This window comes from Chionomys nivalis, chromosome X, assembly GCF_950005125.1.
Source record: "Chionomys nivalis chromosome X, mChiNiv1.1, whole genome shotgun sequence".
NCBI lineage: Eukaryota > Metazoa > Chordata > Mammalia > Rodentia > Cricetidae > Chionomys > Chionomys nivalis.
The window spans coordinates 51,023,294-51,311,651 of NC_080112.1; the positions used below are offsets into that span (position 1 = coordinate 51,023,294).

At 36.9% G+C, this 288,358-nt stretch overlaps 2 pseudogenes; both read right to left on the bottom strand.

Annotated features, from left to right (window-relative positions):
- Positions 1-40,997: 40,997 nt before the first annotated feature.
- LOC130868372 (SH2B adapter protein 1-like) lies at positions 40,998-193,949 on the bottom strand (annotated as a pseudogene).
- Positions 193,950-230,285: 36,336 nt separating this feature from the next.
- Positions 230,286-231,289, bottom strand: LOC130867424 (glyceraldehyde-3-phosphate dehydrogenase-like; annotated as a pseudogene).
- Positions 231,290-288,358: the final 57,069 nt, after the last annotated feature.

Below are 288,358 nucleotides of genomic sequence, written 5' to 3' on the forward strand. Positions count from 1 at the left end.
AGATAGGCACCATCTCTGAGTATAGTAGAATGTTGTTAGGCATCAGTATGTTGACATATTTTTCTTCAATAATGCTTGTTTCTATCCTAGTTCTCTGGGCCATCCAGCCTCTGAGACCTGGAAATCCAGGCAGTGTCAGGGATTGACTCATTATCATAGAATGGGTCTTACACTGGACCAGTCATTGGTTGGTCCTTCCCACAATCTCTACACTATGCTTACACCAACCCATTCCATAGTCAGGGCAGACTCTTGGTAGAAAGTTATGTGAGTAGGCTGGTATCCCAATTCCTCCACTGGTTGTTGCAAGGTTCTATGTACTTCAGACAAAACCTCAATGAATATAATTGATCAATGGTCTTGGTTGTATGATTGAGCATCCTTTAGGTGTATACAAAAGAGTGGTGTAGCTGAGATGGGCTATATCGATTCCCAATTTTCTGAGAAACTGTCATATTGATTTTCAAAATGACTGTAGAAGTTTGCACTCCCATCAGCAATGGAAGAGTGTTCCCCTTGCTGGATATCCTTGCCAATATGAGCTGCTCATTTATATTTGCTCTTAGCCGCTATGACATCAGAGTTAGTTTGATTTGCATATCCCTGATGGCTAAGGAGGTTCAACAAGTCTTTAAGTTTTCCGTGGCCACTTGAGATTCTTATGTTGAAAAATCTGTTAAGATCTGTACCCCATTTTTAATTGGATTATTTGTTTTATGTTTAATTTCTTATATATATATATGCATAGATATAAACACACACACACACACACACACACACACACACACATATATATATATATACATACACACATATTGGGAATCAGCCCTCTTTTGGATATGATGTTGATGAAGATCTTTTCCCATTCTTTAGGCTGCATATATCATTTGATTTGCAGAAGCTTTACAGTTTCATCAGGTTACATTTATTAACTGTCCTTCTTTGGGTCTCTGCTATTGGTTTGGTATTCTATTCAAAATATGTCTTCTGTGCCAATGTATTCAAGGCTATTTCCCACTTTCTCTTCTATCAGTATCACTGTAACTGGATTTATATTGAGGTCTTTTATTCACTTGGACTTGAATTTTATGCAGGATCTATTTGCATTCTTCTACATAAGGACATGCATATATGCCAACACATTTTGTTAGAGATACTCTTTTTCCATTGTATAATTTTGATTTCTTTGTCAAAATTCATTTGTTCATAGGTACGTACGTTGATTTACACCTGGGTTTCCAGTTCTGTTTCATTGATCTACCTGTTTGGTCTTATGGAAATACAATGCTTTTTTTAATTATTACTATAGCTCTGTAATAGAGCTTAAAATCAAAGATTGTGATACCTCTTAAAGTTTGTTGATTGTAAAAGATTGATTGGTTATCTGGGTTTTTTGTTTTTCCCATATAAATTTGAGTATGATTCTTTCAAGGTCTGTAGAGAATTATGTTGCAAAGTTAATTGGAATTTCACTAAATCTGTTGATTGCTTTAGGTAAGATGGCCATGTTTACTATAACAATCATACCTATACATTATCATTGGTGATTTTCCATCTTCTGATACCATCTCCAATTTCTTCCATCAAAGACTTGATAATCTTATCATATTGCTTTCTCACTTGATTGTTTAGAGTTACTCCAAGATATTTTATACTATAAGTGACTATTGTGAAGGTTGATGTTTTCAATGTTTCTGTCTTACATCATTTGTGATTCATATTTTGAGTTAATTTTAATTTTGAATTAATCTGAATTTTGAATAAATTTTTGAGTTAATCTGGTATCCGACCACTTCATTAAAGATGTTTACTCACTCATAAGTGGTTTTTAAACATAAAACAAGGAAAACCAGCCTACAAATTACAATCCCAGAGAACATAGACAACAATGAGGACCCTAAGAGAAATATACATAGGTATAATCTATATGGGTGGTAGAAAAGACAAGATCTCCTTAGTAAATTGGGAGCATGGGGACCTTGGGAGAGGGTTGAAGGGGAGAGGAGAGGTAGGGGAAAAAGCATAGAAAAATGTAGAGCTCAATAAAAATCAATTTAAAAAAATTGTGAAAAAAAAAGATGTTTATTAGATGTACAAGTTCCCTGGTAGAGTTTTTGGGGTTGCTTACGTATGCAACTCATTGTTGTGTAAGTTCTCTGGGATTGTGGTTTATAGGCTGGTTTTCTTTGCTTTTTGTTTAAAAACCACCTATGAGTGAGTACATAAGATAATTGTCTTTCTGTGTCTGTATTACTTCACTCAATGTTTTCTAGCTCCATCCATTTGCCTGCAAAATTCAAGATGTCATTATTTTTTTCCGCTGTTTAGTACTGAATTGAGTAAATGTACCACATTTTTCTTATCCATTCTTCGGTCAGGGGACATTTTGGTTGTTTCCAGGTTCTGGCTATGACAAACAATTCTGCTATAAACATAGTTGAGCACATGTTCTTGTGGCACGTTTGAGCATCCTTTGGATATATACCCAAAAGTAGTATTACTGGGTCTTGAGGAAGGTTGTTTCCTAATTTTCTGAGAAATCACCACACTTACATCCAAAGGGGCTTTTCCAGCTTGCATTCCCACCAGGAATGTAGAAGTGTTCCCTTTTCCCCACAACCTCTCCAGCATAAGTTGTCAACAGTGTTTTTGAACCTGGCCAGTCTTATAGGTATAAGATGGATTCTCAGAGTTGTTTTGATTTGAATTTCTCTGATGACTAAGGATGTTGAACATTTCCTTAAGTGTCTTTCAGACATTTTAGATTCCTCTGTTAAGAGTTATCTGTTTAGATCTGTACTCCATTTGTTTATTAGATTGTGTGTTTTTTGATGACCAATTTCTTGAGTACTTTGTATATTTTGGAGATCTGACTTCTGCCTGATGTGGGGTTGGTGAAGATCTTTTCCCATTCTATAGGCTTTCATTTTGTCTTGTTGACCGTGTCCTTTGCTTTACAGAAGCTTTTCAGTTTCAGGAGGTCCCATTTATTAATTGTTTTTTTCAGTGTCTGTGCTGCTGTGGTTATATTTAGGAAGTGGTCTCTAGTGCCAATGCATTCAAGTGTATTTCCCAATTTATCTTCTATAAGGTTCAGTGTGGCTGGCTTTATGTTGAGGTCTTTGATCCATTTGGACTTGAGTTTTTTGCATGGTGATAGATATGGGTCTATTTTCATTCCTCTACATGTTGATACCCAGTTATGTTAGCACCATTTGTTAAATATGCTTTCTATTTTTTCCATTTGATATTTCTGTTTCTTTGTCAAAATTAGGTGTTCGAAAGTGTGTGGACTAATATCCAGGTCTTCTATTTGGTTCCATTGGTCCTCATGTCTGTTCTTATGCCAATACCAGGCTGTTTTCAGTACTGTAGTTCTTTAGTAGAATTTAAAGTCAGGGATTGTGATGCCTCCAGAAGTTCTTTTATTGTACTGGATTGTTTTGGCTCTTGTGGGTTTTTTGCTTTTCCATGTGACGTAGAATACCATTCTTTCAAGGTCTGTGAAGAATTTTGCTGGTATTTTGATGGGTATTGCATTGAATTTGTAGATTGCTTTTGGTAAGATTGTCATTTTTACTGTGTTATTTCTGCCTACCTAAGAACATGGGAGATCTTTCCACTTTCTGGTGTCTTCTTCAATTTCTTTCTTTAAAGATTTAAATTTCTTGTCATACAAATCTTGGAGTAACTCTAACAAAACAAGTGAAAGATTTGTATGTTATTTCTGTCTATTGTGAAGCGTGATGTTGCTCTGATTTCTTTCTCAGCCCTTTTATCATGTGTACACAGGAGGGCTATTGATTTTTTTTAGTTACTCTTGTATCCTGCTACATTACTGAAAGTGTTTATGAGTCCTATGTAGTTTATTCAGTCCCACTCCTATGGAACTTCCCTTTCAGGTAATTTTATTTTGGTTATTTGTTTATTGTATTTTGTCTTTAATATATTTTGGTATGTTCCTGGTATCCTTGAAATCTTCAAAACTTTTAACATGAAATGATGTTGGATTTTTTCAAAGTGTTTTTTTTTTCAGTATCTAGTGAGATGGCCATGTTTATTTTTTTCACTTTATTTATGTGGTGGATTACATTGACAGTTTTTCACATATTGAAAAAACCCTGCCTTCACTGGGATGAAGTGTTCTTTTTTTTTTTTTTTTTTTTTTTTTTTTTGGTTTTTCGAGACAGGGTTTCTCTGTGGTTTTAAAGCCTGTCCTGGAACTAGCTCTGTAGACCAGGCTGGTCTCGAACTCACAGAGATCCACCTGCCTCTGCCTCCCAAGTGCTGGGATTAAAGGCGTGCGCCACCACCGCCCGGTGGATGAAGTGTTCTTAATCATTGCTTTGCAGCCAGCAGCATAGGCTGGATATATATGTGACCAACTTCATTACTGAACCAACTAGGTTTTCTTTTCTTCTCTCCTGCTTGGCTTTTACTGAACCCTCTTATTGACCTGCTGCTGAGGCAGGTAGATGCTTTGAAATCCTGTTAGACTTTTACTGTTCTATGCAGAAACAATAAGACTCAAATTTCATCTTCATCAGTGGCAGATTTTGTGAAAAAATGGAAATTCTTAAGGGTGGTATTAGTTAAAAGGGAGAGCTTTTCACCACTTAAAAAAAATGAGAAACAAGATTACAACAGAGAAAGTTAGGTCTCTGTATTGCTATGTAATGCATGATTTAAAAGTGGAACAACTAAATAAAGTAATAATCAACTTATGTGGGACTGACATCCTATTAATTATCATTTGGATAATACTTACTGGTTTAATTTTTTATTAATTCTTGGTTTATCTCTTAAAATGTTTGGTTTGACTGCCAAGATACAAGCCTTACAAAAACTTAATAAAACAGATGATACAGATATTCAGATCCAGACAGGGGAATTTAATGAAAAATCCATTTCAACATTGCATTATTAGGTTAAAGAGGAACAAAATTAGCTTTTCAAACAACCAATCTTAATATATCCAGGAACCTTACAGAAACAATTGCCAAAAGATAGATATCCCCAAAGTTCTGAAAGAGTAAAATTGACTCCTGTGGAAATGATGGATTTAAGGAGATTCAAGAAAGTGCTATTCTGATATGACATACTTTCACCTTTTTTGAAGCAAATGATAAACTTGTGGTCAGTTTATAATAAAATTATTCCTAAAGACTGGATAGATTGTTTAAAGCTGTTTTAGAAGCTGTCCCAAATTTGCAATGGAGTACCTGCTCCAGAGAAGAGGCTAAGACTATTGAACAATGGAATAAATCTACTGATAAGGAAATCTCCCAAGATCAAATTCTTGGAAAAGGAGATTATGCTACTAGAAAGGCAATCTTTATATGATGACCACGCCTTGGCTTTATGCCATGCAGCAGCGTTGAATGCTTGGAACAGAATTAAAAAGTAGGAAAGATAATTGAGTCATTACAGTTGTTCAGAGCTTCACAACTTTGAAAGATTGACTTTGGCAAAAAACAGAATGATACCAAATTCAGAAGCTAGAAAAATAATAATTGAATTTCTTGGTTTTGAAAATGCTAATTCTCCTTGTAAAGGATAATTAGGTCTATAAAGGGAAGAGAAGCACTAATGGAGGGATGGATCTAAGATAGAATCAATATTGAATCTCATGAACAGATGATGCTTGGATACAAGAGGTCATTTCCAGAGGTTTGAGGAAAAATCAACATGTCAATAGTTTTGATTGTGGCAAACAACATCAACTCTTTTAAAAGGGATTGTAAATAGGGCATTGCTAGAAACAATGTTTTTTCTAAGCATAATTCAAACAGAATAACCCTCCCTTTTGAATTATGCATAAGATGGGGCAAAAGAAGACATTAGACTAATAAATGTAGATAAACAAGAAATATTCAAGGTAACCCTTTGTTGTCAGAAAACTTCTAGAGGGGCCTCTCACAGGCTCCTATGCCAAATATGGGTTAATTGTTTCTTGTCAAAATAGAGAAAACTTCTTCCCATAGCAATTAAAAAACTTAATGCTTTTTGTAAGAAATAATATTGCTCTGGATAATGGAACTGATATAGAAGAGAGAATAAAAATTTAGGAGAAACAATAAGGTAAGTATTCTGGTAGATTTTTATAAATGAATAAAAACCATAATTGAAAAATATCAATAAATGGTATTGTCACTGAAGGTCTGGTAAACAGGTACAGATGAAACAATAATTTCACCAAAGTCTTTGCATCCAAATTGGCCATTTTAGGTAGTAAGTATTCAGAATTTAGGGAACAGAACTTCATCTCAGGTAAAACAGAGTACAACATGCATCAAATTTATAGGGCTGGAAAGGCAGAGAGAAAAATAAAGCTATATGTGGCTAACATAGCAATAGATTTGTTGGGACATGCATGACTTGTTACAGCAAGAGAATACTCAGAATAACATTCCCCAAATCTTAGAAACAAAACATAAATTAACATTTGTTTCTGGGAAAAATATTAGGAGTTATTATAAAGAACAATCACTGAGCATTAAGGTTATACCTGAACACTGCACTGTTCTAGAAGGCCATTTGTATGTTCCCCGCTGCTCAGCCCTAAAATAGCCACACAGAAAGTATATTACTTAAATCAATGCTTGGCCTATTAGCTCTAGCTTCTTCTTTTTTAAAAATTTATTTATTTGTTATGTATACAATATTTTATCTGTATGTATGCCTGCAGGCCAGAAGAGGGCACCAGACCTTATTACAGATGGTTGTGAGCCACCATGTGGTTGCTGGGAATTGAACTCAGGACCTTTGGAAGAGCACGCAATGCTCTTAACCGCTGAGCCATCTCTCCAGCCCCTAGCTCTAGCTTCATATTGCCTAGCTCTTACATCTTAATTTATCCCATTTCTATTAATCTGTGTATCGCAATGTGTCTGTGGCTTACTGACAAGGTTCTGTCTGGCATCTGTGTTTGGTGGGTCTAAATGACTTCTCTCTGTCTCCACCTTCTTTCTCCCTGCATTCACTTTAATTTTCCCCATTTACCCCTATTCTGTACTGCCAGGTCCAAGACAGATTCTCTGTTCATTAACCAATATAAAAGCAGTACATGTATAGAAGCACAACAGCTCATGATATTCCAAAGGCATCAACAGCCCTGCTTTTAAAATAATTGACAGATGAACCTGTATGGGATTCTCAATGGCCTTTAATAACAGAAACTGCAGACTTTGAAGAGCTGTTACAGGAGTGACTAAATACTCAGCATATGAAATAATTGACCAGGACTTCTAATTCTCCTATATTTGTTGTTAAAAAACATCTGTAAAATCTAGAAGGGTAACAAATTTAAGAGCTGTTAATAAGGTGATTCATTCAACAGGCTCTATACAATCTGGAATTTCTTTGTCTTCCTCACTGCCTAAAGGAAGGTTTCTTATAGTTGTAGCATAATTAATAAAAACTCAGAGACAAATGTTGGGATTCAATATTAAGGTCAGAAAAGCAAAACATCCAGCCATTGGTTCTTACATCTACCTCAGTCAGAATGGTGATACAGCCTCTAGGAATCTTCAGAATGAGACTGAGCTTCAGAGCTCTCTCCTTCCAATTTATATTCCATTCTAGTGCTGGGATTAAAAACGTGTACCAGTACCGCAAAATAGTGTAGCTCCTGGGATTATAGTTGTGTGTTAACACAGAATGATTTGTAAGGTTGTCCAGAGTGGCTGTTTTACTCTCTGATCTCCAGGAAATCTTTGTTTATTAACATGCAAATGAAGTATCACTAAATGTCCCATTTTCATCTAAAATAAAAAAGAAGGCTATAACTAATATAAGAAAATCTATGTACAATAAGTACAGTGACTATATAAAATATATGCAGACAATAAATACATCAACAATATCTTGTCCATTTGCATTTGACAAATTCAGAGAAAATATGCCCTATCTATCCTAACTTGGTAAGTCCAAAGTCTTACATCTAATTTACTTTCTAGAATAAGTTGCTTTCTGCATCAGTTCGATTATTATAGGTGACTAATTACTAACCATCACTTTCTTATTATCTGCAACAGTTGGTAATAACTTTCAAAGATTAGAAATTTGCATTACATTGTTAAATGAGATGTATATGTACAATACTGTGAACAAGATTACAAACAAATGTGCAGTATGTGTTAACAAAATTTATAACAAATTTACATCTATATACAAAATTTTATACAATATACAAAAGTCCAATCAAATTTAAAACAATTAAACCTAGTAGCTGCTTTCTCAAATCAGATTCAATAATCTATCTTGATATTTTATCACACACATGTGTGCATATATAGTCCCTTTTTTCTTTCAGAGTAGATTCAATAATCTACCCTTCTATCCTATCATAACTGTATCCCCCTTTTTTCTTTTCAAAACAAGAACTTTGAATCTAATTTCCTTTGTTTATCTTTTTCTTGACCATTATCAATAATACCTTACAACCCACACCCCTAAAATATGACTAATATCCCTTTGAACGATCAAAAACCATCCACCTACTTTTGGGAATGTGAGTTTCATATTCTTAAATTTAGTTCTTGATTTCTGAGGGTGACAGTATCTTTTTTTTTTTTTTTTTTATTATATATTTTTTTTATTCTTTTTTAATTAAAATTTCCAACTGCTCCAAGTTTCCTATTTCCCTCCCCTCCTCCCACACATTGCCCCCTCCCCCCTCTCCCCTCCCCTATCCCCACTCCTCTTCTCCTCCCCCCAGTCCATTCCCCCTCCCTCTCGCTACTGAAGAGCAGTCCAAATTCCCTGCCCTACAGGAAGACCAAGGTCCTCCCACTTCCATCCAGGCCCAGGAAGGTGAGCATCAAAACAGGCTAAGCTCCCACAAAGCCAGTTCATGTATTAGGATCGAAACCTAGTGCCATTGTCCTTGGCTTCTCATCAGCCTTCATTGTCCGCCATGTTCAGAGAGTCCAGTTTCAACCCATGCTTATTCAGTCCCAGTCCAGCTGGCCTTGGAGAGCTCCCAATAGATCAGTTCCACTGTCACTGTGGGTGGGTGCACGCCTCGTGGTCCTGATTTCCTTGCTCATGTTCTCCCTCCTTCTGCTCTTCATTTGGACCTTAAGAGCTCAGACGGTTGATCCAAATTGGGTCTCTGTCTCTCTCTCGATCCATCGCCAGATGAAAGTTCCTGTGCCATTCTCCTTGGCCTCTCGTCAGCTCTCATTGTCCGCCACATTCCGAGAGTCCGGTTTTATCCCATGTTTTTTTCAGTAAAGAAGCTAAACAAGAGGGTAAACCCAAGGGAAAACATATAGATATCCTCCCAGCTATGGGAAATAGTCATGACTGATGGGCAAAAAATTGGAATCTTGGGGGTGGGGTGGGATGGGGATGAGGGGTGATGGGGAGAGAAAAGTGTGAAGGAGAGGATGAGGGGAACTGGGGGAATCGGGGTGAATGGGGATAAAGAAAGTTTGGATAGGGGAGCAGGGAAACTCATACCTTAGGTAAGGGAGCCACCTAAGGGGTGACAAGAGACTTGAACTTGGAATGGCTACCAGATGCCCAGGGCAATGTCCCCAGTTAGTTCATTGGGGCACCTGAGGATAGGGAACCTGAAATGAACCTATCCTATAATCTTACTGATGAATATCTTGCATATCGCCATAGAACCTTCATCTAGCGATGGATGGAGATAGAGCCAGAGACCCACACTGGAGCACCGGACTGAGCTCCCAAGGTTATAATGAGGAGCAGAAGGAGAGAGAACATGAACAAGGAAGTCAGGACCATGAGGGGTGCACCCAACCACTGAGACAGTGGGGCCTATCTATTGGGAGCTCACCAAGGTCAGCTGGACTGCTACTGAAAAAAACATGGGATAAAACCGGGTGACAGTATCTTTAGGTGATCCTGAAAAGAAAAATTTGGTTTATTGTCAAGTCCTGGGAGAGGTAGCTGTATCATTTTCTGTATAGTCTGTGCATAATGGAAAAGTGCGGGGCTTGTCTCAAATACTGGCTAGAGTACTCTGTTAGGCTGAATCATCTCAGCTAGCCACCTTGAAATTATTTTGAGAATTTAGTAATCCAAAGCTTATCTTTAAGTGATCCTATCAACTGAATGGCATCATAGGAACGCAATGAAATCATTGTTATAGGGTGCCATCTTCTTCTTGGAGACTTGAGAGATTATTGTAGGAAAATTTACTGTGCACTGTGGAAAACTTAAACATTATCCATATCCAAAGAAAAAGTAGAGGTAAGAGCCATCAGCTGGCTGCTTCACTTTTCTGACCTTCGGTCTCTGGGTTTTTCCTTAATCTTGCCACATTTGGTGCCCAATGTTCAAATGCCCAAATAATCCACTTACCTGAGGTATTTTACTCACAGGCACAGGCAAGAGCTGAACCCAAACCTAGTGTATGGAAGAAAAACTACGACTCCCAACTCTTCTCTGGCACTGCATGTATGCCTGTGGCTTCCCGTGGCACTGGAGGCTTGCTGCCATCCAGTGTAGCACCTGCATGGCTTCCAGTGTCCCCCTGCAGCTTCATGTGGCTTCCGTGGTTCCCATGGCTTTCCACCAACACCATGTGTGGCTCCTAACCAGCTAATGCAGTTTTCCATGGCTCCCACTGCATGGGCACCCACTGCAGGGCTGCCCTGACAGATCACTTTAACAAAAATCTGTTTCTCTTTCATTTTGAGTTCTGCTTAGAAAACCAACAGTCTATCGACATGGGAACAAGTAAAACTTGAGCTCCAGCATCTGTGGACTGCCTTGGTGGTATAACTGCGACAACTGCTGACCCACATTTTTATTATGTCTTAAAATTCCCATCTGAATCAGGATTTTAATGGAGGTAAGTAATCTAATAATTTCAAATAATATCACCATCCAGGAATTTAAAATCCTTTTATTTTCTACTCTGTAGGGAATTCTAGAAAAGGTATATGACCTACCTGGGATGTACACATTCATTCTTAACCATAGCTGCTATTAATTTGATACTGCATATTATATCTTTATAGAAATGGTTTGATAATAGAGTCAAGAAGGAGAAGCTTTTAAGAAATGATACAGATTTTACAGACTAGAAGTTGTTTACAATGAGAAGCTGGTTGAAAAGATTCATACCTTTGAAGATGATAATCATAGTTTGAAAGGCAAAATTCATTCCATGTCAAAGAGCATGAAACCTTACAAAATGGTACTGAGAGATTATCTGAATGGATTCATACTGTTGAAAATGACAATCAAAATCTGTTCAAAAGTTATGACAAGTTGACAAGTTACCAGATAAAATATCCCTCCTGGAAAGTAATATACATGCCATCCAAATAAACTGTAAGGATAAGAAAATATCATTAATGGAAAAACCTAAAGACTTGGAATCACATGTACATGATGAGAACCAGAAATTGATTTATTTGATTAAATCATTTAAAATATTCACAGGTCAAGAAAATCAGACTCTAAAAAAGGCAGTGATACATAGATTTGAAACCATTGAAGAACTTGTCAGAACTGATAAGCAAAGAGATGAGGTACAGTACCTTTTACTAATGATGAAATTGAAAATTATACAAAGAAAATTAACCTTGGCAAAGAGCTTGTAGCAATAGTTCTGGGAGAGATTAAAAACAACTATCCCAAATGTGAGAGAATTCATTTTAAAACAAAAACTAATTGGATCATTGCTCTCATTGTATGGGATGTATAAATAACTGGAGCCCCTATATTTTATAAATTGATGCAAATAAATCAAGAAAGACAAGTTACAAATCAGAAATTTTTTTTTTAATTTATTTATTATGTATACAATATTCTGTCTGTGTGCATTTCTGCAGGCCAGAAGAGGGCACCAGACCTGAGAACTGAAGAACAATGGCAATGGGTTCTTGATCCTATTGCATGTAATGGCTTTGTGGGAGCCCAGGTAGTTTGGATGCTCACCTTAATAGACCTGGATGGAGGTGGGTGGTCCTTGGACCTCCCACAGGGCAGAGAAACCTGCTTGCTTTTTGGGCTGAGGAGGAAGGAAGACTTGATTGGGGGAGGGGGAGGGAATGGGAGGTGGTGGCGGGGAAGAGGCAGAAATCTTTAATAATTTAATTAATTAATTAATAAAAAAAATAAAAAAAAACAAATCAGAAAATTTAAGTAAAGTGGAACAAAGTACTTATGCTTTTGTCCAAAAGTAAGAATTGTTTGCTATTCTTGTGGTACTAAGGGATTTTAAAGAACCTCTCAATATAGATACCAATTCACAATATTCAGAAAAGAGTTTTTGCATATTGAAATCACTGAATTTATGCCAGATGATACAGAATTGACTATTATTTTTCAGGTTCAAGATATAATCAGGAATATGCGTTGTCCCATATGTGTGTGTATATATATATATATATATATATATATATATATATATGATCACATCTGATCTTATACATGTCTGCCAGGTCATCTAGTACACAGTAATGCTGAAATTGATTGATTATTGATTGGAAATGTGCTGCAGGCTCCAAAGTTACATAGACACCTTGCCCTGAAAAACTAAAAGAAAAAAAATAAAATAGGTCTTTTCCGTCACATGCTAACAAGTCAAGAAAATTATAAGATTTCCTACTTGGTCTTTATACAATCAAATACCACTACCTGCAGGAAGTATCCCAAAGGGTACTCAAAGGAATAAAATCTGGCAGATGGATATGTTCCACTTTGTAGAATTTGGAAAAATAAAATATGTACACCACACAATTCTAATCTATTCAGGTTTTCAATGGGCACATGCTTTGAGTTCTTAAATGTCTAATTTAGTAATTATACATTTCCTAGATGCTTTGGTTATCATAGGCGTACATGCACAAATAAAGACAGACAACACTCCACATATGTCTCTAAGAAGATAAAACCTTTTTGATTATTACGATATAAAACATATTCCATATACTACACAATCATACAGGAAAGGCAGTTATAGGAAGATCAAATTAAACTCTAGGCGATATATTAAAGACCCCCAGAAGTAGATTGTATAATGCTTTATTAACTTTGAATTTTCAAATTGCTTATGAGAAAAGAACAATAGCTGTGGAGAGACATTGCATAGCAGAAAAAACTGCAGAATTAATTTACTGACCTCAAAATGAAAACTAGGACATGTTACGTTTGTGAAGGGGTTTTACTTTTGTTTCTACAGAAGAAGAAAATCTTCAGACACCATGAAAATTGATAAAGATTCAATTTGAATAAGAGACACCTCTTAATGAGAAGAGATGATAGTTCATTAAACAACATGGCTATTTAATTGAAACTCACTTATATAGCTAACCAATGCCTTTCATTTGATTAGGCATTGTTTGTGTAAAGACAATTTTCCCAAAATTAGGGTTAGCAAAGGGTGTTATTTCTGTCTTTTTAAGCGAATAAAGGCATATAGTTAAGAAATCCAAACACCACTGCCCAAAGAAGACAACTAAAGGAAAATGTCAAATCATCCAGAAAAAAAAAATGTTCCAAGAAAAGCGTAAATTGGACTATTGGTATATCACATTTTCAACAGGATAATACTTTATAAATCTTACTAAATGTTTGTTTCTATTTATTATAGAAATATAGTACAAATGGTATTTTTGTAGTCACATTTCAGTTAAAGATTGACTCCTTGCTTCTTTAATCTCAAGCATGATTGTTAAACTAAAATCCAAACTCTCTGTCTCATGTCAGAAGAGCCATCTGATGTGGACAGAAGAAAAACAAATATTTAAGAACTATTTTTGCCACTAATATCATAATCTTTTGGTTTATAATAATTTGCTAACAACTTTTCTTAAAGTATAAATTCTATAAGATTCAGGTGTGTGTGTGTGTACATTTTAAATTTTTTGTCATTATATTAATGGTCATAGAGAGTACTAATTCTAGAAAAAGGCCTTATATACCTTTCTGCTCCTGATTTCTGATTTGAGTTTCTATCAGTTTTCTGTAGTGAAACATGAGCAAGTCTAAGAGTGATATTTGAAGTCTCCAAATGGAGGATGGGGTCCCCCAATTCCTCCAGGATTATGATAACATCACTAAGCTGAAAAACATTTAAGATTGGCTTTGGACTATAATCTACTCAGAACAATTTTAAGCTAATAATTATGGCTAACTGAAATCATCTAGCCTCACAGACTATTCAAGTTGGACCTGGAGACAAGTCACGCACTTTCCAATTTCACGAAGAATGAACAAGAAATGATACAGCTACTTTTCCCAGGATTTTACAATTAATCTAAATTTTTCTTTTCAGGACACCCTAAAGATGTCATTGTCCCAAAACAAAAGGAAGTAAATTTAAGAATACAGTGCCCACATTTCCAGGAGGTGGGGTGGTTTATCAAATGTACTCTGAAACAAAATAAGGGGGATATATAAATAGGACTAAAAAGTAGATTATTGATTGTACTATTAAACCAAAAGAGTTATGGCTAGTTTTAAATATTTTAAAATGGCTTGAATTTTTATATATTGATACAAAGTTGAGATTATTTTTCTTAGAACATATTGTACATATATTTCTAATTTTGTTTAAGGTATTGTACCTATGCAACTCCTTTAACAATGTAATCAAAATTCTATACCTTGAAACTTATTATTATCAATTATTTAAGATAATAAGGAAATGCAGGTTACCAATTAGTCACCTATTACAGGTGAACTTGTAGTTATAATTGGCATATTTTCAAGGTCCTGGTCATTTTCAAACCCCAGTATCTATCTCTGGAATTTTATTACTTGTGCTAAAGATAAGCATTTTTTTTTACATTTGATTTTGTCATAAAATATCTTATATTCTCCATATATGGTGATTGAAAGTTTTACTGGTTATAGATTTTTGAACTGGTATCTGTGGTCTCTTAGTGTCTGCAAAGCATCTGGCCAGGCCCTTCTGACTTTTAGATGTTTGTCTCAAGTTTTAATAGTCTTTGGTTAGACACTCCCAGATGTTCCATGTCTCCTTTGTTCCAGTACATCTTATAGGCAGGATAATTATAGGTTAAAGGTTTTGTGACTGGCTTGGTATAACAGTACTAGTTCTCAAAGCCTTGCTTGGTTACAGAGAATGACCTGATCAGGCTCAAATACTCCATTACTAGGAGTACTTACTTGGTCATCCTTGTAGACGCCTGATATTTTCTTCTAGACTCAGTTTTCAAATCACCTCCGTAAATACCTACCAATTAATTCGAGATATTTCTCCAATTTCCCCCCATCCTTCACCTTCTATCTCTGCCTGATCCCTCCAATTTTCATCACCATTGGCACTAAATTCACCCACAAAATCTATTTTGCTTCCCATGTCAAGTGTCTTTCTTTTTTATATTTTATTTTTTATTAATTAATTAATTTATTTATTAAAGATTTCTGCCTCTTCCCCGCCACCACCTCCCATCCCCCCTCCCCCAATCAAGTCTTCCTCCCTCCTCAGCCCAAAGAGCAAGCAGGTTTCCCTGCCCTGTGGGAGGTCCAAGCACCACCCACCTCCATCCAGGTCTATTAATGTGAGCATCCAAACTACCTAGGCTCCCACAAAGCCATTACGTGCAATAGGATCAAGAACCCATTGCCATTGTTCTTCAGTTCTCAGTAGTCCTCATTGTCCATTATGTTCAGCGAGACCGGTTTTGTCCCATGCTTTTTCAGACCCCTGCCAGCTGACCTTGGTGAATTCCCGATAGAATATCCCCATTGCCTCAGTGTGTGGGTGCACCCCTCGCGGTCCTGAGTTCCTTGCTCGTGCTCTCTCTCCTTCTGCTCCTCCTTTGGATCGTGAGACTTCAGTCCAGTGCTCTCTTCTTTCATCGCCTGATGAAGGTTAATATTCAGGAGGATGTTTATATGTTTTTCTTTGGGTTCACCTTCTTATTTAGCTTCTCTAGAATCACGAATTATAGTCTCAATGTCCTTTATTTATGGCTAGAAACCGATTATGAGTGAGTACATCCCATGTTCCTCTTTTAGGGTCTGGCTTAACTCACTCAGGATAGTGTTTTCAATTTCCGTCCATTTGTATGCAAAATTCAAGAAGTCATTGTTTTTTACTGCTGAGTAGTACTCTAATATGTATATATTCCATACTTTCTTCATCCATTCTTCCATTGAAGGGCATCTAGGTTGTTTCCAGGTTCTGGCTATTACAAACAATGCTACTATGAATATAGTTGAGCATATACTTTTGTTGTATGTTAGGGCATCTCTCTTGGGTATATTCCCAAGAGTGGTATTGCTGGGTCGAGAGGTAGGTTGAACCCGACTTTCCTGAGAAACCGCCACACTGCTTTCCAAAGTGGTTGCACAAGTTTGCATTCCCACCAGAAATGGATGAGTGTGCCCCTTTCTCCACAACCTCTCCAGCAGAGGCTATCATTGGTGTTTTTGATTTTAGCCATTCTGACAGGTGTAAGATGGTATCTTAATGTTGTCTTGATTTGCATTTCCCTGATTGCTAAGGAAGTTGAGCACGATCTTAAGTGTCTTTTGGCCATTTGAACTTCTTCTGTTGAAAAGTCTCTGTTCAGCAAAGTGCCCCATTTTATAATTGGATTGATTAACCTTTTACGGTCTAATTTCTTGAGTTCTTTATATATTTTGGATATCAGACCTTTGTCAGTTGCGGGGTTGGTGAAGATCTTCTCCCAGTCAGTGGGTTTCCTTTCTGTCTTAGTGACAGTGTCCTTTGCTTTACAGAAGCTTCTCAGTCTCAGGAGGTCCCATTTATTCAATGATGTCCTTAGTGTTTGTGCTGCTGGGGTTATACGTAGGAAGTGTTCTCCTGTGCCCATGTGTTATAGAGTACTTCCCAATTTCTCTTCTATCAGGTTCAGTGTGTTTGGACTGATATTGAGGTCTTTAATCCATTTGGACTTGAGTTTTGTGCATAGTGATATATATGGATCTATTTTCATTCTTCTACAGATTGACAACCAGTTTTGCCAGCACAATTTGTTGAAGATGCTCTCTTTTTTCCATTGTATACTTTTAGCTCCTTTATCGAAAATCAGGTGTTCATAGGTTTGTGGGCTAAAGTCAGGGTCTTCTATTCGATTCCATTGGTCGACTTCTCTGTTTCTATGCCAGTACCAAGCTGTTTTCAATACTGTAGCTCTCTAATAGAGTTTGAAGTCAGGGATGGTAATGCCTTCAGACAATCCTTTATTGTATAAGATTGTTTTGGCTATCCTGGGTTTTTTGTTTTTCCATATAAAGTTGATTATTGTCTTCTCCAGATCTGTGAAGAATTTTGATGGGATTTTGATGGGGATTTCATTGAATCTATAGATTGCTTTTGGTAGAATTGCCATTTTTACTATGTTGATCCTCCCAATCCAGGAGCAAGGGAGATCCTTCTATTTTCTGGTGTCCTCTTCAATTTCTTTCTTCAAAGACTTAAAGTTCTTGCCAAATAGATCTTTCACTTCCTTGGTCAGAGTTACCCCAAGATATTTTATGCTATTTGTGGCTATCGTGAAAGGTGATGCTTCTTTGATTTCCCTCTCTGCTTCCTTATCCTTAGTGTATAGGAAGGCAACTGATTTTTTGGAGTTGATTTTGTAACCTGCCACATTACCAAAGGTGTTTATCAGCTGTAGGAGTTCTTTGGTAAAGTTTTTGGGGTTGCTTATGTATACTATCATATCATCTGCAAATAATGAAAGCTTAACTTCTTCCTTTCCAATATGGATCCCCTTGATCCCCTTATGTTGTCTTATTGCTATTGCTAGAACTTCAAGCACTATATTGAAGAGGTATGGAGAGAGTGGACATCTTTGTCGTGTTCCTGATTTTAGTGGGATGGCTTTGAGTTTTTCTCCGTTTAATTTAATGTTAGCTGTAGGCTTGCTGTAAATAGCTTTTATTATATTTAGGTATGACCCTTGTATCCCTAATCTCTCCAAGAACTTTATCATAAAGGGGTGTTGAATTTTGTCGAATGCTTTTTCAGCATCTAATGAAATGATCATATGGTCTTTTTCTTTCAATTTATTTATATGGTTGATTACATTGATAGATTTGCGTATGTTGAACCAACCCTGCATCTCTAGAATGAAGCCTACTTGATCATAATGGATAAATTTTCTAATGTGTTCTTGGATTCGGTTTGCCAGTATTTTATTGAGAATTTTTGTGTCGAAGTTCATGAGTGAGATAGGCCTATAATTCTCTTTCTTGGTTGGGTCTTTGTGTGGTTTTGGTATCAGGGTAACTGTAGCTACATAAAAGGAATTTTGCAATGACTCTTCTGTTTCTATATTGTGAAATACATTAAGGAGTCTAGGTATTAGCTCTTCTTGGAAGTTCTGGTAGAATTCTGCATTGAAACCATCTGGTCCTGGGCTTTTTTTGGAAGGGAGATTTTTGATAACTGTTTCTAATTCTTTGCGACTAACCGGTCTATTTAGATCGTTCGCCTGGTCTTGGTTTAGGTTTGGTATATGGTACTTATCTAAAAAAGTGTCCATTTCTTTTGCATTTTCCAGTTTTGTGGCATACAGGCTTTTGTAGTAAGATCTAATGATTCTCTGAATTTCCTCTGTGTCTGTGGTTATGTCCCCCTTTTCATTTCTGATCTTATTTATTTGCGTGTTCTCTCTCTGTCATTTAATTAGTTTGTATAGGGTTTTGTCAATCTTGTTGATTTTCTCCAAGAACCAACTTTTTGTTTCATTGATTCTTTTGACTGTTTTCTGTGTTTCTATTTTGTTGATTTCTGCCCTCAATTTGATTATTTCTAGTCTTCTACTCCTCCTGGGCGCGTCTGCTTCTTTTTCTTCTAGAGCTTTCAGGTGTGCTGTTAATTCCCCAATGTATGCTTTCTATGTTTTCTTTAAGTGGGCACTTAGTGCTATGAACTTTCCTCTTAGCACTGCTTTCATCGTGTCCCATAGGTTTGAGTATGTTGTCTCTTTGTTTTCATTAAATTCAAGGAAGACTTTAATTTCTTTCTTAATTTCTTCCTTGACCCAGGTATGGTTCAGTAGTTGACTGTTCAGTTTCCATGAGTTTGTCAGCTTTTTGGGGGTAGCATTGTTGGTGCCTTCTAACTTTAATCCGTGGTGATCTGATAAGACACAGGAGGACACTGATATTTTTTTGTATCTGTGGAGGTTTCCTTTGTTTCCAAGTATGTGGTCAATTTTTGAGAAGGTTCCATGAGCTGCAGAGAAGAAGGTGTATTCTTTCCTATTTGGGTGGAGTGTTCTATAGATGTCTGTTAAGTCCATTTGATTCATTACCTCCAACAATTCTCTTAATTCTCTATTAGTTTTCTGTCTGATTGACCTGTCCATTGGTGAGAGAGGTGTGTTGAAGTCTCCTACTACTAGTGTGTGTGATTTGATGTCTGCCTTGAGTTTTAGCAATATTTCTTTTACATAAGTGGGTGCTTTTATATTAGGGGCATAGATATTCAGGATTGAGACTTCATCCTGCTGAATTGTTCCTGTCATGAGTATAAAGTGTCCCTCTCGATCTCTTCTGATGGATTTTAGTTTGAAGTCAGTTTTGTTAGAAATTAGTATGGCCACACCTGCTTTTTTCTTAGGACCATTTGCTTGAAAAACCTTTTCCCAACCCTTTACTCTGAGTAGATGCCTGTCTTTGTGGTTGAGATGAGTTTCTTGCAAACAGCAGACTGTTGGATCCTGTTTTTGTATCCAATCTCTTAGCCTGTGCCTTTATATTGGTGAATTGAGACCATTAATATTAAGTGATATTAATGATCAGTGGTTGTTAACGCCGGTTATTCTTATTGCTTTTGGTAGAAGAGTTTGTGTGTCTCCCTTCTTTGAGTTGTGCTGTTGAAGGGTTGCTAGATGCCTGGGTTATTGTAGGCAGTGTTGGCAATGTTGGATTCCTTGGGTTGTGATTTTCCTTCTATTACTTTCTGTAGGGCTGGATTTGTGGCAACATATTGTTTAAATTTGTTCTTATCCTGGAATGTCTTGTTTTCTCCATTGATAGTGAACGATAGCTTGGCTGGGTATAGTAGTTTGGGTTTGCATCCATGGTCTCTTAGTTTCTGCAGTACCTCTATCCAGGACCTTCTGGCTTTCATGGTTTCCATAGAGAAGTCAGTTGTAAGTCTGATCGGTTTACCTTTACAAGTTACTTGGCCTTTTTCCTTTGCAGCTCTTAATATTCTTTCTTTAATCTGTATATTTTGTGTTTTGATTATTATATGGCGAGGGGACTTTTTTTTTTGATCCAGTCTGTTTTGTGTTGTGTATGCTTCTTGAATATTCAAAGGAATATCTTTCTTTATGTTGGGAAAGTTTTCTTCCATAATTTTGTTAAAAATGTTTTCTGGACCTTTGAGCTGTGCCTCTTCTCCTTCTTCTATCCCTATTATTCTTAGGTTTGGTCTTTTTATTGTGTCCCATATTTCCTGAATGTTTTGTGATGAGAATTTGTTGGTTTTGGTGTTTTCTTTGATCAGTCCGTTTATTTTCTCTATGGTGTCTTCAGAATCTGAGATTCTTTCTTCTATCTCTTGTATTCTATTGATTATGCTTGTTTCTGTAATCTCTGCTCGTTGACCTATATTTGCCATATCCAACTGGTCCTCAGTTTGTGTTTTCTTCCTTGCTTCCATTTCAGTTTTCAATTCTTGGACTGTTTCCATTACCTGTTTGATCGTTTTTTCTTGGCTTCCCAGGGTATCATTTACGTATTTACTCATTTCTTCAAACTTTTTGTTATACTTCTCATCCATTTCTATGAGGACGTTTTTTACATGTTGTTTAAGGGACTCTATTGCTTTCAAAAAGTCAGTTTTTTCCTCTTCTCCTGTGTTAGGGTGTTCAAGTCCTTGTGTTGTAAGATCATTGGGTTCTGGTGTTTTCATGTTGTTTTTCAGATTGTTGGGTGATTTCTTGCCTTGGCGTCTGCCCATCTGCTCTTATCGATGCTGTCTATTGGGTTTGATTTAATTGTAGTGGGGCAATCTGCTCTCAGTGCGGGTTTCACTGTTTCTTGCCCGCACTATCCATCATCCAGTGCCTCCGCCGCCCGGGCCTGCCTGCCGGTGCCTCTGCAGCCTGGGCCTGCCTGCGCGCTGGTCGCCCGGACTTTCAAGTGTCCTTCTTAAAGCATTGCTTGGTACTTAACAATTCCGGGTCTGTGGATTATAGCATGATTATCATTTAGTTAAAATCCAATATCCGCTTATATGTACATTCTTACCATCTTTATCTTTCTTATTCTGGGCTCCCTCATTTGAGGTAGTTTTTTTAAGTTTTGTCCATTTGTCTGCAGATTTTATGATACCATTTTTTAAAAAGCTGAATAAAACTCCATTATGTAAATGTACAACATTTTCTTTATCCATTATTCTTTTGGGGGGCATCAAGGTTGTTTCCCGTATTTGTCTACTATAAATAAAAATGCTATGAATTTAGTTGATCAAGTATTTTATGGCAAGTTAGAACACCTTTTTGAGTAAGAGATCCGGCTAGTTGTCCTTATCAATGTAGGCCATGAAACCCAATATGGACAAGTTAAACAGAACTTCCATATATGGGCTGCCCATGCATGCTTCAGCATTGCTAGGGCATTAATTTCAATTTCAAATTTTAGAGAATCCTCTGGGTATATGTTCAAGAGTGGTATAGTTTGTTCTTGAGGTAGATCGATTTCCAGGTTTCTTTGAAACCACTATTTTGATTTCCATATTAGTTCTACAAGCAACGGAAGGTTTCCCTTGTTCTACTTCCTTGTCTCTTGTGTTATTGCCATTCTGACATGCATAAGATGGACTCTCAGAGTAGTTTATATTTGCAGTTATCTGATCACTAAATGCAGACTGATGCTTCTTTACCACCCAGTCCCATGGGTATTCAGTCCCAAATAAACACATGGAGGCTTCTAATAATTATAAACTGCTTGGCCTTTTACTCAGGCTTTTTTCCTATCTAGATCTTACAACTTAAATTAACCCATAACACTTATCTATGTTTAGCCATTTGGCTTGGTATTTTTATTCAATAAGGAATTCTCACCTTACTTGCTCTCCATCTGGAGGGCAACTATATCTCTTACTTTTCTCTTCTCAGAATTCTCCTAGTCTGGTCATACCACCTATATTTCCTGCCTAAATACTACCTGAATACTAAACCTGATCTCCTTTATTTATCTTTTTCCTGACCATTAGCCATAATAACCTGTAACTAACACTCTAAGCAAAGGTAAATATGCATAAACCACTTTTTTGTGGGTGGATGAAGTCATAATTTTCTAGGATACTTCCAGCTAATTGGGGATACTGGTATTATTTATTGGATCCTGAAAATTTTGGATTATGTTCTAATCCTGATTGGAGTATTATGTGAGGCTAGAAAACCCCAAACAGTCACTTTAGCTGTTGTGAATGTTGAACCTGGAGTAAATGGAAACAGAAATACTCTGAGATGGTGGATCATCTGGGACACCCTCTCATATTAGAGATTTTTTGGCAGTTTGTCTTAATCAAAATTGATTTTTCTTAACTAAAAATGAGAATCCACAGCCTCTCAATTCCTGTGGAAATAAAAGCTTGCCCACTTTCTCAAAGTAACATAGCTTTTAACTTAAAATTTGATGTCAAGATATTTTCAAATATAAATGTTGTTTGAACTCAGCAATATTTATAATCTAATGGTTTTATAGTGGCTGTTGCACCTTTATCAGCAGTCAAATAATTCAAAGAAAAGACAACAACTTGTAGTATCCAGACACTTTGTGTATTTTCCCATTTTATGCTGTTTTTTATTATTCTATTTATTTTACAAGAAAGTTCTCTATCCTTTCTTTTTCCCTCTCAAATATACATATATTCTTTAAGCACAATGTAAACAATTTAGAGATTTTTTCACCTAAATCTACCTTTACTGAATATTTCCATATTTCTCAGTCTTTAATCTGCTGAGCAATATGGCTAGGATTAAAGATGCAGTTTTGGTGACTGGCTCTGCCCCATTCCTTGGCTTCCTGAGATCTAGCTTCATGGTGAAGGTACTGGTGGAAACCATTTTTATTGCCACAACTCTACAAGGTTTCTAGGTCCATGTCACCACTGGGAACCATTCTATCAGCTTCTCATAAACACCATTTAAGAATTTGGCAACAGGACATTTTAAAAGAGTCATGTGCCCATGCTATTTTTTTAGACTCAGTTCAGCTGGTCTTGGTGAGTTCCCGATAGAACATCCCCATTGTCTCAGTATGTGGGTGCACCCCTCGCGGTCCTGAGTTCCTTGCTCGTGCTCTCTCTCCTTGTGCTCGCTGAACATAGTGGACAATGAGGGCTGCTGAGAAGTCAAGAACAATGGCACTGGGTTTTGATCCTAATGCACGTATTGGCTTTGTGGGAGCCTTGGCTGTTTGGATGATCACCTTACTAGACCTGGAAGGAGGTGGGAAATCCTTGGACTTCCCACAAGGCAGGGAACCCTGACTGCTCTTTGGGCTGCTGAGAGAGGGGAGTTGATTGGGGGAGGGGGAGGGGAGGAGGCAGAAATCTTTACTAAATAAATAAATAAAAAGAGTCATGTGTTTTTTGCTGCTAACACTGAGTCAAGAAGCCTCTTTTAAAGAAGCCATGCCTCTGTATGCCTCTAGCAAACATAGCCAACCTAAGAAAATGCTGCTGCCAAGAAATCACGCTTATCTCTGTTCTTCTGTATCTAGAATTTCTTCCCAAGCTCTCTCGGGTTATATATGGTTGTACTTGATGAACATTAGGCTCCATTTGTTGACAGATATTTCTCTCCTGTCTGGTCCAACAGCCATTCATTCCCAAATAAACATACAGAGGCTTGTATTAATTTTAAACTATTTGGCCTGTTCTTCAATATTCTTTCTAACTTGTTCTTACAACTTAAGTTAACCGATAATTCTCATCTATGTTTATACACATGACTTGGTAAATTTTCTCAGTAAGGCGTCCTTATCTTGCTTCCTCTGTATCTGGCTGGTGACTGTGTGTTTGCCTATCTCCTTTCTAGTCTTCTCCTAATTTGGTTGCCCCACCTATTCTTCTTGCACAGCTACTGGCAAAATTAGTGTTTTTATTAAAACTATATGAGTAACAAATCTTTACAGTGTACAAAAACATTAACCCACACCAGCTAAGTATATTGAACATTGAAGTATTTCTCAGCTATTTTAGTTTATCTATTGAGAATTCTCTGTTTAAATATGTACCCAACTTGTAATTGAATTACTTGGTTTCTTAATACCTAGATTTTTTTAGTTGTTTATGTATACTTTATATTAGCCACATATCTGCTGTAGAGTTGGTGAAAATCTTTTCCCCTTGTATAGGCTGACATTTTGTTGTATTAACAGTGTCCTTTGACTTACATAAGATTTTCACTATCATGAGGTTCCATTGGTTGATTGTTGATCATATGCTGTTAGTGTTTTGTTCAAGAAGTTGCTTCCTCTGACAATGAGTTCAAAGTTATTCCTCATATTCTCTTCTATCCTGATCAGATTGTCAGGTATTATGTGGAAGTCTTTTATCTACTTGGAGTTGAGTTTTGTGCAGGGTGATAAATATGGATCTATTTGTAGACTTCTACATGCAGATGTCCTCTAAGACCAGAACAATTTTTTGAAGAAACTTACTTTTTTCCATTGTGTGTCTTTGACTTGTTTATTAAATATTAAACATTCATAGTTGTGGCAATCTATGCTTAGATCTTCCGTTTGGTTCCATTGTTCAACCTGTCTGTTTTTACGGCAGAATCATGCAGTTTTTATTACTCTAGTTCTTAGTACAAATTCAAATAAGGGGTGTAGATATGTCTGTGAGTTCTTTTTTGTTTGGAGAATTCTTTAGCTATTCTGGTTTAATTGTTTTTCCATATGAAATTTGGTATTGTGCCTTCAAGGTCTATGGGTAATTGTGTTGGAATCTTGATGGTAATTGCTTTGAATCTGAATAGTGCTTTTGTTAGATTAACTATTATTACTATATTGATCCTACAAATCCATGAGCAAGGGGATTCTTTCTTTCCTCTGATGTCTTTTTTGATTTATTTCTTCAAAGAAGGGACACATGGCCCCAGGTGACAGTGGAGACCATACATACCAGTGCCTCTTTGTCTCCAGTTCCACTTCTCTCCACAGTGCAATAATTTTGCATCTTTTTCTCTCTGATTTCTGCAGCCCATACCTTTTCATTATAGCAGTGCCCACTAGGCAGGCCTGTGGCAGTCTGCTGCCTATACTGGCTGCTTGAATTGCTGCTTGCAGCTTTTAATATTTTTTCTTTGTTCTGAATATTTAGTCTTTTAACTAATATGCAGCGAGAAGTTTTTCTTTTGTAGTCCAATCTATTTGGTATCTGGAAGTTTCCAATCTATTTGAGATATATAAGTTTCATAAACTTATTTTCTTCCATAATTTGGTTTAAATGTTTTCTGTGCCTTTGAGAGGCACAGAAGCATTTGGGCAATGTTCTCTTTCTTCTATTACTATTATTACTAGGTTTGGTCTTTTCATAGTGTTACAGATTTCCAGGATTTGTTTTAGTCTGGAAATTTTTATATTTATTGCTTTTCTTTGACTGATATATCTATTTATTCTATCACACCGTCAATGCTCTAGATTCTCTCATTCAACTCATATATTCTGTTGGTGATGTTTGGTTGTGTTTGTGGTCCTGTCTCACCTAGAGTTTTAATTTTCAGAATTTCATCAGATTCTGTTTTCTTTATTACTTCTCTTTACATTTTCAAGTCTTGAACAGTTTATTTGTTTCTGTCCACTGTTTGTTTGATATTAGCATTCTTTAAGGAATTTAATATTTTTCAATTGTTTTCCTAAATTATTTTAATTTAATTTTTAATTTTTACACAATCTTTTTATTTTACGTGTCAATCCCAATTCCCTTCCCCTCCCTTCCTCAACCTCTCCCCACCATCTCCCAACTCCATCCTCTTGAGGAATTTATTAATTTCCTATTTAAGGATCTCAATCATCTTCATAAACCTAGGCTTAAAGTATTTTTCTTGTGCTTTTGCAGTGCTGGAATACTCAATACTTGCTGTGTAGAATAGCAGGGTTCTTGTGTTGAACTATTGTATTGGCTTTTTTTAATGTATTCTTACTTGGGCACCTAGGCATCTGGATTTGAGGTGATTATAAACTTTGGTGATGATTTCTGATTATATATATATATATATATATATATATATATATATATATTAGTTTCTGGTCTTCTTATAGGTTTGGCCTATGGTTGAACAAGAGGATTTTATTAGATTTAGATGTGGGACTTCTGGGTGTTGGAACAGTCTCCAGTAGTACTTGGTGTATCCACTCAACTTGGGATAGGATGCAGCTATTTGAAGGACTAAGTATTGTGGATGGGTTGAGTGGTTGCTGTGAAAATAAGAGAGTAGAGGAGTTTGGTAGACCTGGGAGGCTTGATGGGCAGGCAGCCTCATTTTTCAAGTTCAACTGAATTATCTGTCTGATGAGAGAGGCATGCCTTCTAAATGAGGTGATATTGTTTTTTAATGTTATTGTTGATATTATTGGTCTGAATTGGCTGGCTTGAAATAACGATTTTTCCTTTTTCTTCCATCAGAAAAAGTTTTCTTATTCAAATATAAAGGAACTTATCAATATTAATTCAGGTAAAATAAAGCAGTGAAGACTCTGAAGTTGATAAAGAAACCTCACTATTTAATGAGCAATTGTCAGTTTATGATTTTCCACATTTGATAGTCTTTATTCTTTAATTGTATTTATAAGTCACAGACCTCTTCACAATAACTTTGGATTATTTGAACTTAGTCTTTGAAGTAGATACAAACAATAAGGAGGCCAAGATAATACTTTTCTCAGGGACCCACTGAAAAGTGGTGCTGTTGAGTTACAACACTGGTACTTTTAAAATATTAGAATGTTTTATTTATCACTACTTTTAGCTGTTCATCTTGAGGGATTTCATTCCCAGGTCGCCTTTGCATATCAAAGTGTGTGAGTATTAAGTCGACTTCACAGTAACTTAACATTTTCAAAAGCATGTATTGGTTTTGTTTTGTTTTTGCTGAAAATAAATGTTTACTAAGATTTTTTACAGTTTAAAATCTCTAAAATATTTTATAACAAAATAGCTAAATTCCAAATTGAAGGATCTGTGGAAAATTGTTCCTAGTTTAGATTTTGAGACAAAATGAATTATTTACTTTCATGGATAGTGTTGTTGATTAGAACAGGAATTTATCTTATAAAATTGCTATTTTACATGGTGAACTTACATATACACGTATTCTACTTAGTGTATATAAAATAAAATCTCAATTTCATAAAATTCTTTTAAATATCTAAATACTTTTATAATCAAGACTGTCTTACAATCAATGAAAAGGGAGTGATTGTGCATTAGACCTTTATTAGTCTTCTTAATTAAAACATTATCACCAATTTATATTGTTTTGTAGTACAACAAGTCACATAGAACCAAACAATTAATCAGTATACACAGTTCAGAAAGTGATATTTGAAACCAAGACTGATTGATCACAATCTTGCCTCTCAGTATTTAAATATATTGTCTCAAATTGACTAATGATTATTTATTATAGCAAAAAACACGAGGCCTGGAAAAGTTGCTCATAATTCAAAAGCAGATACTATTTCTATATAAAGGTGGGGTCAATCACATCATGTATGTAGGGAAGCTCACTTCCTGTAATTCCTGCTCCATGGTGATATGGTGTCTCTGACTTATGAAGACACAGAGGCATACACAACTACACATAATAAAAGGAAACAAAAAAATTAACAAGCAAATTAGAGCATACATTGATTTATATGAATATTTTAAAGTAAGATAGAAGGTTGGGGTATATTGTGTGGAAATACAGCTTATGTAAGAGAAAAGATGCAAAGAGAAAATTCAGACTCAATTGATTCTCAATAATTATGTCAAAAAGAAGTAGAAGTTACCCATGCAGAGAACATCAATCACAGACAACATGCACATTGGATGTTATACTGTATAAAATATGACTTGTTTTATTTTCATATTAACATTCAAAGTGACAATAGCAGTCTATCAGTTTAGAAAACAGAAGGCACTGTGACCATAAACAATTATGTTGCAATCGATTCTCAAATTAGGGGTTTATCTATTCATGCATTTTGGATACTGGAACTTTTAAAATATATACTAAGAAATGGTATATTTCAAAACTATGTAAAGATGTATGTTGGTTAATAATAAATCAGTAAATTACAAAGTTTGTTATCAAGCCATAAAATGAATGCTTTGGAGAATATTTAGTTTTCATATATGGTAAATAAAGGTAATGCTCAGTTATAAGCATCTGTAAAGTAATGGTCCATGACAAACATTTAATACAGTGAATTACGTATGGCAATGCTCAGTATTCACGGAGAATGGTTCTCAATCAGTAAAGTGCCTTTCACCCATGCAAAATGCCCAAGGTGTCATCAATCCACTGAATAATTACAGTGTGAGGGTGCTTGCTTAAAATCTATGCATAAGGGAAGTTGATACATTGAAGACACAAATTAATACGGTTACTTTTCAATAAAAATATAAGAAACTAAATAGAGGAGGTTGAGAGAATCTTCATTGTCATATAACAGTTTAACAAAATTTAAGAGAGGAATGTCCTAAGAATTGAGAATCTAACATTTAGAAATAGAGTAGAAGACAGTTTAGAAAAGAAATATTGTAGCAGAATAACAAAAGTGTATAAAGACAGGAGAACTATAGCAATGTGATTAAAATTATTTTAAAATTTATATAACTTATGTATATCTATGTTAATAACTACTGACAAGGGTTACATCTCAGTCTTAATCAAAGAAGCATCTACTTGTTTAGAGAGGTGATTGCTAAGAATTGTTGATGTGAAATTTGCTGGTTATGTATTTAGCCCTAAGTAAAGCATTTACACTACACCCTTAAGGCTCAGGCAGCATTACCACAAAGTATAGTTGGGGATGATAATAAATCCTCAAGATAAAGAGAGAGACTTCTTGTTTTCTATCAATTATTATTATTTTTTGCATTATACATTTTTCTCTGCTTCCCTCCCTTCCTTCCTCTTTATTTCTACCCTTTCCCATGACCACCATGATTCCAGTTTGCTCATGCAATCTTGTCTTTTTCTCCTTCCTATTTAGATCCCTGTATGTTTCTCTTAGGGTCCTCTTTGTTTTCTAGGTTCTCTGGGATTGTGGATTGTAAGCTGGTTTTTCTTTGCCTTATGTCAAGAAGCCACTTATTTGTATCTACATATTATATTTGTTTTTCTGGGTCTGGGTTCTCTCACTCAATGTTTTTTTTTTTTTTTTAGATCCATAATTCACCTGCAAATTTCAAGACTTCATTATTTTTACTGCCAAATAGTACTCCACTGTGTAAATGTGCCACATTTTCTTTATCCATTCTTTTTTTTACTGCTTTATAAATAATACCATTCAAAATTTCCACTTCCTCCCATTTCCATCCCACTCCCCCACTTACCCACCTCCCTCCCCTTCCATTCCCAAGAGAGGGCAGGGTACTCTTTTCTGTGGGAAATCCAAGGCCCTCCTCCCTCCATCCAGGCCTAGGAAGGTGTGCATCCAAACAGATTAGGATCCCAAAAAGCCAGTACATGCAGTATAAACAAATACCAGTGCCATTATCAATGGCTTCTCAGTCAGCCCCCATTGTCAGCCACATTCAGAAAGTCTGGTTTGATCACATGCTCAATCAGACACAGTCCAGCTGCCTTTGGTGAGTTCCCATTAGATCAGGCACACTATCTCAGTGGATGGACCAACCCCTAGCTGTCCTGACTTCCTTGCTCATTTTCTCCCTCCTTCTGCTTTTCAACTGGACCTTGGGAGCTCAGTCCAGTGCTCCAATGTGGGTCTCTGTCTCTAGCTCTATCCATCGCTGGATGAAGGTTCTATGGTGATATTCGAGATATTCATCAGTGTGACTATGTAACAAGACCAATTCAGGCACCCTTTCCTCTGCTGCCCAAGGACCTAGGTGGGGACATCCCCATGAACACATGGGATCCCCTCTAGAGCCAAGTCTCTTGCCAACCCTAAAATGGCTCCCTTAATTTTGATATCTTCTTCCCTGCTCCTATATCTGCCCTTCCTCCATCTCAACCATACCACTCCCCCAATCTCTCCCCAATCCTTCCCTTCTCCCTTCTCTCTACCCTCTCTCCTTCCTCCACCCACGCCCCTCCACCCCCATGGTCCCAACTTTTTCCTGGTGATCTTTTCTGCTTCCAATTTCCAGGATTATCTATGTATGTTTTTCTTTGGGTTCACCTTATTATTTGGCTTCTCTAGGATCGCGAACTATATGCACAATGTCCTTTGTTTATGGCTAGAGTCCATTAATGAGTGAGTACAAACCATATTCATCTTTCTGGGTCTGGGTTATCTCACTCAGGATAGCATTTTTTATTTCCATTGATTTGCATGCAAAATTCAAGATGTCATTGTTTTTTACTGCTGAGTAGTACTCTAATGTGTATATGTGCCACACTTTCTTTATCCATTCTTCAATTGAGGGGCATCTAGGTTGTTTCCAGGTTCTGGCTATTAAAAATAACACTGCTATGAACATAGTTGAATAAATGATTTTTTAGTATGATTGGGCATCTCTTGAGTATATTCCCAAGAGTGGTATCGCTTGATCCTGAGGTAGCTTGACTCTCAATTTCCTGAGAAACTGCCACACTGATTTCCAAAGTGGTTGTACAAGTTTGTATTCCCACCAGAAAAGGATGACTGTTCCTTTTACTCCACATCCTCTCGAGCATAGGATATCATTGATGGTTTTGATTTCAGCCATTCTGACAGGTGTAAGATGGTATCTCAAAGATATTTTGATTTGTATTTCCCTGATCACTAAAGAAGTTGAACATGACCTTAAGTATCTTTTGGCCATTTGAACTTCTTCTGTTGAGAATTCTCTGTTCAGCTCAGTACACCATTTTTTAATTGGGTTATTTAGAATTTTAATGTCTAGTTTCTTGAGTTCTTTTTTTTAATTTCCCTCCCCCTCCCCCAATCAAGTCCCCTTCCCTCGTCAGCCTGAAGAGCAATCAGGGTTCCCTGTCCTGTGGGAAGTCCAAGGACCACCCACCTCCATCCGGGTCTAGTTAGGTGAGCATCCAAACTGCCTAGGCTCCCACAAAGCCAGTACATGCAGTAGGATCAAAAACCCATTGCCTTTGTTCTTGAGTTCTCTTGGAGATCAGAGATTTGTCTGATGTGGGGTTGGTGAAGATCTTCTCCCATTCAGTAGGTTGCCTTTTTGTCGTAATGACAGTTTCCTTTGCTTTACAGGAGCTTCTCAGTTTCAGGAGGTCCCATTTATTCATTTTTGCACTTATTGTCTGTGCTACTGGGGTTATACATAGGAAGTGGTCTCTTTGCCCATGTATTTCAGACTACTTTCCACTTTCTCTTCTATCAGGCTCAGTGTGGTCAGATTTCTGTTGAGGTCTTTAATCCATTTGGACTTGAGTTTTGTGCATGGTGATAGATATTGATCTATTTTCATACTTCTGCAGTTTGACATATTGTTATACCAGCACTATTTGTTGAAGATGCTTTCTTTCTTCCATTGTATAATTTTTGCTCTTTTGTCAAAAATCAGGTGTTCATAGGTTTGTAGATTAATATCTGGGTCTTTGATGTGATTCCATTGGTAGATGTCTGTTTTTATGCCAATACCAAGCTGTTTTCATTACTGTAGCTCTGTAATAGAGTTTGAAGTCAAGGATGCCAGTGCTTCTGGAAGTACCTTTATTGTGTATGATTTTTTGGCTATTCTGGGTTTTTTGTTTTTTCATATAATGTTGACTATTGTTCTCTCAAGGTCTGTGAAGAATTTTGGGGGGGATTGCATTGAATTTATAGGCTCCCTCTAGTAGAATTGCCATTTTTACTATGTTGATCTTACCAATCCAAGAGCATGGGAGATCCTTCCATTTACTGGTGTCCTCTTTAATTTATTTCTTTAAAGCCTTAAAGTTCTTGACAAATAGATCTTTCACTTCCTTGGTTAGTGTTACCTCAAAATACTCTATGCTATTTGTGATTTCTCTTTTTGCTTCTTTATCCTTTGTGTATAGGAGGGCTACTGATTTTTTTGAGTTGATCTTATATCTTGCCACATCACTGACAGTATTTATCATCTGTAGGAGTTATTTGGTAGAGTTTTGGAGGTCACTTATGTACACTATCTTATCATCTGCAAATAATGAAAGTTTGACTCCTTCCTTTCCAATTTGAATCCCCTTGATCTCCTTATGTTGTCTTATTGCTATTGCTAGCACTTCAAGCACTATGTTGAAGAGATATGGAGAGTGGACAGCCTTGTCTTGTTCCTGATTATAGTGGAATGGTTTGAGTTTCTCTTCATTTAGTTTGATGTTAGCTATCAGCTTGATGTATATTGCTTTTATTATATTTAGGTATGATCCTTGTATCTCTAATCTCTCTAAGACCTTTATCATAACGGGGTTTTAAATTTTCTCAAATGCTTTTTCAGCATCTAATGAGATGACCATATCTTTTTTTCTTTCAGTTTATTTATATTGATACATTTTTGTATGTTTATATTATTTACATTGATACATTTTTGTATGTTAAACCAGCCCTGCATCTCTGGGATGAAGTCTACTTGACCATAATGGATAATTTTTTGGATGTGTTCTTGGATTCAGTTTGCCAGTATTTTATTGAGAATTTTTGCATTGACGTTCATGAGTGATTTTGGTGTGTAATTTTCTCTCTTGGTTGAGTCTTTGTGTGGTTTTGGTATCAGGGTAACTGTAGCTTCATTAAAAGTGTTTGGCAATGACTCTTCTGTTTTTATTAAGTGCAACAAATTAAGGAGTATAGGTAATAGCTCTTCATGGAAATTCTGGTAGAATTCTGCTCTAAAAGCATTTGGTCCAGGGCTTTTTTTTTGTCGGGAGGTTTTTGATGACAGCTTCTAATTCCTCACGAATTACAAGTCTGTTTAAATTATTCACCTGGTCTGGATTTAATTTTGATATATGGTACTTTTCTAAAAAAATGTCCATTTCTTTTACATTTTCTAATTTTGTGGCATACAGGCTTTTGTAGTAAGACCTAATGATTCTCTGTATTTCCTCATGGTCTGTATGCCCCACTTTTCATTTCTGATCTTATTGATTTGCATGTTCTTTCTCTGCATTTTGATAAGTTTGAATAAGGGTTTGTCAATCTTGTTGATTTTCTCAAAGAACCAGCTCTTTATTTTATTGATTCTTTGGATTGTTTTATGTGTTTCTATTTTCTTTATTTCAGCCCTCAGTTTGATTATTTCCAGTCTTCTATTCCTCCTGGGTGAGTCCGCTTCTTTTTTTCCTAGAGCTTTCAGGTGTGCTGTTAAGTCTCCATTGTGAGCTTTCTCCATTTTCTTTATATGGGCACTTAGTGCTATGAACTTTCCTCTTAGCACTGCTTTCATAGTGTCCCATAGTTTTGGGTATGTTGTGTCTTCATTTTCATTGAATTCAAGGAAGACTTTAATTCATTTCTCTATCTCTTCCTTGACCCAGGGGTAGTTCAGTAGTTTACTGTTCAGTTTCCATGAGTTTGTAGGCTTTCTGGGGTTATAATTTTTGTTAAATTCTAACTTTACTCCACAGTGTTCCGATAAGACACTGGTGGTTATTCCATTATTTTGTGTGTGTGTGTGTCTGTGGATGTTTGCTTTGTTACAGAGTATGTGATCAATTTTTGAGAAATTTCCATGAGATGCTGAGAAGAAGGTATATTCTTTCCTCTTTGGGTGGAATGTTCTGTAGATGTCTGCTAAGTCCATTTGATTCATTACATCTATTAATTCTCTTATTTCTCTGTTATGTTTCTGTCTGGTTGACCAGTCCATTGGTGAGAGAGGAGTGTTGAAATGTCCTACTATTAGTGTGTGGGGTTTGATGTGTGCTTTGAGTTATAGTAATGTTTCTTTTACATATGTGTGTACTTTTATATTAGGGGCATAGATATTCAGGATTGAGACTTCATCCTGATGTATTGTTCCTGTTATGAGTATAATGTGTCCATCTCTATCTCTTCTGATGATTTTAGTTTGAAGTCAATTTAGTTAGGTATTAGTATAGCCACACCCACTTGTTTCTTAGGTCCGTTTGATTGAAAAACCTTTTGTCAACTCTTTACTCTGAGGTAATGTCTGTCTTTGTGGTTGAGGTGTGTTTCTTATAAAGAGCAGAATGTTGGATCCTGATTTTCATATCCATTCTCTTAACCTGTGCCTTTTTATAGGTGAATTGAGTCCAATGATATTAAGTAATATTAATGACCAGTGCTTGTTAACTTTGGTTTTTTTTTTTTTTTTTTTTTTTGGTGGTAGTGATTGTGTGTTTCCCTTCTTTGAGTTGTGCTCATAGAGGATTGTCTGATTCCTGTGTTATTATGGGTGTTGTTGGCTTCCTTGGATTGTGGTTTTTCTTCTGGTACTTTCCGTAAGTCTGGGTTCATGGCTACATATTGTTTAAATCTGTTTTTGTCCTGGAATATCTTGTTTTCTCCATAGATGGTGAAAGAAAGCTTGGCTGGGCATAGCAGTCTGAGCTTGCTTCCAAGGTCTCTTAGTGTCTGCAGCCCATTTATTCAAGACATTCTGACTTTCATGGTTTCCATTGAGAAGTCAGGTTTAATTCTAATAGAGTTACCTTTATATGTTACTTGACCTTTTTCCTTTGAAGCTCTTAATATTCTTTATTCTGTATGTTTTGTGTTTTGGTTATTATATGGTGAATTTTTTTTATCCTGTCTATTTGGTGTTCTGTATGCTTTTGTACCTTCATAGGAATATTCATCTTTAGGTTGGGAAAGTTTTCTTCTATAATTTTGTTGAATATAATTTCTGTGCTTTAAGCTGTAATTCTTCTCCTTCTTCTACCCTATTATTCTCAGGTTTGGTCTTTTCATGATATCACAGAGTTCCTTGAAGTTTTGTATTACAAATTTGTTAGATTTACTGTTTTCTTTGATCAATGAGTTTATTTCCTTTATAGTATCTTCAGTGTCTGAGTGTTTTTTTTCTGTTTATTCTGTTCTCTTGGTTATACTTGTCTCTGTAGTTCCAGTTCATTTACCCAAATTTTCCATATCCAGCCATCCCTCGGTTTATGTTTTCTTCATTACCTCCATTTCAGTTTTCAGGTCTTGAACTGTTTCCTTTACCTGTTTGATTGTTTTTTCTTTGTTTTCTTAGGTATCTTTGAGGGATTTATTAATTTCTTCTAACTTTTTGTTTGTCTTCTCTTGCATTTCTTTAAGGGAGTTTTCCCCATCCTGTTTAAGTGTCTCTATCACTTTTAAAATGTTACGTTTAAACTCAATTTCTTCTACTTCTTCGGGATTAGGAGGTTCAAGTCTTCCTGGTGCATGTTTGCTGGATTCTGGTGTTATCATGTTGCTTTTCAGGTTGTTGAAGGAATTCTTGCACTGGTACTTGCCCATTTCTTCCAATCTTTGCTGTGGCTGATTGTATACTTGAGTTTTTTTCTTTGCCTGCCCTTTCTTAGGTGCCCTCAGCACTGGAATTGGCTCTCAGATCCCCTACACTCTGAAGCAGACTGTGGTGGTGGATCTGAGGATACCGCAGATGGGACGGAGTGCTTCTTGGCAAGATGGGATGGGGTAAATAGTGAAAGCCAGTAACTGGGGAGATGCCCCACTGAATGGCCAGAAACATTTAGAGAATTACACGGGGGCTGTGCTCCATTTCTGGGGTGTCCATAAGGCTGAGCAGGCATACACCTACCCCATCGGATGGATCTCCTCACTACAAGGAGCAGGTCCTCTTGATGGCCAAGAACCTTGCAGACAAAAGGATGGGCTTGGCAGAGGCAGGGTCATGTGGAACAAAGAAACCCCTGTGGCAGGAGCACTCATCACTCAGTCCCCAGACTCTCAGTCCTGAAGCAGTCTGAGTTGGGCTCTTTATCCATTCTTTGGTGGAGAGGCATCTAGGTTGTATTCAGTTACTGGTTCTTATGAATAATGCTGTTATAAACACAGTCAAATACATGTCCTTGTGGTATGATCATATCTGTTGGGTATACAATCAAAAGCATTGTTACCGGATCTTGAAGTAGATTGTTTCATAATTTTCTGTGAATTCAACATACTGATTTCCAAAGTGACCATATAAGTTTGTACTCCCATCAGCAATGTAGGAATGTTACCTTTATCCCACATCCTCTCCACCATAAGAGAGAGGCTCATCTTCAAAGCAGGTCATAGTCATAGCAATTATGAACTCACAAAAGCTGAGCCTATCTGCACTGTATCCACACAAGTAAGGCCCTGGAAATAGTCATCTACTAATGAATAAGAGACTTATAATTTCAAACTACTCACGATTAAACTATTTATAGTTAGGAGAATCTGGGATAAACAATTTGTAGTACATAATTGTGTATCCATTGAAAAACTAACCATGTTTTGCTAGATAGTGTGAAACTCATAGTCATATAGATGTCATAGTTAAATTCTCTAGGGAAAACATAATCAAACCACAGAAAAATATTGTGTTGCAAGAAAAGGAAAGGGTAGTGGAGGTAGAAAGTAACCAGAATATAATGCAATATAAGTTTGTTTATATGCGTGCATGCGCTATTCTGTGTGTTCATTTATATGTATATAATATAATGTATGGGGTTTTCAAGGTAGATGTAAACCAATCGAATAAATATAAAGGACTTCTATGAGTTTAGGGGTAGAGCTCAATGTGGAAAGCTTGCTTCATATTCACAAGGCTATGGTTTGATACCCAATGAAGGAAAATGTAAACAAAAGAGTTTTAAAATGAGGATAAAGTTAATAATTGTTCCAAATTTTATTTGTTGTTGGCTTGTTGTCATTTATAAATAGCTGACAACATGTGTCTTGGTGGTGGCTGAGACCATGAAACTTCATAGAGTTGTGGCAATAAACATGCTCCTGCCAGTACCTCTGTCATAAAGCTAGACTCTCAGAAATTTAAGAAATGGGGTAGACCCAGTCATCAAAGTCACAGATTTAATCCCAGACTTATTAGTTAGCAAATTGAAGACTGATGTGGTCAGAAAAATAAAGATATACAGTAAAGATAGATTCAAATGAGGAAAACCTCTGAACAGGTCATAGTGTGTTTAAAAAAATATATGTAGACTTGGGAGAGAAAAGAAAAAGGATAAGGTCCTTAAAAAAAGGAAGAGGGTAGTTAGAAGTTGATGCACACACCTTTAATCCCAGCACAAGGGAGGTAGAAGCAGGCAGATCTCTGTGAATTCAAGGACAGCCTGGCTTACAGAGTGAGTTCCAGGACAGCCAAAGATACACAGAGAAGCTTTGTCTCAAAAAAACAGAAATTAAAAATAAAAAAGAAACAGTTTAAAATAATGTCACATAAAGATGTAAAATACACAGAGAGTCTGGGTACTATATGTTATTGTGTTGTCTTTGAATTGCTTGACAGATGAGGAAGTTGCAACAGCTACTAAAAGACATTTGATTATAAATGCTGTTGAATTAATCTAGCATATATATTTTGAAAATGCCTTGACTTTAAAATATAAGTCAAAAGATATGTTACTTTGGAGAAGAGGTCTTCCTTTTGTTTCCACAGAAAATGAAAGGCTGTGGATTCATTCTGGGTTAAGAAAAATCATGTTTGACCAATGAAGACCCCCTTAGAAATCTCTGTTAGGAGCAGATGACCCAGATATCTGAGTTCTACATTCAGAACAGCCTCAAAACTGATGGTTGAGATTATGAAGCTTCACAGAACATTCCAGTCATGACTTGACCTTAATTTTCAATTTTCTTTAGGTCCCCATAAGATAATCAGTGCCACCAATCTGCAGGAAGTAGCCTAGAAAACTACACCAACATTCCTAAAAATGAAATATGGATGTTTTTCTTTTAGAGTGTTGGTTACAAGTTGGTATGCCTAATGGTCTGGAAAAAAAGCTAAACAATTCAGATTAGATTCTGAGTCCATGTTTTGAAAAAGGGGGGGTGCTGTGGGATAATGACCTTGTACCCTGTAATTAGTGACTTGTATTTTAATAAAACATTTGGGCTCTAGCCAGGAAGAAAGTATAGGTGGGGAAACTAGAACAGGAGAATTCTGGGAAGAATAAAGTTTCAGTCTGTAGTCATCACCCAGGTACAGAGTAAGCAAGATGAGAATAGCTCACTGATAAAAGTACCAAATCACATGGGTAACACAGACAAGAATGATGGGTTAATTTAAGATGCAAAAGTTAATAAGAACCCTGAACTAATAGACCAACCAGTTTATTACTAATGAAGACCTCTGTGTGTGTGTTTCTTTCTTTCTTTTTTTTTTTTTTTTGGTGGTGGGGGGGGGGGGACTGAATGACTGAGGGACCAGACAGGATAGAAACCTCTGTCAACATATGGTCATTTTGAAACTGACAGTTGCAGCTCATGTGTTGTGCTTGGCTAGGGATAGAGTATGCATTACTAGTTACCATGCTATTAATCCACTGACAGGAAGTTTTGGCCAATTTACTTATTCATTTTGAGTTTGCATGTTCTTGCTTGTATTATTTCTCTGCCTCATCTGACTCTTTTATGTTATTTTATTGAGTGACCTAGTGGGAGTCATGGATTTTTATAACCCCTCCTCAGGGACCCTCCCAGCATTTTGGTATGTGCCTGTCTTAAGTTGGCCTGCCAGACAGGCTCTTATGCATCTTTGACTACCAGTCCTCAAAGGATTGAGTCCACAGAAGGTCCTAAGAAGTCAAAAGCAAGGGATATTTAGGGGAACTAGGGCTTTAAACGGCCTACTGTATTTGCATCAGTCAGGCAAGAACCACCTTATTTGGAGGATTTTGTCCAGCATGTGCCACAGCCATTAACACATGGAGTGTTGTATTTTTTACTTGCTGTTGTCAGGATCTTAGGTGTAGGAGAAACTTAAGCATAAATATTAGAGCTACCACTACCCCTCCAGTAAGGTACCATGTAATAAGTTTAGGAGGATATAGCAGGTATTTTTATGTGATTCCAAACTTGGCCAAAAAAAACCTTGGTAGACAAATCAAATGGTTTGACTTGTGTCGAGGTAAGTTGCATAAGTTCTGATTAAATGGTACAACTGGGCAAGGGTAAATCGAGTAAAAGTTTGTGCAAACTTTTAGGCGACAAATGAAATTGCTAATGGAGAAGTTTAATCTGTTCCAGCAAAGGCAAGGAAACTGTTATAGTCATAATTAGGTGATCTACTCTGTGACTGCCTGTTGCTACCATTCCTGACTGCCCCGTATGCAGTCAGTTATGGGATATGTGCCAGGGTTGTCCTCTGGACTATAATAAGTATTAAATAGTTTGCATGGGTTTGTAGATGGAATTCTTTTGAGCCTTACAAAAGGTAGTATTTGCATACTTGTGTGGCATAGAGGCTATCTGATAAAATATTTATGGGTTATGATTGGGTCATTTCCAATCCTGGACTGTTAATAACTCTCCTAGTTGTACTCATACAAGATTTGGTTGGGTATAGGCCATTTCCTTATGATTGACTCCCACTATTATTAACCCCAAATTATGTTTATTGACATCTGTGAAGGCTATAACAGCCTGGGGAATGACAATTTTTGATGGTGTGGAATAATTATTTATCTTTAATTTTAAAGCGGGGAAGACATACATCATCTGTCTGGAGGAAAATGATTATTCACTGTGCTCATGTCAGACCTAGCAATTGTTTTAAAACATACTTACTCTCTAAGTGGTTTGTTGTTTTTTCTGGCTTTACTTATGACAATGTCTCTGCAGTCTATATCTATAACTGTAACTCCTGGAACAGAGAGTACACCAAGAACCACAAGTGGGTGCTGACTGATCTGAAGGACAGCAAATGGCATATTTTCATAGACTGCCCTGGGATGCTGGTCCAGCATATACAGGATAAAGAACAGAAACTCCCTGCTGTCACCTTGGCTCTGGAAAGGGACCTAAAGGTGTTCCACAATGCTTTTAATCTATCTCAAAAAGACACCAAAATCTCTACTAAGGTTGGTTCTGTTGCAGTTCCAGCAACCTCAGCAGAGAGAAAAAAAATATTGGGGTAATCCATCTTTTTAAATTATAACTACATTGCTTCTTATATCAAAGCAATCTACCTAGTGCATGAGACCCAGTTCACAGTAACAACTGTAAACCAAGGTAAACCATTTACCTTCATGAACCAGGAGTATGAAGCCTTTATGCCATCATATCAGAACCAGTTGGGCTTTTCTACAGTCTTGTGTCCAATGATAGCCCTTTGGATGATCCCTTGGACAATCCCTATGTAAGTGATCAGAGTGTCCACATTTCCAGCAAGTATGGTCTGGTGGGGAAGAATTATCATTCTTATCAAATTTGGCATTAACCAAGGCATTGAAGGAAGCTGTAAAGTATGTAAATGAGTTCATTCTGTGTGTCAATATCATGGGCAGCTAAGACCTACTTATGAATATTTTCATTTCTAACAAGTGCAATGGCATTATTGGGACAGTGTTGGACCTCTACCAGGTTAGCTGTTTAATAAGGATATCCTTGGTAAGACTAGATGGGACATACTTCTCAAGAGCATTGGTGACATGGGTCAAAAATTTGGGAAATAGTTCGAACGATTTTTGGACATGGTTGTGAAAATAGCATACACTATCCTGGGGCATACAAAGTTTGAGGGTCTTGAAGCCTAGGTTGGACACTTTTTGGAAACAGGCATATAGTCCAATCATAGAATTTGAGATATGAGCAGTGTATTTATCGATGGCCAGTAAGCATGTTCAGAGTAATATTAAGTCCAAATTGCACATTTGCACATGCTTGAGTCTCTGATGCATTACCCTAAGCAGAGTGCAATTGTAGAAAAACTGTGGGGTCAAGAACAGCCTTAACGTAGAATACCAATCATAATGGGTTTGAAATTATATGACCCATTGTCTGAGTATTTGTTCAAAATAAGGACAATCAGGGTCGCATCAGTCACCCTTGTACACCTCTGCATGACTCCCAGCTTGCTCCTGGATCTGCTGCTTCTAGTAGGGCACATATCTGACAAGGACAACAACACTGGAGCATCCAGACTCCACAGAGATAGGATGCACCCATAAGTGCTCAAGCATATAGAAAATGTACTGGAAGCACAGATGTTGGACCTAGCACTGACCATCCTCATTCAGTGATAAGTACAGATGCTTCACCTTAGCCTGGAAGTTGAAAGTGAGGACACATTCAACATGTCTCACTGTAACATATGAGGAAGACAACATGGGATCTAGTGCCTCCTTCCATCACTAACTGCGCAGTCTTGAGTCTTGGAACCCAGGATATCTGGAGAGGGGCTAATACCCCTCAGGGCTTCTGACTCCCTTGGAAGAGGAATAACCCAGGGGCTGCCTGTGAAATATCACCAGGAGGGTAAGAGGTTAGGGAGGAATAAATTATCCCTGCTGGGGCTCTCTTCTCAATGGGAATGTGAGGGGGCAATTCCAGAGGAAGCACTTACATTTAGTCAATGTAGGATACAGCAATTGAGACAGAAGTAGGGGAGGATGCTGATGGATGATCAGAAAGGCCACTATAAACTCTATGCAACAGGCAGTCTTAACTCTTGCTGGGTCCTAGCAGAAGATCTTGGCTGGACAGAATCTCTGAATGATTCAGTTGGGGCAATGTATGGCTGTCTGTGTTATCCTTTGTGAGAAAAAAAGGTCCCAGGATCCAGAGAAAAGGTAATGGGATGGGGAATGATAATAGAGTCCTGGGCTTAGTCCCTTCTGGATGTCATACACCTAGGCCTTTACATGAAGTGCATCAGTTGTCTCCAGAATGTGCTCTGAAGGGATGTCTACCTTAATAAAAAATATGTTTTCCCTGTCAGGCACCTCTTAGGTCTATGTGGATATCAATGATATTAGAACAGGGAATGCTGAATCGGGGCAGGATGCTTTGTGTGGTACGAAGAACTCCAAGTGACTTTTTCCTCCTCCTCCTTCACTTTGGAGCAACAGGCAAAACTTCTGCCACTGATGCTCCCCTCCAGTCCCTGAATTCAGTTCAGACTCCCTTTCTCCATGACCCACTCCTACTGGGTCAGGGCCAGCTTCTTCAGACTCCACAAAACTGAAGGGCTCTTTTCTATGTACCATAGGTCTTTCAAGGTTCCCACTCCACAAATCAGTCTCATCCTCTCATAAAGGTAAGTCCATCTCTTTCGAAAAAATGTGCCATCACTAGCCAATCTGATACAACCTGTCCCAACAATATCAGAGGAGTTGCAGTTGTTGTTTCTACCCAGGACTGGAGGGTGTGATGTGGTCTCCAGAGGCCCAGAAGCCTCAATGATCTCTCATCACTGCAGGAAGCCTCATACAGAATCTGTGACTGAGCATCTCACTAAATGGAGGGAAAAATATTTTTTGAGCTTGGACTTTGAGGAACTTGTAGAGGAAGAAGTGTCTGAGGAGGGAAGGGGACCAGCTACATCCTCAGAAGATAGTGATGGGCCCAAAACAGCCAGGGGAGCACCCTTTGGGCACCTCTCAAGATACAAGTCATGTGGTGATATAATCTCCACACCAGGACTCAATGGAGCCAAGAAAGTTGGGGAGAGTGCCCAAGGCCTGGGCCTCCTCAACTTTAAAGTGCTGCAGGAGTAGCTGCTCAGTAAAGCTTTAAGAAAATACTGCTTTCTGCTCCAGGCTCTGCATATTATGGGTGGGAGCCAAGGTAGAGGTAAAAATGGAGGGCAAGATCAAGGGCAGCAGTCCTTGCATGAGATTTACAGAACTTCTGCCAACTTCAGTGAAAATAGTTGCCATTTGAGGAGCACATTCCAATCCTAGAAGGGAAAGGGGATTCAACCACAGTAGAATTGCCAAAGCCTTTCTGTGAATTAAGAGGCCAGCTACTACCCTAATGGCCTTTAATAGGTGGTCACATAACTGGATTAGTTGAGAAGAGAGACTAGGAGAGGATGTGACACTGTGAAGAGTGGTCACAACTCCCCATAAAGGAAATGAGCTGTTGTAATAGGTTAAAGCAATAAAGATCATAAAATTAATGTTAAACCTGTAGAAAAAAAGTAATAGAGTAAGAAAACTTAAGCCACATAAAGATGGAATATACAAAGAGAGTTTGTATTGTGTCTATTATTATGTTTTATTTGATTTTTTTGACTGTGAAGGACGTAAGTACAGAGAGAAATTTCATTGTATTGGCTGCTAAGCTAAACCAACATATATATCTTAAAGGTGCCTTATTTCAAAATATGGGTCTAAGGATATGTTGCTTTGGAAAAGAAGTTCTTTGTTTCCACAGAGATGAGACCCTATGGATTTCTTCCAGACTAATGTGATTTTATGAACCAAGACCCCTGGAAAGGTCAACATGAACATTCCCCAAAACACTTCTCCCAATATACAGCAGGAAGTAGTTTGGAGAGAGCTATGCCAAAATTCCCAAATTTTGTTTACAAATGTTTGTTTACATTGAAAGAGGGATATGCTAAAGAGATTTGCATTGGTATGGATCTTGGTTTATTGATAAAAATTTAAGGTTAATTTTGTTATATGTGTATTTCAGCTCTTGATTAAGGTAATGTGTGTGCAGCACATCTAAAAATGTAATGTATAATTAAGAAATATAGGTTAATAGGTAATCATCTATAATAGTCCATCTTGCAGTCATGTAAGTTATGTTTCCTAGATATATAGAGATATATTTCAGTTAGATAGGCATTCTTTAAATCTTTCAGAGACCTTCATAATATGACATTTAAAATGTTTTAAGAACATAGAACTTTTCGTGACAGTGAGACACATCTTCTCCTGACAGCACCAAGCTACTTCAAGAGGATGATGGGCGCCAAAGAGTTTCCTTATGGAGTTAACTAGCCACTAGGGCAAAAAACTGCTCTTGCCTTGATGGAGGTGGTTCTTGTATTTTATCTGTTGCTTTCATTGGTTAACTAATAAAGAAAACTGCCTTAGCCCATTTGATAGGCCAAACCTTAGGTGGGTGGAGTAAACAGAAGAGAATGCTGGGAGAAAGAAGCTGAGTCAGGAGTCGCCATGATTCTCCCACTCCAGACAGACGCAGGTTAAGATCTTTCCTGGTAAGCCAGCTCATGGTGCTACACAGAATATTAGAAATGGGTTAGATCAATATGTAAGAGCTAGCCAATAAGAGGCTGGAACTAATGGGCCAGGCAGTGTTCAAAAGAATACAGTTTCCGTGTAATTATTTTGGGGCATAAGCCATGCGGGCAGCCGGGTGCAGGGGACGCAGCCCCACCACTCTTAATACAACATTGCCTGAATTGTTTGATGGTATGCTTTGTGAAGTGGACATTCAGGACTCACAAAGAAATGACTGCTGAACTTGCCTAAAGGTGAGATTGTCTTTCAGGGTTAATGATGCGTGAAAGAATCTGCCAGACATTCTGCAGGACACAGAAGAAAGCAACTGATGGACTTTGCCATTACAAGACAGAACAAATCTTCAAATCTTCTGCTTCATGGATAAGTGTGCTGGATACTATGGGTCTGTAGGCTGAAGACGGATGCCCCAACAATGCAGAAAAACTTTAGTTGACTGTCCAGGTAGCATGATGCCTCTGTCAATTCTAGAGTTTTGGAAGTTATTTATAATGCACTTTCTGTTTACTTAGGTAACATTATATCCTTCTGGAAACTTTGATAGAGTTGAAGAATAGATAGTTATAGTTTTTCTTAGTTATGATAATAAATTAAGTAGATATAAATATTGTAACTGTAATTCTTGCTTGATACCTGTTTTGTTACATGTAATCTTTCTATGTTAAAGTGAAAACCTTCCTTCATATTTAAACAGAAAAAGGCAGGTAATGTGGGATTCCCCTACATATGTTGTGAATATCATTTGTTAGTAAAGAAATTGTCTTTGCCTGAGATATGGCAAAAGAGTAGAGCTAGGTGAGGAAAACTAAACTAAATGATAGGAGAAAGAAGGCAGAGTGAAGAGAAGCCATGTAGCCTCCACCATAGACAGACGGAAGCTGTCAGCTGGAACCTTGTCAGTAGGCCATGAGCCTTTTGGTAAAATTTAAAATAATGGAGAAGGGTTCATTCTAGTTGTAAGAGCTAGCAAGCAATACACTTAAGCTATTAGCCAAACAGTATTGCAAATAATATGTTTTTTGTGTGATTGTTTCAGGAATTAGCAGCTGGGAACAAACAATCAGCCTCTTACAACAAAGAGCCTTCAGACAATCCCAGAGTAGACCTGGGAAAAAGTCATCAGTTGCTTTCAGGCCACAAGGGAGTCTGCTGTGATAAGGACTGAAGGGAAAGTAGTGTTCACAGAACAAGTGTGCTTCTTATAGTGGGAGACTTCTGTTGTTTATTAAGCCATGGCCATATGATCGATCACATAGTGTCTCTGGGCAAAAATGACCTGTTGGAGTATTCTTTATTGGTTCTACTTTCTGGGTGCTCAGCCCTTATGTGGATGTATTAGGACCAACTGATTCATGACTAAGAATTCCTAACCAGGAAGATAAGCGGGGTTAAGAAAAGAAGTGGGGGTAAGGGGAGATGGAGAGAGAAAAGTGAGGAGGGGAGGATGGGGAGGCCCTGGGGGAATGGGATGGTTGAGATGAAGGAAGGCTGGCTATGGTAGCAGGGAAGAAGATATCTTAATTAAGGGAGCCATTTTAGGGTTGACAAGAGACTTGACTCTAGAGGGGTTCCCAGGTATCCATGGAGATATCCCCAGCTAGTTCCTTGGGCAGCTGAGAAGGAGCCTGAAATGGCCCTTTCCTATAGCCGTACTGATAAATATCTTGCATATCACCATAGAAGCTTCATCTGGCGATGGATGGAGATAGAGACAGAGACCCACATTGGAGCAATGGACTGAGCTCCCAAGGTCCAAATGAGGAGCAGAAGGAGGGAGAACATGAGCAACAAAGTCAGGACTGCGAGGGGTGCGCCCACCTACTGAGCCGGTGGGGCTGATCTTATGAGAGCTCACCAAGGCCAGCTCTTCTTGAATTGAAAAAGCATGGGATCAAACCGGACTCTCTGAACGTGGCGGACAATGAGGGCTGACTGGGAAGCCAAGGACAATGGCACTGGGTTTTGATCCTACTGCATTTACTGGCTTTGAGGGAGCCTAGTCTGTTTAGATGCGCACCTTCCTGGACCTGGATGGAGGGGGGGACCTTGGACTTCCCACAGGGCAGGGAAACCTAACTGCTCTTTGGACTGGAGAGGGAGGGGGAGGGGAGTGGGGGAAAGGGGAGGGAAATGGGAGGTGGGGAGGAGGAAGAAATTTTTAATAATAATATAAAAATTATAAAAAAAGAAAAGGAAATGTAGTCGTAGGAAAGAAAACCCAACTCACCAAGGGCTTTGAAAATTAGAATAGGGGTCAACTCAACAACAACAACAAAAAAAAAACAGAAGGAGCAAACTCAATTTGCTGGCAGAAAGTCAGGACAGGGACAGCACTGGGGGAAGCAAACAAGAAAGAAAAATGCCTCATAAAAGGTAAGACGGACTCAAAAAGCAAGCAAAAGAATAAGGTCCATTGTGGGTCACATTTGTTGTGGGCTTTTTGCTACTGCTTGTTATGCAATTCCCATGTCCTGTGGTCAGAGACAATAACATAGTCTCGAAGAGATTCTAATGCAGAAGCTCTTTATTGTAAAAGGGTCAGGAAATTTTATAGGGTTAGGGAAATTAAACTTCTGCAGTAACATTTCTAGTTGATTCTTTTGAAACTGGTGGTAACAGCTAACATGTGATTATCTAGGAGTGCATGTCAATAGATACCATTGTTTTGGTCCACTACCAGGACCAAATTGTTTTGTCCAATTTTGCTTATTCGTTTTGAGTTTGCCTTGTTTACTTGTGTTTGTGCTATTGCCCTGCCTCAGTTATTGAGCTATCAAGATAAGACTAAAATACATTAATTGTGAATGTCAAAATGGATGTTATTGGTAACATTGGTAAAATAACATCAATATTATATACCTTATTTTAGAAAATGAGAAAACACATTGAAATTTAACAATGAATACAATGCAAAATGTGCATAATATGTATTTTTATTATGCTAAGTAATAATAATTATACTAAGGAATAATAAAAAACTATGTATTTATATAGGTATACATAGTTTGCTTCCAGAAAAGAAAGGCACAAGAAAGATGTTATGCAGAAATTGTAGAGAAATAGTATAAATTTCAGCAAAATAGAATGTTATTTATCAACACTTAAATAAAAAAATGTGCAAATAAAATTTATCATGTCAGCTTAACATGTTATCACTTATGAATAACATTTTCAAAAATAAAACTTAATTTCAAAATTATTCAATGTAATCATATACACCCTCTGAACTCTTATATTTTTGGTAGTGTGTCTAGCCTTTAATGACTGAGCCATCCCTACAGCATGTAATCATATACCAATTGTTTGTAAATAAGTTTTGCTTTTTTTATTTGAGAATTTCACATATGCTTTAATTAAATCCATATTCATTTGTGCCCTTCGAATTCCTACCATCACTATTACACTTTCCTCCCAATTTCATGTGCTACTTTTGTGAAACCCATTGAGTCCACTTAGTGCTTCAGTATATGCACAGGTTTAGGACCATCTCTTGTGACATACGTATTTCCTTATATCCCAAGTGAAGTTGCTACAAAAAAGTTATTGTCCTCCCACAAGTCAGAATTTGTGACTAGAAATTCATGTAGGTGAGCAGCACAATGTTTTGATCCTTTCCTACAAATGTGCTGGAATTTTGTCAGATCTGATTTTCCAAAGGTCTTAAGCATGCAGTTGTAGATGGCAGGTATAACTATTGCTCAGAAATAATGTTGCACTATACTTATCCACCACCTCTATCTCTCAGCATTTTTCCATTTCCACATTCTTGAGATTCCCCAAGTCTTAGGAACAAGGAGTGTGGTATTGATGTAACTTTGAGGTTTGAATAATACCACATTCATAGTCTGCATCTCTGTGTTACTTTTTCAATCTTCTGCAAAAAGAAGCTCCTCTGACAGGTGCTGAGTTAGGTGATAATTTACTGATATAAAGATAAATACCAAGAGAACAATTGAACAATGTGCTCATTTCTTAGAGTAATAGGAGTAGTTTTGTCTTAGGGCCCATTTTCTACAGATCCATGGATTCTGTTTTGTTTTTGAGATTATAATATAACCATATTTCTCCCCTTCCTTCCTTTTTTTTCAAACCCTCCAATATAAACCAGCCTTCTCTCTTTCAAATGCATTGCCTCCCTTTCAAATTTATTGCAAATATATGTATTTAGATACAGTTATACAACTGTAAGGAGTATACACACTATGCATGTGTGCATGTGCTTTTTGTGTGTTTGTGTGTGTGTGTGTTTGCTCAGTCTATAGCATATAACTTGTGCATTTTCCGGTCTGACCATTTGGCAGTTTGCACCAAGATTTTAGGTTCTTCCCTGGGGAAGACTTCCTCTCCTTCTTCCAGCTTTGCTCAGTTGCCTATAGTTCCTTGTGTAGGGCTGAGACATACGATCTTTTCCCCACCCACTTTGTCTACTTTGGCATGTTCATTGTTGTTCTTTTCCAGCTCAAGTTGGGAAAGGCATGTAGGTGAGTGTTTATAAGTGTTACTTCTGACTTTAAGAGATACACTACAACTTGGTTTTTTTATACAGCTTAATGAGGAGATAGCTGTTTAGTCTTTCTAGAGGAGCAGTCTTAGGTTGCAATCATCCAAGAAAAGGAAGATATAAGCAATATTTTCAATGCGTTATCAACATTTGTACTCAGATCAGGTGTAGGTTTTGTCATTTCTTTGAGCCTTACCTAGATAATGTCTTTTAATTAAAATGAATCTGAGGGATTGACCATGCTCATATCAATAATAAACATTTAAGTGGGGCATCATCTTCTCCATATATACTTGTTTATATCATTAGAACAAATATTAGTGACCAGATTGTTATGTAATTCAGTAAATTTTGTTTTGTAATATACTTTAGGAGTGAATTTGCATTTTTAAAATATAAATTCTTATGTAAAAAATAAGAATTCATGTCATGTTCTATAATTGTCAGATTGTATAGTGCCACTATTTTGGTATTTCCCTTTCTATTAGTTATATATTACATATTTATTTGAATAATTTATAGTTTTATAAAGAGATACAAAGCTTATCATCATTTTGTGTCCTCAATTTCTATTCATATATTCATATGATATATATTTTCTGATGAGATATTTGGAGATATTGATAGTTTCACATATATATATGTTTTCATATATATTTATAAATACATACATTTAAAGTTTTAATTTATGAGACATTTATCTTATAATTTCCTATTAATATTTTTATTCCTTTCACAGTAATTTGGATTTGTTCATTCTATTAATGATTTTGCTTTTGGTATTGCATTCAATAGTCATTGCCAAAGTCAAATTTTGTATAATTTCCCCACATTTTCCTTTGAAAATTGTATAGTTTTGCATTTTACATTTAGATATACACAAAAGGCTTAAGTTAATTTTTGTAAAACATAAAAATCAATATATAGAATTTCTTTGTTCCGGGCTAATTATGTTGCAAACTTGTCCAATTACTAAAATAGCATGTTTGAAAATATCAACCTTGAATTCATTGAATTTCACTGTTCCATTTACAATGATAAATTACATACAATATTGTTTATAGATGCCAGTGCTCTCTTTGAAAATGGTAGCTCCAGAGTAAGTGTTGATATTTGCTTGTATTCATTCTGAAACTATATAAACAAAAAGTGAGTGAGAAAAATGCTTAATGTTTGAGAATAAGAAAATCCTACCACCATAAAAGTCTGTAACCTGGAAAGTCATCTTCCTGAAGTCAAAAAGAAATAAAAACTGTTGCCAAGGAAAGATGTTTTCTCTCTCCTGCCATTCAATAAGTGACTTAGGTAAGAAAACTGGCTGTGAGTTCATAAGAGTAGGAGAGTTGTCTCCGCCTCTAAACAGCTGCAACACTCAGGAGAATGGACCTTTAATTCTTCGGGACAATAACATAGAGTCAACCCTTTTGGTGGAGGTGTGGGTGAGCCAGCCCTGAAGTGGTGAGCATGGGAGACCTAGCTCCACACCTTATTTGCTGTATGATGGCACAGACATGAAATAGATGCCATTTATCTTCATCTGTAAATGCCTTGGGCAGGTGGCAGAGCAGGCCCTGAAGTCACAAAAACAAAACAGCTGTACATGGTCCCCCACCTGTAGCCACACTAAGAAGAGCAAGCCTTGTGCCTTATCTGAGCAACACAGTGGAACCAACCCTACTTTCAGAGGTGTGGGTGAGTCAGCTCAAAAATAGTGAGCAAGAGGCAGTTGTTCCCATTACTCATCTGTCTTGTGGTGGCATAGGTAGGAGGCAGAAATGTCCCCTGGCACCCATAAATGTCTGGGGCAAGTGGGTGAACTGTTTCTGAGGTTGCAAGAGCAGGAGAGATTTTCCTGCCCTGCATGAGCTGCCACACTAGGGTGAGCAGGCCCTGCACCTCACCTGGGCAACACAATAGAATCAGCTCTATTGGCATAGGTGTGCGTTATTCAGGCCTGAATCTTTAAGTTTGGAAGAGGTATCCAACTACTCATCTGTCATGTGGTGGTGCAGATGGGAGAGACATGCCCCCTCTTATCCCTTGCCCCTAACAATGTGCAGGAGATGACAGAGTTAACATTCCCCACGTGCATCACTTGAGAAAACTAACACTGTTTCTTGCCTAGGCATCACAGCCAAACTGGCATTGCTATCAGAGGTGTGGGTGACTAGCTCCAAAGTTGTGAGTGGACTTGGTTGTCCCTATTACTCTTCTAACATATGGTGGCATGGGAAGATGAGAGATAAGCACCCTATTACCCCATCGATGTCTTATACAAGGAGAGAGTCTGAACCTATGTACATGGGAGCGGGAGAACTGTCTTTGCCCCTGAGCAACTGTAAGGCTAGGGAGATTGGTCTCTGTACCTATCCTGGGCAATATAGGAGAGCTGGCACTAATGTTTGCAGTGTAAGAAAACTGAAGGAAAGAAGGCAGGAGATTTGACCTCTGCCCATGCTTTTTGATGCTAAGGCTGAATTAACCAGGGCAGTGCTAAAATGCTCATCCTGATTGTGAGGACAGGAATCATTGGTGAGGTGACCAACCCTACAACTGTCCAGGCCCAGAATCAGGGCTTTAAGTTGACCTGTCCCAAGACCCATACTATCTATGATCTGCTGTATTATGTGAAGGGACCTTACTCAAAGACTCAAAGCCGTGGGATCTCTACAACACAGGGTAACAACAGAATATCCAAGAAGAGCAGTAGTGAGGGCCTAATATTGATATTGTAATAGATACCAGAGCCATAGTACTAGACCAATAAAATCTCTTTGCAATGAAAACTTACAAGTAAATTTAAATCAACAAAGGGGTTTACTACATGACACACTTTGTCACATTGTGAAGAGATTTTTATTATTTTCCTTTTTCTTTCTTGGTCTTAAATTTTGTTTTATTTTGTGGAGTGGTTACAAGGTCAGATTGAGGGGCTGGAGAAATGAATGAGTTAAAGATACATGATTTGGAAGACACATTGAACAAATAAAAAGAAAGTAAAAAAGAAACAATAAAAGTTTTCTTAGTTCTGAGTTGTGAGTGTGTGTGTGTTTCAGAGGGCTCACCACATAAAACAGTAATGTATTAACAATAAAACCTGCATTCCTTACAAAAAACTTTTTAAGACTAAAAACAAATTGAACAAATTTTATTCCAGCAGAATATATTTATAATGCATTTTAAAATAAATAATTTAAAGAAAGAAAAATTAATATGTATAGCACACAGTAACATATATATATATATATAATCAGTATAATAGCAAAAAAAGAGCCTTAAATAATGGTAGTAAAATAGAAGCATTTAATTCCTTTATGCTCAAGTAATAGTAACAAAATAATTTATTCATAACAAAAATAGAAATAATATAATTTCTTATAATAGTTTATGTGTAACTGGATAAAGGACATAAACATTAAACTGAATAGAAATAAACAATACAAAACATTTTAGTAACATATTTGACAATTTCTAGAACAACCATAACATTATTAATAAGTGGATTTGGATCACGTACAAATATACATAAAAGAAGTAGAGCAAGATTATCATCATCATCACAATAAATGAAGAAAAACTGAAAACAATTCCACTAAAATCAGGAAAAAGACATGGTTGTACCTTTTCTTCATATCTACTCAATATAGTACTTGAAATTTTAGATAGAGAAAGAAGACAACTGAAAGAGATCAAATGAGTGAAAATGAAATAGAAGTTGAAGAATATTTATTTGTGGATGATATTATAGTATAAACAAATGAACCAAAAATTACACTAAGGAATTTCTACAGCTGATAAATACTTTCAGTTAAGTGTCTCTATACAATTTAACTTAAAAAAATCAGTATTCTGTAGCTGGATGCTATAAAGTAGTTCCATACTATCTCAGAATTGAGTATCATAAAAGGTTCTTTATTGAGGGGTAAACTGACAGATCACAGTCCTCTGCACAAGCAGGGAACAGGAACTGAATCCAGCACCAGAGAGAGGAGAGAGAGAGAGAGAGAGAGAGAGAGAGAGAGAAAGAGAGAGAGAGAGAAAGAGCGCACTCAAGCTTTATGTCTACATTTATAATACAAGAAAACTTTCCTAAGTGGGCTGTTATCTTAAAGGCTGAAAGGAAGTCCCACAGCAACCCCCCCCCCTTTTCTTTCAAGAGAGTTCTAAGCTGATTACAAAATTTTATACAATAAGTTATATCAACATTTATATATTAATAAATATAAAGTATAAAACCTAGAATTACAATCAGCATAAACAATATCAAGGAATAAACATAGGCTAAATATTTCAATAGTTATCCTATTCTAAGAAGTCTAAGTCTTGTATTAAAAATGGTTTGGCTAAGCCATGAGAAGAAAGTAACTATGACTGTGTAGTCTTCAACCCAATCTGAGAAGGGAAATAATATTACTTGAGAAAAAAGGAAGTTCAATCAAGCAACTTCCAAAATGTGCAATAAATGACAGAGAAAACTGACCAACTGGGCAATTAACCAAAGTCTCATTTGCAATGTTGGAGCAACCAACTTTGGCTAAGGTTTAGCGTAACTGACAGACCATTTTAAAATTCAACCAAATTTTCAAAACCATCTTACCCTGTCTTGGCAAGATTTGCAGTCGTTTTTCTTATATCCTGTTTATCCTGTCTAGACACCATGCATTTGTCAATGTTCAAAGCATGGGCAATTCCTTGTTCAAAGATCAGTTTTGCCAAAAAGAAAACAAACTCCAAGTGGAGTGTCTTCAGTGTCCAACATACTCTCAGGAATACATTGATTCTGCCTGGAGAAATCATGTCTCAGGTAAAAATAAATAAATAAATAAATAAATAAATAACCCTAAGTTATTTAAATGCTATATTCTACAGCTCTTTGAAGTGGTTGAAGATTACCTATCCATGCAGAATATAATCTCTATGCATCTAAAGAACCTTATTAGTCTAACTATAAGTATGACAAACATGGATGACTACTGACCTATAATTCTTAATACGTATATATCTTAAAGACTAAGACTTTGTATTAGAATATTAAAGAATCTTAAAACAACTGTGTAGCAAATGAGGACAGTAACCTCAAAATGTAAACAATGTATGAGTATTTGATCAGAGGTAGAAATATGTAGTGCAATATGATAAATATATCCTAAAATTGTATCAATATACAAAATATCTTAAGGAGAAATAAAAGCATGAATGCATATAATAAGAAAAATAACTTTGCATTGGTGTACAAATATAAAGATAAATAGGAGCATATTTTATAAAACAGATATAATTTGAAGTTATGTCAATATATAGGTATCTATACCAATATAAATTGTCTATAAATAATAGTTCACAAGTATTCATTATATTACTCACTATTATTATTATTGTTGTGAATAAGATCACACTAATCCATTATTTCATCCAATTTACCTTTTCTTTTTCAAAGAAGATCCCTGAGTCTACATAATTCACACCCCAAAACTGGATCACATGTCAGTTACGATCAACCCTTAATTGATGTCTCTGACCCTGACTACAAACTTTATTGGTAGAGGGAACATCATCTTCTAGAATTACTTCCAGCTGTCATAAGAGTGGTGTCTTTTTTGTATAGGATTCTCTAATAGTAAAATGATGTCTACATTTTAAAATTACTGTCTTGTATAATTGCAACAAGTCTCTGAGTCATTGGTAATGTTTTTCTAAAATTCTTATTTGAAATTCTGGCTAGAACATTGTAGGAAGATGCACCATTTTATTTAATCAAGTTAGAATCATTTTGAGTAGATGGTACCCAAAATTGATCTTAAAGTAACACTAATCAGCATCATAACATCATATCAAGAAGATGGAATCATTGTTGTGGGGTCCTGTCTTCTTCCTGGAAACTTCAAAGATTACTACAGGAAAAGGTATTGTTCTTTGTGGAAAACTTAAACATTATTTATATAAACATATATTCAAAAAAAAGGTATGACAGAGACAAAAATTATTATGGAGAAAAGTAAAATTTTTCCTAAATTTTTTCTTCTTTCTGTTTCATACAAGATGGCTCCTATCATGAGTCAGAAACTCTAAATTTTTCTTTTTGCAACATGCTTTAATTTAATAAAGATAGCTATTATCCAGCTCCAAAGCTAGCTTTAAATTTTAAGTAGAGATATATGCATATTCAGATAATGAAATTTTACCCTGCAGTTGACCTGTCCTTATAAGTCAGATTTCTCTTCACTTGGTGATCTTTTCAACATAGTTAGTGTCTTTTCTCCTTTAGGAATCTAGATATCCATGGTCTCTTGATATTTTGAAGGTGAGAATTTTCCTGCAAAGATAAGAACAGAAACCTTCCCAAACTCTTATGAGATTTCCTCATCACCTGTATGTTTGTCTCCTCTGTGGATGAGCTGTCATTTCTCTTTTTCGAGGTTTCTTTTTTTCAAACCAAATCTTTATAAATTTTGATGGCATCCATACAGGTATCTCCTGTAGAAACAAGAGCAAAACCCCTTTCCCAACATAGCACATCTTCTGGTTTCCATTGTGAGGTCAACCCCTCATTGAAATACACTGAATAATTTCATTCATAATTTTTTTCTATTATCCATTGTTTCTCTACTCCTGTTGTTCATTTCTCATTAGAATTAAGAAAATCCAAAGTTAATAAAGCATTGTGGAATGTATTTCTGGGGGTATTTTCATTCCCTTTATGTTTGTTTAATATATTCTCTATAGTTCACTTTGATCTTTCAATAACTTCCTGACCTGTACGATTGTTTGATATACCTGTAATATGCTTTATATTATAATAAGCAAAAACCTGTTTCATTTCTTAGAGACATATGCTGTAGCATTGTCTGTCTTTATTTATGCAGTTATATCTTTGGTCTCCATAGCTCTTAATAAATGTGTGATTACCGAATTAGCCTTTTCTGAACTCAAAGCAGTTGCCCATTGTAAACCTTAATAAGTGTCAATGGTGTAGTACACATATTTTAATTTTCCAAAATCTGCAAAGTGGAACACATCCATCTGGCAGATTTAATTCCTTTGCATACCCTTTAGGTTACTACATGTAGGTTGCAGTGTTTCATTATAGAAAGAACAAAAGGGACATCTAATTATAATCTTCATAGCCACAGGACCTGGCACAGGACCTGATAGACCTTAATGGGATGGGATGTGTGTTATGTATATGGGACCATGCATATTCCTAAATATATCTTGAATCTGAATGAACAATAAAGTCAATTTTGTATCATCTGGTATAATTTTTTTTGTATTTATTTATTTATTTATTAAAGATTTCTGCCTTCTCCCCGCCACCACCTCCCATTTCCCTCCCCATCCCCCATCAAGTCCCCCTCCCTCATCATCCCTAAGAGTAATCCGAGTTGCCTGCCCTGTGGGAAGTCCAAGGACAACCCTCCTCCATCCAGGTCTAGGAAGGTGAACATCCAAACTGCCTAGGCTCCCACAAAGCCAGTACATGCAGTAGGATCAAAAACCCATTGCCATTGTTATTGAGTTTTCAGTAGTCCTCATTGTCCATTATGTTCAGCAAGTCTGGTTTTATCCCATGCCGGTTTTATCCCATGCTCAAAATTCTTCACAGATCATCTGGTATAAATTAAGCAGTTTCAATATGAAAAACAATTCTTTCTGCATATTGTAAATCAGTAACTATATTGAAAGATTCTTTCAAAATTCCTTAGTACCATGAGAATAGCATATATTTCTGCCTTTTGAACAGAATTATTAGGGTGTTTTTCCACCTTACTTAAACCTTACTTAATTAACCTGCCTTTCTTTATTTGCCTCAGTATAGAAAGTACAGGCTTCAGTTATTGGTGTGTCACTTACAATACAGGGAAGGATCCAAGTAGTTTTATTTATGAAGTTAATTCTATCTCTTTTTGGATAATTGTTATTAATCTCTCTTAAAAATAGCACTAGCTATTTGCCAGGTTAATTGCCTTCCCAGATTTTTTTTTAAATTTCATTAGTAGTAAAAGGCACTATAATCTCTGCTGGGTCTATTCCATTTAGTTGATGCAGTCTCAATTTTTCTACTATAATTAATTTAGAGACCTTTTCCACGTAATTTTTTTTGGTTATGGGTAAAAACGTCCATTTAAGAAAATTCTGCATTAAAATTCCTTCAGGAGAATTTGTATAAGGCAGTATGAATTGAATGCAATTAAGATTTGAATCCATGTGATCCATATGTGCCTTCTGTAATTTCTCTTCAACCAAAGTTAATTATTTCTCAGCTTCACCTGTTAATTCCCTGAGACTAGGTGTTTTTCACTATCTCAGGTTTGTTTGAATGAATTATTAGATCAGGTATTATCCCAATGATGGGTCATAGATTGGAAATGTCTCCTAGGAAACTTTGACAGTCATTAAGGCTTCACAATCGGTCTCTTCTAATTTGTACTTTATGTGTTGTAATTTTTTTGTAAACCTATTTTATAACCTACGTAATTGATAGAATCTCCTCTTTATATTTTTTTCAGGGGAAATTTATAATCCCCACTTAGGCAAAACTTTTTTTTACTTCTTCAAAAATTCTTTCTAGTATATCTGCATTTGAATCAGATAGTAAAATATCACCCATGTAATGGTAAATTATAGATCTAGGAAATTGTTTTCATATTATTTCCAGTGGCTGACTTACAAAATATTGGCACAGTGTAGGGATATTGAGCATTCCCTATGGGAGGATGGTTCATTGATCTTTCCTAGTTGGTTGAGAATTATATAAGTAGGCACTGTGAAAGCAATTTTTTCTCTGTACTTTTCTTGTAAGGGTATAGTGAAGAAACAATATATTAAATCAGTAAGTATAAGGGGCCTTCCTTTAGGCAATAGGGAAGGCAAAGAAATTCCAGATTGTATAGGGCCCATAGGTTGGATTAACTTGTTGACAGCACTTAGATCTGATACCATTCTTCATTTTCCTGATTTTTTAAAATAACAAATGCAGGAGAATTCCAAGGGCTAGTTGATTCTTCAATATGGTGAGCACCTACTTGCCCCTGTAGCAGCTGTTCTAATGCCTGAAGTTTCTCTTCTGTTAAAGTCCATTGTTAACCCATATTGGTTTTCTAGTTAATGGTTTTAAAGGTAGGACCACTGGTACCTCTGAAGATTTGCTATTTGTTTTGTGTTCATGCACAAACTGAATGGTTGGAGACCTTTGAGTTTCTGGGACTGCAGGAATGTTAATCATCATATTCCAGTGCTGCAGCATGTCACAACACCATAAGTTTACTGCTGTATTAGTCTCATACAGCCTCAGCTTTCCTCTCTTTCCTTCTGTCCCTATGAGTTCAACCTTTCTCATAATTGCTTCACTTGAGCTATGGTTTCAATTCCTAGGAATTGAACATCTGCCCCTTGAAAAGGCATTTTGGATGTCGAGATTCTCGAACAATAATAATCACATCCATACTTGTGTCCAGTAAGCCCTTAATTGCATTGTTATTTATACTCACTCTTAGCTTTGGTCTTTGATCATTCATAGAAGTCTGCCAAATTATGTGTTTCCTATTTTCTATTGGAATTTTTGATTCATTGATTTATCTTTCAGGTTTATTCCATCATCTAAAAAGTATGTTGGTTTTTTTTCATCAGGCACTGGTTTTTTTTTTTAATTTTCCTGGTGAGACATGTTCGCCAAAGTGATTGGAAATAACTGGACCATGTTTGAGGTAGGGGCCTGTAAGAGGTTCCCCCCCCCCAAGGAGTTTCCTGATGGTATCATGTTGCCTTGTTTCCTTTCTTACATCTATATTCATTGTTCCAATGTTGACCTTTGCCACATCTTCTACATAATATAGAAGATTGAGACATTCTATTTTTACCATTTCTAAAGGAGACATTATTTCCAGGAGTGCCTTGTTTACAATCTCTTCTCAGTTGTTCTGTTCTACCAGAATTAAAACATTTGTCATTTTGATGTCTCCTCATACCTTTGGATATTGTTTCTTCAACCCAAGCCTCAGTGTTATAGTCAAATGTCTCAATGTTCATTGTACGCAGGATCTATTCATCCATTGATGCTTATATACCCTTTAAAGTTCCAAGTATCTTTTTGCATTCTAAAATGGAATTTTCAAAAGCCAGAAATGCTAAAGCCTGTTCTTATACCTTCTCTCTCTGTTCATCAGCCCTAATAATTTCCTTAATCATTTCCTATTTTTTTACCACTGTCTTATAAAGCTTGAATCTTTTGACCTGTGAATATTTCTAATAATTTAATTTACTCAAATAACCACTAGTCCTCATTCTGCACATATGATTCCAAGATTTGAAATTTTTCCATTAAGGATAACTTCTCATCCTTGGACATTATTTGGATGGTATGGAGATTGTCTTCCTTGAGAGATACTCTCTCCAGTAACTTATCATAACTTTAACAGAATTTAATTGTCAAATTCAACAGCATTGATTCTATTAGATAATTTCTCAGCACCCATTGAAATGGATTCAATTTTGTCAGACAAATTAATGTTATCCTTTTCAATAGTATTCTTTTTCAGATAATCTTTGATTTTTCATGGCATTAATATTTTCAGTTGTTCATTTTTAATCTGTGAAACACTATTATTTTTTAAAGTATCTGATTCTTGGCTCTGTTATCAAACCATTTTTTTTTAGGATATAATGTGAAAGGCAAAGCTAAGTCCTAATATCAAATAAATGGATATGTCAGAAAAACCATTGCAGAATACCATCCATAGTATAAGCAAAAAGGTTATTAAATTCCTGGATGGTGATACTATCTGCTGTTGAAAGGAGAACAGGTCCTTTATCCTGTCCCACCCGGCTAGCTTACACCCAAAACAATCACACAGAAATTGTATTAATTAAATCATGGGGTGACCCATTATCTCTATCCTCTTATTAGGTAACTCTCACATCTTGATTTAACCAATTTCTAATAATCTATATGTCAAGGCTTACCAGGAAAGGTTCAGCATGTTTGACCTGGCAGCTCCATGGTGGCTTTCTCTGACTCTCTGTTTTCCTCCTCCCAGAATTCAGTTCTGTGTCCTCTGCCTACATAAATTCTGCCCTATCAGGCCAAGCAGTTTATTTATTGATTAACCAATGAAAGCAACATATAAACAGAAGGACCACCTACACCATTTCCCCTTTACTGTTTAAACAAAAAAGAAAGGCTTTCACTTTAACTTAGTAAAATTACATATAAAAGATATCAAGCAAGAATTACAGTTACAATACTTATCTATTTTATCTTTTATCATAACTAAAGAAAACTATAACTATTAGTATCTATCTATTCTTTAACTCCATCAAAGACTCCAGAAGGATATAATAGTACCTAAGTAAAAAGAAAGTGCATTGTAAGCAACTTCTAAAACTCTAGAAATGACAGAGACATCTTGCTGCCTGTACAGTCACACAAAGTTCTTCTGTACCATTGGGACATCAATCTTTAGCCTACAGGCCAATAGTATCCATCATATGCAGGAAATTTTAAAGACAGTTCAGTCACTTTCTGCTGTTTCCTGCAGAAAGTCTTGCAGACTCTTTCATGAAACAGAAACCCCAAAGGATCATTTCACCTTTAGGCAAGTTCAGCAGTCCTCTCTCTGCAGGTTCTTTGTGTCCAGTTCATGCATCACTCCAGGCAAGAGCAGTTTCTTGCCCAAATGGCTAACCAACTCCATAAGGAGACTCTTCAGTGCCCATCTTCCTCTTGAAGTAGATTGGTGCTGCCAGGAGCAGATGAGTCTCGTTGTCCTGAAAATCCCTAAGTTATTAAAACATTCAAATGCCATATGCTGTAGTCTTTGAAAGATATGAAAAATACCTATCTGAAACATATATATATACATATATATATATATACATATATGCACATCTATAAAATCTAACATGACTACAAGCTCGACTATTATCAATGATTATCCATTAACAACCTATATTTCCTAATTATACATTGCATTTTTAAATGAACTACACAATTAAAATACCTTAATCAAGAGCAGAATTATACATATAACAAAATTGACCTTAAATTTATGTCAATAAATCAAGATTTATACCAATGCAAGTTATTCATCTCTATATTACATCTGCCTTTAAATGTAAATGAACATTTATAAGCAATATTTAGGAATATGGGCATGTTTTTTTTTTCTCTCCAAACTGCTTCGTGCTGTATGGGGGTGCTTGCTGTAAATCAGGTCTTTCATGGTGTATCATGTGTGCTAGGTTCATCTCAGTTAGCAGTTGAGCAAAGTAATTTTTTGAGGGTGTTCACAGCAACCTTTCAGGAAGGCCTGGTCTATCATACAATAATGGTCTAGAAGGAATCCACAGGGTCTCATCCTCTGTGAAAACAAAAGAATCTTTTTTCCAAAGCACCATATCCTTAGTCCACAAATCTGAAGTTATAATACTTTCATAATATCCATGCTGGTTTAGCTTAGCAGCCCAAACAATGAAATGTCTCTCTGTACTTAGCTCCTTCACAGTAAACAATTAAAGAAAACATAATAATATACATAATACAGACTCTCTGAGAAATTTCCATTTTTATGTGGCTTATATTTCTTTACTTCTTTTAATCTATGACTATCTGTACTCTGTCTCTTTAAAAACTTTATCTTTTTTTAAAGCATCAACTTTATTTTATTACTCTCTGTGTTCTTTATCTTTTCTCTTTCAAGCCTACGTACATTTATACAACATTGTGAACCACTTAGAAGTCGCTTATATCTGAATCTGTCCTATTACATTGTTTGTAATTCTCTACTGTCTTGAAGAGCTTTTAAAATGCTAAGCAGTGTGGTTGTACCTGCTCTGGATGTTGGCTCCACCTCTCTCCAATTTTAAAATTGTGGACATACCATTCTGCTAGCTCTGAGGCTGCCAGGTACGAGCCAAACTCAGCACTTTAACTCTGAGAATGAACGTGCAGAACATAAACACTTTTTACCTGAATTACAACCAAATCTGCTACTCAGAGCACTGCACATTGTTGAAGGAGCTGTGGGCTATGTTCCTGTCACCCAGCTCCCAGCCGCCTGGCTAGCTTATGCCCCAAAATGACAACACACAAACTGCATTCTTTTAAACACTGCTTGGCCCATTAGCTCTAGCCCTTACTGGCTAATTCTCATATCCCGATCAACCCATCTCTAATAATCTGTGTAGCACCAGTCTGACCGGGAAAGATTCAGCATGTCTGACCTAGTGGCTTGCTTCATTGCATCTGCCCTGGAGAGCAGAAGCATGGTGTCTAAGCTCACTTCCTCTTCCTCCCAGCATTCTGTTCTATTTACTCCACCCACCTATGTTCTAACCTATGAGGGCCAAGCAGCTTCTTTATTAATTAACCAATGACCTTCCCACATCATTTCCCCTTTTTCTTCTTAAACAAAAAGGAAAGGCTTTCACTTTAACATAGCAAAATTACATATAACAAAACAGTTATCAAGCAAGAATCACAGTTACAATATTTACATCTATTTTATCTTTTGCCATAACAAAGGAAAACTATAACTGTAACTAACCATTCTTCAACTCCATCAAAGACTCCAGAAGGATATAATATTACCTAAGCCAACAAGAAATCCATAACTCTAGAAATGACAGAGACATCTCTCTACCTGGACAGTCACCCAAAGTTCTTCTGTACCATTGGGGCATCTATCTTCGGCCTTCAGGCCCATAGTATCCAGCAGAATTTTCGATGAAGCAGGAAATTTCAAAGGCAGTTCAGTCACTATCTTCTGTGTCCTGCAGAATGTCTCACAGACTCCTTCATGAATCAGGAACTCCAAAAGATCATCTCACCTTTAGGCAAGTTTAGTAGTCCTCTCTCTCTGCGGGTTCTCTGTGTCCAGTTTATACAATAGTCCAGGCAAGAGCAGTTTCTTGCCCAAATGGCTATCAAACTCAATAAGGTGTCTCTTCAATGCCCATCTTCTTTCTTCTTGAAGTAGATTTGTACTGCCAGGAGCAGATGTGTCTCATTGTCATGAAAAACCCTAAATTATTAAAACATTTAAAAGCCATATTCTCTAGCTTTTGAAAATATGATGAATCCCTATCTGAAATATATCCATGCACATCTAGAAAATATAACTAACATGACTACAAACTTGACTATTATAGATGATTATCTATTAACAACCTATATACATTACATTTTTACATGAACTACACAATCACAATACCTTAATCAAGATCAGAAATACATATACATATAACAAAATTCACCTTAAATTTATATCGATAAAGTCAAATCCATACCGATGCAAATGATTCAAATCTATATCATATCCCCCTTTAAATATAAAAGAACATTTATAAACAGTATTTGGGAATATGGGTGCAGTTATTTCTCTCCAAACTGCTTCCTGCTGAATGGGGGCACTGTTATTCAGGTCTTTTATGGGATAACCTGTCTGCTAGGTTCATCTCAGTCAGCAGTTGAGCAAAGTAATTTTTTGAAGGTGTTCACAGCAACCTTTCGGGAGGGCGTGGTCCATCATACCATATTGGGACAGAAGCAATACACAGGGTCTCATCCTCTGTGAAAACAAAAGAAGAATCTCTTTTCCAAAGTATCGTATTCTTAGATCCAAATTCTGAAGTCAAGGTATTTTCAAATTATCTATGTTGGATTCATTCAGCAGCATCTATAAACAAATATCTTTTAGCATCTCTTGCTCCTTCCTCAGCATTCAAACAATTCAAACAGAGCATAATAGTATATAGTATCAAGATTCTCATTGTATTTTCCATCTTTGTGCGGCTTTATTTTAACCTCTATTTCATTATTTTTACTTTTATTTTATATTCTCTGTATATCTTTGTCCTGGAATAACTCTGGAGACCAGACTGTCTTGAACTCTCAGAGATCTTTCTGTCTCTGCCTCCCAGGCATTGAAATTAAAGGCATGTGCTACCACACCTCAAAGTCACAGAGGCCAATCTCCCTCTGCCTCCAAAGTGTTGGGATTAAAGGTGTTTACTACCACACCCAACAACTCTCCTCCTTTTTTTTTGACTTTTAAGAACTTTAACCTTTAGCCTACATAGATTTTTTAACACATAGTAAACCATTTAAACATTTTCTTCGACTTTGAATCTTTCTTTTACTGTATATGTCTCTTTTGTGACCAAAGAGTCTTTAATTTACCAAGTAATATAGGTATGATTAAAGCCGTGGCTTTGGCAGCTGGATCCAGCCCATTCTTTAGCTTTCCAGCCTCACGGCAGAGGTATCGGCTGTAATCATTTTTATTGCTACAACTCTGTGGCGTTTCAAGGTACTTGCCAGCAAGTAAGCTGCAGCATTCTGCTCACAGACCACACTCATTCAGACTGCCTGCCTGAGTCAGAGTTTGCCCTGGCAGGATGGCTCAGAAATCCAGTATTTTAAAACAGCACAACTTTTTCCTGCTACGGCTGAAAACAAACAAGCATGCAGTCAGCTTTTCATCAACACCATTCAAGTGTTCTTGGCAGGACCTCTTAAATGAGTTGCAAGGTTTCACAGCTGAAACTGAGTCAGGAAGCCTCTCTTAAACGAGAGCACTTGCTTGCCTCTGGCAAACAGAGCAGAACCGAGAAATTGCTGTTACCAAGAAGTCATGCTGTACTCTATATTCTTTCCCAAGTTTTCTCAGGCTTTCTGTGGATATAGTTGTCCACACGTTGGGGACCATTCTGTTGTGGGAGCTGTGGGCTGCGTTCTTGTCACCCAGCTCCCGGCCGCCTGGCTAGCTTATGCCCCAAAATGACAACACACAAACTGCATTCTTTTAAACACTGCTTGGCCCATTAGCTCTAGCCCTTACTGGCTAATTCTCATATCCTGATCAACCCATCTCTAATAATCTGTGTAGCACCAGTCTTACCAGGAAAGATTCAGCATGTCTGACCAGGTGGCTTGCTTCATTACATCTGCCCTGGAGAGCAGAAGCATGGCGTCTAAGCTCACTTCCTCTTCTTCCCAGCATTCTCTTCTGTTTACTCCACCCACCTATGTTCTAACCTATGAGGGCCAAGCAGCTTCTTTATTAATTAAGCAATGACCTTCCCACATCAGCACATCCTGGAAACATCTCTGTGTACGGTGGCTACCATGCTTTCCTGCCTGCCCAAGCCTGAACCTGCCGTCTGCCCAGGCAGGAAGAGCTGAGCCACGGGCATAATCTCAAATACTTTCCTCCCTACCCAGAGTGGGCACAAAAACACCCAGGCCCAAAAATTCCATTGAAATCCTTACTAACTGGAATTTGTACTGGCAGCACAGCCCAGGAAGCTGTGTCTCAAAACCATGCAACTCTTTTTTGTTTTGTACACCTGCTGAGTCAGGAGACTCTCTCTCAAAAGAGTTACAGCATGCCACCAGCTATGCTAATTTCTATATTTATGACTAGAATTCCCCTTCAAGCCCTCCCAGGCTTCACATGGAGTCAGTCTACCATGTTGGAGTGCCAATGCAGGACGTACAGGTGGGACAACCAGATAGGAAGTACAGGCAGTGCAATGAGCACAAGAGTATTCTGGGAAGAAGGAAGCTCTTCCCACAGTACTGTCCAGACACCAAAGAAGCAGGATGTGACCTGTCCTTCTGAAAAAGGTACCGAGCCATGTAGCTAACATATACTAGAATAATGGGCTGGTATACATTATAAGAGCTAATACGAAGACTGAGCTAATGGGGCAATTAGTTTATATCTAATATAGACTTCAGTGTGATTCTTTGGGGCTAAATGGCTTTAGGAATTGTGCAGGACAGAAACCCCAACAAGCAAGACCTCATGCTACAGTCTGCAATTATATAACTTTCAAATTTATTGATTTATTTATTAATTAAATAACTTATCTTCTTTATGAAATTTTAGTATGTTGTTTCAGGTATAATAATTTTTATTGACAAGCAAGTGTTGCGGTAGTAGTCACAGTGTGGAGATATGTGGTTTGCAGCAGCATGAACAGTCCCATTCAGTTCCACATTGGCACTTGTTTAAATATGACAGATGTGCTTTGCTTGATTAATTAAGTGCAATTAAATCAATACATCTAGTGAGTTGCTTTTTTGTCTTTGTTTGCTTGTTTTTTTTTTCCCAGAATATCAAAGAACCCAGAGCCTACTAGCAAGGAACATAAACCAGAAGCTGGGCAAGTCACCAGATGACTGAATGGCAGAGAAAATGACTTGAGCCCATGAAATTGCAAAGTCACCACACTGTAGCTCCACTATGGTGGGGTTTTGGTAAAAACCCATTGAGTAGCTAAAATTAAGCCAGGCAGGCAAGGGTGGGAGACCTTCTGGTCCATGTACCTTTGGGCCTCTGACATTTTGGGCTTGTCTTGGCTGGTATGGAGTCAGGAATCAAGGGGGTGCCAGATATAGATGGATACTAAAAAGCAGTCCCACATTAGCTTGGAATTGAGTATAATAAATGGATCTTTACTTAGGAGTAGACTCACAGATCACAGCCTTCTGCACAAACAGGGAATAGGAACTGAATCCAGCAGCCAAGAAAGAGGACGCACTAGCTTTGCCTTTCTGTTTATAGTACAAGTGACCATGCCCCAGTGGGCAGGTAACATAAAGGCTATTGGCTGAAAGTATTTCCACATTAGTTTCCCTTTAATATACACATAAAAAGCAGAGAGGGGAAGAATTCAGGCAAACCAAACCACTCATAATAATCTCAAATAATTTAAAATATCTTACGGTAATTAAAACCAAACAAGTGAACAATTTCTATTTTAAGTCTTTGAAGAAAAAAAGTTTAAGAAAATTTCCCATTCTCATGAATGGGTCAAATTAACAGTAAAAATGGTCTTCCTACCAAAAGCAATGTATAGATTTGTAGCAAGTAATTCTCTGTCCCACAAGTCTCATCTAAAAACCTGACATGGGGATTTATTTTTAATTGTGATTGTTTGACCAATAGCAGGGACTTCTTTTAAGCTAGTTTCTATAACTTAAATGGATCCAGTAATTTTAACTTATGTGCTACAGGTGGTTCATGGATTGTTTTCTCATAACTTATATTGCATGCTTCCTTGTGTCTCCTAGTGTCTCTACTTTCTTCTTCCCACTCTCCTTTCTGACCTGAAAAACCTGCCTATTAACCATTCAGCTTTTTTTACTAAACCAATCTAATTGATGTATTTTCACACAGTGTAATAAAATATCTTGCAAAGAGATTCAATGTAATCCCCATCAAAATACCAACACTGCCCTTTTAGATCTATATTACCATCCTGATCCTTTTGTAGTTCGTAGATATCACATTTGGTTAGACTATTGCTTGCTTCTTGTCATTTGCAGCTTGCATAGCAGCTTCAGAATCTATGAAAACTAGTCATTGGAGAAAAGCCTCATGTTAGATCCCATTCATTTGCACTGAACAGTGAGTCCAAATTGTGTTGTGTTCAACAATCCAAACTTATCTTCAACCTCTAACAAGCCATTCTGGGTAGAACCAATAGACTATGTTCTTTGAGGTGTCTCTTGTACTCCATCTATCAACAATTTGTCAGTGAAAATTTCTTCTACCTGATACTGGTGATTTTGTTATATATTCTATGGCTCTTAAGGGGATCATTATCATCCTAAACAGAATAATTTCATAAAATTATATAAATGTGTATATGCATATAAATACTTTATGCATCTATAGTAAACATAAAATTGTGATTCTTTGTGGCCTTTTTAACTAGCAAATATTAATGAGCTTCTCAGATAGACAAAAATAAAAGAAAAAAAATCAAAGGTCAAAGGAAGGGTTCTTCTTTCTTGTTTTGACATTTTAAATATTTACTTTTCTCTTTCCTATTTTGTTTAGGTTTTTACAATATATTTTCTCATTGCAATTTGTGTGTAAAATTATTTTATATTTGAGTCTCTGTACTTTAATGGCTGGCCCAGTTCAGCCCCTGTATGGTGTTTATCCATATGTGATGGGAATGAAAAGGCATAAAGCCACAATTTCTTAACAAAGATCTTTCAAAATTGAGTCACTTGATGGCCACCATGTTACTTTTGGTTTTGATCTCTACATGTTACATGCTTGGGGAACTTTATATATATATATATATATATATATATGTATATATATAATTTGGAAATATTGGATTGATTGGAAATTTTTAAAGAATCATTTAAATTTACTGCTCATAATTTTTCCCAAGAAAGTCCTGAGCTTACTATCTCTACCACTTTTAGGGAGATGTCCTTATATACTTGAAGTTCTTTTTTATGCCTTGGAGGTTTTGACAAAAATAAAAATACCAGAGATATCTACATGAGGTTCTGAGATATTCTTGAAACATCTGCCTTTGTACTTACTCATTTTAACAAAACATAGCTATAACATTATATCTAAAATCTTTTGTTTTCATATAACAAAAATATTTTAATTAAGGGGTAGAGAAGTAATTAAATCATCAATATCTTTCATTTCTATTCATATAAATTGGATTATGCCACCGTCCCTAAAAGATACAAATTTCCAAAACAGCAAAAAGAATGTTTTGCTTGGCTTATTTCAATCGAAGCTTTTCTGAGAATGAAAGAATATAGTTGTACTGTCATAAACAGGGATTGTCCACATTAGGAGGGGGAATTATTGAATTGGTGAAGAATGTCACATAATGAAATCACTAATTGGACTCAGTAGATTATCAAAATAAAAATAAAATGAGTGACATTGGAAAGCTGTTTAAGAGGTGTTCAGGAAGAGTGGGAATCAGAAACCAAGGGGGTAATGTGATCTAAATACATCGTATTTTTATATGAACTTCAGAAATATTAAGCAAAAATTAAACAGAAAATATCAAAGATTGGATGATGGCTTATAGATTAATAAAGCCTGCTGCTCTTCCTGACGATACAGGTTCAATTTTCAGTGCCCACATCAGGCAACTTACAACCATTCGAGCTGCAGCTCAGGAATTCAATGGTCTTTTCTGACTTTGTTGTCACCACCATACATTACTCAGAGGCAGGTGGATTGCTGTAAGTTTGAGATCAGCCTGGTCTACAAGAGCTTGTTCCAGGACAGTCACCAAAGCTACATAGAGAAAACCTGTTTAAAAAAAAAAAGAAAAACAAAACAAAGAAAAAAAGCTAGCAAAAGAATGGTATTTATTTTCTACATTCAGTGTGGTCAGGTATTCAGGTAACCAACCAGAACATAGTTGCACTTTATGGATTCATATCTATAATTAAGATGGGCACTACAGAAAATGTTACTATTTGGATAATTAAATCTAATTTTATAGAGTCATCATTATCAGTGTATGGAACTAAGAATTAAATAGTCTCTTATTTTCAAACCTTCATGTCTAATACACTTCTCAACTTTTTCAAGTTCTTAGCTGTTTATTTAGATCTCATCTATGCTTTCATGGACATAGTTAAAATTATATTAGATTATTTTCTGTAATCACTATAGTACATACCTATACTTTTTCACTCTTTTGAATACAGATTTCTCCAATGTATTTCCTATAATATAAATTATGTAAATGGATATTGTCTGCTAACTTTGCATTTTACAAACTTTCTATAGGTATTTTAAAGTTTAAGGAAATAGTTAATAATTAGCAGAATTTTATAATAGCATAAAATCAAGCTATCCATAAAAACATTATTGTTTCTTTTCAAGATATTTAATTTAAGGTTTAACATCTTTATTTAAGTGCTGTGAAAGCATATTCTGCTCCTTCAGCCAATAGCATTTATGTGACCAGGTCAATAAAGGATAGAAAGGCAACCAGACACCATCAGTAAATGCTGTGGGAATCTCTTGCAGGTCCCCATGATGTTCCTGTCATTTTCAGTTACTGTAGAAAACGTGTCTCACTAGAAAAATTAAAAAAATCCAATGTCTGTTGTTAACAATACTGGTTTTATTGATGAGTTAAATGTGCAAGATGATCTACAAACTCCAGTAACACATAGGAAACATATATTCTGGCAAACTTCTATAAATTATCAGAGACCAAAGCTAGGAGTGTGTATAAATGGCATTTTTATTGAAGGCTTATTAGACATGGGTGTGGATGTAAGTATCATTACTCCAGAATCTTGGCATCTGAACTGACCACTTTAAGAGGTCAATTCCTGGGAACTGGAACCCTACCACACATAAAGCAAAGCATGAGATGGGTTGAATTCAGAAGGGAAAATGGGAAGACTGAGGCCATATACAGCCAATGTTGCAGTGAATTTTGGGGGTTGTGATCTATTGCATCAAGGAATACCCAGATTAACATTTCTACAGTCCCCAAAAATTATGTTTCTGAGGAAAATATTAGAAGGTATTATAGATGATGGACACAAACCATTCAGGCTGTACAAGAAAACAAAGAAATTGATAAACCTTCAGAGGTACCAACAGCCCTACCTTTAAAATTGATAACTGAGAAACCAATATTGGCTAAGAAGTGGCCTTTAGCTGAGGAAATGTTGCAGGCTTTAGAACAGCTGGTACAAGAGAAACTAGATGCTGAACATATAGAAGACTCTACCAACCCTTGGAATTCCCCTGTATTTTTTGTTAAAAAGAAATCTGGAAAATGGAAAATGGTGACAGATCTTAGAGCTATCAACAAGGTTATTCAACATATGGGTCCTCCACAATCTGGAATTCTTTTGCTTTATCTGTTACCAAAGAGATGGCCTCTCATAGTTATTGCTTTGAAAGACTGTTTCTTCACTATACCTTTACAAGAAAAGGATAGAGAAAAGTTTGCCTTTATAGTGCCTACTTCTAATAATTCTCAGCCTACTAGGAGATATCAGTGGAGCATTCTCCCACAGAGGATGCTCAACAGCCCCATCCTGTGCCATTACTTTGTCAGCCAGGCATTGGAAATAATACATAAGCAATTTTTCTAAGTCTATACTCTCCCATTATGTGCAAAATACAGATAATTTAGAAATGATGTTTGAACAATTAAAGAACATTTTGCCTAAATGTGGATTACAAATTAATCCTGAAAAGATTCAAAGAGTAGATTCTGTTAACTACTTAGGTTACTGAATAGGTTTACAGAAAATTAGAACATAAAAGGCACAGTTTAGGAGAGACTGGTTGCAGACTCGTAATGACATTCAAAGAGTATTAGAAGACATTTCCAGCCTATGACTGACTGTTAGGAAAACACCTGATATAATAATTCATTTAAACAAAACCTTAGATGGTGATAAAGTCTTACATAGTCTCAGATAATTAACAGCTAAAACAAAAAAGGAATAGACAATTGTTGAGGAGAAATTACAGGAGGCACATGTGAATAGGGTGAATCTAAATTTTGATGGTATTCTACTCATATTGCCTTCCAGAATTTCTTCTACAGGAATTTTGATGCAGAGGAATGATATTATCTTAAACTGGATCTTTTTAATCACATAAAACAAGTAAAAAACTTATATGAAAAAGTCTCTGAATTAATCATAAAAGGTAAATTGAGACTTCATCAATTAGCAGGTATAGACCAAGCAGAGATTATAATGTCTTTTTCTGCCAAAGAAATACAAAAGTTATGGAAAGACAATGAACCCTGGCAAAGAGCTTATGCTAATATTTTGGGAGAAATTAATAACAATTATCCCAAAATCAATAGACTTAACCTTATAAAGAGAACTTCTTGGATTCTTTCTTAAATTGTATGTGATGCACCAATGCCTGGAGCCTGTACATTTTATACTGATACAAAAAAATCAGGGAAGGCAGGTTACAAATTAGAAAAATTAAGTAAGGTGGAACAAATCCCTTATAATTCTGTCCAAGTGGCAGAATTATATGCTATTCTTTTGGTACTAGGGGATTTTAAAGAACCTCTCAATATAGCTAATGATTTGCAATATTAAGAAAGAGTTGTCTTGCATATTGAAACCACTGAATTTATATCAGATGATACAGAATTGACTTCATTATTCATCCAGGTGCAAGACATAATCAGGAATATGCCCTGTTCTATATACGTAATATACATCCAATCTCATACAGGTTGGCCAGGACCTCTAGCACAAGGTACTGCAGAAATAGATCAATTACTGATTGGAAGTATGTTGCAGGCTTCTGAATTTCATTAAAAAAACTTTATATAAATAGCAAAGGCTTAAAGTAAGAGTTTTTTATTACATGGCACCAAGATAAGGGGATTATAAAGAGATGTACTACTTGCTCTTTCTATAACCAAACACCCTTGTCTGTAGGAGTAACCCTAAGGGTACTTAAATGAATGAAATCTGACAGATAGATGTGTTCCACTTTGCATAATTTGGTAAATTAAAATATATTTTAATTTAGAGACATGTATTCAGGTTTTCAATGGGCAACTGCCTTGAGCTTGGAAAAGGCTGATTTGGTAATCATGCGTTTATTAGAAGTTATGGCCATAGTGGGAATTTCTAGACAAATAAAGACAGACAATGGTCCATCATATGTATCTAAGAAAATGAAACTTTTTTGCTTATTATAGTATAAAGCATGTATACCCAACAATCCTACAGGTCAGGAAGTTATAGAAAGGACAAATCATACTATAAAGAATATGCTGAAGAAACAGAAAGGGACGGAAAATAGCCCTGAAATATATTGCAGCATACTTTATTAAACTTGAATTTTCTTAATGCTAATGAGAAAGGACAACAGCAGCAGAGAGGCATTAGATAAAGGAAAAAACTTCTGAACTGAATCAACCACTATACTTCAAGGATGTGTTAAACTCACAATGGAAACAAGGAGATGTGCTACTTTTGGAGAAGTGTTTTTGCTCTTGTTTCCACAAAAGAAGAAAAAAATTATGGATACTATCAAAATTAATAAAGATTTGCTTTGAAAAGGAGAAACATCTTGAAAAAGAAAAATGACAGCTCATCCACAATGGTGACTAAATACAGGTAAGGAAACCTTATAAGGGTTGAGGCAGGGTTCTGCTATAATCTTTACAGGAAAATACACATCATCAAAAATTCAGAGACCCTGGATGTTTGAATGCTAACAGAAGGGAAAAAAACTATCTACTAAGGATTATCTAGAAAATTAAATATGGATTATGAGGCTAGTTAATGGTTACACACACATTTACACACAAATGTATATTTATTAATATATTCAGCTGGTTTTGCAGTTGAACAATTGCTCTGTACTTCTCTAAATCCAAGTTTGTTGTTAAAAGGTACATTCAGAGTTTCTGTCTCATGTCAGAAGCCATCTGGCATGGGACAGAAGGAAGACTTTAGGGAAAACTTTACTTTCTCCATCTCCATTTTGTTTATATCATATTCTTCATTGAATGTGTGTTTATATGAATGATGTTTATGTTTTTCATGATAAACAATAGATTTTCCTACATATCCTTTTCCTGCAGTAATCTTTGAATTTTCCAGAAAGAAGATGGCGCCCCATAGCAACAACTTCACCTAGTTGAGATGACATCATGATGCTGACAGTAGTACTAATAAGACAGGATTTTGCGGTATCAACTGTTGAAATGGTGAACCTTCTCATGATGTTCTGGTCAGAACTCCAAATAAGAACTTTGAATAAAATCTCTATTGATTGCTTGGAAATTGTTTGTTACTATACTAGACAGTAACTTTGAGAATTAATCATCATTTTATTCTTGCAGGATCCCATTAACAGAACATCAACCCCATGACAGCAGGAAGCAATTCTAGAGGATGATGCCTCCTATCCCAAAATCATTTGTCCTTAGGGTTGGGAACACAGTTTAGGGGTTGTTGATTATTACTTGTATTATATAGATGGTTGGGATAAAAACTATGTTTGCTCCCCAAAAAGGGGATAATAATAGGGGGTAAAAGTGTGAATACTTGTGAATTATTATTTATGAATAATTTACATTGGAATAGTTTTGGTATAATAATACAAGTTTGAAATATATTTGTTACTTTTCTTTACATTATTTGCATACCTATGCACAATTATTCTGTCAGATTTTATATATATACATACATATGAATAAATATATGCATGTTTCTACCTCTGTTTAGAACATTTTGTATATTGATATAACTTTTAGGATATATTTTCATACAGTGTTATATATTACTCCTATCTCTGATCAGGATACTTATATATTGCTTACATTTTGAGGACATTGTCCTCATTTGTTGCACATTTGTTTACAAATTATTTAATATTCTGACATGAAGTTTTAGTCTTTAAGTTATACAGGTATTAAATGTTATTAGTCAATAGTTATTCATGTTTATTGTACATACAGTCAGATAAACTAGGTTCTTTAGATACATTGAGATTGTATACTGTCTAGATAGGTAACCTTCAACCACCTCAAGGATCTGTAGAACATGGCATTTAAATAACTTGGGGTTTGGTTGACATGAGACATGATTGCTTCTGACAGCACCAATCTACTCCTGAAAGAATGTTGAGCACTAAAGACACCCCACTCGTAGTTTGTTTTCTTCTTGGCACAATTGGCCTTTGGCTAAGGAATTGTCCATACCTCATCCTCTGACAAAGTACATGGAATCCAGAAATGGATAAGCAGGATACAAGGAAAAAGACTGGCAAATCTTGCCAAGACAGGATTAGAGAGTTCTAAGAAATTTCCTGCCTCTGAAAATGGTCTGTTAGTTATGCTAGGCCTTATACAAAGTTGGTTGCTTTAATGTTGCAAAATGAGACTTTGGGTGATTGCTCAGGTAGTTAATTGTCTCCCTCATATATTGTTCTCTCTGGAGGCTTGATTGTACTTCCTGCCTGTTCAAGTAATATTATTTCCCTTCTCAGGCCTTCGATGGGGTTGAAGATTAGAGAGTTGTAGTTGTTGTACTCTTTATGAGCTAGCCAAGCCATTTGCTATACATGACTTAGATTCTTTAGGATAGGATGTTTATTAAAACATTTATCATTCATTCCTTGCTTAATATAGTTTATGCTGGTTATAATTCTAATCATACTTGATATCTATTCCTAGTGTATATAGTTTTGTATTAGGCTTGGAACCCTCTTATTTAAACAGAAGGGGGAAGTGATGTAGGAGCACATTCTGTTCCTTCAGCCAATAGCTTTAATTTAATTATTTAGTTTTATTTTTACCAACATGTACTTTTGTGAATGTATGTATGCCACATACATTTGGGTGCTTTTAGAAGGAATAAAAGGATGTGGGGTCTTCTGAAACTGGAGTTATGAGCAGTTAGGAGGAGTGAATTACATTCTCTGTAAAAGTATTAATTTCTGCTATCCAATAAGTTATAAATCTAGATTTTAAGCTTTCACTTATTTCATTAAATATGTATGCCAGTATTATGTTAAATAATATTAGTGACAGACAATATTTTTAAAAATATAACATATCAGCATTAATGTTCTTTACAATTTTCTTTAAATGTTACTTATATTATTTTTCTTGAATTGTATTTTGATTTGAATTATTATTAATTGTCATTATTATTTGTGTGTGCATCTATGTATATATATTTAATGTTGCCCATGGGGAATCAAGATCCCTATTTTGAATAACTGGCTCATTGTGTGTGTTCAAAACTCGAACTTTAGTCCTCTGAAAGAAACCAAATTCTCTTAACATCTAATCCATTTCCAACTCCTGAATTTTATAGATTTTATCTTTTACAATCATAGGGTATATACACAGTCTAAAGTAATTGAGAAAACAGTTTAAATTATTTGGGGGTTTTTCTTTTCTATTTGTCTTCTGTCTTTAAATTTGCTTTATGTATTTATTGCAATTAGTTTTATAGCTTCTAAAATATAATTATAGGTCAATAAGTTTAGAGATTTGTTCTTTTCTAATGCATTCAATGTTACAAATTTTTCTTATTATATGTGTTCACTGTGTTAAAAAATTGATCAGTAGCATTTTCATCTTCATTCACAGCATTGAATTATATATGGGACATATGTACAGACAAAGGCAATTTAGAACTGTATTTTCTAGGGCTTCTAGACATCACTGGATAATGCTTTGTTTTAATAACATGGTGATCTGCTTCAGTTTCAACCTGAAATAGTCAACCAACCCACTTGTGCTAAAGACTTGATTCTTTTTTGTTTTGTTTTGTTTTTGTTTATTTTTTTGATTCTTAAATTAATATTGTAAGGCTATAGCATTACAAAGCATTAAGACAACATAATTTTTATATTATTAACAGTATCTATCACCTTAGAGAAATTTTAAGATTCTCTTGTATCTTTCATTTCCCCTACAACTCTGCATCACAATGTGATTTTGCACCTCTGTGGTTCACTACCATACCACAGGATTAAACCAATGCTAGTTGATTATACACAGATGTCTTTATAACTGCATGCCATAGCAAATCTTCGATGTTTATAACTCATTTGGTATTAGATATCTACTAGAATAATCTAAAACTGGATAACATGTTGTTTGAGAATATTGTATCATTTCTTTTTATTGGTTAGTGTGTACTTTACAATATAAGCTTTGTTCTATATTGATGAGTGTTCTATGCAAGTATGAGAAATAATGCATTTTTTGCTGTTGTATGAAAAGTTCACTGAATGTCAATTAGATGCAATTGATTGATGATGCTGTTCAGTTCAACCATATCATACTGATTTTCTGCCTGCTGTACCTGTCAACTACTGATAGAGCAGTGATGTGTCTCTAACTGTAGCTGTGAATATATCTCTTTTTATCTGAACTTTTAACAGTTTCTGCTTCACACAGCTTTATGCTTTGATATTAAATAATACATATGCAGAGTTGCTGTGTTTTTTGCAGAATATTTATTGTGAAATGTTCCTTTTATCCCTAATAATCTTTGTTTTCTTTTTTCTGTTAAAAGTTATTATAAGAATGTGTGTTCCTTGCTTAAGTTTTAGATTTTGTAGTTTGTATTTTAAGATGTTTATTCCTATTTAATTATATATCTTGCAAGTAGCATATAATGTAATTGAATATAATGTTATAATTCTAACTTACCATTCAACAAATTTAAGAAAGGAACTGATGGGGGGGGAGCATGTTTTTATACCTTCTACTATTTCCCAACAAGGCAAATGAAGAAAATCCTATTACCAGCTGATAAAAAGTACCTGAAATATATTTAATTATCAGCATGCCAATACCTAAGTATTTCCTGACTGGGATTCCTGATTTGCCTCCTAAAGTTTTAGGAACTACCTATTATTTATGAATAATTTTATGAGTGTGTTTGCTATATGTTTTATTTAAGGCTTCTATTGCTGTGAAGAGACACTGACACCATGAACACAAAAGGCTTATTATGGAAACACATTTAATTTGTGTGGCCTACATTTTCAGAGATTTAGTCCGTGATCAACATGGTGCAACATGGTGGGATGTAGACAGTCACAGTACTGGAGAAGTAGCTGAGTGTCCTAATCTTGACTTGCAGGCCACAGAAGTGTGTTTCAGATGTTATGTGGTGTCTTGAGCATACATGAGACCTCAATTCTGCTTCTATAGTGACACATTTTTTTCCATCAAGACCACACCTACTCCAACAAAGCCACAGCCAATAGTGCCACTACCTTTAGGGCCTGTTTTCTTTAAAACTACCTCATTCCACTCCCTGACTTCTAAAGGCTTGTAGTCACATCCAAATACGAAGAATGTAGTCAGTCCAAAATTTAAACTTCCCATAGCCAATAATTGGTGCAAGACAATTGTCTATATTCTATCAATTACGTTTTAAATAAATACTGATTGGCCAGGCAGGAAGTATAGGTTGGACAACCAGATAGGAAGTAGATGTGGGTCAATGAGAACAGGAGAATTCTGGGAAGGAGTAGACTGTGAAATCAAATTTCCTTTGAAAGAATTTATTAAATGATTGAGCATGTTTATTGAAAAAATGTAAAATTAAATTAAATTTTGCTAAATAGAGGAAACTGTATGTTTCATGTATTTGAAATTTAAAAGAAACAAATGCTGTACAAAGCATACCAAAGGGTTAAAAACACCCTAATACATGCCCATCACATTATTATCGGACTATACAAAATGTAATCTTAAAGAACAGGTACAAGCTAAACTAAAACAAGCCTATTATACTATGCCCATTGTTATTAAACTGGGACTTTATCGGGGTATGTATAATAAAATGTAATTACAAAAAAATCACTAAGGGATGGTTTAATAGATACAATATAACAGTTTCAATTAAACTGAGTTTTTTCATCCTATGTAAAAAATATCATGATCAAGGCATTTAAATTCATGAGTCCTTTTTAATGAGAGACATGGTAGCAATGCTATAATTTTAGAATTCCTTAAGTAGAAATAGAACTATTATCATTCTCTTGAGCAAAGCTTCTACTACACAGTGTGTACCATTATATTCAAGGTAATACAAAAAAAAAACATAACTCAAAAGTAAAAGGAGTTGCATCATTAAGACAATTATTTGTGATATTCCTAACTATTTGATGCAGATCCTTATAAGTATAAATTTTCCTCTTTAGATTTTTTTATTCATTACTTTTATATTTTGATGTTATAGTATAATTGCATAAATTTTGCATGCTCTGTCATTTCTCAAAATGCTATCATGAATCTTTCCTTGTTCTCTTTCTGATTCTTGAGTACTCTTTTCATTAATTATTGTTACAAGTAAATTTGAATCTCTATCTATGTATATCTATTTTTCTATTTATTTATTAATCTATTTATAATTAATTAATTATCTATTAATATATATATATATAATACATATATATGTACACAATCCTAAATATAACATGCTCAGTCTGTATAATGTTACTTACATGAATGTTTCCAGGGCTGAAAATTTGGTACTTGATAACTAATTTTCACTAAGAAGTCAGTCATTGCTCTGATGCTTTCTATTATATGTGACTTTTGCCTTTTTTCTTACAGCTTTCAATATCCTTCCTTTGTCTTGTGTATTTGGAGTGTTAAATATAAAATGCCTTGGAAAGTTTCTTTCTATGCCTATTAAATTCTCTGTGTTGTCGGAGTCCATGCAAACACTCTGGCCAGTATAGTGTCCATCTTTATGAAGCAAGAAAGAAGTCATTTTCAACATGACTCAGCAACCCATGTTGGTGAAAAATTTGGAAGTTTATTTCAGACATATCTAAGCACAGCCCTAAACTAGGATAAAATGTTTCATGATATTAACTTAAGTCCACATACACATTAAAGCTAAAATTATGATTATATAGAAACTCAAGTACAATAAAAATAAATTTTCTATAGATTAACCAAGGAAAGATAATCAATACAAACAAAATGTATGATTGGAGTTGCAGGGCAAATGGCACTATAGATTGACTGAGAGAAACATAAGAATCTTGGAGCTCAGATGTTGCCTGGCCATATAGATAGCACAGAGGTTTACAGGCTATTAACCACCCCCATTCCCAGCCTTCTGGGTGGAATACAGGTTATACATCTCTCTCTTAGAAGATACAAGCCTACATGTTTAACATTCCTGGTTTCTCTAATGCTTATCAATGAGCATAATGGCCTCTGCATCTCCTATACTGTGTATCTTGCATCTGTATTGATATGTCTTTCTTCAACTTTGTGATTCTGCTGAAGATAGAGCCTATACCATTGCCTAGTGATTCCTCTCCTTCCATGTCTCTAATTTATAGATTTTGTGTTTTTATGATGATTTAAAATTCTTCTATATTCCACTTTTTTGCTTTTAGAACTTATTGTTTTATTGACTAGTTTAATTCCTCTATTTTTTTTCCAGTCATGATTTTCTTTTCTACATACCTCATTCTACTTGTATTCAATAAATAAATCCTTAAATAAAGTTCAAGAAAATTCACATAGGTGAATAAAATTCCAAAAAAAATATAGAATTTGAAAATTGAATTGAATATAGGGATAGTAACACTGAAGGAAAATCAAGCTGAAATAGAGATTGAAATAAAAAATTTGCAGACACTATTTGCAAATTTAGAGGAAAGCCTTTTAATATTATTGTTTAGGTTCTAATATAAACTAACTTTATTGCCACAATGTTTTGGGGTATTGGAGGAGTCTGGTCATTATTGTGTAGTATTGTACATCATTAATTCAATTAAATATTTAACAAAACAACCAAGGAAGTTTTTTTATCATATTTGAACTACATAGAGTTAATTATTCATTATCATTTTCTAAAATAAAAATGTAAACAGAATTAGAGAAGGAAATGTACTTATGTTGTGATTAATGAGTGGGATAGTAATAAACTATATGATTTATTATTTTATTTGTTCATATGGACATAGAAGATATTATTTCTGTGAAATAGTCATGCTGTACATTTATTTCAGAGTAAGAATTAAAAAAAGAATGTACTTCATTAGCATCAAATTTCTCTTTATATATTATGTGAGAATATTCAAGTCTCCTGTCACTCATGAAGTTAAAACTTGGATTCTTACCATAAAGGGCTTCCCATAACTGGCCTATTATTTAAGTTTCTTGGCATAAATCTAACAATATATGTCCAAGTACTAACCTACAACTTATCCTTTATTACTATTATACCCAATACTTGGGGTTTCACATTATAACTTAAAATTTTATTTTAACATGTTTAGATTAAAACTTACAATAAGGTAAATTGCAACAGTTTCAGATTTAGAAACAACAGGGAGAATATAATGAAAATATTGTTTATCACTCCAAAAGAAATTACAGTACCTGGCAAAACAATGTAATTTCAAAAGGACGTGTAACACAGTCACTCATTATTATACCATTTAAGAAGAACTTGAAAGATAAGGTTCTAAGATCAGATATAGTCCTAAGAACAATAGTCCTAACAAGTACAAGAAAAATGCATATAATAAAATACATGATAGCATTGAGCTGACATAAGAAATAGATAAAGATGCAAAAGTTTGTTTGGAAGGCAGAAAATACTTATGAAAACTTTTTAATTTTGTTGTATATTAGTTAATGAAATAGTTATTGATTCTTATTTTTACAAAATAATATGCCATCATAGCATGTGGTTAATTTTAAATTCATAAAATGTTATGAAGAAAGATTCAGGTCAAAAAGAAATATCCAGAGCTTCATGGAAATGCCAGAAAAGTAATTAAACAATACCAGTTTCACTGTTGTTTTAAAAACAATTTGTGTTTTTAAAAGTCAAATATTTTAAATGTTAATATATGTAAGTATTTGAAGGAATAAAATATCAAAGTTACTATATAAACACATCAATATGGAAAATAATTACAAATGGTCAAATGCGTATGTGTTTATGGTCATAAAACTAATGTTAAACATGCACAAATATGTCCTTCAACACCTAATATCTGATGTCATAATGATATCATCTATTAATAATTTCAGGGTTCTATAAAATGTAAGCTGGGAAACATATTTGAAATTTTTCATTGAAGACAACAACTATTCCTTTCCTATTCTTATCCTTGTGTCTTAGTATGAAGAACTAAAATGTACAAAACACTATTCTATTCTAGTAATAATGAAATGAAGGAGAAAATAACAATGCCTGAGAATATTAGCTTATCAAATTTAACCAACTTTTTTTCTGTACATCATAGAAAGAATTTGATTTAGGGAATTACACATGAGTAATGAAAACAAAACACTAATGAAACATCTATAAATTGTAAGCATATTTGCTCTTTTGTTCAAACTACTCTATGAATTAGGTCATAAAATAAGAACCAAGAATTAATAGTGAAATTTTCTTCAAACTGACCCATGAAATTCTATAAATTCTTAACAGAGTTGATATGGACAATTTTGGGTAATAAGAAAAAAACCCTTAAAAATAGAAAATTAATAATGAGTCTTCATAAACTTTACTAACCCAAAGAAATTGGAATCAGAAAAATAGTTTTTACTTAATAAAGTGTTTATCACAAATAGCTCCTATAAGTACCTGGTCATAAAAACAAGTAAAAATATAAAAATTATTAGTTAATTCCTTATTTTCAAATGATTATTATGTGTACACTTGAAGGTTTTCATTGCAGTGAGGACAGAGGCAAATAGGGACAACATTGCTATTGGATGAATTCATTAAGTGATTTCAACAATAAACATTTGTTAAGCAATAAATATGAATAATTCCTTGACAATTAAGGTTATAACATTTAAAAATCAACTGAAAATATATGAAGTGAATATATACACTTACAGTTTGAAAAGAGAGAATACACAATAAATGTGTTATATTTGTATGTTTTCAAGTGTGCTGTAGTAGGTAATATGGTATAACACACACATAGAGGACGAGAATGAAGCCAGAAGAAATTTAGAACATGGTGTTCAAAGAAATTTTATGGATATGATGACATTTCAGCAAATCCAAACAAAATAAAGCAGGAAGCTTTTTGATGATTCAGTATTGAATAGGATTCTTGGCCCAGGAAACTAAAAGCTCTGGTTCCAGAAAAAGGAAAAGAAAACAAGTAGTGAATGTCAGCAAAAAGGACAGTTTTCTTAGATAAAAAGGTTTAGTGATAAGACATGAGGACCAAGGAATATCTCTCCTTAAATTCTGAAAACTCTGAAATTATTTCTTAGTGTTTGCCATTTCATCTGAGCTTAAAGAAAAGATCCAGGTAAGTTTTCATCAGAAAATCCACTTGTTCTTAATGTCTTGGAAGTACTATTCTGTCCTGTGACAAAACTGCTCAAGAAAAATAGTGGTAGGAAAAATTATAACTTCAAGTCTTCTTGAAACTATATATAGTTCTATACCAGTTGGATACTATATTAAACAGAATTGCAAACTTTTATATAGTAACATAAAATTTAAATATTTTAAATAAAGTATATGTCCTCCTAATAATCCTGTGTGAAAAAGAAGACAACTGGATGCCAATTTAAAAGTTTTAGTGATTTGCAAAATGGACATTATAGTAAATATTGGTTAATAATTTCAGGTATGTAACTCAGTGAGAAAGAACATGACTAGCATGTATGGTGTCTAGATTTCAGTCCCCAGAATCTTGTCCCCCAAATTATATGCATTGAAGGATTTAAACCTGCAAAAATTTACTTATGATATTGATCAACAACAGAAATAAACTGTGGTTTGTGGTGGTGATGACTATGGTAGATTTTTTTTTTTACTAATTGGCACATCTATATTAAATCCTCTCTAGCAAAGCATAGGGTTATTTTAAAAGAGGAGAGAGAAACAGCTTAAGTGTCAGAGATGGTGTATGACTGCAAGGAAACACCATAATCCAGACAGAGCAGGTTGATTGCATATATAAACTCAAAAATAGTTTTGATAGCATCTAGAATTTTTCAGCTTTAAACCAGATGAAGTTCCAACAAGGACAATATACAGCTATATCATTCTTGAACATTTACTCAAATGGAGCTTCATCCTACTTCAGAGACACTAATACAACCATGATCATTGTTGTTCTACTTATAATATCCCAAACCTGGTAAAGGGATAGATTTTCATCAATATAAGCATGGGTAAGTATAATGGGCTACATTTAGACAATGGATTATGTTTATCCATTTTTTTGGAGGAGTGGATAATTGAGATGGAGGAAGGAAGGGTGGATATGGGAGCAGGGAAGAAGTTATCCTAACCAAGGGAGCCATTTTAGGTTTGGCTAGAGTCTTGGCTCTAGAGGGGTTTCCAGGTATCCCAGGGGATTTCCCCAACTAGTTCCATGGGCAGCAAAGGAGAGGGTGCCTGAACTGGCCTTACCCTATAGCCACACTGATGAATATCTTGTATATCACCATAGAACCTTCATCCGGTGATGGATGGAGATAGAGACAGAGACCCACATTAGAGCACTGAACTGAGCTCCCAAGGTCCAAATGAGGAGCAGAAGGAGGAAGAACATGAGCAAGGAAGTCAGGAACATGAGGGGAGTGTCCACCCACTGAGACAATGGGACTGATCCAGTGGGAACTCACCAAGGCCAACTGGACTGGGTCTGATGAAGCATGTGATCAAACTGGAATCTCTGAATGTGGCTGACAATGAGGGCTGACTGAGAAGCCAAGGACAATGGCACTGAGTTTTGATTCTACTGCATGGACTGGCCTTGTGGGAGCCTGGTCTGTTTGGATACTCACCTTCCTAGACCTGGATGGAGTGGGGAGGATCTTGAATTTCCCACAGGGCAGGAAAACCTGACTGCTCTTAGGACTGGAAAGGGAGGGGGAGATAGAGTGGGGAGAGTGAGAGGGGAATGGGAGGAGGGGAGAAGGTGGAAATTTTTAATAAATAATTAAATAAATAAAATGAAATCATGAAATATACAGATAAAGTTAGAGATACAAAAATCTTCCTAAGTAAGTGCATTGGCTTGAATAGGAATGGACCCCATGGACTCACATGTTTAAATACTTGACTCATAAAACCTGGTACTCTTTGGAGGTGTGGTCTTTTTGGAGGTAGTATGTCACTCTTGAGGTGGGATTTGAACTCTTCTGTGCTCAAGCTACACAGAGTGCCTTCAAATCATGATGTAGAACTCTTATCTCCATCGCTAGCACCATATATGCCTGCATACCACCATGAAAATAAAGGACTAGATATCTGAAACTGTAAGCCAGCACTAATTATTTAATTTTTATAGGACTTTTTGTAATCATTGTGTTTCTACACAGCAATAGAAGCCATAACTAAAATAGTAATTGGTACCAGGGCCTGGGGTAGTGTTGTGATTGTTCTGACCATGTTTTGCTTTGGGTGAATTTGGGCTTTGTTGCTTTTGGTTAGAAAAGCAGTGAAATGCTTTAGGTACTGCATAATGTACTATACATTCAGGAACATGGAAAACACTGGTGGTGAGGGTGATTTTATCTATGTGGACAGGATCAAGAGGTTTGAGAGAAGAAGAATTTTAGTATGCTGCCCAGAGACTGGGTTTGTAATATTTTGATGAAGATTAAGCCCGCTTTTAGACTTGTCTGAAGAATGTGCCTGTAGAAAAAAATGAAAGGATTTGGATTAAATCCCTAGGCAAAGGAAAAATCTCAAAACAGCCAAGTTTTAGATTCTGCTGTGTGGTTATTAGTTTTATCTCTAATGATTTATAATGGAAAGAGACAAACGACAAGGAAAAATAAAAATTATAAAGGTGTTGAAGAAAAGGGACACCAGGAATTAGGATGAAGCTGAATTATGTGTTCAAGAAGATAAATAATATGAAATGAAATAAAAGAAAAGTTGACCTGAAGGCACTGGTGAAAAGAAATTAAAGAACAGTTTATGTCCATGTGTGGTGATGTTCTCTGTTAATCCCAGTACTCAGAAGCAGAGTTGGCAGATCATTGAGTTTGAGTACAGTTTGGTCTACATATTGAGCTCTAAAATAGCCAACATTGGGAAGTTAATGAAACCCGGAGAAAAAAAGAACATAGGTGAAGATGCAATTGTATGAAGATGCCAGTTTCAAAACACAATAAGCAACAGAACTTGGAAGCTTCAGCCATGTGGTTCTGGCTTTAGAGTCAAGAATAGAAGAAAGGTGTTACAAAACCTCCATTCATAACTAAGGAAGGCTACTGATATCAGGATTTTGTCAGGAGTGTTCCTGCAGGCAGGCCCAGAGAGACTGTTGTGGGAAGCTGTGAAGGTGAAACCTGGATTGCCATGGAACCCCAAAAATGTTGTAGATGCCAAAGTCATTGGATACTTGCCATGAAAAGGTGCTAACAAGGAGTGGAATAAACCTCCCATCCCCAAAAGTGTTTTATAGTCAACAGAGCTGAATAGAGTTGCAGATATGAAAAGTTTTCAACATCAGACATGGAGATACAGAGTTTGAAGTTTGGCTAGCTGGTGTTTGGTCTTTCCTTGTCCAGTGTTTTCTTAATATCCTACCTTTCCTCCATTTTGTAACAGTAATGTGAATCCTGTGCCATTACATATTGGAAGTATGTAATCTGTTCTTTTTTATTTTGATTTGGTTGGAAATTACAGTTAAGAGATTGCATGGATCTCAGAAGAGACTGAAAATATAAACATTTTTGAGACCATGGAAGATTATGGTTGTTTTGGGAGTTAAAATAAATGTATTTGGCGTTATGATTTGGTGACAAACCTATGAGGGCCAGGGCATAGAATGTGGTGGTTTGAACAGATATGGACACAATAGACTCAGGTGATTGAATACTTAGTCAAAAGGGAATGGCACGATTGAAAGATGTAGCCTTATTGAAGAAGGTGTGGTGTTCTGGGAGGAGATATATTACTGTCAAGATGAGCTTGAAAGTTTTTTATGATCCAGCTATTCACATTGTGGAACATAGGTACTTCTACTGCCTGTTGATCAAGATATAGAACTCTTTGATCTTTCTTACACACCATTTCTGCCTGCATGCCACCATGACTTTAATGGACTAAACCTCTAAAATTTTAAACCAGTACCAATTTAATGTTTTTATTTATAGTGGCATTTGTGGTTACAATTGTCTATTCAAAGCAAAAATAAACTATAACTAAAGCAGTAAGGTAGTATACATTTGCTGTTATTCAGATGCTACCTGTTAAGTCTTTGACAAGTTCCAGGATGGGTTACACTCAATGGAGTTTTTGGCCTAGGCCTCCATAGGAATCCCATATTCTCAAGGCTATTGATTGGTGTCCATAAACTGATGTAAAGACTGTAATTCTAAAGACAACACTTGTACTCTAATTGAACTTGACAAACAGAGCTTACCTACCTAGCACCTTCACCCTTACTGACTAGTGTTCAGGGTATTGGAAGATGATCTACATGCTACCAATGAATAAAGGTAAACACCAACCCACCAACATTTGGATATACAATGATAACCTGCCTGCAACATGTACTAGTACCATAGTGCATAAAACATGTAGGAATAACCAACCAACATGTGATTGCATTTTTGGCCCACTTCATGAGATGCAATCAGTTCAAAAACTTCTTGAGAGACAATAAATTTTATGACAGATAAGCCACAGATATATGGGGAAAACAAACAATACTCTTCTACTAAATGAAGATAGCAATAAAATGACTAAATGATATTCTTCTGTGCTTATAGGTAAGGACCTTGTTGAGCCATCATCAGTGAAGGTGCCTTATGAAATAAATAGGGGAAAATGCAGAAACTCACAGTTGAAAATGTGCAGAAAATGAAAAACCTTGGAAAGCATAGTCCAAAATAGGAAGTCTCCATCAAATTCATCCTTTCAGGCCTTAACATTGCTATCTGATTCAAACATAGGTACTTTAGAAAGAATCTTTGAAGAAGTAAAGAAAGTTTGTAAAAATGGGGATTATAAATGAATCCTAAAAAAATACAGAGAGAAGCAAAGAGCTTCTGTCAATTACCTAGGATATAAAATAGGTTTACAGAAAATTAGAACACAATAGGCACAAATTAGGAGAGACAAATTGCAGACATTTAATGACTTTCAAAGATTGGTGTAGCGACTAGGAGAGCAGGCCTGCTTTTCGTCCTGCACAGCTCCTGCACAGCTAGATTTACACCCGAAATAAAAACACACAAATTATATTCATTCAAACACTGCCTGGCCCATTAGCTCTAGCCTCTTACTGGCTAACTCTTACATCTTGATTATCCCATTTCTATTAATGTGTATCACCACTTGACTGTGGCTTACTGGCATAAGTCTAACCACCATCCATCTTGGGTAGGAGAAGCCTGCCTGACTCTGCTTCTTTCTCCCAGCATTCTGTTCTGTCTACTCCGCCTATCTAAGCTGCTGTCCTATCAAAGGCCAAGGCAGTCTCTTTATTTTACCAATGAAAGTAACATATAAAACCTATTTTATATCCTAGGTAATTGACAGAAGCTCCTTGCTTCTCTCTGTATTTTTTCAGAATCCATTTATAATCCACATTTTTACCCTCCTATATAGATGACCCTCCTATATCAGATTGGTATGAGACATTTTTAGTCTATGACTAGCTATTGGGATAACATCTGATATATTAGTTCATTTAAAAAAACCTTAGATGTTGACAAAAACTTAAATAGTCCCAGATTAACAGCTGAATCAGAAAAGGAACTGATTGATGTTGAAAAATATTACAGGAGGCACATGTGGATACGATGAATCCAAATCTTAATTGTTTTCTAGTCATATTTGTTAAGTTGTTGGCATTGACCCTGGCCCCTCACATTTATTCCAGCCCCCAGTCCTGACAGTTGTCTTGGTTTGGACTGCAAATCCCAGTAGGCCAGGTCCTGACCCCACCCAGGACCACTCCCACAGAGTATTTAAGTGAACTCACAAAAGAGGAACACATGGTCCCTTTTCCTTCCTCCTGGTGGTCGCACTCCTGGCCTCCCAGTTCCCCTTTGGGGCCACCCGAGAGTGCAGGACTCCCATTAAACATGGATATTTTTTAATTTGGCTTGTTTTGAGTTGGCTTGATTGAGATTTTGCATTGGCAGAGAGCTCATGTTAGGAAGAAAAATTCCTAACACCTTGGAGGTCCCACAGAGATAGGGCAGGCCCTTTCCACACAGCCCTAGGCCATGTGTCTACAATCTGAGGTCTCCACATCATGCTAAAACTGGTTCCTGGCTACAGTGGCTGCATCTTGGTAAGTCCCCTTTATTGCCTATACTATAGGGTTTTGGGGAGACCCATTCGTACTTATTTGGTTATTTTTTAGATTCTTGTCGAAGCTGTGAGCTCAAGCCAGGGGTCTGATCCCAGCAGAGGCCAGACAGATGGGCCATCCTAGGCTGAGGTGGAGATTTGTTTGCTTTGGGACGCCAAGCATTCAATTTCAACAGCCCCATTTGGACCTAAGAGCCATTTTGGTGGACTTCTGGAGTGGACTTAGGTCATGTGGTTGGGCATAGATTTAAAAATGGTCACTTGCAGTTCAAAGCCAGATCTGTTGTTGCCCTTGGGATGCATCTTACAAAATCTTTTTAAATTGGGCTTGTCTGACTGATACCATCTGTCTCAAATGGCTAATTTCCCTATGTACTAAGTCTTGAGCTTACCACTCTCCAGGACCTAAAAAAAAAGTTTGCCCAGGACCTAAAAAAAAAAAAGTTTGCCTCCATAAAGACAAATGGACAGAGCTTACATATGTCCATGGTTTTTTGGTGCTCTGTGCTCTTACCCTCCCTTAGTAGCCAGTGTCTTGCAGCACCATGCTGCAAGAGGCACTGGCCCCTCCCCCACTCGCTCAAGTCCACATTACCCAACCCCCTCCCTTGGTTCAAGGTCAACTTCCACCTTACCTACCGTCTCTTCCCCCCCTCCTACCTCATCTTCCTACCCTTGGACTCCCCCTTCTGCACACTGGGTGAGCCCCTCCCAGTCCTCCCCATGTTCCCTTTTCTTTTCCAGATCTTTCTCAGTAAATAAGCAGCTAGGTTCCTTTTCTACTAATCCTTCTGCTTACCCATTTTTTTCAGTCAGTACCAGATATTAGGAAAGAGTGAAGAAAGGTTGAGGAGGGTCCCCAAGCTCCTATATGAGAAGTGATGAAAATGGCCTTTAAAGTTTTAATGCCCAAAAAGCTGAGTCTTCCCAACAGACAAAGCTATAACAATCTACAGGCCCAAACCTTAGCAGCTACCCCAACATCACAGAAAGGGAAACAAGGGAAGTCAACCTCTCAGACAAGCTATTTTCAAGTGTGGCCTAAATGTGACACAATATTGCCCTATCTGCCAGCAACCTGGACACTTGAAATCACAATGCCCCCATGCAGGCTTGTCCTCTATGCCATGCTACGGAGGTCCAGCATCACTATCAGTAAGTGAAACTGTGCCAGCTCTCGAACTTCTTAGCCTTGCAGAGAATTGACACTGCCCAGACTTAGTTTATCCCATAACCCTATCCAAGCCTAAGGTAAAGCTGCAAGTAGCAGGTAAGTCCAGTACTTTTATTCTCACTTGGGCCTTATGTTTCTCTCACCAATTTCAGTTATGGGGGTAGACGGGACCCGTTCCTCCCCACTTAAAACTTTGCTACTGCACTACATTCTTGCAGGACAATTTTTCTCTCATTCTTTCTTAGTGATGCCAGGTTGTGGAGGAGAAACTCTTAGCCGCTTCTCCAAAGATTTGTTCTGCTTCTTGGAGCCCCTTTTGACCCCACCCATCTCCAAGATCATATTTTACAGGTTCACTCCTCCTGCCAGATGTGTGCCCAGGTCAACCCTCAAGGGTCTCTCCACATACATCAGTCTGTACACCAGTTTAGTGGACACCCACTGGGTGAAGATTAGCAGGATGGATAAAAGTATTTCCAGCCTCCAGGGAAATGGCAGATGTAGTAACTCAGGGTCATGGAGCTCATGTCAGAAGCTCTCAACATCACCCAAAAATTCCACACCTCCAACCATCCAGATGAAAAATGGACTCATCAAACAACAGCTAACCAAGTTCTACATTGAACTCAGGTTATCTTGGGCCTCCCTTCTCCCCATGACCCTGACTCGCCTCAAGGCCACCCCATGTTCCCCTATGGGCCTGAGCCCTTTTGAACTGCTTTATGGCAGGCCTTTTGTCCTTAAGCATCATCTCCCAGTCCAAACTTCTCCACTGGCGAGGTACCTACCCTATCTCTCCCCTTTAAGGTCCTTTTTCTGTTCTCACGCTGATAGCTGTCTCCCTGCCCCCACACCAGTAGACCCAAATGCTCCTAAACCTGCCCCGCTCTCCCCAATTGATAGAGTACTTCTCAGTTAACTTCTAGGTCTCTCAAACATTGACGGAAAGTATCTCACATGGTAATCCTCATCACCCCCTTGGCTTCCAAGCTCTTGGGACACCCATGCTGGTACGATCTCTCCAGGCTCAGATTTGAGTCCATGCCCTTTTTTCCAAGGAGAACCTAAATGTTTTTCATAATTATCACTTCAATTTTCTATCATCCCTATATCTAAAGAGTCTGGAATGTTAAGTTGGGAGCATAGGTTCTTTAGATATATAGAGATTGTCTTCTGCATAGATAGGTAATCTTCAATCACTTCAAAAGGCTATAAAATATGGCATTTAATTAATGTAGGGTTTTGTTGATGCGAGACATGATTGCTCCTGGCAAACTGATCTATTCCATAGAGAATGTTGAAAACCAAAGACACTCCACTTGGAACTTGTATATTTCTTGGAAAAACTGGCCTTTGGTCAAGGAATTGACCATGCATTGACCACTGACAAAATGCATGATGTCCAGACAGGACAAGCAGTATACAAGAAAAAAGACTGTCCAATCTTGCCTCTGAAAATGGTTTGTCAGTTACTCTAGGAATTAGTCAAAGTTGGTTGCTCCAGCATTGCAAATGAGACTTTGGGTGATTGCCCAAGTAGCGAGTTGTCTCTGTCATTTGTTGCACATTTTGGAAGTTGCTTGATTGTACTTCATGCTTAGTCAAGTAATATTATTTCCCTTCTCAGGTCATCTATGGGGTTCAGGACTAGATAGTCATAGTTACTTTCCTCTCATTACTTGACCAAGTTATTTATAATACAAGACTTAGACTCCTAATGATAAGATAATTATTGAAACATTTATCACATAGTTCTTGCTTGATATTGTTTATGCTGGTTGTAATTCTAGTATTTATACTTGATATTTGTTCTTATATAAAATTTTGTATTAGGCTTAGAAATCTCTTATTTAAACAAAAGGGGGGTACTGTAGGAAGTCCTTCATCCAGTAGCCTTTGAGCTGTGCACCCACATGGGCATGGCTTCTTATACTAAAAGCCACTGTAAAGCTCACGTTTCCACTCTCTTCCAGCACCTGGATTCAGTTGCTGTTCCCCATTCAAGCAGAAGACTGTGATCTGTAAGCCTACCCCTAAATAAATAACCGTTTATTATACTCAATTCTGAGTCAGTGTGGGATATCTTTTTAGTGTCCATCTTCAAATAGATTTAGTGAACCAGTTTTGAAATAGAACCAGTTATATGGTTAAATTAATGACAGTTATTATCATATTTTTATTTGCTCTATAATAATTAACGTCATTACTTCTCAAACTCTGTAGTACTTAGAGATATGGAAACAATGGTCAGAATAGGAGGCTTTGAAATCTATTTTGTAATGATGTTAAAAGGCAAAATCATTTCCTAATATTAATCATTTGATTTTATGTAATTGATGAATTTTTTTTCTAGACAAGGTTTCTCTGCAGCTTTGAAACTTGTCCTGGAACTAGCTCTTATAGACCAGACTTGTCTGATACAGAGACTTGCCTGCCTCTGACTTCTGTGTTCTTGGATTAAGGGTGTGTCTCTCCACTGCCCAGAAGTTTGGTGAAATTCTAATAGGAGGTGGCAATATACATTAACTTGATGCATAAGTCAAATATAATTTAGAAGAATTGAACATCATTCACAAATAATTCAATAATAAATTATTTTTCTTAGGAATTTAGAAAAATATTTTCACAGTTAGTAATGCAATTACATAGTATACACTAATTTTATTTCCATTCTAATCATTGGAATTTATAATAAACACAGTTGTAAAATACTATTTTCCAAATTACCATGAAGAATTTATTCAGTTACAATCTAATATAGATAATATAGATAATGCAATGTAATAAGTCATAAAGATATTCCTTGTTTTCTTCTTAGAATTATTTTATTTGTTTACAAAATTCCAGTTTGATTAAGTTCTTCACTATTGTGAACATGATCAAATTCATTTTCTTGGGTGTTCCTTAAACTGCATTATATCATTAACTTACAATAACATATCTAACTATCCTTTCAGTTCTTCCATAAAATATAGAAGTAGGTTTCGATTATTATAATACAAAATACAATATATATTTGTGATAAAATATACCAGAATATAATTTTGTTGGATTTTATAAATTCATGTATTTTAATTGAAATTTGCTTTACCTTCATATACATAATATAAATATCATATATGTATGAAACTCAAACAATATATACATGAAAAAAAATTCAAAAAAAATACTTTGCTATTTTCCAGGTAAACATATTAATATTTTTAATAGTTCTCCCAATAGAACAACTAAGCATAGTACTCAAAGCCTATGTACTATTTGGATAATATTTTTAAGCATGTTTCCGATAAGCAACTTTATTTGCAGTTAGCATAATTCCAGTGTAAGAAGTGACAATATAATAGGGCAGAAGAAAATATTTTCTTGTTTTCACAGGTTATAATATCTTCACAATTGTTCCTTCTTGATTTTTTTCCATTGTATATTTGTATGAGAAAATTTCCTTAATCATTTTACTGTGAAAAATACCACAGTGTAGGCATCTGCTTTTACCAAAGAAAGCCATTACTGTTATTGCCTTTGACCTGATCTTCAGTAATGGAAACAACTGATATAAATTGCATTGTCATATAAATTAAGGATTTAGAAACTACAATACATTTGATATTGAAAGAGCGTCTCTAAGAATACTTAGGCTACATTAACAAGTGGGTGGCCATAGACAGCAAATGTTCTGTTTGCAGACAATAGTTGTTAAAAATATTTTTATAATTTATTTGAAACAAATTGGTCAAATATAAATAAAATGATTATAGCTCACAAAACATTTTTGCAGACTATGTTAAATAAAATATTATTTTCCAGAAATTTCTCTTCTTCCATATAATAAAAATTATATTTTGGTGATAAATAAGATACTATAATGTGTTTTTGTGCGTCTCTATTTCCTGCAGGAGGAAGCCTCTGATGATGAATAAATAATGCACCAATCTATGAGTATAGTAAATTATCACTTGGAGTCATTTTATTGTTGTATTTTATTTTTAGAGCAGCAATATTTCCTTTTATCCTTGGTCTCTGAGATACCTTGACTCTGGTTATTGGTCATCCAGTTTCAGCAGTTTGGTCAAACTGTTTCAGGTATGAGTTATCTTATGGAGTGGTCCTTACTTCAAATCAGACATTATTTGTTATTCTCATGGGGTTTATACCAACATTGCCCTTGCATATTTTTCAGACAGTACAGATCATAGATCTAATGTTTTGTAGTTGGTGTACATTTCACTTTTCTCATTTGGTAGCCTGCAGAATACCCTTCCATATGATAGACAGAGGAACATGGATAATAATATTCTATATTGCCACCAGCTCACCGTTTCCATGTTGAACTCCATGTTCAACGAGTTGTATAGGTGATATCTTCAACAATGGGACCTTGCTGTTTGTTTTTCATCAGCAAACTACTGCATAATCAATAGCCTAGGCTTTTTGTGTGTTTCTATGTTACCCTTTCAGCCAACAATTCAATTAGGTGGAACTCTGTCCCCAAATTGGAAACTTTATTTAATGACAAGATTTGGCCAGTACATGTTGCATGTCCCTAGTAGTTTGGGGACATGTTTAGAATCACTTTGATACATTATAGGAAGTTTCCATTGCAATACATTGTATATTAGCTGCTGTTAAATGTGGAGTTGATAAAAATTATTTCCCATTCTGATGTCTGCCACTTTGTCAGAATGATGATGTCCCTCACCTTTCAGAAGCTTTTATAAGAGAAACCCAACTTCATAGGCCCTGAAATCTTAGCACAAATAACTCCATGGTAAAATGTTACTCCATGGTATTATTCAGGGTGTGAAACTCATTATGTAGACATCATCACATGCCAAGACGAAAACAACGTCCTAATGCTTCAAAGTCCAAAGTTATGGGAAATTCTCTAAACTCATTAACCTTGCCTTTTAGATTCTCCCATTCTCATTCTGCCTAACTGTTCTTGCTAATTGAATTATGTAGACACATAACATGACTTTTGTGCTTAAAATCCCATTCTGGAAAAAGATCAGGGCTTCCATGGTATCCAAAACACCAAACATAGTTACCAGATTACTAATAAGAATTTCTATTGACTTAAACTCTTGTCCCAAAATTCTTCTCTGGTTAAGTGACAATCACATTTTTTAGTTTTTTGAGGTCCCATTTATTAATTTTTGACTATAGTGCCTGTATTAACTATGTTCTCTTCTTTAAGTCTTTTCCTGTGCTTATGTATGTTTCTGGGTTCTATTGGCTCCCTTGGGGGAGGGGGTGAGAAAGTACCATGTCAATGGCATAGACATCAGGAGTCAAGTATAAGAAAATCAGCAGACTCTTTTATTTAACAATAGGGAGAGACTTATATACCCTCCTCTTAACTCCCAGGCTGCATTTCAATCCATTAACATACTGTGGTCACTCCTCATTGGATAGTCACTATGAGGACCTCTGACAGCATATGTTGCTAGGTCCTTGGGCAGCATCACATGGTTGTCCCTTGTTGGCTAGGCATGATCTGGACATCTGATAACAACTGCTTTTAGGCTCTCAGGCAAATTCCAGGTTGGTTCATCCCTTTGCCTTATAGGACTTATCTTCCTATATATCCATTCTTTTTTATTTATTACATAGGTGCTCAGTGGGACCCAGAGTTCTTTTCTTGGGCCTTGTTGATCCTGCCCCAGAAGGGTTCAGTAGCTCAACTTACATCTGTCTGAGGTTGGGCTGCCAAACAAGCTCTTACCCATTATTGACTACCAACCCACAAAGAACATTCCTTCATGGACAGCTATCAGGGAGGGGGGACTAGATGGTAGCCTATCAAATTTCAAGTAATTAGGCATGCATTACCTTCTACAGAGTACTGCAAGAAGAATACTAAAGAGAAATTAGCACCTGAAGAGAAACCTCAGTTGCTGCCTGCTGTTGTCAAATATGCTGCAGGAAACATTGAAAAAGAATAAAGATTAACAATAACATCCTGTAAATTAATGTATATGTGAACATTCAGGAGTGAATGTTTTATCCTGGACCAAACTTTTTTAAAAAATGAAGAATCAAGGGCAATAACCTCTTCCCTTATCTGATCTAATTGAAAAATTTGCATGTCTTAGTTGTAATGAATTATTTAGAATCTTAGCTGACCATGTGCCTTAATATATTTATCCAGCTCCCATCATGCTAAATTAACATTTCTCATCTCAAAAGGTGTAATATAAAACGAGGAAAATCAAGGGTCACAATTGTGTCTCCTGGGTGGAATCAGGCTTATGATGGCTGGGTGTAATATCTCTTACTCAGACCCACGTTGGTATCATGGCAATCTGCAGAAAAAAACAAACATATCTTCCCCTAAGTGTCAGCAAGGGGCCTGGCAACAGTCTTTGGAGGGAGACAGAATCTCTCCATTCCACCAGAGACAGGGGTGTATGTCTTGACAAAGATGCCCAATGCTTGTAGGCTGGACTGAGCCGCTTGTCATCAAAACTGAGAAAGTTCATGAAAAATAGAAGCTCTATTAAGAAAAGATGAGGATCTCTCTTAGCCTCCGTCAAGATAATCCTGGCCAATAATTCCTTATTATTGGTCCTCTGTTGGTCCTTTCCACACTGGTTTGTCCCTGAGAACTGTAGGGAATGACAGTGATATGGGAAATCTGCCAGGACCCCAGAGAGTCATTGAATTGTTGAGAGGAATAGGCAGGACCATAGTTAGTCTTAAGTGCCCAAGGTATTACCATAGCTACCATGACTGACTTAACAGCCTTGATAGCTTTCATGGCTTTCTCCCCAGAAAGGGTGAGAACATAAACAAAGGAGGAACAGGTGTCTATTATCACATGAAAATATTTAAGATTGCCAAATGGTACATAGTGTGTAACATCCATCTGCCAGGTGTTAGGAAACAAGCCCCAGGGATTAACCCATGCACATTTAAATGATCCAAAGGGGGCAATAGAGGCACAAGTGGCACATGCGCAGGACAATTGTTTGCATGGTTAAGCTGGTAATTCTGAAAGAAGTCTATGCAAATTTGATGGAGACAGATGGAACTGCTGGTGAAGAGCCCTGGCTTGCACTAGCATATCCATACTGCCTTTTAATATCATCAAGTCAGTGACCTCATTTCTTTGAGTCAATATTCTGTATAATTTGGAGCAAGATCTAATACCTGGCATATACCAGGGTTCATTCTTATGATTTACAACATCTTGTATGAGCAGCATAGTGCTGACAAAGGGGGCCAGTGAGTCTTTGACTTGAAAAAATATCAGCACAAAAACTACCTGTATAGCATACTGACTGTCAGGAAAAATGTTAATGGGCTCAGTCCATCACTCCACTAGAATGTTGAGGAGGGTCAATATTTCTCCCAATTTAATGGAACCAGGGTTAGGTATAAGATATGTAAAAGCTTTTTGCCAGGACACTGGATAAGAATACCGTATCTGTTTTTATTGAAATCTGAAGAACACAGGATAATGTGACATTTAGGAGTGGAGAAAGGGGTCATAAGGGGCTCTATCATTATTGGAAGTTTAGGGAGCCCTGCTAAGGTCTTATTTTTGGTAAGTGATTGTCAATAGCTTCTGTGCTTCCTGCAACTGTTTCCTGGAGTCAGATAGAATCCACCCAGAGAAACTGGGTATTCCTTAAAGAAAAAAGGAAGACAAAACTTATCTGGCTCTCATCCATATGTTCTCTGTGCCAGTATTCATGCTGTAAGGCCAAGTTGAAAGGATTAATCAATCTTAGAGGTAACTTTGCATAGATCAGAATGTGTATCCATAATGGAGACCAAGATTGCTACAATGCTTCTAAAACCACTTGTGTGTCTCTAGGACCATTGCCAACAAGGTCCTCTGGGGATCATGGTGGTGCAGGCTTGAGGTAGCTAGAATGGTCACAAACTTTTGTACTTGACCTCAAGCTTCAAGAGGAAGCCTAACCTTGATGGACAGGCAGATGGGCCCTCCAACAATGGAGAGAGTTATCTCATTTCTTGATCACGGATGGGCTGTAAGGGTTTAAGTCAATTAATTGTGCCACATAATTGTTGTAATTCTGAAAATGAGTACAATTTCTTCATTTCCATTTAAAGGAAAGGAAGCAAACCTGCATAACAATGGAAAAAAAACTAAAAAGGCAAAGAGGGATACCATTTGAACTTTATCTGGTGCCACTATCAGTTGTAATGACATGGGACATTTTCACACTTTTTTTCAGCAGTCTTTTGCAGATAGACTGTATCTAGATGTGCCAGAAAGAGACCATTCATGTAATGGATTAATAGGATGTCCTTAGGAATATTCACAAAGGCCCAAAAAACATATAACTGGTAGGTTGTGAATCTATTTTTCATTTCCTGGGGTAAAAAAGTCCTTAGATATGTCTGGGGGAGGATTATGCATATTTAGTTCCCATAATATAAAAGCAAAGTTGTCTCGTTCCTGTGGCACCAGAGGAATTTGAAAAAGCAACTCTTAATATCCAAAACTAAAATATAAAAATATCGAGAAATAGTGTTAGGGTTGGTGAGGCCTGGTTGCATGGACACCATTTTCTCCACTTAACAAGTAACTGTGTGAAGATCCTGTAGGAGGTAGTAGCATCATGATCTCTTGGGAATAACAAATATAAGGGTATTATGTTTATTTGTGTTCAGTTCTATGTGACCAATTTTTAACTGTTTTGTAACTGATTTCTTTAGTATTGACAACTTGAGTTCAATTTAAGGCCACTGTCTGTTTCATCCAGATGTTTTGATTGGAGAGCCATGTCAATAAAATGGGGCTAGAAGGCTCAAACTTGGTGAATTTCTGAAGGACATTTGTGTCCACCAAGCCTCTAACAGTTTTCCCATCAAGATAGATAATCAGCATTGGAAGTGTGGTGTTTATTTATTTTCTCTTATTTCACTGATACTTATATTCTTATAATTTTTTTCATTTCTCTTTTGCTATGACTCAGTAGTATAATTTGATGTCAATAATTGTAATACCCCTGCCATTGTCCTTTACACTTCTGATTCATTTAGCTGTTTTGGCTGTTATTGAAATGTGGAATGTTAATAGTAGGCTTTTGATTCAATCTAACTTTGTAAAACTCTGCTTGGAACTATCCTGAAATTAAATGTCCAAAGTGCATCATTGATATATAATGACATCCTTTGTGTCTTTGACATGAGCTCTACCTAGACAAAAATATAGTCAATGATCTGAAATAAATGTTCTGAATTTGAAGACTTACAAATTAGTAAACACATGTACTAATTGCTTTGCTGCATTAAAAGTTGTATACACACAAGCATACTTAATCATAATTAAAGAGGAATTAAGGACATGATAACATGTAGTGTGTAGAGTGTGTGTATGTGTGTTATTAATACACTTAAGAAAATATATTATTTTTATTTACTTGTATTTCTTACTATTGAAGAATATTAGACTAACATAATACTAATTAAATATTGTTACACATGCCAAAAGTCATTTAGAATACAAAATACATTTAGTATGCCACTTCCTAGTTGACTATTTTAATATCTGCATTTGCAATTAGTAGAGGGTTCTGATATGTCTGAGTAAGATAGTAAAGTATTTTTTTTTGGTAATAACCTATTCATTTAATTAATTAATTAATTAATTTACTTATTATGTATACAATATTCTGTCTGTGTGTATGCCTGAATGCCAGAAGACGGCACCAGACCTCATCACAGATGGTTGTGAGCCACCATGTGGTTGCTGGGATTTGAACTCAGGACCTTTGGAAGACCAGGCAATGCTCTTAACCTCTGAACCATCTCTCCAGGTCCTTAAATTTATATTTTAACTTTGAAAACATACATAATATGATTACAAGTTTGATTATTAAAAATGACTAACTATTAACCTGTATTTCTTAGTTATATATTATATCTTAAAAGGTCTGCATGAGCATAATACACCAAACAAGAGTAGAAACATGCATATAATATAACAAAAATAATTTAGTTTGTGTTAAAATACCGAAATCCAAATCAATGTAAAGTATTTGAGGTTAATAGTTGTCTTTTAATCCTATATTCTTATATTCCCCATAATTGATGACAAACATCCATAACCCAGAAAATGACTGAAAACCAATCAGCCCACTTCTTGGGAATGTGGGCCTTGTGTTCTCAAGACTCTTGTTTTCTGAGGATGACAGCATCTTTAAGGAACCTGAGAAAAGTGAGATAATGGTCAAACCCTGGGAAAACTAGTCTGAAGACAACTTTCTACTCATAAAGTTTAAGCATTTCCTACTTTATAAATTTCTGTTTTATTTTCTCAGTTTTAAAATTGATGAACATATTTTTTATAATTGAGTAGTAGCATGTGAATATTTTCATAACTCCAGAAAAAGTCTTCAATAGTATTATCCTGATTGAGCTCTAATTTTTGAAAGTACTGTGCAATTTTGTATTACTTGTTTAAAATGTTATATAACTGGGTTGCATTTGAGAACAAGGATGAGACTTTAACTTTAATTTAAAAAAAAAAATAAAAGAAATGCATATATACAGTATGAAATGATGCCATATAATTTCATCAAAAAACAGTGACATTTTTAATTTAACTTTGATGTCACAAATACTGAATGTGGAATTGTTGAATTATTTTCTCATACCAATGTACATTTGGTAAATTTACATGATTTTTTTCCCAAGTATCTTTAAATTTTGATTTTCATCACTTTTTCAAATCTTATTTTCTTACATATCTTATTATAAATTCACATTTCCTACTTCCCTCTGAGCCCTACAACTAGACCATAGGATTAACTAGAAACTTCAAATTAATATCATATCCTTTATGTTTTCTTTTTACTGTGGTAGGCCTACTAAGATATTACAGCATAGAAAAAAACGATGTCATTGAAACAATTAAAGCAAGATATTAATAATTTTATGTTTCATGTATTTCATTCTTTCATTAAGAAAAAGGTCTTAGAGAAGAATATTTGAAATTTTTTCTTTTCAACTGAATATATTATTGGAAGAAGACAGTGAGTAGAGAACTTCTCAGACTGGAGACTTTGGAAACTGAGTGTGGATAATTCTTTGCTCTGAGAAGTATCCTGTAAATTTCCAGGTATTTAAAAAATACCTTCCAACAAGGTGCCAGCAGCAATCTCAGCTGTCTCAACCAAAAGAATTACTTGGCATTGACTAGTATCCCATGAAGTACAAAATGGCTCCAAATTGAGATAAACTAACTACGGGCTTAGACACAAGCAAAACAATTATTTTTGCTAGTCTGCCAGTGAAATAAAAGACTTTCATCTTAATAATTTTTAATATTATTGTGCAATAATGGGAAACTTCTCACCATTTTATGGATGTTGAAAATTCTTCCCATAAAAGAAGCAGAATTTGTCTCGTAAAAAAGTCCTAATCTAGAGTGATCTGATCTCATTCCCTGTAAATATTACTGAACAAAAAATCCATACAAAAATTGTGGGGAAAAACATTGCATAATGCCCAATTTAATATTTAAAATTCAAAATTAGAATATAATTAATAGTGATATTTATGGCAAAATTTAACTTATATTCAACATGTCATTGCAGTATTTTGTTAGGCTTAAATTTACTAGAAGTAATAAAAAAAGCAGATGCATGATATTACCTATGCATGTAATCAGAATAAATGTAATACTTTCCAATTAGAGAGAGAAAAAGGAAATGGTAGCAATATAATTATTCCCATGTTTCTATAGTATGTAGGTAAAAGTAATCAAAAAATTCAAATCATTATTTAATTGAACTATTCTAGTGCAGATTTTCTAATGGTGACAGTAGATAGTATCAACACGGTAGTTAGCATTATTCCTGGATTTTTTCCATTTAGATTACTGATTAATTTATTTCAATGTAGCTATATTTATGATTATACTTCACAGTAATTAAGGGTCCTGTAAATGAAGACAATGGAACTTTACCAATTATGTGATATAAGAGTGTATGAAAGTTCCTCTAAGTCAACAAAGTTTCATCTGAATAATTTCTTCACTTAGTTCATTTGGTAAATGTAACATATTTTATAATAGTTTTTAAGTATATCTTTAAATATAGAGCCCGTTGATATATCAGGACATCAACCACAGTGAGTTGTCGTAGAGAGTTTTACTTTAAAGTACAATAGAAACAGCGCAATAGAAAATAATGTAATAGAAAATAATGTAATAGAAAATAATGTAATAATAAAATATATCAAAATTTCTAACTATAATAATGTGCTCATTTTTTCATTTCACAAAGTGCGTGTATATGTTTCAATGAAAACATTGTTATTTTTTTCATGATTCATACAAAAAACAGTTAAATAATTTTATATTAATGTGATAAAGAATACCTGACATGGTATCATGTTTTTTTTTTTTTTTTAATTGAAGCAGTCCCTCATATATAGATAGGAGATGCTTTAAAGTCTTGGGAAGTATATGGAAATCTCCATTGTTACATGTGCAAAAAATAATAGTTAGGCAAAGAGAAACTCCCCATTGGAGTCACCTACTGTCTGTATATAGAACTCCAATGAGGTATATTTTCTGAGTGAATATTCTTTCTGAAGTGGTACCTTTCAATGATGCAGCCATAGTACTGGCCACCTCGCTTACTCCATTAAATAACCAAATAAGTTATTTATGGTCAAGTTAGACTTTAGTTAGAATTTATTTCTTTAATTTGTTGTTGATGACACATCTGAAATGAATAAATATTTCTGTTTTCTTACCCCTGCAAAAGTAAAATCCATAGTAACATCTTGAATTTTTAAGTTGCCATATTTATTATTTAAAAAATGAGAAGTCTATATAATAGACTATAGAGGTCTTACCAATTAATATTTTAGAGGAAGATTTTAATATGAAAATCAATGAATATTAAAGCAATATTTTAAGTGAGAAGAAAGTTATAATTTTTATTACACTTAATATTAATTCACACATAATGCCCTGAGCTGTAAACTAAGCAAAGGAAAAAAATAAAATATTATTAACAATTTGCTTTATACATAAAAATTAGACTAAATCCTCAAATTATTTTAGGAAGTATGAGGAAGAATGTAATTGATGCATAAGAGAGTAATTTTAAATACCTAATACTTTCACCATCATTATGATATATCTTTCAGGATTATTTGGACGACATCCACCATAGGTGCCTTACTGTAGTAGAGATTTCAATGTCTTAATAAAGCTGAGAAAAATTTATCATAATCCTATAAATTTCATTCAACTTGTGTTTTATGTTAATTTTTTATTGAACTATATCTTTTTCTTCGTTCCCTTCCTTTACAACCCTCTCTCGTTCTATTATTTCCCATGATGCCCATGCTCCCACTTTAATCAGGAGATCTTTTTCTCCTTTCTATATAGATTCATGTATGTCTAACTTAGGGTCCTCTTTGTTGTCTAGGTTCTCGGGAATTATGGACTATAGGTTGTTTTATCTTATTTTGCTTTATGTCTAAAAGTCATTTATGAGTGATTATATATTACATTTGTTTTTCTGGGTCTGGGTACCTCATTCAATATAACATTTTCTAGATCCATTCATCTGGCTTCAAATTTCAAGATGTGATTATTTTCTACCACAGTGTACTATACCATTGTGTAAATGTACCACATTTTCTATATCCATTCTTTTGTTGATGGGTATGTAGGTTATTTCCAGGATATGACTATTATGAAAAATGATTTTATGAACATAGTTGAGCAAATACCTTTGTGTTATGATTAACGTCCTTTGTGTATAGACCAAAAGTGATACTTCTGGGTCTTGAGGTAGGTTGTCTCTTAATTTTCTGAGAAATCACCATACTAATTTTCAAAGTGGCTGTACAAGTTTGAACTTCAACCAGCAACAGAAGATTATTCCCTTTATTCCACATCCTCTCCAGCTTAGCTGTCACCAATATTTTTGATTGTGGCCATTCTGATCAATGTAATATGGAATCTCAGAGTTGTTTTCATCTGCATTTCTCTGATGTCTAAGGATATTGAGCATTTTCTTAAGTATATTTCATCCATTTGAGATTTGCCTGCTGAGAGTTCTCTGTTTAGGTCTGCACCTCATTTTTTGTTGGATTATTTGTTCTTTTGATATCAAAATTCTTATAAGCAATTAAATTTGTTTCACCATACTTCTCATGTTAGTTGAATTTATAGCAACTGTAGTATAACTAGTGTTTCAAATATATCATGGACTAAAATGCTGTCTAATCCACTAGATTGCTAATTACTGTAGGTAAACTTCTCTAATATTACTGGAAAACATATTATTCACACACAGAGAGGAAATACTGATGTTCTGTGAAAATTAAACATTTGTCTTATTCTTAATGCTGTCAAATAAACATTAAAATCAGAATAAACAAATGTTATTAATTGTTCTAGAAGAATATCATAAACAGATATTTAACCTCATATCTATTGCCTGTATTTTAGTACTTCTGTAACTAAGGTATTGCTCAATAGGGTATTTGAGCCAAGTAAACAAACAAAGAGCAAATAAATTATTCAGCATAGACAAAAAGTGGTACTACTATTTGATATTTTATTGTCTTTTTAAACATATTTCAATGTGCCATTATGCCTTTGGAATTATAAGAGAAAACTTTTGCATAGTACCGAAAAGTGCAAGGGAAGTTATACTGAAAGTAATGATTTTACAGTGTGCTGTTACTCCAGTGATAGCTATATTGACCATGTAATTTAAAATAGAACATTAAAGAATTAAGTACTGTATATGTCTCTTAATGTGTAAAATCAAGCTTATTAAGTAAATGGGAATAGAAGATCATTATGCACGCATTTGTAAAGGATACTATTATCTATAAATCTTAACCTATTTTCCCTCAGCCATTCTTGCTATTGTGAACTACTAGTTTGAATAGATAATTTGAAGATTTTTAAAGTGGGGCTGGAGAGATGGCTCAGTTGTTAACTTCCTGAGATTTTTGTTTTTGTTTGTGTTTTTTGGGGGGGCTTGTTTGCTTGTTTGATTTTACAAAGGACCCAGGTTAGTATCCAGCATATATATGGTGGCTCATTACTAATGATAACTCTAGTTCCAGTGTATCCTATGTTCTCTTCTGGCCTCTGTTGGCACAAGGCACACACTTAATGAACTTAAATTTAGACAAAACACTCAAACACATTTTTAAAACAAGCTTTTATATACCACATACAATTCTCACTATTTGCTGGATAAAATTGCATTTTCCCCTTTTCTTTCCTCTTTATACTACAGACCACAAGGCAATTGTGAGTACTATTTTTTTGTTATAATGTAGTTGTAAAAAAATTACTTATGGTTATTTAGAAACATGCCCTTCAGTAAACTAGAAAATAACAAACCAAAATTAAATTATTGAACAACTAGACAATTCTATGATAACCTGAAATGTAGATTTTTCAAAATCAGAGAAAATTATGAGCCAAATGAATGTAGCATTAATTCTATTCAAGAAAAAAGTAAATCCGATTGGTATTTACAAATTTATTCAAAAATAGAATTTGCCATTTATTATATTTAACTTTCAGAGTATGTATACATTTGATACAATATAATTTATATTATGGTGTCTCATGCACTTAAGTATAGGTAGGACTGGTCAATTGGACATAGGCAACTTATCAGGGGTATATCTGAAAAAAAAAACCTATTCTACTTCTCTCAGCAACCCTTTACTGCTTGTGGCTCTTCTATTAGGTATGGACATTATGTACCCTTTTCTTATCCATGATGTAACAGTTGATTATATAACCACATTTTGGGGAGTTCATGGGTGCAATATTCCTGTCCTGTTAAGAAAACATTGTTTTATAGCAATACTTCCTTTTCTGTGACTATTAAATCTTTGCAGTGATGTTTTCTCAGCCTCGAATCTGTTGGGATTATGTTATAGATGTCCAATTTGTGAATGGACAATCTACAGCCACTTATTCATAGCACTTTGACCAGTCGTGGTTCTCTGTAATGACCTCTTCCTCCTAAAAAAATGTTTTTTGATGAAGTGTGCACACTGCTTTTATCTATAAATATAAGTAGAGAGAAGGAAATTAAATACTATGTTATGTTAGCTAACAGAATGGTGATGAGAGGTTCTCTATCTACACCTTCAGTGGCCTGACTAGATTTACAGTACCAAATATTAATTCATTCCTAGTGAGTGTTCCATAAGTCCAAGCAGATACATGATGTTTTACCTCATGACATTCTTGCCACTCAGATATCATTGGGCACATCTCATTAAATCATGATTATTGTCGTTTCCAGAATTTTATACCTTGTTAGAACTGTTGATGTCTGTCATCACAGTACTATATGCCCAATATATTTGTGCCTATCACTTTTTATCCAGAGGTGATAATTTTGGCAATATTAGTTGGTTTCAATCCAGGACATGTTCATATTTTACTAAAGAAAAAAATGGAGTTACACTTTGGTTGTTGTATGAGTACTCCTTGTAAAGACTTTACTTGATACCATAAGTGCATTTGCTGCTAGCTTTTATGTCAGTAATCATCTGAGTGTTGACTGAATATCTAAGTGACATTAGCTGTTGTAAGTTCTTTATCCTCACAGTTATTTTCCAGGATCATCCAAACCTATGATTAGGGAGTGACAGCTTATATAATGTTCATTTCAAGCAGTGGTGAGGTTCCTTCCTTGCTCATGTCTCCAGTTGAAGTCTTCCATTTTGACAAATGAGGAACTGCAAGAAGAACCTGACAATTTCAATTGTGCAGTTGTACTTCAAATTTCTGTTTCCTACTAGATATAATTTTCTATGAGACAAAGCAGTATCAAACCAGAACAAAATAATTTATCCTTACACAGAAAAAAATCTTTATAGTGTGCCATGCCATTGATTGAGTGTCATTTCTATATGTCAACAGTCTTAGAATCTTGCTGCTGACAAAACATGTTAAAGCCATCCAAATTTGTTTCCCTTTATTTTCATCCTTCTTACCCAAATCTGTCTCTCTTTCCACATTTCCTGCATTTGAAACTTGGACTAAAGCTGAGCATGACAAGCAACAAAGGTCTCACTGCTTTGATTTACACATTTATCTTTTCTTGGATTTTAAGCCACTATTTATTAGTGTATGTGTTACCTCAGAGTTATGTGGGATTAGAGAAATTGACAGTGGCCATATTCTTCTCATTATATGAGTCTCTTTTATAACTTTTTTTTCAATTATTTCTAATCAGTCTTTAATTCATTCATCTATTCTTTGAATTTTAAAGCTATAATTGCTACAACTTATAGATAATATTTAAGGTAATGAAATAATGCAATGGGCAAAATAGAGTGTAGTTAAAAATACAGTTTAAAAGTTTTCTTTACCATCTTAAACAACCCTGTGTTGCATATTTTAATCAAATTGTCAAGAATTATACATAGAGATAATATCCCATTTTCTTTTAATTCTGTCATTTTTTTCTACTTTTCCTGTTGCTGATCTCAGAATAGTTCTGCTTGTTTCCTCAGCAGGCAGTGATTTTATTTAAGTAAAATTATGCCTATATGTATTAATGGTGCAATAGACTCCCTAAAGATGGCCTATGAGACAAAACTAAAACCAATTTTCTGTGAAGTCAGAAAATGTTATCAAAGAGAGTATTAAGTGTGAAAAAACGGCATTTTGTAGTTCCAAGAACAATTCAATGGCTTAGTTTAAAGTTTTACCAGTCCTTTTTTTATACAGAAATAGGATTTATGTAAAACCATAAAAGAAAATGTATTTATTCAAATTTCTTTTAATAATTCTATTGAATAATGTGTTCATTTAAAAATAATTATCCACTTTCTTTTTTTTCAAAGGAAATATACACAAATGTCAATGTACCTTATGACTAGGCTTCTTAATGCTTATATCATACACTAATAAGAGTATAATATCAAAGAAAGTCAAAATTAATCAGACAAAGTTCTCACTGCTTTGATTTACACATTTATCTTTTCACTTGGTATACATTGAATTTTATTTATTTGACATATACTTGTATTCACAGTAATTTTGTATGATAATTTTTGTAGTAGTGTTGTATATATGAATAAACTCAAACTCAAAAATTTACTAAAGTGGCTATTGTTATACAATTGATTCTATGTGTGTTAGAATAAAAAGTATCCTTTTTCTTTCTAGAGGATTGGATATACATCAAGAAACTCAAATTCTTTTATGGCTCTGAGACTATAATTATAAATTTGTAATATCTTTACTCACCCTTTGCATGACAAGTTCTGTATTAGACTTTGATGATCTATCTTAGGTCAAAATCTTAGGTTCTCTGTTATTTTCTTTTTTGGTAAATAATAAGTGGAAATGAACATTTCATCATTGAAATTCTAAGCACCTTAGACAAACCCTACTAATTGCTTTTATTTATTCCTTTCTCTAGGTCATTTTCTTTCTTCCTTCCTCATCATTTTTATCATTCTCACAGGAACTTGCTTTATAGATAGCCCTCACAGCCTATTTGTTTCTGCATAAAACCAACCGTTAAGAAAGTGCAAAGCAAAATTCTCTTGTAAATTTCTTTCTTAGTAAAACATTAGAAATATTTTCTGTATGATATATTTCAAAATATTTTTAATGGATTATTTACTATCATGAATTATTAACTTTTATTGTTTCTTAACCTACCATTTCAATTTTAGCATCTACTTTCATATTTAAATCATTCTCAGACTTAAGAGTTTTCATTTTTTATGTAAAAATTAAGGAACTTCGCATCTAAAGGAAAAATGTGTATGTAGTCTTTACCTGCTTTGGGTTAAGTGGTGTTGATTTTCCGAAATGCCAGATTAAGGATAGAAATACAAACTACTGATATTTATAAATTGCACTTTTAAAAACAGAAGAGACATTTCATATTTAGTACTCTCATTTCAGTGGTTTTTTCATAGTCATATAATAATAATGTAACACTGAGATGACTTAAGAAAATGGCTTTAGTCAAAAAGTTTGTAGTGATTTATGAGATCAAGAAAATTTTCATCATAAACATCTGGCCAAAGAAGAAATATTAGTTAAAAATTTAAATGCCAGCAAGCAATGGGGATAAATGTCTTGAATCCAGGTACTCAGGATGCAGGGGTAGGTAGTTCTCTGTGAGTTCAAGGCCAGCCTGATCTGTAGAGTTCCAGTAAAGACTCAATCTACAATGAAACCTGATATCAAAAAACAAAAACAATAACAAAATGCCAATATGTGTCCACTTTGCATTTAAGAAACATTCTGGTAGTTAAATGGCAGAATGCTTAAGTCAGCCAACATAGATGTTTGTCTTTCAGCATTTGTTAATGTTTTTGAGTGTATGGGTGTCAGGATAATTACAAAAATTTTAATATATCACAGCATTCTTTACACAAAAGTGTGGTATTGTTTTCTATGTATGAAATGAGATATTGCCATGATACAATGTCAAAATTTGGATTTATTGTACCCATTATTCCAATATCTACTTAAGATAGATCAGAATCACTTTAAGGCTTTAATTGAAATATTGGCACACTTTAAGAATCAATTAATTCCGTGGGTAAATAATTAATTTTCTAAATATCTGAAGATACACTTTTTTGCAAAAACACTGTAATGAAAAATATTAACAATTCAAGCTTTAATATAGAGAAAGTATAGCACCTCCATTGCTGGTGGGAATGCAAACTTGTGCAACCACTTTGGAAATCAGTGTGGCAGTTTCTCAGGAAATTTGGGATCAACCTACCCCAGGATCCAGCAATACCACTCCTGCGAATATACCCAAGAGATGCCCTATCATACTACAAAAGCATTAGTTCAACTATGTTTATAGCAGCATTATTTGTAATAGCCAGAACCTGGAAACAACCTAGATGCCTCTCAATGGAAGAATGGATAAAGAAAGTGTGGAATATATATGCATTAGAGTACTACTCAGCAGAAAAAAAATGACATCTTGAATTTTGCATGCAAATGGATGGAAATAGAGAACACTATCCTGAGTGAGGTTACCTAGACCCAAAAAGATGAATATGGTATGTACTCACTCATTAGTGGATTCTAGCCATAATAAAAGGACATTGAGCCTATAATTCATGATTCTAGAGAAGCTAAATAGGAAGGTGAACCCCACCCCCCCCCAAGAAAAAACACATGTAGCTATCCTCCTGGATATTGGAAGTAGACAAGATTTCCAGGCAAAAATTGAATGCTTGGGGGTGGGGGTGGGATGGGGATAAGAGGAGATGGGGAGAGAGAAGTGAGAAGGGGAGGATGGGAAGAGCTTGGGGGAATGGGACAGTTGGGATGGAGGAGTGGATATGGGAACAGGGAAGTATATATCTTAATTAAGGGAGCCATTTGAAGGTTTGCAAGAGACTGGACTCTAGAGGGGTTCCCAGATGTCCAAGGAGATTCCCCAGCTTGTTACTTGAGCAGCTGAGAGGACTCCTGAACTGGCCCTATACTATAGCCACAATGACGAATATATTGCATATCACCACAGAACCCTCATCTGGTGATGGATGGAGATAGAGACAGAGACCCACATTGGAGCACTGGACTGAACTCCCAAGGTCCAAATGAGGAGAAGAAGGAGCCTACAGCCTACATGAGCAAGGAAGTCAGGGCTGAGAGGTGTGCGCCCACCCACTGTGATGGTGAAGCTGATCTAATGGGAACTCACCAAGGCCAGCTGGACTGGGACTGGTGGAACATGTGATCAAACTGGACTCTCTGAATGTGGCTGACAAGGAGGGCTGACTGAGAAGCCAAGGACAATAACACTGCGTTTTGATTCTACTCCATGTACTGACTTTGTGGGAACCTAGTCTGTTTGAATCCTCACCTTCCTAGACCTAGATGGAGGGGGGAAGTTTTTGGACTTCCCACAGGGCAGGGAACCTTGACTTCTCTTTGGGCTGGAGACGGAGGGGGAGGGGGAAGGGGGAGTGGGAGGGAAGTGGGAGGAGGGGAGGTGGTGAAAATTTGTAATAACAATAATAGTAATAATAAAAAATAATTTAAAAAAGTAAGTATCACACCTGTATTAATGTTCAGAATCCTACAGTTTGTAATAACAGCTTAGGGAGCACCTATCGACAAAATGGTATTATATAGTTTAAAATAGAATGATGATTTGGCCAAAATGTGTAATGTAAAGCACAAAAACCTTACTATTGTAAAGCATGGCTGATTATTATGTACATAGTTATCTACAGCCTACATAAATTATTCTATCAGATGCTCATGGTTTCTTGAGCTCTAATTATGTATCTTCACCTTATGTGTATAATGCCAATACATACTTTTAATTAAGCCTTTGAGGTTGTTGAATCATACTGGAATATACTGCTTATTTTACATTTGCTATTACTCCTGATGACAAAGCATTCACATATTATATTATTATGTAAATCACAATTATTTATTCCGTTACACTAACCTCATTATATTCCCACAGGATGATTTTGTTTCTACATCTGTTATGTTTAATGTACCTAGTTTCATCCACACATTTCATAGTATAATACGAAGAATATTAAATTACAAATTATAAGCAAATTTATCATGATTCTTTTTTAAGTTTATTCTGAAACTTTACCAGTACTTCAGTATAGTCTGTAGCCAAACATTATGGTACCATTTAAAAGCATACCTCCCTGAGTGAGTAGCCACATGGCAGGACACCCCACCCTCTAGATCCTAACCAGTGGGACAAAATTCTGGGCCTCTCCTGCAACTCCCTTGGCTTTTCTAGCCAGCCAGCAGGGAGTTCCCTGCAACCAAGCTACCCCAAAACACAAACACATCCAGTGGCCATCTAAACTAATAGGCACACCAGGTGCCCAAACATTCCTATCCTCTTGTAACCTTGGTGGAAGTCTAAAACACAGCTTACTTCAATGCTGAGAGGACTTAATAGATGAGTGAACAGCCACTCTGCAGGACACCCCACTCTCTAGGCCACTCCCAGTGGGAAAACACTGGCCCCTCCCCCATCTCCCTCAGCTTTTCTAGCCAGCCAGCAAGGAGTTTCCTGTGACTAGAGTTCCTCAAATCCCAAACCCATCCACTTGAACACCCAAAGCTAAGAGCCACTCCCAGCCTAAGAGCTGAGAGCTTGCTATAAAACTGAGGGAATCAAGAGCTTGCTACAACATTGAGGGAATTAAGAGAGAACACCAAGAGAACAAACCAGTAGAGAAGATCAAGAGAGTGGGTGTATAGAGACCTCAGAGATATTCTGAGACATTGACAGTACATAGCAGACCAAGGAAGACTTCCAAACACTAAGATAGCCACTGAAAAGATTAGACCAAGACACAAAGACACTAAAGTCCTCTTTTTAAGAAAGAGATGGATAGGCGCCAAGGCAAGAATTTCTCCAACAACCTAAAAAACAATATGGTAACACCAGAACCCAGCTGTCACAAAACAGGAAGACTTGATCACCCTATCCCAGAAGAAGTAGAAGAAAATGACTTTAACCATAAATTTATGAAAATAATGGAGACCTTTATAGAAGAAATGAAAAATTCCTTTAGAGAAATGGAGGAGAAGACAAACAATAAATTGGAAGAGAATAATTAATCCCTCAAAGAAAGCCAAGAAAACCAAGAAAAAGCAATCAAACAAGTGAAGCAAACAGTTTAAGACTCGAAGACTGAAATAGGGGTAATAAAGAAAACACAAACTGAGAGAATTCTGGATATGGAAAATCTGGGTAAATGAACAGGAACTACAGAGACAAGTATAACCAACAGAATAAAAGAGATAGAAGAAAGAATCTCAGGCACTGAACATACCATAGAGAAAATAGACTCGTTGGTCAAAGAAAACATTAAATCCAACAAATTCTTAACAGAAAACATCCAGAAAACTTGGGACACCATGAACAGACCAAACCTAAGAAAATTATGGGTAGAACAGGGAGAAGAACTCTAGCTCAAAGGCACAGAAAATGTATTTAACAAAATTATAGCAGAAAACTTTCCCAACCTAAAGAAGGATATACCTATGATGGTACAGGAAGCTTACAGAACACCAAATAGGTTGGATAAAAAAAATCCCCTCACTATATAATAATCAAAACATAAAGCATACAGAATAAAGAACCATTATTAAGAGCTACAAAGGAAAAACAGCAAGTAAAATATAAAGGTAAACCTATCAGTATTAGACCCAACGTCTCAATGGAAACCATGAAAGCCAGAGGTCCTGAATAGATGTGCAGCAGACACTAAGAGACCATGGATGCAATCCCAGACTACTATATCCAGCAATGTTTTTATTCACCATTGATGGAGAAAACAAGATATTTCGTGACAAAAACAAATTTAAACAACACATATCCAAAAACCCAGTCATAAAGTACTAGAAGTAAAACCCCAACCCATAGAAGATAACTGCACCCACTAAAACACAGGCATCTGATAAACCCCTCCACCAGCATAACCCAAAGAAAGGAAACACATAAATGCTACTACCAAAAAATATCTGGAATTAACAACCACTGGTCATTAATATCGCTTAATATCAATGGACACAATTCACCTATAAAATGACACAGGCTAAGAGAATGGGTATTGAAAAATGATCCAGCCTTCTGCTGTATACAAGAAACATACCTCAACCTCAAAGACAGATACTACATCAAAGTAAAGGGTTGGGAAAAGGTTTTCCAATCAAATGGACATAAGAAACAAGTGGGTATAGCTATCCTAATATCTAGCAAAATTGATTTCAAACTAAAATAAATCAGAAGAGATGGAGAAGGACACTTTATACTCATAACAGGAACAATTCATCAAGATGAAGTCTCAATACTTAACATCTATGCTTCTAATACAAGAACACAATGTAAAAGAAACATTGCTAAAACTTATATCGCACATCAAACCTCACATACTAAGAGTACTCTTTAACACTCCACTCTTACCAATGTACAGGTCAACCAGACAGAAACTTAATGGAAAACAAGAGAACAAACAGATGTCATGAATCAAATGGACTTAACAGACATCTATAGAACATTCAGCCCCAAAACAAAAGAATATATCTTCTTCTCAGCACCTCATGGAACCTTCTCTAAAATTGATCACATTCTCAGTAACGAAGAAACCTCTACAGATTCAAAAAAACTTGGTATCCCCCTGTGTCTTACCAGATCACCAGGGATTAAAGTAAAATTTAACAACAATACTACTCCTGGAAGGCATACAAACTCATGGAAACTGAACAGTGAACAGTCAACTAATGAACCAGCCATGGGTCAAGGAAGAAATAAACAAAGAAATTAAAGTCTTCTTTGAATTCAACAAAATGAAGGCAGAGCATATCTAAACCTATGGGACACTTTGAAAGCAGTGCTAAAAGGAAAGTTCATAACACTAATTACCCACATAAAGAAAATGGAGAAAGCTTACATTGGTGATTTAACAGTACACCTGAAAGCTCTAAAATAAAAAGTAGACTCAGCCAAGAGGAGTAGAAGACAGGAAATAATCAAATTGAAATCAGATATCAACAAAATACAAATAATGAAAACAATACAAAGAATCAATGAAGCAAAGAGCTGGTTCTTTAAGAAAATCAACAAGATAGACAAACCATTATCCAGAGTAATCAAAAGGCAGAGAGAGATTTCATCCAAATTAACAAAATCAAAAATGAAAAGGGGGACATAACAACAGACACTGAAGAAATTCAGAGAATCATTAGGAAATACTACAAAAACCTGTACTCTACACAACAATAAAATGTAAAAGAAATGTACATTTTTTTGGATAAATACCATATCCAAAAATTAAATCAAGACCAGGTGAGTAATTTCAATAGACCTATAAGCTGGGAGGAAACAGAAGTTGTCATCAAAAACCACCCAGCCAAAAAAGGCCAGAGCAGTATTGTTTTAGTGCAGAATTCTACCAGAACTTCCAAGAAGAGATAATACCCATACTCCTCAAAGTATTACACATAATAAAAACAAAAAGGACATTGCCAAACTCTTTTCATGAAGCTGGAGCTACCCAGATACCAAAACCACACAAAGACTCAATCATGAAAGAGAATTACAGACCAACTCACTCATGAGCTTTAATGCAAAAATTCTCAATAAAATACTGGCAAACTGAATCCAAGAACACTTCAAAAAAATCATCCACCATGATTAAGTCTGCTTCATCCCAGAGGTACAGGGTTGGTTCAACTTTTGAAAATCTGTGAATGTAATTTTTCATATAAATAAACTGAAAGAAAAAACTATATGATCATTTAATTAGATAATAAAAAATCATTTGACAAAACCCAATACCCCTTCACGGTAAAGGTCTTAGAGATATCAGGGATACATGCAACATATGCAAATATAATAAAAGCAATATGCAGCAAGTCAACAGCTAACATCCAAATAAATGGAAACTCAAAGCAATTTCACTAAAATCAAGTACAAGACAAGGCTCCCACTTTCTCCATACCTCTTCAACATAGTTCTTGAAGTTTTATCAATAACAACAAGACAACAAAAAGAGATCAAGGGGATTCAAATTGGAAAGGAAGAAGACAAACTTTTTTATTTGCACATGGTATGATAATTTACATAAGTGACCCCAAATACTCAACCAGAGAACTCCTACAGCTGATAATAAATACCTTCAGTGATGTGGCAGGATACAAGATCAACTCAAAAAAAAAAAAAATCAGTAGCCTTCCTATACACAAATGATAAAAATCAGAGAAACATCACATTTTACAATGGCCACAAATAACATAAAATATCCTGGGATAGCACTAACCAAATAATTTAAAGACTTTTTGACAAGAACTTTAAGTCTTTGAAGAAATTGAAGAAGATTCCAGAAAATGTAAAGATCTTCCATGCTCTTGGATAGAAAGGATCAACATAGCAAAAATGGCAATCCTAGCAAAAGCAATAGATTCAATGTAATCCCCATTAAATCCCAACATGACCCTTCACAGACCTTGAAAGAACAATAATCAACTTCATATGGAAAAACAGAAAACAAAAAATTAAACAAAATATAAGATAGCCAAAACAATCCTGCGCAATATAGGAACTTCCAGAGGCATCACCATCCCTGACATCAAGATCTGTTACAGAGCTACAGTAATTAAACCACCTTGGTATTGGCAGAAAAACAGAGACGTTCACCAATGGAATCAAATTGAAAACCCAGATATTAATCCACATGCCTATGAACAACTGATTTTTGACAAAGAGATTAAAATTATACAATGGCAAAAAGAAAGCATCTTCAACAAATGGTGCTGGCATGACTGGATGTCAACATGTAGAAGAAGAAAAGTACATCCTTTTGTGCTATTCACAAAATTCAAATCTAAATGTTTTAAAGTCCTTAATACAAATCTGTGTAGTAAAAGGAGTGGTGGGCTGCTTTCCCGCTGCCTGGCTCCCAACTGGCTAGATTATACCCAAAATAACAACAAATTGTATTCATTTAAACACTGCCTGACCCATTATATCTATCCTCTTCTTGGCTAACTCTCACATCTTAATTCACCCATTTCTAATAATCTGTATATCACCACGTGACTGTGGCTTACCGGGATGAGTCTAACCTACGTCCATCTCAGAGAGGCATCTGCCATATGCCTGACTCTGCTTTCTTTCTCCCAGCATTCTGTTCAGTCTACTCCGCCTATCTAAGCTGCTGTCCTATTAAAAGGCCAAAGCCGACTCTTTATTTGACCAATGAAATAAACACAAAACAGAAAACCCTCCTACATCAAATCTGACTACACTGAACCTGACAGAAGAAAAAGTGGGAAGTAGTCTTTAATGCATGGGTACATGAAACCACTTTCTAATTATAACCCCAGTAGCACAGACACTGAGAGCACCAATAAATAAATGAGACCTTCTGAAACTGAAGAGATTCTGTAAATCAAAGGACACAGTTAATAAGAGAAAAAGGTAGCCTACTGAATAGGAAAAGATCTTCATCTATCCCACATCAAACAAAAGACTGATCTCCAAAATATGTGAAGAACTCAAGAAATTAGACATTGAAAATTTAAATAACCCAATTTTTAAAATTGGGGTACTGAACTAAACAGAGACTTCTCAAAAGAACAATCTCAAATGGCCAAATGATACTTATAGAAATGACAATATCCTTAGCTACCAGGGAAATGCAAATCAAAACAACTCATACACCTCTCAGAATGGCTAAGATAAAAATCACTAATGATAGCTTATGCTGAAAAGGATGTGGAGTAAGGGTAACACTCATCCATTCTGGAATGTACACTTGTACAACCACTTTGGAAATCAGTATAGCTGCTTCTCAGAAAATTGGGAATCAACTTACCTCTGGATCCAGCAATAACACTCTTTGGCATATACTCAAAATATGCTCAATTATACTACAAAAGCATTTGTTATACTATGTTCTTAGCAGCATTATTGGTAATATCCAGAACCTAGAAATAACCTATATGTCCGTCAACTGTAGAATGGATAAAGAGAATATGGCACAATTACACATTAGAGTAGTACTCAGTGGGAAAAAAGTGACGTTTAGAATTTTGCATGCAAATGGATGGAATTATAAAACACTATCTTGAGCCCTGAGTGATATAACCCAGACCCCAAAAGATGAATATGGTATGTACTCATTCATAAGTAGATACTAGCTATAAAGGACATATAGCCTTCAGTTCATAATCTTAGAGAAGCTAAGTAAAAGGTGAACCCAAAGAAAAACATATAAACTCACCTGGAAATTGGAAACAGATAAGATCACCTGACAAAATTAGGAGCATGTGGGCAAGGAAAGAGAAGGGGAGAAGGGGATGGTTGAGGAAAATTTGAGGTAATGGAATAGTAGAGATGGAGGAAGGACAGATATGAGAACAAGGAAAGAGATATCTTGATAGGAGGAGCCATTATAGGGTTAGCAGAAACCTGGCTCTAGAGTTATGCCCAGAAATCCACAAGGATGACTCTGTGTAAGACCCTAAACAATAAAGGAGAGTGGGCCCGATCTTGACTTAACCTGCAGTCACACTGATGATTATCTTAAATATCACCATAGAACCTTCGTCCAACAACAGTTAGAAACAAAGGCAGAGACCCACATCGGAGCACTGGATTGAGCTCCCAAAGTCCAATTGAGCATAGAGGTCAAGACCATGATGATTCATCTACTGAAACAGCTTACCTGAGCTAATGGGAGCTCATCAACTCCAGCTGGACTGGGAAGGAACAAACATTGGACCAAACTAGTCCCTCTGAATGTGGTTTACATTTGCATGGCTGGGGAAGACTGAGGGGCCACTGGCAGTGACACCAGGATTTATCTATACTGCATGTACTGACTTTCTGGAATCCTATTCTCCTTGGATATATACCTTGCAATCCTAGATATAATAGAGAGTGCCTTGAACCTTCCACAAAACAACATGGTTACCCTTTCTGGATTAGATGAGATTGGAGTAGAAGGATATGTGGAAGGAATGGGAGGAGGGGAGGGAGTGGGAATTTGGATTGGTATTTTTTTAATCTAATAAATTAAAAAAATAAAAATTTACCACTCCAACATTAATACTGAATTTCTTTTTCCACTCTAGTTGTCTGAATACATGGATTTGTATAGAGGTGAATTGTCATGAAGTCTATTTCACAGATGGGTGGATTTGTTTTGTTAGAAAGGGGGTTTTGAGACTCATCTCTTTATCTTCATTCTGATGATGTTTATTCTGACTCTGTGATATAAAATCTTAAAGTAGCTTTAGTTAACATTTGTTTTGTAGATAAAGATGTTGAAGAGACAGTGCTAGACACTGCATACTGCAATACTGACCTTCCAGACAAGATGTGCACACTGGTACAATAGAAGTATTATCATTTAAAGGTAACTAATAGCTTTCTAATTGAGTTTGAGGCCTACTCCATAGGAAGGAATTTCATGCTTTGAGAGTGAAATCTTAGTTTTTTAGAGTAAAACCTGTTACTCTTTATTTTATAAATTTCCAGATTGTCAAACCACATTAATACTTATGTTTATTACCATAGACCTGGGCTGTTCTCAGTTTTTGCTAGAGATTTTTTTTTGGTTGAGACAGTTTTGCATGAGGGATGCACAACTGTTCAACAAGAGATTTAATGATTAGCTGAAAATATAACATATGTCAAAGCATTGCCCCAAGCCTCAGAGGATTCCTATAAAAAGGGGACAGGAAGTTATGAGTAGAGGTCTTAGATGGTGTCATTCTTACAGATTCATAGGATTTTCCCTTGTATCAGGTTTCTATATGACTCTGAAATGCCTCCATCTTTCAAGGTATCTCTTTCAGTACTCTCATCCTCCATTTACTACCCAACATTGGTGTAAGAGGTCCTTCTTTCTATGTGTTGCTTTCATTTGTTGAATAAAGAAACTGCCTTGGCCTATTGATAAGGGAGAAACTTAGGTAGGTGGGAGACAGAACTGAATGTTGGGAGGAAGGAGGCAGGCAGAGAGCCAACATGGAGCCAGCTGCCAGTTCAGACATGCTGAATCTTTCCCAGTAAGCCATAACACCGTGGTGATACACAGATTTAATAGAAATGGGTTAAATCAAGATGTGAAAGTTAGCCAATAAGAGGCTAGAACTAATGGTCCAGGCAGCGTTTAAATAAATACAGTTTCTGTGTAATTGTTTTGGGTTTAAGCTAGTTGGGTGGCGGGAAGCAGCCCACTGCTTACTATTACTACACAACATGATCCCCCAAGTTCCCATCCCCTCACCCAGGAGATACCTTCTATTTTCCCTTTGCAGGAAGTTCCATGCATTCTCTTCCTGGGCCCTATTTGTTATCCTTCTGAGTCTGTGGGTTGAAGCATGATTATCACTTACTTTTTAACAGTTAGTACCCACTTTTGAGTGAGTACATACCAAGTTTGTCTTTCTGGGTCTGGGTTATCTATCAACAATAGTGGATGTTTATTCTTTTTTTTTTTTTTTTTTTTTCGGTTTTTTGAGACAGGGTTTCTCTGTGTTGCTTTGGAGCCTGTTCTGGAACTAGCTCTTGTAGACCAGGCTGGCCTTGAACTCACAGAGATCAGCCTGCCTCTGCCTCCTGAGTGCTAGGATTAAAGGTGTCTGCCACCACCCATCCCAAATATTTAGCCTTAACTGTGATCAGACTGGTGACCTAATCAGAGAGCCTTAATCCAATAAGTGATCAAATTTATACACAGACCAACAACCAAACAGACTGAGTTTTGGAAATCACACTGAAGAGGGAAAGGAATAATTTTAAGAACCTGAACAGTGAAGGATATCACAAAAAAATCCACAGAAAAAACTAACCTGGCTAGTAGGAACTCATAGAATCTAAACGAATAACTAGAGAGCCTACATGGGACCATCATATGCCTTCTACATATATATTACAGTTGTGCATCTTGGTCTACTTGTAGGGTGTAGTAGGAGCTGCGGGCTGTATTCCTGCTACCCAGCTCCTGGCCACCTGGCTAGCTTGTGCCCTGAAATAACAACACACAAACTGTATTCTTTTAAACGCTGCCTGGCCCATTATATCTAGCCTCTTATAGGCTAATTCTCACGTATTAATTTAGCCCATTTCTTATTTCTTGTGGGGTTTTTTTTTGTTTTGTTTTGTTTTTGTTTCTCGAGACAGGGTTTCTCTGTAGCTACGGAGCCTATCCTGGAACTAGCTCTTGTATCTGCATAGCACCACTAGGTGCACTTACCAGGAAAGATTCAGCATGTCTGACCTGGTGGCTGGTTGCATCGCGTCTGCTCTCAAGAGCAGCAGCATTGCGTCTGGCCCTGAGAGGAGCTGCCCTGCATCTGAGCTCACTTCCTCTTCCTCCCAACATTCTGTTCTGTTTACTCCACCCACCTATGTTCTAACCTATGAGGGCCAAGCAGTTTATTAATTAACCAATGACCTTCCTCCATCAGTAGGGTTCTTAAAAATGGGGGAAAGATCTTTCCTCAATGTTTTGGCTGTTCATTGAGAACATATTCCTCATACAGCTTTAATAAACACAAGGGGAGATATTTAGTCTCAGGGAATCTTGATATACCATGTTTTGTTGATACCTTTTAGAGCCCTGTCCCTTTCTGATTAGAGTCAGAGGAGAAGTGGATTGGTAGGATTGAGGGGAGGAGGGGGAGGGAATGGGAGGTGTGGAACAAGGGGACATTCTGGTCAGAATCTAACATAAAGAAATAAAAATTTAAAGTATATTATAAGTGTGTGTGTGTGTATGTTTGTGTGTGTATGTGCATGTGTGTTTGTGGAAATGCATATGATATGCATAGAGAAATGCCATGAAACGATGTCTGGAGCTGATATGACTATTACAACCCTATGCTGCTAATAAATATGGATATCAACAAAAGACAAATACAAGATCAGGCCAGGGCTAAATCTGGCCAAAGATGGGAAAATATGTCCATAAATAAAAAGATACTGTAAGTTCAAAGCTGCTGGGGAAAAGAAGATAATATGGCCTCCAGAAATACTTTTTCTTCAGTGGATGTTTCCACACACAAGAACTAAGGGGCAGCACTAAATGGGAGGGGAGCTCAAGGGGGAAATTGTTGTCAATATGATGCTTCACTGTGTACATGTTAAAATTTGTCTAGAATAAAAACAATTAAAATCAATTAAAATTCAGCAAGTTCAAAATCCAAAACCTTTCCTTCTTAAAGTGATCACAGAAGACTGCACTAGAAGGAAAATTTGAAGACCTTCTTTTGAATAATATTCCAAAACTGCAAATTATATTATATCCATTGTCTCAAGAAACAATGTTTTAACTATGGACAAAAAAATGAAAAGGTTCCATTCACACACATGTGAGGAAAACAGCTGGAATTCAAAAACAAATGTAAAAATGTAAGAAAAGTCAGACTGAAAATAAATATGCACTTCATAATCCTTAAAAATTAATGCCACTTTAAAATTACCTGGGTATGAGTGAGAAGGAAGCACTAAACATGCAACAAACCCACTTACGAGTTTATTAGAGAGGGTATGTACAGGCCTGGGGAACTGGTGTGCAGAGAGAGAGAGAGGAAGATGGCTCATCCAGCTTTTTAAAAGCTGCCTAGAGCATGTACACAGGGCTTTGCCTGACTACATCATACGCTGATGACACAGATGATGTGCTCACACATCCCTGCAAGGGTTTAACTGAGTCATACATGGATGGAACAATGCATGCACACATGTTGGTCATGTGGGGCCTTTTAACTTAAGGCAATTGCCTGAGGGCTTTCCTGCACATGCATGGCTCTAGAACCCGGAAGTACAGCCTTATTTGTGGCTCAATAATTACATTCTTCCCTTTTGTTTATTATAAAAATATGGGGGTTTGAAGGCCTTAATGGATGGAAATGTGGCATCTCTTGTTACTGCTTCACGCTGACTTTGTGGGTGTCTGGGAATTGAGATACTTGATCATGTCCTGGAGTGGCTGATTACTCTTGTGTTTTTCTGGGGTCTGGGGAACTGGCTGGCTTGCAGGTTGGACCTCGCAAGATGCTGGAATGGCAGAAAATTATGTCTGAAAAGAATTTTAGATCCTGGTGATTAAAGGAGGAGAGTCCCAAGATGGAAGATAGAGGGGGTTCTTTTGGAGGTGTGGATGAAGGAATTTCCCAGAGGTTCCAGAGACCAGGAATGATAAGGGAAGAATTAAATGATACTTATTCTGGGTGAATCTGGTCCATTTAGATAGGTCCAATTGACTTCCTGGGACTTCTGAAAAAAAATGTTTGAAAAGAAATACATGTTAGGTATATTAAAAGCTTATGATTATCATGATAGATTGTTGGAATGGAAGATGGTGGGGGAATTATTGAAAAGGAAAATTATTAAACCCTTTAATATTTTACCTGATATAAATCTTAAGGCACTTGTTTTCCTTTAGCTTCATGGTATTACCTTAACATCCAGGAAACACTGCTGCAGTCAGTGGTAAACCTGTTACATTAAAGTCTGTTTTGTGAGTTTTTTGGAGTTTGGGGCTGCAAACTCATTATTGTTTCTTAACACCTAGTCTTTTGACCATTCTTGTACCTCTGGCTCTGTGTTTATTGATGATCCCTGTAATAACAACTGAGTGGTTAACTTGAAATTTAAGCATGACATTGGAGATAAGGAGAAGTTGGTAAAGCACAATAGCAGAAAGAGGAAGAGGGAGAATATATTGAGTTTTGGGCACAGGAGAGTTGAGTAAGGATGAGACTTTTTTTCTGAAACTGGAGAAAGAGTAGCTGATCTTGGTGCCCTATGGACTTTTAAGATGGGACATGTGAATCCAACGAGGAAGTTCCTCGAGTTTGGCTGCTGTTGGAGTTACAAGAATTGGTTTAAAGGTGCCCTGCCATTTAGGGGAAAGGGGTGAGGGGCAGTGGCCTGGGGGAGATAATAGTACCCGATCCCCTATTTTCATCAGTGGTGGGCATGAATTAGCACATGGTTGCAGTAATGAGTAGTCAGTAAAATTCCATAATAAGGAGCAAAGATGGAATAATATCAGAGTAAGCAGATGATCAGGAAGGGGAGAGGTTTTAGGTGAGTGGCCAGGGGTTAAACTGGCTTCCCATACATAAGTTCAAAGGACAAGATGAAAGGGGGGATTTTGGGGAGAGCCCTAAGTCATAGAAGGTCCAGAGGCAAAAGTTTTCCCAAGTCAAGGTGAAGCTCCTGTGACATTTTAACAAAAACATTTTTTAAGGAACGGTTAGTTTATTCTAACTTCCCTGAAGACTGAGGGTGGTATCGGATATAAAAATGCCAGGGAATGTTAAGAGCCATAGACAGATTTTGGGAAATCTGAAAAGTAATCTCTAAGCCATTATCCGACTGAAGATAGGTTGGGATTCCAAACCAGGGGATGATTTCTTAGAAAAGAACATTGAAAACTGTCTGGGTCTTCTTATTAGTGGTGGGAAACACTTTAACCCACCCAGTTATTGTGTCCACACAAACCAGGACATATTTAATTCTTCTGACCATGTGCATATGAGTTAAATACAGCTGCAGTCACTTCTTGGAAGGGAGACCCAGGCCTGGTGGGTGGGAAAGGGAAACTGCAATATTTGGTCTTGGGATCTCATTTTTGACAGATATTACAAGAAGCAGTGATAGCTTTTAAAACCGGACTTGCTGAACATAATGGACAATGAGGACTACTGAAAACTCAAGAACAATGGCAACGGGTTTTTGATCCTACTGCACGTACTGGCTTTGTGGGAGCCTAGGCAGTTTGGATGCTCACCTTACTAGACCTGGATGGAGGTGGGTGGTCCTTGAACTTCCCACAGGGCAGGGAACCCGGATTACTCTTAGGGATGATGGGGGGACTTGATGGGGGAGGGGAAGGGAAATGGGAGGTGGTGGCGGGGAGAAGGCAGAAATCTTTAATAAATAAATAAACAATAAAAAAATAAAAATAGTCTGAAAACAAAAAAAAACAAAAAAAAAGAATTATAAGTCCTCAGGAGTGGGTTGGAGGTGAACCTTAACAAAATGAAATAGAGCTTTGCTATTAGGATGAAAGAGCTGATGTAGGTAGAACAGAATTTGCTGGGTGGGAGGGGGTGTCTGCGAGAATGTGGGCTATACTGCATGAACCCCCTGAGGTGATTGAGGTAGGTTTGGGCTCTGGAATGCTGCTGTTCTAGCTGGTTGGTCAGCCCAGTTATTTCCCTTGGAAATAATGGAACTGTCGGTCTGATGAGACCAACAGTAAATAATTCCTATAGCTTGGGGGGATGGGAGGCTTTTAACAGGTTCGTAATGTAACCTGAGTTAGTTATAGCTCCTTCTTTTGTTGTGAGAAACCCATGCTCCTACGTGTGGGACAGGAGGATATGAAATGCATATTTGGAGTCTGTGTAAACATTTAAAGATTGTCCCTTTGTTAACTGGAATGGACAGGTAAGTGATATTGATATTAACTCAGCATGATTATTAGTGGTATGGGTAGCGAGTGCCTGTACCTCCACTCCTCCAGTATCTGATTCTAGGACATAGCCTGCTCTACAGGTCCCTTCACTTAAAAAGACCTGCCATCTGTGTACCAGGTATAAGTGACTTGGGACAGTTTGCCCTCCTGTATATGTGAGGGTAGGGCAGTAGATACTTTAAGGTCTTTATGCAGTAGTGAGATGGGGAATAATTACTGTTAGGTTGATGTAGGAGATTTGAGATATGAAGGGATGAGCAGCATTGGAAAGTGAGTGTGCCACCTGGAGGGAAAGAAATCAGGAAGTGGGTAAGGTTTGTAAGCCTTTGTGAATTAAGAGATGGTACAGATTGTGGTGGGAGAATATTGTGGTGGGCAACCCAAAAGTTAGTTTTTTTGACTCATGAATAATAAATTCAGTGGCTGCTAAAGCACATATGCAGAGTGCCCAGCCCTGAGTGGTGAGGTCCAACTTCTTTGACAGGTATGCTAACAAGTGCAAAGAAACATCCCAGCTGATGTCCTAGGATTCCAAGGGCATACCCCCTCTTCTCTGTTACATAGAGGAGGAAATGATGAGTTAAATCAGGGAGATGAAGAGCTGGGGCCTGGATAAGGGCTTGTTGTAGTCTCTGAAAGGGTTTAGGAATGCGATGGAGAAGGGGCTCTTGCAGAGAACTGAGAGATGCCTCGTATAAGGGGTGGGTGAGGAGAGAAAAGGAGGAGATCCAGGAACACAGCAAGCCAGTTATTCTTAGGAAGGATAAAACCTCTACTTTTGTGGAAGGAACTGTAAGGGACTGAATTAGCTTTTTTCTCCCTATGGTAATAGATTTTTGGGTTGGGGTAATAGTTAATTTCAAGTAAATGACCTGAGAGGTAGACAGTTGGGGCTTAGAAGATGAGATTCTATAGCCCCTTTTGGACTGAAAATTTAAGAGTAGATCTATCAGTTTTGCTGATCTTTAGTGATGGACTGCAAAGTAAAATATCATTCACATACTGTATGAGTTTAGATCTAGGGAGAGACAGCAAGAGAAGATCAGAAGCTAAAGCCTGACCGAACAGGCGTGGCCTGTCCTGGAATCCATGGGGAAGAACAGCCCAGGTGAGCTGTGTGGAGAGGTGAGTGTCAGGATCAGTCCAGGTATATGCAAAGATGTTTTGAGGCTGAGAGCTGAGAGGGGAAAAAAAGCATCATTGATGTCTAAAACTGAGAAGTGAGATGTTCCTGGAGGTATAGTAGAAAGAAGTGTGTAAGGGTTAGACACTACAGGATGAAAAGGGACCACTGCGGAATTAATGAGCCAGAGTTCTTAAACCAGGCGATAGGTTCCATTATGGTTTGTAACAGCAAGTATAAGGGTGTTAAAGGGAAAAGAGGTGTGTCAAAATATCTTTTTGCTTAAAAGGTCAGAGATAATAAGCTTAAGTCTCTCAAGGCTCTGGAGAGAGAGGGTATTGATCTTGTGTAATGTACTTAGTAGAATCTTAAAATTGGTTAACAATGGGGGAATGGTGTTTAACAACAGAGGGATTTTGAGTGTCCCAGACTTGGGGGTCCACCTGGGATGCTGATAGAGCAAAAGACACATTGGGGCTTGATGGAGGAAGGTCATTGGTTAAAAAATAAAGAAACTGCTTGGCCCTCATAGGTTAGAACATAGGTGGGTGGAGTAAACAGAACAGAATGCTGGGAAAAGGAGGAAGTGAGCTCAGACTCGATAGCTCTCCTCTCTGGGGCAGATGCGATGAAGATCCGACCCAGGATGGATGTTGGCTAGAATCTTCCTGGTAAGCGCACCTTGGGGTGCTACACACATTATTAGAAATGGGCTAGTCCAGGTGCGAGAGTTAGCCGAGAAGAAGCTAAATATAATGGGCCAAGCAGTGTTTAAAAGAATACAGTTTGTGCATTGTTATTTCAGGGCATAAGCTAGCCAGGTGACCAGGAGCTGGGGTGGCAGGAACCCAGCCCGCAGCTCCCACTACAGGGGCTGGGAAGTTGAGAGGCTAGAAGGAGGAGTAGAGCTGCTGGTGAGTGTGGAGAAAGGTAAATGGAAGGAGCAAATGAAATGGAAGCTCCTACTTTTGCAAAAATATCTCTTCCCATAAGAGGTACTGGACAGGTTGGCATGACTAAAAATGAATGAGCAAGATAAATACTTCTAAAAACATAGTTAAGTGGTGGGGCCTGCTTAAGTAGATAAGGTTGCCCACCTACCCCAACAATAGGGAAACTAGAAGGAGAGGTATGCCCCCAGAATTCCCTCAGTACAAAGTATGTGGCTCCAGTATCGAAGAGATAGGAAATAGGCCATCCTGATACGATGATGTTTACCTGTGGCTTCCCTGTTACAGATGACTGTTGTGGTTGGGTCAAAAGAGCCTGGGCAGCCTCTTTCATCCATGGCCAGACCTAGAAGGTCAACTTGGGAATTTTCTAGGTTTGATGTTTCCATGCCACTACGGGTATGAGGACAATCTACTGCCCAATGTCCTTCCCTATGACATCTTCAACAAGGTCTCATGGGACCAAGATGTGTATTAGGGTATGCTCAGGTCCAGTGACAAGTTCTACTATAATTGAAACACAGGCCTGGAGTTGTTAAGCCCCCGGGAACAAGGGAGCAGCACAGACAACACAGATCTGGTGGTCTGTTACCTTGGCTGGTCAGGAGGCCACGGTTAGCACATGACTGTGATTGTGGGCTTTGTCATTCCTCACATGGTATACCTTAAAAGCCAACTCTAAGACTTCTGCCTGTGCGATCAAGGGGCCTTTCTCCAATGTCTTAGTTTAGTCCTAATGTCAGAATAGCAATGATTAAAAAAAATGAGTCATGAGTAACTGTCTGCCTTCTGTGGTTTATGGATCTAAATTAGTATATTGTATCAGAGCTTTAGTGAGGCATTCAAAAAATGCAGAAAGATTTTCCTTTGTATCTTGATGACTTCTAAGAGCTTAGTATAGGGCAGCCTTATGGCGACCTGCCAGGAGGCAAGTCAAAAACTGGTCCATAGCTATAATCCCACCTGGTGTATTATAGTCCCAGTAAGGTTCCTGCTCTGGGACTGCTTCTGTTCCCGGATGGTGGGTTGCAAGAGTTTGGTGAATCTCATCTGCATGTAGTCTGGTCCGCTCCCAAACTCACTTGCATTCCTCAGGAAGTAGGTTATTAGATAAGTTCATATAGATATCGTGAAAGGTGAGAGTATAAAACTGGGTAATATATTGGAATTGTTTTCTGAAAGTTGTAGAGTTAGACATATAGTACCCCAGTTTTTGTTCTATATTGGAGAGTTCTGCGAGTGAGAAAGGAATCAATCTTTCTACACTGGCCATCTTTTGCATTGGGAGAACTACAGTGGGCTTGGCTTGGTTAGGTTTGGGTTCCATAGCAGCATGTGAGTGTGTGAGAGGAGGGGTAAATGTGGGAGCCAGTGCTGGGTGATTGCTGTGGCCGGGCACCAGAGAGGAAGAATGATTCAGCAGGGCTGTTTGAGTGGGTGGGGGGAGAGAGATGAAGAGTGAGCAGAGGGAGGTGACAAGGCATCAGGAAGTAAAAGAGTGGAAGTATCTGTCTGTTGAGTTCAGGAAAGTGTGGATTCCTCAGCGAGGTCCAGATCAATAGCTAAAGGAAGTATCATAGAAACAGGAGTAGAAGTTGGGGCTCAAAGATCAATGGCAGCAGCTACAGGGACAGGAGTAGGAACTGTGGCTGAAGGTTCAATGGCAGGAGCTACAGGAATAGGAGTAGAAACTAGGAATAAATGAACAATGGCAGGAGCTAAAGGGATAGAAGTAAAAACTGGGGCTGAAGGAACAGAGATAGGATCTAAGGGGGCAGGAGTAGGAACTGGGCTTGAAGGAACAGTGGTAGGAGCTAAAAGGGACAGACTAGGAACTGGGGCTGAAGGAGCAGTGATAAGGGCTAAAGGGGCAGGGATAGGGACTGAGAAAATGGGGTTAGCTGCCCACTAAGGTCAAAAACATGGGAGTTTATTACCTGGGTCCAGAGCAGAAGTAGAGGGTATTTCTGGTACAGATGGCATAGCCAGGAACATGTGAGCAAGTGAACAACTTGCAAGGACAGACGGCTTAGGCTTAGAGCCTAAATAATAAAATGCTTGGATGTAAGGAAACATTTGCCTGTGCAATGACAATAGTTAGAAAGCTCCCGTAAAATATCAGGATCAAAGCTACTGTTAGGCGGCCACTTTAGATTGCCATCTAAATTGTAACAAGGCCATTTTTTTGGAACAAAGATGGACAAGTGTGGGAATATGTAGGCAGGGCATTAAGGCCTGGGGTTTCAGGGCCTCTAAAAGGCATCCCAGGGGGATGTTGGATTGATGGGATTTGATAGCTTGCTACCCATAGCTAAAACTGTGAAAAACCAGTGAGAAACAGCAACACCACAAGGCACACAGGAAAACAGCTCTTGGCTGTGGGCAGGGTGTGAATCAGCATGTGACCATCGCAAGACCCCATGGGGGAGCATCCTCTGGCCACAAGTGGGACGGTGAAGCTTGACTAGACCCGGTCTGGGCGATTCGGAACTCAGAGAAGCCAGAGGCTGCTCAGAGCAGCCTTTTACAATGAGGGGAAAAAAAAGGAAAGGAAAGAAAAGAAAAGAAGAAAAGAGAAGAGAAGAGAAAAGATGAGAAAAGAAGAGAAAAGGGGAAAAAGAGAAAGAAGAATCTGAGGGACCCTGGGCCCTCAGTCATGGGTGGATCAGCCCTGGGCCATTCCAATCACAATTTTAGCTAAGGGAAGCAATCCAGAGATGACTGTCAGTGAAGGGCTCAACCGTAGCCATGAGGACCGTGGTTGGGGGCAGACCCCTCATTTCTAAGAACACCAGACGATTGCTGGAGATCAACAGTCAATTTCTCGGGTTTGGAGAAATGGTTAAGCTGACCAGAATGGAGAAACTCACCAATTGAAGCCAATGTTAGAGGGGGTGCATACAGGCCTGGGTAATTGGTGTGTATATATATATATATATAGAGAGAGAAAAATGGTACATTTAGCTTTTTAAAAGCTGCCTAGCACATGTGCACAGTGTGTTGGCATGACTACATCATACACTGATGATGCAAATAACAGGCTCACACATGCACACAAGGGTTCAACTGAGTCATACGTGGATGGAACCCAACATGTATATATGTGGGTTACTCGTTATCCTTTAACATTCAGGAAATTGCCTGAGGGCTTGCCTGCACATGCATAGATCTCGAACCCAGAAGTGTAGCCTTATTTGTGGCTGAATAATTACACACTTATTTTTTGGTTATTTCTATTCTGGCCCCTATTTCCATCCAAAAGAGTATATAATCATAGGGGAATGACTAGGAATTTCATGTGCAGAAATATGTGGTTTTCCATCCACATTTGAACCTATTAGATGCAGAAGAATTATTATCATTGAGACCTCTACTTACTAAAATTGGTGGATAGAAAATGTTTATTGTATGATTTTAAGTTAGCTAAAATTATTTTCAACCTTGTCAAAAAGCATCATTTTTAACTTTTGAATTTCTTTCATTACACCTGGACAAATATGAGACTGGTTTAATAAATTGTTAGCTATATTTATAAATATTTCTTGGAGGCCAGTGCCTTGTTTTGAATTTAGTAATCTTATAGTGATTCCAATAGTCATTGTGGAATGCTAATGTTAACATTGCTCCTTTTCCCATATACTCTTTGGTCACGCATCACCTCTATTAGATACAGGATAAAAAGCATGAACAAGAAATGCCATAAATTTTAATTTACAAGCTAGATTTACGAATTGAAATTCATGTTTTCTTCCTTTTTCCTATCATGATTTCTCCTTTCTAAAACATTTCCAACAAAATGTTAGCTTTTCTTTTATATTATATTTACCTTATGAATATAAACAACAGATTATTTTTTATTTTATATAAAAGGGGTATTCTTTTGTGAAGCAGAGAAAATATTTGATATAAAAACTTTAAAATAGTAATTATTAGAATGTTGGGGGCTTTTTTGATTTCTGAGACAGGGTTTCTCTGTAGCTTTGGATCCTGTCCTGGAACTAAATCTTTTAGACCAGGTTGGCCTTTAACCCAAAGAAAACTGCCTGCCTCTGCCTCCTGAGTGCTGAAATTAAAGTTGTGCACCACTTCCTGGTTTGGAATGTTTTTAATTTTGGGTTCTTTTAAATTTTTATTTATTCTTCTATCATATCATACATTCTCACAACAGATTATCTTTCCTCCATTTGTCCCAGTCACCCCACTTCCCCTCTCCCCCTAAACTATCTCCATTTCTCCCTATGCCTTCCCCTGAAAAAGAACAGGCCTTCCATGGACATCAACAGATCATGGCATAAGATTCAGTAAGAACAGGTATAAAACTCATATTAAGGCTGGACAAGGCAACCTGTTGAAGACCAGCCTTAACAAAAATACCTCTTCCCAGGGTAGGGTTGTGGAAATTTAGAAATATAAGTAAAGAATATGGAGATGCATAAAGAATAACAGAACAGAAACCATGGAATAATACTGGAAGGGCATTCCAGTGATTACTGAAATTGTTTTATTTATTTTTCCATAGCTTTTATACACAAGGTAAAGTGGGGGAGAAGATAACAAAAGACTTTATTAAAATGGGACAACCACTTTAATACTCATCAAATCATTAGCATTCTGTTTGCTAGGTAGTGAAACTGGTCTAGATCACATATCCTAAAGGCAGCCCCTCCACAGGTGACCTCATATTTACAAAAAAAAAAGGAGCAGAACTACATTTGAATATCCTGACCACCTGTCAGAATGGCTTGGATTTACTTGAATGAGTTTTTTAATGTTAAAAGCACCAAGCAATCATGGGCAGTGTAGAAATCTCTGATTAAAAGTATCAGTGTAATGCTGGCAATGTATGTATTTCTCAAAAACCATATATTAAATTTCTTTCAAGTGTTATTTTAAAAAAGAACAAAATAATCACATCTTCTCTCATATCATAGCTGCATGAGTTTGGACACACAGCTATGATTGCCCATCATTTGAGCAACCTTCAATTCTCTGACCATCAGAGAATATGAAAATGGGCCGAGATATTTGGGCCTCCACAATTCCACCCTTCTTATTAATTTTAATAAAGCCTGTTCTTTTGCAATAGGACAGATGATCGCATCTGCCTTAGGTGAACACTTTCCCATTTCCCAGACTTACCCTTCTCCGGTGCATGTATTATAATCATGCATATCCATGTCTTAGTGGCCTGGGAGGAAAAAGGTTCAAACCCAGCTATTAGTGCTGACCCTTGTAAACAAAGAGTTAAAGGAAAAAGTACTTCTGGGCTCTCTGTTTTCGAGCCAATTTTTATGTCAAGAGAGTTTATTTGCAAATAGATGATGTTTTGTGAATAAGTATGTCCCTTATGGCTACAGTCTCCTAATTAAAGGAGTTGAGGATCACCAGGGTTTGGAATGCCTTTTTCAATTGGTCTAGAGTGTTTCTTAACAATTTGTAGCCATGTTAAATCTAAATTTCTTATCAAATATGTAAAACCAAGCACTCATAGAAAACGTCAAATTTTTGTTAACATCTTATAGTGAACTTAAAGCAGTTACAAACATTAACAGGTCAATACCTTAATTCTAGAGTGTAAGTTAACAATAAACACAATTTGTCATATCAAAATTCTCTTAAGTCCATTCTAATCAAACGACAAGTACTGTTTTTTTTCTGATGGGTGAGAGTTTAACCACATTGCTGCTTTAAGTAATTATCCAAGTCTCTGAGCAGCAGCAATGACACCCTTAGGCTACCCTCCTCATATTTGAATAGGGGGGAGGTTCAGTCACTCCTTGTAATAAGTCCTTTTTCTCCTGAGGGGAATATTGAGGTTTTAGTTCTTAGGTCTGTTATTTCAACAGCAGATTGAATACCATACTGTCAAAATGAGTTCTGTGTCCCACTGAGTAAAATAGTCACATGTTCAGTCTGCATTTTTGGCTAAGTTCCAAGGTTAACAGGAATAACTAGGTCTGGAAGTCTTTGTAGCAAGTCCATCAAGAGGCTTGAAGTTACAAGTCATTGTTACAATCTTCTTTCCCTTGTCAGACTGTACTACAACTTATGGAGGAGTAAGATTTGTAGGTAAGATATATGTGTTGAAACACTTATAATAATCAATATAATGCATTTCCTTTTTCTATATAGCATAATCTACCTGCTTGAGTACCTCTCTGGTAGTTTCTTTAAGCTATCTAGTAGAACTTGGATCACTGTTCGCTTTAAGAATTTCACTTAGTGTTTCGTGTCCCACCCAGCTTGCATCTAGAACCCTTCTTCCTTTTGCCCCCTTTCCTCTCTGGGCACATAACACCATCCAGCTCAGTCTGTCTGGTGCTGGGGGCAAATCCTCAGGGCAAGTAGGCAGGCGAGACTTCCTTTGTTTCACTGGCCTGCCTGCACCAACCAAGGTAGGCGCTTTGTTTACGAACTACCCAACCTGCACGGAGATATGATCTCGGCACCAGGAGAGACAGCAGTGGGCTTGCACCCAGAACCCTTCTTCCTTCTGCCCCTTTCCTCTTTGGGCACATAACACCATCCAGCTCAGTCTGTCTGGCGCTGGGGGCAAATCCTCAGGGCAAGTAGGCATAGGAGACTTCCTTTGTTTCACTGGCCTGCCTGCACCAACCAAGGTAGGCGCTTTGTTTACGAACTACCCAACCTGCAAGGAGATCTGATCTCGGCACCAGGAGAGACAGCAGTGGGGTGAGTTTGTGACCGGCGGTGGCAGAAGCAGCCCTGGACAGGGAACTCTGAAGTTCCTCATCCCCCACCCTATACTCCCCGGGCTCCCTGCAGGGGCTCTACCACCCCATACTGCCTCTCTCTTCTTGTCCCACCCAGCTTGCATCCAGAACCCTTCTTCCTTCTGTCCCCTTTTCTCTTTGGGCACATAACACCATCCAGCTCAGTCTGTCTGGTGATGGGGGCAAATCCTCAGGGCAAGTAGGCAGAGGAGACTTCCTTTGTTTCACTGGCCTGCCTGCACCAACCAAGGTAGGTGCTTTGTTTACGAACTACCCAACCTGCATGGAGATCTGATCTCGGCACCAGGAGAGACAGCAGTGGGCTTGCACCCAGAACCCTTCTTCCTTCTGCCCCCTTTCCTCTTTGGGCACATAACACCATCCAGCTCAGTCTGTCTGGCGCTGGGGGCAAATCCTCAGGGCAAGTAGGCAGAGGAGACTTCCTTTGTTTCACTGGCCTGCCTGCAACAAGCAAGGAGAGACATCACTGGAGCACCAGGAGAGCTATCACTGCAGAGAGCCATCACTGGGAAGGTACATCAGTAGGCAAGGAGACCTGATCCAGTAAAAGAAGATCCATAGGGGAGCATTCGGAGAAAGAGATGGGCAGGCGCCAATGCAAGAATTCACCCAACAATCTGAAAAACTATATGAAACCACCAGAACCCAGCGACCTCCCAACAGGAGGACATGAACACCTTAATCATGAAGAAATAGAAAAAATTGACTTTATGAAAGTGATTGACGCCCTTAAACAGCATGTAAAAAATGCCCTTATAGAAATGGATGAGAAGTATAACAGAAAGTTTGAAGAATTGAGTAAATCAGTGAATGATACACTAGGAAACCAAGGAAAAACAATCAAACAGATAATGGAAACAGTTCAAGACTTAAAAACTGAAATGGAGGCAAAGAAGAAAACACAAACAGAAGGCCAGCTGGACAGGGAAAATCTAGGTAAACGAATAGAGACTACAGAAACAAGCATAACCAACAGAATACAAGAGATAGAAGAAAGAATCTCAGATTCTGAAGATACCACAGAGAAAAGAAACATGCTGATCAAAGAAAACAGCAAGGCCAACAAATTCTCATCACAAAACATTCAGGAAATATGGGACACAATAAAAAGACCAAACCTAAGAATAATAGGAATAGAAGAAGGAGAAGAAGCGCAGCTCAATGGTCCAGAAAATATATTTAATAAAATTATAGAAGAAAACTTTCCCAACCTAAAGAAAGATATACCTATGAAGGTTCAAGAAGCATACAGAACACCGAATAGGCTGGATAAAAAAAAAAACATCCTCTCACCATATAATAATCAAAACACAAAGCATACAGAATAAAGAAAGAATACTAAGAGCAGCAAAGGAAAAAGGCCAAGTTACTTATAAAGGTAAACCTATCAGACTTACACCTGACTTCTCTATGGAAACCATGAAAGCCAGAAGGTCCTGGATAGATGTACTGCAGAAAGTAAGAGACCATGGATGCAAGCCCAGACTACTATACCCAGCCAAGCTTTCATTCACTATAAATGGAGAAAACAAAATTTTCCAGGATAAAAACAAATTTAAACAATACGTAGCCACAAATCCAGCCTTACAGAAAGTAATAGAAAGAAAATCACTAACCAAGGAGTCCAACAATGACAACAATATCTCAGACAACTAGAGACCCTTCACCAGCGCAACACAAAGAAGGGGAACACACAAAATTTACAACTAAAAAAATGACCGGAGTTAACAACCACTGGTCATTAATATCACTTAATGTCAATGGACTCAACTCTCCTATAAAAAGGCACAGACTAAGAGATTGGATACGAAAACAGGATCCAACATTCTGCTGTTTACAAGAAACACACCTCAACCACAAAGACAGGCACCTACTCAGAGTAAAGGGTTGGGATAAGGCTTATCAAGTAAATGGACCTAAGAAACAAGCAGGGGTGGCCATACTAATTTCTAACAAAGTTGACTTCAAACTTAAATCAATCAGGAGAGATGGAAAGGGACATTTTCTACTCATAACAGGAACAATTCATCAGGATGAAGTCTCAATCCTGAATATCTATGCCCCTAATATAAAAGCACACACGTATGTAAAAGAAACATTGTTAAAACTCAAGGCAGCCATCAAACTGCACACATTAATAATAGGAGACTTTAATACTCCTCTCTCACCAATGGACAGGTCAATTAGACAGAAACCTAACAGAGAAATAAGAGAATTAATGGAGGTAATGAATCAAATGGACTTAACAGACATCTATAGAATATTCCACCCAAATAGGAAAGAATATACCTTCTTCTCTGCAGCTCATGGAACCTTCTCAAAAATCGACCACATACTCGGTAACAAAGCAAACATCCACAGTTACAAAAAATATTAATAACCACCTGTATCTTATCAGATCACCATGGATTAAAGCTAGAATTCAGCAACAATGCTACCCCCAGAAAGCCTACAATCTCATGGAAACTGAATAGTCAACTACTGAACCATACCTGGATTAAGGAAGAAATAAAGAAAGAAATTAAAGTCTTCCTTGAAGACAATGAAAATAAAGAAACAACATACTCAAACCTATGGGACACTATGAATGCAGTCCTGAGAGGAAAGTTCATAGCACTAACTGCCCACTTAAAGAATACATTGAAAGCACACATTGGAGACTTAACAGCCCACCTGAAAGCTCTAGAAAAAAAAGAAGCAGACTCACCTAGAAGGGGTAGAAGACTGGAAATAATCAAACTGAGGGCTGAAATCAACAAAATAGAAACACAGAAAACAATTGAAAGAATCAATGAATCAAAAAGCTGGCTCCTGGAGAAAATCAACAAGATTGATAAACCCCTATCCAAACTAATCAAACGGTAGAGAGAGAATTTGCAAATTAATAAGATTAGAAATGAAAAGGGGGACATAACCACAGACACAGAGGAAATTCAGAGAATCATTAGATCTTACTACAAAAGCCTGTATGCCACAAAACTGGAAAATGTAAAAGAAATGGACGCTTTTTTAGATAAATACCATATACCAAAGTTAAACCAGGACCAGGTGAACAACCTAAATAGACCTGTTAGTCATGAAGAATTAAAAGCTGTTATCAAAAACCTCCCTTCCAAAAAAAGTCCAGGACCAGATGGTTTCAATGCGGAATTCTACTAGAACTTCCAAGAAGACCTAATACCTATTCTCCTTAATGTATTTCACAATATAGAAACAGAAGAGTTATTGCCAAATTCCTTTTATGAAGCTACAGTAACTCTGATACCAAAACCACACAAAGACCCAAACAAGAAAGAGAATTACAGGCCAATCTCACTCATGAACATCGATGCAAAAATCCTCAAAAAATTCTGGCAAACCGAATCCAAGAACACATTAGAAAAATTATCCATTATGATCAAGTAGGCTTCATACCAGAGATGCAGGGCTGGTTTAACATACGCAAATCTATCAATGTAATCCATCATATAAATAAACTGAAAGAAAAAAACCATATGATCGTTTCATTAGATGCTGAAAAAGCATTTGAAAAATTCAACATCCCTTATGATAAAAGTCTTGGAGAGATTAGGGATACAAGGGTCATACCTAAATATAATTAAAGCTACAAATAGCAAGCCGACAGCTAATATCAAATTAAATGGAGAGAAACTTAAAGCCATCCCACTAAAATCAGGAACACGCCAAGGCTGTCCACTCTCTCCATACCTCTTCAATATAGTTCTCGAAGTTTTAGCAATAGCAATAAGACAACATAAAAGGAATTCAAATTGGAAAGGAAGAAGTTAAACTTGCATTATTTGCAGATGATATGAAAGTGTACATGAGCGACCCCAAAAACTCCTCCAAAGAACTCCTACAGCTGATAAACACCTTTAGTAATGTGGCAGGATACAAGATCAACTCCAAAAAATCAGTCGCCTTCTTATACACAAAGGATATGGAAGCAGAGAGAGAAATAAGAGAATCATCACCTTTCACGATAGCCACAAACAGCATAAAATATCTTGGGGTAACTCTAACCAAGGAAGTGAAAGATCTATTTGACAAAAACTTTAAGGCATTGAAGAACGAAATTGAAGAGGATACCAGAAAATGGAAGGATCTCCCTTGCTCTTGGATTGGGAGAATCAACATAGTAAAAATGGCAATTCTCCCAAGGGCAATTTATACATTCAATGCAATCCCCATTAAAATCCCATCAAAATTCTTCACAGATCTTGAAAGGACAATAATCAACTTTATATGGAGAAACAAAAAACCCAGGATAGCCAAAACAATCTTATACAATAAAGGAACTTCTGGAGGCATTACCATCCCTGACTTCAAACTCTATTACAGAGCTACAGTAATGAAAACAGCGTGGTACTGGCATAAAAACAGAGAAGTCGACCAATGGAATTGTATAGAAGACCCGGATTTTAACCCACAAACCTATGAACAACTGATTTTCGATAAAGGATCTAAAAGTATACAATGGAAGACAGAAAGCATCTTCAACAAATGGTGCTGGCACAATTGGATGTCAACCTGTAGAAGAATGAAAATAGACCCATATCTATCACCATGCACAAAACTCAAGTCCAAATGGATCAAAGACCTCAATATCAATCTGAACACACTGAACCTGATAGAAGAGAAAATGGGAAGTACCCTACAACATGTGGGCACAGGAGATCTCTTCCTATGTATAACCCCAGCAGCACAGACATTAAGGGCAACATTGAATAAATGGGACCTCCTGAAACTGAGAAGCTTCTGTAAAGCAAAGGACACTGTCATTAAGACAAAAAGGCAGCCTACTGACTGGGAGAAGATCTTCACCAACCCCGCAACAGACAAAGGTCTGATCTCCAAAATATATAAAGAACTCAAGAAACTAGACTTTAAAAGGATAATTAACCCAATTAAAAAATGGGGCAGTGAACTGAACAGAGAATTCTCAACAGAAGAAGTTAAAATGGCCAAAAGATACTTAAGGTCATGCTCAACCTCCTTAGCGATCAGAGAAATGCAAATCAAAACAACTTTGAAATATCATCTTACACCTGTCAGAATGGCTAAAATCAAAAACACCAAGGATAGCCTTTGCTGGAGAGGTTGTGGAGAAAGGGGTACCCTCATCCATTGCTGGTGGGACTGCAAACTTGTGCAACCACTTTGGAAATCAGTGTGGCGGTTTCTCAGAAAAATTGGGATCAACCTACCCCTGGACCCAGCAATAGCAACTCTTGGGAATATACCCAAGAGATGCCCTATCATACGACAAAAGCATTTGTCCAACTATGTTCATACCAGCATTATTTGTAATAGCCAGAACCTGGAAGCAACCTAGATGCCCTTCAATGGAAGAATGGATAAAGAAAGTGTGGAATATATACACATTAGAGTACTACTCTGCGGTAAAAAACAATGACTTCTCGAATTTTGCATGCAAATGGATGGAAATAGAAAATACGATCCTGAGTGAGGTAACCCAGACCCAAAAAGAAGAACATGGGATGTACTCACTCATAATTGGTTTCTAGCCATGGATAGGGGCCACTGATCTATAATTTGTGATCCTAAAGAAGCTGAACAAGAGGGTAAACCCAAGGAAAAACATATAGATAGCCTCCCAGCTATGGGAAATAGACATGATTGATGGGCAAAAAATTGGAATCTTGGGGGTGGGGTGGGATGGGGATGAGGGGAGATGGGGAGAGAAATGTGTGAAGGAGAAGATGAGGGAAACTGGGGGAATCGGAGTGATTGGGGATAAAGGAAGGTTGGATAGGGGAGCAGGGAAACTCATACCTTAGGTAAGGGAGCCACCTAAGGGTTGGCAAGAGACTTGAACTTGGAATGGCTACCAGATGCCCAGGGCAATGTCCCCAGTTAGTTCATTGGGGCACCTGAGGATAGGGAACCTGAAATGAACCTATCCTATAATCATACTGATGGATATCTTGCATATCGCCATAGGACCTTCATCTAGCGATGGATGGAGATAGAGACAGAGACCCACACTGGAGCACCGGACTGAGCTCCCAAGGTTATAATGAGGAGCAGAAGGAGAGAGAACATGAACAAGGAAGTCAGGACCATGAGGGGTGCACCCAACCACTGAGACAGTGGGGCCGATCTATTGGGAGCCCACCAAGGCCAGCTGGACTGCTACTGAAAAAACATGGGATAAAAACGGACTCTCTGAATGTGGCGGACAATGAGAGCTGACGAGAGGCCAAGGAGAATGGCACAGGAACTTTCATCTGGCGATGGATCGAGAGAGAGACAGAGACCCAATTTGGAGCAACAGTCTGAGCTCTTTAGGTCCAAATGAGGAGCAGAAGGAGGGAGAACATGAGCAAGGAAATCAGGACCACGAGGCGTGCATCCACCCACTGTGACAGTGGAACTGATCTATTGGGAGCTCTCCAAGGCCAGCTGGACTGGGACTGAATAAGCATGGGTTGAAACTGGACTCTCTGAACATGGTGGACAATGAAGGCTGATGAGAAGCCAAGGACAATGGCACTAGGTTTCGATCCTAATACATGAACTGGCTTTGTGGGAGCTTAGCCTGTTTGGATGCTCACCTTCCTGGGCCTGGATGGAAGTGGGAGGATCTTGGTCTTCCTGTAGGGCAGGGAATTTGGACTGCTCTTCAGTATCGAGAGGGAGGGGGAATGGACTGGGGGGAGGAGAAGAGGAGTGGGGATGGGGGAGGGGAGTGGGGAGAGGGGGCAATATGTGGGAGGAGGGGGAGGGAAATGGGAAACGGGGAGCAGTTGGAAATTTTAATTAAAAAAGAATAAAAAAAAGCAAGGGTTATGAAAATTTTCAGTAAAAAAAAAAAAAGAATTTCACTTAGTGGCTCATGGTCTCCCATAGGACATTTAAAATAAGGTTTTAGCTATTGTATGTCTTTTTAAAACTTTGAAAACTGTCTTTCTAATGCAAGTTACAAGTCTGCCTACCTGACCAAAAAATGGAAAAAGAAAGCATATTCAACAAATTGTGCTGGCCTAACTGGATATAAACATGTAGAAGAATGAAAAAAGATCCATAGCTATTATCATGCACAAAACTAAGTCCAAATGGAACAAAAACCTCAACATAAAACCAACCATACTGAACCTCATAGAAGAGAAAGTAGAAAGCATACTTAAATGCACAGAAGACTACTTCCTAAATATAACCTCAGTAGCACAGACACTGAGAAAAAACAACAAATGGTATCTCCTAAAACTGAGATTATTATGTAAAGCTAAGAACACAGTCAGCAAGACAAATCAGCAGCCTTCAGAATGGGAAAAGATCTTCACCAATCCCACATTGGACAGAGGGCTGATCTACAACATATACAAAGAACTCAAGAAATTGGTCATCAAAAAAAAAAAAATAATAATAATCCAATAAAAAATGTGGTACAAACCTAAACAGAGAACTCTCAACAGATGAATCTAAAATGGCTGAAAGACACTCAAGGAAATGCTCAACATCCTTAGTCATCAGAGAATTACAAATCAAAACAACACTGAGATTCCATCTTACACCTATAAGAATGGCTAAGATCAAAAACACCCATGAGAACTTATGCTGGAGAGGATGTGGGTCAAAGGGAACACTCCTCCATTGCTGGAGGGAGTGAAAACTTGTTCAGCAACTTTGGTTACCGGTATGGTGATTTCTTGGAATATTAGGAAACAACCTACTTCAAGACCCAGCAACAACACTCCTGCACATATACCCAAAGAATGCTCAAACATACCACAAGAACATGTGTTCAACTATGTTCATAGCAGCGTTATTTGTTATAGCTACAACCTGAAAACAACCTAAATGTGCCTATTTTATACAGATGATAAATGGGCTGAGAAAGAAACCAGAGAGACCTCACCCTTCACAATAGGCACAAATAACAAAAAATATATTGGAGTAATTCTAACCAAACAAGTAGAAGGCCTATATAATAAGAACTTTAAATCTATGAAGAAAGAAATTGAAGAAGACACCTGAAAATTGAAATATCTCTCTTGCTCTTGGATAGGTAAAATTAACAGGGTAAAAATGCCAATCTTACCAAAAACAATCTACAAATTCAGTGCAATATCCATCGAAATCCCAGTAATTTTTTTCACAGACCTTGAAAGAACAAAACTCGACTTCATATGGAAAAACAACAACAACAACAACAAAAAAAAAACAACCAGGATAACCAAACAATCCCATGCATATCAATCCACAAACCTATGAACACCAGATTTTTGACAAAGAAGCAAAAAAAAAATTAAGATGAAAAAAAGAAAGCAAATTAAATTGATTCTTTAAATTTTCACAGACACTTGACTGGCCTGAAGCTGCAGTTCCCCGAGGCTACATTTTTGCATCTTGGCTGTCATGTCAGACTAGACTCAAAGACAAACCTGGGATGCATGGTAGGCCACAAGCCACGGTCTCTACTTGGCAGTGTCTCGCTGGGTACTTGGGACAAGAAGGTGCCCATCCCTCATTGCCTGCTTTGCCTGGGCACAGGCCATGCTTTCTAAATTTAACAGTCCTATCAGGGGCCAGTGTTAGAGGTGGCTGTCAATTTACATGGCGGACAAGAGTCCGCCATTATAGCAACTCTGAGACCATCACATGAGACCATAAGCTTAGGCAGCTATAGCCAGGCCTTTGTTTACTGTACTTGCTTTTTTACTTTAAATTTTTTTAATCATAAAATTAGGAGAATTCCTGAATCCTCTCCTCTGTTAAAAGAAATGTATTTATCCATAGGTGACTTGGCTCATGGGTCAAATAACCTCGAGGTATTTCCACTGACCTTCTCTGGGCACTGACTGTGGGAGGTATAGATAGTCCTTTAAACCTTTTTGTCACCTGCCTTTTCTGTCTCCACCACAGAGCATGGGTCATATTCAGTTGGCTACCATGTGTGTATGTGGACTGCCAAAACCTCAGAGGTAACTCAGGTTATTGTTAGGCCAAACCCTTTATTCCCTTCTATCTTCCCACCCATTCAGCAGCAATAGAGGCTGTTGCTCAGACACAACAGCATTGCTGTTTGAAAGGACAAAGGCAAGACTTCACTTTGGCCTCCCAGAGACCCAGAGTGCCACGCCAGCACAGCAACTGTCGTTCTTCTGAGCAAGGGACATTGGGATTAACACGCAACATAACTTCAGGTTCTGCAGACAAGCCCTTTATTCCACTTTCTCACAAGTATATATAGCCCTCAGCAGGTGAGGCCAAACCAGCAAAAGCAGGAAGCTCATCACCATAACTCAATGGCTTAGGGGTAAACATCCTTAGAAACATTGCTGAAAACAACAGATTGTTCTTAATTTTGTTCCTGTTTTCAAACAACCATAAGAGTGCAAAACAGATCAAATAGGGGTGTGAAGGCCTGTCCTCTAGCGACCCAACACAGAGCAACCCAAAGATGGCAGATATGGCTCTTGCACAGGGACAGGAATATAATATTTATAAACTCTAAAAATATCTGCCTTTGTTTCTGCTCCATTTCAGCTCCTCTTGCTATCAAAATACATTCAAGCAAGTGTACAGATAGTTGAATGCTATTTCCTTACCTATATCTCCAATTATTTAGAGTTTTACTCCCAATTTTCCCCACTTTTTATTATTTATTTCTGAGCACTCATTATTCACCTCTCCACCTATGGTGCAGTTTTCTTGCAGGGTACCTCACATACTCACCTGGCCACATTTCTGTGCATTTAAGGTCTCATTGATCAGCCCACATTTTGGTGCTATATGTCAAGGACTGGCTTGTAGTAGGAGCTGTGGGTTGTGTTCCTGCCACCCCAGCTCCTGGTCGCCTGGCTAGCTTATGCCCGAAATAACAACACACAAACTGTATTCTTTTAAACACTGCTTGGCCCATTATATCTAGCCTCTTCTCGGCTAATTCTCGCACCTGGAATAGCCCATTTCTAATAATGTCTGTAGCACCCCAAGTTGTGCTTACCGGGAAGATTCTAGCCCATGTCCATCCTGGGTCAGTACTTCATCGCATCTGCCCTGGAGAGGAGCAATGGCATGGTGTCTGGCTCTGAGAGGAGCTGCCCTGCATCTGAGCTCACTTCCTCTTCCTCCCAGCATTCTGTTCTGTTTACTCCACCCACCTATGTTCTAACCTATGAGGGCCAAGCAGTTTCTTTTTTAATTAACCAATGACCTTCCTCCATCACTGGCCTCAACAAAATTACCTCTTTCCAGGATAGGGTGATGGAAATTTAGAAACATAAGTAAAGAATATAAAGATGCATGAAGTATATAATAATATATAGAACAGAAAGCATAGAATAATACCAGGTGGACATTCCAATGATGACTGAAATCGCCTTTTTTTATTTTTTTCCATAGTGTTTATATGCAATGTAAATTGGGGGAGAAGGTAACAAAAGACTTTACTAACAGGATATATAGGACAACTCAAACAGTCAATTGCTTTAACATGGTGAAACATCAAATCATTAGCATTCTGTTGTCTAGGTAGTGAAACTGGTCTAGATCACGTATCCTGAAGGCAGCCCCAGGTGACCTCATAGTTACAAAAGGAGCAGAAGTACATTTGCATATGCTGACCACCTGTCAGAATGGCATGGACATACTTGAATGAGCTATGAGATATTTTAATGTTAAGGAACCAAGCATCCTGAGTTGGGATGTGCAGCTATGCATGTCGATCATTGAGCAATCTTCAACTCTCTGACCATCAGACAAGGTGAAAATAGGCCCATATTTTTGGGCCTCCACAGCAACCCAGTAGGAGCAAAAGGTTCGAAGAGTGCACAAGAAAGTCAGATATATACACACTCCCACTATCACAACATCCCCCAAACATCAAGCAAACAACAGATAGCATATGCAGAAGACTTACCTCAAACCCATGAAGGCTTAGTGGCTGCCACTTCAGTCTCTGTTAGCCTTCATGAGTACTGCTTAGTTGACTCCCTAGCCTTGTTCTCTTGGTGCCCTCAACCACTCAGACTCTCACAATTTCTCCTCTCTTTTTTCTGTTTGGTTTCTCAAGATTGAAAGAGAGGGAGCCAATGGAGAACTTTGACCCGAGCTTGTTTTCTCTCTCTCTCTGTCTCTCTCTCTCCCCCCTCCCAATGCTTGGTATTGTGTCTCAGCATCGAACCACATCTACTCTTAGAGGCAGTCTCTCTGATGAACTAGTCACTGGTCTATGAGTATAGATGGATATCATTCAGAATTTTTTTTAATGTTGTTTATTATTTTCTGTAATATTCTGGGTCTCTGGAATAACCAGAATCTAGTTGCTGGTAATACAGACATACTTGGGCACTTTCTCTTCTATTCGGCACAGTTTATCTGGTTTTATGTTGAAATAGTTGACCCATATTGACTAGAGTTTTTTCTTTTTTTCAGTGTGATATATACGGAACTAAATGCATTCTCCTACATCAAGTTATATACACCATTTGTTGAAGATACATATGTTCTTTTGTTCCAGGTCAAGCATTGTAATAGTTCAATCCTTTAACTTTTGAGCAATAATTTGGGCAAGCTGACTACTTTTGGCACTCTTTCTTTGTCTCCTCATCATACTTCTTTCTCAATGCCATCTCTCTGTCTTCATTTTCAGAAACTTAATTAAATACTTATTATCGTGCTGTAATATTAATTTTTTGATTCAAACAAGAAAAGATAAATACGAAATCATACTTCTTCACTGATTTCTTCTCTATTCTATATTATCCAAGATCAACCTAACAAAAATAGCTAAGTTATGATTTGTGGCTTGGGAAAATATGCATATGAAGTAGTGAATCCTAGAAATTATTCTATATTTTCTACAAGGTAAATAATAAAATCCTATGTTCCATTTCAAAACTTATTTGCAGACTGTTTCTTGTAGTCATCACTTCAATGATTCGCTCATGTAAATACAGTGAACTCTGACTTATTTACTGTAAGAAACTAATAATTTTAGGATTTTAATTTAATTATCAGACATATAATTAAAGTGGTAGCCACTATGGACAGTCTTCAACTTTCTTTCAAATATTTCATTGTATTAACTTTTCTATATTGATTACTGAAAATTGACATAGAAAATTCATACTGGAGAATTATTTTAATGAATTTTATGAATATATATCATTCAGTAATAATTGCATGTTAATGATATTTTTCTGTTGATAAAGAAATTAACTAGATATTTTGTTGTCAAGGGAATATCAGTTTTTTAATTTCTATTTTAATTACATAGAATAGTAGTGACTGTAAGTTGATGTTTAATGAATGTATATGTACATCCTTTTGTTAATTATTATATAAAAAGAGCATTTGTTTATCAATTTTTAGTGCTATACATTAATGGATTTTAGTAAAATGTTAACACTTGCAAACAAGAAATTCAATTTTCAATGAGTTTATATTTACTTATGTTCACAGAGATGCATTTAAGAAATTCAGTAATGTGGGAATCAAAGTAAGGTAGTAAGATGCTCCAACCATTATCTCTTCATAGAGATAATGAATTGAATAGTTATTCACTCACTATTAGGCCACTTACAAGATCTATGGAGACAGATGAAATATCGTAAGACTATGACTTAAATTTAATACAAATTAATAATCCATGATGTAATGGGTTATTTGATTTCACCCCTTATATCAAAGTAAAAAGTTGGGCATCAAGGGAGAGAATAGTTTAATTCCAAAATTTTGACCAAAATTTAAGAAACAGTGATGAATGGAAACTTATGGACTATTTTCATAGGACAATACCCAAACTCTGAACTTGTTTATTATCGTTAGCCTGGTGGTCATCATAATGTTTTAAAGCCAGATTTCCAACCATAAGCAACAGAGTGATATCAGAAAAAGATCATCTTATTAGTTTGTTAAAGGGAAGAAAAGTCACAAGATTGTGTTTATTGATTTCTGACACAGTTAACTCCTAACACAAGGAGAAATCATAACAGTCCTTGTCACAATCCACTTTTTAGGTACCTAAACTTTTGACCTACCCATGTCATAAATAAATATTTTTGGATAAGTTAACTGGAACCTTTTCCACTCAGCAACATCCATGAGTAGGTCTATAGTCCACTTGATTGCACAAGTCTTCAATAGCAGTAGATCATACGTTAAAAGCTATCCTTGTTCTTACATCACTCTATGAGCTGTTTTGAGGTGGAAGTAGGTTACAGGTATGATAGGATATTGTGGTGGTAGTTGCCATTGTCACCTTATTTCTTAACAACACAAGGGAATAATACAAAAATGAGTATTCGGTATTAGTTTTTTGGTTACTGAACAGAGGTGAATAGCAATAGATGATACATTCAGACCTACATTTTGCCTAGCTGAGCTTTTCTAGTAGTTACATATTTTCAAGCATTGTCTTAGTTCATTCTGTGAATCATCAAATGTGGATTTGGGAGTCTAGGTTTCAAATGTCTACTGGAGCTAAAAGTGGTAATAATATACAAACAAATTTCTGACAAATATGTGCCATCTATTACTAAAAAAAGGGAAGTTTTCACAGTCTCAGAAATAAACAGAAAACACACACAAATAGCAAAAAGAGACTGTGAGAGAGACAGACAAAGACATAGAAAGAGACAGAAAAACGACAGAAGCAGAGACAAAGAGAGAAAGACAGAAGAAAGTCAGAGAAAGAAAGAGATGTTGTGAGTACTTTAATAATACCTAATAATTTTTTAATGTGTGGATGACATCATATATAAATAAGCAAAAAGATCTTGAATGGAACTATAGCCTTGCCTAAAATGAGATACTGAATTTTATAAATGTAACATTTGAATGGAAAAGGTTTCTGAAGTTTTGATGAAATTTGGTGAGCTTCAATAAAAAGAAATAAATGAATACTCAATGATAATTTTAACAGAGTATTTGAAGTGATTCTAAAATAAAAAAAAAAATACCTGCAATGAATTTGTTTTGTTACTGAAGGCATGAAGGTAAGAATAGGTTAATCAGAAAAAAAATGTTAGGAGTTCAAAGACATTCTTTCAGGAAATATCCATAGACTATGAACAGTAAGAGATATGGATAAAATTTATGGCAATTATGAGGTAGCATTAAAGGAACAAAAACTCTAGTACTTCACATTTTGGAAGTCTATTACTATAGACTGAAGCTCAAAATGCAGAACATACACAAACACATATATTTGGAAGTCTATTACTATAGACTGAAGCTCAAAATGCAGAACATACACAAACACATATATCCACATATAGGAAGATAAAAATTCAATATGTACCTTCAAATTAGCCAACCCAATTTTAAAATATATTATGAATACGGTCTGCCATCTAAAGATAAAAATTTTAATATGACACCCCAGCCAAAATTTAACATTATAGCATTATGCCAAATGGGATGAAGCAAAAACATATATCTCTGTAATATAGAAGATAGTAAGGATGCCCACTTCCAGTTCTATCTAATATTAATATTTCATGTAAGAGAAATTATAAAGGATACTAAAATAAAAAAGACATGCAAATTATAATACTGATCACATTGTCACTACATATTAATGCAAAATAACAAAGGTTCTAACATATGAATGAGGACAAAATGGCCTTTATAACAACTTTTAGGACAAATGTGACTACATGGAGATACCCTTTCTCAAACATCCCATATGCACAAAAAATATGAAAAAAAGTTCAGTAAAACAATACCTTTGCCATTATACCTCACAATATATTTAGAATTTTTAACATATTATGTATGTAGACACATATTAGAATTCATATATTAGGTAAAATACCTCAAAAAGGCATAATTGATTCATTTTTATATTGTTATGCAATTTTTCAAGGTTAAATTATGGACATATGCATATATATTAAATCAGAGTTGTATTATAAAAAAATCCAATTCAATGAAATTTAGAATTTCATTTTTTTTACTAAATTCATTTTTTCTGGTGTTGACAAAAATTTGAATCAATACATAATTAGCTTTAATGACATTTCTAGCATTTGTAAGAACATTTTTGGAGAGGTACAACTTCCCTTGATTCTGAAAAGTGCACAAAATTGGGAAGAAAATTTGAGGTGGACTTTTTCTTATATTATTTTTTACACAGCAAGAGACTTATCCACATATATGGGATATATATATATATATATATATATATATATATATACACACATATATATATGTATGTATATATGGGATTAAAAGTAAATATTGAACTCCATAATTTTTATGTATACTAAATATTTAAAAGTTATAGATAAATATAAGTTTGTCACAGAAGTACTCAATAATATAAGGACTAATAATGTCCCATTTTTAGCTGCTTGTATATTTACCTTATTTCTTTTGGTTTTCAAAAATACACACTAACATGGGAAATATAATAACTTTCATAATAAAACTATCAAATATTAATGTTTGTATATATTGAGAATAAAATTAATAGTGATGTTTATTCACACCATTATACATTAATATCTTTATAAATATATTAATATATTAACATGTCAAACCATATATATTTATGTATATATGTAGATATGTATATTTATTTAATAGAATAATCTAAGGAAAAAAATTTATCTTCAACAGATTTCCAAGTTAGCGATCATATTAGAAAATAAGTATTTTAGGCAGTTGGAAAATATAAAATTTATCTAAAAAAATAACTAAGAAAATAATACTCCATTCTACCCAGTTAGATATGCTTAATTTATCAATTTATGTCTACTCTATTCTATCCAGTTAGATATACTCAATTTATATCTTCAGAATTATCAATATTTGCTTTAATTAATATATTCTGTGTTAGTCTGCCTTCTGATTTTCTAATGAGATTTCACAGGATGCACCCACCCACTGTGACAGTGGAACTGATTTATTGTGAGCCCACCAAGGCCAGCTGGTCTGGGACTGAATAAGCATGGGTTGAAACTGTACTCTCTGAGCATGGCGGACAATGAAGGCTGATGAGAAGCCAAGGACAATGGCACTAGGTTTCGATCCTAATACATGAACTAGCTTTGTGGGTGCTTAGCCTGTTTAGATGCTCACCTTCCTGGACATAGATAGAAGACCTTCGTCTTCCCGCAGGGCAGAGAATTTGGACTGCTCTTCAGTATCGAGAGGGAGGGGGAATGGTGTGGGGGGAGGAGAAGAGGAGTGGGGATAGGGGGAGGGGACTGGGGGAGGGGGCAATATTTGGGAGGAGGGGAGGGAAATGGGAAACGGGGAGCAGTTGGAAATTTTAATTAAAAAAGAATAATAATAATAAAAAAAAGAAGTAAAAATGGTTTTGATATGTCATTGTTTCTATTTCTTATAAGACCCCAATGACTTTGTGTTGGCTGAGGTTTCTTTTCTGCCTGGTTTCCACACTTGTTAAGTCCCAAAGAAATCATAGTGTTCTACATTAGTTTTAAACTGATTGGCCTAGTAGCTCAAACTTCTTAGTAACTCTTATATCAAATATAAGCCTATTATTCTTATCTGTGTTAGCCACATGGCTCAGTACCTTATTTTGCAAGGCAGTCACATCTTGCTTCTTCTGTGGCTGGGTGACCACTGCAGACTAGGACTTCCTTCTTTCCAGAATTACCTGTTTTCATTGACCCATTTCTACTTCCTGTCTGGTTGTCCTGCCTATACTTCCTGCCTGGATACTGGCCAATCAGCATTTATTTAAAATATAATTGACAGAATACACACCATTGTCCCACACCACTTCCCCCTCTTTAAACAAAAAAAAAGAACTCTGAATCTAATATCCTTCGTTCAGCTTTTCTTCTGACCATTAGCCAGCTTTTCTTCTGACCATTAGCCATAACAATTTGTAACTAACATTCTAAATAAAAAAAAATCCATAGTCCAATTTTTGTGAATGTGGGTGTAGTTTTCCAGGCTACTTCCTGCTAGTTGAGGGCATTTATAATCTTATGGAGACCTAAAGAAAATATATAATTATAATAAAGTCCTGACTGGAGTATCCTGTGAGGCTTGATCATCTCAAGCAGCAGTACTAAATCTGTTCTGGAAGTAGAACTCAGATGTCTGGGCCATGTGTTCCTAAAGGAGATTTCTCAGGTGGTCTTCCTTGATTGAACCTGATTTTTCTTAATTCAGAATGAATTCATAGCCTCTCATTATCTGAGAAACAAAAGCAAAACCTCTCTCCAAAGTAACATATATTTTGACTTCCTTTTTGAAGTGAAGGTATTTTCAAAGTACCTATCTTGGATTAATTCAGCAGCATTTATAAGCAAATATCTTTTAGCTGTTGTTGCTCCTTCCTCAGCATTCAAACATTTCAAAGAGAGCATAATAACACACAGTATCCAGATTCTCTGTGTATTTTCCATCTTTACATGGCTTTATTTTAAACTCTATTTCTTTCATTTTTGTTTTTAAGTTTTTGGCTTTTTGAGAGAGGTTTCTGTATATCTTTGTCCTGGGACCCACTCTGTAGACCAGGCTGTCCTTGAGCTCACAGAGATCTTCCTGTCTCTGCTTCTCAAGTACTGGGATTAAAGGTGAGTGCCTCTACACCTTGAAATCACAAAGGTTTGTCTGCCTCTTTCTCCCAAGTTCTAGGATTAAAGGTTTTACAGCTAAGGCTGAGTCAGGAAGCTTCTCTTAAATGATAGCACTTGCTTCTAGCAAGCAGAGCCCACCTGAGAAAATGCTGCTATCAATAATCTGTGCTTAACTCTACTCTTTTCAGTCTAGAATTACTTCCCAAGCTTTCTCTGTCTTTATGTGGATGCAGTTGTCCATGTGGGCACCATTTGTTGTTGGGGTTTTCTCTCCTGCCCATTTCCTGCAATTGCTGCTAGAGGAGGGCCTGCTTGTTTTTCCTGGTGCTGGCTAGCTTAGCCCTGAAATAACCACAAAGAAACCATATTCATTAAATTACTGCTTGGTCCCTTAACTCTAACTTCTTATTGGCTAACTCTTACATATTAGTTTAACCCATGTCTATTAATCTGTATATCACCATGAGTTTGTGACCTACCAGCAAAGTTTCAGCACATCTACCTCCAACGACAGGTCCATGGCATCTTTCTGACTCTGCTTTCTTCCTCCCAGCATTCAGTTCTGTTTTCTCTGCCTGCCAACATTCTGCCCTATCAATGGACCAAGAAAGTTCCTTTATTAACCAATAAAACAACACATAGACAGAAAGACCTCCTATACCAACTTTGGTCTCAATGTTTTACACTCTTTTGTCCATTTTAATAAATTTTGGCAACTGGCCACTTATCCAGGATTACAGACTCTCTGTGTTACAGTCAACAAAATTTGATATTATTTCATCAGACTAATGAGTTATATAAAAGTTTAAATAATTGTTTATTTTCCATACTAAACATTTTTTTTAATTGAAAAGTTTCTTCTCTCATACAATATGCACCAAGCACAGTTTTCCCTCCTTCCACTACATCTAGCTCCTACCCACTTTACCTCTCCTGCAGATCCACTCCCCCTCTATTTTCTTTCAGAAAAGAAAAAGTCTCCAAAAGATGACAATCTGACAGGACAAAACAAGATATGGTAAGACATGGTAACCCATCAGGAAAAGCGTTCTAAGAGCAGGCAAAACAGTCTGAAACACACCTACTCCCACTATTAGGAGTCCCACAAAAGCAGCAAGATAAGAGTCATAACATATACACAGACCCTTTCAGGCTCTGTTCTTTCCATTTCAGTATCTGTTAGCCCATATGAGTCCTGCTTAGTTGACTTGGTATACCAGATTCCTCCAGTATCAAGATTCCCTCTAACTCCTACAGTTTTTCTTTCTCTTCTTTCTTAAAGTTTCCCTATCTCTAATGATGATTGTTTTTCTACCACAATATATATATACAGCTCTATCACAAGTACACATAGTATTTTGATGGAGGTGGGTCTTGTATTAATCTGTTGCTTTCATTGGTTAATTAATAAAGAAACTGCCTAGCCCATTTGATAAGCCAACCCTTAGGTGAGTGGAGTAAACAGAACAGAATGCTGGGAGAAAGAAGCCGAGTCAGGGAGTCGCCATGATTCTCCCACTCCAGACAGACGCAGGTTAAGATCTTTCCTGGTAAGCCAGCTCGTGGTACTACACAGAATATTAAAAATGGGTTAGATCAATATGTAAGAGCTAGCCAATAAGAGGCTGGAACTAATGGGCCAGGCAGTGATTAAAAGAATACAGTTTCCGTGTAATTATTTTGGGGCATAAGCCATGCAGGCGGCCTGGTGCTGGGGATGCAGCCCCGCTGCTTTTATTACTACAGTGTGGCACCCAATGTGCTAATGAACTACACATAAAACCTGAGAGGGCTTAAAAAGGACACAGAGAGAATTTAAGACAGCATTTTGCTGTTTGTGGGTTGTGTGCAGCAAAGAAATTGTCCTGACTCAGCAACAGGAAAAAACTGGCTGTTTTAAAATGCTGGCTTTCTGGGCTGTGCCGCCATCTCGATCTCTGTCTGGTTCCTGCGGGAGACAGAGTCTTAAAATGGATCATTTGGAGTAAAGTGCTATGGCTTGCTAGATGGCAATGTGGACTGCTGTGTGCCTGAAACTGTGTGTGGCCAGGGGCACCAAATGGTTCTGAGGCAGGAGCAGCTCAACTCCACCGTGCTGAAATGTGCTGGTCTCAGGCAGAAGCTACCGTAATTACTGTAATAACAGTGCAGTTAAGGTTTCGACTGGGCAGGACACAGGCGGTACTGTATTACCCCTACATGGTGCAACTAAAGTTTTTGAAAAGTGCTTAACATTTTAAGAAATGCTCCTGGATATTAAAAATTTACAGATTCACAATAGTACAGATTCAGACACTGTTGGATGAATGTACGTAGGCTTGAGAGAGAGAAAAAAATATATAGAATAAAGTTAATGTCTTAAAAAAAGGGTAAAGTCTTTAAAGAGACAGAGTACAGATAATTATAGATTAAAAGAAATAAAGAAAAATAAGCCACGTAAAAATGGAAAATTCACAGAGAGTCTGGATTCTTTGTATTATTGTGTTTTCTTTAAAATTTTTGACTGTAAAGGAGCTAAGTGCAGAGAGACATTTCATTATATGGGCTGCCAAGCTAAACCAGAGTGGATACAAGGGTATTATGATTTCAGAATATGGGTCTAAGGATATGATGCTTTGGAGAGGGTCTTCTTTTGTTTTCACAGAGGATGAGACTCTGTGGATTGTGTCTATCCCAATATGGTATGATAGACCACGCCCTCCTGAAAGGTTGCTGTGAAAACCTTCAGAAAATTACTTCATTCAGCTGCCGACTGAGATGACCCTGACACACAGGTTACACCATGAAAGATCTGAATACAGCGCCCCCATTCAGCAGGAAGCAGTTTGGAGAGAAAAACTGTGCCCATGTTCCCAAATATTGTTTATAAATGTTCTTTTACATTTAAAGGGGGATATGATATATATATGAATAATTTGCATTGGTGTGGATTTCAAGGTCAATTTTGTTATATGTATATGCATATTTCTAATCTTGATTAAGGTATTGTGATTGTATAGTTCATTTAAAAATGTAATGTATATAGGTTGTTAATAGATAATCATCAATAATTGTCAAGCTTTTAGTCATGTTAGTTAGATTTTCTAGATGTGCATAGATATATTTCAGCTAGATAGGCATTCTTCATATATTTCAAAGACTGCAGAATATGGCATTTAATATTTTAATAACTTAGGGTTTTTCATGGCCATGAGACACGTCTGCTCCTGGCAGCACCAACCTACTTCAAGAGGAAAATGGGCATCAAAGAGGCTCCTTATGGAGTTTGATAGTCATTTGGGCATGAAACTGCTCATGCCTGGACTGTTGCATAAACTGGACACAAAGAACCCGTAGAAAAAGAACTGCTGAACTTGCCTAAAGGTGAGATGGTTTTTCGGGGTTCCTGACTCATGAAAGAGTCTGTGAGACATTCTGCAGGACACAGCAGACAATGACTGAACTGTCTTTGGAATTTCCTGCTTCATGAAAATGTCTGCTGGATACTATGGGCCTGAAGGCTGAAGATGGATGCCCCAACAGTACAGAGGAACTTTGGGTGACTGTCCAGGCAATGAGATATCTCTGTCATTTCTAGAGTTTTGGATTTCTTGTTTACTTAGGTAATATTATATCCTTCTGGAGTCTTTGATGGAGTTGAAGAATGGATAGATAGTTATAGTTTTCCTTAGTTATGATAAAAGATAAAATAGATATAAATATTGTAACTGTAATTCTTGCTTGATAACTGTTTTGCTATATGTAATCTTACTATGTTAAAGTGAAAGCCTTTCTTTTTTGTTTAAACAGAAAAAGGGGAAATGATGGAGGTGGGTCTTGTATTAATCTGTTGCTTTCATTGGTTAATTAATAAAGAAACTGCCTAGCCCATTTGATAAGCCAACCCTTAGGTGGGTGGAGTAAACAGCCTTAGGTGGGTGGAGTAAACAGAACAGAATGCTGGGAGAAAGAAGCCGAGTCAGGGAGTCGCCATGATTCTCCCACTCCAGACAGACGCAGGTTAAGAACTTTCCTGGTAAGCCAGCTTGTAGTACTACACAGAATATTAAAAATGGGTTAGATCAATATGTAAGAGCTAGCCAATAAGAGGCTGGAACTAATGGGCCAGGCAGTAATTAAAAGAATACAGTTTCCATGTAATTATTTTGGGGCATAAACCATGCGGGCGGCCGGGTGCTGGGGACGCAGCCCCACCGCTCATATTACAACAGTATTTCATTCTTTTCTTGTCATTGGTATTAAATACCTGAAAAGGGCAACTTAGTGGAGGAAATATTTATTTTTAGCTTCCAGATCAAAGAAATTTAGTCCATCATGACACAGAAGGCATGACATCAGAAGCAAGCTGATTCATGACACTTATTAGTAAATACACATGGTTTAACCTGGATTTTCCCTTTGTCCTTTTTTTTTTGTCAAATTGTCCAGCTTATTATTTGGTATCCCATTTCATTTAGAGTTGGTTTCATAAATCTACTTAATGATATCTAGAAATTCCTTCAATCTCATATCCACAGGTGTATCTCTGAATTAATTCCAAGACCAGTTATGTTAGAAATGAAAGTCAGTCACTATACATACATTATCTCCTTTCTTAGAAGTAAGTAACTATGATGAATTAACAAAGAAAGATATTGCATCTATGGACTGATTATCAGTAAACAGATTTGTAATAATTGTTAAAGCACTAGACTAACATTTTTGGAGTTCCTTGAAAAAAGTTTTTAACTAGAATTATTCCACTGATCATATATTGAATTGAATTTGATTATTCCATTTTGGAATGAGAAAGAGATTACAAATTAGTCAGTGTTACTAACAAATGACTAACAAATGACTAGGTTGTATAGTTAGGAAATGTTATGAAAAATGGTAGAAAATTTGTGGCATAGAAATTTTAAAAGAAGCACTAGAATAGTCCTTCTTAATGTGTAAAACCATATGAAGATTTTACTATGTGAATATTTTACAAATTATCTCCTTTGGAGCATATATTTTTAATATTAGTTAATCTCTTCTGTTGATATCAGAGTCCATTAGGCACATAATATGTGCTTATGAGTGCAGAGAGTGTGCTTCAGCATGGATATAGTAATACAGACTCAGACTCGTAAGTTCAACTTTTGTATATCTACAGCATGGGCATATAAATACAGACTCAGACTCATAAGTTCAGCTTTCGTATATCTCCTTCAGAAAGCCAGTCAATCAGCAGTAGAGCCATCACTCTACTATCATTCCCTGATAAGGCAGCATTCTATGGAGTGCTAGAACATCAATGTACCTGTCATTTTATTATGTTGGAGTTGTATTCACTAGGATTGGACATCAAAGTATGAAAAAAGGCATGTGTCATATGATTACCAATTTACCCAAATTATATATAAAAAAAACATGTCTGTATAAGCATTCAAAGTTAAATGAAATTCTCTTCAGAACTATTTAACAAATCCCAAATACCAAGCATGAAATACCCTCTTTTGAGTTGTCGATTGAGTTTTCTAAGAAACCCCCCAACATCACATGATAGTCTACGACCCTTCATTGCCCACCCACATCTAAGAGGGGAAAGGTAAGACCTAATCAATAAAGAAGCCATGTACTTTAAAAGAAGGCCATAGATACTTCTAAACTGGAACTGACCTGAATGCCTGCTGATGGAGGTGGGTCATTTTCTATCTGTTGTTTCATTGGTTAAGTAATAAAGAAACTGCCTTGGCCCCTTTAATAGGACAGAAAATTAGGTAGGCGGAGTAAACAGACAGAATGCTGGGAGAAAGAAGCCGAGTCAGGAGTCGCCATGATTCTCCCACTCCAGACAGATGCAGGTTAAGATCTTTCCTGGTAAGCCAGCTCATGGTACTACACAGAATATTAGAAATGGGTTAGATCAATATGTAAGAGCTAGCCAATAAGAGGCTGGAACTAATGGGCCAGGCAGTGATTAAAAGAATACAGTTTCCGTGCAATTATTTCGGGGCATAAGCTAGCCATGAGGGCGGCTGGGTGCCGGGGACGCAGCCCCGCCGCTCTTATTACAGCAGCCTGCTCCCTGAGGACTAGATTTAGATTACCATAATTACCATGCACATTTTCAAAGGAGGTAAACAATGCACTGTGTTAGCCAGCTATAATAGTTATGAACTATAATCATGAGCTGCACAGCCTGATAACTCTAAGAGTTCAGTGGCACACATATTTGACAGCAACTAATGGCCCTTTATTTGGACAAAAAACACCAGACAGGAGGAATATCATGTCTGATACAGGAAACCTAGTTAGCTACCAAGGGTTAGTGAAGTTATGGATCTTAGAGGAGTACCTAGAGCTACCACTTTACTAAACCAGTGAAAATTACTACCTACTTTCTAAATATTTGTCTTTATATCCACAGAGACTTATAATCTTTACACTGTATCAAAGAAGCTTCTTTTTACTAGAAACGGGGACCATTACAAAAATCCACAACCAATCAAAAGGTTTAATTTCTTAAACTTAGTCTGTGTTTTAAAAATTAAATTTTTTTTCTTCTAATCATTCATGGGATGAATGGACTATTCACAGAATGAATAGGCTATTCAGGTTAAAATTGTGAATTCTGTTTTTCAACTTATTTTGATTATAATGTCTCAACTTGGAAGAGGGAACCTACTGCCACAATCAGATTGGACTTTGGGTTTGTATGTGGGACATTTTCCCAATTGCTAATTAATGTATGAGTGCTTAGTCCATTTTTGATAGTGCCATCCTTAAACCAGTGTTTTTGTGATCTATGAAAATGTAGCAATTGAGTCGCAGTATTCCTTTGTGGTCTCTCCTTTGAGTTCCTGCCTTGAAATCCTACATTTGATTCCTGCAATGAGAAAATATTACTTTTTAGCCAAATAAACACTTTCTTCTCAAAGTTGCTTTAGATGTGATTATTTTGTCACAGTAACAGAAAATAATTAAAGTAGTGATTTATAATTCTCCTACTATGTGTAGAACACTAAAGTTTATTGTTCTGTATAAAATAGGATTTATACCATAATTTATATGTATTCACTAATTGCTATTAAGGAATACTAAATATTTTGTCTTCACTTAATTTCTATGCTTTTACATCATTTGACAAGTTTCGAGTCTTTTGTTTTTGAGAGTTAATTTTTGTAGCTCTGGCTGTCTCATAACTCACTTATTAATCCAGAATGGCCTCAAACTCTTAAAGATTCCCTTGCCTCTGAATGTGGCTGCCAACGGGAGCAGATTGAGAGGCCATCAATAATGGCACTGGGACATGTTTCTACTGCATATATTTGCTTTTTGGGACCCTAGTCTAATTGGATGCACACCTTCCTAGGCCTGGATGGAGGGCGGAGGGCCTTGGACTTCCCACATGGCAGGGTACCATGCCCTCTCTTAAGGAGGAAGGGGGAGGGAGGTGGGTGAATGGGGGAGCGAGAGGGGAATGGGAAGAGGGGAGGAAGTGTAAATTTTTGAATGGAAAAATAAAGAGCCATTAGTTGATGACAAATGTGTGTGCCACTACTGAACTCTTAGAATTATCAGGCTGTGCTTAGTTTCTGCTCTTTAATGATTGTTGTACCCTGTTTATTTTTTAAGGTACTTCAGGTAAAAAAAAAAAAGGGCCACCAGGACTAATATAATAGTATGTTGAACTTCAATAATACTTTGGAAATAAAAGTAATACTGAATACTATACAATTATGTTCAATGGGAAGAAGAATTTTTCAATTCAAGTATCATAAAAATTAGTTGGCTATAATTTCAGATATGTGCAAAAATTATCAGAATTGATTTTTAAACAATTCAAAATTTAAAAAATATGTAACTCTATTACTGTCAACACACCTCAAGGAGAAGCATATTAATAAATTTTATATTTACTCTGTATTGGTAAATAAAGATTTAAATTATACTTACTTTCATGAGTAAAAATATTTTATTATCTTACTTATGTTTTCTAATAGCTCTTTCACTCCTGGGAATTCCCTTTACATGTTTTCTGTTACTGATAATTAACTTAGGCTTCAATACAGCTACAATTTTCCAGAGAGTTAGTCATTATGTAACAAGACAGAAATCAATGTTATTTAGTCATATACAAGTTCTTTATTTCTTAATACAATTAGTGTCAAGAAAACTTGATTTCCTTAGGCATGCTATTATGAGAAGAAGAGGTAATTATAGTCTCATAGTAAATAAGAAATAAAGATGTAAAATTTAATGCTCTTCATATTAAAATGACAAGCAATGATTTTTGTGAGAGAACAAGCATACATTTATTGAAGAAAAGAAAATATAATTCCCTAAATTTAAGTAAATTTTCTGGATCATATATATTTATATGCTTTTTATTTTTCCTGGGTCAATACATAGAACTAGATTATTTTATTATGTATGGCTGTTTTACTGTATAACTACCAGAATGATTTTTAAATTAAATTATTATTAAATATACCTACTAAAATGAAGTATACAAATTATTATTAATAATAACAGTTGTAGACATCAATATTTTTATTCTGTTTGTGTGTGTATATATATAACTAGAAATTCTACTGAGCTCTCCTATTATTCATTCTATGGTTTTAGTTAAGATTACCACCTGGTTTAAATTTATTTATGAGGAGCCCTAGTAGCAGGCCAGCAGGCAAGGATCCTGCAGACAGGACAATTCACACATGCATTGGACCCTATAATCTACAATTCTCCTTCAGTTCTACAAGCTGAACCATCTACCAACACACCCAAGAGACACAGATACTGCCTATCCCCATTGGACAAAGAAGCAAGTGACTTTTACCCAGCTGGCCAGTATCATCTCTAGGCCATGGGCTCTAGGGCATACCCCATATTTCTCCCTCACCTATGACAATCCTTAATAGAAGGCCTTTAAGCAAGGTACCTGTGAGCAGGCTGCTTCCCCACATTCTTATTTGACCCTGAATTTTCCATGTCTAACTCAGCCCTCCAAACCCAATCATCTACTTCAGAACCAATGGCCCCCAAAACACAGACATGACCTTCATTGATTGAACAAAGAGCAGCCTCCAGAGGGCATAAACAATATCTATACCAATTAGCTCAATTGTGACCACCAGAGGCACAGACACTTCCTTACACCAGTTGGAGAATGAGAAAGGTAGACACCAGTGCAAGAATTTAACAGCATAAAAAGAAATATGATACCACAAGGACCCAGTGGTTCAAAAGAGCAAGAACTGAACATTTCAACACATATGAAGCAGAAGAAAACAACATAAAGAAAATAACTTAATGAAGATGATAGAGACCCTTAAAGAGGAAAGGAAAAAGTCCCTCAAAGAAATCAAGGAAAAGACAAACAAGTAATGAAAGAAATCAATAAACCCCTTAAAGAAATCCAAAACATAAATAATAAAACAGATGAAGGGAACAGTTCAAGACTTGAAAATTAAAATAGAGGCAATAAAGAAAACTCAACCAAAAGAATTCTGGAATTAGAAAATTTGGGTAAATGAACAAGACTCATAGATGTAAGCATAACTAACAGAATGTAAAGGATGGAAGTGAGAATCTCTGGCACTAAATATATAATAGAGGAAATAGATTCATCAATCCAAGAAAATATTAAAGCTAACAAAGTCATAATACAAAACATTCAAGAAATATGGGCCACAATGAAAAGACAAAACCTAAGAATAATTGGCATAGAAGAAGGACAAGAATACCATCTCAATGGCACAGAAAATATATTCAATAAAATCATAGAAGAAAACTTTGCTAACCCAAAGAAGAACATGCCCATGAAGATACAGGAAACTCACAGAACATCAAATAGACTTTACCAAAAAAGCCAACTTGCTACATAATAAAACACAAAACATACGGAATAAAGAAAAAAATATTAAGAGTTCGAAAGAAAAGAGACCAAGTAGCATATAAAGGCAGACACATCAGAATATCAGCTAACTTCCCAGTGGAGACTCTAAAAGTCAGAAGGCCCTGGACAGATGTTATGAAGACACCAAGAGACCAATGATTACAGGCCAGATTTCTATACCCAGCAATCTTTTAATAACTGTAGATGGAGAGAACAAAATGTTTCATAAAAAAAACAGATTTAAACAATACCTACCCACAAATATAGCCCTATAGAAAGTACTGTAAATAAAACTCCAACCCAAGAAAATTAGCAGCACCTTTAAAAACACAGGCAATAGATATTCCCATAACAGCAAGTCCCAAAGGTGGGAAACACACCACAACTACAAAAAAAAAAAAATAAGAAGAAGAATGAATAATCACTGGTCATTAATATCCTTTACTATCAATGAAATCAATTTGCCTATGAAGACTCAGAAAAACAGAATAGACTGATATGTAGAAAAGAGCTGGTCAACTGCTGAATACAAGAAACACATCTTAACTTCAAAGACCAATATTTCCTCAGAGTAAAAGATTGGAAAACGACTTTCCAGTCAAATGGACCTGAGAAGCCATTTGGTGTAGCTATCTTAATATCTAAGACAATATACTCCAAACTAAAATTAATTGAAAGAAATGGAGAAAGATATTTAATATTTATCACAAAAATAATCAAAATGAAGTCTCAATTCTGAACAATTATGCACCAAATACAAGGGCACCAACATCTGTAAAAGAAACATTATTAAAGTTTAAAACATATATCAATCCCTACACACTAGTAGTGGGAGACTTCCACACTCCACTATCGTGAAAGGTCAGGTCTGTCAGACAAAAACTTAACAAAGAAATAAGGGAACTAACAGATGTTATGAATCAAATGGGCTTAACCAACATCTATAGAAAATTCCACCCAAATACAAAAGAATATACTTTCTTTTCAACAAATTATGGAACATTTTCTAAAATTGACCACATTCTCAGTCACGAAGAAAATTTTAATGGGTATTAATAAATTGGAATACATCCCTGTAACTTCTCAGATCACTATGGTGCTTAAAGTTAAGATTCAACAACCATGCAAATTACAGATAGCCTAAAACTCATGGAAATAGAATAATGCTCAACTCAATCACAACTGGATCAAGGAAGAAATAAGAAAATAAATTTAATGATTTGCTAGATTTCAAAGAAAAGGAATGTCCAACATTGCCCAACACATGAGACACTACAAAAGCAGTTGTAAGAGGAAATACATATCACTAAAAAACTACATAAAGAATTTGGTGAGATCTCACACTAACTACTTAACAGCATACCTGAGAGCTCCAGAACAAAAATAAGCAGACTCATGCAGAAGGAGAGGATAACAGAAAATAATCAACCAAGGACTGAAATCAATAAAATAGAAACAAAGAGAACAGTACAAAGAATCAATTAAGCAAAGAGTAGGCTCTTCAAGAAAATCAACAAGACCGACAAAATTTTATCCAAACTAATCAAAGGGCAGATAGACTATCCAAATTAACAAAATCAAAAATGCAAAGGGGGACATGACATTGAGATAATCCAGAGAAACATCAGTTCATATGAAAAGCAAAACAAAAACAAAAGTCTGTACTCCATAACATTGGAAAATTTAAAAGAAAAGCACAATTTTCTGGATAGGTATCGCATACCAAAATTAAATCAAACCAGATAACCAATTTGAATAAACCTAGCTAGAACCCTTCGGAGAATAGAAGCAGTCATTAAAAATCTCCCAAACCCCTCCAAAATATGTAGGGCCAGATTGCTTCAGAGCAGAATTCTAAGTGAATTTGAAAAGAGAGCTAATACCAATACTCAAATTGTTCTACATTAACAGAATCAGAAAGAACATTGCCAAATTCCTTTTGTGAGACTATAATTATCCTGATACCCAAATGTCACAAAAATGCAACAAAGAAAGAGGATTAGAGACCAATCTCCCTAATAAACACTGATGCAAAAATATTCAATAAAATACTGTCAAGCTGAATCAAGAATACCTCAAAAATATTATCCACCATGATCATTTAGCTTCATACCAGAAATGCAGGGATGGTTCAACATATACAAATTTGCCAATGTAATCTACCATATATACAAAGTGAAAGAGAAAGAACCAAGCCATCATCTCATTAGACGCTAAAAAAGCCTTTGAAAAAATCCAACACTGCTTCATGATAAAGGTCTTACAGAGATCAGATATAAAAGAAATATACCTAATGATGTAGAATTCCCCTTTATATTCTGTGAATAATATTGGTTAATAAAGAAACTAACTTGGCCTGATAGGGTAGAACAAAGCTAGGCTGGGAAAACTAAACTGAATGCTAAGAGAAAGAATGGTGGAGGCAGGAGAAGCCATGTAACCCAGCTGAAGACAGACACCAGAACTTTACCTGGTAAACCACAGTCACGTGGCAATACAGATTACTAGAAATGAGTTAAATTAAGATATCGGTGTTAGCCAATATGAAGCTAGAGCTAATGGGTCAAGCAGTGTATTAAGTAATACAGTTTCTGTGTGATTATTTCAGGTCTGGGCTTCCAGATGGCCTGGAAACAAATAAGCGACCTCTTACACCAAATTGTTGTTCCAACATGGTCGACTATATCCACATAAAACCTGAGAAAGCTTAGAAAGGAACTCTAGACACATACAAAAAAACAAGTTTAGCCACATTTTTTTTTCAAATGGGCTTTGCTTGCTGGTGGCATGCTGTTCTCCTTTAAGAGAGGTCTTCCTGGATCAGCAGTAGCAGAAAAAAGCTGCAGTTTTGAAACAGCAGCTTCCTGGTCCATGCTGTCAGCATGAACTTTGAATCTTTCTGGAGGTCTGGCTATAAAACATTTAAATGGGGTTTGTGAGCAGCATGGACCTGCTGTGACACAACTCTGGATCTGGGACAGAGAGAATAGCTCTCAGAGTGCCACACCAACTCTAGTGTTGTCTGTGTGACATGACATATGTCATTATGCCTGATGAGAGCTATGTGTCCTATGGGACTAGGCTTCTTGGAGGTCAGTGGCAGATAGCCCGATATTAGCCACCACTGAGGCATAGATGGGTTTCTCGATTAGTTGGCAATGCGGGATATGGGCTTTGCACAATCTCTTTTAATAATGATATTCTATATATCTACAAGATAAGGATTATTTCTTTAGGAACAGCTCTGGGATAGGGAAGCACAGTATGGGAATGTATAAGTCTACAGCAGAACCTTTATCATACACAGGGTGTATGATGAGCAAGGGAATAAATGGGTTAATGTTAATGGACAAAGACTGTTATACTTTGAAGTTTATGAATAGGCTTGCTAGATCCCAAACCCCATGGTGTCTCCTGCATAAGAAGGTATAAAAACGTGTATTTCAGCAGGTGCAGAGAATTGATTAGGCATATTTGGTCACTAGATGAGATAAAGAAATGGTTAGAAAGAGGAAGGGCCATGATAGCGATAATGAGACAAAATACTTTCTATTCATAAGATGAAACCACTTGTCTGAGGTTTATATTCCCAAGGACAAGAGTTCCTCTTCAAAGGATGTCTTAAGTTCCTGATAATATGCTTTTCTTAAATATCCCTGATGTGACTAAAAAAAAGCTTTCATACTGTGACAACCAATGATACATGACCTTCTGATTTGTTCTTTGTTTGAATACTATATAATGAAAACATGAATTCAGTAAAATTGCAGCAGATTCCAACCACTCTCTTGTCATTCGACCATTCACCGAACTTGTGCCTTCCTGTGTACCAAGACCCTGATTCTCCCATGATCTGAGTGGCTCCCCTGAGCCGGTCTGTGGCATCAGAGGCAGTGAACAGACCTCCTCCTACATGTTGGACTAGACAGAGCCAAAAGTCAAAGCAGCCTTAGTCATAATAATGTCACTTAGCTTTTTAAGAAGTACTTCTGGTCAGAAAAGAATTACAGATATGCAAAAAGACAAATTAAGATGAAAAATACCTCTAAATGGATCAGCTTTATAGGTAAATGTACATGGACTTGGAGAGAGAGAAGAAAAAGAAAATAGTTATAAAAGGAAGAAAATGATTTATAAAAATAAATAAAACAAAATCATTAAAGAGACAGACTACAGATAGTCATAGATTAAACGAATAATGATAATAAAATAAATATTAAAAAGTAATTGAGCAAAAAATAAAAAGCCACATAAAATATCTTATCTTCAAATTTTGAGTCAAAGAATATGTTGCTTTGGAAAAGAGGTACTTATTTTGTTTCTACAGAAGATGAGTACCTGTGGATTATTCCAGACTATTGTGATTTGATGGACGGAGATCCCTTGAACACTCAGGGTGAATACTCCCAATAATACTTCACCCAACAAAAAACAGGAAGCAGTTTGGAGAGAACTATGCCTGAATTCCCAAATATTGTCTATAAATATTTTCTTACATTTAAAGGGGGATATGCTATATAAATTTGTATTGGTATGGATCTTGATTTATTGATATGAATTTAAGGTAAGTTTTGTTTTACTCTGTATATGTAGTTCTGCTCTTGATTAAGGTATTGTGTTTGCCAGTTCATTCAAAAATTTAATGTATAATTAAGAAAAATAGGTTAATAGATAATCATCTATAATAGTCAACTTGTAGTCATATTAGTTAGGTTTTCTAGATGTACAGAGATATATTTCAATTAAAATGGTGTTCTCCAAATCTTTCAGAAACCTTCACATTATAACATTTAATATGTTTTAAGAACTCAGGACTTTTTATAAAAATGAGACACATGAGCTCCTGGAAGCTACAGTCTTCTTCAAGAGGATGATTGGCATTGAAAAGGCTCCTTGTGGAGTTTGCTAGCCATTTGGGCAAGAAATTATTCTTGCCTGGACTGCTTGATGCTATGCTGTATGTTCATGAAAAATCCACAGATAAATGACTGCTGAAGTTGTCTAAAGGTGAGGTGGTCCTTCAGGGTTCTTGTTTCATGAAAGAGTCTGCAAGACATTCTGCAGGACACAGAAAAAAATGTGACTGACAAACTGCCATTATTGGCAGACTGTCTTTGAAATTTCCTGCTTCCTGGAAAAGTTTGCTGGATACTATTGGCATCTAGGCTGAAGATGGATGCTCCAAGAGTACAGAATAACTTTGGATGACTGTCCAGGCAACATGATGTCTCCATGAATTCTAAAGGTTTGGAAGTTTCTTACAATGCACTTCCTGTTTAATTAGATAATATTATATCCTTCTGGATTCTTTGATGCAGTTGAAGAATATATAGTTGATGGAGGAAGGTCATTGGTTAATTAATAAAGAAACTGCTTGACCTGATAGGTTAGAACATAGGTGGGTAAAGTAAACAGAACAGAATGCTGGGAGGAAGAGGAAGTGAGACAGACGCCATGCCTCTCCTCTCCAGGGCAGACGCGATGGAGCCAGCCGCCAGGTCTTATAGGCTGAATCTTTCCCGGTAAGACACAGATTATTAGAAATTGGTTAAGCAAGATATGAGAATTAGCCAGTAAGGGCTAGAGCTAATGGGCCAAGCAGTGCTTAAAAGAATACAGTTTCTCTGTTGTTATTTCAGGTATAAAGCTAGCCTGTGGCCGGGAGCTGGGAGGTGGGAAATGGCCAGCAGCTCCTACAACATATAGTTATAGTTTTTCTTAGTTATGATGAAAGATAAAGTAAATATAAATATTGTAACTGTAATTCTTGCTTGATATCTGTTTTGTTATATGTAATTTTTCTTTGCTAAAGTTTAAACCTTCCTTTTTATTTAAACAGAAAATGGAAGGTGATGTGGGATCCCTCTCTGGATGCTGTGAATACCATTGGTTAATAAAGAAACTGGCTTGGCCTGGTAGGGTACAACAGAGGTAGGTGTTGAAAACTAAACTGAATACTGGGAGAAAGAAGGGTAGAGGTAGGAGAAGCCATGTAGCCCCGCTGGAGACAGATGCCAAAACTTTACCTAGTAAGCCACAGTCATGTAGTGATTCACAGTTTACAAGAAATGGGTTATATTAAGATATAAATGTTAACCAATAATAAGCTAGAGTTAATGGCCAAGCAGTGTTTTAAATAATATAGTTTCTGTGATTATTTTGGTTCTGAGCTTCTGGGCAGCAGGGAAAAAAAACAAGTGACCTCTTAAAACACCTTAACATAACAGAGGCACTTTGCAGCATACTGACAGTCAACATCAAATTAAGTGGAGAGAAACTCAAAACAATAACCCTAAATCTGGAGATACACCAAGCTTTTCACTCACTCCATATCTACTCAGTATAGTACTCAAATTTCTTGGTAGAACAACAAGACAACAAAAAGAGATAAAGGGGACATAAATTGGAAAATAGGTCAAAATTTCACTATTTGCAGATTATATGATAATATACATAAGTGACCCCAAAAATCCTCCCAGGGAACTTATACAAATGATAGACATCTTAAGTAATGTGGTAGGATACAAGAATAATTTAAAAAAAAATCTCTCTTATATGCAAATGGTAAATGAGCTGAGGAAAAAAAAAACAGAGAACAACCACCATTTACAATAGTCACAAATAATATAAAGTATCTTGGGGTAATTATAAACAAACAAGTGAAAGACCTATATGATAAGAACTTTAAGTCTTTAAAGAAATTAAAGAAGATATCAGAAAATGGAAAGATCTCACATGCTCTTGAATACGAAAGATCAGCATAATAAAAGTGGAAATCTTAGTAAATGCAATTTACATATTCAATGCAATAGCTATCAAAATCCCAACACAAATCTTCACAGACCTTGAAAGAATAATACTCAAGTTTATACAGAAAAACAAATAACCCACAATAGCTTAAACAATACTGTACAATAAATGAACCTCTGGAGGCATCACCATCCATGACTTCAAGCTCTACTAAAGATCTTTAGCAATAAATAATGGCTTCTTTTTGGCATAAAAACTGGCATATATACAATGGAAGCAAATTGAGATCCTGATATAAATCCATGAATTTATGAAAAACTGATTTTTTGACAAAGACATAAAAACTGTCCAATGGCAAAAGAAATTCACCTTCAACAAATGGTGCTGGAATAACTTGAAGTCAACAACAAGAAGAATGCAAATACATCCATATCTATCCCCATGCAAAAAACCCAAGCCAAATGGATAAAAGACCTCAACATACATCTAGTTACATTCAACCTGATAGAAGAGAAAGTGGGAAGTAAACTTTAATGCATTGGCCCAAAAGACCACCTCCTGTGTATAACACGTGTAGCAGAGACACTGAAAGCAACAACCAATAAATGGGTCATCCTGAAACTGAAACTCTTCTGTAAGGAAAAGGACATGATAAATAGGACAAAGAGAGAACCTGCAGATTGAGAAAAATTCTTCACCAAAACCATATCTGACAGAGTGCTGATCTTCAAAATATATAAAGAACTCAAGAAAGTAGATGTCAAAAAAGCAAATAATCCAATTTAATAATGGGGTACAGACGTGAACAAAGAATTCTCAACAGAAGAATCTCAAATAGCTGAAATACAATACATTTAAGTAATTATTCAACATCCTTAACCATCAGGAAAAAACAAATCAAAAAAAAATTTCTGAGATACCATCTTACATCTGCCAGAATGGCTAAGATAAAAAACATTGAGAATAGTCTACATTGGATAGGATGTGGAGTAAGGGGAACAATCCATTGCTGGTGGGAGTGCACACTTGTACAGACACTTTGGTAATTGGCATGGTGATTTCCCCAGAATATTGGGGATCAATTTACCTCATAACCCAGCATTACCAGTCTTTGGCATATACCCAATGGATGCTCAATCATATTATAAAGATAGCTGCACAACCATGTCCATAGCAGGATTATTTGTAATAGTCAGAACCTGGAAATAATCTAGATGTCCCTCAACAAATGAATGGGTAAAGAAAATGTGGTACATTTACACAATGCAGTGTGACTCAGCTGCAAAAAAAAATGACGTCATGAAATTTGCAGAAAAAAGGTTGGAACTAGACAAAAATCATCCTGAGTAAGGTAACCAGACCCAGAAAGACAAACACAGTATGTACTCACTTATACATAAATGCTAGATGCAAAGCAAAGGATAATTAGGTTACAATTCACAGGTCTAGAGAAGCTAGGTAACAAGGAAGACCTTAAGAGGCATGCATGAATTGCCCTGGAAACAAGAAATAGATGAGATCTCCTGGGTAAACTGGAGGGTGGGGGGTAGATGTGAGGGGAAGGGCAATAAGAACATGAGGAAAAGGGATGTTCTATTTAGGGAAGGGATGGAGTAGGAGAACAATGAAAGAGATATCTTGATAGACGGATCCATTATAGGGTTAAGGAGAAGCCTGGTACTATGGGAATTCTCAGGAATCCACAAGGATGACCCCGGATAAGACTCACAACAGTAGTGAAGAGTTAGTCTGAACTGACATTCTCTGTAAACAGAATGGTAAATAACCTACCTGTCATTACAGAAACTTTAACCAGTAACTGATGGAAACAGATGCAAGATACGCATCCAAGCACCAGGCCAATCTCAGGGAGCTCATTCAAAGAGCTGCAGGAAGGGTTATATGAGAAAGGAGGGGTCAAGATCATAACTGGGAAATACACGGAGACAGCTGATCTGAGATTATGGTAATTCCTGGATTCTAGACTTAGAGCTGGGGCACCTGCCTGGTATAGAACTAGACCCTCTGAATGTGGGCAACAGTTGTGAATCTTGGTCTGTTTTGTAGCCCCTGACAGTGGAACCAGGATCTTTCCCTGGTGCATGAGCTGCCTTTTCAGAGCCAATTCTAATGGTGGAATGCCTTTCTCATCCTTGATGCAGGAGGAGGTGCTTGGCCCTGCCTCTATGTGCCAGGCTGCCTTGACTCCCCATGGGAGGCATCACCCTTTCTGAGTAGATGGGGGTAGGTTGGGGCCAAGGTGGGGAGTAACAGGAGGAGATAAGGAAGAGTGAAATGTGGTTGGTATGTAAGATGAATAAAGCACTAAAAAGAGAAACAACTTTGTATTGTGGATTTCAAAGAAATGTTGATATTATTTGTAGATAAAATTTAACAAACTTTTCTATTTTATCAACAACTATACATAACTAATAATCATATAAATTAAACAAATGTATTTATGTACATTTGTATAATTTAATTCTCTAGGTAATAGCAGATGTTATCATTGTTCCTGACATCAAATATCTGTTCTTTTTTAAAGAGAAATTTCTTGTAATGATTACTGTGTGCCAAAATTATTTTAAAAATATGGATATTTTAAGTTGCTCTTATGTGTTCCTTTCAAAAGGCATTTTTTTCGATTTCCCTTCCAAATCTTTTATGATATTTGAAATGTTCCTGCATTCATAGCTATTTTAAATCTACATAAACTTTGTTTTTAATTTTTCCATTTTATTTTTTGTTTTAATACATCCTGACCGTAGTTTCCCCTCTTTCCATTCCTCCCACACTTGCACCTACCCTTGCAAACACTCCTCTTACATTTCACTTCAGAAAAAATTCAGATCTCCTAGGAATTTCCAAAAAGTGAAGCATAACAAGTTATAATAAGACTTGGCACATATTCACATATCAAGTTTGGGGTAACCCAGTACAAGTAAAAGTATACAAAGAGCAGATGAGTCAGAATCATCCCATTCCCACTGTTAGTGATCCCACAAAACACCGAGCTAAGAACTATTAAAAATATAGAGAGAACCTAGCAAAGACCTATATAGGATCCCATGATAGCAACTTCAGTCTCTGTGCTCCCCTATGAGCCTTACTTAATTGAAATCTGTGACCCATGCTTCTCTGGTACCCTTAACATATCTGGCTTCTACATTTCTTTTCCCCATCTTCTATGGGGTTATCAAGGTCAAAGGGGAGTGACTGTGGAGCCATGAGAACATTTCTTTATTGCTACTGGGAGCATAAACTCATACAACCACTATGGAAATCAATAAGACAGTTCCTCAGAAAACTAAGAGATGATCTACTTCAAGACCCTCTTGGATATATAATCAAAAGATGCTCCATCCTACCCCAAAGACACTTGCTCAATTATCTTCCTAGCAGTTATATTAAAAATAACCAGAAACTAGATTGTCTTTATAACTTTTACATTTGTGGTTGCAAAATAGTCATATATATATATATATATATATATATATATATATATATATATATATATGTATGTATGTATGTAATTTATATGTGTGTAATTTATATATGTGTGATTTATAAGCCATGTGTACATAAACAAATGAACTATCTTTTAAATTTCTGTGGTATCATTGTCAACAGTAGGCATCAAAAAGCTGAATATTAAATCAAGATTTTTTGCAACCATCAGCAAAATACACACACACACATGTACACACACACGCACACACACACACACATATATATATATATATATATATATATATATATATATATATATATATATGGCAGACTTTTACATGAAGCAGGAACCCTGAAGTACTGTTGCATCATGCTTTGGCAAGTTCATCAGTAACATTCCTATGGGTTTTGCATGTCCAGTTTATATAGCATACAGTCAAATTTACATGGCTAGCCATGCCACATTGAAAGCAAACTCTATAAAAAGATTCTTCAATGCTCATCATCCTCTAAAAGTAACGCATGGTGCCAGGAGCAATTGTGTCTAACTGTTAAAAAAAATCTAAGTCCTTAAAATCTTTTAAATGCCATATTCTATAGATTTTTTGAAGTGTTCGAAGATTACCTATCTATCTAAAATAGATTTCTATATATCTATTAAACCTGATTAACATGGTTATAAATAAGTTTGACTATTATAGATGACTATTAATTTGTGTTTCTTAACTATATATTACATTATAAATGAGCTGTAGAATTATAATACCTTAAACTGACCTCAAACTTGTATTAGTAAACCATAATCTATATTAATGCAAAGTATTTTGAGATTACCAGTTTTTTTCTGATTAAAGTAGATTTAATAATCTACTTTCATTATAATTTCTATATCATATCCACTTTTTTCTTTAGAAAGAGAATAAATACATCCATTAACCATTTATAACTAACCCCCTTTAAAAGAACACAGTTATAAACAATATTTGGGGAACTTGGGCATGGTTTTCTATACTACTTCTTGCTGATTGGGGGTGCTGATAATCTTATGGGGACTCTGAGAAAATTCAAAATTATGGTTAAATCTTGGATGTAGAAGTCTGTATGGCTGCATCATCTCAGTCAGTTGCTTGAAGATATATTGGGTGTTAGATCACCTGGGTCATCACTCTCATTGAAGACCTCTTACGGGATCATGCTTGACCATATTAACTTGGAAGGAATTCACAGATTTTCATCTTCTATACAAACAAAAGGAAAACTTTTTTTCCAATGTTACATAACCTTAGACAAAAGTTTTGAAGTCAAGATAACTTTATGTTGTTTCATTTTATTACCTCCTACAATCAAATGTCTCTCTGTGGTTAGCTCACTAACAGTCAAAAAAAGATCAAAGAAAACTCAATAGTATAGATTATGCAGACTCTGTATTTTCCATCAATATGTGGATTATTAAATTTTTATTGCCTTGTTTTTTTCTTTAAAGACCTCACAGTGTTATCTTTAAATTATTCTTTGTCTCTATATCCTTTCTTCTTTCTCAAACCTATGCAAATTTTAAACACTTCATGCCCCATTGAGAGGTATATTTTTGTCTGAATCTGTCTTTATTATGTATCTGTAATTAGTGTTTGATCAGAAAAAATTTTGAAATGTTAAGCAGGTATGGCTAGGAACAAAATCAAGGCTTTGTCTGTGGTTCCACCCCATTTGCCTTTCCAATATGGCATAAGTACTTCACCACCAGATCAGGGAGCCATGTTCACTGATCCAACTCTGTATAAGTTAGCTCAATTTGGGAAATTATCAGACTAGACAAAAGATAAAACAATTATAGTTTTAGTTCTTATATGAGGAAAACTCACAAAATAGGAACAAGAAGTCCAAGTTCATCTGTGCTGGGTGGAAACCACAGAGAGAGAGGGCATCTGGGCAGCATGTCATTTTTCTCCAGGTCCCAGAAAGCCCTAACTTGGTCCTACCTTTTAAAGAGAATTGGTTGTCAAAGGTTCCCCATTCAAATCTACAAGAGCAGCAAGTCCATACTGCCATAAAGCAGTATGTAACATGCTACCCACAAATCCCATTCAAATGCTCTATAGCAGGACCTCTCAAAAGATCAATGTGTGCTGCCAACATGAAACAGGAAGTCATCATTTAGAGATACCGCACATCTGTTTGCCACAAGCAAAGAGAGATTATCTGAAAAAAAATGTGGCTGCTAAGAAGTCATTTTTGACTCTATTTTTTTGTGTCTAGAATCCTTTTTTAAAGTTTTCTCAGTCATTATGTGGACATACGTGTCCCACGTTGGTCGCCATTTGTAACCATAGGTTACTCCCCCACCTGCCAGGTCCTAAAAATCTACTCTGAGGGTTAATATTAGTTATACATTGTTTGCCCAATTGCTCAGGCTTATTACTAACTTTTACATCTTAAATTAACCCATTTTATTAACTTATGTATTACCAGTGACACTGGGATTACCTCACATCTTGCTTCTGTTGAAGCTACTGGCATCTCCCTGATTCCATCTATTTTGTCCCCTTATCTTTGCCTGGATTTCTTGTCTGACTCTATTCTGTCTTTGACATAGAAATAATAAAATCCAAAAAATAATCTGTTAATCTCAAAACACTATGGTATTAGTATGGATTTTGGTATACTGATACAAGTTGGAGGTCAATTATTTATATACATACTTCTACTCTTCTTTATGGTATTATGATTATACAACTCATTTAAAATGAAATATATAGTTAAGTACAAATCAATCATCATCTATAATTATAGTCATGATAGGTTTTCTAGATACAGAGATTTATTTCAGATGGATAGGTTGATGGAGGAAGGTCATTGGTTAATTAATAAAGAAACTGCTTGGCCTCATAAGTTAGAACATAGGTGTGTGAAGTAAACAGAACAGAATGCTGGGAGGAAGAGGAAGTGAGGTAAGATGCCAGGCCACTGCTCTTCATGGCAGACGCGATGAAGCAAGCCACCAGGTCAGACATGCTGAATCTTTCCCGGTAAGACTGGTGCTACACAGATTATTAGAGATGGGTTGATCGGGATATGAAAATTAGCCAGTAAGGGCTAGAGCTAATGGGCCAAGCAGTGTTTAAAAGAATACAGTTTGTGTGTTGTTATTTCAGAGCATAAGCTAGCCAGGTGGCCAGGAGCCGGGTGGCAGGAAGGCAGCCCGCAGCTCCTTTAACAGAATGGTGCCCAACGGAATCTACAGAAAGCCTGAGAAAGCTTGGGAAAGAATAGAGTAAAGCATGTTTTATTGGTAGCAGCAATTTCTTGGGTCTGCTCTGCTTGCCAGAGGCAAGCAAGCGCTCTCATCTAAGAGAGGCTTCCTGACTCTACTTTAGCTGCAAAACCCTGCAGCTCATTAAGAGTTCCTGCCACGAAACACTTAAACGGTGTTGATGAAAAGCTGAATGCATGCTTTTCAGTTTTCAGCCATAGCAGGAAAGAAGTTGTGCTGTTTTAAAATGCTGGATTTCTGGGCTGTCCTGCCAGGGCAAACTCTGACTCTTTCAAGCAGGAGGTCCTGACTAAGGAGCTTTTGAGTGCTAAACAACACTCAACGTGTTTGCTGGCAAGGACCTTGAAACGGCATAGAGTTGTGGCAGTAAAGATGGCTCCAGTAGTACCTCTGCCATGAGGCGGGAAAGCTAAGGAATGGGCTGGATCTAGCTGCCAATGCCACGGCTTTAATCCTACCCATATTGCTCAGTAATTTCAAGGCTCGTGTGGTCAGAAAAAGAGAGATACACAGTAAAGAGAGATTCAAAGACAAAGAAAACCTTTAAATGATTTACAGCGTGTTAAAAATATATGCAGACTAAAAGTTAAAGTTTTTAAAGTAAAAAATAAAAAAAGTAAGAAAGAGAGTAGTTGGGTGTGATAGTACACACCTTAAATCCCAACACTTGGGAGGCAGAGGTAGATTGACCTTGGAGTTGAACTCTGTGACTTCAAGGTATGGTAGCACACACCTTTAATCCCCATGCCTAGGAGGCTGAGACAGATGGATCACTGAGAGTTCAAGGACAGCCTGGTCTAGAGAGTTATTCCAGGACAATGATATACAGAGAATATATAATAAAAGTAAAAATAAACAAAATAGAGATTAAAATAAAGATGGAAAATACACAGAGAATCTTGATACTGCATGCTATTATGCTCTCTTTGAATTGTTTGAATGCTGAGAAAGGAGCAACAGCTGCTAAAAGATATTTGCTTATAAATGCTGCTGAACTAATCCAACATAGATATTTTGAAAATACCTTGACTTTAAAATTTGGATCTAAGGACATGATGCTTAGGAAAGGAGTTTCTTCTTTTGTTTTCATAGAGGATGAGACCCTGTGGATTGCTTCCATCCCAATATGGTATGATAGACCACGCCCTCCTGAAAGGTTGCTGTGAACACCTTCAAAAAATTACTTTACTCAACTGCCGACTGAGATGAACCTAGCAAACAGGTTATACCATAAAAGACCTAAATAACAGCAGGAAGTTTGGAGAGAAATAACGTACACATATTCCCAAATATTGTTTATAAATGTTCTTTTACATTTAAAGGGGGATATGATATAGGTATGAATAATTTGCATTAGTATAGATTTTGCTTTAGTGATATAATTTAAGGTCAATTTTGTTATATGTATATGTATTTCTGATCTTGATTAAATTATTGTGATTGTGTAGTTCATGTAAAAGTGTAATGTATATAGGTTGTTAATAGATAATCATCTATAATAGTCAAGTTTGTAGTTATGTTAGTTAGATTTTTTTAGATGTACATAGATATATTTCAGATAGGCATTCTTCATATCTTTTGGAGACTACAGAATATGACATTTAATGTTTTAATAAGTTAAGGCTTTTCATGATAATGAGACATGTCTGCTCCTGACAGCACCAATCTACTTCAAGAAGAAAGAAGATGGGCATCAAAGAGGCACCTTATGGAGTTTGATAGCGATTTGGGCAAGAAACTGCTCTGGCCTGCACTATTGCATAAACTGGACACAGAGAACCCACAGAGAGAAGACTACTGAACTTGCCTAAAGGTGAGATGATCTTTTGGGGTTCCTGATTCATAATCTTCAAACACTTCAAAGATCTGCAGAATATGGCATTTAAAGCATTTTAATTACTTAGACTTTTCTCATCATTGAGACCCATCTGCACCTGATAGCACCAATATCTCAAGACAATGATGGGCTTTGAAGAAGCTTCTTATGGAGTTGTGTTCATCATGGCAAGGTTGGTGATTTAGATAAAAAAAAAAATTCTAGCCTGGACTGCTTGACTATTTGCTACATAAACTGGCTATGCAGGAAAATGACCAGTAAACTTTTCAAAACCAGGTGGATTGGTCCTTCAGTGCTCTTACTTCACAGAGGAACCTGCCAGACATTCTGTAGGACACAGAGAAAAATGACTGACAAACTGCCAATATATACAGGATAGTCTTTCAACTTTTTTTAAACTTTTTTATTGAAAATACTGCCAGATAACACAGGTCACTAAGTTGATGTCCTGACATTAGAGAAGATCTTTGGGTGACTGCAAAGCAGCCAAATGTCTCTGTCATTTCTAGAGCTTTAGAATTGCTTTTAATGAGCTTTCTGTTTACATAGGTAATATTATAGCCTTCTGGGGACTTTGAAAAAGTTGAAGACTGGATAATTATACATATAGTTTTTCTTAGTTATAGGAAAGATAAATTAGATATAAAATTTTAGATTCACAAAGATAGGATAGATAATAGTATATTTTCTTTATTTTTTCCAATTCAACTGGACTAAATATTTGCTTTTAATTTTTTCCAATTCAACTGGACTAAATATTATAACTATAATTCTTTCTTGATACCTGTTTTGGTACATATAATTTAACGATGTAAAAGTTAAAATTTTCCTTTTTAATTAGACAGAAATGGGGATATGATATGGAAAGTCTTTCTGTGTTCTGTGAATATGTCTTTACTAACAGTGGTTAATACAGAAGCTGATTTGTCAAATAGCCAGGCAGAATAGAGTCAGGTGGGAAATCCAAGCAAAGTTACCAGAAAAAGAAGGTAGAGTCAGGGACATGCCAGCAGCTACCAAAGAAGAAATATGAGGTAATGGCACAGCCACAGAACAGTACATTGATTAATGAAAGGTTTAGTTTAAGATGGAGAAGGCAGTTAGCAATAAGCCTCAGGCATCAGGCAAGCAGTTTGAAATTAATATTAAGCCTCAGAGTGGATATTTGGTAAGTAGCAGGTGATAGAGAAACCTCCAGTTACAGTGAAGTAAGTACCACATTCTCACCTATAGACATATCACTTAGATAAAAACTAATCACAGACATTCTGGTACTAAATAACATTATAATTTATATGGACACAGCAAACATTTACAGAACATTCTACTCAACCACTAAAAAATATATTATCTCTTCATTATACCATAATTTATTTTCTAAGACTCAAAGCAAGTTTCAACTGAAATAAAAAAATGAAGCAATATCATTCATCCCTTGTGGCCAGTATAAATTAAAGTTCAATATCATCAACAATCACAGTGGCAAAAGTTATAGAAACTCATGGAAGATGAACATCTCACTATTAAATAAAAATTGGGTTAAAACGGAAATTTAAAAGGAAATTACATCATATTTTGAAAATAAAAACACAATATACCCAAAACTGTGGGACACAACCAAAGCAGTTCTAGTAGTAAGGTTTCCAACACAAAATATCTACGTTAATAAAATGAAAACTAGAAAAACCTTGTAATTAATAATTTAATGACACACGTGAAATATCTAGAAATACAGGATTAAATCATATCCCAAAAGTTCACCTAAGAAGAAATAATCACTGAAACCAGTGAAATAGAAACAAAAGTGACAATGCAAAGAATTATTGAAATGATTTTTTTCTTTAGAAAATCAACAAAAATGATAAACTCTTTGCTATTTTAATGAAATGGAGGAGAGACAGTATCCAAATTAAGAAAAATAGATAATGAATGTGAGATGTTACAAGAGACATTAAGGAAATTCAGGAAATTATATTGACATACTATAAAAACCTGTATCCCACCAAACCGAGTCACTTGAAATAATTGAATATGTTTCTTAATATATTAAAAATACGAGGGAACTCTGAAGTTCCTCATCCCCCACCCTATACTCCCTGGGCTCCCTGCAGGGGCTCTACACCCTGCATACTGCCTCTCTCTTCTTGTCCCACCCAGCTTGCATTCAGAACCCTTCTTCCTTCTGTCCCCTTTCGCTTTGGGCACATAACATCATCCAGCTCAGTCTGTCTGGCGCTGGGGGCAAATCCTCAGGGCAAGTAGGCAGGCGAGACTTCCTTTGTTTCACTGGCCTGCCTGCACCAAGCAAGGTAGGCGCTTTATTTACGAACTACCCAACTTGCACGGAGATCTGATCTGGGCACCAGGAGAGACAGCAGTGGGGTGAGTTTGTGACCGGCTGCAAAAGCAGCCCTGGACAGGGAACTCTGAAGTTCCTCATCCCCCTCCCTATACTCCCTGGGCTCCCTGCAGGGGCTCTACACCCCACATACTGCCTCTCTCTTCTTGTCCCACCCAGCTTGCATCCAGAACCCTTCTCCCTTCTGCCCTCTTTCCTCTTTGGGCACATAACACCATCCAGCACAGTCTGTATGGCGCTAGGGGCAAATCCTCAGGGCAAGTAGGCAGGCGAGACTTCCTTTGTTTCACTGGCCTGCCTGCACCAAGCAAGGTAGGTGCTTTGTTTACGAACTACCCAACCTGCGCGGAGATCTGATCTCGGCACCAGGAGAGACAGCAGTGGGGTGAGTTTGTGACCGGTGGCGGAAGCAGCCCTAGACAGGGAACTCTGAAGTTCCTCATACCCCACCCTATACTCCCAGCAGGGGCTCTACACCCCGCATACTGCCTCTCTCTTCTTGTCCCACCCAGCTTGCATCCAGAACCTTCTTCCTTCTGCCCCCTTTCCTCTTTGGGCACATAACACCATCCAGCTCAGTCTGTCTGGTGCTGGGGGCAAATCCTCAGGGCAAGTAGGCAGAGGAGACTTCCTTTGTTTCACTGGCCTGCCTGCAACAAGCAAGGTAGGGGCTTTGTTTACAAACTACCCAACCTGCAGGGAGATTTGATCTTGGCACCAGGAGAGCCATCAGTGGGAGAGCAAATCTCGGTACCAGGAGAGCTGTCTTTGGACACGGAGTTCTGATATTGGTACCAGGAGAGACATCACTGGAGCAACAGGAGAGCTATCACTGCAGAGAGCCATCACTGGGAAGGTACATCAGTAGGCAAGGAGACCTGATCCGGAAAAAGAAGATCCATAGGGGAGCATTTGGAGAAAGAGATGGGCAGGCGCCAATGCAAGAATTTACCCAACAATCTGAGAAACTATATGAAACCACCAGAACCCAGCGACCTCACAACAGGAGGACACGAACACCTTAATCATGAAGAAGTAGATAAAATTGACTTTATGAAAGTGATTGACGCCCTTAAACAGCATGTAAAAAATGCCCTCATAGAAATGGATGAGAAGTATAACAGAAAGTTTGAAGAATTGAGTAAATCAGTGAATGATACACTAGGAAACCAAGGAAAAACAATCAAACAGATAATGGAAACAGTTCAAGACTTAAAAACTGAAATGGAAGCAAAGAAGAAAACACAAATAGAAGGCCAGCTGGACAGGGAAAATCTAGGTAAACGAATAGAGACTACAGAAGCAAGCAAAACCAACAGAATACAAGAGATAGAAGAAAGAATCTCAGATTCTGAAGATACCACAGAGAAAAGAAACACGCTGATCAAAGAAAACAGCAAGGCCAACAAATTCTCATCACAAAACATTCAGGAAATATGGGACACAATAAAAAGACCAAACCTAAGAATAATAGGAATAGAAGAAGGAGAAGAAGCGCAGCTCAATGGTCCAGAAAATATATTTAATAAAATTATAGAAGAAAACTTTCCCAACCTAAAGAAAGATATACCTATGAAGGTTCAAGAAGCATACAGAACACCGAATAGGCTGGATCAAAAAAAAACATCCTCTCGCCATATAATAATCAAAACACAAAGCATAAAGAATAAAGAAAGAATACTAAGAGCAGCAAAGGAAAAAGGCCAAGTTACTTATAAAGGTGAACCTATCAGACTTACACCTGATTTCTCTATGGAAACCATGAAAGCCAGAAGGTCCTGGATAGATGTACTGCAGAAACTAAGAGACCATGGATGCAAGCCCAGACTACAATACCCAGCCAAGCTTTCATTCACTATAAATGGAGAAAACAAAATTTTCCAGGATAAAAACAAATTTAAACAATACGTAGCCACAAATTCAGCCTTAAAGAAAGTAATAGAAGGAAAAACACTAATCAAGGAGTCCAACAATTACCACAATAACTCAGACATCTAGAGACCCTTTACCAGCGCAACTCAAAGAAGGGAAACACACAAAATCTACTACTAAAAAAGTGACCGGAGTTAACAACCACTGGTCATTAATATCACTTAATGTCAATGGACTCAACTCACCTATAAAAAGGCACAGACTAAGAGATTGGATACAAAAACAGGATCCAACATTCTGCTGTTTACAAGAAACACACCTCCACCACAAAGACAGGCACCTACTCAGAGTAAAGGGTTGGGATAAGGCTTATCAAGTAAATGGACCTAAGAAACAAGCAGGTGTGGCCATACTAATTTCTAACAAAGTTGACTTCAAACTTAAATCAATCAGAAGAGATGGAGAGGGACATTTTCTACTCATAACAGGAACAATTCATCAGGATGAAGTCTCAATCCTGAATATCTATGCCCCTAATATAAAAGCACCCACGTACGTAAAAGAAACATTGTTAAAACGCAAGGCAGCCATCAAACCGCACACATTAATAGTAGGAGACTTTAATACTCCTCTCTCACCAATGGACAGGTCAATTAGACAGAAACCTAACAGAGAAATAAGAGAATTAATGGAGGTAATGAATCAAATGGACTTAACAGACATCTATAGAATATTCCACCCAAATAGGAAAGAATATACCTTCTTCTCTGCAGCTCATGGAACCTTCTCAAAAATCGACCACATACTCGGTTACAAAGCAAACATCCACAGTTACAAAAAATATTAATAACCACCTGTATCTTATCAGATCACCATGGATTAAAGCTAGAATTCAGCAACAATGCTACCCCCAGAAAGCCTACAAACTCATGGAAACTGAATAGTCAACTACTGAACCATACCTGGATTAAGGAAGAAATAAAGAAAGAAATTAAAGTCTTCCTTGAAAACAATGAAAATAAAGAAACAACATACTCAAACCTAGGGGACACTATGAAAGCAGTCCTGAGAGGAAAGTTCATAGCACTAACTGCCACTTAAAGAAAACAGAGAAAGCAAACATTGGAGACTTAACAGCCCACCTGAAAGCTCTAGAAAAAAAAGAAGCAGACTCACCTAGAAGGGGTAGAAGACTGGAAATAATCAAACTGAGGGCTGAAATTAACAAAATAGAAACACAGAAAACAATTGAAAGAATCAATGAATCAAAAAGCTGGTTCCTGGAGAAAATCAACAAGATTGATAAACCCCTATCCAAACTAATCAAATGGCAGAGAGAGAATTTTCAAATTAATAAGATCAGAAATGAAAAGGGGGACATAACCACAGACACAGAGGAAATTCAGAGAATCATTAGATCTTACTACAAAAGCCTATATGCCACAAAACTGGAAAATGTAAAAGAAATGGACACTTTTTTAGGTAAATACCATATACCAAAGTTAAACCAGGACCAGGTGATCAACCTAAATAGACCTGTTAGTCATGAAGAATTAGAAACTGTTATCAAAAACCTCCCTTCCAAAAAAAGTCCAGGACCAGATGGTTTCAATGCGGAATTCTACCAGAACTTCCAGGAAGACCTAATACCTATACTCCTTAATGTATTTCACAATATAGAAACAGAAGAGTCATTGCCAAATTCCTTTTATGAAGCTACAGTAACTCTGATACCAAAACCACACAAAGACCCAACCAATAAAGAGAATTACAGGCCAATCTCACTCATGAACATCGACGCAAAAATCCTCAACAAAATTCTGGCAAACCGAATCCAAGAACACATTAGAAAAATTATCCATTATGATCAAGTAGGCTTCATACCAGAGATGCAGGGCTGGTTTAACATATGCAAATCTATCAATTTAATCCATCATATAAATAAACTGAAAGAAAAAAAAAATATGATCGTTTCATTAGATGCTGAAAAAGCATTTGACAAAATTCAACATCCCATTATGATAAAAGTCTTGGAGAGATTAGGGATACAAGGGTCATACCTAAATTTGATTAAAGCTATATACAGCAAGCCGACAGCTAATATCAAATTAAATGGAGAGACACTTAAAGCCATCCCACTAAAATCAGGAACACGCCAAGGCTGTCCACTCTCTCCATACCTCTTCAATATAGTTCTCGAAGTTTTAGCAATAGCAATAAGACAACATAAGGGGATAAAGGGGATTCAAATTGGAAAGGAAGAAGTTAAACTTGCATTATTTGCAGATGATATGATAGTGTACATGAGCGACTCCAAAAACTCCACCAAAGAACTCCTACAGCTGATAAACGCCTTTAGTAATGTGGCAGGATACAAGATCAACTCCAAAAAAATCAGTCGCCCTGTTATACACAAAGGATATGGAAGCAGAGAGGGAAATAAAAGAATCATCACCTTTCACGATAGCCACAAAAAGCATAAAATATGTTGGGGTAACTCTAACCAAGGAAGTGACAGATCTATTTGACAAAAACTTTAAGGCATTGAAGAAAGAAATTGAAGAGGATACCAGAAAATGGAAGGATCTCCCTTGCTCCTGTACTGGGAGGATCAACATAGTAAAAATGGCAATTCTACCAAGGGCAATTTATAGATTCAATGCAATCCCCATTAAAATCCCATCAAAATTCTTCACAGATCTTGAAAGGACAATAATCAACTTTATATGGAGAAACAAAAAACCCAGGATAGCCAAAACAATCTTATACAATAAAGGAACTTCTGGAGGCATTACCATCCCTGACTTCAAATCCTATTACAGAGCTACAGTAATGAAAACAGCGTGGTACTGGCATAAAAACAGAGAAGTCGACCAATGGAATCGTATAGAAGACCCGGATTTTAACCCACAAACCTATGAACACCTAATTTTTGATAAAGGAGCTAAAAGTATTCAATGGAAAAAAGAGAGCATCTTCAACAAATGGTGCTGGCACAATTGGATGTCAACCTGTAGAAGAATGAAAATAGACCCATATCTATCACCATGCACAAAACTCAAGTCCAAATGGATCAAAGACCTCAATATCAATCTGAACACACTGAACCTGATAGAAGAGAAAATGGGAAGTACCCTACAACATATAGGCACAGGAGATCGCTTCCTATGTATAACCCAAGCAGCACAGACATTAAGGGCAACATTGAATAAATGGGACCTCCTGAAACTGAGAAGCTTCTGTAAAGCAAAGGACACTGTCATTAAGACAAAAAGGCAGCCTACTGACTGGGAGAAGATCTTCACCAAGCCCGCAACAGACAAAGGTCTGATCTCCAAAATATATAAAGAACTCAAGAAACTAGACTTTAAAAGGATAATTAACCCAATTAAAAAATGGAGCACTGAACTGAACAGAGAATTCTCAACAGATGAAGTTCAAATGGTCAAAAGATACTTAAGTTCATGCTCAACCTCCTTAGCGATCAGAGAAATGCAAATCAAAACAACTTTGAAATATCATCTTACACCTGTCAGAATGGCTAAAATCAAAAACACCAAGGATAGCCTTTGCTGGAGAGGTTGTGGAGAAAGGGGTACCCTCATCCATTGCTGGTGGGACTGCAAACTTGTGCAACCACTTTGGAAATCAGTGTGGCGGTTTCTCCGAATAATTGGGATCAACCTACCCCTGGACCCAGCAATAGCAACTCTTGGGAATATACCCAAGAGATGCCCTATCATATGACAAAAGTATCTGTTCAACTATGTTCATAGCAGCATTATTTGTAATAGCCAGAACCTGGAAACAACCTAGATGCCCTTCAATGGAGGAATGGATGAAGAAAGTGTGGAATATATACATATTAGAGTACTACTCAGCAGTAAAAAACAATGACTTCTCGAATTTTGCGTGCAAATGGATGGAAATAGAAAACACTATCCTGAGTGATGTATCCCAGACCCAAAAAGAGGAACATGGGATGTACTCACTCATAATCGGTTTCTAGCCATAAATAAAAGACATTAAGCATATAATGTGTGATCCTATAGAAGTTAAATAAGAAAGTGAACCCAAAGAAAATCATATAGTCATCCGCATGGAGACGGGGAAGTAGACATGATTGCAGGGCAAAAACTGGGAACTTGCGGGTGAGGTGGCATGGGGCAAAGGGGAAATGGGATGAGAAATATGAGAAGGGGAGGATGGGAGGAGCTCGGGGGATTGGGATGGTTTTGATATAGGAAGGATGGATACGGGAGCAGCGAAGTATATATCCTATCTAAGGGAGCCATCTTAGGGTTGGCAAGAGACTTGACTCTTGAGGGGTTCGCAGGTGTCCAGGAATATGTCCCCAGCTGGTACCTTGGGCAACTAAGGAGAGGGAACCTGAAATGACCCTATCCTATACTGATGAATATCTTGCATATCACCTTAGAACCTTCATCAGGCGATGGATCGAGGTAGAGACAGAGTTTCAATTTGGAGCAACGGTCTGAGCTCTTAAGGTCCAAATGAGGAGCAGAAGGAGGGAGAACATGAGCAAAAAATCAGGACCACGAGGGATGCACCCACCCACTGTGACAGTGGAACTGATTTATTGGGAGCCCACCAAGGCCAGCTGGTCTGGGACTGAATAAGCATGGGTTGATTCTGGACTCTCTGAGCATGGCGGTCAATGAAGACTGATGAGAAGCCAAGGACAATGGCACTAGGTTTCAATCCTAATACATGAACTGGCTTTGTGGGAGCTTAGCCTGTTTGGACGCTCACCTTTCTGGACGTAGATAGAAGGACCTTGGTCTTCCCGCAGAGCAGGGAATTTGGACTGCTCTTCAGTATCGAGAGGGAGGGGGAATGGAGTGGGGGGAGGAGAAGAGGAGTGGGGATAGGGGGAGGGAAGTGGGGGGAGGGGGCAATATTTGGGAGGAGGGGAGGGAAATGGGAAACGGGGAGCAGGTGGAAATTTTAATTAAAAAAGAATAAATAATAAAAAAACAAACAGAAAAAAAAAGCATAGAGTTTCCTAAACCTGTGATCCTGATTTCCTCATACCATCATGCTGCAGGCTGAGGAAAGAGCTACCTAAATCAATGTTCCTAATTTACTACAACTTACTGTAGTCTGACAAAAAATTAAAGATTATGGTGATGACTGGTGATTTTCAGCCTCTTGATGAACTTGCTATGCTGACTTCCAAACCTAGTGAGTTCTGTTTACCTGGGCCAAAAATGCAGACTAAACATTTGAATCTTTTAGTCTTTGGGACACAGAACGCATTTTGACAGTATGGTATTCAAACTGCTGTTAAAATATAGGACCTGAGAACTGAGAGCTCAATTTTTCCTCGGGGAGAAAATACTTGTTACAAGGATGGGTGCCTAAAACCCCTCTTTAAAATCGAGGAGGGTAGCCAAAGGGTTTTTGCTGCTTCTCAGAGACTGGGACAATTGCTTAAAAGCAGCAATGTGGTTAGACTTTCACCTACCAGAGAAACCTTTTTTTGTCTTTTTGTTAGAGTGAATTTAAAAGAGTTGTGATGTGACAATTGTGTGTTTATTGTTAATTTTCATTCTAGAATTATGGTATTGACCAGCTAATGTTTGTAACTGCTTTAGTTCACCATAAGATGATAAAAAATTTGACATTTCCTATGAGTGCTTGGATTTGATATATTTGATAAGAGATTTAGATTTTGATATGGCAAAAAATGTTAAGAAACACTCTAGATCAATTGTAAAGGGGTATTCCCAACCCTGGTGATTCTCCTCTCCTTTAATTAGTAGACTGGAGCCATTAGAAGCATGTTTATTCACAAAGCATTATTTAATTGCCGATGAATTCTCTTGACAAAATATTGGCTCATGCACACAGAGCGCAGAAGTACGTTCTACCTTAACCCTTTGTTTGGAGAGATCGGCAGTCATTGACAAGCTTGATCTTTTTTCCTCCCAGGCCCCTAAGATATTGACATGTATGATTAAAATACATGTACCAAAGACAGGTAAGCCTAGGATACAAAAAAGGTGTTCAACTAAGGCAGATTCAATCATCTGTCCTATTGCAGAATCTCAGGCTTCATTAAAACGAATAAAAAGAGAGAAATTGTGGAGGCTCAAAAATATGGGCCCATTTCCAGTTTGTCTGAGTGTCAGAGAGTTAGAGGTTGCTCAAATGATTGACAAGCATAGTTGCCTGTCCCAACTCAGGATGTGATTGCTTGGTTCTTTTAACATTAAAATAGCTCATTCAAGTTGGATCATGCATTCTTGAGTATACAAATGTACTTCTGCTCCTTCTTTTGTAACTATGTAGTCACTGGGAAAGGGGAAGCCTTCAGGATATGTGATCTAGAGCAGTTTTTCTACCTACACAACAGAATGATAATTATTTGATATCTCAGAATGATAAAATGATTAACTGTTTGAGTTAGCCCTTGTATCATGTTAATAAAGTCTCTTGTTACCTTCTCCCTCATTTACATTGGATATAAAAGCTATAAAAAATAGAGGTGATTTTAATACTCACAGAAATGCCCTACCGATTACTTTTGTGTTTTTGTTTGTTTGTTTGTTTGTTTGTTTTTGTTTTTGCTTTTTTTTCAAGACAGGGTTTCTCTGTAGCTTTGGAGCCTGTCCTGGAACTAGCTCTTGTAGACCAGGCTGGCCTCGAACTCCCAGAGATCCGCCTGCCTCTGCCTCCTGAGTGCTGGGATTAAAGGCATGCACCACCAAAAAAAAAATTAGAAAGACAAAATTTAATTTAAGTAAAGAACCATATTTTTAACTGAATAGCATAACATTATATTCTTATGTTTTGCAAATATAAACATGTTTGTAGTATATAAAATATGCCTGATATTATTTATTTTTAACTGAATTTTCCCGTCCTCCTGGTAGTCACTGTGAGCTACTATGTAAGCTTCTAAAAGAGTTGCCCTCCATTACATTTTAAAGAAGCTTATGCTTTTCAAATATATTTATTATCTGAATCTTACCTGTGTAATAGTGTCTATGTTATAGACATGCAAAGATGTACTTTAAAAACAAATGTATGAAAGTAGTAACTGAAATTTTCCTCTAAAATATCTGATAATGAATACAAGGGTAAAAATCCCTTACTTCTTTTATTGAAGAAACATTCTTTGCCAGACTTTTGAATTATTTATACTTAAAACATTATCTCTTTGAAATTTCTTTTGTAAGAAATTGTTACACAATTTAAGGTGCTTTGCTGTCTGAGGGAGTGTATCAATTTCTCAGAAATTGGAAGGCACACTGTGCCTCAGGAGCCATGGACTCTAACCTACAAAACCTTTGATGTATGCCTCTTAAGGCAGCTAGACAAAGCCAACTCCATAGTTCCCCGTAGATGTGTTCTTGAATTCAGTTTGAAAGTATTTTGTTCAGAATGTTACCATCTGTATTAATTAAGGATATCAAATAAAATTAATAAATTTATTTTCTTTTTCTATTGAGTCTTTTGTGGTTTACAATCCTCGCATTGGTGACATGAAAAAAAAAATAGAAAATTCTCTGTCTGTTTCTATTTAGAGGAGTTATTTGTAGCATATTGCTGATAGGGAAAATTCTCCTTTTAAAGTCTTGTAGAATTCTGGCCTGACCCTAACTGTCCCTCACCTCTATTTGGCAGAGAATTTTTTAATTGCTGCTTCTGTCTCATTAGGTGCTATGGCATTGTTTAAATTGTATATTTAAGTTGGTTTAACTTTTGTATTTTTAATATATTTTTTTCCTCATTTTTTATTCTTTTTTAATTAAAATTTCCAACTGCTCCCCGTTTCCCATTTCCCTCCCCCTCCTCCCACATATTGCCCCTCCCCCCGCTCCCCTCCCCCTATCCCCACTCCTCTTCTCCTCCCCCCACTCCATTCCCCCTCCCTCTCGATACTGAAGAGCAGTCCAAATTCCCTGCCCTACAGGAAGAGCAAGGTCCTCCCAATTCTATCTAGGTCCAGGAAGGTGAGCATCCAAACAGGCTAAGCTCCCACAAAGCCAGTTCATGTATTAGGATCGAAACCTAGTGTCATTGTCCTTGGCTTCTCATCAGCCTTCATTGTCCGCCATGTTCAGAGAGTCCAGTTTCACCCCATGCTTATTCAGTCCCAGTCCAGCTGGCCTTGGAGAGCTCCCAATAGATCAGTTCCACTGTCACAGTGGGTGGGTGCACGCCTCGTGGTCCTGATTTCCTTGCTCATGTTCTCCCTCCTTCTGCTCCTCATTTGGACCTTAAGAGCTCAGACCATTGCTCCAAATTGGGTCTCTGTCTCTCTCTCGATCCATCGCCAGATGAAGGTTCCCGTGCCATTCTCCTTGGCCTCTCGTCAGCTCTCATTGTCCACCACATTCAGAGAGTCCGGTTTTATCCTATGTTTTTTCAGTAGCAGTCCAGCTGGCCTTGGTGAGCTCCCAATAGATCGGCCCCACTGTCTCAGTGGGTGGGTGCACCCCTCATGGTCCTGACTTCCTTGTTCATGTTCTCTCTCCTTCTGCTCCTCATTATAACCTTGGGAGCTCAGTCTGGTGCTCCAGTGTGGGTCTCTGTCTCTATCTCCATCCATCGCTAGATGAAGGTTCTATGGCGATATGCAAGATATTCATCAGTATGATTATAGGATAGGTTCATTTCAGGTTCCCTATCCTCAGGTGCCCCAATGAACTAACTGGGGACATTGCCTTGGGCATATGGTAGCCATTCCAAGTTCAAGTCTCTTGCCAACCCTTAGGTGGCTCCCTTAACTAAGGTATGAGTTTCCCTGCTCCCCTATCCAACCTTCCTTTATCCCCATTCACCCCATTCCCCCAGTTCCCCTCATCCTCTCCTTCACACATTTCTCTCCCCATCACCCCTCATCCCCATCCCACCCCACCCCCAAGATTCCAATTTTTTGCCCATCAATCTTGTCTATTTCCCATAGCTGGGAGGATATCTATATGTTTTTCCTTGGGTTTACCTTCTTGTTTAGCTTCTTTAGGATCACAAATTATAGACTCAGTGGCCCCTATCCATGGCTAGAAACCAATTATGAGTGAGTACATCCCATGTTCTTCTTTTTGGGTCTGGGTTACCTCACTCAGGATCGTATTTTCTATTTCCATCCATTTGCATGCAAAATTCGAGAAGTCATTGTTTTTTACCGCAGAGGAGTACTCTAATGTGTACACCCAGGATTATTGCTTGTTTGATAGGTTAATTTTTGAAACAGATTCTTTCTTTCTTCATTTCTTTTTATTTTAAAAGAAAACAAACTATCTTTTTCATTATGTGTACCAATCCAAGTTCCCACTCCCTCCCCTACTATCATTCCCTCCACTTATCCTCCTACCCCACTACCCATCCACTCTACAGAGAGGGAAAGGCACATTGATTTGGGGAAGGTCCAAGGCCCTCTTTACCATATCTAGGCTGAACAGGGTATTCATCTAATAGGTTCCAAAAAATTCAGTACAAGCAGTAGGGATAAATCTTGGTGCCAATGCCAGTGACCCTGCAGTCTGCACCAGCCATGCAACTGTCAACCACACATTCACAGGGACTAGATTGGATTTATGCTTGTTCCTTCCCAGTCCGGCTGGTGTTGGGAAGCTCCTATTAGTTCAAGTAAACTGCTTCAGTGGATGAACCCTTCATGGTCTTGACCTCTTTGCTCATATTCTCACTCCTCCCACTCTTTAACTGGACTTTGGGAGCTCAATCAAGTGCTCTGATGTGGATGAAGGTTCTATGGTGATATTTAAGATATTCATCAATCTCACTACAGGGCAAGGCCAATTCGGGCACTCTCTCCTCTATTGCTTAGAGTCTTAGCTGGGGTCAATTTGTGCTATATTTCCAAAGTGGGTTTACTACTACTGTGATGAAGAAATCTTACTTTAGTCTCTGAGACAACAAGGAATGGAGGTATGCAAAAGTATTTCTTAATATTGGATGTTTCAAAAAAATTTTTACTCATGATAAAACACATAAATTTCATTGTGTAATATTATAAGCTTTCAAAACACAAGTGATTCAAATGCTTATGTTTGGTAAAAATAATTACAACATACTGAGGTTTACATTAGATAAACAAAAATATGCCGATAATCTTTAAAAAAGTTAATTTCTCAGAACAAAAATTCCTGTATAGAAAACAAGGAACATCCCACTTTATCTTATGAACTGCTCCAAAAGTATTCACTGTAATAATTGCTGTTTGTTGTAATTTTTCAATATAAATAGACTTAGGAAACTTGGGATTGAAAAATAAATATTTCAGTGTGATTATTTACAGAGGATGAAATATGAAAAGATGTTTTGGTCAAAGTCAATATGATCCAAATGTATTTGAATTGAGCTCTTGTTTAGTTTAATATGTTATATTCCATATAAAGTGGACACTAATAAAAAGCAACTTTCTAAACTTAGCTTCAAATAATAATATTGTTATCAAATTCTCAGTTCAACAAACATTTTACTTTGCGTATCTTTCTTGAATAAAAAACAAAAAGAAAAAAACAAACATTTTACTATCATTCAAGCAAATATAAACAAAGTTACCCCTTCATGCTATAATAAAATTTTCTCACAAACTGTTAATGTTATTTATTCCAAGTGACTGACAATAAAAATAAATTTGAATTTCTATAGCCTATCACTACTCCTAGCGTCAATTTTTCCCCACCCAAACATTTGAGGAATAAAAGCAATTAGAATTTTGATAGGATATTTATGGTAAGTTGACTTGGAATTTGGTATTGACTAGGAATATTCATGTGAGTTCTAACACACATAATGAACTAACAGATTTAGAATAAATGTAATATTATAGGATTTTATAAAGCTCAGTCATTGCACTCATGTAAATGTTTTTTTCTGCCAAATTGTGAACATGGTTTTATAAAATCTATTTCCCTGTGGGTTACAAAGTACAGAATTCACTCACTTTCATAGAAACTTCCTGATTAGCTAGTTTGATTATATTTCCCCTCTGCCTAAAAGGGAATCACACGCTTTGTGAATTGTGGAATTAACAAAAATTAAGAGTTAGAGGGAAAAATACCAATTCTTTGTTGTTGTTTGGCAACATTATTTATGTAATTCTCTGGTTATATTTAATAGATTTGACATACACAAAACAAATTTAAACCATCTTATAAAATGCTAATTACTTATGACAATCTTATTTCCTTCTTCCTTGACGTGCCATGGAAATAAGTACTTACATTTTTATCAATAATGTAGATCTCATACTTCAAAATATCCATATTTAAAATACCACATCTAGAAGAATTATTACATTGCTTCAAAACAGAACATTATTTTTAATGACCCAAATTGCTCAATTTTTCCCAAATGGAGTATCAGGACCTCATTAACTTTTCATTAAAGAAAATAATTGTTTCCTTTGATTCAAGTAGCTGTTCTATTAAATTACATCTTTTTTTTTTGATTTTTCGAGACAGGGTTTCTCTTTTTAATTGTATCTGATGCATCAGACAGAGGGAAGAAAAAAGACAAAGTATGATTAATTCTCTTCTCACCCACGTAACAGAAAGAAAAAGAGTTTATGGTTTCTCTAGTTCTATAGAAGATAGTTTGATATTAATTTTCCCCAATAACTTTGATTATGACATCCGCTGATATTGTAAAAAGAACACCAATTCCATAGAACAGAAGGAATCTGCTTTATTTCACTTTGCCAAAGAGTCAGAGAATGCATACCACTGTTTGTTAAAAATGAATGGTAAGTTTTACAAGAACTTTGGTGAATGAGTTCTGCAAGGATTCTCACATTCTATAGTTGATCAATTTCCTCATCCTCTGAATTTTTGGGGGGATATTTGACTGCCTTGGCCTTTCCATATTATTGGAAACATTATTAGATTTTTTGAAACCAGGTCCGTCTTCATGACAACTGTTACTTTGTTATGGACATTATCTATTATGTGTATACTTGTGAAGACAAAGTACTTATAAACACCTTCTAAAGTGTGAGGACAAATTCCTCTCACAACATTTCTTTAGGGGTGAATCTATTTCATACAGGTTTGTAGATTTATCTTTATTTAAAATCTTAGTAATAAGTTGAAATTTGTTATAATGTAAATAATATATTCTTTTGCCCAAAAATTCACTAGAATGATAGTCCCTGTGGTATTAGTCCACCTTTTCTCTAGTGACAACACCACTCATAGGTAAAAGTGTTTTTTTTTCTGTCTTCAAATGCTAAAGAACATTTATACCGGAGCAAATTTATTTTTGCTTCACTCATAAATTGTTGTCTATGTTGTTGTATTCTTTAATGTCTGGTAAAATTGAGACTTATATTATTTGAGAAATGTCTCAGTGTGCAGAGACTGGAAAAGGTTAAATTCATATGGCAAAAATATGATGAGATAGACACTGAAATTCAGGCAAATTTAATTTAATGTACATAAAAATTAGATTAGTCTCTAACTAAATAAAAAATGTTTTGTGTTTACTCTGTGTGTACCAGACCAACTCTGACAATGTACTAAACTGAGGTTAAAAATGGGGACAATAATCTCATTTGCACTTGTTTTCCTATTTATCATCCTCAGGATTTGCTTCCCTCTATGTTGTGTTGTTTTAGTTTTTGTCATATACTCTTTTAGTTTCATGGGGTTACAATGTGACTGCAGACAGGATTTTGCATTCTCCTAAGAATTCTGAAGAGAATTCTGAAATACTTTTTCTAATACATGTGGTAAAATTAATTTTATTAAGGCAAAATCACCCATATACCCATTACACTGATAATTTCTACAGTCAGTATTCAATCTGACCTGACTGATAAAATTAGATTGATTCTGAGAGAAGGAAATTATTTTTCATGATAAGTTAGGGTTTCAAAAACAGAAGAAACTGTGCCTAAGGTACACATTATGCATTCACTGAAGGTGGTTTCCACAAAGAGAACATATTCTACCTGAAAAGGAAAGAAATCAGAAAGCTTATCAGTGCCTGTACTACTTAGTGCCTTCATTAAAATATATACCAATATGACAGAATATGAAGGCCATTTGCCAATTGAGCCTGTCCCATTTGCAAATACACAATATTAGTTACCACAACCAAGGCAACTTACTATAGAAAATATTAATTTGTTTTTTGGTTCCAGAAGGATGACAGGTGACATGACAACAAGCAGCAGGCATGGCAGCAGAAGAAGAAATCTCAGATATCACATCTTCAACCACAGTCAGAAAGGAGAGAGAGAAAACTGGAAGTGGGTGAAGTTATAAAATCTCAAAGTCATACTCTCAGTGACAGAGTTCTTCCTTCAAGCATTCAGAACTTAAACCTTCCCCCCCCCCACCCAAAGGCACCAACAACAGATATCAAAGGTTCAAATCTGGAGGCCATTTCTTTTTGAAACCATTATATGCCATACTCCGACTCCCAAAGGCTCATGGCCTGTCATAATGTGAAATGCATTTAGTTCAATTAAAATGCCAATATTTTTAAACTTTCAACATTCTTCAAAGCAAATATCCTACATTTGTCATTTTCAACTTCTTAGTGTCTCTATTATAATTCAGTCCTAACTTTCATAGGTTTATGCAATGCTCTCTTAGAGCCAGATGCACTCTCAAGTCTTTCATTGCCTGGACTCCCCTGCCACAAGCTGCCTGGTTACTGTGGCTATCTGAAACTGCTGAGGAATCCATGGTTCCTCTTCTCCTTCATTCTCCATGTCCCTAAAGTAAGTACCATGTGTATCACAGGAGCAAGTTTGGCTAGTGCTTTTGCTTTCCTGTGACAATTTTGAATCACTTTAGCAGTAGATTTTTTTTTTTTCAATTCAGTTACTTTCTAGGAACAGAAAATCCTTAGGCTTTCTCTCTTCTCACATTGGATGCATAGCTGAATAAGTCCTTGCTTTTAAGGTACTTTTCTTAAGTGCAAAAGTGCAAAGCAGGAGACTTCTCCTTAACTGTGATAATCTCCTTAAAAATTACATCCTCTCTTTTAGCACAGCCTTAGCTTTAACTTTAAGGTTCTGTACTCATTTCTTCTCCAAACTGAACATTTTGTGTTTCTTTGTGTTCCATTTGTTCTGTTTCATTATAGACCTCCATAAGCATTATATCAAATAACAATATGACAGATTAAATATTATAATGTTATTGGGTCTTGAAGTTTTTTGACCAAAGAATTTAGTCTATCTTTTTTTTTTTTTTTCATCAATGAAGTTCTTAAGGATGTAACAGAAAACAGTCAGGTGCTTTTGTTTGGTTTGGATTTGTTTGGTTTGGCTTGTCAAATTATGAAGAGAAAAGTTTCTAACCCCATTGTTGATATCTTTCTCTTTCAAGTCTTTTTAGCAATGTCTCCACCATCCACATTACTTGTGACACGACTGTCTTCCAGGCTTCTACTAGAATGTTCCTATTAGCTCTGCCTATGTTATTTAACTACTTTTCTAGATCAAAGTTCCAAAGTCTTTCACATTTCTCCAAAACACATAGTGATATTCTTCACAGCAGCAGCCCACACTCTGTCACCAACTACTGTAATGATTTTGTAGCTGTGATAAAAATAATGACAAAGAAAACTTAAGCATTTATTTTGGTTTATAGTTCTAGAGAGATAAATATCTACTTTGTCTGAGAGACATGATATCAACCAGGAGGAATTGTAGTAAAGACAGGAAGCTGAGGGAGCATGTCTACAACCATAGGCAAAAATCAGGAAGAGTTACTAAGAGTTGGTGAAGATAGAAATTCTCAATCCATGTCCCCAGGTATGTACTTCTTCTAGTAAGTTTCTACCACCTAAACCTCCTCCAAAAGAATAAATAATTTGGGAACAAGTGATTAAATGTGTAGGACTATGGAGCATATTTCTCATTCAAATCATCACACATGCCAAATTAAAATTTTAAATGTCAATATTAATTATATTAATGTGTTCAATAAGTATAACTTTTCCTTTAAGAAATAAGTGGAAGCTTTTTGTCTTGTTCTATATTGACTCTTACCATTTTAGCATTTTTGATTTGTCTTTTCTGTGGAATATACATGCTTTTTCTTTCCATTTTTTATCAACTTCATTTTCAAATAATTTATTCTATTCCTATTCAAGGACAGAGCTTTTTGTTTTCATTTTTTTTCCTTTTATTTCAAATACATTCTTTTCCTGATTACAACTTCTCCTCTTTCTACTCAATGCAATTTCTCCCATTAGCTTCGCCTCTCCAGATCCACTCAACTTTTATCTCTCATTAGAAAATAATAGACTTCTAAGAGATAGCAGATAAACATGAAAAAATGAAATAAAATAAGATAAAGGAAAAAATCAAATCATCAAATTGAGGATGGACAAGGTAACCTAACAGAAGGAAAACATTCCTAAGAGCAGGCACAGAATGAGAGACACACTCACTTGAACACTAAACAATCCCATAAAAATAATAAACTGAAAGTTATAATATATATGACAAAAATCTGATACAGATTTGTCTGTGTAGGTCAAGTGCTTGTTTCTTTAATTTTTATGATTCCATGAGCCTGACTTAATTGATTCAGAAGGCTCTTTCTTGAGGTTTCCTGAGTTCTGAAAAAAGGAATTTGATGAAGACATCCTATTTAGAACTATTTGTTCTGTAGAATACTTCTGTGCATGATGCGTAGATGTGGGTCTCTGCAACTGACCTTGTCTGCTGCAGGAGGAAGCTTCTCTGATAATGAATGACCAAGAACTGATCTGAGTATAGCAGAATATCATTAGAAGTCATTTAATTAGTATATTTTCAGATCAGTAGTAAATGATTTTATCCTAGCATTTTGGTATATATCGTCTCTATTTCTTGTCTATCTAAATAGTTCTATGTTACAGCTGCTCTAGCATATCTTATAGGTTAGACAGATTGTAGGTCAAGGTTTTTGTGACTGTGTTGGTATTTATATTTCTACTTTAGTAGTCTGCAGAGTATCTTCTTATACCAGAGATACTAGAACACAGAGGTGAAGGCTTCATATAGACACCAACTGAAACTTCATTCAAAAAGAGTTGTGTTGGTGTTACTTTTAAAAAATTCACCCTGCTATCTGATTACAATGAGCAACCCATTGTCTTACCAACAGTCTGTAGGTTATTTTTTGGGGGGAGGGCAATTTTATGGGACCCCATTGGCCAAAATGCTCAATTAAATGTAACCCAGTACTTACAATGAAAGACTCATTTGGTGACAAGTTGGGACTCTGTCTCCCCCATTATTAGGAGAACTAATTAGGATTGACTTCATGTATTTTAGAAAGTTTCCTTTGTAGTAGGTTTCCATATGACCCTCACATGCCTCTCAATTCCAGTTTTCTTCCCTTCATTCTCTCCTTCAAATCTATCTTCCTACCCCTCCCTAGGTACTTGATCTTCCTGTACTTATTCTCACTGGCTCCCACCTGTAAAATCTAATCTATTTTCCACTTCCAGGGGATATTTATGTCCAGTCCACCATAGCTAAGATCTCTGTGTCTATTAATTGTAACTTGGTTATCATTTATTTAGTAGCTAATATCAATTTATTAGTGAATACATATCATATTAATCTTTCTGGCTGTGTTTTACCTCACTCAGGATGATTTTTTTTCTTATTCCATCCATTTGCCTGCAAATGTAATGATGTCATTTTTAACAGCAGAGTAATACCCCATTCTTTATCTTTCTTTATCCATTCTTCAATTGAGGAACAGCTAGGTTGTTTCCATTTTCTGATTATTATGAAAGAGTAGCAAGGACTGTAGCTCTAACATATTCATTGCTGATTTCTGGGTTTTCCTTCATTAGATAGGTGATTATTCCTTCCTTTCTGTTTCTGTATTTGCAAAGAATATTATGCCTAATCTGCCTATTTCCTATCTGTGAACAGTTGTGTGTTCACAGGGAATACCTGCTGGTGCTGGATGCTAGAATAGTGAAAGTGGTTGGGAGAAAGGAATTTGGAGGAGAAAATCATTGGGATTAGTTGGAACCTGCTCACAAAGGAAAGGAAGACAACACAGCAGGTATTCTGCTACAGAGCTCGCCAGGAGAATGAGAGATTGAATCTGGGAGAAAAGAGAGGTGAGGATTTGTTGTCAGCCTACTTCTTGACCTGACTAGACAAAATGTTTTGTTAGCATGGGGTGTTTGATGGGGTTGGAAGCAGAGTCAAAGCAATGAGTTGGATGAAAGAGGTCAGAAGGGGAAGATCTGTGTTATTCAAAGTAGATGGGAACAGTTGGTCAGGGAAGTTGCCACAGTTGTACTGCTACAGAGCAAGGGATGGAATTGTAGTATTGGATCTGAGAAAACAGAGGGAGAAAAAAGGATCCACAAGAATTCTTTCCCATGACTATTTTTTTTTGTGGATTTATTTAAGGGAATTGTTTTTTTTTTTTTAATTTCCTCTATCATTTTGTGTGCGTTTTCCTGCATTTCTTTAAAGATTATTCATTTCCTCTTTAAGAATCTATCATTTTCATACAGGTGGATTTGCTATTTTTATTGTGTTTTAGATATGTTTTAATATTCAGGGGCTGCTGTGATAGGAAAGCTGGGCACTAGTGGAGACATATTACCTTGGCTGTTATTGTCTCTTTATCCTGCCATCTAAGCATCTGGGATAGGGATGACTATAGTTCTAGATGTTGATTTCTTGGTTTGTCCTTGTCAGCTGTGATTTTACTTCCTGATTTCTGTTTCTTATGTAGATTTTCTAAAAGTGTGATGTCTGTGTGCCACCTGGTATTAACTTATCTTTTGACCCGATAGTTGTGCCTGCTTGATTTTTCAGATAAATTATGTCTCTGGGTATTGGGAGCTGACTGTTAGAAACATGGGTAGTATTGGGGTCTCAAGAGGTTCACATGATGGAGGGAAAACATATGGGTCAGCAAGGATATGTTTATTTCTTCTCCTTGAATTGGAAGAAACAGTAAATAGAGGTCATTTCAGTGTGTCTGCTATAGCACTGGGAATGAGACTGGTTGACTGGATCTAGAGGACCAGAGGAGAGGTAATATCTACAAGTAGCCCATCTGCTTCCCTGGAGGAGTGTCCACTGGGTTAGCAGGGAATGCTTGCTGAACTTGGGGACAGGGATAAAGCAACAATTTGGAAGAAGGAATGTAGTAGGTGAAGGTCTGTGGAATCCATGGGAGATGTGAATAGTCAGACAAAGAAGGCTGCAGTAGGTATTGTAATTCAGAGGTAGTGATGAGACTGGGAGATTGAATTTGAAAAAATGGAGAATTTGAAGGAGTTAGCTTGGTTGTTTTCCTGGTCTTTTCAGCTGATGTGTGCACAGTAAATGCCTACTGGTGTTGGAGGATGGGATACTAGGATAAGTTTTGGAAAAAAATGTTGGAGGAGATCTTTGTTATCTGCTGAAGATAGGGCCACAGATACTGCAGAAGGTTGATTGAGGAAGGTCATTTGTTAAAAAAATAAAGAAACTGCTTGGCCCTCATAGGTTAGAACATAGGTGGGTGGAGTAAACAGAACAGAATGCTGGGAGGAAGAGGAAGTGAGCTTAGACGCCATGCTCCCCTCTCCTGGGCAGATGTGATGCAGTGCAGCTCCTCTCAGAGCAGACACGATGAAGCTCCGACCCAGGATGGACAAAGGCTAGAATCTTCCCGGTAAGGGCACCTCAAGGTGCCACACACATTAATAGAAATGGGACAAGCAGTGTTTAAAAGAATACAGTTTGTGTGTCATTATTTTGGGGCATGAGCTAGCCAGGCGGCCATGAGCTGGGTGGCAGGAATGCCAGCCTGCAGCTCCCCACAACAGGTTTTCTGCTAGTATTGGTGCTGAGACTGGAAATGATTAGATCTGGAGGAACAGAGAAGAGATGTAGATCTGCCTTCATCCTACATGTTTCCCTGACTAGAGAGACCCTTTTGGTAATAAGGGTTGCTGGCTAATGTTGGGACTTTGAACAAAACAATAAGCTGCAAGAGAATAGAAGAGGAAGATCTATGGGATCCATAATAGATGGGAAGGGGGTGACATGATGGCTGTCACAGCTGTTTTGCTGCAAAGATGGGGATGAGACAAAGAGTTTTTATTTGGGAGCACAGAGCAAGCACAGAACTTGTAATGGCATAAATGAAGGCAGACAGAAATTATAAGAATATATTTAGCTTTAATTAGGGAAAGACTCACAGAACTCGTGGTTCTAGCGGAGAACAGAAAAGCAGAAGGGGAGGGGGAGAGCACACCAGCAATACTTATTAGTAAAAAATATCCTCAGGCGACCCTGCCCTACAAGCAAAGTGATTGGCTGGGGCTACCCCTACAAGAACTTTTAAAAGGATTCTTCATAAGGAAACCTTCTTAATTTAAAAAAAGTTAAAATGAGTAGAGTATCTTTAATATATCAATGATTTAAGACAAATATGAACATTCACATACATGATTATTGTATATTTCTTTTATTTCATAAAAGAGAAAAGTGAGTAAGTGCCAGGGAAGTTGCAGTACAGTCATATCAATTTGCTCAATGTAAAACAACCTGTGATAAATAGTCTTATTCCTAAAATGATGTGGGGGAGTCCCCCGGGGGGCTCACGCAGCAGCAAGCTCCAGCGGGTCCCCAGCGGTGCCGGGTGCCGGCTCCAGGGTCCGAGCGGCGGCAGTGGGAAGCCATGCGGCAGAATTCCCAATGCGTGGCGGTTGTGAGCAGACCCATGGACACAGAAAGTAGCCATAAAAGCATTTATTAAAAGGGGAGAAAAGGGGGGAAGGAGGGAGGGAGAGAGAAGAGAGAGAGAGAGAGAGAGAGAGAGAGAGAGAGAGAACCAGAGAGAGCGCGGCCACGCTGAAGAAACAGAAGAAAGAGAGACAAGATGGCGCGGGCAGGTCAGAGTGGGCGTGGCTTGTCCCTTAAAGGGAAAGGAAAGCACAACATTCCCAGGTCTTCCTTATAATAAAGAGCAGGAGATGAGACACCACAGCCCAAAGGAACTGGGGTGGCGAACTCTCAAGACTGCTTCCTGCTGATTGTGGGCGTCGTCTTTTGGGGGGGGCGAGAGAAAGCTGGGTGCTGGTCGCATCCTGGCATGGCTGGTCTCTTTGCTTTGACCGGTGTCTGTGGCATGAGAATTGTCTGGTGTCCCTAAGGTATTGGCAGAACAAAAACAAAGTTAAATTAAGAAAAAAAAATTTTAGGACCAGGGAATTGAGGGGGTATCTGACCTGTTTAAGATGGATTTCTTAATTCGGCTCCCTTTTGGTGAGGTCACCTCGCAAAACCTCAACCTGGCCAAACCTCTCAGCTGTCAAACTGTCAGAGATTTTTGAGAAGGATAAGATTTTACTTGAGTTACTGATTAAAAAATGACAGAGACGGGGCTGGAGAGATGGCTCAGAGGTTAAGAGCATTGCCTGCTCTTCCGAAGGTCCTGAGTTCAATTCCCAGCAACCACATGGTGGCTCACAACCATCTGTAAAGAGGTCTGGCGCCCTCTTCTGGCCTTCAGGCATACACACAGACAGAATATTGTATACATAATAAATAAATAAATATTAAAAAAAAATGACAGAGAGCTTACTTGATTGGCACCCAGAGCTACTCTTTTTTGGGGGGTCCTCCGTGGTCGCTGAAGGTTGTATTTGACCTTTGCTGTTTAGCGCAGGCTCCAGAAGACCCTGTGGGCTAAGAAATCTGTAGGAAGACAGGCCTACCTTGACCTGAGCAGCTAGGCTGTCGATTCCAGTGATTTTGTCCACATCTGGAGATCTTTACTTTAGACGAAAGGCAGGTTTGCCCAATGGTCAGCGCTCTGCAGTTGAAGCGAAATGCAGAAGGACGTTGTTCTGCGCGCATCTGTCTTCTTTGGAGGAAGCAGAGAGCTGCTGCTAGGAGCCAACCTGTCTCTTTTTTGTTGTGAAAAGTTTTTTTTTTTTAATAATTAAATATTTAAATATCACATTCCCTAGATCTCTGAGCAGTTGAGGGCAAAGAACTGTTTGTAATATAAGGTTAGTGGCAGAACCGACAATGGTAGAGAACCACTTAAGAGACTTAAAGGTACATATCAGTTTAAAATAAGGGATTCATGTTTTGTAGTCTGAAATGAGATGTAATAAACAATTATTATATATAGAAAGAGTGAACAGGAATTGGGCAATGTGGACGCCTCTAATGGACCCTATTAAAGGCATTTGATCATTGCTCAAAACACATTTAACCGAGGTAACACGAGGAGTTTAGTGAGAACCGGGTGAAGAGGCAGGGTAAAACCAGGAGAGTGTGATCAGGTGGCCTGGCTCCCAGCCAAGATGGCGACCACCATGAGGCTGGAACTGAAAAAAAAAACTGCACCATGCCATGGCTGGAATTGAAAAAGCCAGGAAGCCGGTTGCTATCCAGAGCCAAAATCGTGAAAACCCGCAGGACGAACACCCAGGACCGCGTGGAAAAGCGTCCTTTGTCCACGGGTGGGGTGCTATGGCCTAGCTGGATCCTGGCGACCCAGAAACCAGGAAGGCTGGGGGCGCCGCTCCGAGCGACGCTTAACCGTAACCGTCGAGAGAAGAGAAAAAAGTAAAGAAAGGAAATGGAAAGAAAAGATAAACACGCTGAGGACCCGGTCCCCAGTCGAATGCACTGCACGGAAAGTGTGCGGTGCTAACGCGGGCGGACCGGCCCCTGGGACCCGATCCAAACACGGCTCTGACAAAGGAAAGCAACCGCAGCAGAACGAAAGCAACCGTAGCAGAACGGGAGACACTCACCAAAAGAAGCAATTAGGGAAGCTGGCGAAGTGGAAAAGAACCCGGTTCGGGAGTCACGTGGCACCAATCTTATTCCTAAAATGATGTGGGGGAGTTCCCCGGGGGGCTCACGGAGCAGCAAGCTCCAGCGGGTCCCCAGCGGTGCCGGATGCCGGCTCCAGTGTCCGGCACCCGAGCGGCGGCAGAGGGAAGCCATGCAGCAGAATTCCCAATGCGTGGTGGTTGTGAGCAGACCCATGGACACAGAAAGTAGCCATAAAAGCATTTATTAAAAGGGGAGAAAAGGGGGGGAAGGAGGGAGGGAGAGAGAAGAGAGAGAGAGAGAGAGAGAGAGAGAGAGAGAGAGAGAGAGAGAGAGAGAAAGAGAGAGAGAGAGAGGGAAAGAACCAGAGAGAGCGCGGCCACGCTGAAGAAACAGAAGAAAGAGAAGCAAGATTCTCTGTTCTATTTTTTTCTCCTTTTAATTTTTTTATTATTTTTAAATTTTTATTGAGCTATACATGTATATACTCTCCCATTCGCTCCTCCCCTCTCTCCTTCTACCCTCTCCCATCACCCCCCATTGTGGAAATTTGCCCAGGAGATCTTGTCTTTTACTCCTTCCTATGTAGTTCCATGTGTGTCTATCTTAAAGTCTTTTGTTGTCTATGTTCTCTGGGGTTGTGGACTATAGACTGTTATTTCTTTGTTTTATGTCTAAAAGTCACTTATGAGTGAGTAAATATTATATTTGTCTTTCTGGATTTGGGTTACTGTTGAGGACTGGCCATGACAAAAATGCTTCTTACTAAGGCAGGGAAGTAGTAATTGAAGAAATATAAGTAAAGAATATGAAGATACAAAAAATAAGACAGAAACTATAGAAAGCATCAGGAAGGCATTCTAGTTACTCAATTCCTGAAATGTTGGAATCCTTGCATTTATTTTTCCACAGTTTTTATACCCAATGTAAATGGGGTGGGGGAGAATGTAACAAAAGATTTTATTAACATTATTAAAGGATAACTCATACAGTCAATTGGTTATCACTCTAAGACACCAAATCATTAGCATTCTGTAGTCTAGGTAGCAAAGCTTTTCTAGGTCATGTATTCTGAAGACTACCCTTCCCCAGGTGACCTCATAGTTACAAAAGAAGGAGTAGAAGTATATTTGCATATCTTGACCACCTGTCAGGATGACATGAAGCTATCTTAATTTCAAAAGGACCAAGCAATCACATCCTGAGTTGGGACTGGCAACTATGATTATCAGTCTCCAAACTCTCTGATCGTCAGACAAGGTAGAAATGGGACTGCATTTTTCAGCCTCTACAATTCCTCTCTTTTTGTTAACTTTAATAAAACCTGTACTTCTGCAAAAAGACAGAAGATCTTGCCTTATGTGAACACTTTCCTGCTTCAAAGACTTACTTGTTTTTGGTTTCTGTATTTTAATCATACAAGCCTATGTCTTAGAGGTTTGGGAGGAATAGGGATCAAAGGCATCAATGCCTGCAAACTTCTGTAAACAAAGGATTAAGGGAGAAAAATACTTTTGGGCTCTGTGTCTCTGAGCCCATTTCTTTTTCAAGAGAGTTCATTTGCAATTAGACAATTCTCTGTGACTAAACATGTTCCTAAAGACTATAGTCTTTTTATTAAAGAAGAGGAGAATCACCAGGGTTGGGAATGCCCTTTCAGTTTATGTAGAGCACTTCTTAACAATTTTTAGCTGTATTAAAATCTAAATTTCTTATCAAACATGTCAAATTCAAGAATTCATTGGTAATGTCAAACTTTTATTAGACATGTTCTAATCCTTTTCTAATCATTAAGATCTTATAGTGAACTAAAGCCTTAATAGGTCAATACCATAACACAATTTGTCAAATCATGATCCTCTTAAATCTATTCTAACCAAAAGAAGAAGAAAAGGTTTCTCTGATGGATGAGAGTTCAGTGGCAATGCTACTTTTAAGTAATTGTCTCAGTCTCCAAGCAGAGCAAAAACCCTTAGGCTACCCTCCTCATATTTGAAGAGGGGCTTCAAACTCCTTGTAATGAGTCATTTTTCCCCTGACGGGAAAGTTTAAGTCTCAGTTCTCAGATCCTATATTTCAACAGCAGATTGAATATCATATTATCAAAATGTGTTCTGTGTCCCAAAGACTAAAACAGTCAAAGGTTCAATCTGCATTTTTGCTCTGGCTCCAAGGTAAACAGGAATCACTAGGTCTGGAAATCTGCATAGCAAGTCCATCAAGAGACTAGAAATCAGCAGTCATCACCAAGATCATCTTTCATTTGTCAAACTGCAACAAACTCTTGTCAGGATTATGGTAGCAGCAGTGGCCTCAGTCATGGTGAAGGTCCTGAGTGTTCAGATGTAGCCTGGCATTATGCAGTGCAGAACAGTGGCAGCAGGCTGGCCATGCATGTGTTAAGCTTGGCACTATGGATCAGGTAATCCTTTTCTGGGCCTGCAGCATGGTGGTATGATGAGGAAATCAGGATCACAGGTTCAGGAACCTTTTTCTGCTTGCTACTCCTATGGAGTCATCAGTGACTTCAATGTCATCAGGGTTGGTACTTCTCTGCAGTATATGCAGTCATCTCATCCTGATTTATTTTCTTCCTGTGAGAAAAAGTATAAATATATCCTTGATCCCAAAGTAATACAAGGTCAGGTCTTTTCCATATCCCAGTGCAAGGGTTTTTTCACTTTGCCTTAGCAAAGGTTGCCTTGGTGCCATCATACTAAAATATGTCCATAGCAAATTGCTCACAGGCATCCATAATAGGTACATGAATTGAGGCATTATGTGGCAATTCTTAATTTTCCTATTTTTATTCTAAGGTGCTTTCAAGGAGTCATGAGTCTTATTCCTAAAATATTGGGGTTCCCCCCACCAGGCGGGCTCATGGAGCAGCAAGCTCTGGCGGGTCCCCAGCGGTGCCAGGCGCCAGCTCCAGAGTCCGGCACCTGAGCGGCAGCAGAGGGAAGCCATGCGGCAGAATTCCCAATGTGCAGTGGTTGTGAGCAGACCCATGGACACAGAAAGTAGCCATAAAAGCATTTATTAAAAGGGGAGAAAGGGAGGGAGGAAGGGAGAGAGAGAGAGAGAAGAGAAAGAAAAAAAGAGGGAAAGAGCCAGAGAAAACGCGTGGCCACGCTGAAGAAACAGAAGAGGGAAGGGAAGATGGCGCGGGCAGGTCAGAGGTAATGGGAGTGGGCGTTTTCCTTAAAGGGAAAGGAAAGCACAACATTCCCAGGTCTTCCTTATAATAAAAAGCAGGAGACGAGACACCACATCCCAAAGGAACTGGGGTGGCGAACTCTCAAGAGTGCTTCCTGCTGATTGTGGGCGTCGTCCTTTGGGGGGGACGTGAGAGAAGGCTGGGTGCTGGTTGCATCCTGGCATGGCTGGTCTCTTTGCCTTTGACTGGTGTCTGTGGCATGAAAATTGTCTGGTGTCCCTAAGGTATTGGCAGAACAAAAACAAAGTTAAATTAAGAAAAAAAAATTAGGACCAGGGAATTGAGGGGGTATCTGACCTGTTTAAGATGGATTTCTTAATTCGGCTCCCTGGAACTCACGAGAACTCCTTGGGTTTGTGAAAACAGAAGTTTTAGACATAATGACTGTGGCATAAGAGATAAATTTAATTTGAAATTTGTTTGGTGAGGTAACCTTGCAAAACCTCAACCTGGCAAAACCTCTCAGCTGCCAAACTGTCAGAGATCTTTGAGAAGGATAAGATTTTACTTGAGTTACTGATTAAAAAATGACAGAGAACTTACTTGATTGGCACCCAGAGCTTCTCTTTTTGGGTCCTCCGTGGTCGCTGAAGGTTGTATTTGACCTTTGCTGTTTAGCACAGAGCCTGTCAGGCTGCAGAAGACCCTGTGGGCTAAGAAATCTGTAGGAAGAAAGGCCTACCTTGACCTGAGCAGCTAGGCTGTCGATTCCAGTGATTTCGTCCACGTCTGGAGGTCTTTACTTTAGACGCAAGGCAGGCTTGCCCAATGGTCAGCGCTCTGCAGTCGAAGCAAAATGCAGAAGGATGTTGTTCTGCCTGTGACTGTCTTCTGTCTTCTTTGGAGGGAGCAGAGAGCTGCTGCTAGGAGCCAACCTGTCTCTTTTTTGTAGTGAAAAGTTTTTTTAATAATTAAATATTTAAATATCACATTCCCCAGATCTCTGAGCAGTTGAGGGCTGTTTATCAGGTATAACTATAGTATAGAATTTGTTTGGAAAGTTGGGTCTGAGCTTGACCACACTGGCTCTCAACAGGTAAGATTTACATTTGTAAAAAGGTAGAGAGAGGGAAAAAGTCACCTGACCCATCTGGCCCTCAGCCAAGATGGCGACAGCCGCGTGTAGTCTGCTCTTGGAGAGCAGCCATGCCATAACAAAAGCTGCAGCGGGGAGGGGCAAAAGGCTGGAACCAAAAAACGGCTGTCTATAGTTTTAATGGGGCCACTTATTGGGACAGAGATGGATAAATGTAAGGTGTTAAAGCATGAGGCCGGAGTGATAGGTCTGCATGGCTTGGCTCCCATGGTCAAGGCCATGAAAACACCCTCAAAAACCGTGGCATCTCAAGCCTACAAGGAGAACGGCTCCCCGTTAAGGCGAAATGTAGATGGCACGAACACCCAGGCCCTGTGAAAAGGCGTCCGATTTCACAGGGGGGTGCTATAACCTGGCTGAGTCAAATTCAGCCAAGGTCAGGCCACACCGTAGCGGCGTGCCGCACCGTAGCAGCAGTTATGAGGAAAAGAAGGAAGAAATTGAATGAAACGAGAAAAAAAGAGGGAGAACTGGAGACCCCGGGCCTCCAGGTGCGGGTGAGCTGAGGGGCAGGCTAAGGCCACTCCGTCCCAGGCACAGGCTTAGCACAGGAGAAAAGCCAAATTGAATGCCAGTGAAGGGAAAAACCGAGGCCCTGAAGGCCCGCGGTTGGAGGTTCCCCCATCCCTAAAAACCGCAAAGGGTTGCCGGGAGCTCAACGGTCAATCCCTTGGGTTAAAAAAGATGGTTAAGCTGGCCAAAATGGGGGCACTCACGATTAGAATCCGGTGTTGTTTGGAGGAGCTGCGTCCAGGCAGATGGAACACGCAGATGGGCCGTGTAGAGAAGATCCTTGGGTCCTGATCCTGCCCCGGGAGGGAGCTCAGAGTCCCGGACGGCGCCTAAAGCCGGAACTCTGGCCCTGGGTGGAAGTCCAGGGTGCATGAATCATCCGAGTCGCGGCACCAATCTTATTCCTAAAATATTGGGGTTCCCCCCACCAGGTGGGCTCACGGAGCAGCAAGCTCTGGGGGGTCCCCAGCAGTGCTGGGCGCCAGCTCCAGAGTCTGGCACCCGAGCGGCGGCAGAGGGAAGCCATGCGGCAGAATTCCCAATGTGCGGTGGTTGTGAGCAGACCCATGGACACAGAAAGTAGCCACAAAAGCATTTATTAAAAGGGGAGAAAGGGAGGGAGGGAGGGAGGGAGGGAGGGAGAGAAAGAGAGAGAGAGAGAGAGAGAGAGAGAGAGAGTGAGAGGGAGAAGAGAAAGAGAAAAAGAGGGAAAGATCCAGAGAAAACGCGTGGCCACGCTGAAGAAACAGAAGAGGGAAGGGAAGATGGCGCGGGCAGGTCAGAGGTAATGGGAGTGGGCGTGGCTTGTCCCTTAAAGGGAAAGGAAAGCACAACAATGAGTATGCTCCACAATTATATTTCACCACTAACAGCATATGCAGCTCTTCCATAGGAAGAACCATCTTTAAAATTTAGCATAACATCCTTAAGTGGATCTTTTACAACACCTTTAGGAAAAATAAATTAATATAGTTGTGTGAATTGCAGCAATGATCATCTGGGAAAAGATTATTAATCTCGTCTTCAAATTGAGCAAATGCAGTTGCCCAAGAATCACTATTTTGAAATAACCAATCAGTTTGTTGCTTAGTATGAAAAACATTGACCATAGCTGGTTCTCTTGTGGCTATTATGAAGGGTAATGTTTCTCTGATTTCTTTCTCAGACAGTTAAATGAAGTATCTAAAAGGATAAACCTGAAGTTTACACTTCTGGTTAGAATCCAAGTCTAGCGTAAATAGCAAAAGCATAGTACTCAGAAACAAAATAAATAGAATCTCACAGGTAATTCTGTGAGACAATGTTTGCAACAAATATTAAGAATAAGATGGGTTTCCTGTAGTGGGAGGGCTCCTTGTTTGTTTCTCAGCCACCCAGACTCCTGAAATAATCACATAGAATCTGTATTAATTAAATCACTCATTGGCCAATCATTCTCATATTCCTAGCAAATTCTTACATATTAAATTAAATCATTTCTTTTATTTTTTATTTTACCACAAGATTTGTGGCCTACCAGCAGGGTTCCACTTGGCAACTCACATCTTTCCCCTCTGGTGGCTATATGGCATCTCACTGACTCTCTACCTTCTTTCTCCCAGCATTCAGTTTAGTTTTCCCTGCCTAGTCCTACCCTGCCCTATCAACAGGCCAATGCAGTTTCTTTATTAACCAGTGGTATTCACAACATACAGAGGGGAATCCCACATCAGTTTCCCAATACCATAAGAGCATAAAGAGTAAAGAAAATGTTTATAGTGTATGGGTAAATAATAGAGACATTTCCTATTATGGAACAGGCTCTGTGTTTTATTACTAAAAGCTCAATGGGAAAAATAAAAACGAAGAAAAATGTGAAATGTTAAGCAGACATGAATATTACATACTTGCCAGAAAAAGATAGGACAGCATGTCTTTCTGAACAACCATTTGTGTGAAAAATTTATTTTCTGTGACAGGAAACAGTTTCTGTAGAATGACTTTCCTGTGGACAAAATCAAATCAATAAGTGGGTTTTTTTGTCCTTCATAGACATATCCACATTTTTTCTCCTTCACGGTTATACCCAGATGCAACTATCACATATAGATCTTTTTTTCTGTTTATTTTATTTGTATGTGCCTTGTTTTTTGTGTGATCATTTTATCCTGATAGCACTTTCAATGAATGAGCTGCCAATTTAATTTTAAAACGGATTTTAAACCTGATTTGGGTGGATTTAGTTATAATGTGAAATAACTGTATGAACATTTTAAAAATAACTTGTTGAACATAGATAATTAATTTCTTTTTTCTGATTTCAACTTACTTAATTGGAAACTGATAATTAGAGGCATCAATAATAGATCAGAGATGAGGATAGAGAAGTGAAATGTTATTGTGATAATACACATAATTGGGTCACTAAGACAAAAAGGCAGCCTACTGACTGGGAGAAGATCTTCACCAACCCCATAACAGACAAAGGTCTGATCTCCAAAATATATAAAGAACTCAAGAATCTAGACGTTAAAATGCTAAATAACCCAATTAAAAATGGTGCACTGATTTGAACAAAGAATTCTCAACAGAAGAAGTTCAAATGGCCAAAAGACACTTAAGGTCATGCTCAACCTCCTTAGCGATCAGAGAAATACAAATCAAAACAACTTTGAGATATCATCTTACACCTGTCAGAATGGCTAAAATCAAAAACACCAAGGATAGCCTTTGCTGGAGAGGTTGTGGAGAAAGGGGTGCCCTCATCCATTGCTGGTGGGAATGCAAACTTGTGCAACCACTTTGGAAATCAGTGTGGCGGTTTCTCAGGAAATTTGGGATCAACCTACCCCTGGACCCATCAATACCACTCTTGGGAATATACCCAAGAGATGCCCTATCATATGACAAAAGCATTTGCTCAACTATGATCATAGCAGCATTATTTGTAATAGCCAGAACCTGGAAGCAACCTAGATGTCCTTCAATGGAGGAATGGATGAAGAAAGTGTGGAATATATATATACATTAGAGTACTACTCTGCGGTAAAAAACAATGACTTCTCGAATTCTGCATGCAAATGGATGGAAATAGAAAATTCTATCCTGAGTGAGGTAACCCAGACCCAAAAAGAAGATCGTGGGATGTACTCACTCATAATTGGTTTCTAGCCGAGCATAGGGGCCACTGAGTCTACAATATGTGATCCTAAAGAAGCTAAATAAGAGGATGAGCCCAAGGAAAAACATATAGTTATCCTCCTGGCTATGGGAAGTAGACAAGATTGCTGGGCAGAAAATTGGAATCTTGGGGGTAAGGTGGGATGGGGGTAAGGGGAAATGGGGAGAGAAAAGTGTGAAGGAGAGGATGTGGGGAACTTGGGGAAACCGGACGATTGGAGATAAAGGAAGGTTGGATAGGTGAGCAGGGAAGCACATATCTTAGTTAAGGGAGCCACCTAAGGGTTGGCAAGAGACTTGAACCTGGAGTGGCTACCTGGTGCCAGAGCAATGTCCCCAGTTATTTCCTTGGGCAGCTGAGGATAGGGAACCTGAAATAAACCTATCCTATAGCCATACTGATGAATATCTTGCATATCACTGTAGAACCTTCATCTAGCGATGGATGGAGATAGAAACAGAGGCCCACACTGGAGCATTGGACTGAGCTCCCAAGGTCCTAATGAGGAGCAGAAGGAGGGAGAACATGAGCAAGGAAGGCAGGACCACGATGGGTGCACCCACCCACTGAGACAGTGGGTCTGATCTATTGGGAGCTCACCAAGGCCAGCTGGACTGGGACTGAAAAAGCATGGGATAAAACCGGACTTTCTGAACATGGCAGACAATGAGAGCTGATGAGAGGCCAAGGACAATGGCACAGGGTTTCGATCCTACTTCTTGTTCTGGCTTTGTGGGAGCCTAGACAGTTTGGATGTTCACTTTCCTAGACCTGGATGGAGTGGGGAGGACCTTGGACTTTCCACAGGGCAGGGAACCCTGACTGCTCTTGGGGCTGGAGAGGGAGGAGAAGAGGAGTGGGGGGAGGGGGAGAGGGGCAGGAGGAGGGGGAGGGAAATGGGAGGCGGGGAGGAAGCAGAAAATTTTTCAATAAAAAATTAAGTAAATTAAAAAAAAAACAAAAAAAATAAAAAAAAGCAACAAAAAAAGTATAGAAAATGGAACACTACTTACTATTAATGGTGAACAATGGAGATTGCTCATTGATTTTCAAACAAGATGACCAAATGTTTCAGATACTCCATTATTTTATATGTGTGTGTGTGCGTGTGTGTGTGTAATCAAATAGGTATAGGTATCTTTATATCTATATAGGTATCAAATAGATATTTAGATGCACACAAGTCTATTGAATTTGTATTCACAGTAGCCAAAAACTGATTCAATCCAAAATCCATCAATTAATGAGTGGGTGTATAAAAGGTGATCACATGCAAAATTGAATAAGTCATAAGAGTGATGAAAACCTCTCACTTGTGTCAAAGTATCTAATAAATTGAGATCATGTTACCTGAACTAATGGGATCTCACCAACTCCAGATGAACAGGGAGAAAACCAGCATAAGATCTAACTAGATCCTCTGAATGTGGGTGACAGTTGTATGGCTGGGGAAGGCTACAGGACCACTGGTAGTGACACCAGGATTTATCCCTACTGCTTGTACTTTTGGGGAACCTATTCTCTTTGGATGGATATCTTGCTCAGCCTAGATATAGTATGAAGGACCTTGGACCTTCCCCAAACCAATATGCCTTGCCCTCTCTTAGGCGTGAATGGGGAATGGGTTGGTGGGACAGGTGGAGGTAAGGGAGTTGGAAGTGGGATTGGTATGTAAAATGAAAAAATATAGTTTGTTTTCTTTATTTTTTAAAGGGCCCCATGCCAACAGCAGACATCCAACACATACAAACAAAAGAAACATTTGTTATTTATTACATATATGTCATTGTTTTACTTTAAATGTCAGTGGATGTTAATAACACATTCCAGTCAAGGACAACAGCATTTTCCAGCAAACTACTATACATCTGATTTTATGCAGCAGACTACATTGAAGCAAAGACTCCCTTATCTTGATCTTGTGGACTTTGGCTTTATGTATGACCAGTATATATTTAAAAAACAAAACAAATTGAAAGAATATGTGTTGTACAAACACTTATTGTGTACAAGTGTGGTATATATTTTACTACCAATCAAAAATAGATCAATATATTGAATAGTGAATATGTTAATGTACATAATTACTAGAACTACAAAAATCCTGTATGCAGAATTTTTTGGACTTATCCATATGGAGCTAATTCCCCCATATGTTAGTAATAAGTATTTTTCTTTAGATAATGAAAATTAAATGAAAGAGAAAGATAGAAAACAGATCATCTTTGATGTTGCATCATCTGGATTTTCCTGAGACTGGCTTACTACAAATACTAAATATTGCTTGCTCCCTGGGCATCAATTATGTCATAATCACATGTAGTTTATCTTTTCTAAGCACACCCTTTGTTTATTTTGTAACCTAGAATGAAAACATATTTAATAAGTAGCTGCAATTTTATAAAAGCAATAATGGGGGTGTTAAAGCCCAAATATTACATTACATTTCACCACTAAGCTCAAGAGGCTAACATTTTGGGGGGTAGGGGGGCTGAGACTGAGTAACTTTGGTAAAACTTCATGGAGGTCCATCATGACACCTAAAGGAAACACATTCTTTGCCTTACATTAGTTTGTAATGCTTCATACACTTTGATAACTACTTGTATGAGGTACTGTGCTTTTTAATTTTAGTCATGTTCCTGAATTACATGGAGTTTCTGGTACAAACCAGGTTCTGGTTTTCTTCCTCAGAAACTTTGTTCAGCAGATATATGGCTATGGAGAATCAGTGGTTCTAAAAAGTCTCTGTGTATTGCTGAAACTAGTGAGATTTTGACATATATCTTAAAATAACCTCATTTGATTTTGAACATGTCACAAATATACTAAAATTTTGAACTTAAAAGCCTTTGCTTTGTTCTAACCTTTTTGTTTTTTTTTTTGTCATAAGAAATACTCTTAAGATCTGAACTATGCCTTATCTCAATAGTATATAGTACCTCATTTCTACTTCTTTAAAATATTCTGGAAATATAAAACAAATCATATGTATAATGACAATATGGATTTCTAATGTAAATTTCACCTCATTTTTATTCAATATCTATAGTTAACTGTAAGATTTAATTATATTATATAATCAGAAGAAGATAATATGCTAATACAACTACCTGATTCATTTATTTTTAATGTTTAGTCCTGACTCATTTTATAATTTTCTTTTAAATATCAGCATGTGTCACTTATAGCAAATTTGGAAAGAGATAATATTTTCATCTACTCTATAGAAAAATAATCACATTATAACAGATACAAAACATCTACATAGACAATTCAGTACTTTTTGTAGGCAACAAATAAAGCTTTTCCCTTTTCTAATTTCATGATTAGGCTATTATCATGATAGCTGTGATTGACTCATCTTCAGTTTATAACAACTTCCACCTTCTTAAATTGAGTGGATATTTTTAAACAACCCAGCACTTCATTGTCATGATTAGGGGCCTCAAGAAACTATTTCTTTATTTTTTTTTCTGTTCACATATCAGAATTAAAATCATAATACTGCTGGGTAAAGATATGGATCTTTTAAGTATAAATGTACATCATAATACATATTCTTGCAAAATAAATTATTATAGCATGCATAACGGATAGAACAAAGAGATACTTGCAAAAATAAGGATTTTTTTTTTCAAAAATTGTATTTTGGTCTTTCTATTAGAAGACATTAAGCCATCATTCTTCAGAAATCAGAAATACTCATTAATTTTTTGAGATAGATAATGTCTTACCTGGTTATTCTGTAACAAGGACATATACACATTTCAAAGTACAGGATTTATACTATGAAGTAATATGTAATTATACAACTGTATAGTTGGAAATTTTATCATCTAACACCAAATATTTGGATCTCTATTAAAGATTCACCAAGACACTTACTTAATAGAAATGAGATGATATGTCTTTTATTATATCCCTAAAACTACTTCAGTGATAGATAGGTATACTTAGCTGTCTTCTTATATCATTACATAAATTATATTTAATATGTTTGGTAACATTTTTAACTATGACATTTTGAAAAGAAATTGCAAATTCTGTGAGTTTAATTTTTTATGGTATTCTTTCATGATAACATAAACTATATGGCCACTTAAAGAAGACCTGAACAATGGCAATAACAACAGTCATTCTAACAGAGAGAGAGGATACATCTTAGTATCTTACTCCTAGACATAGAAATGAAGATCACCCATGACCGCTGAGAGAGAAAGAGTTATTCTCTCCCAATAAAAGCACTCTTATTAGGCTATCAAATACAAACTGGTCAGCCCATAAATAATACAATTTCATGCAAGACTCAACAGAGGTAACAGGTTATATTTATATATTTAAGCATATATATATTGTATTAATATATATACATATTAATACTAAAAATAGTGTCAACTGGGAAGGAGGTGGTAGGGGAGCCATTGGAGAATTTGGAGGGAAGAGAGGAAAGGGATGGAAGAAACAGAATTGTATTCTAAGGAAAAATAAAATTAAATATGTAAATAAATATGCTTTAAATATAAAATAATTTCATTCATAGTAAAAAAATTAAGTTCATTGAATTTTTTATGATGATAACTTAATGTTAAAAAGCTGACAGAGACTGTAGTATCTTTGGAAGAAGTTTTTTTGATTTTTTTCCAAAGAGAACCTTTTTCTTGCTATTAAGCAGGAAATTTTTTTGAAGCACAGAAACTTTGCTTTCCATTCTATTGAATACAGTAATCTCTTTCCCATCTTAACCCATGCACCTATTTTATATACTACAGAATGTGGTATACAAAATAAATTTTCATAAAGAAGTGGCCATTTCACAAATTAAATTCCAGCTGCTCTGTACAGTACAAACTACCCCCTCAAATAAATAGAAGATAGATTTGTTTAAATAACCAGTGTTTTTACATACATCTATAGACACTAAGACAATAAGATACATTAAAGTCATTTTCCTATATGGAGTTCATGGGCAAGATCATATGTATTATGTTATATAAATACATGTATCTACACCAATATGGGAAATTGGGTTATTTACAATAGTCACTGTTTTTTGTAAAATTTTACTTTCCTGACAAATAACCATTATGTAATGATGTTTCAATATGTATGTACATTATAAGTTCAAACTAACTAGAATATACAGAACTCAAATATTTATAATTTTTGTTCATAAAAGCAACTAAAATATTTTTAGAAATTTTAAAACAGAATTTACTATTAACTATATTGCCTTGTACATTATAGTACCTGAAATTATTCTTTTCTAATCAGTCTTCATAACTTTGACTAGTATCTCTTTTCATTATTTTTTTCTAAATTCTCTAGCCTCTGAGAGTTATCATTGTATTTTATATTATTTGACTCAATTATTTTTTAGAATTTGCATATATGTTAGATAATGTCATTTCTCCATCTGTGTCTTGCTTATTTCACAGCACAATACTCTCTGTGATCATCCACAGTATTTCCAATTACAGAACATCCTGTTCTTCAAAGGCTAAAAAGTACTGAATTGTGTATGAGTGATGGCTAATCTTGGTTGTCAACTTGTCATACCTGAGAGTAGGGAACTTCAATTGAAAGGCTGCCTCTATGGTGTTGTCCTGCAATCTTGCTTGTCAATGGGATATTTACTTGATCGCTAATTGAATAGGGAGGGACTAGCCCAATATGAGCATTATCACCATTAACCAGGTGAGCCTGTGCTATATAAGAATGCTAGCTGAGCACTAGCTTTGAGAGCAATCAAATAAAAATGTTCTTTGCTTCAGTTCTTGTCTCTAATTTCTAATGTTTCTCAGAGATGGACTATTTTGTGAAAGCAAATGCACACTTTCCTTCCCAAATTAGTCTTGGCCAGTGTGTGATCACAGCAACAGAAAACAAGCTAGAACAGTACATGTCCTTTACTTTCAAAATCCTTTATCTATTTATAAGCACTTTAGTTATTTTTATGTCTTGGTAATTCTATATAATTTTGGCTGATGTTGCCAGGGACATGACCATGCTTTGAAACACTGCTTTGTGTCAACAATTAAGCATACATATTCACAAGAATATTTCTGTAAAAATTGGCTTTGTTACAAATAGATAAATTAAAGAATATAAACACATAAATAATGATAAAATGTATAGTATATAATTTCAAAAGTATATTTACTCTATAAGTCTTAAGTGTTTTACCAGCACACCAAATAAATAAAAGATTAAAGGAAAAAATAATTATAAATAAAATATTTTCTAGAAAATATTCCATATAATATTTTAAGTCACACTGAATATTTACCATTCCATACAATGTATATATGTAACAAAAATGTTATTGTTGAGATATTTGATATGTCCAAACTGAATATAATTATTCAGAAATAATTTTGTATATATTCTCTTAATATATTACATAATAAAATCATAAATTATAATTGGTTAATGTTCTCAAAAAGGCATTAATTTATACTTTCAACTATAATTATTGTAAAAACAAACATGTACTTTCATACATACGTGTATTTATAAGTTGACTAATGTGAATAATATTCATAGATTAATGTAAGATTAAGGATTATGAGTGTTAAAATATGCTTTCAATGTTATAAATACTTAATAATTTTAAAATATAATCTTAATATATCAAAAATGTTTCCGCAAAAATATTTATAATAATGAATTTTTATCACAATAAGAAGATTTTGTTTAGATTGAAAAATTAATATATTTTTTCTCAATAGGAAAGCACAATGTGTTACTTCAATATTAAAACCACTAGCAATGAATCTTTAGAGAAATTACATATTTTAACTTGTACTTATTGTGATGAAAGTTAAAGTACATACATTTTCTTAAGCAGAAAAATTAAAAGTGGATATACTGGGTATCTTAAGTTTATTACTACATTAAATATTTAATATAGGTATTTCGAAGGGATAACCTTAAAATTAAAATGTAATGAATTGAGAATGAATTAAATAACTATACAAAGAAAATGTATTTTAAGACATTATTCCTAAAATTTCTAAAGTTGTTTTAAAGCTTTTCTAAAGTCAAGCAATAGAGAAAAAACAAATATTGAATAATTACTTCTTTTTTTTTTTTTTTTTTTTTTGGTTTTTCGAGACAGGGTTTCTCTGTGGTTTTGGAGCCTGTCCTGGAACTAGCTCTTGTAGACCAGGCTGGTCTCGAACTCACAGAGATCCGCCTGACTCTGCCTCCCGAGTGCTGGGATTAAAGGCGTGCGCCACCACCGCCTGGCTGAATAATTACTTCTTGTTGCATATATTTACAGAAGGTATCTTAGATCAAAGCATGAGAACTAATTAAATGAAAAGAATTTGGTTAAAATTATAATTTCAAATAACTATTAATTTATATGGAATTAATTCTTTTAACATTTCAAAAATCAATAAAAGAAACAAAGACCCATTTGAATATAACCTTAATATAAACTGCTAACTAGTTGGTAGGAAAAACTTTTAATATTATTTGAATGAATACGATAAAGGAAGGAAAATAATCATTTTTTTTCCTATTTAGTTTGTATACCTGGGATCAAGGATATGGTGCAGTAGGTGACAGTGCTTGCCCTTTAAGTCCGATAATCTGAATTTACTCCCTGACTCTCAAGGAGAAAGAGAGAAATATTTCTGAAGTTTGTCGTGTGGCATTCATTTTAGAGTGCATGATACAAAAGTGCTTGTGCAAACAAATACAGGCAGTAGAAATAAATAAAACCTACAAATTATGTGTATGGGTTTAACAGGAATCTTAAAAGCTTGAAAGAGGAGGAGATGGATTATTTTCATTGTATTTCAAAGCATTCTACTAAATTGAATCCTGCACCGTATGTTTTCAACATTATTTTATTATTATATTTAAAATTCATGTGTATTTTTTCTGTATGAAGTTATCTAAAATTATATTGAAATGTAGAGATTATCTGATTATGAGAAAATCATCAAGTAATGTCTGTTTGTTCAGTATTTCTTTTCTTTTTTATGATATTTTTATTATTATTGAAAAAAATTCTGCCTCCTCTCTGCCTCCCATTTCCCTCCCCCTCCTCCCACTCCTCCCCCCCTCCCCCCACTCCTTCCCCCCTCCTTCTCCAGTCCAAATAGCAGTCATGGTTCCCTGCCCTGTGGGCAGTCCAAGGTCCTCCCCCCTCCATCAAGGTCTAGGAAGGTGAGCATCCAAACCGGCTAGGCTCCCACAAAGCCAGTACATGCAGTAGAAACAAAACCCAGAGCCATTGTCCTTGGCATCTCATCAGCCCTCATTGTCTGCCATGTTCAGAGAGTCCGATTTTATCCCATGTTTTTCAGTCACAGTCCAGCTGGCCTTGGTGAGCTCCCAATAGATCAGCCCCGCCGTCTCAGTGGGTGGGTGCACCCCTCGTGGTCCTGACTTCCTTGCTCATGTTCTCCCTCCTTCTGCTCCTCATTTGGACCTTGGAAGCTCAGTCTAATGCTCCAATGTGGGTCTCTGTCTCTATCTTCATCCATCGCCACATGAAGGTTCCATCCAGATGGAACTCCTCAGCACTGAGACAGGGACGCCTGGTAGCCCAAGGACACCGCAGACAAAAGGGCTGACGTGGGGAGCAGAACGGGGTCGAGTAGAACACAGGAGACCCTGTGGCACAAGCTGATGGTGCCCACATTCCCTTTTTGTTCAGTATTTCTAAAGCAATCTGAATCAATAAAAAATTAAATTTACTCCAAAAAAGTCTATTTGGTGCAATCGTTAATAGTTACTACCTACCAATCAATAAATATATTCTGGTAGACTGACAGTAAGCAAATTGTTTGTTTATCTCAGTCTGATATAAAGGTGTAATAAACTGTGCATTAATAATTTATATTTAAGTGTTAGTAAGAGTGTATTAGCTAAAATTGTTCAACATCTGTTTGTCACTAAAGAAGTTGCACAGAATCATATAAAAATATAAATTACTTAGGAAATATAGCCTTTTTATTTTATTCTATTTTGTGACACATGTTTTCTCTGTATATCCCTGGACTGTCTGTCCTGGATCTTGCTCTGTAGAACAGGCTATCATCAAACTCATAGAGATCTACCTGCTTCTGCCTCTTGAGTGCTGGGAATAAAGACATGTGCTACCATCATACTGATTAGACTAGTTGTTTTTTTTTTGTTTGTTTTGTTTTGTTTTGTTTTTGTTTTGTTTTATTTTTTTTGGTTTTTCGAGACAGGGTTTCTCTGTGGCTTTGGAGCCTGTCCTAGAACTAGCTCTGTAGACCAGGCTGGTCTCGAACTCACAGAGATCCGCCTGCCTCCGCCTCCCGAGTGCTGGGATTAAAGGCCTGCACCACCATCACACCGCCAGACTAGTTCTAATTGGGAGAAAAATCCAATAACATACTTATTATCACTAATGATTTTAATTTGAAAGGATGTTATCAAGTCAAACTGTTTGATTTTTTCATTATTATTATAGATATGTGTCTCTGTGTGCGTGGCATGTGTGCCCATTTATCTGTGGACATCACAAGAGGGCAATGGGGTTCATGGATGGGATGGATTACCAGAAAGAGCAGCAAACATTTTCTCTCTCCCTCTTTCTCTCTCTCTTTTTATGGTTCTCTCTCTTTCTTTCTTTTTGATGGAAATTTCCAATGTAGCCATATGTGATCCAGAAACCTCATCTTGTACCATCACTCCATTTTCCTTCTCCAGGTAGGAGTTACTTCTGCTACCTCTTGATTCAAAGATTCAGAATAACAAAACAGACATTAAAAAATCAACAACCTTTCTATATCTCAGTATCACACATGCTAAAAAGAAACTATTTAAGTGTTATCATTCACAGGAGCCTCAAAAACAAAAACAAAGAAGCAAAAATTACATTAGCAATGAACCTGACATGGGAGGTAAAATGCTTCTAAAATGAAAACTTTAAATCTGTAAAGAAAAAAAAATGAGGATGTCACTAGAAGATGGAAAGACCCACCATTCTCTAGAATTTGTTGAAATAACAGAGGAAAAAATGACCATTCTTCCAAAAGCAATTTAATGATCCAAACCAATCTCAATCAAATTCGTCATGACATTCTTCAGAAAAACAGGCGGAAAAAGCTCAAATTTTATATGATAGCTCAGAAGACTTAATATGCTCACCCAATCATGGGCAATAAAAACAACAAGTAATTCTAAAGGAATACTATAAAGAACTCAAGTTGTATTATAAAGTCCTAGTAACAAAACAGTATAAAAATAAGCATATGTGTCAATGGAGCAGAAAAAAACCCCACAATCTTAAGCAAGTATAACTATATATACCTGATATTTAACATAGATTCCAAAAACATACACTGGAAAAAAAGGCAATATCTTCAATAAATGATGTTGGAGAAACTGGATATCCACATGTCAAAAAATTAAATTCAACTAATTTCTATCATGCTTTACAAATATCAGCTCCAAACCTATGGAGTGGCTTACAAAGCCAGGGAACGAAGTTTCTGAATAGAACTATATTTGATGAGGGATTAGTTCCAACAAAAGACAAATGAAACCTCATAAAACCAAAATGATTTAGTAGAGCAAATGACACAATCAGTCTACTAAGGAGGAACCCAAGAATGAGGAAGATTTTAAATTCATACTTTTGAAATAATATTAGTATCAAAATATACAAATAACTCTTTTATAAAGCAAAGAAGCATGAATACAAAAGATTCAATCAAGTACAGAATCCATGGCTTGTACTGCAAATCTTGGGAAGAATCAATGTCTGGATTGGTTAAAATTCCTGGAGGAGAATGTATTATGCTGTATTACTAATGTCATATTTTCCACTTGCCTTATCAAATTCATCCTTATAATCATAGAGAAGTATAGCTTTAATTTCTCATCAAAGAAGCTTCTTTTTGCAAGAGACAGAAGCTATTAAAGATACTCCTAATTGGTTAAAATTCAGAAAATAAATAATACTGGATTTCTCAGCCCCAAATGCAGTATCTACAGCAAAAACTTTGTACCTAAATCTCAGGAAATATGATATATGATAGAAGAGGGGAAAAAAGATTTACAAAAACCTAAGAATTTTTTTGAATTTTATTCATCCCAGATGATTTTATTTGCCAACTTGACACAAGCTAGAGTCTTCAGAGATGAAAGAGGTTCATTTGAGTAAATGCCTCTATTAGACCCATGTGTAAGGCATTTTTTCAATTATCAATCAATATGTGGGTGGCAGCCAATTTTTGAATGGTGTCATTCCTGGGCTGGTGGTCTTCCTGGGTTCTCCAAGAAAGCTGGCTTAGCAAGCCTGGCAAAGTAAGCCAGTAAGCAACACACTTCCATTGCCTCTGCATCTGATCCTGCCTCCAGGGTCCTCTCCTGACTTCCTTTAATAATGAACAGCAATATGGAATTATAAGACAAATAAACCCCTTTTTCTCCAACTTGGTTTTTGGTCATGGTTTTTCATCAAGCAATAGAAATCCTAGCTAAGATGCTTTGTGATACTGTCTCCCAGATACAAAAGACATGTTACATCCATGAACTTAAAGCAATATCACTGCCTGAACAATGTCTGGAAAGAATATACTAGTCAACATTATAAAAACATTGAAGGAAAGTTCTACAAAGTGTCACCCCCAGATGAAGAGGTACAGGCAGTCAATATCTACTTTAAAAAAGGGTATTAGTTTTTGTTGCTGTTCAGGGATGAGACCTGAATCCTAAGGAGTAAGCCCTAACTAAACACAGGCAAATTAGGACAACACAAATTAAAGTCAGTAGGATCTCTCTGCCCCCCACGTCTCTCTCTCTCTCTCTCTCTCTCTCTCTCTCTCTCTCTCTCTCTCTCTGTGTGTGTGTGTGTGTGTGTGTATGTGACAACTATAGAAAATATCACAAATTTGAGTGTAGGTAGCTTGGGAACACTGGAGGAGATATAGAGAGTAAATGCAGAGAACCAGATGTAAATGATGATAACAGAGTTTACTTGTGTTTGAAATCCTCAAAAGAAATTAAGTAGCTTCACTCTCTGTCTTTGCTGTTCTTGGTCATGTAATTCTTTCCACTTAAATGTACTAGATATAATTGTCCTTAATTTTTCATGATTAAATTTATTACATGGCCATAACGAGAGTTTTATGTAATCTGACTTAAGTTCTCTTCCACTACTGCCCTATTATCTGCCTACCATGGAAGTCACATGCAGCCATGATCCTACTGACATCTTAAAGTGTTAACCTTTTGGTCCTGATAACACACTGTGCAGAATGAGCAGGTGGCATTTCTGAAACATAAATATCTATATATTTACATACATGTATTTAAAAACAATTAATGAAAAAGAGGCCATGAATTGCAAAAAGACTAAGTAAAATATATAGGTGAGTTGGTAGGGAAGAAAAGGAAGGAAGAAATGATATAAGTGTATTAATCTAAAAAATAAGTAATTTTTAAAAAATAGATTTCTCCTTTCTCCATGCATCAGAACAGATATAGCTTACTTTTTAAAATGTAAAATCTTTTGACTGGTTAAAACTAATGTTATGAATGGAAAGTTGTAAGGAATGTTCATATATCTAAAGATTTTCATTCCTGGAAAGAAGGTACAAAACAACTTTGCTCTGTTTGCCTCTTGTGAATATACAAATGTGATACAAGTCTTATTCTCGCTACATATCAAATTAATTCTCCTTTGTCATGACTGTGTGTCATATAGAATCTCTGAATAAAAAGGAAATTTGAGAATATTGTAACACTTCCCTTAAGTGAAATACAGAATATCATTATTGAAATCCCCTGTTCATATTTTCATCAATGGAAATATATATACATATGTGTTTCTATTTAAGATTCCTGATGCAATTTATTTTGCTAATTTATCACATTAAATTCACAATAAACAGTATTGTCAATTAATCCTCGAAAAGAGATTGCCTAAAACACATTTAAATATGTAGCACATCAAGTATTCTTTATATATTGATGCATTTTAATTTGTGGACAATTATATTAATATCTAGATTGTATTAAATCATACTCATTACCCATTACACTCTCTTATGCTTATATGACTATGGTTAACTCCATTATTCACAGATATTATATTTCTACCACTAATTCTTTGGGGGGACTGTTTGTGAGTGGGTATTTGTCTATGTCTTTGTCTGTGTTTGTGTGTCAATGTGCAAGTTTTATGCAGGTGGTCACAGATGGTGTGTGTTTCTGATTAGGATGGTTATGTCATATCCATAAAATAATGTTGCATTGTGTTCTTTCTATATTCTCTAGTGTTGTTGGAATTTCTGTCCTGCCTGGTTCCCACAGTCATTAAGTCCCAAAGAAATAGCACAGAGGTCTATATTAGTTATAAACTGATTGGCCTATTACATCTGGCTTCTTATTAACTCTTATAACTTAGCCCACTATTCTTGTCTATGCTAGCCACGTGGCTCAGTACCTTATTCAGAGAGTCAGCCACATCTTACTTCTTCTGTGGCTGGGTCATGCCTGTGGACCAAGCTTTCTTATGCCCAGCCTCTACTTCCCGCCTGGTTGTTCCACCTATACTTTCTGCCTGACTACTAGCCAATCAGCAATTATTTAAAATATAACTGACAGGATAAAAACCATTGCCCCACAACACGTCTCCCTCTTAAAAAAAAATAAAACAAAAACTCTGAATCTAATTTCCTTGTTTAGTTCTTCTCCTCACCATTAGCCATAACAACTTATAACCAACCTTCTAAACAAAGGAGTATATCCATAGTCCATTTTGGGGGGAATGTGGGCATAGTTTTCCACGCTACTTCCTGCTGATTGGGGGCACTAATAATCTTATGGGGGGGACCTAAAGAAAATTTAGAATTATAATCAAGTCCTTACTGGACTATCCTGTGAGGCTTGATCACCTCATACAGCATCTTGAATCTGTTCTGGATATATAACTCAGACATCTGGGACATCTGTTTCTACCAGAGATTTCTCCGATGGTCTTCCCTGATCAAACCTGTTTTTTCTTAACTCAGAATAAATCCATAGCCTCTCATTTTCTGTGGAAACAAAAGCAAAACATCTTCTCCAAAGTAGCATATCTTTTGACTTCAATTTTGAAATCAAGGTATTTTCAAAATACCTATCTTGGATAAGTTTAGCAGCATTTATAAACAAATATGTTTTTGCAGTTGTTGCTCCTTCCTCAGTATTCAAACAATTCAAAGGGAACATAATATCATACAGTATCCAGACACTCTGTGTATTTTTCATCTTTGTGTGGCTTTATTTTAACATCTATTTCTTTCATTTTTACTTTTAATTTTTTGACTTTTTGAGACAGGTTCTTAGTGTATTTTTGGCTGTCCTAGAATTCACTCTGTAGACCAGGCTGTCCTTAAACTCATAGAGATACACCTGCCTCTGCCTCCCAAGTGTTGGGATTAGAGACATGTGCCACCACACCTTAAACTCACAGAGGTTCGTCTATCTCTGCCTTCCAGGTTTTGGAATTAAAGGCATGTGCCACCACACCCACCTACTATCTCTCTGTACTTTTTTATGTTTTAAGGACTTAACCTTTTTCTTTTGTCTTCCAAGTCTACATATATTTTTAACTATAAAACATTTAGAGGGCTTCTTCATCTTTGAATCTCTTTTGACTCTATATCTCTTCTTTTTCTGACCACATGAGTCTTTAATTTGCAAAGTGATATAGCTAGAATTTAATCCATGTTTTTAATGGCTGGATCCAGCCCATTCTTTAGCTTTCTACAATTCCAGTCTCATGTGGCAGGGGTGCCAGACAGAGATATGTTTTTTGCCACAACTCTATTTCATTTCAACGTCCTTGCCACCACCAGAAAGTATGTGGTCAGCTTCTCATCAACACTATTTAAATGTTTCATGGCAGGACCACTTAAAAGAGCTGCAAAGTTTTGCATCTAAGGCTGAGTCAGGAAGTCTCTCTTAAATGAGAGCCTTTACCTCTAGCAAGCAGAGGCCACCTGAGAAAATGCTGCTATCAATAAGCCATGATTGAATATATTCTTTTTATCTAGAATTACTTCCAAAGCACTCTAGGGCTTTATGTGTATGCAGTTGTCCACATGGGTGCTATTCATTATCGGAATTAATCAGATGCCAACTGCTCAGGGGTTGCATAACTAATTAGCATGCCAGAATCACATGGGGTGCCATTTGTTGATTGAGTTTTCTGTCCTTCCTAGTTCCCATAGTCATTAAGTCCAAAAGAAATAGCACAGAGGTCTACATTAGTTATAAACTGATTGGCCCATTAGCTCAGGCTTTTTATTACCTCTTATAACTTATATTATCCCATTATTCTTGTCTATGCTAGCCACGTGGCTAAGTACCTTTTTCATCCAAGCAGTCACATCTTACTTCTGTGGCTGGATCATGCATGGGGACCAAGCGTTCTTCTTCCCAGAATTCTCTTGTTCTCATCACCCCGCCTCTACTTCCTGCCTGGTTCTTCTGCCTATACTTCCTGCCTGGCTACTGGCCAATTCATGTTTATTTAAAATATAACTAGCGGGATAAAGACTATTGTTACACAGTACTCTAGCTCTTTCAGTCTTTCTTTCCACTCATCTATTGTATTTCTTGCATTGGGTAGTGGTTATATAGAAAAGGATATTCTTTTAAATCATACTTCAACATGATATTTATGTGCCATTTTAAACAACAAACAGCCAACTAATACAAATATGGCCTTGAAAAGAAATTTGTTATTAGGCACTAAATAAATTATAAAATGGCACTTACTTACACTGTAAAAACTAAAGCATGGAAGTATAGTGATATTTTGGTAAACTTCAGCTATATATTATTTGGTGACTGCTTTTCGTTGACTTACAGAAATGTACAAATTACCACTAATGATGTGTTTGATATTAACATCAAAAATCCATACAAGTAGCCCAGGCTGGACTAGAACTTGTGATCCTCCTGCTTCTGTCTCCTTCAACAAATATTACCAGCGTGCACCACCACAACTGGTTAAATTTCTAAGAAGAATGTAGATGTGTACACTTTCCAGTTGCCAAGTAGCTGTAAATATGGAAAGTTGTTTATTAAAAGCCTAAAGGCTATAGTCCCTGGGTGGGCTTTAACCACCAACCTTTTGGTTCACAGGCAAAGATGTCCTTTACCCTGGGAAGGCAACAGTACCAAAGACAGAAATTTGGGAGAAGTTAGCCAAAATGTACAAAACCACACCAGATGTCATCTTTGTATTTGTATTCAGAACTCATTTTGGTGGTGGGACAACAACTGGCTTTGGCATGATCTATGATTCTCTCGATTATACAAAGAAGAATGAGCCCAAACATAGACTTGCAAGACATGGCCTTTATGAGAAGAAAAAGACCTCCTGAAAACTGCGAAAGTATAACAAGAATAGAATTAAGAAGGTCAGGGGGACTGGGAAGGCCAATCTTGGTGCTGACAAAAAGCCAAAGGAGTAGATCTGCGATGACTTGATCTGCTGTGATTTGCAGACAATTTTCCAGAGGACAAATAAACTAAAAGCTTATGAAAAAAAATCCATACAAGTGATTAAACACCTACAAAATCATGAATGTTCAGATGAATAGTAAAATGGTAGTCCAACATTTTACCAATATGACAAATAACAGAGAAATTTATATGTATACATATATATGTATATGCATATATATATATATATATGAAATATATGTCTATTGGAAATACACTATTTTTTCATACCTGAAATTCCAACCACAGACTGTTTCACCTCCCTCCACTTTTCCTAGCAGTCTCCACCTCTCCTCTTCCCCAGATACACTCCCCCTCTGTCTCTAACAGGATATAGCAGGTCTCCAAGTAATAATAACCAAATAAGGAAAAACTAAACACAATTATCAAGATCACTCACACTGAGATGTACAGGGAAACCTAACTGGAGAAATGCTCCAAGAGCAAACAAAAGAGTCAGCGACACATTTGTTCCCACAGTTGGAAGTCCCACAAAATCAGCAGGCTAAGAGCTTCAGAATATATACAGAGGGCGTATTGAAGACCAATGCATGCCCCATGCTTACCAATTCAGTTGCTGTGAGTCCATATGAGACCTGCTTATTGGTTTCAGTATGGTAATATTGGTTTCAGAATATGGTAATATTCTCCTGGAGTCATCCATCCCTTCTGATTCCTAGAATGTTCTTGGGGAAAGGACCTGAGACCTCTCATGTAGACTCTGCATGTCTGGTGGTGGATTTCTACACTTGATCCCATCTATTGCCAGAGGAAGATTCTCTGAAGACTACTGGACAAGGAACCACCCCTAGGTTTTCAGTCTATCAAATTTCCAGTTTCTGGCTTTCCAAGTGGTATCAAACATAGGCACCCTCTCATGGATTGTCCTCAAATTGAATCAAATATTTGTTTGCCACTCCCACAATTTCTGTGCCATCATTACCACAACACATATTGCAGGTTGGACAGATTATTGGTAAAGGTATTATGGCTGGGTTGGTGTCCAGTTTTCTTTTTTCATAGTCTTCAGAGTAGCTTCCTGAGCCAAAAGTCATAGAATGTAGGGGTGAAGGAACCATGCAAGTAAGAGCATGTCCTCTCCCATTCAATGAGCTATGTACAGGCTGTCTTCAGCAATAATGGCTTCCACTGTCAGTTTGCAATGACAAGGCCTCTGCCCTATTTTGGCATTGTTTGTTTGGAGATGTCAACAGGACCCCCATAGCCAACAATTCAGCAGAATACAACACAGTCATGCCACTGCACGCCTTGCCTGACTCCAAGAGATGGACAAGTCAGACGCCATATCAGACATTAATAGGGGTCCTAACAAGGATCATCCTCACTGAACCATGAAGTCAACATTTTACTAGGTTTATCCAACCACCCCCAAAATCTTTTAAAATTCCAATAATCCCTCTTTGCCCTTTCTCCTTACATCCCATATCTGGGTCCTACCTAACCCCCCCCTGCTCTTATACCTCCCTACAGGCTCCTGGTCCACTTGCAAAATCTATTTTCTTTCCTCTTCCTAGGGAGATCCATGTACTCCCTTAGAGCTCTCTTTTTCATGTATCCTCTATAGGTCTACAGATTGTATCTTGGTTAATATTTCCTTAATAGTGAATATCCACTTATAAGTGGATAAATACCATATTCTTATTAATGGATCTGAGTAACATTATTCAGGATGACTTTTATTCTACTTCCATCCATGTTTTCTGGAAATTTTACAATATCATTTTATTTAACTGCTAAGTAACACTCCTTTGTATAAATATACCACATTTTCTTAATTAATTCTTCTATTGCTAGAATCTGCATTATTTATAGTTTCTGGTTACTATAAATAAAGACACAAAGAACATACATAAAAAGGTGTCTTTGTGGTACAATGAAGTGACTTTTGGGTATATGTTCAATAGTGGTATATATAAATGGTTACTGAGGTAGAATAATTCCCAATTTTCTGAGGAACCCCCATATTGATTTCCATAGTGGCTGTAAAACTTTTCAATCACACCATCAATGGAGGATTGTTCCCCTTGCTCTGTACCTGGACCAGCATGACCTGTAATTTGTGCTATTGATCTTTGCCATTCTGACAGCTATAAAATGGAATCTCAAAGTAGTTTTGATTTGCATTCCCTTGATGCCTAAGGAAGTTGAATATTGTTTTAAGTATTTCTTAGTAAACTGTGATTCTTTACTAGAAATTCTCTGATCATAGCTGTACCCCATTTTATAATTGGATTACTTGATTTTTTTCATGACTAGTTTCTTGAGATATATATTGGATATTAGTCCCCTTTTAGGTATTGAGTTGTTCAAAATCTTTTCCTGCCCAATACACTTCTGCTTTGTCCTATTGACAGTATTCTTTGCCTTACAAAATCATTTTAGTTTTATGAGGTCCTATTTATTAATTGTTGAATTTAGAGCCTACACTAAAGGTGTTCTGTTCAAAAAGTTGTTTCCTGTGCTAATGCATTTAAGACTACTTTCAACATACTTTTTTTTATCAGTTTCAGTGTATCCGCTTTCATGTTGAGGTCTTTGATCCACATGGACATGAGTTTTGTGGTGGGTGAGAAATATTGTTTTTAGTATTGCTCTGCATGCAGAAATCAAGTTTGACAAGCATCATTTTGGAAGATGCTCTCTTTCTTCCTGTGTGTATTTTGGCTTGTTTATCAAAATTCAGGTTTCCATAGGTGTGTGGATTTATATCAGGGATATCAGTTTGATTAAATTAATAAATGTGTCTATTTTTATGTTAATCTCATGCTGCTTGTATGACTATAGTTCAATAGTACAATTTGAAGTCAGAGATGGTGATACCTCCACAAGTTGTTATTGTCTTAGCTTTCCTGTTTGTTTTTTTTTTTTACTTATGGTTGAGAATTGTCCTTTTTAAGGTCTATAAAGAATTCTTTTGTAATTTTGATGGATGTTGCATTGAATCTGTAGATTACTTTTGGTAGGACAGCAAGATATTTTATGCAAGTTTCACTGTTCCATGAGCATATGTTCCTTTTGCAAGTGTTTTATTGAGTTCTTTATCATTTACTTTTATAGAGAAACTAGGTCTGTAAATTCCTTTCATTGCTGAGTCTTCATGTAGTTTGGGTTTCAAGGTAACTGTGAACTCATCAAATGAATTGGTAAATGTTCTTCCTGTCCCTATTTTGTGGAATAATTGGAGAGGTAGTGTTAAAAAAAAAAAAAAACTCCTCTTTGTAAGTATGATAGAAATGTGTAAAAAATATCTGGCTATGGGCATTTTTATTTTGGTTGGGAGATTTTTCATGACTGCTTCTATTTTGCTGAGGATTAAGGGTCTATTTAAATTGTTTATCTTATCTTTATTTAACTTTTAAAGTGTTACTTATAAAGAAAATTATTTTCTTTATACATTTCTTTTACATTTTTACTTTGCTGGAGTACTGGTTTTTGAAATATGTTTTATTGATTGTGTAGATATCTTCTGAGGCTGTTGCTATCCCTATTTTTTGTTTATTATTTAGTTAAATTGGATGTTCTTTCTCTTTATTTTAGTTAGTTTGGATAACAGTTGGATTATCTTGATAATATTCTCTTTTTTTGAGGGATGCAATGAACTTTATTGATGGTATTCAAGAGAGTAGGGCTCCCTAAGCCCATCCTGTTATTCTGGGGGTCTGGGATGGAAACTGTGAGGGAGATGCTCAGTGTCAAGGGTTAGTTAGGACATGGACTGCTTAGCAGCGTAGGGCCTCTCTCTTGCTGTGTCCTTGCTGGGATGGGTGGTCCAGGGTGGGCTTCTTATTTCTTGGAGGCCATGTTGGCCATGAGGTCTACCACTCTGTTGTTGTAGCCAATTTCATTGTCGTACCAGGAAATGAGCTTTACAAAGTGGTCATTGAGAGCAATGCCAGCCCCAGCATCGAAAGTGGAAGAGTGGGAGTCATTGTTACAGTCACAGGAGACAACCTGGTCCTCAGTGTAGCGCAGGATGCCCTTTAGTGGGCCCTTGGATACCTGCTTCACCACCTTCTTGATGTCGTCATACTTGGCAGCTTTCTCCAGACGACATGTCAGATAGATGACGGACACATTGGGGGTAGGAACATGGAAGGCCATGCCCATGAGCTTCCCGTTCAGTTCTTGGATGACTTTGCCTTACGGCCTTGGCAGTGCCAGTGGACACAGGGATGATGTTCTGGGCAGCACCACGGCCATCTCGCCACAATTTCTCAGAGGGGCCATCCACAGTCTTCTGGGTGGCTGTGATGGCATGGACTGTGGTCATGAGTCCTTCCACGATGCCAAAGTTGTCATGGATGACCTTGGCCAAGGGGGCTAAGCAGTTGGTGGTGCAGGAAGCATTGCTGACAATCTTGAGGGAATTGTCATACTTGTCATGGTTCATACCCATCACAAATATGGGGGCATTGGCAGACAGGGCAGAGATGATGACCCTTTTGGCCCCACCCTTCAAGTGGGCCCCAGTCTTCTCCATGGTGGTGAAGACACCGGTGGACTCCACAACATACTCAGCGCTGGCAACCCCCCCATTTGATGTTGGTGGGATCTTGCTCCTGGAAGATGGTGATGGCCTTCCCATTGATGACAAGCTTCCCATTCTCAGCCTTAACTGTGCCTTTGAACTTGCCATGGGTGGAGTCATACTGGAACATGTAGACCATGTAATTGAGGTCAATAAAAGGGTCATTGATGGCAACAACGTACACTTTGGCAGAAGTGAAGGCAGTCCTGGTAACCAGGCGTCCAATACGGCCAAATCCGTTCCCTCCGACCTTCACCATCGTGTCTCTAGAATGAGGCTGGCACTGCACCAAAAGAAGCGGCTGTCTCCAGAACAGGGAGGAGCAGAGACGATAATATTCTTAAAGACAAAACTTTTGGTTTCATTGATTATTAACTGTTCTGGTTGTTTCTGTTTTATTGATTTTAATCCCTAATTACATTATTCCTTGCCTTCTTCTCTTCTTGAGTTCACTTATTTCTTTTTGTGGTAGAGCTTTCTGGTGAGCTGTTAAGTTCCTAGTATGAGATCTCTCCATTTTTTTTTTAATTTAGGAACTTAGTGCTATGAATTAATTCTTAGCACCATATTCATTGTGTCCCTCAAGTTGAAGTATTCTGTGTATATATTTTCATTGAATTCTAGGAAGTCTTTAATTTCTTTCTTAATTTCTGTCTTCACACATTTTCTTCCAGGAGAGAACTGCTCAGTTTTCAAAAGTTTGTAACTTTCTCTTGCTTTCATTGCTGTTTGTATTCAGGTTTAATATAGGATCACTTCATAGTATACAGGGAGCTGTTACAATTTTCTTATATATCTGTTAAGACTTGCTTTGTGTCTTAAAATATGATCAATTTTAGATAAATTTTGAGAGGTGCTAAGAAGAAGGTATGTTCTTTGATGTTTGGGCAAAAAGTTTTGTAAATATCAATTTGGTTTATGTCAGTTAACTCCAGAATTTCTATCTGTTTTTCTTTTTGTATTAACTACTAATTGGTGAGAATGGAGTAGTGAAGTCTTCAACTATAAGTGTATGAGAGTCAATATGATATTTAAGTTGAATTTGGGTCTTTTTAATAAAAGTGGATCACCTGATTTGTGTCATACAGGATAAAAATTGAGGTATCATTTTGTTGATTTTTTTTTATTTTGATGAATTTGTTGAGTCCTTCTCCATACCTTTGATTCATTTTGGTTTGAAGTATATTTAATTAGATATTAAAATGTTACACCAGCTTGATTCTTAGGTTCACTTACTCAGAATATCCATTTCCTACCCATCACACAGAAGTACACTGATGGTGAAATCTCTTTTTTATATGCAGGAGAATGATAGATACATTCTGTGAGTCTGTCTTTTATTGTGAGATTTTTTCTTTCTATGGTTTCATGAGTACATTTAACCTCTTTTGGTTGGAGGTTTTCTTCTAGCTCTGAGGTGAACAATTATCTGAATTCTGTCAATTATATTTTAAATAAATGCTGAATGGCCAGTAACCAGGCAGGAAATATAGGTGGGACAAACAGATAGGAAGTAGAGACGGGTCGACAAGAATAGGAGAATTCTGGGAAGAAGGAACTCGTGGTTGGCAGTGTGACCCCAGCCACAGAAGAAGCAAGATGTGACTGCCCTGCTGAAAAAGGTACCAAGCCATGTGGCTAACATATACTAGAATAATGGGCTAACATAAGTTATAAAAGTTAATAAGAAGCTTGAGCTAATGGGCCAAGTAGTTTATCATTAATGTATACCATTGTGTCATTTCTTTGGGACTTAATGACTGCAGGAACCAGGCAGGACAGAAACCCTGATGACATAGCACCTTCTATAAGACTGGATGGAGATTGGTTTAATTTGACTTTATCAAGGAATATCTTGTTTTCTCATTCTATGTTAATTGTAAATTTTGCTGAATATGGTAATCTGAGGAAGTATCTGTAGTCTCTTACTATATGTCCCTTGCTCTTTTTCCCTTGTAGCTTTTAATATTCTTTATTATTATTTATGTTTAATGCTTTTATTATTAAGTGCCTAGTGACATTTCTTTTCTGGTCCAATCTATTTGGTCTTCTGCATATTTCCTTTACCTTTATAGTCTTCTACTTCTTTAGGTTAAGAAAATTTTCTAGTCGATTTTTTTAAAAACTATTTTCTGGGTCTTAGAACTGAGCTTCTTCTCCTTCCTCTATTCCTATTATTCTTTTGTTTCTTTTGTTAGTGTCCGAATTCACTGAATATTTTGTGTCTGAAATTTTTTTTGATTCAACTATTTCTACGAAATAGCCTTAAATGCATGTGGCAGGTCTACTGAGAAAGTTTTTTGAGGATGATAATTATTTTAACTCACATTCCTAGAGATATTAGTTAGCTCTTGGTTATTTGGCTATACTAAATTGGACTAAAATCATAGCAGAATATTGTCATACTAAGAACATAATGGAGTAAAGTAGTTTATAGTATTGCAGTCCAGAATCAGAGTAAACAAAGAAAAAGATAAAACCCAGATCTTAGAGAAGTGTTACTTTGAACAGAATATTAAAAAGGAGTAGAAATAGTAAGCATTCTTTCCTTGATTTTGACTTTATTGGGATTGCTTCAAACTTTTCTAAATTTATGATGTTGAGTGTGAATTTCTTACACATCACTTTTAGTCTGTTCAGGTATGTGTCTTCTATCCCTATACTCCCTAGAACTGTGATTTTTAATATTTCCTGATCTTCTACACTTTATAATAGTATCTTATGTTGTAATGATCTCCAACTATCTACAAAATTACTTTTGTTGCTATTTTATAACTATAATTTTGCTACTTTATAACTACATAATTTTGTTATATAAAAAGATGATTCAATCCTAAAAAGGTTATGACTCACAGATTAAAAACTTATGATACAGACATGTTGGTTTTTTGTCAAGTGTTTTTTGTCTGCATCTATTGAGTTAATAATTCATTGGCTTGTGTGTTTTGAATCACCCTTGCATTACAGAACCAAACATGATTTGGTCACTTGCATAATCTTTTTGATGCATGTCTGTGTTGTGTTTATGAGCATATTAACATATTTTAGTCTATGTTCATCAGAGACACTGGCCTGTATATTTCATATTTGTTTTTGTGTTTTTACATGTTTTTTGTTTTAAAGTGATACAGGAATCATGGGAACTTGAGAGTGTTCCCGTGATTTGTAATGTTTTGAATTGTTTAATAAGGATAGCTGTACATCGCTATTGAAAATCAGATAGAATCCTGCTATGAATCTATCTGACACTAAATTTTCTTTTTAAGCTGTAACATTTCCTAATAATATTCCAGTCTTCTCACTTGTTATGAGTTTTCTTAGACTGTTGATTTCTTGCTTTAATTATGGTGTTTTAGTTGAATCTATAAATTAATTCATTTTATAGGTTTTCCATCTTAATACTTAAGTTAAAGAAATTGAATTCTTAATGAAATTTCACAAAAATTCAATTGATATTTATGGAAACATCTAGATAATTTTATAAATAACTATAACTATAACTAACTAACTAACTAACTAACTAACTATATATATATATATATATATATATATATATATATATATATAGTTCTTACATGAGAAAAACCCAAATTTAATTATAGGATAAAGCAAGGAAGCAATAATTTCAATTATTGCTGAAGAACTACAAGTAATTAACAAAACTAATTATATTGGTCTGGCCTGAGGTTAACAGATGGCAAAGCATGACACTTGGATCTCTACAAAAGACAAGCAATTATAATTGTGTATTTACACTCACTGTGAATGGATCTATGAAAAGTAAATTTATATACTATTCACTGATTTCTTAGTAAGAATTTCATGATACTTTAGACTTAAGGTGTTGGTTCCATTATGAGTTGATAGGCTACAAAATTGTACATTCTTACAATGTTAATGTCATGTTAATTTTTCAGTTTAATAGTATTAAGGTGCAAATTCTTATGAGATGTGAAGTGCCTGCTCAGGACACAGGCAGATGCAGCATTTTTTAGCATAACTTACATGGTCCCCAGAGTGCTTAACAAAAGGAACACAGATGTTCTTGACATAAATTGTGAAAGATAAGATCAATTCTCATTATCAAATTAGCTCTTTTTACTCATGAAATATAAATGTCTTATACCAATACCCCAAACATTTCTTTTTAAGCAAACGGTTTATAACATTATTTTCATACATTTCTTGTGCTTGGATAAAGTTACATACCAGAAAGGGAGTATCTTTTAATAAAGAAATATTTCTTTGAAAAGTAAAATATTATAACCCAAAATTTCATACTTGTAAAGTAACTGTGTTTAATTATTATCATTTATATTGTATTTCTTGAAACATTAGTTTTAACAGCCACCTTTTCTTACCTTTCAACTATTATTTTCCTGCATTTATCACATTCTTCATGAAGTATCCCAGGATATCTTTCATGGTCCACAATAGCATTATACTATAGGTATCATGCCATCATGTTCCAGGTATTTATGGGACTCCTTGTGCCACCTGTAATGGTGTTCCTACTGTGTGTTGAACAGCAAGAACCATTTCATCTTATCAGAGTCCTGAAAGAAAATAGCACAGAAGAAGGAACAATATACAGTGAGATTCTGTTTAACAGGTTTACAGAAATGGCTAACAATGTTGATCTTCAAACAATAAAATCAGCACAATTTCATATTATTTACTTCATACTAGAGACAAAAATCTGTGGAAAAAAATGAGGACTGCTTATTTCAAAAGAATATGGCAAAGGGAAATATTCTGCATGATAACACTTGATAAAGGTAATAAAAATGTTTTAAAACTAATCAAAGTATTAATTTAATTTGTGTTACATTTTAGAACCCTGTTCATTTCTAATGACAGACAGAAAGGGAGTCAATCCAGATGGGAGGGGAGGTGGGGAGGCACTGGAATGCATGGAGGGTAAATTGTAATCAGGATATATTTTATAAGAAAATAATTTATTTTTAATAAGAGGAAAATTAAAAAGAACTGAAATTTTCTTATTTTATGTACATGTCTGTTTTATTTTCATGTTGTTATGTGTACCACATATGTGAATAGTACCCATGAAAATCAGAAGAGAGTGTCATGTCCCCAAGAACTGAAGGCATGAATGTTTGTAATTCCCCCACATGGTTTCTGGGCACCAAACCTGGTTCTCTTCATGGGCAAAAATTTCTTTCAATCACTCAGCCAGGATTTATTTTTATTATTCATTATGCATATTTTTGTGTATCTGTGTGAGGTTATATAAACAAGCGTGTAAATACAGGTAATTAATAGAAGAGGGCACTAGATTTCCCTGGAGATAGAGTTACAGATGATTATGAAATACCTACAAGAGTGCTGAGTACTAAACTTCCATCCTCAATAAAAACAACATGTATTTTTAAATAATGTGTTATTACTTCATTCCTAAATTATTAATATTGAAATGTACACACAGAAAAGCAATTGTATGATAATATGTATGATAACTAGAAACAGTCTCCTTATCAAATGATTCTGGAATAATATGTATCTGTATACAAATTTGTTGAACTTTTACTTTCTATAAGCAAAATCCATAAAGTCTCAAAATTCATGGTTTGCTGCTGAGTACCTGAAAACAGTGAATGCTTATAACAATATCCTGTGTTTTGTTTTAGACTTTTTTATTTCATTGGCTTTGTAAGTATTAATGAATAAGATACCAAGCTAAGCATGGTACTACATATTTCTAACACTTGTAGTTGAGAGGAAAGATGATATAGAACTACCAATTTTTTAAAACCACCATGGATTCCTTGAGGAAATATTTTCTGAAAAAGTAGTTTGGACACAAAGTAAACCACAGGGCAGGAAATTCAGAGGTAGATATGTCATGAGGCCAAGTGTGATTTGAAAGGAGGGAGAAGATGTGGATATGATCAATATACATCATAATAATGTATAACATTTTCAATAATAAATTAAAATACATGTATATATTGGGAATGAAAAATTACTAGCCTTGCAAAATTGAAGGGAAATGCTAGAACAGGTTGCTTTGATACCTATCAACCTCTCTGAAGTAATTAATGTTGCCATAAACAGATATGTCTCACTGTTCAGAAAAGTCTAAGTTCTTAAAACCTTTAAAAGCCATATTCTGTAGATCTGTAAACTGTTGGAGATTACCTATACAATTGAAATATATGTGTATATATCTAGAAAACCTAACAACATAACTACAATTTCTACTATTATAAGTGACAATTAATCTGTAATTTTAAGTATATATTACATTTCTAAATGAGCTGTATAAACATAATACCTTAAACAATTATAGAAATACACATATAACAAAATTGACCTTAAATTTGTATCAATATACCAGGATCCATAACAATGCAAAATATTCATATCTATATCACATTTCTCTTATTTTTTTTTACAAATTGACTGTGACCTCAAATAACTTATAATAAATTGTTTTAAAATGAAAATAAGCACTTATAAGCAATCATTTCGTGAATTTTGGCATTGTTTTCTCCAAAATGATTCCTGCTGTCTGTTGGGCAAAGTATTTGTAAGGTTCATGGAGACTTTTGGGGGATCTTGTTCCATCAAATCACATTAGTTAGAAAAGAATCCACAGGTTCTCTTCCAGTGTTGAAACAAAAGCAGAACCTCTTTTCCAAAGTACTATATCCTTAGAATCAAATTTTAAAGTCAAGATATTTTTAAAATATACATGATGGTCTAGTTTAGCAGCCCCCAGAATCAAATGTCTCTCTGCATTCAAAAAAATAATTCAAAGAAATCCCAATAGTACACTTAGTCCAGACTGTGTATTTTCCAACTTTATGTGCCTTAATAGGCATATATTTTATTACCTTATCATTTTAAAATTTTAATATCTTTACTCATTTAATTTTTTTTTTGGATTTTCAAGACAGGGTTTCTCCATAGCTTTTAGTTCCTGTCCTGGAACTAGCTCTTGTAGACCAGGTTGGCCTCGTACTCACAGAGATCCGCCTGCATCTGCCCCCGAGTGCTGGGATTAAAGGTGTGCGCCACCACCGCCTGGCCCTACTCATTTAATTTATGTCTCTCTATACACTTTTATATTGCTTTTATTGTCTCTTTAAAGACTTTTTTTATTTTTAAAAATTATTTCTTTCCACAACTGCCAATATTCATTTTAAAAGCCTAAATACATTTTTAAACACACTGTGATATGTTTAGAGGTTTATTTCTGTCTGAACCTGTCTTTGTTGCATATGTTTAATCTTTTTTGATCACTGTTATAAGCTGTCAAGCTGACATGGTTAGGAACAGAGTGGTTGCTTTGGCTGTTGGTTCCACCCTGCTTAGCTTTCCAACATTGCAGCAATCCGTTTGCTGTCAGCTCTGGAAACCATGATTATTACTACAACTCTAAGAAGCAGTTGGCCCATGTCACCACCAATTACCTTGCAGCATGCTGCCCACAAACTCCATTCAAGTGCTCAGCCTCTTGAAAGAGCGAGAGCTATTAGTACTGCTAACATAACCCAGGAAGCTGTCTCTCAAAGATGTCACATAGTTTTTCTGCTAATGTTGAGTCCTTAAGCCTTCTTCTTAAAGGAGGCATGACTCTGCTCACCACCAGCAAACAGAGCCTATCTGAAAAAATGCGGCTACCAAGAAGCTGCACTTGGCTTCCATTTTTGTGGATCTAGAAGCCCTCTTTTGTTTTAAGCTTTCTTTGCTTTTATGTGGATGTGCATTGTACAACATTGGACACCATTTTGGAATCAGAGACTGTCCATTCTTTTCTGTCTTCCCAGACCAGACCCAATGAATCACATAAAAACTATATTAATTATAACACTGTTTGGCCAATATTGTAGGCCTATTCCTAGATAGCTCTTGCATCTTAAATTAATACACTTCCAATAATCTGTGTATCACACAAGACTGTGGGCTCCAAGTAAGTTTCCAGCATCTTTTTCCTTTGGCAGTTACATGGCATTTTCTTGACTCTAACTACTCACTCTTTCTTTTTCTTCCAGGCTGGCTATATTCTTCCCTGACTTAGGCCAAAGCAGCTTCTTTATTGACCAATGTTAAAAAAGCATATTCACAACATACAGAGCAGAATCCCACATCATCCTGCAAAACAAGACATAGAACTCACAGTTTCTCAACTTCCCCAGCACCATGGTTATACATTCTATCATTATCTTGCCATGATGATAATGGATTAAATCTCTGAAACTGTAATCCAGTCCCAAGTAAATTTTTTTTTTATAAAAGTTGAAATGTTTATGATATCTCTTCATAGCAGCAAAAACCAAACTAAAAATTTACTATCAGGGACTAGGGTTTTTTATGAAAAGTCTGATAAATAATAATTTTGTTTGGAGGAATATGATTTTGAGGACGTTTGATTAGGAAAGTCATGTTAAGTTTCAAATTAGGCTTAATATGCCACACTAGTAGGAGCAAGGAAGACAGTGGTACTGAGGGTGATTTGAATGGTGGGGTACTGGTTCAAGAAGTTTCAAATAAGACAACTTTTAATATGTGACCTAGAGAATGTTTATATTGTAGTTTGGCTAAGTGTGTGAGTGCGTTTTGCCCTTTTTTTGCTGTGGGAGCTCCTTCTGCTCCTTCAGCCAATAGCCTTTGAGATACCCGCCCACTGGGGCGTAGTCTCTTTTGCTTTAAAAAGCAGTGGATTCTGGTTCCACCAATGAGAATCCTTTTCTTGCTGTTGTCTAGGACAGTATTCTATAAGTTATCCCCTCAAATATATAACCTTTTTTATCAGTAATAATTCCAAACTGGTGCATGGTTGTTTCTTGCATTATCTGGCTCCCAACGTTTGGCTTTACAAGCACCCCTCACCTTACCCCCATCTGCCCCCCCATCCCCAGGCTCGGCTGCCTGACACTGGCTTGGCTGCCTGCCCCCAGCTTCGCTTGGCACGAGTCCTCCCTCAGCTGTGGCCCGCGCATGGGGTCAGCAGTTAAAAACTTCAAGCCTTCTGGGAGTCATGACCCTGGACAGTCTCTGCCCACCTGGTTTGGTCCTTTCTGAGCAGGTTTTAAATCCCCCTTGAAGTACAGTGCTTGGGCAGTGCAAATCCCCTGGGGCAAAAACTGCCTGTAATATCCTGCGGAAACACTGTTTGAAATCCTTGCCACAAGGGACCGGAATGCTGCCATAATGTTTGCATTTGCACCATGACCCTTTGTTCCAACAGAAACAGCATAGGGACACTGGGCACATAGTAGGCCGTTTTCACAGCAGCTATGTCATGATCCCCTGCATCTAGTTGGAACAGGGCAGGCATCCTGGGTGAGCTGTGCTCTTTATCAGCAACTAGAAGCTCTCTAGGTTTTTGTTCTTTGTACCTGGACTCTGGGTTTTCTTCCTCTGTGTACATCTAACCTCTCGAATACCACAGGATCTATCCTGACTGACACCATTCCATTGATTCGGGTCACAACTCAGTTAACAGGTAAAATGGCATGTTTCATTTCAATGGGACTCTAGCCAAGTTTTTTGCAGCCCCTATGGAAGAAATCACATGAAGCCTCTATGACCTTGGAGGTACCTCAATTTACTGGTTATTAGGTTTTAGTTTTCTTCTCCATATTATATCATTATGTAAGTTTATGTCATTAATTGATAAGATTGATACCATGATAAGCAAAATTGAATCCATATCTAAGGGTACTAGGAACTTACATGAAAGGGTCCAGGTTGTTGAAATTGACTATCAGAAGTTATCACAGAATTTTGATAAGGTAACAGACAGAATATACCTCCAGTATGGCAGCTTATGTGATATCTGGGGGTAGTTCAAGGAGGAGATGTTATCTTTGAAAGGAAACATTAAGATCTTGGAATCACAGGTGCAGAATTGGGACCAGAAAATTAATACTATAGGAAATCACTAGAAACATTTGCAGGTCAGGAGATTCAGGCCTTATGTGAGACAATGATTAAGAGATTTGAGATGATGAACTGGGTGAGAAGATACAAGGGCAGGATACAATGCCACCACCAGCTGTCAGATCTGGTTTTCCCAGGGTTTTAGTGACACACCCTGTAATTTATTCTGACAAAGTGTTAACTTCTAAAGGCTCAAAGGGAGCCAATGAAGGTAGATGGACTCTGATAGGACTGAATGATCTAAAAGAAATTAAACATGCCATTGTTACTTATGTCTTGCACTCTACATTTGGTAAGGAAATGATAAGGATGTGGGCTTCTAATGTCAGTGCTGTACCCCATGATTTCTCACAGTTAGTATCAGTGATGTTAGAGGATGGAACTTCCTTGATGTTTGGAGTTTATTTCAGAGAAGAATCCAAGCATATGGGACAGCAAGGAAGAGCAAAACTTGTGGAGGTTTCACAGGATCAAATTCTTGGCATAGAAGCGTATGCTGATGCACAGGTCCAAGCACTTTATGATAAAGAAGTATTGTCCCTATGGCACAAAGTGACCCTGAATGCCTGGGATAGAATACCAGAAGTAGGGGAAAAGGTAGAGTCATATACAAGGGTTAGGCAGGGACAGGGAGATCCCTATACTAACTTTTTGCAAAGATTAATTAAGGCTCTGAACTTAGGAGTAACAGACCCAGAAACTAGATGACTGATTATTGAATCGCTGGCTTTTGAAAATGCAAACTTAGAATGTAAAAAGATAATTGGACCTTTAAGGTCTACATCAGCACCTATGGATGAATGGATCCAACATACCATGAATTTTCAGACCTTTAACTACGATGATGAATCTTGGGTAGAAGAAGTGATTTCCAAAGCAATGAGGGGACATCAACCTGCCAAATATTTTAATTTTGGTAAATTAGGACACCTGAAAAAGAACTGAAGGTAAGGAATTTCTAGGAATATCATTTCATCTGGGAATGACAGAAATAGGAAACCTTAGCCTTCAGCTATATATAGGAGGTGTGGTAAAGGACGACATTATACCAATGACTGCACATCAACAACAGACAAGGCAACTCGATCATTGGTAAACTACTTGAGGGGGCTCTTGCAGGCCCCCAAGCCAAAAGTGGCCCAGTTGTTCCCAGTAATCATGGAGGACATACCTCACTAGAAAAATTAAAAACTCTAGAACCTTCTGTGCAAGATCATAAGGTTCTAAATGGTGGGTCAAATTTGGAGGATAAGTCAGAAATTCAAATAGAAAATAAGAAATGTATATATTGGCAAACTTCTATAAATGATCAGAGACCAAAGCTGACAGTGCATATAAATAGAATTGGGATTGTTGGCTTGATAGACACAGGAACAGATGTGAGTATCATCACTCCAGAATCTTGACATCGAAATTGGCCTCTTCAATAGGCAAATGTTCAATTACTGGGAATTGGAACCATATCTTGAGTTAAACAAAGCACAAGATGGGTTAACTGCATTGGGCCAGAAAGTCAAAGTCACTGTACCTTTACAAGAAAAGGATAGAGAAAAATTTGCCTTCACAGTGCCTACTCATAATAATTCTCAGCCTACTAGGAAATACCAGTAGACTATCCTATCACAGGGAATGCTCAATAGCCCTAGCCTGTGTCAATACTTTGTAAGGCAGCCATTGGAAATAATATGTAAGCATTTTCCTAAGTCTATAATTTACCATTACATGGATGACATTTTGCTATCTGATTCAAACATGGATACTTTAGAATGTTTGAGGAAGTAAAGATAGTTTTGCCTAAATGAGAATTACAAATTGCTCCTGAAAAGATTCAAAGAGGAGATTCTGTTAATTACCTAGGTTACAGAATAGATTTACAGAAAATTAGGACAGAAAAGGCACAAATTAGGAGAGTCCGGTTACGGACTCTTAATGACTTTAAAAGTATATATATATATATATATATATATATATATATATATATATATATATATATGTTTAATGGTGCATAGACATGGATAACTGAATCCACAGAAAGCCTGAGAAAGCTTGGGAAAGAATAGAGTAAGCCATGTTTTCTTGGTAGCAGCAATTTCTCGAGTCTGCTCTGCTTGCTAGAGGCAAGCAAGCAAGCACTCTCATCTAAGAGAGGCTTTCTGACTCAGCTTTAGCTACAAACTTGCAGCTCTTTAAGAGGTCCTACCACAATACAATTAAATAGTGTTGATAGAAAGGTGACCTCATGCTTTTTGGTTTTCAGCTGTAACAGGTAAAAAGCTGAGCTGTTTTAAATTACCAGAATTCTGGGCTGTCCTGCCAGGGCAAACTCTTACTCTGTCAGACAGGCAATCCAAGAGAGTGTGGTCTGTGAGCAGAATGATGCAAGTTGCTTGCTTGCAGGGACCTTGAAATGCCATAGAGTTGTGGTGGCGGATAACATGACTACAGTCAGTACCTCAACCCGCGAGACTGGAAAGCTAAGGAATGGGCTGGATCCAGCTGTCAAAGCTATGGCTTTAATCCTCTCCTTAAAGATTCATGTAGTCAGAAAAAGAGAGATATACAGTAAAGAGAGATTCAAAGAAAAAAAACTCTAAATGGTTCACAGTGTGTTTAAAAATATATGCAGGCTTAAAAAAATTTAAAGTTCTTAAAAAAGAAAGAAAGAGAGTAGTTGGGTGTGATAGTACACACCTTTAATCCCAACACTTAGGAGGCAGAGGTAGATTGACCTCTGTGACTTCAAGGGGCAGAGGTAGATTGACCTCTGTGACTTCAAGGTATGGTAGCACACACTTTTAATCCCAATGCCTGGGAGGCAGAGACAGATGGATCTCTTAGAGTTCAAGGACAGTCTGGTCTACAGAGTTATTCCAGGACAAAGATATACAGTTAACCTGTCTCAAAAAATAAAAATAAAAATAAACGAAATAGAGTTTAAAATAAAACCACACAAAGATGGAAAATACAAAGAGAATCTTGATACTATATGCTATTATGTTGTCTTTGAATTGTTTGCATGCTGAGGAAGGAGCAACAGCTGCTAAAAGATATTTGTTTATAAATGCGGCTGAACTATTCCAACATAGATATTTTGAAAATACCTTGGCTTCAAAATTTGGATCTAAGGTTATGATGCTTTGGAAAAGTCCTTCTTTTCTTTTCAGAGAGGATGAGACCCTGTGGATTGCTTCTATCCCAAAATGGTATGATGAACCACGCCCTCCTGAAATGTTGCTGTGAACACCTTCAAAAATTACTTCACTCAACTGCCGACTGAGATGAATCTAGCACACAGGTTATACCATGAACGACCTGAATAACAGTGCCCCCATTCAGCACGAAGCAGTTTGGAGAGAAATAACTGTGCCCATATTCTCAAATACTGTTTATAAATGTTCTTTTACATTTAAAGGGGGATATGATATAGATATGAATAATTTGCATTGGTATGGATTTTAAGGTCAATTTTGTTATGTGTATATGTATTTCTGATATTGATTAAGGTATTGTGATTGAGCTGGCCTGGGTCTGAAAAAGCATGGGATAAAACCGGACTTGCTGAAAATAATGGACAATGAGGACTACTGAGAACTCAAGAACAATGGCAATGGGTTTTTGATCCTACTGCACGTATTGGCTTTGTGGGAGCCTAGGCAGTTTGGATGCTCACCTTACTAGACCTGGATGGAGGTGGGTGGTCCTTGGACTTCCCACAGGGCAGGGAACCTGGATTACTCTTAGGGATGATGAGGGAGGGGGACTTGATGGGGGAGGGTGAGGGAAATGGGAGGTGGTGGCGGGGAGAACCAGAAATCTATAATAAATAAATAAACAATAAAAAAGTGTAATGTATATAGGTTGTTAATGGATAACCATTGATAATAGTCAAGCTTGTAGTTATGTTAGACTTTCTAGATGTGCATAGATATATTTCAGATAGGCATTCTTCATATCTTTCAAAGACTACAGAATATGGCATTTTAAATGTTTTAATAACTTAGGGCTTTTCATGACAATGAGACACATCTGCTCCTGGCAGCACCAATCTACTTCAAGAGGAAGATGGGCATCAAAGAGGCTCCTTATGGAGTTGGGTAGCCATTTGGGCAAGAAACAGCTCTTGCCTGAACTGTTGCATAAACTGGACACAAAGAACCTGCATAGAGAGGACTGCTGAACTTGCCTAAAGGTGAGATGATCTTTCGGGGTTCCTGATTCATGAAAGAGTCTATAAGACATTCTGTAGGACACAGCAAAAAGTGACTGAACTGTCTTTGAAATTTCCTGCTTCATGGAAGAGTTTTCTGGATATTATGGGACTGTAGGCCGAAGATAGATGCCCCAACAGTATAGAGGAACTTTCGGTGACTGTCCAGGCAGCAAGATGTCTCTGTCATTTCTAGAGTTTTGGAAGTTGCTTATTTCTTGTTTACTTGGGTAATATTATATCCTTCTGGAGTCTTTGATAGAGTTGAAGAATGGTAATAGTTATAGTTTTCCTTTGTTATGGAAAAAGATAAAATAGATATAAATATTGTAATTGTAATTCTTGCTTGATAACTGTTTTGTTATATGTAATTTTACTATTTTAAAGTGAAAGCCTTCCCTTTTGTTTAAACAGAAAAGGGGAAATGATGGAGGAGGGTCATTTGTCTATGTGTTACTTTCATTGGTTAATAAAGAAACTGTCTTGGCTTTTGATAGGACAGCAGCTTAGATAGGTGGAGTAGACAGAACAGAATGCTGGGAGAAAGAAGGCAGTGAGGCACCCAATATATATATTATACACACACACACACACACACACACACACACACACACACACACACACATATATATATATATATATATATATATATAATTGCAAGGTACATTTCTACCTCTGATCAAGATAATTATACATTGTTTACATTTGGAGGTCATTGTTCTCAATTATTGCATAAATGTTTATTGTCTTAGTCTTTAAGTTAGACAGATATTAAGAATTGTAGATCTTAATAGTCATCTATGTTTGTCATATTAATAGAGTAATTAGGTTCTTTAGATACATAGAGATTATATTCTGTATAAATAGAAATATTACACCTCTTCAAAGAACTGTAGAAAATAGCATTTAATCTAACTTAGAGTTCTGTGGTAGTGGAACACAATCATTCACGGCAACACCAATCTATTCCCCAGAGACTGTTGAGCACCAAAGACACTCTACTTGGACCTTTTCTTCTTCTTAGCAACACCAGCCTCTGGGCAAGGAACTGTCCATACAACTACTGACAAAATATATATTATCTGGAAATGGATAAGCAGAGCTGTTCAAATCATTCTAAGGCAGGGTAAGACAGTTTTGAAAAATTTCTTGCCTTTAAAAATAATTTGTCAATTATTCTAGGCCTCAGCCAAAGTTTGTTGCTTCAATGTTGCAAACATGGCTTTGGGTGATTTCCCAGGTAGCCAGTTGTCTCTGTGATTTGCTGTATGTTTTGGAAGTTGTTTGATTGCACTTCCTAGCTACTCAGGTAACAATATTTCCTTTCTCAGATCTTCGGTGGGGTTGAAGACTGGATAAATGTAGTTACTTTTCTCTCGTGACTTGGTCAAGTTATTTATTATACAAGACTTAAGCTAGTTAAAAGAGGATATTTGGAGTCCCAGGCGGCGGAGGCACCGGCAGGCAGGCCCTGGTGGCGGAGGCACCCGCAGGCAAGCCCAGGCGGCGGAAACACTGGCGCGCAGGCAGGCCCAGGCGGCGGAGGCACCGGCAGGCAGGGCTAGGCGGTGGAAGCACCAGCACGCAGGCAGGCCCAGGCGGCGGAGGCACTGGCAGGCAGGCCTAGGCGGCGGAGGCACTGGCACGCAGGCAGGCACGGGCGGCGGAGGCACCAGCAGGCAGGCCCACGTGGCGGAGGCACCGGCAGGCAGGCCCTGGTGGCGGAGGCACCAGCAGGCAAGCCTAGGTGGCGGAAGCACCGGCGCGCAGGCAGGCCCGGGCGGCGGAGGCACCGGCAGGCAGATAGCATCAGTAAGAGGAGATGGGCAGACGCCAAGGCAAGAATTCACCCAACAATCTGAAAAACAACATGAAAACACCAGAACCCAATGATCTTACAACACAAGGACTTGAACACCCTAACACAGGAGAAGAGGAAAAAACCGACTTTTTGAAAGCAATAGAGTCCCTTAAACAACATGTAAAAAACGTCCTCATAGAAATGGATGAGAAGTATAACAAAAAGTTTGAAGAAATGAGTAAATACGTAAATGATACCCTGGGAAGCCAAGAAAAAAACGATCAAAAAGGTAATGGAAACAGTCCAAGAATTGAAAACTGAAATGGAAGCAAGGAAGAAAACACAAACTGAGGACCAGCTGGATATGGCAAATATAGGTCAACGAGCAGAGACTACAGAAACAAGCATAATCAATAGAATACAAGAGATAGAAGAAAGAATCTCAGATTCTGAAGACACCATAGAGAAAATAAACGGACTGATCAAAGAAAACACCAAAACGAACAAATTCTCATCACAAAACATTCAGGAAATATGGGACACAATAAAAAGACCAAACCTAAGAATAATAGGGATAGAAGAAGGAGAAGAGGCACAGCTCAAAGGTCCAGAAAACATTTTTAACAAAATTATGGAAGAAAACTTCCCCAACAAAAAGAAAGATATTCCATTGAATATTCAAGAAGCATACACAACACCAAACAGACTGGATCAAAAAAAAACTTCCCCTCACCATATAATAATCAAAACACAAAATATACAGATTAAAGAAAGAATATTAAGAGCTGCAAAGGAAAAAGGCCAAGTAACTTGTAAAGGTAAACCGATCAGACTTACAACTGACTTCTCTATGGAAACCATGAAAGCCAGAAGGTCCTGGATAGAGGTACTACAAAAACTAAGAGACCATGGATGCAAACCCAAACTACTATACCCAGCCAAGCTATCGTTCACTATCAATGGAGAAAACAAGACATTCCAGGATAAAAACAAATTTAAACAATACGTTGCCACAAATCCAGCCCTACAGAAAGTAATAGAAGGAAAATCACAACCCAAGGAATCCAACATTGACAACACTGCCTACAATAACCCAGGCATCTAGCGACCCTTCAACAGCACAACTCAAAGAAGGGAGACACACAAACTCTTCTACCAAAAGCAATAAGAATAACCGGAGTTAACAACCACTGGTCATTAATATCACTTAATATTAATGGTCTCAATTCACCAACAAAAAGGCACAGGCTAAGAGATTGGATACGAAAACAGGATCCAACAGTCTGCTGTTTGCAAGAAACTCATCTCAACCACAAAGACAGGCATCTACTCAGAGTAAAGGGTTGGGAAAAGGTTTTTCAAGCAAATGGTCCTAAGAAAAAAGCAGGTGTGGCCATACTAATTTCTAACAAAACTGACTTCAAACTAAAATCAATCAGAAGAGATCGAGAGGGACACTTTAGACTCATGACAGGAACAATTCAGCAGGATGAAGTCTCAATCCTGAATATCTATGCCCCTAATATAAAAGCACCCACTTATGTAAAAGAAATACTGCTAAAACTCAAGGCAGACATCAAATCACACACACTAGTAGTAGGAGACTTCAACACACCTCTCTCACCAATGGACAGGTCAATCAGACAGAAAACTAATAGAGAATTAAGAGAATTGTTGGAGGTAATGAATCAAATGGACTTAACAGACATCTATAGAAGACTCCACCCAAATAGGAAAGAATACACCTTCTTCTCTGCAGCTCATGGAACCTTCTCGAAAATTGACCAAATACTTGGAAACAAAGGAAACCTCCACAGATACAAAAAAATATCAGTGTCCACCTGTGTCTTATCAGATCACCACAGATTAAAGTTAGAAGGCACCAACAATGCTACCCCTAGAAAGCTGACAAACTCATGGAAACTGAACAGTCAACTACTGAACCACACCTGGGTCAAGGAAGAAATAAAGAAAGAAAATAAAGTCTTCCTTGAATTTAATGAAAACAAAGAGACAACATACTCAAACCTATGGGACATGATGAAAGCAGTGCTAAGAGGAAAGTTCATAGCACTAAGTGCCCACTTAAAGAAAATGGAGAAAGCATACATTGGGGACTTAACAGCACACCTGAAAGCTCTAGGAAAAAAAGAAGCAGACGCGCCCAGGAGGAGTAGAAGACTGGAAATAATCAAACTGAGGGCAGAAATCAACAAAATAGAAACACAGAAAACAGTCCAAAGAATCAATGAAACAAAAAGTTGGTTCTTGGAGAAAATCAACAAGAAAGACAAACCCTTATCCAAACAAATTAAACGACAGAGAGAGAACACACAAATAAATAAGATCAGAAATGAAAAGGGGGACATAACCACAGACACAGAGGAAATTCAGAGAATCATTAGATCTTACTACAAAAGCCTGTATGCCACAAAACTGGAAAATGCAAAAGAAATGGACACTTTTTTAGATAAGTACCATATACCACCTAAACCAAGACCAGGTGAACAATCTAAATAGACCTGTTAGTTGCGAAGAATTAGAAACAGTTATCAAAAATCTCCCTTCCAAAAAAAGTCCAGGACCAGATGGTTTCAATGCAGAATTCTACCAGAACTTCCAAGAAGAGCTAATACCTATACTTCTTAATGTATTTCACAATATAGAAACAGAAGAGTCATTGCCAAAGTCCTTTTATGAAGCTACAGCTACCCTGATACGAAAACCACACAAAGACCCAACCAAGAAAGAGAATTACAGGCCTATCTCACTCATGAACATCGACACAAAAATTCTCAATAAAATACTGGCAAACCGAATCCAAGAACACATTAGAAAAGTTATCCATTATGATCAAGTAGGCTTAATTCCAGAGATGCAGGGCTGGTTCAACATACGCAAATCTATCAATGTAATCAACCATATAAATAAACTGAAAGAAAAAAACCATATGATCATTTCATTAGATGCTGAAAAAGCATTTGACAAAATTCAACACCCCTTTATGATAAAGGTCTTGGAGAGATTAGGGATACAAGGGTCATACCTAAATATAATAAAAGCTATTTACAGCAAGCCGACAGTTAACATTAAATTAAATGGAGAAAAACTCAAAGCCATCCCACTAAAATCAGGAACACGACAAGGATGTCCACTCTCTCCATACCTCTTCAATATAGTGCTTGAAGTTCTAGCAATAGCAATAAGACAACATAAGGGGATCAAGGGGATCCATATTGGAAAGGAAGAAGTTAAGCTTTCATTATTTGCAGATGATATGATAGTATACATAAGCGACCCCAAAAACTCTACCAAAGAACTCCTACAGCTGATAAACACCTTTGGTAATGTGGCAGGTTAGAAAATCAACTCCAAAAAATCAGTTGCCTTCCTATACACTAAGGATAAGGAAGCAGAGAGGGAAATCAGAGAAGCATCACCTTTCACATTAGCCACAAATAGCATAAAATATCTTGGGGTAACTCTGACCAAGGAAGTGAAAGATCTACTTGGCAAGAACTTTAAGTCTTTGAAGAAAGAAATTGAAGAGGACACCAGAAAATGGAAGGACCTCCCTTGCTCTTGGATTGGGAGGATCAACATAGTAAAAATGGCAATTCTACCAAAAGCAATCTATAGATTCAACGCAATCCCCATCAAAATCCCATCAAAATTCTTCACAGATCTGGAGAAGACAATAATCAACTTTATATGGAAAAACAAAAAACCCAGGATAGCCAAAACAATCTTATACAATAAAGGATCGTCTGGAGGCATTACCATCCCTGACTTCAAACTCTATTACAGAGCTACAGTACTGAAAACAGCTTGGTACTGGCATAAAAACAGAGAAGTCGACCAATGGAATAGAATAGAAGACCCTGACTTTAGCCCACAAACCTATGAACACCTGAATTTCGATAAAGGAGCTAAAAGTATACAATGGAAAAAAGAGAGCACCTTCAACAAATTGTGCTGGCAAAACTGGATGTCAATCTGTAGAAGAATGAAAATAGATCCATATCTATCACCATGCACAAAACTCAAGTCCAAATGGATTAAAGACCTCAATATCAGTCCAAACACACTGAACCTGATAGAAGAGAAAGTGGGAAGTACTCTACAACACATGGGCACAGGAGAACACTTCCTACGTATAACCCCAGCAGCACAAACACTAAGGACATCATTGAATAAATGGGACCTCATGAGACTGAGAAGCTTCTGTAAAGCAAAGGACACTGTCACTAAGACAGAAAGGAAACCCACTGACTGGGAGAAGATCTTCACCAACCCCGCAACTGACAAAGGTCTGATATCCAAAATATATAAAGAACTCAAGAAATTAGACCGTAAAAGGTTAATCAATCCAGTTATAAAATGGGGCACTGAGCTGAACAGAGACTTTTCAACAGAAGAAGTTCAAATGGCCAAAAGACACTTAAGATCGTGCTCAACTTCCTTAGTAATCAGGGAAATGCAAATCAAGACAACATTAAGATACCATCTTACACCTGTCAGAATGGCTAAAATCAAAAGCACAAATGATAGCCTCTGCAGGAGAGGTTGTGGAGAAAGGGGCACTCTCATCCATTGTTGGTGGGAATGCAAACTTGGTGCAACCACTTTGGAAAGCAGTGTGGCGGTTTCTCAGGAAAGTAGGGTTCAACCTACCTCTCAACCCAGCAATACCAATATTGGGAATATACCCAAGAGATGCCCAAACATACAACAAAAGTATATGCTCAACTATGTTCATAGCAGCATTGTTTTTAATAGCCAGAACCTGGAAACAACCTAGATGTCCTTCAATGGAAGAATGGATGACGAAAGTATGGAATATATACATATTAGAGTACTACTCAGCATTAAAAAACAATGACTTCTTGAATTTTGCATACAAATGGACAGAAATAGAAAACACTATCCTGAGTGAGGTAAGCCAGACCCAAAAAGATGAACATGGGATGTACTCACTCATATTTGGTTTCTAGCCATAAATAAAGGACATTGAGACTATAATTCATGATTCTAGAGAAGCTAAATAAGAAGGTGAACCCAAAGAAAAACATATAAACATCCTCCTGAATATTAACCTTCATCAGGCGATGAAAGAAGACAGAGACAGAGACCAACATTGGAGCACTGGACTGAAGTCTCACGATCCAAAGGAGGAGCAGAAGGAGAGTAAGCACGAGCAAGGAACTCAGGACAGCGAGGGGTGCACCCACACACTGAGACAATGGGGATGTTCTATCAGGAACTCACCAAGGCCAGCTGGCCGGGGTCTGAAAAAGCATGGGACAAAACCGGTCTCGCTGAACATAACGGACAATGAGGACTACTGACAACTGAAGAACAATGGCAATGGGTTCTTGATCCTATTGCACGTAATGGCTTTGTGGGAGCCCAGGTAGTTTGGATGCTCACCTTAATAGACCTGGATGGAGGTGGGTGGTCCTTGGACCTTCCACAGGGCAGAGAAACCTGCTTGCTCTTTGGGCTGAGGAGGGAGGAAGACTTGATTGGGGGAGGGGGAGGGAATGGGAGGTGGTGGCGGGGAAGAGGCAGAAATCTTTAATAATTAAATAAATTAATAAAAAAAGACTAAAAAAAAGAGGATATTTGCTCTTATTGTATATAATTTTGTAGTAGGTTTAGAACTTTCTTACTTAAAAAAAGGGGGAGGTACTGCAGGAACTACTTCTGCTCCTTCACCCAATAGCCTTTGGGATAGCAGCCCACTGGGGTGTGGTATCTTTTGCTTTAAAAAGTGGGGGCAGCCCTTCTTTCACTCTCTTGCTGAGGACTCCAGTTCTGATGACTAGATTCCTTTCCTGGCTGTTGTCTAGGATGGCGTTCTGTAAGCTTTTTCCCTCAAATAAATAACCATTTGATCAATATTAATTCCAAACTGTTGTGGGATTGTTTAGTGCATTATTTTCTAAAAAATCTGCCTTAGGTAAAATTCAAGAGTTTTGGATCAATTGCACTGGCAAAAAAAATTTCAAAACATTCTACTATGGACTTTGTTACATTGTTATTAATCTTCATTCTTATAAAGATTTATGTTGATAATGAGCAAGCTGAGCAAATAAAAATACAAAATACACAAATTAAGGAGAAAATAAACACTAAGAAGTGGAATATAGATCAATCTTAGGTTCAAGGAGATAAACAGATTAAAGGAGAGCCTGATGTTAAATGGAATGAAATAGGTGGTGACCTTAGGGCACCCACTCAGCTAAGCTTGCAACTTGTAAAAATGAATTAAAGAAAAGTTTATTTTTGGTCTAGTAGTAGAACTGAGATTCCTCCAAATGGGGAGGACAGACACAGAAGGCTGCATTTTCAGAGGGTAGACAGAAAGAGAGAGAGAGAGAGAGAGAGAGAGAGAGAGAGAGAGAGAGAGAGACTGAAAATGGGCAGAGCTTGTCTCTTAAAGGGACAGAGTACTTACAAGGGAGTTCAGTATGATCATAACAGTGTGAAGCTGTGAAGGTGAAGCCTGAATTGTCTTCAAGACCCCAAAATGTGGAGATGCCAAAATCATTAAATAATATCCAGAGAGAGCTTCTAACTGGGAGTAGAAGCAGTCCAAAAATTAGAAACAGCCCAAAAGAATAAAGTAGATTGTAATCAATAAACAAAAATTAGTTCGAGAGCTGAAGAGTGCTTTGAAACCAGGCATGCAAACAGAGAGTTTCAAGTTTTTCCACACTATTTTCACTCTTGCTTTGTTCCAGTCTTTTGTCACTATCCTGCCTTTCCTCCAGTTTGGATCAATAATATATGTCTATCTTGTTCCATTATATGTTGGAAGTATGTGATCTGACTTGTATTTTGATTTTACATGGGTTACAGTTAAAGGATTCCATGTATCTCTGAAGCGAGTTTAAACTTTGTATATCTAAACAATTGAGACTGTTATTAACTATGTGGACTTTTGAAATTGAACTTAATACATTTCTCTATAGTTATGAGTACAAGCCTATTGGTTCCAGGAAATTGAATGCAGTGGTGTAAGTTTGATTGACTCCATATACTCAGATGTTTGAATACTTGCTCCATGGGGAAAGGCACTATTAAGAGGTATAGCCTTGTTGGAAGAAGTGTGTCACTGTGAATGTGGGCTTTGTAGTCTCAAATCCACTAGCTATGTCCAGTATATGTCACAGTTTCCTGCTGCAGAGCTACCATCTTCTTTAAGACTATGTCTGCTTGTATATCACCATGTTTTTTTGCCATAACAATAATGGATTAAACCTCTGAAGCTGTAAGTCAGCCTGAATTAAATGATTTCCTTTATATTAGTTACCATGGTTATGGTGTATTTTCACAGTAATAAAACACAAACTAAGACAACAGGATATATTGATATTATCAAACATGGGGAAATTTAGCTTATACTAATCTGGAAACTTTACCTCTAATGAATAGCATTCAAAGTTCTTGAAGGACTAGTCATGATGCTGTATGACAATAGTCATTGATTTCACCCAGTTATAAACTCTGTGCCCTACAGTTGCTACCTGCCAACAAGATATATTCACAGATACAATAGTGCACAAATTTTGTAGGAGTAGTTAATCAGTTTTAATTGCATTTAATGCCCTATTCATGGAAAGAACCTATACATGACACTATTAATGAGGTAAAGAACATGAAAATAGATAGGTCAGGACCCTAGGAGAAAATGTACTATTATTATTTTTGTTTAATAAGCATAGCAATAAAATTATCCCTAATTACATATTCCTATACATATAGATCATTCTCAACCCTTATCTGAGAAGCTTCTTCTTGAATCAGGTGTTAATTATCTCAAAGACACACAAATGACAATTGTAAAAAGAGCAAAATACTTTGGAACATTCATCGCTAACTAGAATGTCTTAATATAGTCCTCACAAAGACACACAACTGACAATTGTAAAAAGAGCAAAATACTTTGGAACATTCATCGCTAACTAGAATGTCTTAATATAGTCCTCTCTTCATAAATAAGGAATCTATGTGGAAGAGGACACAGAAATATTCTGAGAGACAAAAATGATTAAAGACTTCAAAAAATCTTTCCAGATACAAAATGACTGATGCCCTTATGAACTAAATAACACTGTAATAACATGTATGAGCCCATTATAAATTCAGTGCAGATGCATCCCCATCACACAGAAAAAGTGTGAATACTCCCAACCCTAAGGAAAAAGCTATAAATGATAGCTGCTGGAGAGAAAATCAGTTTTCTCCAGTGGGGTGACAACCACAATCTAAGTCAGGGCCTCATGCTCAGGAGTAGTTGTCCAATATAAATCTGACTACATGATTTTTTGTTAATTTTTGTTGGGATTTATTTTTGTTTGCTTTGTTTAAGACAGAGAAATATCATGTTGTTGGGTTTGGAGAAAAGAGTATAGATGTAACAGAAGTTGAGAGAGGGTAAGAATATAATCAAATCATATGGAATTCTACAGAAATAAAAAACAGCTAAGGCCATGTAACCAAATTTAGAAAGTAGGGTAGTAATTGATATGAATGTTATTCTTTTGAGCATAAATGACAAAAACGTACTGTCTACTACTTCTTTATTATATAATTTCATATCAACTGAGATAAAATCAATGGTTAATTGCTATAAATCTATATTATCATACCATATAATGCTTTTGCAGTTTTAAATAAGACAGTTATACCAGATGAGGTGGAATTCTGATCTTACTATTGCTTTCATTTGGAAATTAATTATAACACAAGAGATAAAATTGAGTGTCAAATTGATTTTGTGTTTCAAATAAAAATTATTTTCCATAGTCTCATACATTTGAACATTGGCCCCCAGGTGGTGGTACTATCTTGAGAGATTTATTTTATGTAACTTTCAAGGTAAATTATAACACTGTGGCAGACTTTGACATTAAAAGCCTCATACTACTTTCAGTTCTCTCTCTGCTAAGTTCTTGTGATTAATGATGTGAATGTCTTCTTGATATTATCTCCTCTTTGTTACCATGCTTCCTTGCTATGCTAGACTCTTAACTCTATAAAATTGTAAACCAAATAAACTTTATCTCCCATAAATTGTTTTTGGTGATGGTAATTTGTCATAGCAACATAATAAATCAGATAATGGGAAAAAGCTAATATTTGAAATTACCCTCACTGCATACACAAGATAGCTTCAAGAGTGTTGATCCACCCTACATGTGGGCACTTACTGGTAGCAGCCTACATAAAAGGTTATGAAAGAAGGAAACCTTCTTTTAATAATTGTGTAACATTATTATTTCTGGAAAATTTATCTATTCTCTTAATATGGCACTTCATTGCTGATTTTAGAAGCAATTTCTACAAGTTTCTACTGTTGACTGAGCAGTATTTTCCCAGGAATACCACATACCCAACCTTGTGGACTGAGGAATTACTACATTATTAGTTTTCCTAGTATGAGAGATCCATTATTGGATTACCTAAACTCAACGTGTAAGCCAATCTAATAAAGCACATCTTAACATATATAGATCCAATTTGTGAGTTTTGGTCCTTTAATTAAAGTTGAGTAATAAAATGGAATAAAGAGATCTATCTGGAGTGGTGAGTGAGTGGCCGCCCAGCTGTATGGTCTCGGGGAACAGAGTCCAGGCCCCCTCCAATTCCATAAACTTTTCTGGCCATCCAGCAGGGCATCTTCCTGGCTACTGGCTTTCTTTATTTACCCCATCCCATCTTGTCCCCAAGCACTCCTTTCCATGTGTGGGGCCCTTGGAGCCCCCAACTCAGCCTACTTCAGGGCAGAGAGGATCTGAGAGCCAGCTCCAGTGCTGATGGAACCTAAGAGAGGGCAGACCAGGAAAAAAAACCAAGTACACAGCCAGTCACAGCAAAGATTGGACCAAGAGGCAAAGACTATCCTGGCCTCATTTGAAGGAAGATATGGGCAGGCGCCAATGCAAGGATTCCTCCAACAACCTAAAAAGCAACATGATAACACCAGAATCCAGCGAACATGCATCCGGAAGACTTGAACACCCTAACCCAGATAAATTGGAAGAAATCAACTTTAAAAGTAACCTTATGAAAATGATGGAGACCCTTAAACAAGAAGTGAAAAACTCCTTTAAATAAATGGAAGAGAAGACAAACAAAAAGAAGAAATTAATTAATCCCTCAAAGATACCAAATTAAAAAAACAAGAAAAAGCAATCAAACAGGTAAAGGAAATGCTTCAAAACTTGAAGACTGAAATAGAGGAAATAAAGAAAACACAAACCGAGGGATGGCTAGATACGGAAAATCTAGGTAAATGAACAGGAACTACAGAGACCAATATAACCAACAAAATACAAGCGATAGAAGAAAGACTCTCAGGTGCTGAAGATACTATAGAAGAAATGGATACAATGATCCAAGAAAAGAGCAAATACAACTAATTCTTAACACAAAACATCCAGGAGTTCTGGGACACCATGAAAAGAGCAAACCTAAGAATAATAAGGGTAGAAGAAGGAGAAGAATTACATCTCAAAGGCCCAGAAAATATATTCTAGAAGGAATCATAATAAAATTATAATAAGATCTTGAAAGGACAATAATCAACTTTATATGGAGAAACAAAAAACCCAGGATAGCCAAAACAATCTTATATAATAAAGGAACGTCTGGAGGCATTACCATCCCTGACTTCAAACTCTATTACAGAGCTACAGTAATGAAAACAGCGTGGTACTGGCATAAAAACAGAGCAGTCGACCAATGGAATCGTATAGAAGACACGGATTTTAACCCACAAACCTATGAACAACTAATTTTCGATAAAGGAGCTAAAAGTATACAATGGAAGAAAGAAAGCATCTTCAACAAATGGTGCTGGCACAATTGGATGTCAACCTGTAGAAGAATGAAAATAGACCCATATCTATCACCATGCACAAAACTCAAGTCCAAATGGATCAAAGACCTCAATATCAATCTGAACACACTGAACCTGATAGAAGAGAAAATGGGAAGTAACCTACAACACATGGGCACAGGAGATCGCTTCCTATGTATAACCCCAGCAGCACAGACATTAAGGGCAACATTGAATAAATGGGACCTCCTGAAACTGAGAAGCTTCTGTAAAGCAAAGGACACTGTCATTAAGACAAAAAGGCAGCCTACTGACTGGGAGAAGATCTTCACCAACCCCGCTACAGACAAAGGTCTGATCTCCAAAATATATAAAGAACTCAAGAAACTAGACTTTAAAAGGATAATTAACCCAATTAAAAAATGGGGCACTGAACTGAACAGAGAATTCTCATCAGAAGAAGTTAAAATGGCCAAAAGATACTTAAGGTCATGCTCAACCTCCTTAGCGATCAGAGAAATGCAAATCAAAACAACTTTGAGATATCATCTTACACCTGTCAGAATGGCTAAAATCAAAAACACCAAGGATAGCCTTTGCTGGAGAGGTTGTGGAGAAAGGGGTACCCTCATCCATTGCTGGTGGGACTGCAAACTTGTGCAACCACTTTGGAAATCAGTGTGGTGGTTTCTCAGAAAAATTGGGATCAACCTACCCCTGGACCCAGCAATAGCACTCTTGGAAATATACCCAAGAGATGCCCTAGCATATGACAAAAGCATTTGTCCAACTATGTTCATAGCAGCATTATTTGTAATAGCCATAACCTGGAAGCAACCTAGATGCCCTTCAATAGAAGAATGGATGAAGAAAGTGTGGAATATATATATACATTAGAGTACTACTCTGCGGTAAAAAACAATGACTTCTCGAATTTTGCATGCAAATGGATGGAAATAGAAAATACAATCCTGAGTGAGGTAACCCAGACCCAAAAAGAAGATCATGGGATGTACTCACTCATAATTGGTTTCTAGCCATGGATAGGGGCCACTGAGTCTATAATTTGTGATCCTAAAGAAGCTAAACAAGAGGGTAAACCCAAGGAAAAACATATAGATATCCTCCCAGCTATGGGAAATAGACAAGATTGATGGGCAAAAAATTGGAATCTTGGGGGTGGGGTGGGATGGGGATGAGGGGAGATGGGAGAGAAAAGAGTGAAGGAGAGGATGAGGGGAACTGGGGGAATCGGGGTGATTGGGGATAAAGGAAGGTTGGATGGGGGAGCAGGGAAACTCATATCTTAGTTAAGGGAGCCACCTAAGGGTTGGCAAGAGACTTGAACCTGGAATGGCTACCAGAAGCCCAGGGCAATGCCCCCAGTTAGTTCATTGGGGCACCTGAGGATAGGGAACCTGAAATGAACCTATCCTATAATCATACTGATGAATATCTTGCATATCGCCATAGAACCTTCATCTAGCGATGGATGGAGATAGAGCCAGAGACCCACACTGGAGCACCGGACTGAGCTCCCAAGGTTATAATGAGGAGCAGAAGGAGAGAGAACATGAACAAGGAAGACAGGACCATGAGGGGTGCACCCAACCACTGAGACAGGGGGGCCGATCTATTGGGAGCTCACCAAGGCCAGCTGGACTGCTACTGAAAAAAACATGGGATAAAACCAGACTCTCTGAATGTGTTGGACAATGAGAGCTGACGAGAGGCCAAGGAGAATGGCACAGGAACTTTCATCTGGCGATGGATCGAGAGAGAGACAGAGACCCAATTTGGATCAACCGTCTGAGCTCTTAAGGTCCAAATGAGGAGCAGAAGGAGGGAGAACATGAGCAAGGAAATCAGGACCACGAGGCGTGCACCCACCCACTGTGACAGTGGAACTGATCTATTGGGAGCTCTCCAAGGCCAGCTGGACTGGGACTGAATAAGCATGGGTTGAAACTGGACTCTGAACAAGGCGGACAATGAAGGCTGATGAGAAGCCAAGGACAATGGCACTAGGTTTCGATCCTAATACATGAACTGGCTTTGTGGGAGCTTAGCCTGTTTGGATGCTCACCTTCCTGGACCTAGATAGAAGTGGGAGGACCTTGGTCTTCCTGTAGAGCAGGGAATTTGGACTGCTCTTCAGTATCGAGAGGGAGGGGGAGTGGACTAGGGGGAGGAGAAGTGGAGTGGGGATAGGGGGAGGAGAGTGGGGGGAGGGGCAATATGTGGGAGGAGGGGGAGGGAAATGGGAAACGGGGAGCAGTTGGAAATTTTAAGTAAAAAAGATTAAAAAAAATTATAATAAAAATTATAGAAGGAAACTTTCCCAACCTAAAGAAGGATATTTCTATGAAGGTACAAGAAGCTTACAGAACACCAAATAGACTGGATCAAAAAAAATCCACTCACCATATAATAATCAAAAAAAATCATACAGAATAAAGAAAGAATACTAAGAGCTGTAAAGGAAAAAAATCAAGTAACACATGAATGATAACCTATCAGAATTACACCTGACTTCTCAAGAGAAGCCATGAAAGCCAAATGTCTTGGATAGATGTGCTGCAGACACTAAGAGACCATGGATGCAAGCCAGACTACTATACCCAGCAAAGCTTTCTTTCACCACCAATGGAGAAAACAAGATATTCCATGGCCAAACCAGATTTTAAAAATAACTATTCCCAAATCCAGCCTTACAGAAAGTATAAGAAGGAAAACCACAACCCAAAGAAACAAATAACAGCAACAATAGCATAGGCATCTGACAACCCTCCACTAGAACAACTCAAAGAAGGGAAACGCAAACACTACCACCAAAAAAATAACTGGAGTTAACAACCATTGGTCATTGATATCACTTAATATCAATGGACTCAATTCACCTATAAAAAGGCACAGGCTAAAAGTATGGATACAAAAACAGGATCCAACATTCTGCTGTTTATAAGAGACACACATCAATCTCACCGACAGATATTACTTCAGAGTAAAGGATTGGGAAATAGTTTCCCAATCAAATAGACCTAAGAAACAAGTGGTTGTGGCTATCCTAATATCTAAAAAAAATGATTTCAAACTAAAATCAATCAGAAGAGATGGAGAAGGACACATTATACTCATAACAGGAACAATTCATCAGGAGGAAGTCTCAATCCTGAATATCTATGCCCCTAATATAAAAGCACTCACATATATAAAGGCAACATTATTAGAAATCAAAGCATACATCAAACCCCACATTCTAATAGTAGGAGATTTCAACACTCCTCTCTCACCAAAGGATATGTCATCCATACAGGAACTTAACAGAGAAATAAGAGAATTAACAGATGTAATGAACCAAATGGACTTAGGAGACATCTATAGAACATTCCATCCAAACAGAAAATAATATACCTTCTTCTCAGTATCTCATGGAACCTTCTCAAAAATTTATCACATACTCAGTAACAAAGCAAACATCCACAGATACAAAGAAATTGTAGTAACCATCTGTGTACTATTGGATCACCATGGAATAAAGTAAGAATTTAACAATTCTACCCCCAGAAAGCCCACAAACTCATGGAAACTGAACAGTCAACTATGGAACGACCCCTGGGTCAAGGAAGAAATAAAGAGAGAAATTAAAGTCTTCCTTGAATTCAACAAAAATAAAGACACAGCATACCCAAACCTATGGGACACTATGAAAGCGGCACTAAGAGGAAAGTTCATAGCACCAAGTAACCACATAAAGAAAACAGAGAAAGCTCACGTGAGACACTTAACAGCACACATGAAAACTCTAGAAAAAAAAAATAGAAGCAGATTCACCCAGGGGAAGTAGAAAACTAAAAATAATCAAATTGAGGGCTGAAATCAACAAAATAGCAACACAGAAAACAATCCAAAGGAACAATGAAACAAAGAGCTGGTTCTTTGAGAATATAAACAAGATTGACACACACCTATACAGAGTAATCAAAAGGCAGAGAGAAAACACTCAAATTAACAAGATCAGAAATGAAAAGGGGGCATAAAAACAGACACTGAGGAAATTCAGAGAATCATTAGGTCTGACTACAAAACCCTGTATGACACATATTTGGAAAATGTAAAAAAATAATGGACATTTTTAAAATAAGTATCATATACCAAAATCAAATCAAGACCAGGTAAACAATTTAAATAGACCTATAAGTCACAAGCAAATAAAAGCTGTCATCAAAAACCTCACAACTAAAAAACATACAGGACCAAGTGGTATTAATGCAGAATTCTACCAGAACATCCAAGAAGAACTAATACATATACTGCTTAATATGTTTCACATAATAGAAACAGAAGTCATTGCCAAACTCTTTTTATGAAGCTACAGTTACCTTGATACCAAAACCACACAAAGGCTCAAATAAGAAAGAGAAATACAGACCAATTTCACTCATGAACATCAATGCAAAAATTCTCAATAACATACTGGCAAAACAAATCTAAGAACACATCAAAAATTATTCATTATGATCAAGTAGGCTTCATCCTAGAGATGCAGAGCTGATTCAACATACAAAAATCTATCAATGTAATCCATCATATAAATAAACTGAAAGAAAAAAATATGATCATTTAATTAGAGATTGAAAAAACATTTGACAAAATTCAACACCCCTTCATGATAAGGGTCTTGGAGAGATTAGGGATTAAAAGATCATATCTAAATATGAAAAAAGCAATATACAACAAGCATACAGCTACCATCAAACTAAATGGAGAGAATTTCAAAACAATTTCACTAAAATCAGGAAGAAGACAAGGCTATCCACTCTCTCCATATCTCTTTAATATAGTGCTTGAAGTTCTAGCAATAACAATAAGATGACATAAGGGGATCAAGGGGATTCAAATTGAAAAGGAAAAAGTCAAATTTTGCTATTTGCAGATGATATGATAATGTACATAAGTGACCCGAAAAACTCTACCAAAGAACTCCTAAAGCTAAAAATACATTCAGTGATGTTTTAGGATACAAGATCAACTCAAAAATATCAGCAGGCTGCCTAAACACAAAAAGTAAAGAAGCAGAGAAGGAAATCTGAGAAACATCACCTTTCATAATAGTCACAATAGCATAAAATATCTTGGGGTAGCACTAATCAAGGAAGTGAAAGATCTACTTGACAAGAACTTTAAGGCTTTGGAGAAAAATATTGAAGAGGATACCAGAAAATGGAAGGATGTCCCATGGTTTTGGATTGGGAGGATCAACATAGTAAAAATGACAGTTCTTTTAAAGGCAATCTATAGATTCAATGCAATCCCCATCAAAATCCAAACAAAATTTTTCACAGAACTTGAAAGAAAAATAATCAACTTTATATGAAAAAAAAAAACAAACAGGGCAGCCAAAACAATCCTATACAATAAAGGTACTTCCAGAGGCATTGCCATCCCAGACTGCAAACTCTATTACAGAGCTACAGTAATGAAAATAGCTTGGGATTGGCATAAAAACAGAGACGTTGACCAATGAAATTGAATCGAAGGCCCAGATATTAATCCACAAACCTATAAACACCTGATCTTTGACAAAGACGCTAAAATTATACAATGGAATAGAGAAGGCATCATTAACAAATTGTGCTGGCAAATCTGGATGTCAACCTGTAGAAGAATGAAAATAGATCCATATCTATCACCATGTACAATCTCAGGTCCAAATGGATTAAAGACCCCAATATTAATCTCACGACACTGAACCTGATAGAAGAAAAAGTGGGAAGTAGCCTGTGATACATGGGCACAGGAGACCACTTCCTACATATAACCCCAGTATCACAGACAATAAGAGCACCAGTGATTAAATGGGACCTCCTGAAACTGAGAAGCTTCTGTAAAGCAAAGGACACTGTCATTAAGACAAAAAAGCAACCTACTCAATGGGAGAAGATCTTCACCAACCCCATATCAGACAAACATCTGATCTCCAAAATATATAAAGAACTCAAGAAAATAGACTTTAAAATTCTAAATAACCCAATTAAAAATGGGGTATTGAACTAAACAGATAATTATCAACAGAATAATTTCAAGTGGCCAAAAGATACTTAAGGACATGTTCAACTTCCTTAGCTATCAGGGAATTGCAAATCAAAACAACTTTGGGGTACCATCTTACACCTGTCAGAATGGCTAAAATTAAAAAAAAAAAGCAATGATAACCTATGCTGGAGTGGATGTGGAGTAAAAGGAACACTCATCCATTGCTGGTGGGAATGCAAACTTGTGCAACCACTTTGGAAATCAGTGTGGCGGTTTCTCAGAAAATTCAGAGTCAACCTACTTCAGGATCCAGCAATACCACTCTTGGGAATATACCCAAGAGATGTCCAATCATATTACAAAAGCATTTGTTCAACTATGTTCATAACAGCACTATTTGTAATAGCCAGAAACTGGAAAAAACCTAGATGCCCCTCAATGGAAGAATGGATAAAGAAGGTGTGGCACATATACACCTTAGAGTACTACTCAGCAACAAAAAACAATGACATCTTGAATTCTGCATGCAAATGGATGGAAATAGAAAACACTATCCTGAGTGAGATAACCCAGACCCAAAAATATGAATATAGTATGTCCTTACTCATTAGAGGATTCTAGAGATAAACAAAGGATATTGAGCCTATAATTCCCAAGCCTAGAGAAGCTAAGTAATAAGGTGAACCCAAAGAAAACCATATATTAGAATCAGACAAGATTGCCAGGAAAAAGTGGGGAGCATGGGAGTGGGGGTGTGGTCGGGGGATGGGGAGAGGGGGAGAGAGAAGGGAGAAGGGGAGGGTTTGGGATACATGGGGGAGTGAGATATTTGAGATGAAGAACTGATGTGGGGACAGAGAAGAAGATATCTTAATTAAGGTAGCCATTTTGGGGTTGGCAAGAGGCTTGGCTCTAGAGGGGTTCCCAGGTGCCCACAGGAATGTCCCTTCTAGGACCTTGGTCAGTGGAGGAGAGGGTGCCTGTGCTGGCCTTGTCCCATATTCAGACTGATGACTATCTTGAATATCACCATAGAACCTTTGTGCAGCGACTGATGGAGATAGAGACAGAGACGCACATGTTAGTACTGGACTGAGATCCCAAGGTCCAGTTGAAGAGCAGAAGGAGGGAGAACATGAGCAAGGAAGTCAGGACCACGAGGAGTTGTTCCACCCACTGAGACAGTGTGCCTGATCTACTGGGAGCTCACCAAAGCCAGCAGGTGTGGCATTGAACGAGCATGGGATTAAACTTGACCCTCTGAATGTGGCTGACAGTTGGGGTAGACTGAGAAGCCAATGATAATAGCACTGGGACTTGTCTCTACTGCATGTACTGGCTTTTTGAGATCCTAGTGTATTTGGATGCATACCTTCCTAAGCCTGGATCAAGGGGGAGAGGGCGCTTGCACTTCCCATAGGGCAGGTACCCTGCACTCTCTTAGGATTGTATGTCAAGGCGGGAGTGGATAGGGGAGCAAGAGGGAAATGGGAGGAGGGAAATGGAAATTTTGAATGGTAGTATTTATAAAGCAAAAATAAATAAATAAATAAATAAATAAATAAATAAATAAAAATAAAACATGGCTCCCCCATTTTTAAATAAAATTACACCAATACAAATTCAGTTTATTACTATTGGAACAGGAAATTTACCCATGCCTCTCTTCCCTTACCCAGTACCACAAAAGAATTTTTTTAAAAATATTTATTTATTTATTATGTATACAATATTCTGTTTGTGTATATGCCTGAAGGCCAGAAGAGGGCGCCAGACCTCTTTACAGATGGTTGTGAGCCACCATGTGGTTACTGGGAATTGAACTCAGGACCTTTGGAAGAGCAGGCAATGCTCTTAAGCACTGAGCCATCTCTCCAGCCCCCTCAAAAGAATTTTTGTCATTCTTCTCTTATTCTAGCCTTTAAAATGTCTATTAATTAAAAATATATTGCATGACTTTCTTTATTTATGGTCCTGTAATTTACTGAGGTCTGTTTCAATGAGAAAGGCAGTATCACAAATCACTCTAACTATTTTGGCATTCACTTTGTACCTTCTTATTCTGCTTGGCCATGATGGTTACCTGTTGTACAAACCTGGGATTGAAGGTGCATTATCTATTTTTTGTAATAACATTATCTAACTTTACAAATACTAGTTTATTCTCCTTTCCATGAAAAATCATTCTTAATAGTTGTTGAAAATGATAACATGTAACATTATTTTTCTTGAGACTATCATGTTCTATTTATTTTAGCCATGTGCATTCAGTTTCCAGTCTTTTGTGATTATTACACTTTTGATCAAAATACCTACAAAATTAATGTCTATCAACTCTGTCAAAACCTAAGATATTTTTCTTATTATATTCATGTCCTAAAATGCATCACCAGTTTTCATTTTATATTTTAAATTTGATTTATTAAAATTCCACATTTTTACTAAACTTTGAGCATGTCTGTATGTGTATTCAAATAATTGAATATTTTTACAAGAGATTTACTAACTTATCTATGTCCTTTACTTCTGAAAATGCATATAATTTGATGTGCTATTTCAATGATACTTTCACTAAAAGTAAATATTCAGATTCAAAGTTCCTATCCTTCAAATTATTAAAACTGTTTGTGGACATCATTGCAGAAGAGGGCACCACAAGACAGTATGAGTCAGAGGTTGTGAATGACATCAAAGAAACAGTGTCTTTCAGACGTAACAGTGTAACTACATGTATGAACCCAGCAATTCTGACTGCAGGTATTACTGATTCTGAGGGAAAAGTATCCTAACTTTTCATGAAGTAAAGTTATAAATACAGGTGCAAAGGGTGTTGTCTTTGATACCTACAGCTGTGAGAAGAAAGGTATCCTGACTTGTCAGGATGTCAGAGTATATGTAAAACTGTGAAGGGACAGCTCTGGAGGCAAAGGTATCCTGAATTGTCACAAAATCAAGATATGACTACAGCTGTGAAAAGATATATCTTGAATACCTACTGCTGTGAAAAGAAAATCATCCTGACTTGTTTAGAAGTTGGGCTATATCTGAAACTGGAGTGTGGAGGGGGATGATCTCCACATACCCCAAGGGAGCTTCCAGGCATAGGTATCTATTTCTTCTGCTCTGCTCCCCCAGGGGAATGTCCCAGTAAAGGTACCCATTTCTCCTCAGCTCTGCCCTCAAGTCCTTACTTATTCTGTTTCACTGTGTTAAAGCAGAAACCCCTACAGAAATATTGTAATCACCTCTTCTCTAGGGACAGGTTACTTTTGTTCTGTTCCCAAAGGAGTTTCCCAAAAGAAGTTTCTATTTCTTCTTCTGCTCAGCTTCCCTAAGGGAATGTCTGAGAAGAGATCTGGGTGAAAGAAGATCTTAACCCAAAACTCTTTTAAGAATAAGATTTATTTAGGAAAAAGGAATCCGGGAGAGTGGCTACCTCCTCCATGGTGGAGAAGCACAAATGATAACTAAACATGAAAATGGGCTTATATAGGTGATGTGGGAGTGTCATATATCAATCTGTTGATTTCATTGGTTAAGTAATAAAGAAACTGCTTGGCACTCATAGGTTAAAAATTAGGTGGGTGGAGTAGAAAGAACAGAGTGCTCTCTGGAGCAGACGCCATGCTCTCCTCTCCAGAGTAGATGCAATGAAGCTCTGACCCAGGATGGACGTAGGCTAGAATCTTCCCAGTAAGCGCACCTTGGGGTGCTACACACATGAATAGAAATGGGCCAAGCAGTGTTTAAAAGAATACCGTTTTTGTGTCATTATTTTGGGGCATAAGCTAGCCTGGCAGCCATGAGCCAGGCTGTGGGAAGAGGCCCACAGCTCCCTACTACATATAGGGTTTCTTAGGGGTAGATTTTTTTCCCCGGGAAGATATTTTACAGGAAGGGAATTGGTCAAATTTCCATACCCTCTAGTTTGGATAAGATCAGATTAGCTAGTTATCCTGCTCAGGAATTGGTTGGTTTTGTGTTCAGTTCGTGAGTGGCAGAGTTGGCTCTGGTTTCAGGGTTAAAGTAACTTTCTTTTACTGCACCTTTTTATTCTTATGGCTCTAGTTTCAGGGCCAGGATGAATTTCTTTGACTGGCTCAGAGCCAGAGTGCATTTCTTTGACTGGTTGTGGATCCAGGGCCAAAGCATGCTTCTTTGGATATGGTTTCAGCGGTAAGGGTGTGTTACTTTGGTTCTGGTTTCTTTTGGGGGATAGTGTTTCTTTCACAGGATCTGGTTTCTGGAACCAGGGTGTATTTCTTTCTCTGGCTCTGTATTCAGAGTCAGAGTCCTATATTTTCTGCTCAGGGATTTTTTTTTATTTTAGATTCTTGCTCAGGGATTGATTGGTTTTCCTGTTCAGTGATTAGGTTGGTTTCATGTTCACTTCGTCAGGGGCAGTTTGGGCGCTGATTTCAGGGCCAAACTGTATTTCTTTCACTGTCCCTATTAATCCTTGTGGCTCTAGTTTCAGAGCCAACTTTTATTTCTTTGACAGACTCTGGTTCCAGGGTCAAAGTGTGTTTCTTTGGCTAGTCCTTTTACCCTACAGTGACTGCATGTATAGTACCAGTACAAGCTCATTTCAGAACACATCCCAGCTTGTATACAGAGTACGTCTCACCCCTTGCTAGGAAGCGAATGGCACCTAATAGACATTAGGTGAGAGTGAATATTCTTGAAGCTTGTGAGTGCTGGTAGGCTTAACACACTTCAGTGAAAGGCCTAACTATTCTATTCTAACTAATACAGAAAAAACACAAATTGAATTTCATAGGCTTAAAAACTAACAGGACACAGTTTCATTCATAAGTATATGGTATGCATCTAGGAGGATTTGGGGGGAATGAGGGTCAATATTATCAAAATGCAATGCGTGAAATTCTCAAGGACCTAATAAAAAGCATTTGCCTCATTTTCCCATCTGGTTTGTAAAGATCACTAAAAACATTGCTTCATTTCCTGTGGGAAGAACTTTATTTGAAAGTACATTGTTACCAGGGATATGTTTTCTCATTGAATTAACTTCTCATAGCTTTCATCAATCCATGCATTGAATATATCTCCAATATTTCTTCATATATTTCTACTGTTTCATATTTGTTTATTTTTAGGCTTTCTGTGATTTTGGGTTTTGAAATGTATGATTCTTTTACATATAGATTTATTCACTGTTTGTCATATTAATTTGTAATATTTGCATCTTCCTTTGTGTGATTTTCTTGGGCCCATTTTAAAACTGGCAACTATTTCTTCTGCTGCATTCTTTCAACAATTTACCTCAGATTTACTACAATTTTCACATTAAAATTGCTTTTTCATGCTTTTCTTGTAATATTTATCATGTCTTACCCTGTTATGTTCTCCTTTTGTTCCTAGCAACTTTATTATAGCTCACTAGTTTTACTTTAATGCTATTGCATTTATTTCTTCAGGAGATAAAATGTGATATTTGTGAATTAATATTTCTTTTTGTGTATTGCTACATTTGTGTTACTGCAGGTAATAGGCTGAAGGTTGGAGAGTAACAGATAATTATTGTTTAAGTGGTGACATGAAAACTTGAGGAACTGTAATACATTTGTCACCTTTCATGCTGCTAATTGATTTAGCATACCTCATTACCATGTCACATGCTTAAGAAAAATGAGCAATTGCAAGATACTATAATTTGGTAATAGAATTCACCAAATGTATAAAGTGAAAAAAAAACTCAGATTTTCATAATTCTGTGAAGTTCACTTAGAATGAGAAAATAGTTGAATACATATTGATGACATAATCCATACTATTTTTCTTCCAGATACACTAAGAGTGCTCTAGTGGCATAAATGTGCAAAGTATTCTTTCAGCAAATGTATAAATATCATTTTCTGTTTATATATTAGTATTTTTTGTTCATCATATTAATTTTTTTCAAGGGATTATGCCTAATCACTCAAATTATATATTATAACTAGCGAGCAGTAGCTTATTTTAGTTCTTAGAAAACAATTTAGAGTAACAAAAATAAGAATTTCTGTTTGAAAAACTGTTATAGTCTATATACACATATTTTTTTAAGTTTTTGCAGTAACAAAATATTTTTATTTTGTCTAAAGTATTTTATTTAAAATAGCAAGTTTGATCATACTACAGATAAAAAGTATTTAATTAACTTAATTCTATTCATTAAATTAACAACATTTTAAAACACCTAAAAGTTACTCCTGACTTTGAGAAATTGGATTGCACATGAAAACAATTAATGTAAAATGCAAATATTTATCACAGTTCAGGCTTAAATACAAGATATAATTCATAGAGAAAATAGCTTGACAAAACTGCGCCCATATTCCTAAATATTGTTTATAAATGTTCTTTTACATTTAAAGGGGGATATGATATAGATATGAATAATTTGCATTGGTGTGGATTTTAAGGTCAATTCTGTTATATGTATATGCATATTTCTGATCTTGATTAAGGTATTGTGATTATGTAGTTCATTTAAAAATGTAATGTATAATTAGAAAATATAGGTTGCTAATGGATAATCATAAATAATAGTCAAGCTTATAGTCATGTTAGTTAGATTTTCTAGACATATAGAGATATATTTCAATTAGGCATTCTTTATATCTTTCAAAGACTACAGAACATGACATTTAATGTTTTAATAACTTAGGGCTTTTCATGACAATGAGACACGTCTGCTCCTGGCAGCACCAATCTACTTCAAGAGGATGATGGACATCAAAGAGGTTCCTTATGGAGTTTAAGAGCCATTTGGGCATAAAACTACTCATGCCTGGACTGTTGCATAAACTGGACACAGAGAACCCACAAAAAGAAGACTGCTAAACTTGCCTAAAGGTGAGATGGTTTTTCGGGGTTCCTGATTCATGAAAGAGTCTGTGAGACATTCTGCAAGACACAGCAAAAAGTGACTAAACTGTCTTTGAAATTTCCTGCTTGATAAAAATGTCTGATGGATACTATGGGCCTGTAGGCTAAAGATGGATGCCCCAATGGTACAGAGGAACTTTGGGTGACTGTCCAGGCAACAAGATGTCTCTGTCATTTCTAGAGTTTGAAGTTTCTTAGTTCTTGTTTACTTAGGTAATATTATATCCTTCTGGAGTCTTTGATGGAGTTAAAAAATGGATAGATAGTTATAGTTTTCCTTAGTTATGATAAGAGATAAAATAGATATAAATATTATAACTATAATTCTTGCTTGATAACCATTTTGTTATATGTAATTTTACTATGTTAAAGTTAAAGCCTTTCTTTTTTGTTTAAACAAAAAAAGGGGAAATGATGGAGGAGTTACTTTCATTTAATAAAGAAACTGCCTTGGCTCATTTATAGGCCAGCCCTTAGGTGGGTGGAGTAAACAGAACAGAATGCTGGAAAAAAAGAAGCCGAGTCAGGGAGTCGCCATGATTCTCCCACTCCAGACAGACGCAGGTTAAGATCTTATCTGGTAAGCCAGCTCATGGTGCTACACAAAATATTAGAAATGGGTTAGATCAATATGTAAGAGCTAGCCAATAAGAGGCTGGAACTAACGGGCTAGGCAGTGATTAAAAGAATACAGTTTCCATGTAATTATTATTATTATTATTATTTTTTTTTTTTTTGGTTTTTCGAGACAGGGTTTCTCTGTGGTTTTGGAGCCTGTCCTGGCACTAGCTCTTTTAGACCAGGCTGGTCTCGAACTCACAGAGATCCGCCTGCCTCTGCCTCCCAAGTGCTGGGATTAAAGGCGTGCGCCACCACCGCCCGGCTCCATGTAATTATTTCGGGGCATAAAGCTAGCCATGCGGGCGGCCAGGTGCCGGGGACGCAGCGCTGCCGCTCCTATTTCAACATGACATTTTATAATAACTATAGATACCTGATACTATGTTATTGAGCAATAGAAAGCATACATTTTCAAAAAAATCTATTATATTTTCAATTAATGGTTAAAACGATGTTATTAAAAACTAGTCAAAATTGTAAATCATATAGAAATTTTGAAACTGAAAATAAGATTTATACATGTAACATAGATGACCCTTTAATAGAATTAGAACATACTTTAAACAGAGAAATTATCTTTACAAGGGCAGTCCAGAGTGCCCCAAATATTTGAAATAATTTGTAAAACCATATAAATTACTGAATATGTAAATGTTACTACATTATGTAAAATATGTATTATATCATTACAATGACATCATATGGAAATAAAATGAAGTAATTCTTAGGAAAATTTTGTATAGTGTAATTTTGGTGTATTGTATTTTTTTTTTCAATTTTTTCTGATCTGAAATATCAGAATGACCCTTTTTGGTTTGTCCTATTTTTCTGAAAAAAAGTGGTCCATTTTATCTGTGACACACAAAACACAGACTTTAAAATGGCAAGAACATATTATGCAGTATATTGATAACAAAAAATCATTTTTTCAAAATTTTATTTTTACCAAATTTATTTGATTATGGAAATCCAGATTGTTGCTATTCATGTTAAAGAGAAATTTATAAGTATCAATTTAAATTGTCATATCTTTTAGTATTTTGAGAAGGCTATGTGAGTTTTACAGTGTATTAATAACATACTGATTCATTTGTTAGAAAAATATATTAGTATTTTTCATTCAATAATGAGATATATCCAACACAACAAACATTGTAGCTCTTCAATGAACAAATTAAATTCTGTATGATAGAGAGAGAATGAGACCAGATGCCTTTTATGACTTTAAATTGCATAATTATGGTGTCATGTTTCCATAGTATATGATTACAGTTTCCTGAACAGAATGCACATTCTACTGTGTTAGTATGATGAAAATTGCATTTCCCATTAGGTATTTCTAAGTGTGTTTTTCAGTCTGATTCATTGTAGTACTAAGCAGACAAAAGAAATATGTTGATCACCCCCCCCCCGAATTAGAAAATATCATATAAAATTGGAAAATTACATGACCTTATTTAATCACTGTCTTCCTTAAACCACAAAATACATATTATGGTGTAACCTCTGTTAACTCCCTTAACCTTCTTGCTGTGAATACTAGTTAAGTATTCTTATGTTTGCTTTTATTTAATGTTTAAGCTGTTTTTCTAATTCTGTGAATTAGCATTTCAAGTTTATTAACTGTTTTAGGTCATTATTATTCAGAAAAAGTAGTCTTTAGTTTTGTATAATTTATAAGATTACATTTTAATTACTCTTCTCTCTTCTCTTTCTTCCCTCCATGCTCTTCCTTATATCTTTCTACAGTCTCCTCAATAATTACAACCTATTTTTTCATCAATTACTATTGCACACACACATGCATGTACACACACACACATATTCATATATATATATATGTATATTCATTATATATAATATATATTCTAAATATAACATTTTGAATCCACACAACATTACTTGTTCAGATGTTTTTAGATTTGCTCATTTGACACTGGACAACTAACTAGTATGCTCTTCCCTGAGGAGGACCACCGCTCCCATTACCAGATTTACACAGCTACCTATATTGCAGTAACTGAACTTGTAGTAACAAAGTGTTCTACACTAACACTGTACATTAGTAGTTTCTCGCTGCCTTGTACATAATTGCACCTTAATTACAGTAACACCCAACAGTTATCACATGCATAGAATGTATCATTTCATTTTTGAATGAGGTTCTATTTTTCAGGTAAGCATTTTTTTTCAACAGAATTCAGAAATAAATTTTGTAGCAACAGATGACATGGTAAAAGTAAATTTAAAATAAACCAGAGTTCAGTCCAAATGTGTGGCTTAGTAGCACAGTACTTGCCTGATATGCACAAATCCATGTGGTTATTCTTTAGCACTACAAATGTAAAATTCATTCAAAATAGTCACGACTTTAAGTTGCTTTTTAAATAAATTAAAAGACTCAATTCTCTTTGTCATATGTAGTGAAGGTTAAAAATTAACCAAAGCTATACCTCAAAATATGTCTAAATGCTACCAATAAGACAAGATTAACATTGATTTCAACTATTTGAAAGAATTGCCTGATACAGTCATTTAAAAGGACTCATACAAAGATGAACCAGCTATTATATGGCATCCAAGAACAGCACACCAAGTCCCCTCATTTGCAGTGGCCTCTGAATAATATTTAGCATACTACTCAAAGTCATGTATCATCTAGACTAAATGATTTTTGAAGATATATTCCCTTAGATAATCTATTGCAGTGCTTAAACTTCAGTAAATGAAAAGTAAAACATATAAATAACACCCTAAATACTACTTTACTAGGTTACCTATATGATAATAAAATAGTAGGCTATTGCAAAATCCAGCTTGATTTCATTCCTGCCAAAAAACTCCTAAAAATTTAAATAAATGTATGTATGACCAAATAAAACAGATATTATATTTGCTAACAATAGTGGTTAGAATGAGATTGGCTCCCAGTGGTCCCTCATCAGTGGAATTGTTTTTAGGAAAAACAGATTTGGACTTGTTGACAAAGGTGTGTTATTCTCCAAAAGCTTTGAGGTTTCAAACGCCCAAGTCACGTCCAATATTTTCTACCTATGCCTTTCACATAAGATGTAAGCTACTGATTGCTTCTCTTGTGCCATGCCTCCCTCCTTGCTTCCATGCTTCTTACCATGATGGTCATTGTCTCACCTCGGAAACTGTAAGTAAGCTCCCAGTTGAATGCTTTCCTTTGTATGTTGCCTAGGTCATAGTTTCCTCACAGAAATAGAGATGTGAGTAAGATACACCTTTACTAATTTCAATCAAACTGGTACAGTTTCTTTAGACAGTAGTGTCAACCTTGGTAATGGTTGAAGTGGTTAAGGTAAGAAGGAAAAACACATCTGTTTTGTTTTCCTGGGTGACTGAAGAGAGAAACACTGAAAATGAAAGTTCTTTCAAACAACCACAAATTTTATAAAGCTTTTTATCTAGAATATTGAATATTCAGGGTAATTAGGTTATATCTTCAGTGATGCAGAACTAAGGAATGATATCAGTACCACCTGCAAAATGCAGGGAAACACTTGAGGGCTACATTTTACCAAGAACGCTTTCTTTCAAAATTATTGGTTTTGATGACATATTGAAATGATGCGAAACTAAGATTAAAAAAATCTCAGGGTGTGAAGAGTATAAAGAAAAAACCTTCAAGTCTGGATGAGTACTGAGATACATGCACTGCACAGTGCACAATCTTTGCTTAAATATCACAAATGAAGATGTCTTCCTTGTTGGTAAAGTTACTCAAGTGAATCATGTCCAGTAAAAGACTATAAAGAAATTCAAATTATTCTAAGGATTATCTGCTTTAGTATCATAGACCAAAAGTTTAATCCTACTTTATTTTAAGTTTCTCCTTACACAAGCGACAAGACAGAAAGTCACATATATGGGTTAATACACCACACAAGTTAAAAGAATCCTTTCAACAATACTAATTGAATATCTGCTCCTGCTCACAGCATCCCCCTCAAAAACGTACTTGAAACACAGTGATAAAGAAATACTACTTGTCTATAACAATCCATTTTTAATAGAAGAAAGAAACAATGATAAGCCATAACGATGAACTATACAACTCGAAAGGGAGCACCATCTTGGGTCTGGGAGAATACTGAAGTTTTATAGAGGATGATGGAGAGACAAGGGTTTCCAGCTGCTTCAATGGAGAAAGATGAAAGTCATCAGACTTTAAATTACTACATTACTGTATATGTTTATGAGGTAATTGGTTGTGTTTCTCTATGATGTGATAGTTTATTCCCCAAAAATCTCAGATACCATTGTTTCACTTTTTATGAATCATACACCAATCTTCATATCCTTCATATTCTAAGAGAAAAATTTATAATAAGGATGATGTTGGGCAGAAATAAATAGACTTACAAACTGAAAAAAAATCTTAGGACTTAAGAGACTTTTTAAAATTATAGATGCATAATTTTAATTGGTTCCTTCTAGAGGATATTTATTACTCAAGGATAGTTTCTGGATCATTAAACATATGAAAACTCTATGTAAAAATCATTTGCTCCATTTATTATTTCTTTCTGTAAGAATGCAAGTGTTTCTCAGGTCTCTACATTTGAAAAAAAAAAAAAGAAAACTTTGAACTTTGAACTAAGAGTTACAATACCACTCATTTAACAGGTGAGCTGAGAGCTGATATAATTTTGACTATAATAGATAGTACATTTTCAAATTTATCAAAGAAATGTATCAATTTGTTTTATAAAATAAATGAAATTTCATTTTGAATATGTTTTATTTCTTGTGTATATAGTAAGTAATATATATATATATATACATATATATTCTAGTATATTCCATATTGTATATTGGAGGATGTATCTTGGTATTTAAGGGTTGTACAAAGAATCATATTGTAAATTGAAAATTCAATTAAAAAACAGTATACTTTAAAATAGCAATGTTCCTATAGCTGATGTAGATTATTACCAATTCAGAGTGACAAGAGTATTTTTTATCATAAATCAATGGGACAAACAAAGATAAAATCCAATGTTTGAAAAGCAATTGTTATAGAATTTATATTTTTCAATAATCACAAAATCAATGCGTATCTTAAATTATCATAAGTGAGAAATTGTAATGTTTAAATTACAAAAATATCTTAAACCTTCCAAATTGGCCTTGCTGCCAAACGGAATAGTAGGTAACTTAATAAGAGTCTACATGTGATTTCCATGGTTCAAACCATGTCAAGTCATCTAAATAGACTCAGCTGATCTAAATGAATAAAGTAAAAACAATAATCTAAATATTGTATGATAAAATAAATCTGTTTAAGCATGAATAATATAAATAGTAACAGCAGCTTTTTGTCAGAGATCAGGTTTTTTTGTGCACAGCAAAGTCAGAAGTATTTTTTTACAAGAGTTCATGAAATATAGACATTATTAACAATAATTAATGTCAAAATATTTTATATACTTAATCACTCTAATTAGTTCAGAATTGGGGATCATTGTTCCTTCCAGCAAGAAAGACTGTTTTTCAATATCTGTCCACATGCCACCGTATTATAACTGAATGTTGTATTAGTTCAAGCATTCCAGAACATTGCTCTGAAGTGATAGTCCTTGTATTACAGGAAATCCTGTATCTAATTACCTTCCTTGTGGAAGTACAGCATCTAAAGAAAGCATTATGCCAACTTGAGAATAAACAGATTGAGTTTACTCCAGCAAATAATTATTTTAAAGAAGAGAACAAAGAGCAGTTGGTTAGTGTTAAATGGTACTCTCTTGAAACTCTCTATTAAAGCATATTATATTATGATTTATATTTTTCATAACATTTCTTACAATATTATTTTAGGTTATATTTCATGATTAACAAGCTTAATATGTTTTTCAAATTTAACTCTTTGTTGTTGAATATAACATTGAATTTTTTTCTCATTTTTTTTATTCTTTTTTGATTAAAATTTCCAACTGCTCCCCGTTTCCCATTTCCCTCCCCCTCCTCCCACATATTGCCCCTCCCCCCGCTCCCCTCCCCCTATCCCCACTCCTCTTCTCCTCCCCCCACTCCATTCCCCCTCCCTCTCGATACTGAAGAGCAGTCCAAATTCCCTGCTCTACAGGAAGACCAAGGTCCTCCCACTTCCATCCAGGCCCAGGAAGGTGAGCATCCAAACAGGCTAAGCTCCCACAAAGCCAGTTCATGTATTAGGATCGAAACCTAGTGCCATTGTCCTTGGCTTCTCATCAGCCTTCATTGTCCACCGTGTTCAGAGAGTCCAGTTTCAACCCATGCTTATTCCGTCCCAGTCCAACTGGCCTTGGAGAGCTCTCAATAGATCAGTTCCACTGTCACAGTGGGTGGGTGCACGCCTCGTGGTCCTGATTTCCTTGCTCATGTTCTCCCTCCTTCTGCTCCTCATTTGGACCTTAAGAGCTCAGACCATTGCTCCAAATTGGGTCTCTGTCTCTCTCTCGACCCATCGCCAGATGAAAGTTCCCGTGCCATTCTCCTTGGCCTCTTGTCAGCTCTCATTGTCCGCCACATTCAGAGAGTCCGGTTTTATCCCATGTTTTTTCAGTAGCAGTCCAGCTGGCCTTGGTGAGCTCCCAATGGATCGGCCCCACTGTCTCAGTGGTTGGGTGCACCCCTCATGGTCCTGACTTCCTTGTTCATGTTCTCTCTCCTTCTGCTCCTCATTATAACCTTGGGAGCTCAGAATTTAAGGTGATGTTCTAACTATAGTTGTTGAAGTATTTGTTGAAATGATTCACTGATGATCAATAGATTATTTTCAAGGTTTATTTTTATGGTTAAATACAATACAATATAATGCAAATTGCTTACACAATTAATATCAATCTCACATTTTTGTTATCGTAATTTGATTTTTAGTTTTATGAGTCCAGATATGGAGAACTGTTCTCTCAACCATACATGACTTATAAGAATTAAGTTATAAAATACATGAAACTGACCTAGACCCTCTGCATACATGCAACAGTTACATGTATGCAGTAACTTGTTCTGATTGTGGGAATCCTGGCAATGGGGACAGAGGCTCTTCTTCGGGCTTTGATTGGCTCTTGCGAACCCATTACTCATGCTGGATTGCTCTGCTCCACATGAAAACACGGGGGAGGTGCTGGGACTTATGGCAGCTTGATATGCCATACTTTGCTGATGCCCATGGAAGGCCTTCCTTTTCTGAGTAAGTACAGAGAAAGGGTGGATTGATGGAGGAGGAAGGTGGGAGGGATTTGGAGGAGAGGAGGGAGAAAAAGCTGTGGTCAGGATGTAAAATACATAAATTTAGAAAATAATAAAAAAATATGAGATGTGGGCATTTGCAGGTGATGAGGTTTTTTCTAATAATTTTAATTACTTTATAAATAATACCATTCAAACTTTCCACTTCCTCCCCCCTTCCACCTCCCTCCTGCTCCACAACTCACCCTTCCCCCTCTACCACCAGTACTAAGAGAGAGCAGGGTCGCCCTGCACTGTGGGAAGTCCAAGGCCCTCCCCCTCCATCTAATCTTAAGTAAGTATACATCCACTTAGAATAGGATCCCAAAAAGCCAGTACATGCAGTAGAGATAAGTCCCAATGCTATTATCATTGGTTTCTCAGCCTCAATTGTGAGTCACATTCAGAGGGTCCAGTTTGATCCAATGCTCATTCAATCCCACCCCTGCTGGCTTTGGTGAGCTCCCATTAGATCAGCTACATTGTCTCAGTGGGTGGACCAACCCCTCCTGGTCCTTACTTCCTTGCTCATATTCTCCCTCCTTCTGCTCTTCAACTGGACCTTGGGATCTCAGTCCAGTACTCCCATGTGGGTCTCTGTCTCTATCTCCATCTGTCATCGGACAAAGGATTCTATTCAAGATAGTCATCAGTCTGACTATGGGACGAGGCCAGTTCAGGCACCCTCTCTTCCACTGCCCAGGGTCTGGAAGAGACATCCCTGTGGGCACCTGGGAACCCCTTTAGGGTCAAGCCTCTTGCCAACCCCACAATGCCTCCGTTAATTAAGGTATCTTCTTCCCTACCACCATAACCCTCTTTCCTCCATCTCAACCATCCTACTCCCTCACTTATCCTCAACTCTTCCCTTCGCCCTTCTCTCTCCCATCTCCCCTTTCCCCCAACCCACTCTCACTCCCATGCTCCCAACTTTTTTTTTGCCTGGAGATCTTGTCTGCTTCCAATATCCAGGAGGCTCTATATATGTTTTTCTTTGGGTTCACATTATTACTTAGCTTCTCTAGGACTTTGAATTATGAGCAATGTTTTTTGTTTATGGCTAGAATCCACTAATGAGTGAGTACATACCATATTCATATTTTTGGGTCTGGGTTATCTTACTTAGGATAGTGTTTTCAGGTGATGAGATTTTAATAAAACGGTGAGCTTTGACTTATTGCTAAAATTGGATGACAACTTTTGAGATCAAGAGATAGCATAGATGTGTCAGAGGGAAGTCTTCGGTTGCCAGACAAACTACATTGTCCAAAATTGCTAGCAGAATATTCAAATTAAATAAAAAACAGTGACAACGTTTTAAATATATAATTATCTGATGACTAAAGGCCAGGTATGCTGCCTACCCTATCCACAATCACCTCTCCCCTCATCTTTACCATGTCCCAGACCCCAATTCAAATGGAAATTCTGTTCTGGAAAAAAAGGATATAAGAGCTACCAGAACTTCAGATTGTCTGCTTGGCTTCTGAATACCTCCACCTTCTCAGTGCCCTCAAACATTACCTCCAATCCCCTTACCCTAGTTGTCATTGGGTGTCAGATTCAAACACAGGCAGAAACACACTACTGTATTACAGGTCCATGCAGGCCACCAGAACTCCTGGCCCTAACTCAAGTGGAGTTTCTCTACATACCTATAGGCTACACAGGCCAAAGAGGAAGTGGAAAACATGAAAGAAAACATCCATCCAACAAACACAAACTCAGAAATTGACATGGAAACTACTATAATCACCACAAATTCAAATGCATAGATGCTAGCATAGAATACAGTCAACTACAGCCAGGGCAATATGTCCCCACAAAAGCCCAGCTATACGACTAAAGAAATCCCTGAATATTCTAATAGCCGAAACAAAGAAAAATCCATCTTAAAACCAACTCTATGAACTTGATAGAGGTCCTTAAAGAAGTGAAAATAATCGCCTATGAAATAGAGAAAAAAATTGAACAAAATTGAAAGAAATGAGGAAATTCCTTTAAGGAAAGGCAAAAAAAAAAAAAACAGTAGAAGGAAGTGAATCAAAATGTTCAACACCTGTAAACGGATATAGAAGTGATAAAGTAAATGCAACCTGAAAGAATTCCAGATATGGAAAATTTAGGAAAGTAAACAGGAACTACAGATGCGAGAATCATCAAGAGAATACAAGGAACAGAAAGGGACGGAAGAGAAAAACTCAAGTATTAAGGATACCATAGAAGAAATAGATAACATTGTTCAAAGAAAAAGTTAAATCTAAAAACTTACTGACAAAAAATATGCAGTAAATCTGGGACATTATAAAAAGACCAAACTCAAGAACAGTGTAGAAAGGGAGAAGAATGCCAGCTCAAAAGTTGAGAAAATATATTCCCAATAGTGGTATTACTGGATCTTGGGGTAGGTTGATCCCAAATTTCCTGAGAAATCGCCACACTGATTTCCAAAGTGGTTGCACAAGTTTGCATTCCCACCAGCAATGAATGAGTGTGCCTCTTTCTCCACAACCTCTCCAGCAAAGGCTATCATTGGTGTTCTTGATTTTAGCCATTCTGACAGGTGTAAGATGGTATCTCAAAGTTGTTTTAATTTGCATTTCCCTTATCGCTAAAGAGGTTGAGCATGCATCTGGCGATGGATCGAGGTAGAGACAGAGTCTCAATTTGGAGCAACGGTCTGAGCTCTTAAGGTCCAAATGAGGAGCAGAAGGAGGGAGAACATGAGCAAAAAATCAGGACCACGAGGGATGCACCCACCCACTGTGACAGTGGAACTGATTTATTGGGAGCCCACCAAGGCCAGCTGGTCTGGGACTGAATAAGCATGGGTTGATTCCGGACTCTCTGAGCATGGCGGTCAATGAAGACTGATGAGAAGCCAAGGACAATGGCACTAGGTTTCGATCCTAATACATGAACTGGCTTTGTGGGAGCTTAGCCTGTTTGGACGCTCACCTTTCTGGACGTAGATAGAAGGACCTTGGTCTTCCCGCAGGGCAGGGAATTTGGACTGCTCTTCAGTAACGAGAGGGAGGGGGAATGGAGCGGGGGGGGGGGGAGGAGAAGAGGAGTGGGGATAGGGGGAGGGAAGTGGGGGGAGGGGGCAATATTTGGGAGGAGGGGAGGGAAATGGGAAATGGGGAGCAGGTGGAAATTTTAATTAAAAAAGAATAAAAATAAATAAATAAGAAAAAAAAAAGTTGAGAAAATATTTTCCACAAAATCAAAGAAGTTTCCTAACCTAAAGAAAGACATACATATAAAGATACATAAATCTTACAGAATACCAAATATATTGTACAAATAAAGTCCCCTAACTACACAATAATCAAAATGCTAAATGTCCAGAAAAGAGAAAGAATACTGAAAGCTGCAAAGGAAAAGAATAAATAATGTATAATGCTGGAGTTACTATAGTCATCTGACTTCTCATTTGAGACTCTTAAAGCCAGAAGGGCATGGGAAGCTGTCTTGTAGACTCTAAGAGATCAGTGATGGCAGTCCAGTCTACTATACGCAGCAAAAATTCGATTACCTTATACTGAGCAAATAAGATATTCATACATGAAATCAAATTTAAATGATATTTATTTATACATCCAACCCTATTTAAGGTAATAGAAAGAAAACTTCAAAAACAAGCAAGTAGTTGGCAGGAAATAATCAAACACAAGTCTTAAGTCAATAAAATAGAAACAAAAAGAACAATACAAGGAATCATTGTAACAAAGAATTGTTTTTATGAGAAAGTCAAAAGGATACACAAACATTTATCCAAACTAACTAAAAGACAGAGAGAGAATATTCAAAGAAACAAAATAATAAATGAAAATGAGGATTTAACAGCAGACACTGAGGAAATTCAGACAATCATTTGGACATAATTTTAAAACCCGATCTCCAAAAAATTGGAAAATTTAAAAGAGATGAACATTTTTTCTATAGATCCATACCTACCAAAGTTAAATCAAGATCAGATAAGGAATTTAAATTGACTTATAAACAACATTAATTAAAAGTCCCTTGACCAGAAAAAAAATTCTGCCTATATAGAAATGACAAATGGACAGAGAACAAAATTAGGGAAGCATCAACCTTCCAATAGTTACAACCAATACAAAATATTTCAAAGTAACTCTAATCAAGTAAGTAAAAGACTTATAAGGCAAATACTTCAAGTCATTGAAGAAAGAAATTGAGGAAGATTTCAGAAGATGGAATTATCTCCCATGCTCATGGATCTAAAGGATTAGTATAGTAAAAAGTCACTCCCACCAAAATATTTCTAAATATTCAGTGGAATACCCATCAAAATTACAGTATAATACTTTACAGACATTGAAAAGATAATATTCTACCTCATAAGAATAGACAAACTCAGAACAGCTAAAACAATTGTGAACTTTAAAAGAGCTTCTAAAGGGATCAGCAGTCCATAATTTTATGCCATGTTTTAGAGCTATAGTAATAAAAAAGCATGTTATTGGCCTAAAAACACACAAATTTGTACAGAAACTATGGAAATCTATATGGCAATTTCTAGGAAAAATTGGAATCTTTCTAACTTAAGAACCAGCTGTAGCACTCTTAGCCATATACCCAAACAATGATCTATCTTACTACAAGGACACTTGCTCAATTATGTTTATAACAGCATTATTCATAATAGCCAGAAATTGGAAACCACCCATATGTCCATCAACTGAAGAATGGATAAGAAATGTGGTACATTTACACAATGGGATATTATTCAGCTGTTAAAAACAATGGCATCCTAAAGTTTTTAGCCAAATTGATGTAACCAAACTAAATCGTACTGAGTCATCCCAGACTTAGAAAGACAAAATGGATATATACTCACTTATAAGTGGATAGTAACTGGTGAGTAAATAATAATCACACTACAATCCACAGACCCAGGGAGACTAAGCAGCAAGGAGGGCTCAGGGAGGAAAATGGTTCTCCCAGGGAAAGAAAAATAAAGTGGATTTGGGAGTACATTAGGGAATGTGGGGATGGGAAGAATGGGGATCAGGTAGAGGATGGGGAAACCTAGGGAGAGAGTATGAGAAAAAAAAATGGAACATGTGGGCTTTGAGTGGCAATGTGGAAGCCTACTGCAATGGAATTTTCCAAAAAACTATGTGAGTGTACCCTAGGATGGATGCCTTGTATTGGAGCATATAGATCCTAACTGTCCATCTTCTATAAGCAGTCAAGACATCAAGTGTAGAGATAGAGACATCAACCAAGCCACAAAACCTTTGACACAAATGTTTTGCCAGCAATAATTCCTGGGGCAATGGTGGATTAGAACTTGTGAAAGTGATCAACCAATAACTTGGCCTAACTTGTTTCTCAAGCCATAAGTTGCAATACATGTCCAACACTGAGGTAATGACCAGAAACTAGAATCTGTATGGTTTAGAGACCTAGATTATAACCGAACAAGACTGACAAAAATGATAGTCTGCTATATTTAGATTGCATAGATTGATGCCTACACCAGTCATAATCAGAGAGGCTACCCACAGCAGCATTTGGGAGAACATGCAGAACCCCACACTCAAACATTAAGTTCAGCATGAGGAAACACATACAAGAGGGGGAGAAAGATTTGTAAGAGCCAGAGAAGTTGAGGACACCAGGAGAACATGGTCTACAGAGTCAAATAATAGGGCTTATTGATAAGGGTTCACAGAGACTGAAATGAATAGTCATAGAACCTGCATGGGTCTGAGGTAGGTCCTCTCCATACATAATTTGTTTGTTTAGCTTGAGGGTTTTGTATGGCTAAAAGTGGGAGTTGCAGTGTCTGAAGGAATTTTTTTTTTTTGCTCTTGGGACCCTTTTCCACCTACTATATTTTCTCATGCAGCCTTGATATGAGGGCTTGAGCCAAATCTTTTATATATCCTTATTACATGTTTGTTTGATATCCCTGGGATGCTTTCTCTTGTGTGAAGGGAAAGGAGGAGCAGTAGATCTGTCTGAGATGGCGTTTTTTAGAGGGGGGAATGGAAGGAATGGATGGCGTGCAGTCAGGATGAAGTAAGATATATTGTGTTATTGTGTGTTAGAAGAATACATTTTAAAAAGGCAGCACCTACTTATCAAAGAAAAAAAATAAAAGCCTTTCCTCCAGTTTGTGAGTTTTTCAATGCTAATAGTTAGCTATCATATTGTTTAGAATAGTAAGATTACACTATATTCCAAAAATAATGAGTAGATAAATGTAGTTCAAAAACTTTCTTTTTATTTTCTACTTCTGTGCCAATCTGTACTCTATGTAATCATTAATACTAAACACATGCTACAGGGTACTGTCATCAGGTGATATAATATTATGTTGCTTTTGCAAGAGATTGCACTTCATTAGTAGCAATTCACTGAGCTCCTAATGATACGATAAACATAAAACATATTCTGAAACAATCAGTATCTATCAGATTTATGATTTGCAAAATAAAAACAACTGCAATTTCATCCATTAGCCATAATGATAACAATTATGTTTCTCTGTGTGAAAATAAAGATCATTGGTTTCTTAACTGCTTAAATATATCCTTATTTTAAAATAATTAAAACATATATATGGATGTAGAAGAATAGTATTGCTTACTTGTCTATTTAAAAATCTTGAAAATTTTATTCACCAGTACATTTTATTGATAACGTTTTTATCTCATGCACTCATCACCTAATGCTTCTTGTGTCATCCCTACACTCTCACATCCATATGAACATGTGTTTCGGGCAGACAAAGTCATATATAAGATATACCTTAATGAAAAATAAAGTGAGCTAGCAAAATCTCTGCATGTAGGATAAATTTGCCCATGACTTCTGCTCTCCATCTTTCATCCAAGGGGTCATCCCTCCATGATAATAATAAGACTCTTATTTTAGTTTTGAAATAGGCTATTTCTTTGGGAACTGAGTTCAATTTTGCAGAACTTGTAAAGGCAGCTGCTGTAATGGTCCTGATTCTTGAGGCAGTATACGTCTCCGTTACAACCTTGTTGTTGTCAGGGAAAGCAGCAAATGGGTTTGAGCATCACAGAGGTAGAGATAGAATTGAAAGAAATAGATACAGTGATTTGGAATCCTTGGTTGTGTCAGTCCACATACCCATTCTCCTGGCTCTTGCACTCATAGGTTTCATGAAGGGAAAAACACCAGTGGTTGGGTGTTGGGTTGAGAATTAGGTATTTGAGCAGTGGCAGAGTAGTGGCAGGACAGTCTTTATAACAAAGACTGTCACTAAAATAGCATAGAGCGTGGTTAGGAGGCATATGACTTAGGCAGTGACCAGCCAGTCAAGGATGTCCTTCCAAGCAATTCTGTTGCTCCAATAGGGGTGGCATTTTCTTGATCTCCTCTGTCCCTGACTGGTCAATTAGAGGCAGGATACCTTTCTAGTCAGTGACGTGATGTTGCACATTTCTGCCTGAACACAAATAGGTTTAGGTTTGTTCTGTGGGAGAAAAAAAAGAAAAACAAAAACAAAACATAAGCAGAAACCCCTTTCCTTTGTGAGCAGGGAGTCAGGTCCCTTCCATATTTTATTCAGGGCCACCATATCAAGATGGAAGGGTATTTGGAGTTCTTGTAGATATTGAATATATTTAGGGTGGCCAAAGCCATTGCAAATTGCCTGTCAGGGGTGTAGAAGCTCGGTTTTTGTTTGTTTGTTTAAGTTTGCTTTTAGTGTTTAATGGGGAATTGTTAATTTGTTTGCTTGTTTATGATTCCTTTATCCTGGAAATTATAAGGAATCACCACAGGGTAGGTAATCTCCCATCGTGAGCAAAAGGCATTGAGTTAGGAGCTAGTAAAAGTGGGACCATTATAAGTTTAAAATTAAGGGCAGAGTTTGTTACAGTAAGGGACTGGAGAATGCTAGCATAACTTGGCAGCTAGTTCCAGCTTTCATATGTTAAATAGGCACCTCAGCCTTTGTTTCACTTTTTAAATACACACACCCACCCCCCCATATATATATATATATATACATATATATGTGATATAATATATACATAAATATAAATATATAAATTTTAACAAAAGCTAGCCTTTAACTATGGGACAGAAGTTAAAGTTAAAGGCTAGCTTTCATTAAAATTTTAAATACTGACCAATATGGAATTCTTATAGAACCACCATCAAAAAACTTTCCAGGTATGTGGCCTCAAGATACTTATTGTCAGACTTTTATGGACAAAACCAATAGGCCACTGTAATTTTCCATGAGGCATTTTTGTTGTATCCTAATAACCATAACTCTCAGCATTCCAGGAAACTACCTATTCTTGGGGCAGGTAAAGACTACAGGTTATATTCAGGTCTAACATCCATACCCAAAATTTCAACATGGGTCAAACATTGACTCTAAGATGGGTACTGGTTTACATTAGGATCTAATAACCATTAGCTTAATGGAGCAAAAAATTATCATTTAGTTATCAGTGATGTAAGATTCAATGGTAATTAATAGAAAGTCAAAATACCAAAAGTTATGTGATAGATAATGTCTCTTTATTGTGCATAAAACAGGCCAATTGTCCTATAATATTGTAGAACAATTATGGTTAATTAATCTACCACTTAATAAATATAAGGCTGGTTTTTGTTTGTTTGTTTTTGGTATATCAACTGGTGTAGCATTATTAATCAAATCCAAGTGATAGATATTGGGGCATAAGCTGCAGATTAGAAAAGCAAAGCAGCCAGCCACTAGAGAGACCAAATCTTCAGATGTAAAAAATCCTGTCTCCATCAATCCTCAGACTCCACACCTTATAGTTCTCTCTCTGACCAGCCATATTGTTCCTGTCTCCACCTCCTTAGTGCTGCAACTAAAAGTGTGTTGCTCCCAAACACTGAGTTAAGATATGAACCACCATCGCCTGGATCTGTTTCTGGATCAAGCTTATGTAGCCCAGGGTTACCTTAAATTCAGAGAACCATCAGCCTCTAAATGTCGACTCCTGGGATTAAAGATGAGTGCCACCAATTCCTGGCATGAATGGATGACTAGTGTGCCTTTTTTGCCCTTGAATCCTCAAGCAACCTTTATTTATTAAAACACAAATAATATACAATCATTAATTGGCATTATAGGTAGTCATTTTGTCTCCTGTGGCAAGGAGTTTCCTTTTGATTTAGCCTTTTCCAGCAGCTGTTATAATACCAGGAATGATATACTTATTTTCTTCTGTCTGCTTCCATTTGAACTGGGCATAGGTTATAAGGGCCCAAGAAGGTTGAAAGGCTAATCAAAGTCTGAGCAATGGAGCATTTATCAGAACCATCTGATTAGCTGATCCAGGTGATGTGATCAAGACAATTACATCAGCTAGACTTATTTCAGCAAGTCCAGAGCTCAGCACGTTGCAGTTTCAGGTGCTCCCTATACAGTGTATCTGTCAGCTAAGTAGAAGTTTTTTGAGATATAGATTAGGGAAGTTAAAATTCAGGAACTTAAGAAAAACCATATATTTGGAACATTTACATTTGACCTGTTTAAAGGTAGATTTGAGCAATGAGCCTTTTTGATTTACAGAAGTTAATATGGATTTTAGTTTACAAAAGGAGATAAAAGTTTTAGAAAAATTAACATTACCTTTGTATTTAAATCCACACTGTAGAAAAGGCAGTTACCTGGTGTCTATAAAACATCTGACATAAACTCAAGCCTTTGAGTCCTAGCAAAAGCTATAACTTTGGGTTAAAAAGCATGAACAGAGAGCCAGAATTTTTGGGGAAAGAG